Source organism: Bubalus bubalis, chromosome 19 (genome assembly GCF_019923935.1).
Source record: "Bubalus bubalis isolate 160015118507 breed Murrah chromosome 19, NDDB_SH_1, whole genome shotgun sequence".
Lineage (NCBI taxonomy): Eukaryota > Metazoa > Chordata > Mammalia > Artiodactyla > Bovidae > Bubalus > Bubalus bubalis.
In genome coordinates this window covers 17,947,802-18,218,851 of record NC_059175.1, presented here as the reverse complement: position 1 = coordinate 18,218,851, position 271,050 = coordinate 17,947,802, and the positions used below count along the sequence as shown (strand labels likewise).

At 37.9% G+C, this 271,050-nt stretch overlaps 2 protein-coding genes, 1 long non-coding RNA gene and 1 pseudogene across 9 annotated transcripts; 1 reads left to right on the top strand and 3 right to left on the bottom strand.

Moving 5' to 3' along the window:
• Window positions 1-11,245: 11,245 nt before the first annotated feature.
• Window positions 11,246-13,736, bottom strand: LOC123330537. The gene is made up of 2 exons (XR_006546533.2): window positions 12,191-13,736; window positions 11,246-11,331 (listed from the first exon to the last, which is right to left on the bottom strand). It is a non-coding gene; the product is annotated as an uncharacterized LOC123330537 (long non-coding RNA).
• Window positions 13,737-29,735: 15,999 nt separating this feature from the next.
• On the bottom strand, window positions 29,736-83,468 carry ERCC8 (ERCC excision repair 8, CSA ubiquitin ligase complex subunit). Of its 5 annotated transcripts, XM_006046960.3 has the most exons (13): window positions 83,295-83,424; window positions 76,638-76,692; window positions 73,534-73,629; window positions 68,771-68,872; window positions 63,739-63,862; window positions 60,597-60,678; window positions 58,684-58,752; window positions 57,429-57,495; window positions 54,267-54,367; window positions 52,504-52,628; window positions 42,407-42,604; window positions 36,387-36,470; window positions 29,736-29,867 (listed from the first exon to the last, which is right to left on the bottom strand). In XM_006046960.3, the coding sequence occupies exons 4-13, from the start codon at window positions 68,869-68,871 to the stop codon at window positions 29,799-29,801; spliced, it is 1,020 nt and encodes a 339-aa protein (XP_006047022.1). In that variant the 5' UTR covers window position 68,872; window positions 73,534-73,629; window positions 76,638-76,692; window positions 83,295-83,424; the 3' UTR covers window positions 29,736-29,798. The 5 variants fall into 5 exon arrangements, with proteins under 5 accessions (XP_006047022.1, XP_006047021.1, XP_025126284.1 ...); XM_006046959.3 differs by lacking the exon at window positions 76,638-76,692 and having other exon boundaries at window positions 83,295-83,450; XM_025270499.2 differs by lacking the exon at window positions 68,771-68,872.
• A 63-nt stretch (window positions 83,469-83,531) lies between these two features.
• On the top strand, window positions 83,532-268,757 carry NDUFAF2 (NADH:ubiquinone oxidoreductase complex assembly factor 2). 3 transcript variants are annotated; one of them, XM_044932577.1, is made up of 5 exons: window positions 83,541-83,758; window positions 194,195-194,284; window positions 216,424-216,464; window positions 227,119-227,226; window positions 268,444-268,757. In XM_044932577.1, the coding sequence occupies exons 1-5, from the start codon at window positions 83,632-83,634 to the stop codon at window positions 268,690-268,692; spliced, it is 615 nt and encodes a 204-aa protein (XP_044788512.1). In that variant the 5' UTR covers window positions 83,541-83,631; the 3' UTR covers window positions 268,693-268,757. The 3 variants fall into 3 exon arrangements, with proteins under 3 accessions (XP_025126286.1, XP_044788512.1, XP_025126285.2); XM_025270501.2 differs by lacking the exons at window positions 227,119-227,226; window positions 268,444-268,757 and adding an exon at window positions 210,584-210,787 and having other exon boundaries at window positions 83,532-83,758; XM_025270500.2 differs by lacking the exon at window positions 227,119-227,226 and having other exon boundaries at window positions 83,544-83,758.
• On the bottom strand, window positions 176,230-185,916 carry LOC102405477 (annotated as a pseudogene).
• Window positions 268,758-271,050: the final 2,293 nt, after the last annotated feature.

Here is a 271,050-nt window from a genome sequence, read left to right as displayed (position 1 = left end):
CATCAGGAACTGTTTGTGGGACTGATTTAAGACACCTATTAGATATCCAAGTGGAAGTGTCAAGTAGGAGGCTGTTTCTACCAATCTGGAGTTCAAGAAAGAGGTCTGGCCTGGCAACATAAATTTGGGAGAAGTCAGCTTTCACATGATATATAATGGTCTGAGAATGGCTAAGAGCACCACGAAGGGGACTAGAGAAGAGATTTTAGAACTTCATCCTGGGGTACCCCACTTTTAAGCGGTAAGAAGTGAGAAGGAACAGTCCTGAGCCTGGAGTAAAATCAGAAGAGTGTGGTCTCCTGGCAGGCAAATGTATGAGTCAGCTATTGCCACAACAGTTCTGCATAACAAATCACTTCAAAATCCATGGCTTATAGCAATATATCTCACCTAAGGCCTGCAAGTCAGCAGGCTGGTTGAGGTTCAGTGGACCTCGATGAATGGCTCTGCTTTAGGTTGCAGATTTAGCTTCAGTTTGTTCAATGTGTGTTAATTCTGGAGCCCAGAATGAAGAGTCAGTAGCCACAGGGAAAAGATCTTCCCATGGTAGATAACTGGAGTACAAGAACCAGTCCAAAACGTGCTTGCTCCTGGGGACACTGCTCGCATCAAGTTTGTTAATATTCCATTGGCTAGAGTAGGTCACATGGGTAAATTCAACATCAGAGGGGAGTGGGGAATGTATTCAACCCACAGTGGAATGGTGAGAAGAAAGATTATTTGCTAAAAAACATCTATACGTTTGTCACAGCAAGGGAAGAAAGTGTTTTGAGGTAGGGGAAGTGATCAACTGAGAATGAGAAATTGCTCCTTGATTTAGCAATACAGAAGTCATTGGTTAACTGTGATAAAAAAAAAAAAAAAAACAGGTCTGGAGGAACAGAAGGAGCAAAAACCCAAATGAGATGAGTTTCAAGAGTGAGTGGGAAGGGCTTCCCTAGTGGCTCAGTGGTCAAAAATCCACCTGCCATTGCAGGGGACACACGTTTGATCCTGGGTCCGGGAAGATCCCACATACCACAGAGCAACTAAGTCTGTGCACCATAGCTACTGAGCCTGCACACCCAAGATCCGCAACTACTGACGCCCACTGCAGCATACAGCCTGTGCTCTGCAACAAGAGAAGCCACCGCAATGAGAAGTCCAGGCACCATAATGAGAGAGTAGCTCCCGCTCACAGCAACTAGAAACAAAGACCCAGCACTGCTGCTGCTGCTAAGTCGCTTCAGTTGTGTCCGACTCTGTGCGACCCCATAGACAGCAGCCCACCAGGCTCCCCCGTCCCTGGGATTCTTCAGGCAAGAACACTGGAGTGGGTTGGACAAAGACAAAAATAAATAAATACAGTTAAAAATTAAAAGAGTGACTGGGAAGAGGGATATTGGAGAAAACAAATTTAGACAATTCTATCAAGGCTTTTTGTGGTAAAAAGAAGAAATGAGGTAAGGGCAGGAAGAAGAATTGAGTCTAAGGAGTCTTTTTTAAAATGTTCAGTTCAGTCACTCAGTTGTGTCTGACTCTTGGCGACCCCCTGGACTCCAGCATGCCAGGCTTCCCTGTCCATCACCAACTCCCAGAGCTTGCTCAAACTCATGTCCATTGAGTCAGTGGATGACAGCTAAAATATGTTTGTACATTTTGGAAAATTTTAGTAGACAAGGAACAATTGATAATGCTGCAAAGAGAGGACAATTGTTGTAGTGGGCCCTTGAGTATGTGAGAGGAGTGGGACTTGGTACACAGGATAGGAACTTTGCCTTAGATATGAATATGTATATTTACTAGTAGGCAATAGAAGGAAGGTAGAATTACAGGCACAGATTGTGGAAGGTAGGAGATGGTTCAGTTCAGTTCAGTTCAGTTGCTCAGCCATGTCCGACTCTTTGCGACCCCATGAATCGCAGCACGCCAGGCCTCCCTGTCCATCACCAACTCCCGGAGTCCACCCAAACTCATGTCCATCGAGTCGGTGATGCCATCCAGCCATCTCATCCTCTGTCATCCCCTTCTCCTCCTGCCCCCAATCCCTCCCAGCATCAGAGTCTTTTCCAATGAGTCAACTCTTCGCATGAGGTGGCCAAAGTACTGGAGTTTCAGCTTTAGCATCATTCCTTCCAAAGAACACCCAGGACTGATTTCCTTTAGAATGGACTGGTTGGATCTCCTTGCAGTCCAAGGGACTCGCAAGAGTCTTCTTCAACACCACAGTTCAAAAGCATCAATTCTTCGGTGCTCAGCTTTCTTCACAGTCCAACTCTCACATCCATACATGACCACTGGAAAAACCATAGCCTTGACTAGACAGACCTTTGTTGGCAAAGTAACGTCACTGCTTTTGAATATGCTATCTAGGTTGGTCATAACTTTCCTTCCAAGGAGTAAGCGTCTTTTAATTTCATGGCTGCAGTCACCATCTGCAGTGATTTTGGAGCCCAAAAAATAAAGTCTGACACTGTTTCCACTGTTTCCCCATCTATTTCCCATGAAGTGATGGGACCAGATGCCATGATCTTAGTGTTCTGAATGTTGAACTTTAAGTCAACTTTTTCACTCTCTTTCACTTTCATCAAGAGGCTTTTAGTTCCTTTTCACTTTCTGCCATAAGGGTGGTGTCATCTGCATATCTGAGGTTATTGATATTTCTCCCAGCAATCTTGATTCCAGTTTATGCTTCTTCCAGCCCAGCATTTCTCATGATGTACTCTGCGTATAAGTTAAATAAGCAGGGTGACAATATACAGCCTTGATGTACTCCTTTTCCTATTTGGAACCAGTCTGTTGTTCCATGTCCAGTTCTAACTGTTGCTTCCTGACCTGCATATAGGTTTCTCAAGAGGCAGGTCAGGTGGTCTGGTATTCCCATCTCTTTCAGAATTTTCCACAGTTTGTTGTGATCCACACAGTCAAAGGCTTTGGCATAGTCAATAAAGCAGAAATAGATGTTTTTCTGGAACTCTCTTGCTTTTTTGATGATCCAGCGGATGTTGGCAATTTGATCTCTGGTTCCTCGGCCTTTTCTAAAACCAGCTTGAACATCAGGAAGTTCACGGTTCACGTATTGCTGAAGCCTGGCTTGGAGAATTTTGAGCAAGATGAGTGCAATTGTGCGGTAGTTTGAGCATTCTTGGGCATTGCCTTTCTTTGGGATTGGAATGAAAACAGACCTTTCCCAGTCCTGTGGCCACTGATGAGTTTTCCAAATTTGCTGGCATATTGAGTGCAGCACTTTCACAGCATCATCTTTCAGGATTTGAAATAGCTCAACTGGAATTCCATCACCTCCACTAGCTTTGTTCATAGTGATGCTTTCTAAGGCCCATTTGACTTCACATTCCAGGATGTCTGGCTCTAGGTCAGTGATCACACCATCGTGATTATCTGGGTCATGAAGATTTTTTTGTACAGTTCTTCTGTGTATTTTTGCCACCTCTTCTTAATATCTTCTGCTTCTGTTAGGTCCATACCGTTTCTGTTCTTTATCAAGCCCATCTTTGCATGTTCCCTTGGTATCTCTAATCTTCTAATCTTGCAAATGTTCCCTTGGTATCTCTAATTTTCTTGAAGAGATCTCTAGTCTTTCTTATTCTGTTGTTTTCCTCTATTTCTTTGCATTGATCGCTGAGGAAGGCTTTCTTATCTCTTCTTGCTATTCTTTGGAACTCTGCATTCAGATGTTTTTATCTTTCCTTTTCTCCTTTGCTTTTCGCTTCTCTTCTTTTCACAGCTATTTGTAAGGCCTCCCCAGACAGCCATTTTGCTTTTTCGCATTTCTTTTCCATGGGGATGGTCTTGATCCCTGTCTCCTGTACAATGTCATGAACCTCCGTCCATAGTTCATCAGGCACTCTATCTATCAGATCTAGTCCCTTAAATCTGTTTCTCACTTCCACTGTATAATCATAAGGGATTTGATTAAGGTCATACCTGAATGGTCTAGTGGTTGTCCCTACTTTCTTCAATTTAAGTCTGAATTTGGCAATAAGGAGTTCGTGGTCTGAGCCACAGTCAGCTCCTGGTCTTGTTTTTGCTGACTGTATAGAGCTTCTCCATCTTTGGCTGCAAAGAATATAATCAGTCTGATTTCAGTGTTGACCATCTGGTGATGTCCATGTGTAGAGTCTTCTCTTGTGTTGTTGGAAGAGGGTGTTTGCTATGACCAGTGCGTTCTCTTGGCAAAACTCTAGTAGCCTTTGCCCTGCTTCATTCCGTATTCCAAGGCCAAATTTGCCTGTTATTCCAGGTATTTCTTGACTTCCTACTTTTGCATTCCAGTCCCCTATAATGAAAAGGACATCTTTTTTGGATGTTAGTTCTAAAAGGTCTTGTAGGTCTTCATAGAACCATTCAACTTCAGCTTTTTCAGCGTTACTGGTTGGGGCATAGACTTGGATTACTGTGATATTGAATGGTTTGCCCTGGAAATGAACAGAGATCATTCTGTCATTTTTGAGATTGCATCCAAGTACTGCATTTCAGACTCTTTTGTTGACCATGATGGCTACTCCATTTCTTCTGAGGGATTCCTGCCCGCAGTAGTAGATATAGTGATCATCTGAGTTACATTCACCCATTCCAGTCCATTTTAGTTCGCTGATTCCTAGAATGTTGACGTTCACTCTTGCCATCTCCTGTTTGACCACTTCCAATTTGCCTTGATTCATGGACCTAACATTCCAGGTTCGTATGCAATATTGCTCTTTACAGCATCAGACCTTGCTTCTATCACCAGTCACATCCACAACTGGGTATTGTTTTTGCTTTGACTCCATCCCTTCATTCTTTCTGGAGTTATTTCTCCACTGATCTCCAGTAGCATATTGGGCACCTACTGACCTGGGGAGTTCCTCTTTCAGTATCCTATCATTTTGCCTTTTCATACTGTTCATATAGTTCCCCAACCAGGGATCAAACCTGAGTTCCCTGCATTGCAAGGTATATTCTTAACCACTGGACCACCAGCGAAGTCCCTCACTGTTAATATACATTTTCAGGATTCCTAGTGATACTGAGCATCTTTTTTGTATTTTTTATTCATCAAGATGGCCTCTTTAATTTGCTTTTTCATATCACTTGCTTATAAAAATAAGCACTGGTTTAGTCATACAAACTTATTTTATATTTTTTTATTGATATGCACATTACATGTTTTATAATATCTTTTCTCAATCTAGGACTTATATTTTTATAAGGATTTTTGTTATTTTTAAATTTAAGTATAAATTTATCAATATTTGTCCTATGTTTTATGCATTTTGATTCTCAAATAAACGTTTTCTTTTCCTGCAGTTTTAAATATACTCATTTTTGTTCTAAAATCTATATTTTTTCTCATTAAATATAGGTCTTTAATCCATCTGGAATTGTTTTTATTTTATTTATGTATTTGGTTGTGTGCGTGCATGATCAGTCGCTTCAGTTGTGTCCAACTCTTTGTGACCCTATGGACTGTAGCCAACCAGGCTCCTCTATTCGTGGGATTCTCTAGGCAAGAATACTGGAGTGGGTTGCCATGCCCTCCTCCAAGGGATCTTCCCGACCAGAGAATCAAACCCCCGTCTCCTGCATCTCCTGCATTGCAGGCAGATTCGTTACTGCTTGAGCCACGGGAAGTTGTTTATTTGTTAACCCCAGGTCTTAGTTGTGGCATGTGGGATCTAGTTCCATAACCAGGAGTGAACCTGGGCCTCTTGCATTGGGAGCTCGGAGTCTTAGCCACTGGATCACCAAGGAAGTCCCTGGAGTTGTTTTTAAATTGTTACATTTGAGCAGGTAACACATTCACATGCCTTACATAGCAAAAAGTCATACAGTGAAAATTTCCCTTTTTATCTCTCATCTGTACTTTTCTGATATACTTTGAAAGATTAGAAATATTTTTTTAAACACAGCATATTCTTCCTGTTTCTGTCTTTTTTATACAACTGGTAACTCTTAATACTATAGACATTGCTTACACCTATTTTTTTCACTAAACAATATATAATGAGATACTTCCATAAGAAACCTTATTTATTCCTCTCTTTTATGTTGTATGACTCCACCATGATTTATTCAACAAGTTTCCTATTGATAAATATGTAGGTTGTTTGTAGTCCTGTGATGTTAATACCAATAGCTAACACATGTAGAATATGTGCCAGGTACTGTTTAAATCGATTAACTCATTTAATTCTCACAGCAGCCCAAAGAATAGATACTATTATTACCTCCATTTTACAGATGAAGGAACCAACGGATAGGAAGATTTAGTAACTTACTTGAGAGCATAATATTAGTTAGTGGTAGAGCTAGAATTTGAAACCATGCTCTAGCCTTCATGGTCCTCACCACATACAGTGCAACAATGAATACCCTTGCAAACACGATGTAATTCCTAGAAGTAGGAATTACTTACTCCCTGCTGGTTCAGGGAGTAAGCTTGTGTAATTGTGCTGGCTATTTCCTCTATTCAGGCTTGCACTAATGTACACGCCTGACAGCAGTATATCAAAGTATCTTTTTCCTCCATAGCCTTACCTACAGTTAAGGTAACGTTTGTTATCAGATGTTTGGATCTTTGTCAACTTGATAAAAGAGATCCAGGATATTGCTCTTATTTCTATTTGTATTTCCCTTAAGGTGAGTGAGATTGAACAGCTGTTTCTTAAGTTTAAAAAGTCATTTATATTTCCATATCTACAGACTCTTTCTGCTCTCTAGTTTTCTACAAGGATATAGCCCCTTTTTTCCCTTATCAATTTCTAGGAGGACTCTAATATATATGTACGAAGATGAACCCTTTGCTAAAGAGTAGTAGGTATCTTCTGCCCTCCCTCCGCCTTTGCTAAGACGTCACATACATGTCTTTCTGTGTAAGCTCTCTGTTCTACTCCACTGTCTATTTGTCCTGCCTTGGATTTTCTCTTGCTGCTGCTGCTGCTGCTAAGTCGCTTCAGTCATGTCCGACTCTGTGCGACCCCACAGATGGCAGCCCACCAGGCTCCCCCGTCCCCGGGATTCTCCAGCCAAGAACACTTGAGTGGGTTGCCATTTCCTTCTCCAGTGCATGAAAGTGAAAAGTGAAAGGGAAGTCGCTCAGTCGTGTCTGACTCTCAGAGACCCCATGGACTGTAGCCTACCAGGCTCCTCCATCCATGGGATTTTCCAGACAACAGTACTGGAGTGGGGTGTCATTGCCTTCTCTGTGGATTTTCTCTTACTCCTCCGTAAATTTTAGAACAGTTTCTTCTTCTTTTTTGTTTTTAAATTAAAAGCTATGTTAGGATTTTGATTTGAATTGCCTTAAAGATTTGTTTAGAAAGAATTGCCACCTTTAGAATATTGAAGTGATCCATCTATGCGCATGGCATTACTCCTCTTTATGCAAATCTTCTCTGTCTTTTAATAAAGTTTTTATTTTTCCCTGTTTTGGTTTATCACATATTTTGTTAGATTTGTTCCTAGGAGTGCTATAATTACTGTGGCTATTATAAATAGTATATGTGCTTTAAAGTTACAGTTTCTAATTGTAAATATAGGAACGTTATTAATTTTTGTTTAATGACTGTATATCCTTCATCTATATTGAACTCTTAGTAATTTGTAGAATTTCTTTGATTTTTTATTGAGACAATAATGTTGTTGTTTAGTCACTGAGTTGTGTCTGACTCTTTACAATCCCATGGACTGTAGCCCACCAGGCTCCTCTGTCCATGGAATTTCCCAGGCAAGAATATTGGAATAGGTTGCCATTTCTTTCTCCAGGAAAGACTATAATATCTCCTGTGAATAATTACAATTTTATTTCTTTTCAATATTTTTCACTCTTTGAGTTAATACTGAGTCATTAACTGCAACTTCTTACTCTATGTCAGTCTGTTATGGATTTAACTTTTAGCAGTGATTCACAAACTTTACTGAGAATCAGAATTATGGAGTTGTTAAAATGCAGATTCCTGGAAATATGTCTCCAGAGATGCTGATTTAATAGATCTAGGTAGTGGAAGCCTGGCATGCTGCAGTCCATGGGATTGCAAATGATTGAGCAACTCTTCTGAACTGAACTGAGATAGTGGGATAAGTAATCTGCATTTTAACACACACCCTTTGTGATTCTGCTATAGTTGTTCAGAGAGCTACAGTTTGGAAAATTTCTTACATATAACCTATCCCTTTTTATATTTATTATTGTCTCCCCAATGAAATTATAAACCCTTGATGACAGAGATTTAATTGAATCCCTCTTTGTATGCTTTGAGCCTAGAATAGTAATCTACAAACAGTAGATGCTAAATAAGTGTGCAGATGGTAAAAAAGGAATTTTAGGAAAGTTGTTGGAAGGACTCTGTGTGTAGTTGCAATTTAAATGCTATAAAAATATTTTCTCATATGCATTTTATATACATTCAAAAGCTGTCTTTGCTATACTATCATCGAGGAAGAACAATGATTGCAATTTGATAAGTACATTGACTGAGTGATGACCAACCCTTACCTCAGTGTGTCTATATCTTGCCAAGCTTAATGGCTTCATTTCTTTTTGGCACTGAAAATGCAAACTATGACAAATAGTTTCAGACAAATCATTTTCTTTTTGGTATCTTTCTGTTCCAATATCTAAGATGTTTGTAAAATTTATGTTCTCAGGACAGGATATAAGTGAGATTTGGAGTGAGAACATCCCTTAAATTATCTTAACAATCAGTATTATAATTATCTTTCTATAAGTCCCAATCATTTGAAAATGTTAATAAAAAATGGTTTTCCACTGTGAAGGATTGTCACTTACTGTGATTTTGACATTAGCTACGATTAATTTGATTTTAAATATTATGGAACTGCTTTCTGAATCAACTATATTACCTGAAGGTAAAGTCTAGCAGCTTATTTTGTGCATTCAATTGATATCTTTGATACCACAAATTCCTGGGAAGACCAAGTCTAAACAATATTTAAAATTCTTACATATTTCATTTCATAATAAAATGCTTCTCAAGTAGATGAACTATCTTAAGTTTTTAATAATTTTATTTATTTATTTATGGCTGTGCTGGGTCTTTGTTGCTGCATGGGCTTGTCTCTAGTTACGGTGAGTGGGGGCTGCTCTCTAGTTGCAGCACACAGGCTTCTCACTGTGGTGGCTTCTCTTGTTGCAAAGCATGGGCTCTAGGGTGCCCGGGCTTCAGCTGTTGCAGCACATGGGTCAATAGTTGGGGCACCCGGGCTTCGTTGCTCTGCGGCATGTGGAATCTTCCAGGATCAGGAACTGAACCCATGTCTCCTGCATTGGCAGGTGGATATTTACCCCTGAGCCACCAGGGAAGCATGAGAACTATCATAATTTATATCTTATTGAATGACTAAATAATGTAGCATCAAGACAAGTTACATTTTAATGATGTGTTGAAACAGAGCAACCATTAAGAAAGCATTAGAAAATTTACATTGTAAAACTATGTAGCAGTCATGATTCTTTTGGAATTTTTAGGATATTCTATATTTATGTTACTCTAAATTTTATGTATTAGTAATTGTTCAGTGTACCTATGGGTTTACAAAACAATTCAGCAGATGGAAGTTCTGTCTTTTTGGAGGAGTTAACACTTATACTAGGTTGGTGTTTCACAAACTTGTCTGATTTTAGTAATCACTAAAAATAAATGTTAAAAAAAACACAGATTTTTTAGCCCCTCCCTAGTGATCCAACCCTACCTTGAGCAACTCTGAAATAACCAATGATAAGAATCTTGATCAGTTTCTCTCTCTTTCTCTTTAAACATTGCATATCTTCTCCCGCCCCCACCCTACACTTACATATACTTGGTACTGAAGAGATAACCTGTATAATTTATTACGCATTCAGGATGATTGGGTAATCATTTATTTTTTGTGAAAAGTTTATGATTTTGAGGTAAGAGAAGATACTAAGGACACTTCTATTAATAGAGTATCACATAAGATTTTGTAAAAATATTAGATTTATCATTACATTTTAAATCCTATATCATATGCTAACAATTTAAAAAATGCTTTTTGTTGCTTTTTGGGCATTTCCTTGAGACTGTTACTATAATAAAATTGTAATAAGTAAGCAGAAAGAGAAGACAGGAGGAGAAGGGACGACAGAGAATAAGATGGTTGGATGGCATCACCGACTCAATGGACATGAGTTTGAGCAAACTCCGGGAGTTGGTAATGGACAGGGAAGCCTGGCGTGCTGCAGTCCATGGGGTTGAAAAGAGGCCCACACAACTGAGCAACTGAACTGAACTGAACTGAAGCAGAAAGACGCACCAGGGACTATGTTTTATCAACAAAATGTGTGAACCTTGGCTGCCTACAAGAATATCAAAACAATGAAATTGTCTTTAATTGAAATGAGCATTTTAAACTGTCACTGGAATGTTTTTATTTTATAGCTTAGAATGTATCTTCAAAACAATCTATCCTATGAGTGTAACCTGTAGCCAGTTAGTCAACCTTTACTGGTTATTTGTCATTAATGACAGCAGGGGCCAGCTCTGAAAATCAAACTGAGTGGAGACATGCATACGTGCATTTGTGACTAAATTCTTAAGTGAAGAAAAGATAATGTGTATTGTTTTAAATTATCTATGTTTCTTTTTCTTCCACACAGATCATTAAGAGCTGACTGTGAACGCAAATGTGTAACTTTCATCTCTGTTGTTCTTGGTTTTACATATCTATTCTAATGCATGTGAAATGAGCTCCCCATCTCTTTCCAAGTGATAAAGCAACTGTGCAAAATGCTCTAGGAAATGGGTGTGCAGCAGTTGTGGACTGTATTCCCCAAAGCAGTTTGTTAGTCATTCAGTTTGCTACAACTTCATTCATTTCATCTTCTTTCTTCTAGAACTAGGCTGAGGAAAAATTGGTCTTTTTCAGAAAGCTTAAAGAGTTGCGGCAAGTAAGTGATCACAGTGGTGGACATAAAAATAGCCATCTCCTTGTAATTTAAAAATCTGCAAAGGAATTAGCTCATGGTGCATTGAAGAAGGAGGTCTCAGAATGTGTGGTGATTAAGAGCATGTTCATTCACAGCTGGAACAGAAGATGGCTAGCTCTTCACTGGGTTAGCTTCCTCTTCCTCCAGGGCATGCAGCGGGGCTCTCTCTTTCCCAGCCTTCCTTGAAGTTTAAGTGTGGCCATATGGTAGAGTTCTGGCCAATGGAATTGGAGCAGAAGGGCTGGCTCATTCATACTTACCAAGTAAGACTCCTTCTTCTCTTTCTCCTGCAGCATAAGAAAGCCTTCTGTTGACTGGTGAAGCCACAAGGTGGAAGGATTCTAAGTTCTCAAATTACCATTTGGAAGAGAGCGACTTTACATGAGCTATAAACAAATATATATTGTTAAGTCTCAGAAATTTTGTAGTTCATCTGATACAGCAGTTAGCCTGCCCCAGCTGATACAACAGAATAGTACTATTGGTCAAGGATTCTACTTCTCAGCCTGTGGAAAGCAGGAAATGGTTGCCTCTTCAATAGTATTTGCTGGATAAGACCTTCTTTGGCATTCTACTTTGGACAAGTTTTCCCAGCCTCACCTTTGTTATTGCAGTTGCCTGCTAACTAGCTCTCTGCTTCTGTTGGTGCCCTCCTCTGCAGTTTATTATCAAAGCAGAAACCAGGGTGATCTCACATCATTCTTCTCAACTCCCTCCAAGCTCTGCATTTGATTCAGAGAAAAGGCTAAAGTCTTTTCAATGACCTACAAGACCATTGCCCACCTGCCCCCTCGCCTCATCACTTCTCTGTGCTTCTCTTCTAACACTCTCCCTTGTTCTGAACCAGCCTCACAGATTCCCGTGCTATTCCTTGAGCAGAAGGGGCATGCTCTTGACTTAGAGCTTCTGTGTTTGTTTCCTCTGTTTGGAATACTCTTTTCCGGGATGTCCTTGTGGTTCACTCTTTGCTCAGAGAGGCTTTGCTGAGCATGCTATTTTAAATGACCGCTGCTTTCACTCTCTAACCCCTTCCTTTTGTTATTTTCCTCTGTAGCACTTAGTACCTTCTAACATACTACACGCATTTTCTTTTTAACGTTGTTCACTGCATGTTCCCCTGCACGCCCCTATTAACATGAAAGCTCCATGAGAAAGGATTTTTGACTTTTTGTTATCAGCCTAGAGTAGCACTTGGCAAGTAATAAATAATAGATACATTTTTGTTGAATGACTAAATGCTCTTACATAGATCAGTGCCATGTGCCAGAGGAGCACTAAAGGGAAACTTCTAATTCCCACTGGGGTCTGGCAAGGAAAGTTCTCCTGGAGAAACTTCTTCTGGGCCTGGAAGCTGATGTACTTGCTAAGAGTCTGAGCCAGTGGTCACTGTTTAGTCCTCCTCTTAGCTGGCCCGTTAGCATCATTTGACACAGCTGTGGTTGTTTTCCTGAAGGGCGGTCTTCACTTGACTTCAGAGTACCACACCTGCCTGGCTGTTCCCCTACTTCCTTGGCCATCCCTTCTCAGGCTATTTAGCAGTTCCCCTCCATTTCCCCCACTGAATGCTGGAATACGTAGGGTTCAGTCCTGGCAGTCTTCTCATCTTTCTGCGCTCATTCCTCGGGGGATCTAAACTAATCTCAGGGCTTTAAATGCCATTTGTATACTCATGACTTCCAAACACATACTTCTAAGTGGTATCTCTACCCTGAATTCCACATCTGTGTATCAGGGGGCCTGCTGGGCCTCTCCTCTTGGATGTCTAATAAGTATCTCAAACGTAAATGCCCACAACAGAGCCTCTGCTATTTCCCGCTTGCCTTGTGTTCCTGATCTCATTTAATGGCGGCTCTGTTCTTTTGGTTGCTCAGGCCAAAAGCCTCGGAGTTATCTTTAATTCTCCCCTTCTTCTCTGCCAATGCCACTTTCACAATATAAGCAGAACCACTTCTTAGCATCCCCACTGCCAGCACCCTGGGACTGCCTGGGTGCTACTGGTCTCTTAACCAGTGACTTAGTTTTTGCTTGTGGCTGCTCTTCAGCCAGTCCTCACACTGACACCAGCATGATCCTATTAAAGCCTAAGTCACATTGTGTCTCTCTTCAGCTCAAAACTTTCCAATGGTTTCTCCTATGCCCTCAGGGACCTGCAAGGCCCTCCTTGACCTGACATCATCTCCAACCACGATTCCACTCATTACTCTTCTCCATCGACTATCTTGCTGATTCTTGGCTATTCCATATATGCTTTTGCTTCAGAGCCTTTGCATTTGATATTCCTTATCTGGAATGATCTTTTCCCAGATGTCTGCTTGGCTAGCTCCCTCACTGGCTTCAGTCATTCCTCAAAATTCATCTTTTTTAAAAAAATTCATTTTTTCAGCAAGGATTTTCTTGGTTGCTTTGTCTAAGATTTTAATGCAGTTTCCTGCCTCCACTTCTCATTCCTTTTCTCTTTTTTTTCCTCCTTTGCGGTTTTCAATAATGTATTTTATCTTCATATTCACCTTATCTATTGTCATGAAACCATAACTCTCACCTTTTAAAAGGTGCATCTGTCTCCTCCCATTTTCATTTCTTCAGTCAGTTTTAAAGTCATGCTAATAACACTGACTTGCAGTGGAAATATTTGAGCATAGCAAAGGATTTGGTCTGTTTTGTTCTCTGAAACATAGTCAGTGTTCAACTCATTATAATGAATGGATCAAAATTAATTAGAGCTGGTAAAACTCTTTCCTTATCAAGTAGATGTTCTTCAAACCTCAGGAAGAGTTAAAATTTTAAAAGATGCTAAAAGGAGTCAAACTATTTTTATAGTATTATCAATATAGTAATTGTTGATAATAAAATAGGTAATATTGAAATGTTAAATACCTATAATGATGGTAGATATTTGTAATTATAGATAACATAAGTATTTGGGGTTTAAAATTTCACAGATTAGGTTTATGATTCCATTTTGAGTTTTATAGTTGGATTCAGATACATTTAAAAATTAGAATGTAAACATTTTTTAAAAAAATGTTTATAATCAGTACTAAATGCTTGAAATGAAAAGTTAGGTTTTATTGTCTTTGTAAGTTTAATTTATTGGATTTATAAGAGATGTTTAGACTTCCCAGGTGGCACATTGGTAAAGAATATGGCTTCATTGCAGGAGATGCAGGTTCAATCCCTGAGTCGGGAAGATCCCCTGGAGAAAGAAATGGCAACTCACTCAAGTATTCTTGCCTGGAGAATCCCATGGACAGAGGAGACTGGCAGGCTACAGTTCATGGGGTCGTAAAGAGTCGGACACGACTGAGCACACACACATAAGAGATGTTTAAATTATTGGAAGTTTTGCACATTCATTCATCTACTAAGACATTTGAAGTGCTTAAAAACATCGGTTGTTAAAATTTTCAATGCAGCTAAGGGAATTTGAATAGATTTGTGAATATAGCTTATCATTTAAGAGAAGTTGAGTTCTACAGTGAGTTACCACTCACAGCTACTAATATAGCTATAATAAAAAAGATAGACAATAACAAATGTGAGCAAGAATGTAGAAAAATTGAAATTGGAACTTGCATACATTGCTTGTAGGAATGTAAAATGGTGTAGGCATTTTGTAAAACAATTCGACAATTCTTCAAAAAGTAAGATGCAGTATACTTGAAAATAACACAATATTGTGAATCAACTATGTGCTTATGCTGTGCTGTGCTTAGTTGTTCAGTCATGTCAGACTTGTTGCAACCCCATGGACTGTAGCCCACCAGGCTCCTCTGTCCATGGGGATTCTCCAGGCAAGAATACTGGTGTGGCTTGCCATGCCTTTCTGCAGGGGATCTTCCCAACCTAGGATTGAACCTGGGTCTCCTGCATTGCAGGTGGATTCTTTACCATCTGAGTCACCAGGGAAACCCATGAATACTGGAATGGGTAACCTATCCTTCTCCAGGGGATCTTCCTGACCCAGGAATCGAACTGGGTCTCCTGCATGGCAGGTGATTCTTTACCAGCTGAGCTACCAGGGAAGCCCAAATCAACTACACTTTAAAAAGTAAAATACAGAGTTGACATGTGACCCAGCAATTCTTGGATATTCTCTTGTGTACTCAAGAGAATGGAAAGCATATATCCACGCAAAAACTTGTACATGATGTTCATAGCAGCATTATCCATAATAGCCAAAAAGTGGAAACAATCAAAATGACCATCAGCTGATGAACTGATAGATATAATGTGGTATATCCCTGCAATGGAATACTATTTGACTATAAATAAAGCATGAAGTGCTGATGTATGCTACAATACGGATGAATCTTGAACACAGCATGCTAATTTAAAAAGTCTGTTACAAAAGACCACATACAGTAGGACCCATGTGTATGAAATGTCCAGAATAAGCAAATTTATAGAGATTGCTTAAGGCTAGGGATTTGGGGGGCAAATGAGGAGTGACTGCTAAGGGGTATGGGATTTCTTTTGGGGCTATTGGATATTTTCTGGATTAGATAGTGGTGATTGTCCAAGTTTGCCAGTACACCAAAACTGCTGAATTGCATATTTTTAAAGGGTGATTTTTAAAAAAATGTTCTGTGACTTATACCAATAAAAAAGAAAGAAGTTGAGTTCTTTAAGGTCAGTTGATTGATATGCTTTTTAGATTTATAAATTTATTAGATTTATAAATATAACAAGATTTATAAGATGAATTTGCTGTCTTAAATAAGACAAAGTTTTAAATTTGCAATTTTAATAACTTTATTATTAACTTTAAGCCCAGTCTTGAAAATGTAAATTTGAAAGGAAGCTTGTCTTGAGTAACTCATTCATTTGGGACTGTTCCTAGGAGAGAAGTTAGGAAGGAAGAGGACTATATATATATATATACTAATATAAATACAAAACAGTGCAACAGGCTCTAGGTTAGATGGGCTTTATATTAAAGAAAAACACAGGCTTTAAAAAAATGTCAATCAAAACAGATCTCAAAAAATACTTTAAAACTCTTTCCTATATTATGTTTATGTTTTGTTTCCTATATTATACTTGTGTTTCTGTACTTTGGTTTTTAATTTGCCCTTTAGAGTCACATATAAATCTGAACTTTATACTATAGGACTGTTCTTCATATAATAAATGACAGTTATCATGTCCACAGCAGATTTTCTTTTCTCTGGGTTAAATGGTTCTTGATCCCTTTGGCTATTTATATGACTTCATTTTATGTCTGTCTCTTGGCCATCCTAATTGCTAATGTGGGATCTCTTTTTCATGATGTGTTCTACTCTTATCTACATAAATGGTCACAAGCAGTACACTCAAGTAGGATGTAGACCATTGATTTTTGACCCTCAAACCATAAAACATTTTGAATTGCTTGTCAACATCTAAAAATTGTAGTTTTTCACAGAATATGAATTTTTCACTTCTTTTGAATAATTAGCATTTCTAGTTTCAGTAGGTCCACATTCACACATGGATTGTTACCTGGAGTTGAGTAGTCTTATGACATGGGCTATTAGTTGTTCCCCAATATTTGTTTTCCTCAGTGTCAACAGTAATCAAGCTCCCAGTTTTTAGCTCAGCACATGGCCACTTAAAAACCCAGTTTCCTTTTTATTTGGGTCTGACCAGGAGTTCCGACTAGTAGGATGTTACTGGCTGTGGTGTGTGAAAGATAGAAATGTCCTTAAGGATGCCATTTTCTTCATTTTCCTTTTTCTTGTTGGGTGGAATGCGGATTTAATGCTAGAAAAATCAAGTTGTATTTCAAGGGGGAAGCTGCTGATAGAGGGTGCAAGAGCAATAAGAAAGTGCTGAGTTTCCTGATGATCTTAGAATCAGCACACCTCTGAGGACTGCCTTCCTGGACTTTTATCAAAAGAAATGCATTTTTATTTAAACTATGTTATTTTGGGCTTTCAGGCAAATCTATTCCTAATTCATAACACCTGCTCAGGTGTTCTCAGGTTTATTACAAATCCCACCACTATGTAATATTTCTCTAATATTGACCAGGAGTTGACATTTATCATATTATACTTTTTTCTCTCTGTTAAAAATGGAAAGTTGAAAAACTGACATAGTCATGTGTTTCAAAGAAAGTTGAAGAGCATATGCCATTGTGGAATTAGAGATTATTTCCATATGATTAATTCTGCTTCAAGTTTGTACTCAGTCAGTAAAGAATCTGCCTGCAGTGCTCGAGACCCAGGTTCGATTCCTGGGTCAGGAAGACCCCCTGGAGAAGTAAATGGCAGCCCACTCCAGTATTCTTGCCTGGAGAATCCCATGGACAGAGGAGCCTGGCAGGCTATAGTCCATGGGGTCGCAAAAGTCAGACTAATTTACGACTTAGTGACTAAATTACATTTTTTTAACGTATTAAATATACAATGACTTCAGAAGCTATTATGAAACTACCCACAACAAGAAATATGCCCAGAAAAGCAAAGACATGTTAATGACAAACTTAGTGAATAACTAAATGGACTGAAAACAAGGACTGGAATTACAGCAGTGATACTGGTGTAAAATGTATCAAGTGAAAAAAAAAATTCTTGGCATTAAAACATTTTGCCAGTGATGGGTTGATGAAAAGGTTGATTGCAACAGAAAGTGTGTACTGAACAGAAACAAACATTTCAAATATGTTTAATCTCATTAAATATTTCTTAGCATTTCTTAGGGGTGAAGGGATTTATAGTACAAAGTAGCATGAAAAGGTTAAATCATTTATAGTTTTTTCCCCTTCCAAGCAATGAAAGTATAGATATAAAAGATATAAATACCACCCAAGTAGCTATAGTCATTTGTGGTATCTGGAAGACTTTAAGTGTTTGAATAGCTTTTGAACATTGTGCCAGTAATAGGCATATCAAGACATTATTTTTATGTGTTGAGTGAAGTGAGTAAACAAGGCCGCAGTCTTTAGCTAGTCAGAGCTACTACTGGATTTGTTTTTCAAAACTTAAGTCCATGCTGGCAGTTTGCACAAGTCATACAACATGTGCTTATTTCATAACTAAATAGGAATCAAATTTAATTTAGGAAAAAGAGACATAAAATGAATGTAGCAATGAGTACTATGAGATGAATGTACTAGCAAGGTTTAAACCATAGGAGACACATCAGTGCTTTCTTTACTTGGTGATTTGTATGCAAAGTAGATGTGGTGTGAGAATGAAGAGTTCTGTTTTGGATGTTTCTAAAAATTGGTTTGTGTTATCTAAAGAAAGTGTCAGCTGAACTCAGTGAAGATTTCTTCAAAGATTGTCTATGCCTTTAGCTAACACAGACACTCTAATTCTCTGCAAGTGTGTTTACAATCAATTACACGAACAAATCATTTCTTTTATTCATCTAATTTCTAACCAAACTGTGCATTTGGGAAATTCATTAAACCAGAAAAAACATGACCTACTTTCAGATGCAGAAATCATTTTCCAGAAATTAATTGATGATTACCCCTTGTGGATCTAAGAGCTGAATTCTAAGTTATATGATTTTGAAATTTATAAAAACAAACTTAAATCAGTTTGCCTTTTCTGATCTATAATATTGATAATGTGAATAGAGCTTAAAAAAGTATATTAAAGTGTGGGGCTTCCCAGGTGGCGCAGGAGATGCAAGAGACATGGGTTTGATCCCTGGGTCGGGAAGATCCACTGAAGGAAATGGCAACCTGCTCCAGTATTCTTGCCTGGAAAATTCCATGGACAGAGGAGACTGGTGGGCTACCAGTCCATAGGGTTGCAGTTGGACATGACTGAGCAACTGAGCACACACACACAGTCAAGTGTAGTTATAAAACTAACCATGAACTGAACTCTATAAATAACTCATATTTTAAATATGAAAAAGAAAAAAAAACTGAGTGAGGAATCTGTTTTGGAAAAACCGTATCTGTGAAAAACATATTAATTTTAATAAAATTAGTATTGCTCACAGATGATGAAGAAAAAAGTCACATTTCTTTGGTTCAAGATAAAAAAATAATGAATTATAGAAGAAACACATAAAATATTTTCTTTTATTTGGATTTATAGCAGAATACTTAATCTTTAGTTTCATGTATTTATGTTACATGCTTCTAGCAAAGTGCAATAAAAATAAGGGCTATAATTATAATTCCCATATTTGATTCTTTTCTCATTGACCACGTTCTCCTGGCTTTTACAAGTGTTCGAGTTTGTGAGCCCTTATCTTGCCTTTCTTGCATTCCTTCTGGTTACAAAGCTAATCAATGACCTTAGTAGGTGAAATTTTCAAATATATTTGTCATTTTTCCATAATAGGGGTACACAAGAGTAGAAAGCCCATAACTTGAGAGCCAAAAGCAATGGAGAAATTCAGTCTAACCATATTACCTACCAGGTGGGAATGGGCTAGAATTGGAGAACACATAAAGAAGCCTGAATTCAAGGCTTCATAGAGATCCTCTAATTTTGTTTAGCTATTGAGTTTCACACAGCAAATCTCCAGTGTAACAGCAGCCCTCTAAAGGATTCACAGAGGATCTATGCTGGGTGTACAGGCCAGTAGGACCCTTTGCCATTAATGCAACACCCAAGTTGTTAACTAATATTTAATAATATAAAATTTCTTACACAGTAAGTTTGAAAAATAGCATAATCAATTAAGCATTTTATTATTTGCAAATTACGAGTAGAATTTTTGTTTTGCACTTAAGCGATTGGTAATGGTTCAGTTCAGTTCAGTCACTGATCAGTTGTGTCTGATCTTTGCGACCCCATGGACTGTAGCACACCAGGCCTCCCTGTCCTCCTCCTGGAGCTTGCTCAAACTCATGTCCATCAAGTCAGTGATGCCATCTCATCCTATCGTCCCCTTCTCCTCCTGCCTTGTGTTCACTAATAAATTATATATATATATATATATATAATTATAATGTATATGACATATATATAATATTAATACATACCTATGGCATCTTCTATTTGCCAAGCAATGTTCTAAGTACTGAGGATGCAGCAATAACTAAACCAGATAAAATCCCTGCCCTCACAGAATATACATTCTAGAAGGGAGAGAATGATAAAATAAATAAGCAGATCATCTACTGAGGAGGTAAGATTGAAGAGAATTTGACAAGAGCTCAGAGCCCAATAACCATGAGATTTTAAGTAACAGGAGATCTATTAGCTGAATTATATGTAAGAACTTTATTTCATTTATCCTTACAACTCTTTATGGTATATTTTATTCCCTTTCCACAAATGAAACTAATACAGGGAGGCTAACTTGCTAAATCAAATGGTGGTTGCATAATAATTTGGATGGGAACTTTACAAGTTTTAGTTTAGGGAAAATACCATGCTCATGGCATTAAAATCTGAGTATTTAGTGTACAATTATTCATGAGCCTTTTAGAAAGACACTCCACTTTTACCTTTAATGAACTTCAATTAATCTTGAATATAAACCTCTATTAATGTACTGCACACAGTGAATACTATTAAAAAAATTTTTTTTGCTATGTCGTGAAGCCTGCAGAATCTTAGTTCCTGGACCAGGGATTGAAATCCTAACCACTGCACTGCCAGGGAATTCCCAAAGTAACACATGCACACACCCATTCACACATATATTGGCCACACAGCTTGTGGGATCTTAGTTTCCCAACCAGGTTTTGAACTTGGGCCCTGAGCAGTGGAAGTGTACAGTCATAACCACTGGACCACCAGGGAATTCATGAATATCATTTTAAAATGCTTTCTAAATATTACAATGTGTGATTCTTGATCAGGAATGAATTTAACAATTTTCCACTCCAGTTTTGTCCCTTCCTTTCTTTTTAACTAATGAAAAAAATTTAAAAACCAGTAAAAAAAAACAAAAAACTTGTATTTTGTAAATATTTTCTTTTCATTGTAAAAAAAAATAAAACAAAATCAAAAATGGGAAAAAACTTGTATTTTGTAAATATTTTCTTTTCATTGTAAAAAAAAAACAAAATAAAAAATGAAAAAAAAAACAGTAAAAAAAAACAGTATTCAAATTTCACATGTTTACTTAGTAGTAAAACTAAGACAAAGACTCAGGTCTTCTTATTCGCAGTCTATTGTTCATTACTTCTTTATGCTGCTGCTAAGTCGATTCAGTCGTGTCCGACTCTGTGTGACCCCATAGACGGCAGCCCACCAGGCTCCCCCATTCCTAGGATTCTCTAGGCAAGAACACTGGAGTGGGCTGCCATTTCCTTTTCTAATGCATGAAAGTAAAAAGTGAAAGTGAAGTCGCTCAGTTGTGTCCGACTCCTAGCGACCCCATGGACTGCAGCCCACCAGGCTCCTCTGTCCATGGGATTTGCCAGGCAAGAGTACTGGAGTGGGGTGTCATTGCCTTCTCCGACTTCTTTATGAAAGCAGTACAATTTTAAAATAAACTTACCATTCTTTAATGTTCAGAGCAATATTACCAAATTACTTTTAATACATTTTTTCCACCATATTTACTGAAAGTCACATTTTCCCACACATTATATATATATATAAAACATTAAAACAGTACAATAAAAAGTTAATAACTCAATTCTCAAAGATCTATTTCTTCATTTTCGCACATTAACTGTACATGTGTACAGATGATGCAACTACACAGGTGAAGAGAAGCTGGAGAGTAGAGCGGGAGCCATGGGGAAGGATCAGCTTTCCTGCTCCTGCTGGTGTTTGAACAGAAGGTGATAGCAGTGCTGTAGCTAACTCCTGCTATAGGAATGAGATACACAAGAGAGAAGGGGCTTGTGCCACTCAGTCTTGTGCCACATTCGGACACTTGCTGCCTTCAACAGTTGACCACCAATGCCTAGGAAACTAAGCTACTGGCCAGGCCCAAGGCTATAGATCCTATGCAATAACCGCTAACAGACTGTCAAGGCATAAGAAAACATGAGGAGCTTGAGGAATTTGGTATTTAAACACTGACTTGTGTTTTTGGTGATAAAATAACAAACCACATGAAGACTGTGACATTTACTTAGTTCCAAGTCTAGGGAGAGCACAGACTGGGAGAGCTGTATTAACCCATTAGCACAAAGTTTATGAGTACTCTCTTAAAGATAAACAAGACTGATTTGTCAGGAGTATACAGGGCATTGGTAGACTCCACACACAGAATTACAGAGGTCACAGCACAGTTGTTTGTCTTTTATTTCCCTTAGTGGTTTTTTTTTTTTTTCTAATTGTCCAGTTTTTAAAAAAGCAGAAAGTAAGGAACTAGATGGCAGCAAAAGAACCATACCTCCTATATTTGAGGATGTTGCTGATATTCTAAGACAAGCTTGCCTTCCCAGAAATGACTTGTAATAAATTCTTGGCACCAAGGTTTAATACAGCCATCTAGGCAGCACAGGACCGTACATAGTTTTTGCAAATAAAAGCCATATTCATGACTGAACTGTTTGTCCCTTAAATGTAATATTTTTTGCAGAGCTAAAACAGAAGAAACTCTATCCTAGCAGTAGATGTATCTTTCAGATGTCTAGAACCTTCTTCATTATACAAAGTGATTATTGTCTATTTTGCAATTAGCTTTCCCTGCTATACTTTTTGAAAGGAAAAATCTCAAGCATGCCAGGCTTTGTGCCAATTTCATTTCTGGCATGATTTGAATGATTTTAAGTTTACTGTTCTAACGATACTCAAGAGTTTTAAAATACAGGCTCAGTAAATAGGATGTGAATATAGAGAAAAAATTACATTGAAAAAAAGTTTATCAATATGCATATAAAAATGATAACTTACAGAAATCTCTTTCCCTTTTCTAATCTTCCATACCTAATCACTTTTAAGGAAACAACCAGGTATTAGCATATGACTGAACAGTGATGAACTACTGAGTTAGAACTATGCAGTCATTAGGTTTAATATCTAATCTATGAGATAGTGACTTTTTTTTAAAAGATAACTGAGATTAGTTTGTTGAGACAAGCTTTTTCTATTATTGTTTCATTGAGACGTTAAATAATAGAGCTACAGGTTTTTGTTTCCTTGTATCTCATCAACAGTAGGCTTTATATACCTCTGTGTCCTTTATTGAAGGACCTCACTTTGAAGCTATTTTTATCTATTAATACAACTGGTACAGTTTAAGGGTTTGTCTTCAGGGCTTTCTTTAAAGGTTTTTATCTAGCTGAAATGGGGCTTTTTAGTATAAATTGAAGAGAAAGAATGCTTCAGTTGAAGATTTTTTTTTTTCCAACAGGATCTAAGTGGAGTTGGAAAGTGTGCTAAAGGTATGATAGTATCTATTTGTGTGTGTGTATATATATATATATATATATATATATATAATATGTATATGATATAGACATCTCTCATGTTGACAGGTCCAGCAGTTATTCTGTTGGGCAGTATGACTTAACACGTTAGTGAAGTATATGTAAGATTAGTGGGATTGTGTGTAACCAAGGAGAAAAAGTGGTTGTGGCGAGCATGGTAAGACACACAAGGTGAGAGTAAGAAAACACCTTGGGAACTCAGCGGTCCTCTCACTAGAGCGTTAAAGGATTTGACTAATACGAGGCAAGTGCTTTCAGGGAAAGCAACAGTCTCTACTAATACTTAAAACACAGACAGCAATGACCTCTACTAGATTCCTCTCTAGGCACAGGAGTTGGGGGTGGGGGGGTGGGGTGTGCCTTTTGGCAGAGAACAAGTAGGATCACGGGCTAAGCGGACAGTAAACTCAAGAGATGTAATGGGATCCTTAGTAAGAATGTCTTGTGTCCAATTTGTGCCTTAGGAGAGGCCAACCCCATGTATGTTGATGGAGCTGAGGTTTTAGTGTCAGGATGAAGCCATCTCCAATGGTGAGGTCTCAGTTTAGGAGGTGGGACTAGGGTATCCTTTCCAAGAGGGTATCCACTTGAGGGGATGTGAGTCTCATATTTGCCACGTTTGGTTGAAACTATGGCTTATTTAGAGGATTGGGGCCTTTAGATGTAAATTAATGAAAGCACATAGACTAGTAGCAGTAAGACTGTCAACAGAAAACATGTGCAGCTGCACTGACAGGGCTTTTCTTTTTGGTGGGTTTAGGCTCTAATAGGCTCCCTATCAGATGAACAGCTGTCTGGTGTATGGACAATTTGGATAATGGGCCCCTTGATATGGCTTCCAGCCCTTCTGGGATGAGGGAATGATAAAAAATTTATAAAGATATGGGGAGACACTATAAAAAGGGCCTCATATAAAATGAGTCTTTATATACACATGAAGGCAATGCTCATCCACTTTAAATGTAAGGGGGTTGGGACATTTTAAAAAGTTGATGTGAGGTGTATAGCCTTGAGTGAAGGCCTACAGCAAGATACAGACCCATGTGGGGGTCCATTTACCTGACTGGAACTTGAAAAGGAGCCAGGTGAGACTATTACGTCTCTTAATTAAACTGGCTATTTGATACCTTCCAGGGACGTGAAAGTTCTGGTGAATACTTTTCCCAAGAGATTAGCACCATGTATTTTATAAAGAAGTAAAATGTGTATCTTGGTTATTATCACTTTTAACTCTGATAGTATGGAGTACATTATATTGTGTATTATGGCCTCAATACATATTATATGGAGATGTGTGGTTGTGATTTATATTTTGGGTATCTGTGGGGCTAGACACTCCAAGTTTTGTTAGCTTTTTCTCCCTTAAAGGGACAATTTTAGGCAATGACCCAACAGTTTATAATAAATGTGAAATGGGGCTACTTGTTGGCCAGCAATTTGGCTGAGTGTGTTGTTTCTTGGGTTCTGTCCTTCATTAGGGACATCCTGGCTAAAAGATGGAAAGCAGCAACATTCCATTAAGCTCCATCATGTATGATGGTTGCGGTGCTATTTGCATAGTCTATAAACATCCACTGCTGTTCATTAAGTTAGTCCCTAGTGGATTCTGAGCAGCCAAGTGGACTGGAGGAGGGGTGATATTCTCCAGCACCATGGCATTTAGCAAGGGATTGACAGCGGACACCACCTCCTTCTGCAGGTGGAATACACCACAGTGCTCAGGTTTGGCTCCATGCTCTATGAGGCTCTATGAGGCCTTACTAAGAGGCCTTAGTAGCTGTGCCATGTTTCTGGTGTATTATTTCTATGACCAATGTTTAACAAGCAGTTGGTATGGAAAATCACAGGCTCAGAGCTTCTATTTTCCAGAGAGCTCAGCATGTACTTCATTTGTTGTTTTTCTAATGACGCACAGTATGGAGCTAAGAGGGGCAGTTTCTTGCCTCAGAAGCCCTCGGGTAACTTATATTCATCTCAAGTGGTCTAGCGATTGCAGGAGGTATGACAAGAGGTTACCAGTATTTCTTTGGTGAAAGAGTCCTTCAGGGCACTAACAGGAGTAACTGTTGATTTTCATTTGGAAGTATTAAAATTTGTAAAGAAGAATATTTTTGCCATCAGAACCCCAAAAGTATTAAAGATGTTAGCCCTGTATCCCTTAAATGTATATCAAATGAGTCTCCTTGGAGGAGGATATAATTAATGTAAACCCACACCTCTGCTCCTGGAAGAAGGTGGATTCAACTGAGATCCTGTGTGCCAAGACTGTGTGTGACGGCAAAGCTGCTGAGGATGGACAGTCTGGAAAAGGTGTATTGTGTCTCTCTGAAGTGAAAGCAAATAGCAGTTAGAGGATGGTGAAATAGGCACTGAACAGAACATGTTAGCCACATTTTCAGGGGCAAAATATTTACCAGTTGTTGATTGAATAGAATCAGGAATTTCAATAATATTGGATATTCAAAACTACAATGAAGTACCACCTCACACTGTTCAGAATGACCATCATTAAAAAGTCTTCAAATAAATGCTGGAGACGTTGTGGAGAAAAGGGAACCCTCCTACACTGCTGGTAGGAATGTAAACTGGAGCAGTCATTATGGGAAACAGTATGGAGTTTCCTCAACAAACTAAAAATAGAGTGGCCATATGCAACTCTATTGTCATATGCAATTCCACTCCTGGGCATATCCCAGACAAAACTATATTTTGAAAAGATACATGTACCTCTATGTTCACAGCAGCACTATTTACAATAGCCAAGACATGGAAACAACCTAAAAGCCTATCAACAAATGAAAAAGATATGCCACACACACACAGAGTGTGGCATATATATACACACACACACACACACACAATGTGGCGTGTGTGTGTATATATATATATACACACACACATATATACACACACACACACAATAGAATATTACTCAGCTATTCAAAAGAATGAAATCCCATTTGCAGCAATATGGATGAACCTAGAGATTATCACAGTAAGCCAAGTCAGAAAGAGATAGGAAATATATGACATCACTCGTATGTGAAATCTAAAATGAGCTTCCCAGATAGTGCAGTGGTAAAGAAGCCACCTGCCAATGCAGGAGATGTAAGAGATGAGGGTTTGATCCCTGGGTTGGGAAGATCCTCTGGAGAAAGAAATGGCAACCAACTCAAGTATTCTTGCCTGGAAAATTCCAAGGACAGAGGAGCCTGGAGGGCTGTAGTCCAAGGGGTTGCAAGGAGTCAGACACAATTGAGCACAGGAGGGGACAAAATAGAACCAGACTCACAGGCACAGAGTACAGACTAGCGGTTGCCAAAGGGGAGGTGGGTAGAGGAGGGGAAGGAGAAGTGTGGGAGTAGCAGACACAAACTCTTATATACAGGATGGATAAAATACAGGTCCTACTACAGTGTACAGGGAACTATACTCAATATGCTGTGATAGACCACAATGGAAAAGAATATGAAAAACAATATGGATATAACTGAACTTTGCTGTTACAGCAGAAATTAAGACAACATTGTGTATCAACTATACTTCAATAAAATTTAAAATAAATAATACTGGATATTGAGTATGGGGGCCCCCAATGGGTGGGATATCATTAATACTGTAGTAATCCAATATAAGGTACCATTTTAATTTTTTTTTTTTAGACAAACTCTTTAGTATATTCATTTAGCATATAAATTTTGGATTTCCAACTGGATCAAATTACAAGCTTTAATATTATTATGTATATATTATTCAATTACCTTTTATCTGTTTTTGGTTTTAAATCAGTAAATCTAGAATTAGCATTGTTTGCCAAACTGGCGCTTGCTTAGTACCTAAAATTTAAAGTTCCTTCTTTTTTTCCCCTTGGGCTGTAGCCACCTAAAGTGGCACTCAGTTTTTCTGTTCTCTTCCTGTTTTAGATTTTTGTACCCTGAAGGTACAGTCTTCACTTTCTTTTTCTGGCTCTTAAGGGGAAAAGAGGGAGGCTGAAGGGGTCAGGTGCCTCTAGTCAACTTATCCCCGGGATTGCCCCTGTCCAAGGAATAATCAGTCCCCTTCTCACGCTGGCACCTTTTTAAAAACTTACAGAAAGACTTCTCTCTCTAGCTGACTAAAACTTTTCCATTTTTTCCTTTTCGGTGTTTACCTGATAAGCAAGCTCCTGTTGGTCCCTAGTAGCCTCTCTGTGATCAGTGCCCCTTCTCTAGGGTGTCCTAATCAACCTTAGTGGGGCTAGTGTCTACATCTAGAAAAGCAACGGTGACACCACCTTATCTTTTACATTTGCATATGAGACTCCTTGCATATTGATAAGTAGCAGCTCTTAGGAGAGCCCATGTACATGGATCAAGTGCTTTGCATTTTTAGCATTAATTGTACCAACTCCTCAGTTGTTTTGGGGGGCATGCTGGAACCGGGTGCTCCTTTACCTCTCTCCTCCTTTCCACTGAATGTTGAGACACAGGGATCCGGGCATGGGACCTCTTACACTGTACTGGGTTGGGGAATGAGTTGCTTGTGACAGCGGCAAGCAGACACGGCAGAGAAGCTTGTGACCGGAACATCAGTGTTTGTGGGAAGCCATGATCTCCTGAGACGGCTCTCACACCAAACCCACAAATGGCCCACAATACCTAAGCAAGTGTTCAGGTGGAGTCATGTCTTACTACTTTGAGGAATAGGCTGAAATTTGACTCAGAAAAGCTCAGAGGGGGGAAAGGGAAATGGTTTATGGGTGCCTATAGGAACATACTGGAGAAGGAAATGGCAACCCACTCCAGTGTTCTTGCCTGGAGAATCCCAGGGACGGGAGCCTCGTGGGCTGCCGTCTATGGGGTCGCACAGAGTCGGACATGACTGAAGCAACTTAGCAGCAGCAGCAGCACAGGAACATATAAAGTCACAGACACTAGGTACTAATCTGGCCTCAATGCTTGCCAGCACTGCCTGGTCAGTGGATTAGACTTGTGTGATGGCACCAGGAGGCTGTCATTCCTCATCCTCAGCAGATGGATCTTTTCAAAACGTAGCCAGTTATCTATCTATACAGTATTTGCAGTTTGTAGAAAGACTTCTTTTTTCTTAAAATTAAAAAAACTTTCCAATTTCAACAGCATTCTCAAAGGTTAAAGGTCTGATATGAGGTCTAACAATTACACATTGAAAAACTCAACTCTGTAGTTGGTCAAGCTCACAAAAACCTCATTAACTAGTCTCCTATTGATAAGAATTAGAAAGAAAGGGAATATAAGACTAGGTTCATGATAATCACTTGTGGGTCACAACACAAGAGCAGAAAATAAAATAGAAATCTTCCGACATTTGACAATGTTAATCGGCTATAGCTCGACAACAAAAAAGAAATTTTCTGACATTTCATGTTTAAATCCAATTACATGACAGGATATTTTCTGCTTTGATGAATGTATTAGGACTTGGTCACATAGTAACCAGATTCATAGAAAAGTCGTTCAAGCTGCCATCTGATGCATTAAAATAAAGGAAATGTAGGATTTTTCCTAAGTTAAAAACCTCCAATGATGCATTTTTTCAATTGTGGAAGGCAATGAATTAAAAAATACTTAACATAAAGCTAGAAAATGGTTAAATAAATGAAAGCATTGCAAAAACTGAACATATTAATAAAAATAAACTAATTTTGATTCTAACTTTTCAACTATAATTTTTGATATAATCCTCAGTAAAATCACCCTTGAAGGTGAAAATGAGCAAAGTGACTGTACAACCAGCAGGACAAAGTCAGTGCTGATAACCTCTGCTTGCTCGTCCCCTAAGACTGCATCTTATCGTTCACACAATCTGCCGAGGCCCAGAAAGGCGATACCACAACCTGTCTCCTTGTACTACAGTGGCTGCAGCAGGCCACAGCAACTGCGGTTCAGGGAAAATGTTCTGATTAAATATAGCAAACTTGTTTTAGGACTTCATGCAAATATTAACCTTATTTTAAGACAAAAGGGAAAACAATTACTCAAGTTCACAGCTCATTTAGCTGTCACTGGACAACAGAGGTCCGTTTAGTCAAAGCTATGGTTTTTCTAGTAGTCATGTATGGATATGAGAGTTGGACTGTGAAGAAAGCTGAGCGCCGAAGAATTGATGCTTTTGAACTGTGGTGTTGGAGAAGACTCTTGAGAGTCCCTTGGACTGCAAGGAGATCCAACCAGTCCATCCTAAAAGAGATCAGTCCTGAATATTCATGGGAAGGACTGATGCTAAAGCTGAAACTCCAATACTTTGGCCACCTGATGTGAAGAGCTGACTCATTTGAAAAGACCCTGATGCTCTGGGAAAGATTGAGGGGAAGAAGAGAAGAGGACAACAGAGGATGAGATGGTTGGATGGCATCACCGACTCAATGGACATGAGTTTGAGTAAACTCCGGGAGTTGGTGAGGCGTGCTGCAGTCCATGGGGCTGCAAAGAGTCGGACACGATTGAGCAACTGAACAGAACTGAACTGGACAACTGAAAAGATAAAATAGTCCAGTTTTAAAAGTTTTGATAGAGACAAAAAGGGTACTAAGAACGATATTCATCCTTCCTCATCACTGCTGCTCCAGGCATCTTCAAATGCTGGATTTAACTGTGATCTGGTTGAAGTCTAAAAAAGGAAGCAAAAAAGAAAGATTCAATTATTCTACCTCATAATTTTAGGCTCACAATATAATTATGAAATCAGATAAAAAGCAACTAGATTATTTTGAAAGAAACTATGTAACTGTTCATTTAAAACCAAAAGTAACTTAGAAACACCCACATTCAATATAAAACAATGCAACTTCATTTTAAATAGATATATCAGACTTTATTCAAATTATGTTTCCCTCAAAGTAGTTACCTCATACACAGACACACACACACATGATGCTGCTACTATTATGAAGGCATTTTTTTTTTTTTTTATAACCCTTTGGAGTTACCAGGAGTACAGGGCACGCTCATATCCGTGTGGCTAAGACTGGACTCAGGTCTGCAGGCTGGCTTGACAGCCCAAAATATTAAAGTGAGCAATTTTTTACTGTTTTGATGGACTTGATTTTTATAAATAAGCAAAATTCATATACAGGGAATAAGGTGTTCATCAAATGGAGCAATACCCTTTTTGGTATGAAGTAGTGAGGTTTGTTTGTTATTATAGCTAGTAAAGTAGTGGAAAGAGACAGACAAAATGTGTTGGATTTGCTAACGTTTTGTCATTAGCACACAGGTTTCCCTGGGAGAATTCTTTGAAAGAGAATATGCATTAGATGGTGTTTCAAAAACAACAAAACAGCACAGTATTCTTACAACTTTAGAGCTATACCTAAATAAATGTAATCAGCAATAGAGGAATTTTAATTATTTGTAGTAGTTCAAATCAATTCACTTGTTTGGGGAATTTGTTTGAATGGCTACCCTCTTATTCTTAGGCAAATGATTCAGGGACTTTAAAATGATCTCTGTTGTCTTTGAGTACCTAGGTTTTATGAATCATGTGTGCTTCTTATTTTGCAGTTTTTATATTTGCTGTCAGTTTGCTCACATCCCAAATCCAATAACATATTAGTACTTAGACTATTCTTAAATTATTTTAGAAGTATTACCTTTTACAACATACACCAATATTTTATGTTAAGGGTAACCCTTACTGCATATTTGAGAATGTTCATTTCCTTTTTGATGAACATGATGGCTTAGACTCTTAAGATTCAAACAATGATAACAGCAGAAAAAAGTAGGTGTTTCCAGTAAATTTCCCAAGTGTCAGCCAGGATAGTCAGAAAACAATATATTAATTTAGGTATTCTTTTTAGCTGTGAAAGCTATAGATCTGAGTCCTTTACTTAATCTTATAATGTTGGCCATTGTTACTTAGTTGTTCAAGCAAAATTCCATTATACCCTGTGTCCAGATCCAAAACTATTATCAAAGCTTAGCTAACTACTCACTTATTTCTAGTAGCAGTCCACTGATATGCAAGAGTAGCATACTGAAGTCTGTTCGTTTATGCTTTCAACCAAGCTTTTACTGAAATTCCTACCTTTCTGGGTTTATGATTTAACTACCAAGTTAGGTTATTTAGTGACAGTTTATTTAAAGACTCATTGTCCTCTGGGGTGAGGTGATTATTTTTCCCTACTCTATCTCTAAAAGCCTTTAACTCTGCATTAGATGTCTACCAAAAATATCCTTAGGTAGATAAGTCACACAAAGGCCATGTCTCCTAATTTCACTATGGAAAGTCAATATATAACCTATTAAACACTTAAATTTCATTTGAAGAATCAACAGAGAAGCAGAATTATATTTTAATGTAAATTATTGTTGCTATGATAGGCAAACAAAAGTGAAAACTAGAAATGTAGTTGCATATAAATTTTACTGTATTTATAGCAGTAAAGAAAAAATATGAATGTATTACAGTATTATTAGAAGTACATTTTATTGCTAAACATCACAAATAAAACATCTTATAATTGACAGCTGCAGTAAAAACATCACACATGATATAGTACTGTTTGAGACCTATGGATCAATTTAACTACCATCCATTACTTCAGTTTTCTCTACAACATCTCCTCCTAGTGGACATTCTTTCTATGCTTGAACATATCCATCTCTACTTAACCAGCCTGCCTGTTCTGCTGATAGCTGTGAAGGGAAATAAGAGTTAAAAGGGGATCTAGTTCAGGTCCATAGAATGCGAAGGAAGAATGAAAACAATTTTAACATCTTCCACACATATATCTTACTAAATTTGATAAATTCAAAATTTTTTTACTGGTAATTAGTGGACAGTCTTTAAAGGTAGAACATAGGGTTGTCTGAATATAGAAAATAATTACACATCTTTATCACTGTTGTTTATTCTGACTCTTTTGCAACCCCACGGACTGTAGCCTGCCATGCTCCTCTGTCCATGGGATTTCCAAGACAAGGATACTGAAGTTGAGTTGCCATTTCCTTCTCCAGGGGATCTTCCCAACCCAGGAATGGCACTGGCGTCTCCTGCACTGCCAGGCAGATTCTTTACCACAGAGTTACCAGGAAAGACCCCAAGATAATACATCTAAATAAAACAGTTACATACTATGTAACAGTCAAAATAAAGTAAGATTCTTGATGAGAGGTCAGATTTAGATTGTAACATAGTCACTCTAGATCTCAGGCAGAAAAAAGTGATTAGGAGTTGTATAGGCTTGCCTTGAGTGTGACCAGATTTTAGGAAAAGTGGGCAAAAGGAAGGCAGATCCCTCAGAAAAATAAAACAAACTTCCCCGCAAAAAAAAAAAAAAAAAAAGCAACCTGTCAATTAAATAATAGGATTTATGCTTAAAGATCATAAAACTTGTTTCTATTGCCTAATGCCCTTCAGGTTTTTATGGTAGAAATAAATCCTCCTCTATAGGTTGCGTATCAGGAGAAACAATCCTAAGGGATTCTGTCTTGGTTGATGGAGAAGTATATCTCATCTCAAAAGTCGATCTGAGGTACCATCTCATGCCGGTCAGAATGGCTGCTATCTAAAAATCTACAAACAATAAAGCTGGAGAGGGTGTGGAGAAAAGGGAACCCTCTTACAGTGTTGGTGGGAATGCAAACTAGTACAGTCACTACAGAGAACAGTGTGGAGATTCCTTAAAAAACTGGAACTAGAACTGCTACATGACCCAGCAATCCCACTGCTGGGCATACACACCAAGGAAACCAGAATTGAAAGAGACATGTGTACCCCAATGTTCATCACAGCACTGTTTATAATAGCCAGGACATGGAAGCAACCTAGATGTTCATCGACACACGAATGGATAAGAAAGCTGTGGTACATATACACAATGGAATATTACTCAGCCATTAAAAAGAATACATTTGAATCAGTTCTAATGAGGTGGATGAAACTGGAGCCTATTATACAGAGTGAAGTAAGTCAGAAAGAAAAACACCAATACAGTATACTAACACATATATATGGAATTTAGAAAGATGGTAATGATAACCCTATATACGAGACAGCAAAAGAGACACAGATGTATAGAACAGTTTTTTGGACCCTGTGGGAGAAGGCGAGAAGGCGAGGGTGGGATGATCGGGGAGAATAGCACTGAAACATGTATATTATCATATATGAAACAGATCGCCAGTCCAGGTTTGATGCATGAGATGGTGCTCAGGGCTGGTGCACTGGGATGACCCAGAGGGATGCGATTGGCAGGGAATGGGAGGCGGATTCAGGATGGGGAACACATGTACACCCCTGGCTGATTCATGTGAATGTATGGCAAAAACCACAATATTGTAAAGTAATTAGCCTCCAACTAAAATACAGAAATATAAAAAAAAAAAAAAAGGCGATCTGAAAGGTAACCCAAGAACAATTTTACTTCAATGATTCTGATGTTTGAAGATATTATAAACTTGCCCTAGATCATTAACGAATGGCAGAACTGGAATTCAAACCCAATTACCAGTATTACTATTATTTAGTTTACCTGACCCTAAAGACAGGTGAGTGTGTAAATGTACATATGTGTGTGTTTTGTGTTAAGTTGCCTCTCTGAGGAACTGTAGCAGTCATTCATTTGAGAGGGGAGATGAAAATACTTCTAAATATCAGTTAAACAGTAAGTATACATGTAAGGCTGGAGAAGGAAATGGCAAGCCACTCCAATATTCTTGCCTGGAGAATCCCATGGACAGAGGAGCCTGGTGGGCTGCTGTCTATGGGGTTGCACAGAGTCGGACACGACTGAGGCGACTTAGCAGCAGCAGCATACATGTAAGGAAGAGGGTCTGGTATACACAGACTGCTCTACTGAGATCTGCATCATGATCATATTCATGTTCTACCTACATTCACAGGAATCTTCAAAAGTTTTGTGGAAATAATCTTAGCATTTATCATCTTATAAAGAGAATGGTGCTTATCTTAAAGCACATACATGCTGCTGCTGCTGCCGCCAAGTCGCTTCAGTCATGTCCGACTCTGTGTGACCCCATGGACTGTAGCTTACCAGGATCCTCTGCCCACAGGATTTTCCAGGCAAGAACACTGGCGTGGGTTGCCACTGCCTTCTCTAAAAGCATATACATAGTGCATTTTAAAAGGTAAATATAAAACCTAACTTGTTTTTTGTGTATACCTATTTGATTTATACTTGTTCAGCTTAATTGCCTATATACAAAAATTCTTCCACATGGGGAAGAATCAAACTATCACCATAACTATATACTAAGGAAATAAACCATCAGAGTCACATACTATCTTTATAAAATAAACAATTTCAGTTTTCTTATAATATCTTTTTTTCATACACAGGTCAAAGATGATTTACTTTTATTTTTATAGTTTATATTTGGTGAATGATTGTTAAACATTCTAATGTGGCCTAGTGTTATAAGTTAGTTTTAATGTATACAATAATTCCCCAATAGCAGGACACAGTAATTAACATTTTAAGCTTTTTATTAAAAAAAAATTCAGTTTTTAAAGCAGCTGTACACTAAAACTACTCAAAGTCATACTAAACCAAATTAGACACATATCTATAAAATTTCACCTTTAGATAGCTTGACATGAAAATAAAAAAATTAAGAGGCTACTACCTAAGACCAGAGATCATGTCTTATTCATCTTTGTTTTCCCACAACATTTTTCAGGTTCTTTATTCACAGTGTCATATTTACACTAATTTATCTGGTAAAAGTGCAAATTGATAAAATTTGACAGTGTGAATAAAGGACCTTAAAAATGTCATACAAGATAACTCAAGTCCCAAGAAGTCATGGCATTTCCCTGGTGATCCACTGGTTAAGACTCCATGCTTCCACTGTAGGAAGTGTGGGTTTGATCCCTGGTTCCAAACAGGAAAAGGAGTACGTCAAAGCTGTATACTGTCACCCTGATTATTTAACTTGTATGCAGAATACATCATGAGAAACACTGGGCTGGAGGAAGAACAAGCTGGAATCAAGACTGCCGGGAGAAATATCAATAACCTCAGATATGCAGATGACACCACCCTCATGGCAGAAAGCAAAGAAGAACTAAAGAGCCTTTTGATGAAAGTGAAAGAGGAGAGTGAAAAAGTTGGCTTAAAGCTCAACATTCAGAAAACGAAGATCATGGCATCCGGTTCCATTACTTCATGGCAAACGGATGGGAAAACAGTGGAAACAGTGTCAGACTTTATTTTTCTGGGCTCCAAAATCACTGCAGATGGTGATTGCAGCCATGAAAGTAAAAGATGCTTACTCCTTGGAAGAAAAGTTATGACCAACCTAGATAGCATATTCAAAAGCAAAGACATTACTTTGCCAAAAAAGGTCCGTCTAGTCAAGGCTATGGTTTTTCTAGTGGTCATGTATGGATGTGAGTTGGACTATAGAGAAAGCTGAGCACCGAAGAATTGATGCTTTTGAACTGTGGTGTTGGAGAAGACTCTTGAGAGTCCTTTGGACTGCAAGGAGATCCAACCAGTCCATTCTAAAGGAAATCAGTTCTGAATATTCATGGGAAAGACTGATGCTAAAGCTAAAACTCTAATACTTTGGCCACCTGATGCGAAGAGTTGACTCATTGGAAAAGACCCTGATGCTGGGAGGAACTGGGGGCAGGAGAAGAAAGGGACGACAGAGGATGAGATGGCTGGATGGCATCACTGACTTGATGGACATGAGTTTGAGTAAACTCCGGGAGTTAGTGATGGACAGGGAGGCCTGGAGTGCTGCGATTCATGGGGTTGCAAAGAATCGGACACGACTGAGCGACTGAACTAACTAACTAAGAATGACAGAAAGCTATATTATGAAAGACAATTTTTACAAATAGTTATTAATGACATGGAAAAAGTCTAAGAAGGATGCTAAGTTGTATGTTCAAGCATGATATTAACTATGTTAAAAATATGCACAGGATAAAACAAGAATGAAATAAATAAAAATGTTAAAATTGATAAACTTCAGAAATTTATTTCATTCTCAATATTTTTTTGAATTTTCCTAATGTATTATACAGGTAAGTTATTTAAACAATCAGAAAATAGCAAGAAATGCTTTAAAAGCCTCTCCCATTTAAAGTAAATTAGTAAAAAATTTTTTATGATTTAGAAGTCACTGTACAACTTGTATAAATAATATTTACCTCATCATCATCATCAGGAACTGATTCACATAAGGATGGTACCCAAGCAAGAATATTGCAGTCTCTGCTACCACTGTAAAGTTCCTATAACACAGAAAACAAAGATGTGGTTGTGGGTCAGCTGAAAGCTGATGCCAATTTGAAATGAACAATTTTTTTAAATGACTAATTCTTAGGTTAGATTAGATGAAATCTATTTCTATTCCCCAAAGACACTGGATTGATGCCCTTTTCTGTTTGTTTAAGAAATAGTAAAACTTTGTTTTGTATTTTAAAATAGCATTAGGATATGTTAGAATTTGCTTACATGGTTAAAATTCACAAAAACCATTGCCATAGGTTTTTTTTTTTTTTTAAATCAATTGTATCCATATATTTCAAGTGTCAGAGAATAAAAAAATGGTTGCGTCAATAACTGAACTTTAATAAAGGCTTTCAATGAAGAAACCATACGTTGTTGTTCAGTTGCTAAGTTGTGTCTGACTCTCTGTGACCTCATGGATGGTAGCACACCAGGGTCCTCTGTCCTCCACTATCTCTCAGAATTTGCTCAAATTCATGTCCATTGCGTTGGTGATGCTATCTAACCACTGCATCCTCTACTGCCCTCTTCTTTAGCTTTCAATCTTTCCCAGCATCAGGATCTTTTCCAGTTAGTCGGCTCTTGCATCAGGAGGCCAAAGTATTGGAACTTCAGCATCAGTCCTTCCAGTGAATATTCAGGGTTGATTTCCTTTAGGATTGACTGGTTTGATCTCCTTGCAGACCAAGGGACTCTCAAGAGTCTTCTTCAGCACCACAATTTGAAAGCATCAATTTTTCAATGCTCACCATTTTTTTATGGTCCAACTCTCACATCCATACATGACTACTGGAAAAACCATAGCTTTGACTATAAGAACCTTTGTGGGCAAAATGATGTCTCTCCCTTTTAATATGCTGTCTAGGTTTGTCATAGCTTTTCTTCCAAGGAGCAAGTGTCTTTTAATTTCATGGCTTTAATTTTAATTTGTCACTATCTGCAGTGATTTGAGAGTCTAGGAAAAGAAAATCTGATACTGCTTCCACTTTTCCCCCTTTTATTTGCCATGAAGTGATGAAGTGGATGCCATGATCGTAGTTTTTTTGAATGCTGAGTTTTAGGCCAGCTTTATTCACTCTCCTCTTTCACTCTCATCAAGAGGCTCTTTAGTTCTTCACTTTTTGCCACTAGAATGGTATTATCTGCATAATTGAGGCTGTTGATATTTCTCCCAGCAATCTTGATTCCAGCTTGAGATTCATCTAGCCTGGCATTTCACATGATGTACTCTGCATTTGGGCTTCTCTGGTGGCTCAGATTGTAAAGTGTCTGCCCACAATGCGGGACACCTGGGTTTGATGCCTGGGTCAGGAAGATCCCAGGGAGAAGGAAATGGTAACCCACTCTAGTACTCTTGCCTGGAAAACCCCATGGATGGAGAAACCTTGTAGGCTATAGTCCATGGGGTCGCAAAGAGTTGGACACGACTGAGCGATTTCACTTCTACTCTGTATATAAGTTAAATAAGCAAGGTGACAATATACAGTCTCGTCGTACTCTTTTCCCACTTTGGAATGAGTCAGTTGTTCCATGTCTGGTTCTAACTGTTGTTTCTTTACCTTCATACAAGTTTCTCAGGAGACAGGTAAAATGGTTTGGTACTCTCATCTCTGTAAGAATTCTCCACATTTTGTTGTGATCCATACAGTCAAAGGTTTTAGCATAGTCAATGAAGCTGAAGTAGATGTATTTTTGGAACTCCCTTGCTTTCTCCATGATCCAACGAATGTTTGCAATTTGATCTCTGTTCCTCTGTCTTTTCTAAACCCAGCTTGTACATCTGGAAGTTCCTGGTTCACGTACTGCTGGAGCCATTAGCTTGAAGGATTTTGAACATAACTTTGCTAGTAAGTGAAATGAGTGCTTTAAACATTCTTTGTCATTGCCCTTCTTCAGGATTGGAATGAAAACTGAACTTTTCCAGATCTGTGTTCACTGCTGAGTTTTCCAAATTTTCTGACACATTGAGTGCAGCACTTTAACAGCATCATCTTTTAGGATTTTAAATAGCTCAGCTTAATTCCATGACCTCCACTAACTTTGTTGGTAGTAATGCTTCCTAAAGCCCACTCAACTTCACACTCCAAGATGTCCAACCCTAGGTGAGTGACCACACAACTGTGGTTATCCAGGTCATTAACACCTTTTTTGTATAGTTCTTCTGTGTATTCTTGCCACCTCTTCTTAGTCTGTTCTGCTTCCGTTAGGTCCTTACCATTTCTGTCCTTTATCGTGCCCATCCTTGCATGAAATGTTCTCTTGACATCTTCAACTTTCTTGAAAAGATCTCTAGTCTTACACATTCTATTGTTTTCCTCTATTTTTTTGCACTGTTCATTTAAGAAAGCCTTCCCATCTCTGCATTCTGTTGGATGTATTTTTTCATTTTTCCCTTGCCTTTTGCTTTTCTTCTTTCCTCAGCTATTTGTAAAGCCTCCTCAGGTAACTACTTTGCAGAAACCATAAGAGTTTCTAGCTAAAATAGGCCAGGAATTTAAAAAAAAGTTTTATTTAGCTCAAAACTGCCTAACTAGCTGCTGAAGAGCATTAAGATTCATATGCCATGCTTGTTGAGAAGCTTATTTTATAAGCTGGGGCTGATGCAGTCAATGGCAATGTCTTTATGGATATGGTGTCTGTACATGCTGAACAATATTCATTCTTCTTCTGACAAAACTTCAGAAATATGTTATATTGGCTAGTACTGAAAATATTTCTGTGGGGCAGTGAAATAGATACTCTCACATACAGAGGGTATAAACTGATATAATCCTTTCAGAGACTGAAATGTCTGTATGTGTCAGAAGTTTTTGTATACATTTCTAAGAAGTCATGCTAAAGACACGTATGAAATTCAAGGTTATTATCACCAATATTATATTTATAATAAAACAATAATTTTCCAAATATTATTGTCCAGGGTTATGATTTATATATAAATCTATGCTGCATTAATATGATATATTATATAGCCACTAAATTTGTTTTTGAAGAATATTTAATGACACTGGAAAATATTCATATTGTCAAGAGAAAGGAGCAGGATATAAACCAAATACAGAGTGAAAAGAAAATAACGGGATATAAAACACTAGGTCAATTTTTTAAAAAGCTACTAAGCAAAGAATAAGGGCTAAAAAGAAAAGTCAGCAAAATGTTAAAACTCTGACTGTTTACTTTTCTCACAAATGTATTTCTATACAAATATTTCTAACACTACAACTTTCTTCCTGATCTGGTATTAAATTATTTAGTTTTATTTTTATTCATCTCAAAAGCGATTTGAGGCATAGTAAAATCAGTATTTTTCTTAAAAAAAATAAAAGTAAAGGTTCTTGGTAAACAGAAAATAAGATTATGAAGTAACTTACAGGAAATATAGATGTAAAGAAAATAAAGTAAATTATGCAAGGAGATCCAATCAGTCCATTATAAAGGAGATTGGTCCTGGTTATTCTTTGGAAGGAATGATGCTAAAGCTGAAACTCCAGTACTTTGGCCACCTCATGCGAAGAGTTGACTCATTGGAAAAGACTCTGATGCTGGGAGGGATTGGGGGCAGGAGAAGGGGACAACAGAGGATGAGATGGCTGGATGGCATCACTGACTCGATGGACGTGAGTTTGAATGAACTCAGGGAGTTGGTGATGGACAGGGAGGTCTGGCGTGCTGCGATTCATGGGGTCGCAAAGAGTCGGACACGACTGAGCGACTGAACTGAACTGACACATTATCAAATTTCCTAAATGGAACAAAATTCTACAGACTGTACTGTTTAAAATTTAGAATGTATGCTTACTGTGGATGGTGCAAAGATATTTTCATATGCCCAGTGCTGTAGAGCAATTTAGTTCCTGAGAAGACAAGATTATATATTCAAGATAAACTAAGGTCAGGTAACCTTGTTTTCTCATGATTAAATGAAGGTGCTGTATCTTTGCCAGGAATATCACATACACTTGGGCAATTTGACTAAGCTGATGCATGCCAGTCTTAGTCAAGGTAAAATTATTTTATCTTTGTAGTTAATATTTTGTAGGGTGCAACTTTGAGACTATGTAATATCCATTCCTCATCAGACTTTCAAGTTATTAGGTTAATTACTAGTAGCAGAATGGATTCAGGAATCCCTATTCTAGTCAATAGAAAATAATCAACTATTATCATTATTTATTTTGATGTTGGATATATCTTCAAATTTTTATATTTATAGCAGAATTACTATAAATATCAATTTTATTTTCCAATAGTGAGTTTTTGTGTAATATATAATTGGTAAAAGGGTTCTGCTGCTAAATGGATGCAAAAGCACTACTCTTTTACTTTTATAATTTAGATTTATAATTATCTTCCTTTTCAGAAATCATAATAGATGGAATGGGATAAGAGCTGGAAGCTTTCTGATATAATGAAGTAATTAAAATCTTTCTTAGTACATAGCACATACAGAAATGATATTTGTCAAGAGGCAACTGGCCTCAGCTTTCTGGCTAGACCTGGTCCAGTGATTTCAGGGACTGAGAGGAATCAATTATCTTTACTTACTTTTAATCTGTACTAATCCATTCTTCACTCACTTTCAGTCCAATCTTCCTAGCAGGAACATCTGCTAGGAAGCTCTGATATGGTGAAAAGCAATAGCTGGTAGTCAGAATACTTGAATTAAAATCTTGGCTTTGTCTCTAGTGACTCTGAAGGAGAAAAGTACTGTATTCTATAAATTTCTTTGAATGGATAATCACCCTCTGTCAATCTACTTGCAGATTTGAGGCAGGTTATATCACCCCCTCGTTGCCTTATTACTATTTTCCCAGAAGCAACGCTAAAAATAGTCAATAAGTAGTACATCAGGCAGAGAAGGAAACGGCACCCCACTCCAGTACTCCTGCCTGGAAAATCCCACGGACAGAGGAGCCTGGTAGGCTGCAGTCCATGGGGTGGCTGAGGATCGGACACGACTGAGCGACTTCACTTTCACTTTTCACTTTCATGCACTGGAGAAGGAAATGGCAACCCACTCCAGTGTTCTTGCCTGGAGAATCCCAGGGACGGGGGAGTCTGGTGGGCCGCCGTCTATGGGGTCGCACAGGGTCGGACACGACTGAAGTGACTTAGCAGCAGTAGCAGTACATCAGGACACTGGCCAATCAGAAGAGATATTGGACATAGAGTAGAAGCAGGGTTTTAAAGGTCCCTCTTAGTTACTAGGTTGAAGTGAGGTCTAGGAGGCTCTAGGAAATAAGGTGAAGCTGGAGGTCATGTAAGGGGCTTAGTACAAAAGCTATGTAACAAACTAAAGGATACGTGTTTGAGTATTTTAATAATGAATACTGCCATATAGATGCGTGCTAGGTGAAAACTAGCCCTGTATATCTTACTTCACAGTGTCAGACACAGATTAAGTAATGTCTATTAATGAGTGACTGAATAGGTGATAAAGTCCCTCCAAGCAATAACTCATGGACGGAGGAGCCCGGTAGGCTACAGTCCATGGGGTCACGAAGAGTTGGACACAACTGAGCGACTTCACTTTCACGCACTGGAGAAGGAAATGGTACTCCAGTATTCGTGCCTGGAGAATGCCAGGGACAGAGGAGCCTGGTGGGCTGCTGTCTATGGGGTCACACAGAGTCGGATATGACCGAAGCCACTTAGCAGCAGCAGCAATAACCCATAATTTTCATTCTTTCAGTATTTAATTTTTATAAGTCTCATTTTCCTCATCTACAATGCAGGGAAAAATCCCAACAATCTCGCTACACTTAAGAATCAGTTAAAGGAGCATATGAGATAACCTATGCAAAAGTTCTATGGAGAAAACACTCTGCTCCATTGGTGAGACTAAAGAGAAAGATTAAGATGTTAAAAAAACAAAACCCATAGGTTTTGGCAAGCTAGCTACCCAAACATTTTAAATTCCCTTAAGTATCATTCTTACCTGGAAATTAGACTGAAATACACAGCAGTCAACACTTTTATAGTGTCCCTTAAGCATAGTTATCTGTTCTCCAGAGTAAATTGTATAAACAGCAATGGTGCTACCATATGGTACAAAAACAAATTCTGAACTGCAGCCAGAGGAGACAGTGAATTTCAATCCTTTTCTACTATCATTATATACTTTTCCATAGTTGACCTGCAGGATGTAAAAGCATAAAGTTACTTAAATATGAATTAACAAGACAATAAAGACAACTATTTACTTAAAATATTATACTATAGAAACAGCTCCAATAAGTCTAAAGAAAATGATCAGTGTCCTAATAGAAACAAGGACCAATGACATACATGTACATTTTGCATACAAGGGAAGTACAAATAGTAAAATGATCCACAAAAACAAATGTTCACATTTCAACCTTGATAGAAATAAAAATGCAAATTAAGGTAACCTTGAAAAATCATTTTAGATCATTTAGCAAAAATTTTAATAAACCATTAAGACACTCAATATTAGTACAAGTGAGGTAAATATGTAGATGGCACTGTAATTTGGTCTTCCCTTCTAAAAGGCCAAATGGTTTATTATGCAACAAAATATAAAGTATACCTTAATATTGACACATATGTATATAAAAATACATTTTTGGAGAGAGAATAACTTTCTTTTTATACGTATATAAAATACATATAACATAAAATTTATATATAAATATAATGTAACAAAATTTAAATATATAGTATAAAGAAAAAATACATATAACATAAAATTTGCCATCGTAACTATATTTAAATATACAGTTCAGTGACATTAGGGCTTTCCAGGTGGCTTAGTGGTAAAGAATCCATCTGCCAATGTAGGAAACGCAAGAGATGTGGGTTTGATCCCTGGGTCAGAGAGATCCCCTGGAGGAGGAAAGGACAACCCACTCCAGTATTCTTCCCAGGATAATCTCATGGACAGAGGAGCCTGGTGGGCTACTGTCCCTGGGGTCACAAAAAGTCCTACATGACTGACACACATCAGTGACATAAGCATATTTACACTGCTGGGCAACCAGCACTACCATCCATTTTCTATCTTGCAAAACTGAAATTCTATACCCATTAAACAACAAAGATATTCTTACTCCTTGACCTAGTAACTACTACTGGGAATTCATCTTAGGCTAATAAATTAAACAGCAAAAAGGTATATGCCCAGAGGAGTTCAATGTGGCCTTATCTAGAATGGCAGAGTAATTGAGAACAGATGTAGATTCCTAAGAGTATTATATTAATTCTAGCTTATACAGCAGTTAAAAATTATAAGTTTGAAATTATGTAGAAAATAGAAATAAAAGTATAAAAAGAAAAGAACACGAATAGTATATATACTCTTAATTTCAGCTTTATATAAAAAATTATATATTTGCAAGAAACTAATAATTCTGCACCTGTACACCAAGGTTGCAAGCCCAACAACATCAGCATCACCTGCACAATTAGAAACAGAATTCCAGACCCCATCCCAACCTACTGAACTACAATCTTCATTTTTAACAAGATCCCTAGATGATCTCTAAGTCCATCAAAGTCTGAGAAGCTTTGGGCTAAAGATATTGACAGGTTTACTTTCTGTTGATAATTTAGATAAGCAGCTTAAGGTAAGTATAAAACCAGTATCTAATGATCTGAGAATTGTGAGTGAGATCACCAAAATCTCCCTTTACTATGGCTAATACTGGAGTTTAAACAGTGAGTGATTTTCCCTTTTTTCTTTTTCTAAAGGTTGGGTGGGAGTGGTGTATGTGCGTGCGTGCGTGTGTGTGTGTGTGTGTGTGTGTGTGTATTTGTGCACATGTGTATGTGTGAGGCTCAAAAGGATATGCAATGGTAATTATGGATACTACACTTGGCTTACACACCATTGAGATTTACATGTGACAGAAATGAGCACACGTATTCAGCAATCCCACTGAAGGAGCGGTATAGTGAAATGTTAAAACGTTTAAACTTAAAAATCAGTAGATTTGGGTTTCTGAAACCAACTCCACCCCCCTACCTTTTTGCTGCCTCTTATGAGTAATGAATGACTTAACTTCTGAGTTTCATTCTTCTAATATATTAAAAGGAAATAAAATTGTTTACCAGAGATTGTGAAAAATAAAAAGAAATAATGCATAAGAGAAAACCTAGGATACAAAAGTATTCAGTGAGTCCCTAGATTTATTCATTCTTATATATTTAAAAGTATAACATTTCCCCACTTGTGTATTTTGATCCTTCATGTACAACAATTTGTAGAATAACATCAGGGTGGGAGGATGGTGAAAAAACACAACTAGCAAAAAAAGAAAAATCTCAACTAGCAATTTTCTGTTCCTCCTAGAAAAATTATGAACTGCTAGACTGTAATGGTCTTTTTCATACATCAGAACACCTACCTACAAAACTTATGTTCTTTGCATTATACCACATTCCATCCCAAATGTGAACTGGAAAGTGTTCAATGAGATATAAATACTGAACTAGCTCTCTAACTTCTGTCTGTGGTTTTAGGTGCTCCCCCTGCAATCCATTTTGCAACTTACCGTTCTATTAATCTTGGTAACTCACTGTTGTGATCAAATCACCTTTGGGCTCTAAACTATCAATACCTTTTCAATGTCTATGGAATGAAGTTCTAATAACAGATTAAGGGAAGGAGAGATCTACCATTTACTAAGTGCTTAGTGTCACACACTGTGCTAGGTGATTATCTAAGTGCCCCATTTTATGACTATAAGTATGTACCATAGAAAGCAGTGTGACAAATATCATACTATATATTATTATGAAAGTAAGTGAAGAAGAACTAAAGAGCCTCTTGATGAAAGTGAAAGAGGAGAGTAGAAAAGCTGGCTTAAAGCTCAACATTCAGAAAATGAAGATCATGGAATCTGGTCCCAACGCTTCATGGAAAATAGACAGGGAAACAGAGGAAACAGTGGCTGACTTTATTTTTTGGAGCTCCAAAATCACTGCAGATGGTGATTGCAGCCATGAAATTAAAAGACGCTTACTCCCTGGAAGGAAAGTTATGACCAACCTAGACAGCATATACAAAAGCAGAGACATTACTTTGCCAACAAAGGTCCGTCTAGTCAAGGCTATGGTTTTTCCAGTGGTCATGTATGGATGTGAGAGTTGGACTGTGAAGAAAGCTGAGCACCGAAGAATTGATGCTTTTGAACTGTGGTGTTGGAGAAGACTCTTGAGAGTCCTTTGGACTGCAAGGAGATCTAACGAGTCCATCCTAAAGGAGATCAGTCCTGGGTGTTCATTGGAAGGACTGATGCTGAAGCTGAAACTGCAATACTTTGGCCACCTGATGGGAAGAGGTGACTCATCTGAAAAGACCCTGATGCTGGGAAAGATTGAGGGCAGGAGGAGAAGGGGACGACAGAGGATGAGATGGTTGGATGGAATCACCGACTCAATGGACATGAGTTTGGGTAGGTTCCGGGAGTTGGTGACGGACAGGGAGGCCTGATGTGCTGCGGCTCATGAGGTCACAAAGAGTTGGACACGACTGAGCAACTGAACTGAACTGAACTGAATAACAGGCTACTTTTGGTTATGATGTCTTCAAGTAGTATGTACAGGCTTTGAAAAGATTTTGATGCGGAGGAAAATTTCATAGATGTTGGATAGGATGATGGCAAATACAATTCCTTATCTTATGAATTCCTTTTATTGTCCCAGAAATATATACATCTTGTCACTGCGTAAACACCTACAGTGATGCACAGACTCCATCATAAGACAGCTCATTTCACTGTCAAACAACTATCAGCATAATTTATGACAGGTGAGGAAGAACCACTGGAGAAGAAAATAGCAAACCATTCCAGTAATCCTGCCTGGAGAATTCCATGGACAGAGGAGCCTGACAGGCTCCTACTCATAAAGAGTTGGACATGACTGAGAAAATTACACTTTCATTTTTCAACATTTACTGAATGTTAACATTTGCTATAAGTATCAGACAATGTGTACTAAATATTTTACATGTATTATTTCATGTAATATGCAAAACAATACTATGAGACAGGCAGCATTATTAAACAAAAAGAAAACACTTAGAAAGGTTAAGTATTTCAACCAAGGTCTCTTGGCTAGTAAATGACAGAATCAGAAACTAATCTAGGTTACAGTAATTAAAAAGTACAGTACTACACTGTTGTAAATTATTTTTCTTTCATTCCACTAAATGATGATCACAATCTACTGTAATACTAGTGAGCACTAGGTACTGTGGAATCATGTAAGCTGAACTAGAGGAGTTAAAGAGAAGTTGTGCCTGAGATGAATTTTGAAAGCTGAGAAGCAGCTAGCACAGAAGAGGAGAGTATTCTAAAGCAAAGGCAGCAGTCTATGCAGCAGAATGGAAGGGTGAGAAAGCCTGGCATATTTAAGACCTCTAAGTAACTCAATAGGACTAAGGGCAGGGAAAAAATGGGGAAGTGGCAAGATATGACGATATAAAGCTGGTGAGTCAGAAGAGCCAGCTTACGAAGGCCTTTTGGACAGTAGGCAAAAACATTGTTTTAATGACCTGAAAGTGTACTGACGAAACACTGAAAGACTTTCACTGGGAGATGAATTTGGGAAAAGTTAGAAGGACTTAGAGTACTGAAAGAGAGCAATCCTGAGGGTCCAGAGTAAGGCTGGAAGGGAAGACAACTATGAAAAAAAAGAAGAAATAATTAACAGGACCTGTAATTTGACTTAATTAGGAAGGTGGGATTTAGGAAAGGAAGAATAAACGACAGACTCCCAGTTTCTAGACATTGGTAACTGGGTGAATGATAACATCAGTAACTAAAACAGTAAACACCAGAACAGCTATTTTAAACTTTTGTTGTTGTGCCAAAAGCTATCTATCTCTCTGTGAATTTTGACTGTGGGTACATGTTCTGTACTCCAAGACAATGGTCTCCTTGCAGAGTGCAGCTAGCACCTCAAGGAGTCTATAAGATGATCCATTATGGTGTGAGAGGAAAATGTGAGAATTTCTGTTTCAACTAAAAAAAATAAGAAAATAAGCCTTAATAAAATATATAGATTCACAACACTAGGTGTATATAAATTATAAATAATTATATATACATCGGAAGCATGTATTTACACATTTTTCTCAAAATAGTAAGGGTACTACTCAGCTGGCAGCACCCTACAATGAAGACGGTTATCATTTATGATATGCCTATTACTCAGCAGGTTATGGTCCAACTCTTTACCTACTTCCATTCTGCCCTTACAATGACTGTTTAGGTACATAATAATCCAAAATCACTGCAGATGGTGATTGCAGCCATGAAATTTTGATGCTTACTCCTTGGAAGGAAAGTTATGATCAACCTAGACAACATATTCAAAAGCAAAGACATTACTTTGCCAACAAAGGTCTGTTTAGTCAAGGCTATGGTTTTTCCAGTGGTCATGTATGGATGTGAGAGTTGGACTATGAAGAAAGCTGAGTGCCAGAGACTGATGCTTTTGAACTGTGGTGTTGGAGAAGACTCTTGAGAGTCCTTTGGACTGCAAGGAGATCCAACCAGTCCATCCTAAAGGAGATCAGTCCTGGGTGTTCATTGGAAGGACTGACGCTGAAGCTGAAACTCCAATACTTCAGCCACCTGATGCAAAGAGTTGACTCATTGGAAAAGACCCTGATGCTGGGAGGGATTGGGGGCAGGAGGAGAAGGGGATGACAGAGGATGAGATGGCTGGAGGGCATCACCGACTTGATGGACATGAGTTTGGATAAACTCCAGGATTTGGTGACAGACAGGGAGGCCTGGCGTGTTGTGATTCATGGAGTTGCAGAGTCGGACACGACTGAGCGACTGAATTGAATCCTGATTTACAAGATGGAGACATTGAAACTGACCATCAGATCAGATCAGATCAGATCAATCGCTCAGTCGTGTCCGACTCTTTGCGACCCCATGAATTGCAGCACGCCAGGCCTCCCTGTCCATCACCAACTCCCGGAGTTCACTCAGACTCAAGTCCATCGAGTCAGCGATGCCATCCAGGCATCTCATCCTCTGTCATCCCCTTCTCCTCTTGCCCCCAATCCCTCCCAGCATCAGAGTCTTTGCCAATGAGTCAACTCTTCGCATGAGGTGGCCAAAGTACTGGAGTTTCAGCTTTAGCATCATTCCTTCCAAAGAAATCCCAGGGCTGATCTCTTTTAGAATGGACTGGTTGGATCTCCTTGCAGTCCAAGGGACTCTCAAGAGTCTTCTCCAACACCACAGTTCAAAAGCATCAATTCTTCGCGCTCAGCCTTCTTCACAGTCCAACTCTCACATCCACACATGACCACAGGAAAAACCATAGCCTTGACTAGACGAACCTTTGTTGGCAAAGTAATGTCTCTGCTTTTGAATATGCTATCTAGGTTGGTCATAACTTTCCTTCCAAGGAGTAAGCGTTTTTTAATTTCATGGCTGCAGTCACCATCTGCAGTGATTTTGGAGCCCAGAAAAATAAAGTCTGACACTGTTTCCACTGTTTCCCCATCTATTTCCCATGAAGTGATGGGACCGGATGCCATGATCTTCGTTTTCTGAATGTTGAGCTTTAAGCCAACTTTTAAACTGACCATAGTCCTTCATAAACTCACATTAAATAAATTGCCTAATATCTCCAAGTTACTAAATGGCAAGACTGGAATTTATTTACTATTCTGTCTGACAGCCCATTAAATGTTTAAAGACAGTGTTTTCCCTGAGAATTACTTTTCTGGGACCAGTGTCTCAATTCTTTTAAGTGTCTTTGTAGGTGAGTTTCTGGGCCACTGTAGTATTTTTACATGAATGGCTTTTTGTTTGATCAAGTCCTTTTTAAAATGTATTATCCATTATAATGGCTTCTCTGGTGGCTCAGACAGTAAAGAATCCACCTGCAATGCAAGAGACCTGGGTTTAATCTCTGGTTTGGAAAGATCCTCTGGAGAAGGGAATGACTACTCAATCCAGTATTCTTGCCTGGACAATTTCATGAACAGAGGAGCCTGGTGGGCTACAGTCCATGGGGAAACAAAGAGTTGGACATGACTGAGCAACTAACATACATCCATCATAAACACACTATTCAAAATACGGACTTCTAGCAAAAATCCATAGAGTATGAGTATCACCTTCAAGAAGGAGAGAAAAATGGAATAAAATCACATTAACAATTTATGTATATACTCAATACCATTTATCTCTATCACATTCACCTTTGATGCACATGTCAACTTACTTTTCCAAAGTGACACTGTCACTTCTCCACTCAAAAGCCTTGAGCAGCTTTCCATTTCACCCACAAAAAAAGCCAAAGCCCTTATAAAGGGCTACAAGCCATAAGCTCTGGTATACTGTTCCTTCTGTTCCTCATCTCCTATTACTCTCACCTTTGCTTACTCTAGTCTAACACAAGAGCCACATACATGCTCCTTGGATATCCCAAGCATGCTTCTGCCTCAAGGTCTTCGTCCTTTCTTCCTCCTGGAATGCTCTCGCTCCCAGAAGCTGGATGTGACTCACCCCTTCATTTTCTTGAGGTCAAATGTCATCTTTTGAGTGAGACCTAGCTTGACTGCCCTATATAAAACATCAACTCCAACTTACCAATATTTTCTATGTTCCTTTTCTTGCTTTGCTTTTCTTCATAGAACTTGCTGTGCTGTGCTGAGCTGCTCAGTCATGTCAGACTCTTTGCAACCCCATGGACTGTAGCCTGCCAGACTCCTCTGTCCACGGGAATTCTCCAGGCAAGAATACTGGAGTGGGTTGCCATGACCTCCTCCAGGGGATCTTCCTAACCCAGGGATTGAACCCAGGTCTCCTGCATTGTAGGCGGACTCTTTACCATCCAAGCCACCAGGGAGGCCCCTTCATAGCACTTATCGCATATAATATATATTTTACCAATCCATCCATCCATCCATTGCTTGAATGATGGATGTCTTTCTTTTTCTCCCTGGAAGGTAAGCTCCACAAGGATAGAACTTTTCTATGTTTGTCTACTGCTGTATAGTACTGCCTGGCATATAGGAAGTACTCAGTAAATACTTATTAACCAAATGAATACAACGAGAAAAGGAAGGAATGACCTAATTAGGGACATGTACAATATAATGAACAAGAGAGGCTAAATGAGGCCTCATAATGCCTGTATTTTTAGCCTGGGACACGATGGAGAAACATTTCATAAAGAATAAGAGGGATTAACAAACTCTAAAGTAATCTAGCACAAACAATTCTGACTTTAAAGTTAGTTTTTAATAATAAAAGTAATACATAGAATATCTAAGAGAGAATTAGCTAGAATGGATAAAAGAAAGGAATATGATTTAACATTAGTATGAACCTTAAGGTAGTTAATAAATGCTTCAAGGGGTATGGGTATAATCAGCATTATGGTAACAGGGGAATCTAGAGTCACACTGTTGTTTTCTAGCTATGTAAACTCAGGCAAGTTACCTAATTTTATGTATTATTTTACTCACGTGTAAAATAGATATTATAATAAGAAGAACCTTCAGAGTGTTGATGTGGTCATTAAATAAGACCATATGTAGCCTGGCCTATACAGTAAAAGATAATTTTTATTAGCATAGTAACTAGGATAAAAGTGCTTGATAAATATTAGCTGTTAGTATTATCACCAAATTAAAAGCTTTTGGAAGCCTACTCTGAAAGTTACTAAGAGGTACATCTGGTAAGGACCATAACATAAAATTTTTTAAAAGTACTAAAAATTAATTATCACATAAGAATTCAGCACTTTCATGGAAAGGCTGTGGAGAAAAGGGGAACCACACTGTTGGTGAGAATGTACATGGGTGCAGCCACAATGGAAAACAGTATGGCTGTTCCTTAACAAACTGAAAACAGAGTTATCATATGATCCAGTAACCCCACTCCTAGACATATATCTGGAAAAGAAGAAAATGCTAATTCAGAAAGATACACGGACCCCAATATTCACAGCTTAACTATTTATAGTAAGACACAGAAGCAAACTAAATGTCCACTGACAGATGAATGGATAAAGAACATGTGAGATATATACACACCCACACACACACTAGAATATTACTCAGCCATAAAAAAAAATGCCATTTGCAGCAACAAGGATGAACCTAGAGATTATCATACTAAGTGAAGTGAGTCAAAGATAAATGTTATATGCTATCATTTACATGTGGGTTCTAAAAAATTATACAGATAAACTTATTTACAAAACAGAAACAGACCCACAGACACAGAAAACAAAGTCATGGTTACCAAAGAGAGGGTGAGGTGGGGTGGGGTGGGGCAGAAATATTAGAGGTATGGGATTAATAGATATTACTGTTGTTGTTAATAGATTAATAGATACACACCACCATATATAGAACATATAAATAAAAAGGATTTACTATATAGCACAGGGTACTATATACAATATCTTATAATAACCTATAAAGGAAAAGAATTGAAAAAATAGATATATACAGATATATACATATGTTTAAGTGAATCACTTTGCTGTACACCTGAAACTAACACAAAATTGAAATAAACTACACTTCAATTAAAAAAAAAGAATATAGCACTTTTAGAACACATCTACTTCAGTATTAAAAGTGGTATACATTTTGCTATTATAACATTCATTTTGGATTTTGCTTACAAGTCAGATACAGTACAAAATTTGACTATTTAACTATATAGCTTTAATTTATATCAGTTGTTCTCAATCTTTTATTCTTCTTCAACATACTTGAGACATGGCACATTCCCATTATGCACAGTGGCTCAGTAGAGCAGTGATTCTCCACTGCTAATCACTCTAATCACTGCTTAGTGATTCTCCACTAAGTGAGGAGAGTGGAGTGGGGGTAAGGTGGAGTGGATTATGTGGAGTTGAGAATTATGCGGAATTTCACTAATGGAAAAATATAAAATGAAAGCTATGATTCAGAGGCAAGAAACAAAGTTAAATCTACAGAAAAATACCAAGTGTATGTCACAGATCCATTTCTTTAATGTATATCCAAAAGGTTCAAAGTACTTAAAAAGGTCTTACCAGTGTATTTTCTCCATTGGAACTATTCCAGAGCCTCATTCGATTATCTGTGCCAACAGTGAGTAGGTGAAGACCATCACTTGTAAAACATAAGCCGTTAACCTTTCCATTATGAGCAGTGTTTGCTGCAATGAAAAACACAATTCAGATTATCTCTTTTTATAAATTCAACACAGGTAATGCTTGATGACATAGTTATTAAATATATTAAAGACATTAAGGACATAATGTCCTTTAAACACAGTAAAGGACAACTATCTGAACTACTTAAAATACGTAAGCTGACTATATTTAAAATTATTTAAATATATACATATGTTTAAGTGAATCACTTTGCTGTACACCTGAAACTAACACAAAATTGAAATAAACTACATTTCAATTTAAAAAAAGAATCCTTTCGATTATTTGAATATGATAAGCTATACAATTAGAACCATAATAATAGAGGAAAATAGGAAAACCAAATGGAAAAAATGTTGCCAAATAAAATTTTTCTTCAGGAAGTAAGCTATGCTATTCAGTTCAGTTCAGTCGCTCAGTTGTGTCCGACTCTTTGCGACCCCATGAACTGCAGCACGCCAGGCCTCCGTGTCCATCACCAACTCCCAGAGTTCACTCAAACTCACGTCCATCGAGTCGGTGATGCCATCCAGACATCTCATTCTCTGTCAACCCCTTTTCCTCCTGCCCCCAAACCCTCCCAGCATCAGAGTCTTTTCCAATGAGTCAACTCTTAATTAAATACAGAAACAGTAAAAATTTTAATTAAATACCTTTTAAACTTCTTATATATTAATACTCTATTTTCAATCTAAAAATCACTTCATGGACTACTACTAAGTCGCTTCAGTCGCGTCCGACTCTGTGCGACCCCACAGAGCCCACCAGGCTCCCCCGTCCCTGGGATTCTCTAGGCAAGAACACTGGAGTGGGCTGCCATTTCCTTTTCCAATGCATGAAAGTGAAAAGTGAAAGTGAAGTCGCTCAGTTGTGTCCGACTCTTAGCGACCCCATGGACTGCAGCCTACCAGGCTCCTCTGTCCATGGGATTTTCCAGGCAAGAGTACTGGAGTGGATTGCCATTGCCTTCTCCATCATGGATTAGTAAAAATCAATAATACCAATATTTCCTTCTTAAAGATAACTGTTCCAGTCTCAATCAAAAGTGATATTACTTTCAAAATGAACAGGTTTAAGAAACCATAATCTTCAATAGTCTGATTAACTTAATTTAAAAGATTATTAAAACAAACATAGGTTTTAAATAGTTCATCTGAATGTATTTCTGGTCCAAATTTAATTCTAAATCAGAATTTTAATCTACATAGAAATTACACTCTATTGTAAAAATGCAATTGAATTACTTTGTCTCCTAGACTGCAGTGCACTCAAATTTCATACAACCACAAATTTTATTGTGACAAACTTGCCACAAAATGTTACCATTCCTTTAATTTATTATAACTTCCTAAATGGTACTGAATTTGCATTATTAGTTGGCCTCATGTGAGCAAAAAAAAAGTTTCTACCAATACATTAAAAAATTCAGGAACAGAAGGAATGACATACTTGTATTTTGAAGAAAGACAACCATAATTAGTTGATGTAAATTTAGAAATTGATTCATTGTGAATGCCTTTTTTAAAAAATATAAAATCTATAGTTTGTCAACATCTGTTTATTATCTGGTTTCAATTCAAATTTTTCTATATAAAAATATTGTCAATGTCATATTCGTATATTAATGCAGTTTTCATTACCTGATTCAGCTGCTTGCGACTTTTTCCCATTATGCTGATCAAGAGTTATCAAGCATCCTGATGCTCTCCTCACATCCCATAATTTTGCTCTACTGTCAGCACTGAGAGGAAATAAATGTTACATTGACATATAGCTAGGATAAGGACTCTACTCCTCACCCACGTTTCCTGTATTATTGGCATACACAATCTCAGTATATTGGCACAAATGCATTTGTATATTTGGGTGGCTATACTTTTGCCTTTCCAGCAAATATCCAATAGTCAACAGAAGCACAAAGAAGTGAAAAAAACAGAAAAAAAAGTTATCTTTTTTAAATCACAAGGGATTCTGTTGCTCTTTCTGTTGTTTTTAATGACATGAGCATCCTTCTCTCCAAAGACAAGATAGGCTAAGAGCTTTTTTCCTTGGTAAGCTTGCTGCTAAATCCCCATATCCTTTATACTGTTTGTTACTCAAATGTTTACAGAATCATGCAGTGAACTAATTTCACTTTGCTTAAATTTGGTAGGAATGGTTTTTCTTTTTATATAAAAAAAAAACTGACAATAAGGTGAATAATAAGGACAATATATTTTTATTTGATTTCCTGTACTCAAATCAATCTTTGCCAAAACAAAGGAAATACATTTAATGTCTCCTAGAATTAGAGAGTTATTTGCATTTTACTTCAAGTGAAAATAAAAAGGTAAAACCATGATCATAAATCAATTTCAGCTTCTAAACTACTCCTAAGGAAAACATAAATCAGTTCAAGTATGCTATCATATCCTCACAAAGCCCTTAATAATATTTTAACCCATTGGGTTTATCTAGGCCATTTTAATCAAAAAGAGCATTACACTGTATTTTATAAGCCTATTTCTCATTTAAAAATCTTTTAAAATGTATATATACAGGGTTTATCTCTTTCTATAATTTTGATTCTTTTCACAGATCACAAGCAAACCTAGCCAACTGGAATGGCTGACAAAAAGTTAGTGTTTCCCATTCTCAATTTGTTTTTTTTTCTTTTCAATAGGGGAATAGGTCTGCAATGGTATGAGTCTGAAGACATAAGTCTCTTCTGAAACATAAGATTTGGACATATCTGACTCCTAACATTGACTACCAGGTCCATTCCAGAACTGATTCGAATTCCTAGGGTACTCTGAGAATTGAAAGCCTCTAAATTTCCCTCTTGATTTGAGGAAAACCAAATTAGAAAAGAACAATGTAAATCCACTCTAGCATGGAACACAACCAACGCCTAGCTCCTCACCTTCACAACTCTTTAGCAACCTCTTGTGGCTACATTGGGGCTTCCTTGGTGGCTCAGATGGTAAATAAACTGCCTGCAATGCAGATCAGGGTTCTATCCCTGGGTCGGGAAGATCCCCTGGAGAAGGGAATGGCATCCCACTCCAGTATTCTTCCCTGGAGAATTTAATTCCATAGATAGATAGAGGATTCCATGGCTACAGTCCATGGGATCGCAAAGTCAGACATGACTGAGGGACTAACACTTTCACTTTCACTTTGTGGGTACATACTAGACTTTATTCTACTTCAGACATTACAAATTTCAATGTCACAATCTGCAAACTATTAACACAAGTTTCTCTGGGGACTAAACTGTGACAGAGAAGGAGGGCTAGCAGCTTTACAAAAATAGAGATACATTTCTTTATAAACCTAAAAAAGTAGCTTTTCTAATAATTCTTCTGCAAAAAGTTTTATTAAAATGTCTGTATCAAAATTTGATTACTACTTCCTATCCCTTCAAGTTTCACAATTTTCTGTTTGACACTCATGCCTCTATCTCATAAGGTCATTGATCCCTCCTATAAGCCTTCTAGTGATTTTATTTCGTTCCTTATACCCATGACTTCAACAATTTTGAGACAATTGTTAAGTCTGTGTCATTCACTGTTTTAATTTCTGTGTCATAGCACAGCTGTGAGCTACACCTTCAACAGAGCATACAATACTGACCAGCAATCCTGCGTGCCCCTAATCAGCTCCCGCTTCCATTCATTAAAACTGCTATTTCAAACCTTTACTACCTTCTCTGAAAACTGCATCCATGTATTTTCAATAGATGACATCAAGTTCTAAAATACAAGAAACTGGGTTTGCATTTCTTGAACTCTGCCAAAGTCACATATTTAGTTGTACTGACACTTACTATTTCCTCCTTCCATGTAGTCATGGTGCCCTTCATGTGCCAGATCAAGTGTCCCCCTTCTAATGGGACCCTTGATATTATCTTTGCCTGTCTATTCAAGGTCCTGATATACCAATTATTCTCTCCATTTCTTATCTTCACTAATTTCTCTCCACCAATACTCTTCCCTCAGCATTCAAATATACAAGACTCTTCCTTCCAGCAAACAAAACTCCCAAACCCCATGATCCTCAAGAGTTAAGTGCTCTTGTTCTTTCTTCCCATACTGAACCTCTCAGAGATGTATCTCTATTAAAGCATTTTTCAGGATGTCCTGCAATCACTGATTTTTCTGACTATACTCCCTCACTAGACTATTACCTTCTTGGAGGGACTCTGCCTATGTTACCTCTATGTCCCTGGTACAATGCTTGGCACACGACTGCTGCTGCTACTGTTGCTAAGTCGCTTCAGTCGTGTCCGACTCTGTGCGACCCCATAAACGGCAGCCCACCAGGCTCCCCCATCCCTGGGATTCTCCAGGCAAGAACACTGGAGTGGGTTGCCATTTCCTTCTCCGTGGCACGCGACAGGAATCATTAATTGTCAGTAAACTGAATCAATGAATGTGGATGGAAGTGATGAATCAGATTTAAAATAATTTTGGGTTAAAGAAAGTGAATTAAAATGCTAATGATTTTAAATTAACAGAGTGCTACACTTTTGTATGCAAAAATGACACAACATAGTGTTTCACAGGTAGTGTTAGGAGTTTTGCTTTGCTACATAGATTCGGTTGTTACCTATTTTTAAAAGTGAGTATCTTCAGGTTGGATAGTCAGGATTAGGATTACGACGAACAGAAATATTTTTTTTGGTAATATGAATTAAAATCTTTAACTCAATTATTTTTCAGGACTTACTTAATAGCTTAACATGTACCTAACATAAAATAATCTTTTCAAAATGCTTATCCTTAATTATTAATCTCAAACCCAAATAGTTTGCATTTTACCTTGCAGTTGCCAAGATATATTCATAACGTGGTGACCAGGAAACGGCCAATATTTCTTGTCTGTGACCTGCAAAACAACTGTATATAATGACTTGCATTTTGAAATATGCCTTTTGAAATATCAAAAGATAGAGTCTAACTAACTTTGCCTGATTATGAAGAAAACACAGACTAAATTTTAAAAGTAAACTGATATAATCATTTTTTCACATTTATAATAATCTATATTTAAATACTAATGTGAAGTCTATGGGACATTCCTTACATATGATATTTTATTATAAAAGGCTTGGGTTTGGTTTGGAAAGAACAGCCAGAGCAAGTGAGTCTGTCTTTTTAAATATAGCTGCTAACCTAGTAGGTCAGTCCATCAATAAATGACATAGCTCAAGCTTACTTATGTATCTCTACAACAAAATCCCTGCAACAGGCCATACAAGACCAACATTTTAAAGACTAAAAATGTTTCCTAACTTTTTTCAGAAAGTCGTAGCAGAAAAAAATTATTTTAATTCATGATTATAAAAAGCATTTATATAAAAATTTTTGTTTAGAGCACAAGTGATAAGTACATAGGACAAGTGAATTCAGCATTTTAAGTCATTTCTACCTAACTATTCAAATTATATATTTTCATCAACTTAGTGTATTTCATAGAGATTCATAATATAAAACAGATGTTACCCATCTCATCAAGTTTTCCTAATATATTTACTATGTGTTTCTCAGAGATGAATACAGACAGAATTTCTGAATTACATCCTATTTTTTTCACTGTTTAGAATTAGACAATCTAATACTGATAAAAAAAAGTAGCAAAAATAATTTAAGCTGGTAAAACTTTACCAAATTTTATTTCAATATTTTTTCTAAAATATTTTTATTGAGAAAAGAAGTACCTAAATATTAAGAACATCTACTCAGCCAGAACAATATTAAATAATGTTCATAGAGACAGCTGTACCGATGTAAGTTTCATAAGTAGTTCATTTTTTTCAATGTAGAAATAACACAAAGTTTTGGGTTTGACTTTCTGTATCCTTTAACCTTCCCCTGCAGCCATTGTTCATATAAATGTCTCCTTAATAGTTTAGTTTTATAAGAATAATGCACAGAAGGATCTTTATTTCCCTGTTGACTTCTAACAACTAGCACAAAATACATCAGTCATGTAGTTTACAAAGACTGCATTGTTAGTAATGTTTCATTTTATTGAATGGTTTACTCAAAGTAGTTCTTGTTTCAAATAAAATACCCTGTAGAATGTGGGAACAGGATCCAGACTTCAAGTCACAAAGTTGTACTTTGGGTCCTCTAGTACCAACTGTAAAAACAAAAACAGAAATGGTTTAAGATAATTTAATTATAAATGATCACCAAAAGGAAATAAGAAACTACCATTATGAATCACGACATTTTCACTTGTAGAAATATAGAAATGTATGTTAATAATATACTTTAGTTTTTTATGTTTATAACTAGAAAATTATTTTAGTTGTAGTCCTATGTCAGTACTAAGATCACTCTATTATTCTCTATTACTCTATTATTATTTTTCAATATTTAACATTGAAATAATTATAGATTCACAGGAAGCTGCAAAGATAGTGCAAAGAGGCCCTATGTACCCTTCACCCAGGTTGTCCCAATGGTTATATGTTAGGTAACTATAGCACAGTATCAAAACCAGGAAATGTGTACTGGTACAATGCGTGTATAATTCTACATTATTTTATCACTTAAATCATTTTATTTTAATAGCTTAGCTGTTCCATGTTAATAATATACTTCTAAATCACTAGTAACAGATTCACAGAAACTCTGGACACAGACTGAGTGAGCCTCAAAGACAAGTTAGTGCCCAAACTCTACAGATGAAGCAGCTGACTGATGTCCGGAGGTGAGGAGATTTATGCAGTGCCACAGAAATAATATCACAGGGACCTGATGCCTGATATCAGAAAAATATTTTTTCATCTTCATACATGAAAATTTTTGTTTTATGTGCTTTCATAGAAATGGATGTTTAATTTGAATCACACATTCTCAGAGAGAAGGAAATCATTTCTTTGTTTTACTGTGTTGAATGGAAGGCTGCCAAATTTTGTTTACATAGGTGGCTCAGAGGTTAAAGCGTCTGCCTGGAATGCGGGAGACCCGGGTTCAATCCCTGGGTCAGGAAGATCCCCTGGAGAAGGAAATGGCAACCCACTCCAGTATTCTTGCCTGGAGAATCCCATGGAGGGAGGAGCCTGGTAGGCTACAGTCCATGAGCTGGACACGACTGAATGAACGACTTCACTTAGCACTCACTTAGAAACTTTGAACTTTGGTGGTTTAAAAAAGTTCTTTAAAGTGAAAGTTGCTCAGTCGTGTCCAACTCTTTGCAACCCTACAGACTATACAGTCCATGGAATTCGCCAGGAAAGAATACTGGAGTGGGTAGCCTTTCCCTTCTCCAGGGAATCTTCCAAACCCAGGTCTCCCGCATTGCAGGTGGGTTCTTTATCAGCTGAGCTACCAGGGGAAAAAAAAGTAATTCTTAAGAGAACAGAAATGTGCTTTCTTTCTTTCTTAAAAACACCCCACAAATGATAGTGGTTTTCTTAATTTTATTTTTACTTATTTATGTATTTACTTTTTGGCTGTGCTGGGTCTTTGATGCTGTGTGGCCTTTTTCTGTACTCTCTAGATACAGTGTGCAAGCTTTTCTTGCAGTGGCTTCTCTTGTTGCAGAGCACTGGGTCTAGTGCACAGGCTTCAGTGTGAGAGCTCAGCAGCTGCAGGCCCGGGCTCTAGAGCACAGGCTCAACAGCTGTGGCACATGGGCTTAGTTGCTCTGTGGCATGTGGGATCCTCCTGGACTAGGGATTGAACCCATGCCTCCTGGACTGGCAGGCAGATTCTATACCACTGAGCCACCAGGAAGTCCCAGAAATGTGCTTTCTTAGTTTTCAAATCCTAGCCACTCTGAAATCTAGCATGGTGCCTGACTTGTACAATATCTGTTAAACGGAATGAATATAAATAGTAAATATATATTTAAGTTTTTTTTTTAAAGAATTGTGATCTTCATCTGGGTTAAAATGTTTATATCAAAACTAACTAGATATTAAAAGGGAAAAAGTTTTCAGTATGTTAAAGAAACAAAAGAACACAAATACAAACCTGCTACCAAACAGTGCTTGGTGGCAACCGGAGACATATGATGACTATAAACTGTTTCTTCAAAATTAAATACATCAGCAATCTGATAATCAAAAGACATTTAAAATAAGTGTAATCACAAAGGCAGCAAATTTTCTATTTACCTATTGTCACACTGTTAGTAATTTTTATATTGTTAGCAATTTATTTTTCTCTAATAAATTCCAGAGATTAAGACAAGATAACCTCCTGGTTCACCAATTTCCTTTCTGCTCCATTCTGGAGAACTTCAGCACCTACAGAAACAATCTAGTCAGTACTCTGCCCCTCAGTTCCATATAATGTCACCTACCACACCCGGGACACTCGCACCACCAAAAACTGCTCCTCCTTTGAATTCACATATTTCAGTTACATATGACCAGAATTTTATTTCAGCTCCCCCAACCACCTCTAAGACACCTAAGCAAAGCCCAGCGGCCCTATCAGTTCCTCCTGTCTTCACTTTTCCTCCTTCAGCTTGGATTCCAAGGTTGAATGCTTCAGCTCCAGGATCTTCAACTCCTTTGGCCATCATCATCTCACCTGTCAAGGCCTCAACCCTGGATGACTCCAAATGTCTGCCTTCTGTGCACCTTATTCAGGTTTAACTGCACCAGAAGTCAACAAACTTTTTTGGTAAAGAGTCAGATTGTAAATATTTTAGGCTTTGAAGACCAACTACTCATTTCTGTCACTGCAGTGTCAAAGTGGCCATAGACAACAAATGAGCATGTCTGTGTTACAATAATAACACTTTGTTTACAAAAAAGAGTCCATGAGAAGCCTTGGCTGAGAGCCTAGACTTGGCCTATTGGCTGCAGTTAGCTGACCTCTGCCTCATGAAGGTGAAGAAAACCTTATAATAGGGCAGACTGCGTGCATGCTCAGTCACTGCAGTTGTGTCTGACTCTGGGTGATCCCGTGGACTATAGCCCGCTAGGCTCCTCTGTCCATGGGATTTTCTAGGCAAGAACACCAGAGTGGGTTGCCACCTTCTTCTCTGGGGGAATCTTCCTAACCCCCAGAGAGACAGAAACCACGTCTCTTCACGAATCATCAGGAAAATGCAAATCAAAACCACAATGAGATATCACCTCACATCTGTTAGAATATCTATTATCAAAAAGAGATAACAAGTGTTGACAAGGATATGTAGAAAAGGAAACCTCTGTGATTATTAGAGGGAATGTAAATTAGTGTAGCCATTATAGAAAACAATATGGAGGTTCCTCAAAATTAGAACCATACGATCCAGTAATCCCACTTGTGGGTATATATCCAAAGGAAATGAAATCACTGTCTCAAAAGAGATAGCTGCATCCTCATGTTTTTAACAGCACTGTTTATAATAGCCAAATCATGGAAACAACCTAAGTGCCCATCAACACAGGAAGGGATAAAGAAGACCTGATATGTATATACACACACACACCCACACATATATGATGGAATATTATTCAGCCATGGGAAAGAATGAACGTCTGCCATTTGTGACAATACAGACAGACATTAAGGGCATTAAATACTAAGTGAAGTAAGTCAAACAGAGAGGAATATATACCGTATGTCACTCACAAGCAGAATTTTAAAAAGCCAAACTGATAGAAACAGTGAACAAAATGGTGATTATTGGAGCTGGTGAATGGTGGGAGATATAGAAAGATGTCAGCCAAAGAGTATAAACTTCCAGTTTTAACATGAACAAGGGAAGGGAGAAGTTTCATAGGGAAGGAAACTTGAGGTAGGGAATACAACATATAAGATGTGTTCAGAAGGCAAAAGGAGATCAATTTAGTGGCAGTACATTATCTATGCTGAAAAGAGGTAGAAGCTAAGCTTGAGAAAGTAGGAAGTGAGGCTACAGAGAACTTAGAATGCCAGGCTGAATTTAGACAATGGAATCACTCACCAAAGGTGGTTTGGGTTCAGACAGGATGAAACTACTTTATTCTAATTAATTCTGGGGTAGAACTTACTGTGGAACTGTGAGAAGAAAAATAATAAAAAGAAATCATTTAGGAGTTTATAGTAGTAGTCCAGATGGACAGTGACGGTGAGGGAAATAGAAAAGAGAAATGAGAGTCTGAAAGAAGACCAGCTAAGATTTGAGGACTAAATGGATATGAGGAGCCATTAAGTTCACTTCAATTTAGAATATGTTTAGTTTGAGATGACGACACTACATTTAAGTAAGAGAGGTTCTGTATACAAGTAGAGACATATGGAACTAGAGCTCAGGGAAAAAATTAGCTGTGAAAGAAAAATAAAATTTGATCAAATAGCATAAAAGCTATTATCTACTCCATCTTCCCAGGTGGCGCTATTGGTAAAGAACCTGCCTGCCAATGAGGAAGACATGAGATAAGATCCTCTGGAGGAGGACATGGCAACCTGCTCCAGGATTCCTGCCTGGAGAATCCCATGGGCAGAGGAGCCTGGAGGGCTATAGTCCATAGGATCGCACGGAGTCAACATGACTGAAGCAACTTAGCATGCAAGCATGCACTATCTACTTTACTCAGCTATATTATTAATAACTTTCTTTTTCCTTATTTTTTTAGGTCAATAGGAGACAAATCCAATATTCTTCCCTACACCACTATGCCATAGAAGTTTTTGAGTAATAAAGTATATAACAGCTAATGGTGTTTGAGTTCTTACTATATGCTAGGAGCCATTTCCAGGTACTTTACACATATCAGCCTATTTAATCCTTATAGCCATTCTATAGGGTACGATCATTACTCCCTTTACAGATGAACACAGAGAAGTTCAGATACTTGCCCAATCAATATCACACAGCTAGTTAGCAGCAGGGGCTTCCCAGGTGGCTCAGTAATAAACAATTTGGCTGCCAAGCAGGAGATTCAGCCTCAATCCCTGGTTGGGAGCCTGGTGGGCTACAGTCCACGGGGTTGCAAAGAGTTGGACATGACTCAGCAACTAACCAGCAGCAGTCAGCAGCAGAGGCAAGATATGAACTCAAGCAGTATTACTCTCCTCAATCATTATATTGCTTTCATATCTAACATATATGACATCTTAGCAAATAATCACACTGTTTAGAACTAAATTCTCCTTCATTGTACAGAACAACTCGGAAAAGCTTTAACGAACTTACTTGTAATGTATTTGTATCCCATACTTTCAGAGTCTTATCAAATGAACTTGATGTGAACATGCCAGTGTCATGAGGATACCACTGTACGGTCTCCACACTGTATTTGTGAACATCAGGGTGGCTTCTACAAAACAGCAATCAAAATTTAGAGATAACTGATTTACTTGAGTTTCAAAATGGATACCATATTAACAAACTGTAGTTTTGGGAAGAACGATACAAACCTATATTACTCGCCATGTCCTAGCTGTCTAGAGAAAGAATATGTAGGCATCTCTAGTTTTAGGTGCCCACAGTGTGATGTGGAGGCCTGCTTCCTACTAAGGCTCATAAAATGAGACTTCCTATTTCTGTATGAGAGCTTGGACGGATCAGCCAACTACACTGGACTGATTCATGGAAGAAACTGATTTCTCCTTACTGGAAGAGATACCTACTTTGGTTTTGGATTTGCTTTTCTGATCATTTTATAAGCACTATCATTTACAATTGTTGCCTCCCGTACCTCTATAGTGTCCCACACAGTATGGCTTCTGATTAAGAACCTCACTTCTACAGCAAAAGAATGTGACGGGTAGATGCCCATGGGGTTCACTACTCTTAGGTAGCCCATAGCCGACAGACGCATGGTCTGCTGAAGACTCAGTTATGACATCGGTTGCAGTACACCACCTGTGATGATGATGTGCTATCCTGAAGGACGCAGTATATGCTCTGAACTAGTCATCAACACAGTATGTGTCCTCTATTGAAACTTAATTCAAAGACATTGGATGTTCAGAAATACTTATGATAGTGGAGGGACATTTGAATACCAACTGGATACTTAATATCATTAATTATTGTATATGTGAGACAGTGGTAGTGGTGTTATGCTTATAAAACATTTTTTATTTTTTAGAGATAAAATTATGAATGAAATTATATCTTTCTGAGATTTGCTTCAAAATAATCTTCAGAGTAGGTGGGTGGGTGGGGTAAAGATGAAATAAGATTGGTTATGACTGATAGCTGCTGAAGATGGGTGATGGGTACATAGTTCATTAGACTACTCTCTATTTTCATATATATTAAATATCCATAATAATATAAAAGTAAACAGAAGACTATTGCAACCCAAAACAGACAGGACCATCATGAGCTCTGATTCTTTAAGCTGAAAGTTTAGATTACAATACAGGACAAAGGGCCTCAAATACATGTGTTGCTACTTGAAGAAATAAGAATATGAAGAAGAAAAGCTTTATGTGCCATTTCTGGCTTTGAGACAACTGCAAAAAACAACTGCAGTACCTATCCATATTTTCTTACTTTCTACGTCATGTAAATATTTTAACTAATTTCCCCTTTCTTTCCTCTCTCTTACCTCGATTATTTTATACAGATTACATACAAACTGAGCCTACAAATTGCATAATCCTAATATAAGAACACATAAAACTAGTGGAAAAATAGAGATTATCTTGAACTGGATGTGGTAACTAAATACACTTGGAATCATAGCTTTTTGGGGAAGGGAATAATTACATTTTTGCAATTATTTTTTGTAAAATAGATTTTTGTAAAAATCTATATCAAGTAATAGATATTTGCATTAGGTTAGGATGAAACTTTTTTAAAGGAAGGGTAGCTACGGGAAGAAAGGTATATACTGATATTGGACAGACAAATGGGTAGATTGTAGTGGATGTGTGCTCTTTTCTTGACTGAACATTCAAACTCTACCTTTTGGGGGAAAAGTTCCTTTATTGAAAGGCAGGGCCTTGCCTCTTGTTACAGAGAGCAAGAGACTCCAAATATGGTTCAGCAGTAAAGAATCCACCTGCAATGCAGGAGATGTGGGTTCGATCCCTGGGTAGGGAAGATTCCCTGGAGAAGGAAATGGCAACTCACTCCAGTATTCTTTTTTTTTTTTTCTTCCAGTATTCTTGTCTGGAGAATTCCATGAACAGAGAAGTCTGGTGGGCTAGTCCATGGGGTCGCAAGAGAGTCAGACATGACTAAGCGACTAAAACAACAACAAATAACAGAAAACAAAGAGACTCCATATATTCGCTTTCTCTTGCTCTGGGCAGTGGGGGCACGAGCATGTCCTGGGCTTAATCAATCCTGCCTAGGACTCCAAAACTCCAGCTAGTAATGCAAACCAGGGATATATTAGCAATTATTCATAGTTGCGGAGTCAAGAGTCTGTGTTGGTGATATGCAGCAGATCCCAAACTCAGTTGTTCGTGTGGTATGACCTTGACTGTGTTCTCTTATTCTGGTTTCTTTTATTTTCTGCTTTCTACATTTGTTTCTTCTACCTTCCTGCCATTATGTGAGATATGAAATATCTTTCCAGTAAATTTCTGCTGAAGATAAAGAGAACTGGTCTCTATTTGTTCCTAAGAATCTACACAGAGATTATCTAATTTCAAATAAATCCTTAATGTAGTGATCACAAATAAAAGTTCATTTATATTTTATATTTTAAAAGAGTACAAAATATTATATCAATCTCCTACTATGTGTGATATATCATTCTCCTTAACATTTAACAAAAATTTGAGTTAATGAATCTTTTTGGTGCTTAAGAATAAACATATTAAATAAAGCAAAAATAACTATTAGGAAACAGTATAAGCCACATTAATTTAGTATCAATTTTTATTGAAATTATTTTTTAAAGTCAGATTATAAAGTCTTCAGATGTAAAATGCTACTTTAACTCATTTTGTAAGGATGCTTACTATATGCCCATTTACATTCAAAGTGATGGTTTTGAAGACTTTGAATCTAAGAAGAAAGTCATAATAAGTAAGATTGATGTCCTAAGCATTTACTTGACCTCACATAACAGAAAAGCAAATCACAGCCAATAATGGAATAATATTATATAGCATGTGGTATATATGAAGATACTATTTTACCATATAACAAATTAAACAATGTTAAAGTAATAGCTAAGATAAAATAAGACAAAGATGAATTAAACTAATTAATGGCTGCCTTACACTTTAGAATTTAGATCTTTTGTTGTTATTGTTTGTTTGGTGGGAGTGGAGAGAGTATAAAATGGTATAAGACTCTTAGAACCAAGTTCCAGAGTACTTGAGGTGGTATCTTGTTTTGTACTAAGTCTATCTATAATTATACTGCTTCCCATTTATATAGAGGCTTTACAATTTTAATATGCTTTTTGAAGATAATATTTCATTTAAGTCTCATAAAAAAACTTACAAGAACAATAGGCCAAGTATAATTATCTCTAAGGCAGAATAGTTTTGTCAGAGGCTCAGAGAAATAGTTTCCTTAAATCTGTATTTCCAAAGTGAAGTGTCAGAGCCAAGAAATAATCATAATTCTCCTCACAAATATTCCACGAACTTATGTATCTATTCTAGCGCTTTGGAAATAGCTTTAATGCATAGCAATTGCGGATATTAATGTTCATGAGGTTTTTTCCTCTTGAAAATGTTTTTTCAACTCTTATTCTCTCTGTTAATTCAAGGTCTGCTTAAAATCAGATCAAATACAGGAGACAAGAAAGAATTAAGTGACCACTATGAACAAATTAAAATCGTAAAACACTTTATTAAAGAGCCAAAAAAATTCAAGGTAGAAAAGTATGTTAAGTCAGGCAGCTTTAAGTAAGTAGGTAAGAGAAGAGGGGTGTGTGTGTTTTGTACTGGCTAGAAGCTAGTACATTATGGCTTCTAGCTATTAATCTTTTTGTTCTACTAATAGTTGAAAAAACTAATTTGTGTTTATATTTAGCTAGAAAGACTTAAATGAATCTTATGCTAAGTACTCTAAAAACTAAAATTAGTTACTGAGGTGTGCCATGTAGGTGGAGAACAAAAAGACCATAATCAAAAGTCTTAAAGTCCTTTTGAAAACTGATACCCAAGTTGTTTTGGAGAAGTCATATGTTAAAAACAGCAATATCAAAGAGACCTGAAGAGACATTTCTCCAAAGAAGACATACAGATGGCTAACAAGCACATGAAAAGATGCTCAACATCATTCATTATCAGAGAAATGCAAATCAAAACTACAATGAGATACCACCTCACACCAGTCGGCCATCATCATGTCTACAGACAATAAGTGCTGGAGAGGGTGTGGAGAAAAGGGAACACTCTTACATTGCTGGTGGGAATGTAAACTGATACAGCCACTATGGAAGATGGTATGGAGGCTCCTTAATAAGCTAGGAATAAAACTGCCGTATGACCAGCAATCCCACTCCTAGGCATATACCCTGAGGAAATCAAAACTGAAAAAGACACATGTACCTCAATGTTCACTGCAGCACTGTTTACAATAGCCAGAACATGGAGGCAACCTAGACATCCAGTGAGGATGAATGGATAAAGAATCTGTGGTACATAAATACAATGGAATACTACTCAGCCATAAAAAGGAACACATTTGAATCTGTTCTAATGAGGTGGACAAAACTAGAACCCATTACACAGAGTGAGGTAAGTCAGAAAGAGAAATATAAATATCGTATACTGACACATATATATACGGACTCTGAAAAGATGTACTGATGAATTTATTTTCAGGGCAGCAATGGAGAAACAGACATAGAGAACTGAAGGTGGGAGGAGAGGAGGGAGAAGGGGAGATGTATGGAGAGAGTAACACAGAAATTTACAATACAGTATAACAGAGAGCCAATGGGAATTTGCTGTATGACTCAGGGAACTCAAACAGGGTCTCTGTGACAGGCTGAAGGGTAGGGTGGGGAGAGAGATGGGCGGGAGGTTTGGGGGGGAGGGAACACGGGTGAACCTATGGCTGATTGTTGATGTACGGCAGAAAATCACAAAATTCTGTAAAGCAATTATCCTTCAATTAAAAACTCTTTAAAAAAGAGCAATATTCGAATTTCAGTTATTACTTGCAAGATGTCGAGGGATAACTACGTAAATATATCGTCTGAACAATTTGCTTGAAACATTCATATTTCATGTTTTGCATTTGATGCAAAAAATACTCAAATGTTTATAAATTCATGAATTACATTTTTAATACACACCTGCCAACGGAACACACTGCTTTACACGTGTAATAAGGTTGTCTGCTGGAGTTCTCAAGATCATAAAGCACAATCACACCATCTGAACCACCTGATAACATGCTAATAATAAAAAAGTTCAAATTAATTTATCATTTATATAGTTCATTTATGATTACATATTTCTGAAAATTACTGATCCACAAACTCTCATATTTATTATGCCCATAAATACAGAGTAAATCTTCATTAGCAGACTACAATAAGCTAAAATCTTTAATCTAATATTTGTGGAAAAATGAAGATAGATTTAATCTGTGATCAGTTAAAATTTACCTTCAAGATACCAAAATGAATAGGAGAAACAAGATGGCAAAAGATATTTCTCATTTCAGAAAGTAAGACATTACAAAGTCATTTTAAATGTCCCAATTATAATTGTATTAAATGAAAATGGAATCAGACAGACCAGTTATTACTGATGGAATATTACAGATATTACTATCTGACTCTGGGCAAGTTACTTCATTTAAGCTTGTTTATTTACGAAAAGGGGAACATTTTCACCTAAATCATAAAGCTGAAATAAAGATAAATCGTACACAAGTCTTTTACACTGCCTAGCAAAAAAAAAAAAAGGGCATCAGAAAGTGTTAGATTTGTTCCCTCCATTATAAACACATTTACTTCATTCAACTCATTCAACTTTGAGCTTCTACAATATGCTAGGCATTATGCTAATACAACTGTGAACAAGACAGGCATGATTCCTGACTCCCCAGTTTATAATCTAATGGAGAAGACACACAGATCTATGAATTTAATCTATATATATGTAAATATTTATGAATCTATAGAAAGTATTGTTATTTGCTAATATTATTGCTAACCATCAATTCTGGTGCATCTCTCTATTCATTCTTGTTCTCTAATTTTATTCTCTGGTAGATTCTTAAGAAAGGACTACTGAGAACAATATTCCTTGAATTCTTGTATATTACTAACAATTAGTCCTCTTGTACTTGAAAATAAGTCTGGTTGGATATAAAATCTTTGACTCACATTTTATTTCCTTGAACATCTTAAATAAGAAACTTCATTTCTTTGAGCATAAAGCTCAAAATCAAAGTCTGTGGTTACAATATGATTTTCTTCCCTTATATGTAGTAGTTTCAGATTTTGTTCATTCTAACAATGTTTCCTTTAGTCTTTATTCCATTCTCTTCCTTTGGTTTCTTCTCTGGACACTCCTCTTATATGTATGTTGGATATTCTTTGCCTATTTTCTACATATACCTGATTCTCTTGACTCCTTTTCCTATCTCCATCTCTTTTTGATTTTTATGTTTCCTCTTGTATTTATTTGCTTCTATTTCTAAGGTATCACCTCTTGTATTTAACTTTTTTTCCTAATTTTTTCTTGAGTTTGATCATCTCATTTCTCAGTTTTTCTAATTATAACATATGCTATTCTTTCATACACTGTATCTTTTAAAAATTACTTTTAGCTATTTTAAATATATCAGGTTACAGTTCTCATCTACTTTGTGGACATATCTTTCTGGCACAAATATATTGTTTATAGGAACATTATTTATTTTGTTATTAAAATAATTTTGCATGAACTTTGACCTTAATCCTATCCTTTTGCTCATTTTTATATAAAATTAATTTTCTTAAACTTTTAAAAGGGAGGTTTAGTTTGGCAATATTTAAAATTTATATCTCTAGAACATCCTCCTCCTCTTCTTTTTAAAATAAGATGTTCAGAATATGGCAGCTAATTTTCAGATTTCCAAGTTCTAGTCATTTCTCCAATTTTTATCTGACTCATCTTTTTTCTTTGTTTCTATCATTCCTGTACTTCTCACTTTGGATTCTATTCCAAACAGTTTCTCCTCAACATGGGGTTCATCTATCAGGGCATCTTTAGTTGGTTAGCTGGAGAGATTATAGGGGCTAGATTACTACTCCAGCCCCTTTGGGTCTTACTGTGAACCCCTTGGACATCAAGAGTACACAATCCTTTCCCAGTTTCAACTGTTGTACTCAAATTGACTTGCTGAGCTTTCAAGTAGCTGTCAGTTACTTTGAACTTATCAGGTCTATTAGATGCCCCACTGGTTTTATTACCCCGCCTGGTATAGATGCTGATACCACACAGATCTTGTAGTTATCTGTGTTGTTGTAGTTATCTTGTAGTTAAGTGTGTAGCTCTCATTCATCCATATTTTGAGGTTTGCAGGGATATCTGATCACTTATATTTGTTATAAGTAATCATTTTTCTTTTAATTTTGCCACCTTTGGTGTCTCTGTTATTGCAGTGCCATGTAAGGAGCTTGCACCAGAAATGATCACAGTTCTTTCTTCACTGAGAAAGTCTCACTACAAAAAAATTCTAGCTCATCAAAACTGTGCTTAAAGACTTAATAATTTACATTCTGGTACAAGTGCCTTATCATGTTATGAACCAGTTACGAAGGATTCATGAAATAGCAGCATGTCCAAGAAGCACTGATTTATAGACCTGTTTTAAGAAAAATTCAATATTGATATGTAGAACAATTAGGTTAATTTAAAAGTACTTCTTCAAAGTTCTTTGTTCACACAGTTCTATATCTGATTGATGATAGGGCAGTAAAGCTATCCTGAAGAGTTTTTACAAATTTTTAACATTAGCTTCATTACAAAATTTTGGGGGTTGGTTATTCTAATTGTGTATATCCAGAAATCCTTTTAAAGTTTAACAACTACAGCTTTTTTACTTTAGTTGAAACAATGTTGCAGCTTGCTTGGAAATAGTTGTGAGTTATATGTGTACCATTTCTAATTCCAGAAACATTTTGCTGAACATTTGAGCTTTGTAAAACAGTTTTTTTTTTTTTTTTTTTTTTAACCACAGCACTATATGTATTATCAATGGAAAAACAACTGTTTTCAAAGTTCAACTTTTAAAGTTAATTTAAATCGTATTTATAATAAGGTCAGATGTTTCACCTTTGCTACTTTTCACTTTCATGCATTGGAGGAGGAAATGGCAACCCACTCCCTTGTTCTTGCCTGGAGAATCCCAGGGACGGTGGGGCCTGATGGGCTGCCATCTATGGGGTCGCACAGAGTCGGACACGACTGAAGCGACTTAGCAGCAGCAGCAGAGTGACTTCCAAAAGCTTTCTTTTGATTACATTAATTGGGTGAAAAAGACCTTGAACATTACTGTAATTAACTGACTTTGCAGTTGAAGTATCTAATGGCAATGTTACTTAACTGTAAGGTAGTTGATAAATATGAATAAGTGTTTTCAGCAAGTTATATGTGAGTTGATTTTTGTGAGAAAAAGAAGACCTATATTTAATTTTCCATTAAACACCCATTTTGCTTTTTCTCTTTGCTGCTAAAAGGGCTTAATGCAAAATACAAGTCCTAGCAAACAATGAAACAGTTGTAGATTTTCACTATACAATAAAAGGGGAAACTACTATAGTAAGAATCTTGACTTTTCTGTATGTGCTCTGCAAAGACTCCTTGGCCTGTATTTCTCACACATATTTAATGCACATATAATCCATAACTTTCCATATTTCTCACTAACTCTCCCAACTGGTAGCCTACTGGATTCATGAACTTTACAGGTCAAACAACTGATCACTATCCCACCAGCACCCAAGATCAAAAGAAATCAGCTATCCCTTGCTGCTTATGTCAGGATTATTTTACAAGCAAATGTCCCACAGCTGAGCTTGATTGAGAGGTAGTATGTTCAGCCTAGAAAAGGTTAGGAAAAAAATAAATGATCACATGTCATCTTTTACATTTAACCACGTGTTAAAAGTTAGAATTTGTTCGCTGTACATGTTTCTCATATACTAGATGAGACCATGACAGAAGCTGGAATTTAAAAAATCGAATTCTATTAAACCTATCCTGGCTTATTTTAATGTAAATAATAATGCCTCATTATAATACAATGATTTGCGGCAAATGCTAAACAAAACATAACAAGACACACTTCTTTAGTTACATCTATACTTGTCCTAATTGAAGGACAAGGGTTTTGAACATTTTGGTAAAAGTAATGTGGGGTAGATGAGCTTTAAGTGGGTGGGGATGTGTGTGTGGCATGTACATATTTGCATTTTTCAAAGCACTTCAGCTGTTGCATGGAAAACGGATTTAAAGTATAGGTGATAATGCTTTTGATTAACAACAATGGCAGCAACCATTTACAATATGCCATGTCCTATGCTAATCATGTTATGCATATTATCATAATTAATCTTCACAACAAACTTGTTAATTAGGTATTGTTCTTACATTGTGTAGCTAAGGCAACTGTGAATTAGAAAGGTTACACAAATTGCTCAGGGCCACACAGCTAATAAATATAAAGCCAGGAGGAAGTCAAGTACAAGTCTGGTGTGCTTCATATACTTCTGCTTCTTATATTTGTTTTCCCACAGGACTATCTGAGAGCAACAACTGTTTTGAAATAGCTCCTAAAGACATACCTCAGCACTTACATGCTCTCTGCATCAAAACAAAAATCCAAAACTTAATATTTGTTGATTTAACAATGAATATATTTATATTAAAGTACTTTGGAAATATTTGGCAACATTTCATAGGTTCAATGTTCTGTATTTATTTGAAATTAATAATGCCAGATTTAAATGTGACAATTTAGAATTTTTATTAATTTTTATGAAATTTTACAAAATTAATCTGAAAGCAAGATTTTATTGGATCTCACTTAGGAACAAAAATGATTATATAGTAAACTTACTATCTCCTTTCAACAGGTTCAATGTCAAGGGTGTTAACTCCACTGCAATGGATCCTTTCAACATCTCTGTCTTTGTTTAACTCCAGTCCCAAAACCCTAAAAATATATATATATAAAAATTAAAAGGGAGGGCACACAGAATCCAACAACACATTAGAAGGATCATACACTATGATCAAGTGGGATTTATTCCAGGGATGCAAGGATTCTTCAATATATACAAATCAATCAATGTGATATACCACATTAACAAATTAAAAAATAAAAACCATATGATCATCTCAATAGATGTAGAAAAGGCTTTTGACAAAATTCAACACACATTTATGATAAAAACTCTCTAGAAAGTGGGCATAGAGCAAACCCACCTCAACATAGTAAAGGCCATATATGACAAACGTACAGCAAACATTATTCTTAATAGTAAAAAACTGAAAGCATTTTCTCTAAGATTAGGAACAAGATAAGAATGTCCATTCTCACCACTATTATTTAACATAGTTTTGGAAGTCCTAGCAATGCTAATCAGAGAAGAAAAAGAAATAAAAGGAATCCAAATTGGAAAAGAAGAAGTAAAACTGTCACTGTTTGCAGATGACATGATACTATACTCAGAAAATCCTAAAGATGCCACCAGAAAACTACTAGAGCTCATCAATGAATCTGGTAAAGTTGTAGGACAAAAATTAATAAACAGAAATCTCTTGCTTTCCTATACACTAACAGCGAAAGACCAGAAAAAGAAATTAAGCAAACAATCCCATTTACCATCACAACGAAAAGAATAAAAAACTTAGGCATAAACCTACCTAAGGAGGTAGAAGATCTATACTCAGAGAATTATAAGATGCTGATGAAAGAAATCAATGACACAAACAGATGGACAAACATATCATGTTTCTGGATTGGAAGAATCATTATTGTGAAAATGACTATACTACCCAAAGCAATCTACCAATTCAATGCAATCCCCATTAAACTACCAATGGCATTTTTCACAGAATTAAAAGAAAAAACTCTACAATTTGTATGGAAACACAAAAGACCCTGAAAAGCGAAAGCAATCTTGGACGAGAAAAATGGAGCTGGAGGATTCAGCTTCCTGACTTCAGACTATACCACAAAGCTATATTAATCAAGATGGTATAGTTCTGGCACAGAAATATAGAGCAATGGAACAGGATAAAAAGCTCAGAGATAAACCTCATGCATGTATGGTCACCTAACTATGACAAAGGAGGCAAGACTACAAAATGGAGAAAGGACAGTCTCTTCAATAAGTGGTGCTGGGAAAACTGGACATCTATATGTAAAAGAATAAAATTAGAACATGCTCTAACACCATGCACAAAAATAAACTCAGAATGGATTAAAGACCTAAATGTAAGGATGGACACTATAAAACTGTTACAGGAAAATACAGGCAGAATACTTCTTTACATAAACCACAGCAAGATCTTTTCTGATTCACCTTCTAGAGTACTGAAAATAAAGCAAAATGAATGGGACCTAATTAAACTTAAAAGCTTTTGTACAGCAAATGAAACCATGAACAAAATGAAGACAACCCTCAGGATGGGAGAAAATATTTGCAAATGAAGCAACTGATAACCTTCAAAACATACGAACAGCTCATGGAGCTCAATATCAGAAAAAACAAACAACTCAATAAAAAATAGGCAGAAGGCCTAAACAGACATTTTTCCAAAAGAGACATACAGATGGCCAATAAACACATGAAAAGATGTTCAACATTGCTAATTATTAGAAAAATGCAAGTCAAAACTACAATGAAGTATTATCTCACATCAGTCAGAATGGCTATCATCAAAAAAAAAAAATCAATAAATGCTGCAGAGGGTGCGGAGAAAAGGGAACCCTCTTACACGGTTGATGGGAATGTAAACTGATACAACCACTATGGAGGGTCCTTAAAAAACTAAAAATAGACCTACCATATTACTTAGCAGTCTCACTCCTGGGCACATATCCAGAGAAAACCATAGTTGAAAAAGATACATGCACCAAATCTTCATTGCAGCACTATTTACAACAGCCATGACATGGAAGCAACCTAAATATCCATCAACACAGGAATGGATAAAGAAAATGTGCTACATATATACAATGCAATATAACTCAGCCATAGAAAAGAATGAAATTGTGTCATCTGCAGAGAAATGGATGGACCTAGAGACTGTCATACAGAGTAAAGTAAGTCAGAAAGAGAAAAATATTATATAATTTATCACTTGACTATGGAATCTAGAAAAATGGTACTGATGAACTTATTCATAAAGCAGAAATAAGAGACCAAGATGTACAGAACAAAGGTACAGATACCAAGGGGGTAAGGGGCTGGTGGGATGAATTGGGAGACGGGTTGACACGTCTACACTACTACGTATAAAACAGATAACTAATGAGAACCTACTGCATAGAACAGGGAACTCTAGTCAGTGCTCTGTGGTGACCTAAATGGGAATGTAATCTAAAAAGGAGAGGATACAAGTATGCATATAACTGATTCACTTTGTTGTACAGCAAAGACTAACACAACACCGTAAAGCAACTATGCTCCCCCCAAAAGTAATTTAACAGAAGTGGAGGAGGGGGGGAGATAAAACTAAACAACAGGAAAGCAATTTAACATTAAAATGTCCTTATTTCACCAAAATTACATGAAGTTAAAAGTGGCTTAAATACAATGCTTAAATCTCCTAACATACATCCAAGGATGTTTATAGATTATTAAAAGCCTTATACAAATTTTTGAAGTATTAAGAGTATTAACAATTACATGTAAAGAGTTTCTCCTGAAGCATTATCTTAATTATCTTATGTCTTATTTAAAGAGTGTATTTTACTCATTTTAATTTAGATATCTAGAACCTGAAACAAATTTTCATGAACAAAAAGCTAAATTCTTGTAACTTAAAACTTAACTGAGGACATCTAGTGAACAAAAGCTTAAATTACAGTTTAAAAAAATTTCCCTGAATTGTTTCTTACAGAAATATAAAATGAGTATGTTCAACTCAATAAATAAGCACATTTAAATAAATAAAATTAAATATAAATAAAAGTGATTAACAAGTACTCACACAAATCAAGATGAGTGAAATTTCTGATATTCAGTAACTATAAAACATCATTATCCTGGTGAGGACATTAAGGTTAAATGAGTTAAAACATAAAAAGGGTTCATAAAAAGACTCAACATACAGTAAGTACCTGCTGCTGCTGCTAAGTCACGTCAGTCATGTCCGACTCTGTGCAACCCCATAGACAGCAGCCCACCAGGCTCCCCTGTCCCCAGGATTCTCCAGGCAAGAGCACTGGAGTGGGTTGCCATTTCCTTCTCCAATGCATGAAAGTGAAAAGTGAAAGTGAAGTTGCTCAGTCGTGTCCAACTCTTAGCGACCCCATGAACTGCAGCCTACCAGGCTCCTCCGTCCATGGAATTTTCCAGGGAAGAGTACTGGAGTGGGGTGCCACCGCCTTCTCCGAGACAGTAAGTGCCTAGTGAATGTTAACTATTAGAACCTGTCTCAATCTTTTAGATGTTAAAAAGCAATTAGGCTAATGTAACTAAATGACTTCTACATTCATTACTGATCAAAATGATGCTAATTTAAATGAGATTTTTTTCTCCTTAGACTTATTGAAACATAAATACATCATTAATAAGCTTAAGATGTATAGCATGATGGCTTAACTTAAATACAGTGTGAAATGCTTACTACAGTAGTAACATCATCATCTAACATCCATCAGCTAACAACCATTATCTCATACAAATACAACAAAAAGAAAAAAACAAAAACAAATTTCTCCTTGCGATGAGAATTATTAGGATTTACTCTCTTAACAACTTTCCTATACATCGTACTTCAGTGTCAACTATAACCAATTATATTGTACATTACACCCCTAGTACTACGTATTTATAACTGGAATTTTGTACCTTTTGACCACTTTCCTCCAATTCTTCCTCCTACCACTCCCTGACTCTGGTAATAAGTCTGATCTCTTTTTCTATGAGTTTTTAAGATTCCACATATTTATTTATTTATTTATTTTTCCCTACTTGTAGGTAATTTATTTTTTTTTATTTTTAAACTTTACATAATTGTATTAGTTTTGCCAAATATCAAAATGAATCCGCCACAGGTATACATGTGTTCCCCATCCTGAACCCTCCTCCCTCCTCCCTCCCCATTCCATCCCTCTGGGTCGTCCCAGTGCACCAGCCCCAAGCATCCAGTATCGTGCATCGAACCTGGACTGGCGACTCGTTTCATACATGATATTTTACATGTTTCAATGCCATTCTCCCAAATCTTCCCACCCTCTCCCTCTCTCACAGAGTCCATAAGACTGTTCTATACATCAGTGTCTCTTTTGCTGTCTCGTACACAAGGTTATTGTTACCATCTTTCTAAATTCCATATATATGCGTTAGTATACTGTATTGGTGTTTTTCTTTCTGGCTTACTTCACTCTGTATAATAGGCTCCAGTTTCATCCACCTCATTAGAACTGATTCAAATGTATTCTTTTTAATGGCTGAGTAATACGCCATTGTGTTCATACAGTATTTGTCTTTCCTTGTCACCCTTATTTCATTTAGCATAATGCCTTCAAGGTCCATCCATGTAGCTGCAAATGGCAGGGTTTCTTCACTTTTTGTAGCTAAATAATATTTCATTGAATATATGTAACACAACTTCTTTATCTATTCATCCATAGATGGACACTTAGTTTTCCATGTCTTGGCTATTGTAAATAAAGCTGCTATGAACATGGAGGTGCAGACACCTTTGCAAGTTATTGCTTTCATTTCCTTTGGATATATTCCCAGAAGTGAAATTGCTGGATCATACAGTAGCTCTATTTTTAATTTCTGAGCATCCTCCATAATGGTTTTCCACAGCGGCTGTACCAATTTGTAAATCTCACCAACAGTGCACAAGGGTTTTAAATTCTCTACAGCATTTAAATCCAGTCCAGCATTTGTTATGTCTTTTCCTTTTGGTAACAGATATTCTAACAGGTGTGGGGTGTTGCCTGTTGATTTTGCACTTCCTTGATGACTAGTGATGTTGGACATCTTTTCATGTATCTGTTGGTCATTTGTATATCTTCTTAGGAAAAATGCATATTCAGGGGTTTTTTTTTGTCCATTTTTTATTTTTTCCTCTTGTTATTGAGTTGAATGAGTTCTTTATATATTTTGGATATTAAGCCCTTATCAGATAAACGGTTTGAAAATCTTTTTCCCCATAGTGTAAGCTGTCTTTTCACCATGTTGACGGTTTCCTTGGCTGTACAGAAGGCTTTTAGTTTGATATAGTCTTGCTTGCTTTTGTTTCTGATTTTTTTTTTTTTTTTTTAGCCTGTGAAATCTCACTCTAGACCAATCTAATCCCTGCCTTTTAGGTAGCCTACCTCTACCCAACCTAAATACTTCAGATCTGTATCATCTGGGAACCAGAGAAGGGGCTAAGGGAAAAGGAAAGGGGAGGGTTCTACAACAGGGAACCAGGGGTAGGGTTTGTGTGGAAGGAGGCAAGGTATGCAAAAAATAATTAAAATGGCAGGCCTGAGGCTACTATCCTTAAAAAGGCCTGCTTGTAAGACTGGCCCTTACCTGCCTTCTGGGATTTCAGGAGGGTTCCCATTATTTCTGGGTAAGAATGGCTCATTGTGCCTAAACTATTTGAAGCAAACAGTGTACATTATGAATTCTTACATGCCTTCTAGGAGTCTGGAATTTTGGAACATGCTAAGCAGAAAGTGCCTACGTGGCCAGTTTGTACTTAAAAATTCTAGGCACTGAGTCTGTAATGAACTTCTCTGATAGAGATTTCATCTATGCTATCACAATTCATTGCTAAAGAAATTAAGTGTGAAAAAAAAAAAGAAAGAAATTAAGCATGTCCTATGCAACTCCACTGGGAGCTTGTGCTTGGTTTCCTTCTCAAGTCATCCATGTGCCTTTCCCTCCAATAAGTTCACCTTGTATACTTTCGCTGTAATAAATCATAATTATGAGTAATTTGGTACAACTATATGCTGCATACTGAGTCCTTCTAGAGAATCCTCAAGCCTGGGGGAGGTCTTGGGGACTCTTGGGCCAAGGCGGTGACGAGAATAGGGGAGAAAAGAGGAAGAAGAGACAAAGTGAAGGAGAGCGGATGAAGGGAAAAGTAAAAGAGTAGAGATATAGGGGAAGGCAGAGGAAATTGGGGTAAGGAGGGTAAGGAAAAGAATGAGTCCTGGTGTCTTTTAAAATCATTTTTCCAATCTCTTTGCTGAGACATCACATACTGGTCATTAATGGCCAGAATCCATTTTGATTGGCTGCTTTCCATGTCACACTGATTGCTAAATATTAGGTTGGTGCAAAAGTAATTGCAGTTTTGCATTGTTGAACTTTGCCATTTGATATTGGAATACATTCTTAAATAAATGTGGTTGTTATAAATTATTTTAATTCACATTTCTTGCTTTATCCTTTTTTGCTAATGACTTATTACTTTCTATTTATTTTATATGCATTTCAGACTATGAAAATGATGTTAGACAAAAAGCAAATTCAAATGATTTTCTTATTTGAGTTCAAAATGGGTTGTAAAGCAATGGAGACCACTTTCAACATCAACAATGTATTTGACCCAGGAACTGCTAGAAAATGTACAGTTCAGTCATGGTTCAAGAAGTTTTTCAAAGGAGACGAGAGCCTTGAAGATGAGAAGTGTGGTGGCCAGCCATCAGAAGTTGACTAGGACCAATTGAGAGTCATCATCCAAGCTGATCCTCTTACAACTACACAAGAAGTTGCTGAAGAGCTCAATGTCAATCATTCTACAGTTGTTCGGCATTTGAAGCAAACTAAAAGGTGAAAAAGTTCAATAAGTGAGTGCCTCGTAAGCTGATCACAAAAAAAAAAAAAAAATCATCGTTTTGAAGTGTCATCTTCTCTTATTCTATGCAAAAACAAAGAACCATTTCTTGATCAGATTGCAACGTGCGACGAGAAGTGGAATTTATATGACAGAGATAACCAGCTCAGTGGCTGGACCAAGAAGAAGCTCCAAAGCACTTCCCAAAGCCAAATTTGCACCAGAAAAAGGTCATGGCCACTGTTTGGTGGCCTGCTGCTGGTCTGATCCAAGACAGCTTTCTGAATTCTGGCGAAACCATTATGTCTGAGAATACGTTCAGCAAATTGATGAGACGCACTGAAAACTACCAGGCCTGCAGCCGGCACTGGTCACCAGAAAGGGCCCAATCCTTCTCCATGTCAATTCCTGACCACACATTGCACAACCAATGCTTCAAAAGCTGAAAGAATCGGGCTATGATGTTTTGCCTCATCCATCATATTCACCTGACCTCTTGCCAATGACTACCACTTCTTCAAGGATCTTGACAACTTTTTGCAGGGAAAACGCTTTCACAACCAGCAGGAGGCAGAAAATGCTTTCCAAGAATTCATCAAATCCTGAAGCACAGATTTTCAAACAAACCTATTTCTTGTTGGCAAAAATGTGTTGTATGTAATGGTTACTATTTTGATTAATAAACATGTATTTGACCCTAGTTTGAGTTTCACTGGTAGCTCAGCTGGTAAGGAATCTGTTTGCAATGCAGGAGACCCTGCTTCAATTCCTGAGTCAGAACATACCCTGGAAAAGGGATAGGATACCAACTCCAGTATTCTTGGGCTTCCCTGGTGGCTCAGATGGTAAAGAATCTGCCTGCAATGTGGGAGACCTGGGTTTGATCACTGAGTTGGAAAGATCCCTTGGAGGAGGGCACAGGAATCCACTCCAGTATTCTTGCCTAGAGAATCCCCATGCACAGAGGAGCCTGATGGGCCACAGACCGTGGGGTTGCAGAGTCAGACACAACACTGGGCAACTAAACACAGCACATAATGATTTAAAATTTATGGTCCAAAATGGCAATTACTTTTGTACCAACTTAATACATTTAATATCCTGTGGTAAACCATAATAGAAAAGAATATTAAAAAAGAATGTATATATGTATGCTGCTGCTGCTGCTAAGGTGCTTCAGTCGTGTCCAACTCTGCGACCCCATAGATGGCAGCCCACCAGGCTCCCCCGTCCCTGGGATTCTCCAAGCAAGAACACTGGAGTGGGTTGCCATTTCCTTCTCCAATGCAGGAAAGTGAAAGTGAAGTCGCTCAGTCGTGTCCGACTCTATGTGACCCCATAGACAGCAGACTACCAGGCTCCTCTGTCCATTGGATTTTCCAAGCAAGAGTACTGGAGTGGGTTGCCATTGCCTTCTCCAGTATATATGTATACATTCATGTATATATTGTACATACATAGATGTATATATGTATACAACTGAGTCACCGTGCTGTACAGTAGAGATGGGCACAACATTATAAATCAACTGTGTGTGTGTGCTCAGTCACTCAGTCATGTCTGATTCTTTGCGAGTCCATGGACTGTGGCCTGCCTGACTCCCCTGTCCATGGGATTTTCCAGGCGAGGATATTGGAATGGGTTACCATGCCCTCGTCCAGGGGATCTTCCTGACCCAGGGATCGAACCCATGTTTCTTAAGTCTCCGGCATTAGTGGGTGGATTCTTTACTGTTGTGCCACCTGGGTATACTTCAATTTAAAAAAAAAAAGTTTCAAAAAAAAAAAATCAAACTGCTGAAAACAAAAAACAAAGAAAATTTCAAAAGCAATCAGAGGATAACAAATTACCTATAGAGAAACAGTGGTTCAAATGACTGCAGATTCCTTTCCACAAACTACAGGGCCATCAAGACTTGCTCTATAAAAATTGCTAAACAAAGTTCTTCAGACAGAAGCAAAGTGATATAAGAAGGAAACTTGGGCTATCAGGAATGAAGAGACAGCAACAGAAATGATATGGATCTAAACAGATTATTCTTTTCCTTAAAATATGTTTGATGGTTGAAAACAAAAATTGTAACACTGTCCAGTGGAGTTTACAATGTGTGTAAATACAATATATAAGACAACACTCTTCATAGGGCTGAAAAAAAGACCTGTGATTCTATTTCTTAGCTATTTTTCAAATATCTTCACCCTCTGTTCCAGCTGCCACAACCCTGGCTCAGGCTTCCCTCAACACTCTCCTTGCAACAGTTACCTAACTTGGTTCTCACTCTTGCTCTCAACTTCAATCCATTCTCCAAGCTGATGACAAAACGCAATAGTTGTCACCTTTTTCTGATCGTCATACCCCATAACCAAGCATACAAGGCTCTTCCCCATCTAGCCCTCTCTACTTCTCCAGCTTCATCTCTTGTCAATGGCCCTCTCCTCACAGTTCTCTGCCTCGAGTCACGCTAAATTTTGTTCAATTTCTGGCCTATGCTCGGCCTTCAACATATTGCTTGGCACATAGTAGGACCTCACTAAATACGCTGAATGAAATGAAAGAATAAATTCTTGAACGATAGTTATTCCTTGGGAGGCGGAGAGAAAGCATGAGAGAAAAGGAATAAAATTAAAATATCCTCATTTTGATGTAAAGCGCCCTCACCCGAGCCTTTTTTCGCACCCAGTTGCCTATGGACAAAAGGTAACTTGTTTTCTCCACTCACAGAGCAGAAGAGAGTAAAGCCCAGTGTGGTGGCAGGCAAGTGATAATGAGGCGGAAAAGTGTGAGGCAAGGCTAACACAGTCTTGGTCTACATTTTAACTAGCATGTTAGAGAAAAAAGTAAGGCTTTCTTTACCTCCGTGTGGACTCTGCTCTCCGGAGGCGAAGAGGGTCTTCTAAACCCGCTTGTCGGGCCGACAAGAACCCTAGCATCCCGTTCTTTCACATTGGCTTGAGAACTGGACGCTGCCATGACAGAACTCGGAGGCGGGGTTGTAGTAGCGAAGCCTCCCATTGGTTAAGCATGATGCCATCCGACCAATGGAGAGTGCCTTTATTAGAGAGTGCGCGGATGGAGGTGGGTGGGACGCCTCGGCGTTGGTGGGCGGGGTCAGCGGTGGGGGCGTTCCCGCTTTGGTTGCTGAGATCCGGGAAGATCCCGCCGCCACCCGCGCGGGAGCTGGTGGAATAGCATGGGTTGGTCTCAGCGTTTGTTCGGCGTCCTGCGGAGAGCACTGTCCAAGGAAGTGAAAGAGCAAGTGGGCACAGACCGGTTCGGGAACAAATACTATTATATCCCGGAGTACAAGAATTGGAGAGGTGAGATGAGAGCGAGGGCAGCGGTTGGGTGGTCGGAAAACGACGTGCGGCACTAGTGGTAATCAGCAGAGTGGTCAGCCGAGTTTGTGCACCCCGCCGCGCCCTCCGCGCTCGCCACTTGCTTGCAGTCGGGCTGTCACTGAGTGGCCCGCCAAGTGCCTGAGTCCCTGCGCCGCAGCGTCTAGGTTTTGAGCCCTGCCGCCGCGGCGCTAGCTCCGCACACTCCTCCGCCCAGCGCCGGGAGCCTTGGCCGGCGCCCTGTGTGGGTCCTTGCGATCGGCAGTGTAGATAGGGACAAGTCCAGGGAGGTTTTAACCAAAGGGTCCAGGGAGAGATAGGGACGTACCTTTCCTCCTCCCTGGTCGCCAGTGCCCACCTTGCGACCGAGGGTCGTGGGGAAATTGAAGAGATGTTATTTTGAGCGCCTCTGCTCTCCTCTTTCTTGGTATTGACCTTGTAAAGTGGCTCCGGCGTTGGCCCCAAGCGTCACCTTTCTCGCGGACAAAACTGTCAGAAGTAGGTCCATGCTCCCTGACAGTGTGGAAAAGAGATCCCATCACCAGACCCCACGTTACCTTTCCCTCGAGTTTGCACTCCCAAGACCCTGTTGCGCTCACTTTAAGATACATGGCGCTAATCGTGTTTCTGTGTAGGAATCTTGCAGTAAAGTCTTGGTGTTTGCGGAGGTAGGGGGCGTTCCTGGTCCTTGAAATCACACCACGTGGCAGTAATCTCCTCTGTGTTTTTGCATTACCAGGATGCAGAAGATCTCAGGCTTTGGGGTCAGAAAGGCTTGGGTTCTAGAATCTCAGCTTTGACGTCTAATTGAGGGATCAAGGACAAAGCATTTGTCCTCCCAAGTATCAGGATCCTTACTTGAAAGAGATGATAATAATATTGAGAAGCACTAAGACCTTTGAAAGTGGTGTTTCATTCACTTCGTATAACTCTTGATAGAGGAAATTTTTTCTTCCTCGTAGAGCACATGTAAAGCATATTTATTATTACTCAAAATTGTTTTGCCTAACCTTTTTCTGTAAATTATTTTAATATCTTAGACTTGTTTCCCTAATGAGCGGTTTAAACTGTATCAGGGCAGGAAATATTTCTTTCTTAAAAAAGTCCACAAAGAACCTAGCATGGTGGTGAAGTATTTCTTGAAAGATTGCAAACAGAGGGAAAGATGTTTATTTTTCATAAATTGTCAGGTAACAGTAAAAACAAATATAATACATGTTTCAATGCCATTTTCCCAAATCATCCCCCCCCCCCCCTCTCCCACAGAGTCCAAAAGACTGTTCTATACATCTGTGTCTCTTTTGCTGTCTCACATACAGGGTTATCGTTACCATCTTTCTAAATTCCATGATGCGGGATACAGGATGCTTGGGGCTAGTACACTGGGATGACCCAGAGGGATGGTATGGGGAGGGAGGTGGGAGGGGGATTCAAAGTAATTAACCTCTAATTAAAATAAATAAATTAAAAAAAATATCTAAAACATCGGATTGATCTAAAGTATAATTTACATATGGTAACATTCATCCTTTTTGATGTATGATTTTATGATATTTGACAGTCATAAATATCACCAGAATCAAGATACAGAGCAGTTGCATCACCCCCAGTAGTCCCTCTTAACCCTTAGTAGTTCCTCCTCTCACCCTAACCCTGCCGTTGGCAACCGCTGATTTATGTTACTATAGTTTTGCTTTTTCCAGAATGTCATGTAAATGGAGAGAAGATGCAGTCTTTTGAGTCTAGCTAATTTCATGCGGCATGATGCAGTTGAGATTCGTCCATGTGTCAGTAGTTGCTTTTTGTTACTAAGTGGTATTCCAATTCCATTGTGCCGGTTTACCACAGTTTATCCATTCACCTGCTGAATGACCTGTAGGTGGTTTCCAGTTTTTGGTGACTGTGCAGAAAGCCTCTATAAAAATTCCCATACAGGATTTCCAATGAACATTATTTCTCTTGGGTGAACAGCTAGGAATGGGATTGCTGTCTTTTGTGGTAAATGTATCAATATATATATATAACTATATAAGAAACTGCTTTCCAAACTGGTTGTACCATATTGCATTCCTGCCAGCAACACATGAAAGTTCTAGTTTCACATTCTCACCAGAACTAGGTTCTGTCAGTTTTAAAGTGGCTCCAGCGTTGGCCCCAAGCGTCACCTTCCTCGCGGACAAAAGTAGGTCATGCTCACTGACAGTGTGGAAGAGAGATCCCATCACCAGACCCCACGTTACCTTTCCCTCGAGTTTGCACTCCCAAGACCCTGTTGCACTCACTTTAAGATACCTGGGCTTCCCTGGTGGTGCAGTGGTAAAGAACCCACCTGCCAATACAGAAGATGAGGGTTCAGTCCCTAAGTCTGGAAGATCCCCTGGAGAAGGAAATGGAAACCTACTCTAATATTATTGTCTGGGAAATTCCATGGACAGAGGAGCCTTGCAGACCCCACTCCATGGGGTCACAAAAAATCGGACATGACCTAGTGACTAAACAACAATAGGTAGCTAGTGTTATCTCATTGTGGTTTTAATTTCCATTTTCCTAATGACTGAGGATGTTAAGAATCTTTTCATATGCTTATTTGCCAACCATGGGTCTTTGGTGAAGTATCTGTTAAGTCTTTTGACCATTAAAAAAATTTGTATTAGTTTCATTTCTTTGAAAATATAGTATCATTAAAGAAAGACTTAAATTAGCAAAATCATGTGTATTCTAAAATAATTTGTGAGTCAAAGGATATGTTTAATTTTATTATAATACCAAGTTGTTTTCCAAAGTGCTTATGCTGATGGCACCCCACTCCAGTACTCTTGCCTGGAGAATCCCATGGACAGAGGAGCCTGGTGGGCTGCAGTCCATGGGGTTGCTAAGAGTCCAACACGACTGAGCGACTTCACTTTCACTTTTCACTTTCATGCATTGGAATAGTAAATGGCAACCCACTCCAGTGTTCTTGCCTGGAGAATCCCAGGGACAGGGGAGCCTGGTAGGCTGCCGTCTGTGGGGTCACACAGAGTCGGACACGACTGAAGTGACTTAGCATAGCATAGCATATGCTGATTTATACTTCGGTTAGCTTGATATTTTGAATCCAGGTACTCTTGATTGTAGAGTTGATTTTCTTGATTGTGAAAAAAATTCGGCTTTTATTAATAATGTAGTACAATCACTGTATGCACCTGTTTAATATCTCTTTGTGTCTCAGTTCTTGGATAGTTGAGGACTGTGGCACAGATATGTTGTACAGTCTGTAAATACCATTACACATTTCCTAAGTCTTCTGCTGTAAAGCAAGGGAAAATATTTTTAGTTTGTTTTCAAGCGAGTTTTCCAAAAATAAGTCATCTAACTTTTTTATTTCCTGGATATGAAAGGTGCTTCTTACAGGTCTCCTGGAGTTTTCTTTGAATTGCATAAATTGAACACCACCAATGAGTAGTGTTTAAGAACCCTTTGGAGGAAATTAATTTTTCTTTTAATTCAGTTAATTACTCTGGTGCTAGTCATCAAAGAACTACTGTATTTTTTACATAGGATATTATTTAATAAGGGAAAAATGTGTTGTTATGTAGTTCAAAATAAGTCTTGAGTATTATCCAGTCAGCTGAATTTAAGTTTAGAATTGTTGAAATTTTAACTTAAAAAAAAAAACAAACCTGTTGACATTTCAAGATAAAAAGATTAAGAGCATTGCATGTATTTGGCATTTTTTTTTCTTTAGCCATGGACTTTATTGTTTGAATATTTGCAATTATTATTCTATACACAAATGTTAATTTCTTACAAAACTCTGTATTCCATATTGCTAGGTCACTTCACTCGTCATTTTATGTCACATTTCCATCAAGAACTATTTCCCCAAATCGCCATCTGCCTGATTGTGTGTTGTTGTTGTTCAGTTGCTAAGTTGTGTACGACTCTGCGATGCCAGACACTAGTCCACCAGGCTCATCTGTCCATGAGATTTTCCAGGCAAGAATACTGGAGTGGGTTGCCATTTCCTTCTCCAGGGAGTATTTGGCATTTTTGATAACAAAGTACTGATTAGCATATTTTTTATTGAAAATTTGCCTGCTCTAGAGTAGATTATTTAGTAAAAGATTCCTTAAAGTTTATCTAGAAAATTCCTTTGTTATTGCACCCTTCTTATATGTAATTTACTTGAATTTTTATCCAGCCAGTTCCACTTATCTCATGTTTCAAAAGGTAATTCTCTTCCTTTCTAAGATAAATTCTTGTATTTGTATACTTCATTCTTACAGGAACCTTTTTGAACCTCGTTTTGTTATTTTCACTTCTTTTTTTGCACATTTATTAAACATTGCACCCCTAAAAACTAACAAATTTATTAACTGAACTATTTTGAGCTGTTAATTTGCTAATAGACATTGTGAGTATCCAGATTTGGCGGGGTGAGGTGAATATTGTGCATAATTTGCAAAAGCACCTGTTTTTGTCTTTTGAGTATTGTGTTTATTTTGGGGCACCACACTTTAGAAGAGATGCTTGGAAAACTAAAGAGTCCAGACAGGAATAGTTATGATGATGAAATTTTGTAGAGATTATGTCCGTAAGTTTTATTACCTGCAAGTCTTGAGCAAGTTTACCCTGTGAAGATTAGTTTTAGGAGAGGCTTCAAGTATTTGAAAAATTGTGGTGTAGAAAAGGATTAGGCTCATCTGTATAGCCTTTAACTCAGAATTTAGATCAGAGGGTAGATGTTTACCTTTTTTTTATAAGAAACAACTTTCAGACTGTTGGGCTGTGCTAGAGAAGGAAGAGAGTGCTTTATGTTTGATTGTACTGGGAGAATTTAGGGAGATAAGTAGCTGGAGACATTTGATCAGCACCTTGAAGGATAAATAGGATTTCACAAAGAGTGTTAGGGGAGTATTCCTGGTCGGTGGTGGGAAGAGATGGGAAATACCACAGAGATGAGAAGGTGAGTCCCATGTGGGTAGACTTCAGTGCAGAAGAACAGTGGAAAGCTGTTCTAGTGAGGTGATAGACAAGGTCAGCTTATAAAAGACCTTACATAGGTTTGAAGTTTATACTTCATTATGAGATAGTAGGTAACCACTGAAAGCTTTTCAACAGAGAGAAGTTTGTGACATAATTAGAGCTGTTAGAGAAATGGCTCTGGAAGCTCTGCAAAAGATGAGCTCGAGGGGAAAGGAAGGAACTACAGTTCTACTAGGTGAGAGCATTGCTGGATTTACCCTGATCCTAGAGAGAGATCTTACTGGACTGAAGTGAAGGAAAAGGAAAGAAAAGTTTGATTTAGTAAAGCTTTTGGACTGGGTAATGAATTGGACTGATAGAAGGGAAAGAAAAGAGAAGAGGCCGAAGATGATTTTGTTGTTTTAATTCTGGAGAACTGGTGAATGGTGGTGTGTTGATCCATGCAAATGGAGGCTAACAGGGACTAATGAAAACACATAAGCAGCCTTTAGGTTGGGGTTGATGAAAGAATACATAATTTGTTGCTTATAAGAGGGCAGCTTTATAATTAGGCAGTTGTGTACTCAGATCTGCACTTCCAAACATGTCAGCAATTAAAGTACAAATTTGGAAGCCATCTTAATATAGGTGGTCACTAAAACTGTAGGAATAGTTGGATTCAGGCAAGGAAAAAACAATAACATGAGATTAAGAGACAGGTATTTGGGAACCCGGTCATTTCAGTGGCTTCCCATCACCTGAGAGTAAATCTGAACCACCTGGCAGACATTTATGACCTTTGAGTCCATCTTGAAAGTGATCTTGGGCTTCCCTGGTGGCTCAGAGGGTAAAGCGTCTGCCTACAATGAGAGAGACCCAGATTCGATCCCTGGGTGGGGAAGATCCCCTGGAGAAGGAAATGGCAACCCACTCCAGTACTCTTGCCTGGAAAATCCCATGGACAGAGAAGTATGGTATGCTACAGTCCATGGGGTCGCAAAGAGTCAGACACGACTGAGTGACTTCACTTTCACTTTGAAAGTGATACTTGTTTTTAATCTAATCTTGAGATCAATGGTTTGTAAGAAGCCTGAATGTTTATGCTATTAGGAGAGCTCAAACCTGAAAGCTTATATGATTTCCGATATATCAGGGAGTTGAATCAGATAGTATTTAATTTTCAGCATTCAAAAAAATCGTAATATTAAACTTAACTGAATGTACTTATATAAGAGTTGCATCTTATACACTATAATATTGAAAGTGTTAGTCATTCAGTCGTGTCTGACTCTTTGTGACCCCATAGACTGTAGCCCCTCAGGCTTCTCTGTCCATGGAATTCTCCTGGTAAGAATACTGGAGTGGGTAGCCATTCCCTTCTCCAGGGGATCTTCCCGACTCTGGGATTGAACCCAGGTCTCCTTCATTGCAGGTGGATTCTTTACTATCTGAACCACCAGGGAAGCCCTAGTCTTGCATCTAGTCTGTAACTTTGCATAATACTGAGTTTCAGATGATGTTCCCAAAATGGAATAGACTGGGGGCAAGGCAGGGATAACAGTGGGCATTAGGTAGCAGTGACTCTTTCTTCTAGAATCCAGGACAAACATTTCATCAAACATGGTAGATTAGTTTTTGGAACACATTTTAAAAACCTGTAGAACCTTCACTAGGGCTTTTGTAGTGAATTGTTTACACCAGGCTACTGGCAGTGATTTTTGAACCGTTCATAGTTTAATAATTAAGAAATAAACCTATTCAAGTTCAGCATTGTATTAGAAAATCTTACATTCTAGAAGATTTTTTTCACTTTGTGTTCAAGTTTTTAATGAAGCATTATTGTATATTTATAAAAATTGTGAACAAAGAAAAATCTATGCTAAGATTTTAGTGAAAGCGTTTATTACCAAATTATATATTTATACTTTCTGTATTTATTTGATTGTGTTTAAATTCACATATATGTAGATTATCAGTGTCCCAGACGTGTTTATAATAAAATTTCCTGGATTTTACATTTCATGCTTTTTGGTTTTAAAATAAAAAGAAGATGGCCTTTGAATATGGCATTTCCAGACACTTTTGGGAAGTCAAATAAACTACACTTTAAAGGTGATAATTTAGAATTGAGGTTTGTCCATCTAAAATAGAAGTTTGTATAAAATTAAAGTTTATTTATGTCTGTGTGCTTCCTTTTAAAAAAAATTAGTTGGATTTTACCTCTTTTCTAACCTGAGAATCATTTATTTTATTTATTCAGTTATCTTTATTAAATTATAAAATATTTTGAATATAAAAAATAGAATGATAGTGCAAACCTCCATGTACCTACCCATCACTCATTTGAAACAGTTATTAACACATGACTACATTTTATTTTCTTCCCACCCTGCTACCCACCTCTCCTCTAATTTTGAAACAAATACAAAACATCATGTCAGGTTACCTATAAACATTTCTTATATGTCTCAAACACAGACTCCTCTTTTTAAATTAAAAACAATTTTTTTTTTGGTTCTGCTGGGTCTTCAGTGCTGCACATGGGCTTTCTCTAGCTGCAGCGAACTGAGACTACTCTTCACTGCTGTGCGTGTGCTCTAGGCACGCGGGCTTCAACAGTTGCAGTGTGAGCGCTCACTAGTTGTGGCGCAGGGGCTTCGTTGCCCCGTAGCACGTGGAGTCTTCCTGGATCAGGGATTGAAGCCATGTCTGCTGCACTGGCAGGTTCATCTTTAACCACTGGACTACCAGGGAAGTACCTCTTTTTAACTATAAAAATAACACCATCATCACATATATGATGTCTTAATATGAAATTTTCTGTCCTTCCCATTTCCCTAGTTGTCCATAATCCTCTTATTTATAAGAGAATTCTTATGTTCCCTATAACTCTCTTATTGGTTTACTTAGTTTTGCAGTTGGTATAAATTGAGCTCCAAACAAAATCCTTGCATTATGATCACTAATATGGTTTTTTCTTAATATTTATTTATTTGGCTGTGCCAGGTCTTAGCTGTGACATGCGGGATTTTTTTTATATTTTTTTTAGTTGTGGAACATGGGTTCTTTAGTTGTGGCATCTGAACTCTTAGTTGTGGTATATGAGATTTTGTTCCCTGGCCATGGAGGGAACCCAGGACCCCGCATTAGGAGTGTGGAATCTTAGCCACTGGACCACCAAGAAAGTCCCACTAATATGGGACTTTTTAAGAACCTTTAAAGTCTCCTGTAGTTTGTTTATTTATTTATTATTATTTTTTTAATTTTTTAAAATTTTATTTTTAAACTTTACAAAATTGTATTAGTTTTGCCAAATATCAAAATGAATCCACCACAGGTATACACGTGTTACCCATCCTGAACCCTCCTCCCTCCTCCCTCCCCATACCATCCCTCTGGGTCGTCCCAGTGCACCAGCCCCAAGCATCCAGTATCGTGCATCGAACCTGGACTGGCAACTGTTTCATACATGATATTTTACATGTTTCAATGCATTCTCCCAAATCTTCCCACCCTCTCCCTCTCCCACAGAGTCCATAAGACTGTTCTATACATCAGTGTCTCTTTTGCTGTCTCGTAGTAACCCTGTGTAACCCTTTTACACAGGGTTATTGTTACCATCTTTCTAAATTCCATATATATGCGTTAGTATACCATATTGGTGTTTTTCTTTCTGGCTTACTTCACTCGGTATAATAGGGTCCAGTTTCATCCACCTCATTAGAACTGATTCAAATGTATTCTTTTTAATGGCTGAGTAATACTCCATTGTGTATATGTACCACAGCTTTCTTATCCATTCATCTGCTGATGGACATCTAGGTTTCTTCATGTCCTGGCTATTATAAAACAGTGCTGCGATGAACATTGGGGTACACATGTCTCTTTCAATTCTGGTTTCCTCAGTGTGTATGCCCAGCAGTGGGATTGCTGGATCATAAGGCAGATCTATTTCCAGTTTTTTAAGGAATCTCCACACTGTTCTCCATAGTGGCTGTACTAGTTTGCATTCCCACCAACAGTGTAAGAGGGTTCCCTTTTCTCCACACCCTCTCCAGCATTTATTATTTGTAGACTTTTGGATCGCAGCCATTCTGACTGGCGTGAAATGGTACCTCATAGTGGTTTTGATTTGCATTTCTCTGATAATGAGTGATGTTGAGCATCTTTTCATGTGTTTGTTAGCCATCTGGATGTCTTCTTTGGAGAAATGTCTATTTAGTTCTTTGGCCCATTTTTTGATTGGGTCATTTATTTTTCTGGAGTTGAGCTGTGGAGTTGCTTGTATATTCTCGAGATTAGTTGTTTGTCAGTTGCTTCATTTGCTATTATCTTCTCCCATTCTGAAGGCTGTCTTTTCACCTTGCTAATAGTTTCCTTTGATGTGCAGAAGCTTTTAAGGTTAATTAGGTCCCATTTGTTTATTTTTGCTTTTATTTCCAATATTCTGGGAGGTGGGTCATAGAGGATCCTGCTGTAATGTATGTCAGAGTGTTTTGCCTATGTTCTCCTCCAGGAGTTTTATAGTTTCTGGTCTTACGTTGAGATCTTTAATCCATTTTGAGTTTATTTTTGTGTATGGTGTTAGCAAGTGTTCTTGTTTCATTCTTTTACACGTGGTTGACCAGATTTCCCAGCACCACTTGTTAAAGAGATTGTCTTTAATCCATTGTATATTTTTGCCTCCTTTGTCAAAGATAAGGTGTCCATATGTGCGTGGATTTATCTCTGGGCTTTCTGTTTTGTTCCATTGATCTATATTTCTGTCTTTGTGCCAGTACCATACTGTCTTGATGACTGTGGCTTTGTAGTAGAGCCTGAAGTCAGGTAGGTTGATTCCTCCAGTTCCATTCTTCTTTCTCAAGATCGCTTTGGCTATTCGAGATTTTTTGTATTTCCATACAAATTGTGAAATTATTTGTTCTAGCTCTGTGAAGAATACTGTTGGTAGCTTGATAGGGATTGCATTGAATCTATAAATTGCTTTGGGTAGTATACTCATTTTCACTCTATTGATTCTTCCAATCCATGAACATGGTATATTTCTCCATCTATTAGTGTCCTCTTTGATTTCTTTCACCAGTGTTTTATAGTTTTCTATATATAGGTCTTTAGTTTCTTTAGGTAGATATATTCCTAAGTATTTTATTCTTTCCGTTGCAATGGTGAATGGAATTGTTTCCTTAATTTCTCTTTCTGTTTTCTCATTATTAGTGTATAGGAATGCAAGGGATTTCTGTGTGTTGATTTTATATCCTGCAACTTTACTATAGTCATTGATTAGTTCTAGTAATTTTCTGGTGGAGTCTTTAGGGTTTTCTATGTAGAGGATCATGTCATCTGCAAATAGTGAGAGTTTTACTTCTTCTTTTCCAATATGGATTCCTTTTATTTCTTTTTATGCTCTGATTGCTGTGGCCAAAACTTCCAAAACTATGTTGAATAGTAATGGTGAAAGTGGGCACCCTTGTCTTGTTCCTGACTTGAGAGGAAATGCTTTCAATTTTTCACCATTGAAGATAATGTTTGCTATGGGTTTGTCATATATAGCTTTTATTATGTTGAGGTATGTTCCTTCTATTCCTGCTTTCTGGAGAGTTTTTATCATAAATGGATGTTGAATTTTGTCAAAGACTTTCTCTGCATCTATTGAGATAATCATATGGTTTTTATTTTTCAATTTGTTAATGTGGTGTATTACATTGATTGATTTGCGGATATTGAAGAATCCTTGCATCCCTGGGATAAAGCCCACTTGGTCATGGTGTATGATCTTTTTAATGTGTTGTTGGATTCTGATTGCTAGAATTTTGTTAAGGATTTTTGCATCTATGTTCATCAGTGATATTGGCCTGTAGTTTTCTTTTTTTGTGGGATCTTTGTCAGGTTTTGGTATTAGGGTGATGGTGGCCTCATAGAATGAGTTTGGAAGTTTACCATCCTCTGCAATTTTCTGGAAGAGTTTGAGCAGGATAGGTGTTAGCTCTTCTCTAAATTTTTGGTAGAATTCAGCTGTGAAGCCGTCTGGACCTGGGCTTTTGTTTGCTGGAAGATTTTTGATTACAGTTTCAATTTCCGTGCTTGTGATGGGTCTGTTAAGATTTTCTATTTCTTCCTGGTCGAGTTTTGGAAAGTTGTACTTTTCTAAGAATTTGTCCATTTCTTCCACGTTGTCCATTTTATTGGCATATAATTGTTGATAGTAGTCTCTTATGATCCTTTGTATTTCTGTGTTGTCTGTTGTGATCTCTCCATTTTCATTTCTAATTTTATTGATTTGATTTTTCTCCCTTTGTTTCTTGATGAGTCTGGCTAATGGTTTGTCAATTTTATTTATCCTTTCAAAGAACCAGCTTTTTGCTTTGTTGATTTTTGCTATGGTCTCTTTTGTTTCTTTTGCATTTATTTCTGCTCTAAGTTTTAAGATTTCTTTCCTTCTACTAACCCTGGGGTTCTTCATTTCTTCCTTTTCTAGTTGCTTCAGGTGTAGAGTTAGGTTATTTATTTGACTTTTTTCTTGTTTCTTGAGGTATGCCTGTATTGCTATGAACTTCCCCTTAGCACTGCTTTTACAGTGTCCCATAGGTTTTGGGTTGTTGTGTTTTCATTTTCATTCGTTTCTATGCAAATTTTTATTTCTTTTTTGATTTCTTCTGTGATTTGTTGGTTCTTCAGCAGCGTGTTGTTCAGCCTCCATATGTTGGAATTTTTAATAGTTTTTCTCCTGTAATTGAGAGCTAATCTTACTGCATTGTGGTCAGAAAAGATGTTTGGAATGATTTCTATTTTTTTGAATTTACCAAGGCTAGCTTTATGGCCCAGGATGTGATCTATCCTGGAGAAGGTTCCATGTGTGCTTGAGAAAAAGGTGAAATTCATTGTTTTGGGATGAAATGTCCTATAGATATCAGTTAGGTCTAACTGGTCTATTATATCATTTAAAGTTTGTGTTTCCTTGTTAATTTTCTGTTTAGTTGATCTATCCATAGGTGTGAGTGGGGTATTAAAGTCTCCCACTATTATTGTGTTATTGTTAATTTCTCCTTTCATACTTGTTAGCATTTGTCTTACTGTGGTGCTCCCGTGTTGGGTGCATATATATTTATAATTGTTATATCTTCTTCTTGGATTGATCCTTTGATCATTATGTAATGACCTTGTCTCTTTTCACAGCCTTTGTTTTAAAGTCTGTTTAATCTGGTATGAGTATTGCTACTCCTGCTTTCTTTTGGTCCCTATTTGCATGGAAGATCTTTTTCCAGCCCTTCACTTTCAGTCTGTATGTGTCCCCCGTTTTGAGGTGGGTCTCTTGTAGACAACATATGTAGGGGTCTTGTTTTTGTATCCATTCAGCCAGTCTTTGTCTTTTGGTTGGGGCATTCAACCCATTTACGTTTAAGGTAATTACTGATAAGTATGATCCCGTTGCCAATTACTTTATTGTTTTGGGTTCGAATTTATACACCGTTTTTGTTTCCTGTCTAGGGAATATCCTTTAGTATTTGTTGGAGAGCTGGTTTGGTGGTGCAGAATTCTCTCAGCTTTTGCTTGTCTGAAAAGCTTTTGATTTCTCCTTCATACTTGAATGAGATCCTTGCTGGGTACAATAATCTGGGCTGTAGGTTATTTTCTTTCATCATTTTAAGTATGTCTTGCCATTCCCTCCTGGCTTGAAGAGTTTCTATTGAAAGATCAGCTGTTATCCTTATGGGAATTCCCTTGTGTGTTATTTGTTGTTTTTCCCTTGCTGCTTTTAATATTTGTTCTTTGTGTTTGATCTTTCTTAATTTGATTAATATGTGTCTTGGGGTGTTTCGCCTTGGGTTTATCCTGTTGGGGACTCTCTGGGTTTCTTGGACTTGGGTGATTATTTCCTTCCCCATTTTAGGGAAGTTTTCAACTATTATCTCCTCAAGTATTTTCTCATGGTCTTTCTTTTTGTCTTCTTCTTCTGGGACCCCTATGATTCGAATGTTGTAGCGTTTAATATTGTCCTGGAGGTCTCTGAGATTGTCCTCATTTCTTTTAATTCGTTTTTCTTTTACCCTCTCTGCTTCATTTATTTCTACCATTCTATCTTCTAATTCACTAATCCTATCTTCTGCCTCTGTTATTCTACTATTTGTTGCCTCCAGAGTGTTTTTAACTTCACTTATTGCATTATTCATTATATATTGACTCTTTTTTATTTCTTCTAGGTCCTTGTTAAACCTTTCTTGCATCTTCTCAATCCTTGTCTCCAGGCTATTTATCTGTGATTCCATTTTAATTTCAAGATTTTGGATCAATTTCACTATCATTATTCGGAATTCTTTATCAGGTAGATTCCCTATCTCTTCCTCTTTGGTTTGGTTTGGTGGGCATTTATCCTGTTCCTTTATCTGCTGGGTATTCCTCTGTCTCTTCATCTTGTTTAAATTGCTGAGTTTGGGGTGTCCTTTCTGTATTCTGGCAGTTTGTGGAGTTCTCTTTATTGTGGTGTTTCCTTGCTGTGTGTAGGTTTGTACAGGTGGCTTGTCAAGGTTTCCTGGTTAGGGAAGCTTGTGTCGGTGTTCTGGTGGGTGGAGCTGTATTTCTTCTCTCTGGAGTGTAATGAAATGTCCAGTAATGAGTTATGAGATGTTTATGGTTTTGGGGTGACTTTGGGCAGCCTGTATCTTGAAGCTCAGGGCTGTGTTCCTTTGTTGCTGGAGAATTTGCTTGGTATGTCTTGCCCTGGAACTTGTTGGCCCTTGTGTGGTGCTTGGTTTCAGTGTCGGTATGGAGGCGTTTGATGAGCTCCTGTCAATTAATGTTCCTTGGAGTCAGGAGTTCCCTGGAGTCAGGGTTTGGACTTAAGCCTCCTGCTTCCAGTTATTGGTCTTATTTTTACAGTAGTTTCAAAACTTCTCCTTCTATACAGCACCATTGATAAAACATCTACGTTAAAGATGAAAAGTTTCTCTACCTTGAGGGTCACTCAGAGAGGTTCACAGCGTTACATGGAGAAGAGAAGAGGGAGGAGGGAGTTAGAGGTGACCCAAATGAGATGAGGTGGAATCAATAGTGGAGAGAGTGGGCTAGCCAGTAATCACTTTCTTATGTGCACTCCACAACTGGACTGCTCAGAGATAATCACAGAGTTATACAGAGAAGAGAAGGAGGAGGAAGGAGACAGAGGTGGCCAAAAGGATAAAAGGGGGGAATGAAAAGGAGGGAGGCAGATCCAGCCAGTAATCAGTTCCCTAAGTGTTCTCCACCGTCTGGAACACACAGAAATACACAGAGTTGGGTAGAGTAGAGAGGGGTTAGGGAGGAGATACAGGCGACCTGGTGGAGAAAACGGAGAGTCCAAAGGGAGAGAGAGCAGTCAAGCCAGTAATCTCGTTCCCTAGTGAAAAATGGGTCCTGAAGATTGGGTTCTTAAAGGTACAAAATTGGTAACAAATACATAAAAGCAAAAATTAAAAATCTAGAGTAGAGTTTGGAATTTCAAAAATACAATGTTAAAGAAAAGAAGAAGGAAAAGAGAGAAAAAACGAACAAACAAAAACAAACAAGGTCGTGAAAATTATAAAGAAAATATAGGTACAAAATTGATAACTAATACCAAAAAGCAAAAGTTAAAAATCTAGAGTAGAGTTTGGAATTTCAAAAATACAATGTTAAAAAAAAGAAGAAAAATAAAGAGAGAAAACAAACAAACAAACAAAAACAAACAATGTCACAAAAATTAGAAAGAAAATACAGGTACAAAATTGATATCAAATACCAAAAAGCATAAATTAAAAATCTAGAGTAGAGTTTGGAATTTCAGATATACAATGTTATATAAAAGAAGAGGAGAAAGAAACAGAGAAGAAAAAAAAAAAAAGTCACAGAAATTATTAAAAAAACTATAGGTACAAAATTGATAACATACCAAAAAGCTAAAATTAAAAATCCAGAGTAGAGTTTGGAATTTCAAAAATACAATGTTAAAGAAAAGAAGGAAAAAACCAAAAAACAAAAAAAAAAAACAAAAAAACAAGGTCAAAAAATTATAAAAAATATATATATGAAGTTTGCTGAAGAAGAAAAAAAGTCTTTTTTTTTTTTGCAAAGTAATAGGTTATAAAAGTGAAAATTAAAGGAACAATAGAGGACTTAAAAATTTTTTTTAATTAAAAAAAAAAAGAAAGAATGATCGTAAAAATATATCTAGGACTTTCTCTGGTTTTGTTGTGAGTATTGTGGGTTCAGTTCATTTTTGGCTAGTTCCTTGGTCCGACTTATATTTCTCAAGATCTATAGGCCCCTTCCTATGTAGTCCGTAGTAACCACAGGGTTTTAATATATTGCCTGTTGCTTCCAAGGCGTTTCCCTCTGTTATAGCTTCTTCTGTTTGCTGGTCTCTTCAGTGTCTGGTTCCCGCCCTGACACAAAGGGGACGGTGGAGGACACTTTTTTTTTTAGGCTCACTTGTTCAGCCGCGCTGTGGGGAGGGAGGGAGGGATGCTGCAAACAGATAACACTGGCGTGCGCTCGCAGTGCCTCAGCCACACTGGGTCTGCCCCCGCTCACGGCGCGTGTAGCCTCCCTGCCCACACTGCTCGGGTTCTAGGTTGTTCCGCTGGGAACAATCAGAGGCCGGCCCTGGGCTGAGCTCCCAGGTCCAAGCCGCTCAGGTTCAGGCACTCGGGTAGTCCTCAGAGGCGCAGACTCGGCTGGGCCTGCGTTTTGTGCTCTTCCCAGGTCCGAGCAGCTCAGGTGATGAGGTGTTTGGCGAGCGCCAATGCTGCGACTTACCGCCTCCCTGCCACTCGGTTATCTGGGTGTAAAACCGGCGCACCTTCTCAGGCAGATGTTGACCGTCCAGACCCCCAAGAAGTTTTAGTTAGCAAAGAAGCCTGCTTACAGTTTTATAGGTAGTGTCTCTCTGGGGCTGCAATTGCCCCCTTCCGGCTCTGGCTGCCTGTCACTGGAGGGGGAAGGTCTGCAGCCGGCTATCTCTGTTCAGTCCTTTGTTCTGTGCGCGGGCCTGGCGGTGTCTTAGGCTAGGGCTGGCTTTTCGCGTGGTAGATATCCCACAGTCTGGTTTGCTAGCCCAAATTATTTCGCTCAGATAGCACTCGGGGTATTCAGGTCAGATCCTTACTCTAAGTGATGCAGCCTGCGCCGCGCCTCCCTGCCCAGCGCCCGCTTGCTAATGGCATGTGCAGGCGTCTGCGCTGCTTCTCTGCTGGGGGAGGGGGGAGGTTCCCGTAGGGCTCGCAATCTGCGAGTTTTAATTGTTTATTTATTTTTTCTCCCTGTTATGTTGCCCTCTGTGCTTCCAAAGCTCGGCACAGATTCGGCAGTGAGAAGGTTTCCTGGTGTTTGGAAACTTCTCTCTTTTTAAGACTCCCTTCCCAGGACGGAACTCCGTCCCTCCCTCTTTTGTCTCTTCTTTTGTCTTTTATATTTTTTCCTAACTCCTTTCGAAGACTTGGGTTGCTTTCTGGGTGCCTGATGTCCTCTGCCAGCGTTCAGAAGTTGTTTTGTGGAATTTACTCGACGTTTAAATGCTCTTTTGATGAATTTGTGGGGGAGAAAGTGTTCTCCCAGTCCTACTCCTCCGCCATCTTGGCTCCTCCCCTCTGTAGTTTATAAGTTTCCTCTTTATGTTAAAAACTTTTTTTGCTCGCTCTCTCTCTCTCTCTCACGTACCCCTGCTTTTTTGGAGTGGGTGTTGACAAGTCACTTTTTTTTTTTAAGTCCATTAATGTTTGTTATAAGAAGTGGTCTATTTCTTCTTTGATCATCATATTATTTTAGACTTTGTTGTTTATGTCTTCTTATCCCTGTCTACCTTTTTAGATGTCTTTTGTAGCAGAGTCCTCCTTTTACCTGAACTTGACTGTACTGAGTGAGACCTGAGTGAATGCTACAGGCCTGTGGCTTCTTACAGGGCCCTGGTGGAAGTGCTCTGGGAGAACTGTACTCAGTACTCCGGACTTCACTCTCACCTCCTGCGAGCGGGAATCTTAAGAATGTCAGTATCATGTCAGAGTCGTATTAATAGTTGCCTATGAGAAATAGGAGAGGGGCTCATTGGGGAACTTAACACCTGCTATTGTTTGGAAGCTTTAAAAAAAAGATCTCGTTTTGTGACATCTTACAAGCTCTTCAACATCAGTGATAACTAGGCCTCCATGTTAGGCATGCTTGTGGCATTCCCAGATTCCTGTGACTTGACCCTTTTCATTTATTTGCTCTAAACTTGAGGTTTTCTCAGTATTTCTTTTTGGAAAAACCCTTAGAAATTCTTGCCAGTGTGACCTGTTTTGTCTGTGCTGATTTACAGACCAGTCAGCATTCTTGGTTTTACTTTCCATGTTATCTTGTATCTTTCATTAATTTTCTCATATGACAAATATTTATTCATCATGGCTTTATGCAGAACATATCTGTTTTATGTATTTCAGGTCTGTTGGTCTCAGTTTCTCAGCTTTTGATGGTTAACTGTATCAGCTTTACAGTGTAGCTGCATCCTGTATTTTTTAATAAATTCATTAGGATTTGGAAAGATAAATGAGGTTAACATAAATTAATAGCAATGTTAAACTAAAGTTTATGTATTTAATTTGTAACACCAATTAGAAACACTTTTTCCCTCTATTTTGTTCTCAACTCACCATAGTCTCCAGGGTTTTTTTAGCTAATACTTCCATTAATGATAGCTGTCATTCATTGAGTGTTAACGGATGATCTCATGTCTTTATAAAAACCATATAACTAAAAATTATTATCCTTATCTTAAAAATGAGGTTTTGTTTCATCTTGAATACTTGAATGAACTTTATGTATATGTGCCTGGGTACAGAGTACATATACAGAAAACAGGTGTTCAATGAACTGAGATATTTATGGACCCAGAACTATGAAAACAAAAACAAAGCAATATTAAAAAAAAAAACATAGGAAATGAAGTAGTATTACAAGATCTTAAAAGAGGCTACTAAGGCATTTTTTTTATTTATGACGAATGGACCAAATTACTCTTCAGGGACTGAAATATTCTCATTAGAAGTAAGGTAATCTTTTCTGTTAACATTTCTAGTGTGGTTCCAGTTTGAACTTAACTTAGTTTCTAGCATCAAACTTATGTCAAAATACATAGTCATTTTTTTTTCCTTTCATAATGAGTATATCATCATCTGATAATTCAAAATCTGCATCATCCAACTGTTACTTGTGGTTATAGAGCTGCATTGTTTTTGATGTTATTTCAGCCTATTTGTATTTAGCATTTGAGTACACTAAAAACTATAATTAATTGGCATTCAATTAAGACATAGTAAAAATAAAAATAAAATAAAATCAGACAAATCAAGTGAGGTGTATCATTTTCAGTAGGTATTGGTAGATCACAATAGTCTTGTATGTAACTATATGTTTACAGTAACATTTGGGAAATGATAAAGACATTTCATATTTTTCCAGCAGGTGGCAGCATTGTCTTTAAAAAAGTGTAGTTGCCACTTTATTCAATATTTTCCTTTGAGGCAATTTGAGGAAAGAATATTTTCTCTAAAATAATTGGATTTATTTCTTTTTTCTTCCAAATAAATCCTACACTATTGCTTTATAAAATGCTAATCTTAAGACAAGAATTTCAAAATGGTGCTGTGGATTATTCCTGGTCAATAATGCACAGTGATGAAACTGACAATTACAGAATTAACCAAATTAAAAAAAAAATCATGCATATAATTTTCCCAGCAGGGAGTAACATTCTATCTTGAGTTGTCAGAGATAATGTAATCATAACCATGTACATCATCAAATTCATAGAATACCCTAAAATGTTTTATGATTTTAATTAAAACATACCTTCTTTTTCAGTTCACTTCAGTTCAGTTGCTCAGCTGTGTCTGACTCTTTGCGACCCCATGAACCGCAGCACGCCAGGCCTCCCTGTCCATCACCAGCTCCCGGAGTACACCCACACCCATGTCCATCGAGTCTGTGATGCCATCCAGCATCTCATCCTCTGTCGTCCCCTTCTCCTGCCCTCAATCTTTCCCAGCATCAGGATCTTTTCAGATAAGTCAGTTCTTCACATCAGGTAGCCAAAGTATTGGAATTTCAGCTTCAACATCAGTCCTTCCAATGAACACCCAAGACTGATCTCCTTTAGGATGGACTGGTTGGATTTCCTTGCAGTCCAAGGGACTCTCAAGAGTCTTCTCCAGCACCACAGTTCAAAAGCGTGAATTCTTCGGCACTCAGCTTTCTTCACAGTCCAACTCTCACATCCATACATGACCACTAGAAAAACCACAGCCTTGACTAGATGGACCTTTGTTGGCAAAGTAATGTCTCTGCTTTTTAATATGCTGTCTAGGTTGGTCATAACTTTCCTTCCAAGGAGTAAGTGTCTTTTACTTTCATGGCTGCAGTCACCATCTGCAGTGATTTTGGAACCCAGAAAAATAAAGCCAGTCACTGTTTCCACTGTTTCCCCATCTATTTCCCATGAAGTGATGTGACTGGATGCCATGATCTTTGTTTTCTGAATGTTGAGCTTTAAGCCAACTTCTTCACTCTCCTCTTTCACTTTCATCAAGAGGCTCTTTAGTTCTTCTTCACTTTCTGCCATAAGGGTGGTGTCATCTGCCTATCTGAGGTTATTGACATTTGTCCCGGCAATCTTGATTCCAGCTTGTGCTTCCTCCAGCCCAGCATTTCTCATGATGTACTCTGCATATAAGTTAAATAAGCAGGGTGACAATATACAGCCTTGACGTACTCCTTTTCCTATTTGGAACCAGTGTGTTGTTCCATGTCCAGTTCTAACTGTTCCTTCCTGACCTGCATATAAGTTTCTCAAGAGGCAGGTCAGGTGGCCTGGTATTCCCATTTCTTTCAGAATTTTCCACAGTTTATTGTGATCCACACAGTCAAAGGCTTACACCTAAAAAAGGTTGAACTTATTTTAAAATCCTTTGTTGAATATGAAGTAAGAGAAATTATTATTTTTGTATAGATTATCTTAGGGTTGTCTGAATGTTGGAATTTTCATTTTCTTATTTTCATTTAAAATTTTCACTTCTTAATTGTGTTTGCCTCTGAGAGTATTTAAATTGCTTATTGCATTCCCTTAGTTTGTGTGTATATACATGCATGTACTTAAACACTTGCTTATGTTTTGGTAAAGGTAAAATAATCAGCATTTTCCTTGTAGTTCTTGGTTGCATTCCTGTCTCATACCAGTAGAACCACATCAGTGTCATACTTTCATCCAAGAGAGAAACAGGAGAGGAGGGTGAAATTATTCACAGTTATACAGGAAATCCTTTTTACTATCTTTAAAAGGAATTCAAGGAACCTTAATCTTCAATTCTGCCTTTCCCTGCCAGGGAAATATGGGACCTTTTGATCAGAAATGGAAACTAATAATGAATAAGTGACTAAGCTAAGTACATCTATGTCTAAGTGAGGTTGAAAATACTTGATGCAAGAGAAAAAGAGTTACTTGTCCTTTTTTGCTCTGAGAATATCATAATTGCTTTACATTAAGAATAATAATGTCAAAAACAACATTAACTATAATTAGTATTATTAAATTCTGTGAAGTAGACATTCTTCCTAGCATTTGTCATGATTCATTGTATTTGTGGAAGAATTACCACATATGAGGAAAAGTAATATTTCTAGTGTTGTTTGTCAAGGTCATTTAGTGGTGAGCTCCGTTTTTATTCATTATGGAACCCAAGTTTCTCTGACCAGGTAAATCAGTTGAACTTACTCTTATTTTTCTTTTTTTAATTAATATATATATATATTTGAAGTATTGTTGACTTAAAATGTTTCAGGCTCACAGGAGGTGATTCAGTTATATATATACACACATATTATTTTTATATTAGCTTCCATTATAGGTTATTACAAGATATTGACGATGGAACTAACTACTTTTCTTAGTTAGCTCTCTCACTTTCCAAAATACTACTCAGTTCGGCAGTTCATTTTTGCTGCTATTTGGAGACTGCCTAAGTATTAGTTATTCTAAGAATTACAAAATCGAAAGAGGAGATTAAGATGGTAGAGTACGAGGATGCAGAACTCACCTCCTCCATAAACACATCAAAAATACCAAGTATTTTCTATGGGTGAAAAAATGTTTGATGAAAACTTAACTGGAGAGTAGCAGAAGGACTCTTGAACAACCAAGGCTGTAAGAAGGATTCAGGATCAAGTAGAGAGGCAGTCAGGTTGAACTTGTGCCTCTGGGAGGGGACTCAGAAGAGGAGATCCTCCCTGGGGAATGAGTGATTTGAGTCATATTTTGGGTGCCCCAGCCCTGGGGTCTGACACTGGGAAGCTGATTGCGCTTGGTTGGAGGGAAAGGGAGACTAACAGGAGAGCTGTTGGAAGCCTCGACCCTTCTTGTGAGGAGTATGTATATGCTTTCTTACTCCTGAAGCAGGGTGGACTGAAACTGCATCAGTCACTGGCTGGTTTCCCCCAACTGCCTTGGCACGTGCCCCTGCCCTGCTTTCTCCACGATGCAGCTCCACATTGGGGTGAGGGTCGTCATGGCTGAGGGGAGAACTTGGCTATGAGGCACAAAGGTGGCTCAGACCTGTAGCGGCAGTGGCAGCCACTGTGGATGCTTACACAGGCCGCGCATCAGTGGCAGTCTGGGACTCTGCCTTTGGCTAGACTGACGCAGCCCATGCCCCGACCTGCTCATTGCAGGCCCCTACCCCACCTGTTCAGTAACAAAGTTCCATTATATGAAGAGGACTGCAGCAGCTGAGGAAGAGTTCGATTGTGAGGAACAGAGGCAGTTCATACCCAAAGTGGCATCTGAGCAGGGCGGGGACAGCCATTACTGGTTTTTACAAAGTGAGCTCATCAGAAGCTGTCTGGTTGCTGACCGTAGCCGGGGCCAACACCGCCCATGCCCAGACCCACTCTGAGTGCCTGCACCAGCCCCCTCTCTTTCCAGCGCTGCTCACCTCTGGGGTGAGGGTGCTTTTACTGAGAGGGGTAAAAATACACACTTGAAGGGAATGGAGCCAGCTCAAACATGATCCTCGGGGCTTCTACTCCAGCAACTTGGGACCTACCACCCCAGTAAAGTGGTGTTGAACACTGAGCAGAAGAGAAGGCCTAACTGTCACCTGGTTTTCTAGCACCTCCATCTCCAGGGCCACCTCCTACCAAGGTGATAGCTGCCAGCTCACCCTGGGGAAAGATGTGACTTGTGTTCAATTAGACCCAACTCTCCCACCAAAGCCAGTGGGTACATATAACCTGTACAGGGAAAAACCTGTACAGGGATATTCCCATGCAAGGACACCACTTTAAAACTGCAGTAGCTGACTTTTCCACCTCATTTCATAGAGACAGAGAAAGTTAAGCAAAATGAGAAGGTAGGAATTTGTTTCAATTGAAGGAGCAATAGCCGCTAAGTCACTTCAGTCGTGTCCGACTCTGTGTGACCCCATAGACGGCAGCCCACCAGGCTTCCCCGTCCCTGGGATTCTCCAGGCAAAAACACTGGAGTGGGTTGCCATTTCCTTCTCCAATGCATGAAAGTGAAAAGTGAAAGGGAAGTCGCTCAGTCGTATCTGACCCTCAGTGACCCCATGGACTGCAGCCTTCCAGCCTCCTCTGTCCATGGGATTTTCCAGGCAAGAGTACTGGAGTGGGGTGCCATTGCCTTCTCCTAATGAAACAGAAATAAACAGTTTATCAGATAAAAAGTTCAAAGCATTGGCAGTAAGAATGCTAGCTGAATTTGGAAAAAGAACAGATTAACACAGTGAGAATTGTAACAAGGAACTAAACAATATAAATAAAAGAACCAATCAGAAATAAAGAATACTGTAACTGAAAAGAAAAACATATTGGAAGAAATTAACAGATTAGGTGATACAGAAGAATGTATAAGTGATCTGGAAGATAGAATAATGGAAATTGCTCATTCAAAACAGCAAAACAAAGATACATTTTAAAAATGAGAACAATTTAAGCGAACTCTGAGACAACATCACGTATACCAGCCTTTGCGTTAAAGGAGTCAGATGGTGGAGTGCTAAAGACTCCTCCTGCCAGTGCAGGAGATGCAGGAAATGTGGGTTCAGTCCTTGGATTGGGAAGATCCCCAGGAGGAGGGCATTGCAACCCCCTCCAGTATTCTTACCTGGAATATCCCATGGATAGAGGAGCTTGGCGAGCTATAGTCTGTGGGGTCACAACCGAGCATGCATGCATGCAGAAGGACAAGAGGCAGAGAAGGGGACAGGAAATCTATTTGATGAAACTATGGCTGAAAATTTCCAGAATCTGAGGAAGGAAAAAGATATCCAGTTACAGGAATCACCAAGGGTCCCAAACAAGATGACCTCGAACAGATCCACACATATCTTAATTAAAATGACAGCAGTTAAAGAGGGAATTCTAATGGCAACAAGAGAAAAAACAAGAGTTATATACAAAGGTCCTGTCATAAGGCTTATTTCTCTGCTGAAATGTTGCAGACCTGAAGGGAATGGCATGATATGTTCAAAGTGCTGAGAGCGAAAAAACGGCTACCTAGAATACTCTACCCAGCAAGATTATTATTTGGAATTGAAGGAGATACAAAGACCTTCTTAGACAAGCAAAAATAAAACTAATTCATCAATACTAGACCTACTCTAAAAGAAAGGTTAAAGAGTATTTTATAAGTGGGGGAAAAAAAAAGCTTTAACAGGAAGTAAGTATCTACAGGAAAAGCAAAATCCTACTAATAAAGGCAAATATATAGTTAAAGGCTAAGGATCAACCAAGTAAATAAGCTGGTACAAAGATGAAAAGACAAAATATTGTAAAGTCAATTAAAACTACAATAATCAAGTATACCTATGGTGGATTCATGTTGATATATAGCAAAACCAATACAATATTGTAAAGTTAACAAATAAAATAAAAACAACAAAAAAAAATCCACACACAAAAAAGAATAAAATGCAGTAATCGAAGTGAAACTGATTTTTCAATCATAAAGCATCATATACAAGTGAACTTTCCTTGTCATTAACATTTAGCACTATCTAGGAAAATGTGAAGTCTTTAATTAGAATGGCACTTTGTAGGCCACTTTGTCAATTAACACCACTGTCTTTGCCTCTCTAGCAAGGATTGTATATATTCTGCTTTGTAGAGTGATTGAACATGGTGCCATTGTAGTGTGAAGTATTAATATGTATCCAATTAAAAATATGAACCATTAAAAAAATAAAACTACAATAATCAGTAAAGGGAAACATGAAGATGTAAAATATGACATAAAAAACACAAGGTGTAGGGAGGGTAGTGAGTGAGAACCGTAGATCTTTTAGAATGTGTTTAGAATGACCACATGTTTAAAACAAGTAGTTACAGTTAGAAGTCAATGTATATGAGTCCTGTGGTAACTGCAAATCATGAACCTACAACAGATACACAAAAACTAGAAAGAAGTAGAAGCATACCACTAAAGGAGATCATCACACCACAAGGGAAGAAACCAAAATACGAGAAGAACAGAGATCTACAAAAACAACCAGAAAACAAGTGACAGAATGGCAGTAAGTACATACTTGTCAATAACCACTTCAAATGTCAACTGGCTAAATGCTCCAATAACATGACATAGAGAGACTGACTGGATCAAAAGACCCATCTATATGCTGCTTGTAGGAGACTGACTTCAGAGAGAAAGACACACACAGAGACTAAAAGTAATGCAAAAAGATATTTCATCAAAATGATAAGAAGGCAAAGGTAACAAATACTCATATCAGACAAAGTAGACACTGAAACAAAGCCTATTATGAAAGACAAAGGGCATTATTACTGGATAAAGGGATCAGTCCAAGAAGAGGATATAACATGTATGCAGCTAATACAGGGAGCACCTAAATATATAAGCAAATATTAAGAGACATTAAGTGAGAAATAGACAGTAATACAGTAATAGTAGGGGCTTTAACATTCCACTTGCATCAATGGGCAGATCATTCAGACAAAATCTAAGGAAATTGATCTTAAAGACACTTCAGACCAGTGGGGCTTAACCAGTACTGACAGGACATTCTATCCCAAAACAATAGCATATGCTTTCTTTTCAAATGTACATGGAATGGTCTCCACATAAATCATATGCTAGGCCACAAAATAAGCCCCAATGAATTTAAGAGTATAGAAGTTTTATCAGGCATGTTTTTCTGAAAGCAGTGGTATGAAACTAGAAATCAATTACAGGAAGAAGGATGGGGAAAATATACAGACTAAACAATATGCTATTTCAAAACCAATGGTTCAATGTGGAGATCAGAAGAAATCAGAAAATATTTACCTTGAGACAAGTCAAAATGGAGACAATGTTCCAAGATCTATGGGATGCAGATAAAGTAATTGTAAAAGAGAAGTTTATAGTGATGTAGGTCTTTCTCAAGAAGCAATAAAAACTCAGATAAACAACTGAACTTACCATCTAAAGGAATTAGAGAAAGAAGAATAAATAAAGCCCAAAATGAACAGAAGGAAGGAAAAAATAAAGAGGAGAGAGGGGGAAAAAACCAAAAAACAAAAGAGGACCCCCCCCCCCAAAAAAAAAAGAAAAGAAAATGCAAGAGGAAAGATCAATGAAACCAAGAGCTGCTTTTTTGGGAAAAGATAAACTTGATACAACTTTAGCCAGGCTCATGAAGAATAAAAGAGAGAGGACCCAGATAAAGTAAGAAACGAAGCTGTCACAGAGATACAAAAAAGTAAGAATACCACAAACAGTTGTATGCTAACAAATCGGACAGCCTAGAAGAAATGGACAAATTCCTGAAACATACAGCCTCTAAGAGTAAACTGGAAAGAAACAGACAATATAAACAGACCCATCACTAATAGTGAAATTGAATTTGTTATTAAAAAGAAACCCAGCAAGCATAAGTCCAGTGTTTGATGGTTTCACAGGAAGATTCTATCAAACATACAAAGAAAAGCTAATACCTATCCTTCTCATACTGCTCCAAAAAACTGTTGAGCTCACCCACACTCATTCTATGGGGTTACCATTAACTTGACACCAAAATCACACAAATACCCCACAAAAAATTATAAGAGAATATGTCTGATGAATATATATGCAAAAATTCTCAACAAAATATTAGCAAATTAGCAAACTGTGTTCAACCATATATAAAAAATTATGATATGACCACAATCAAGTGAGATTTATTCCAGGGACACAAGGATGGTTCAGTATTCACAGATCAATCAGTGCAGTCTACTACATTAACAAAAGGAAGGTTAATAATCACGTGATCATCTCAGTAGATGAAGGAAAAGCATTTGATGAAATTCAGCATCTATTTATAAAAGCTCTCATCAAAGTGGGTGTAGAGGAAACACATCTCAACATGGTAAAAGCCCATTTATGACAAACCCACACTTAATATACTCAACAGTGAAAAGCTAAAAGTCTTTCCTCTAAGATAAGGAATGAAACAAGGATGTCCACACTCATCACTTCCGTTTAGCATAAATCCTAGCCACAGCAATCAGAGAAGAAAAAGAAAGAAAAAGCATTGAAATTGGAAGAGAAGAAGTAAAATTGTCACTATTTACAGATGACTGCCGCTGCTGCTGCTAAGTCACTTCAGTCGTGTCCGACTCGATGCGACCCCATAGACGGCAGCCCACCAGGCTCCCCTGTCCCTGGGATTCTCCAGGCAAGAACACTGGAGTGGGTTGCCACTTCCTTCTCCAATGCATGAAAGTGAAAAGCGAAAGTGAAGTTGCTCAGTCATGTCCGACTCTATGCGACCCCATAGACAGCAGCCCACCAGGCTCCTCCGTCCATGGGATTTTCCAGGCAAGAGTACTGGAGTGGGGTGCCATTGCCTTCTCCAATTTACAGATGACATGATACTATAAATAGAAAACTCTAAAGTGTCTGCCAAAAAACTACTAGAACTAGTAAATGAACTCAGTAAATGTGCAGGATACAAGATTAATATACAGGAATCTGTCACTTTTGTGTGTAATGAACTGTCAAAAAAAGAAAGCAAGAAAACAATCTGTTTGAAATCATATCAAAAAGAATAAGATACATAGGGATAAGCTTAACAAGGGAGGTGAAAGACCTCCACTCTGAAAACTATACAACACTGATGAAGGAAATTGATGATGATACAAAGAAGTTGAAAGCTATCCCATGTTCTTGGATTAGAAGAATCAGAGTTGTTAAAATGTTCATACTACTAAAAGCAATCTACAGGTTCAGTGAAATCTCTATCAAAATACCCATGACTTTTTCACAGAACTGGAACAAATAATTTTAAAATTTATATGGAACTACAAGAAACCCTGAATTGCCAAAGCAATCTTGAGAAGAAAGAACAAAGCTGAAGGTATGACATCTCAGACTTTGGATTAAACCACAGAGTTGTAGTTATCTTATTTCTTGTAGTGCTTCTGCTGCTTTTCTTAAGCAGCAGCAGAATAGAGAGAAAAGCAGTTCCTTTGAGAATATGAAAGTCTTTGAGATGGTTTTACTTTAAACCTAAGAGATTTCTTGTCATTTTTACCTCCGAAATTTGATTTTCTTCTTCTAAGATGTTATTGCTGAGGCCCCCTTTTCTGCTTCTGAAATGAACCTGCATTTAGTGACTGTTCTTAGCAATACCTTTAAAAAAATGAATCAGATATATTGTTTTATGCGTATGTGCCGTCTAGGAAGATAGATGGTATAATAAGAGGAGAAATGTACAGTTCATAAGACTAGAACCACCTCTTACACTTTCATTCACCTCTTTAATAATTACTGACTATTGTTTAAGTACTAGGCATATACTAGAAGGTGTGTGTGTTTAAAATAGACCTTATTTTCTTAGAATGTTATTTTCATAAGTTAAGTTTCTAATCAAATATTTCTATTAAGGTCTAGTTTCTAACAAATATTTTGACTAGTTAATGATCAAAATCATAAAATAATACAATACAGTCAAATATAGGCATTTTAAAAATTCAAAGTTCTTTTCCTCAAGCATTGGAGATTAGTATATATTGTCAGTGAAAGTCAAAAGTAAAATTATGAGCCAAGGAGAAGTTGTTAAATGTAGAAGAGAGATATTTAAATGCTATGTACATTTTAATACACCTTTTAAAAATAACCAACTTTTATCAAAGCTAGAGCATATGCAGAACACTTCAAGTCTATGGTAAAATTTATGCAGATATAGGCAATGTACCTTTATTAAGCAGACTTTCTCATTAGTGACCTGAATTATGAAATAATAGAATAGAAATTATATTTGGAACACATCATTAATAGATGTGTTTCACCTCACATGTATGTCTGTATTTTCCGAAGTATCTTACCTTTAAGACTTCTTTTGACCACTCAACCATCTGTACCAAAGATGAGTGCTTGCTGGTAAGACAGCACATGTGATCACGTGTGCTTAGTCGCCCAGTGGGATCTGACTCTTTGCAACCCCATGGGCTGTAACCTGCCAGGCTGCTCTGTCCATGGAATTTTCCAGGCAAGAACACTGAAGCAGATTGCCATTTCCTTTTCCGGGGGATCTTACCGACACAGGGGGTGAAACCCTGGTTTCTGCATCGATAGGCAAATTCTTTACCACTGAGCCACCCCGGAAGCCCAATGTTATAAATGTGGCACGTTCATCAAGACAGATTTGGTGATTGCTGTGTATTTTCCAATCAGTCTGTCTGACCCTGTTGTGCAGTATTCCTGTAACTCTCTGACTTCACTAAGATGTTTTCATTTAGGCAGGATGTCCAGATGAGGAAAATAACTGAAACACTGGAAATACTGACAAATACTGACAAATAAACAACCCCAAACGGTTAAGCTGTAAGAAAGGAAAATGAGTCAAAGCCAGTTTAAGATTTTAGTCAGCTACATAATAGTTCAGATTGGGTATGCTGAAAAGGCTGCTGACATTGCACTGAAAGATTTAATTGTACTTTATTTAGATAACTTATTTCTGATTCACCTGCTGGAAAATAAATCTTAATAACTTGTTGATGTGACATTAGAATTTAATTAGAAAAAGAATGAAGCATAATTATTTACAACTGCTAAAATTTTATATTTCCTTTTTTATATTATTTGAATAACCATGAGTTTATTCACATTAGCAAATTAAACCTTTTCAGGATATTCCTTTCCATTCTTACCTTTATTGTGCTTGGGTTCCTTCAATATTTTCAAATTTTATGCTCATGCAAGAACAAAAGTTTTTAAATGTCTAAAATAGCCTCTGAATGAGGTGTTAGCATCTTGGAGAAAGGCTTATTCTCTGGCCACCTGCCAAGTATCCTGCTAATTAATGGCAAGCATATATTTAATATGACTCTCAGTCAGTAAGTGGGATCCACCTATATCTTTTTGGAGGGAGTGTTATAGAAAGGAGTCGAGTTTTTAAATTCTAGGAGTCTCAGAAATGCGTTTAGGTCAGCGTAATTAAATTGTAGCTACTGCTTAAGTTGTTGAAATGCTAACATATTCAGTAACATTTTAGGCAACTATAAACTTGAATGAGTAGATAAATAAACCAGTAAATTTAAAGCTTTAATTTTAATAATGTCAATTGTAATCATTAATGTTAACTGTGTCCTTTAAGAAACTGATACTGTAGGAACAAAAAATTTAATGATCACTTTCTTTTCTTTCCAGTATGTATCATTTTGAAGGATTATTCCTAAATGGTGTGTTTTCAGAAAATTATGGAAAAAAATACGTGAAAATCCAAATAAATTATTTTAGCAATAAGAAATCATTGCTGTTTGGGAAATATGGTAGCTTTATGACCTTTAAAATTGTTCATTTTATTTAATAAATACATAGAATAAACTTGTAAAATTTTATTTGCACTAACATGTTGAAAACATACTTTATTTTATGAACAGGTATGAATGCTGGAATTAGAAACTTAACAAAGGCTTTGGTTATCAATGAGTAAACCACAAAAATGTTATAAAGGTTTGAGTCATGTGCTCCCTCCAAAGTGAAAGATACTTTGACTCAACTCTAATCTCTATGATCTTCCTTCCTCTCTACAAAAATCCCATTTTTCTCTCTAAGGACACTCACTGCACAGCAGGTGATACCTTTCTCTGCTTCCTTTCCATACCATGACCTGTCTCTGTAAAGTTCCTTACCAAACCTTCATACGTCCCCCCGCTTTTTTTTTTGCAATATAATTTACTGTTAAGATGAGATTTTCAGTAATGGAGACTCATTATATTCAGAGATTTATGATTTAAAATTTCCAGTATTTGAGTACATTGTATCAACTCCTGTTTTCAGTATACTGTGAAGTATGAAGCCACTTAACAATGGTAGAGGAAGTGAGATTGGAGGCTTTGAGGCTACAAGACTACATATTCTTAATGTAGATTCTATGTACTTAAAACCCATCCAGACCAATTAAAGTTAAGTGGAAATGATACCATGGTACCAGACGAATAAGGAGCAGAGGATCTCGAAAATATTTTCCACATAGCAGTCTCCTTAATAAATATTAATGTAGGTTGATTAGATAATCTTTTAAAATACAAGTGCCCCTTTGAAGGAAAGTTATCATTAATTCTTATTTTCGTCTGTATTGCTTCAACCATTATGATAGATAACAATATGCTTTAATACAGTAACAAATTGGATCAAAGGGCAGTTAAATTGGCACTTGTTACAGAAGGTTAAGAAGAGGGATCTTCCTCTTTCTTACTTGTGAGGCTTGTCTCTCTTAGGTGGAAGACTTGAGATACAGAAGAAATGTTGTTGTTCAGTCGCTAAGTCACATCCAGTTCTTTTTGCAACCCCATACACTGCACCCCACCGAGGCTCCTCTGTCCATGGGATTTCCCAGGCAAAATTAATCGAGTAGGTTGCCATTTCCTTCTCCAGTGTGTCTTCCTGACCCAGGGATCGAACCCTCGTCTCCTGCATTGGCAGGCAATTGAGCCATCAGTGAAGCCCACAGAAGAAATGAAGAACCATAAGACGAGTGAGACACTTGGCAGAGAAAGAATGGTAGAGAAAGACTTAGCGACTTTGGTCAGAGTCCTGGTAGTATCTCCCTGAAAATCATCTTTCTCTTTGTCAGGTACAGTCTGCAGAATCTCAGACCCCATCCCAGACCTACTGAATTAGAATATTGATATTTACAAGATCCACAGGTGATTCACATGCATATTAAATACCAAGTGCTTCTCATATTAAAATCTGAGAAGCACTGCTCCAAGTGACTGATATCTGAGATAAACAAGCATGGTTAGTTTAGAAAGAAGCCCGTCCACTCTCCCAGTCCCCTCCCTCCATAGCTTTAAGTTGATCTTCCTGGTTCAGGCTACTCTAAACTTTTGGCTTTTTAAGCTCAGTGTTGTGTATCCTTGGTTAAGTCCCTGTAGAGAAATGAAGAGAAAGAAGAGAAAGTGCACTGAGGAATATACCACCTAAAAGAGGTTGGTAAAATAAGTCAGATTTCCCTCTCATATGACCCTCATCACATACCTTGTGATTTATCAGATGGTAGAAGAGTTTCTTATGAGACAGTTTTTTGATTTATCAGATGGTAGAAGAGTTTCTTATGGAACAGTTTTTCAGAAGAGATTCCTTATAAATTCAGAGAGCCTCTCTTGTAAGTTAGTGGTATTATCAGATCCTGGGGGCCTTTGGGGTAGAGCTTTCCATGGTAGTACTCTGGTCCCAAAGAGTCAGACATGACTGAGCGACTGAACTAAACTCAACTGAACTGAATTCTCACAGTGCCTAATACAAGGACTTCAGCTTCCAGCCAGATGACTGGTTCTTAAGTTGCTCTTAAGTGTTCTGCTTCTCTGGCTGATACAAAGAAAGACTCTGACTTCAGTATCTCCTGAGTAAAGTTCAAGCACCCTCTAATTCTAATGGCATCTTTGGCATCAAAAAGACTGCCTTCTTCCCTCTTAAAGATAAAAATGATCATTATTGCCATGATCATACCACAGTTATAAAATTTATGACTCTCTGCTTATCTTTTAATGTCATTGTACTGTGAGTTGTAAGTAAATCCATTAATAGTGTTCATTGTTGAAAACAGTAGACTTGGTAGGTCAGCCTAGATAAGTTATGTTTTGTCACTAGAGTATTAGTGAGAATAAAAAATGGAAAAAAGTAATTTCCTATATTGTTTTTTTCTTATACTTTTGTAGAATAATTCCTAAGACTTTTCTTCTTTAAAACTATCTTGAAAATGAGTCTTAAAAAAAGTAAGTTCAAAAAACATTTTTGGAACTAACATGAAACAGTATTTTGCCCCTTTACAGCTTTCATTTGCCCGTTTCCATGTTGTTTTCTGAATTTATATATCAAGAGAACATTTGCAGCAAACACCGAGTTCATATAATTTTCAGTGAAATCTTTGGTATTTGTGGCTATGAGGTTACAAATAATCACTGCACATGCTTATAAGTATGTGATAAACTGAATTCTTGGTCACCTAGTCCAAGTTTGTTAGCTATTGCTAACAAGTGATACAGATCTCCTGAGGGTAGAAGCTGTGCCTCCTTTGTGTCACCTTTCCCCTTTTTTATCACCTTTCCGGCTCCCAGTGATGATGAGCTACACAAAGAGAAAGGTTGGTGGTGGCATCTCAGTGCCTCATACATTTATGGTAGAGAGTGCCTGAAATTGATTTGCAAGAACCTAAGGAATTTCAGTCTTTCTCATGTCAGCTCCAGGAAGACAGTGCTTTGGTAGGGTGGTATCGTCCCTACCAAAGGTACGACTCAGGTCACATATGTACTTGCTATTAAGAAAGCATGTCACCAGTCTTGTGGGAATCTTTAAGTCGAACTAAAGATCTTAGAGTATTGTGTCTTATCCAAACTCTCTTGTATTTATGCTTTTAGCATGTAGAGAAGTATATAGTGTAAATGAATAACTACAGACCAGTAGAATAACTAGAAGAAATAAACTCATGCATTCCTGGCCAGTTATTTGCAACAAAGGTGCTAAGACCACTCAGTGGGAGAAAGAACAATCTCTTTAACAAATGGTGCTGAGACAATTAGACATTCAATTAGACATTCAAAAGAATGAAGTTGGGCTTCTGGCTGACACCACATAAAAAAGTTAGCTCAGAATGATCAAGCAGACTTCTCTAGGAGTCCAGTGGTTAAGAATGTGCTCCCAAATGCAGAGGTATGGGTTTGATCCCTGGCCTCTGAACTAAGATCCTGCGTGATACACCATCTAATTGTAGGCACTGAAACTATAAATATCCTAGAAGAAAACATAGGGGTAAATCTTTATGACCCTGAATTTGACAGTGGATTCCTAGATATGGCACTGAAAATTGAAACAAAAAGTTGAAAAATTGGACTTCGAAATTAAAAACTTCCATTTATCAAAAGATGTTATTAGCAAAGTGAACAGTCAGCCTACAGAATGGGAGAAAAATATTTGCGAACGGTGTATCTGATAAGTATTCCAAATTTTAAATGTATTTTAAATAATATTCCAAGTAACCAAATTTTAAAATAGGTGAAGGATTTGAACAGACATTTTTCCAAAGAAGAAATGACCAACAAGCACAGAATGGATGCTTAATAGCATTATTCATTAGAGAAATGCAAAATGAAAACAATGGTAAGATACCTCCTTCACAACCACTAGAATGGTTATAATTGGAAAAAAAAATAAAAATTGATGGTAAAAATCAGAAGAAATCAGACCTCTTTTACATTACTGGTAGGAATGTAAAATGGTACAGCTGCTCTGGAAGACAATTTGATAGTTCCTCAAAAAGTTGAACATAGAATAACCCAGCAATTCTGCTCCTAAATATATATCTAGAAAATCAATACAGGTACTCAGGTATTTGTTCATGAATGTTAATAGCACTATTCACAATAGCCATGAGGTGAAAACATCCCAAATGTTCATCAGCAGATAAAAAGAAAAACAAATTGTGAATATTACTCAGCCCTAAATAGGAATGAAATATGATAAATGCTACAACATGGGTGAACTGTGAGCATTTTAATATGCTGCATAAAAGAATCTAGACAAGAAAGGTCACATAATGTATGATTCCATTTATATGAAAATATCCAAAATAGGTAAGTATATTGAAGCAGAAAGCAGATTATTGGGGCTAGGGAAAGCTGAGAACAGGGAGTGACTGCTTTAGTGGTTACTGGGGTTCTTTTGGGGCGATGAAAATGTTTTGGAACTAGGCAGGGTGTTTTTCACAAGATTTTGAATGTACTAAATGCCACTGACTTGTGAGCTTTAAAATAGTTATTTTATCTTATGTGAATTTCACCTCAATTTTTAAAAAAAGGATAACTAGTTACACTAATACACAGAAATAATGTTGATATCAGCATCATCAAATACAGTGTATTTTGAGAAATGTTTGCTGTAGAGTCAGAGTACTAATTCTGGAACTATTTAAAGAAAGTTCTCATAAAACTAGGTGCACTGTTATTTTACCTTGTTGAATGGAGTGGTGTTTGTTTCTATTTTTTGCTTTTTACAAAAAAGCTAACAGTGTTTAGAATTCCAGATTGAGAAAGCTTTTTTCTTTATGGCGGGAATTTTCATAATAATATTTTATGAGGAAAAATAAAAATGTTAAAAGACAACATAATAGAAGAAAAAAATTAAAAAATTTTTGTAAATGATTGCTAAAGACCATAATCTTCATAATGTTGAACGATCCAGTACTTAATAGAGTATATAATTTGTCAGCATTGAAAAATGTGCTAATCATCTGCCCAACAAAAAAGATGAACAAAGGGATTAAAAGAGCTTTAGTCTCTAGTGCTCCTTTTCAATGAGAGATGAGTAGATTTAATGTACATTGGCCACATATGGTTTCATTAATAGCACTTCAGCTTTTCTCTGCCCCATTTGAGGCTTTGCATTTAGGTAAATTCAGCCTCCAGTCAGACTTGCCAGCATTTCTGTATGTACTCACTAGTTATTCAAAGGTTACATTTCAGCACTTTTCCTAACCATCTTTAAAAATGCCTTCTTCATAAATTAGCTTATTTCATACTTAAAGTCAATAAATGATATGCTGTTATCATGCTTGATAAGAAAACATAAAATATCAAAATAAGAATCTTAAGTATCTGTCTCTTGAGGACGACAATGAAATACAGGTAGAGGCGAGCTTCAGCTTGAAATGAGAACACGCTGCTTCCTTTACGTTAGTCCTTCTCGCGCTCTTTCTGCCCTCATTTGAGAAGACCTGGGACTCCTACCTGTCCTCTTGTCCTGTGGATTGGACGTTTTCACCTGGTTCCTTGATGATGATCCTCTGTTAGTCCCATGACCAGTGACCATAAAACACCTGACATGTATTTTGTGAAGCCTTTTGATTTAGGTTATCTTTCAAATTAAATCTCTGCCCATGTTAATTTAAGAATGGTTATAGAATGACAGAGATACCGCTAACAGAGAGTGGGTAATAGAGTGGCTTGAAGCATAGAGTATAAGAATGAGTCAGAGGAACAAAAAATGATTCCTGGTCCACTTCTTTTGCTTATTCTTCTGTGAATCATTACCGTATTATACCCTGGCCTTTTTCTAGCAACAGACACTCTTTGGGCATTTAGCCACCACATGATACTATTCCTGAAAGTTCTATTCTTATTCTTCATTGGCAGAAACACCCCAGGGAGGGAGCCAACATGAGTTCCCCTTTCCCAATTACCTTCTAACTATTTCTCCTATCCCTCGTTCCCAGCTATTCCCCTCAAGGCTTTTTTTCTGTCTAATAAGTCCAGATGGGCCCAACCTCCTTATACTTTTACTTTTAGGTTATATTTGTCTTTCTGTATGTTTAATGAGCTCTGCTTCACATTTGCCTGTGTTTAAAAATGATTGGGAGAATGCAGTGACTTCCCTGTGCAACTTTATTTCTAGAGGGAATACCATTGTGAATACTACACACCAGTACAGACTCATAATTCATTGTGCCCATGGTATCTGCTCTCCATTAATTTTTTGCACTGCATTTATTTTTCTCACCTGTGCTGTTCTCACAGTCTTGTGAGACATATTTCAATCAGTCTTCAAGACAGTGAATCCTTATTAAATATAGTTTGATTGGAAGTCATATCTGATAAAATATTCTGTCACTCGAAATACATAGTAAAGTCTCATTACATTGTGGTGAATGACTTAATATATAAAAAGAAGCCAGAATTTCTGTTATTTAACTATAAAATCTTTTTATGTTAGACACACTTTTCCTTTTGCCTCTTCTCTTTTAGGTTCTAACCTCAAGATTTATTCTGCTGGCATCCTCAGGCATCATCTGCATCCCCTGATCAGACCTTCTTATACAGTCACTTTATAATGCAGGAGTGATGCTGGTCCTGTGCCACCTGAGATTATACCTTAAAACAAAATGACAAAACTTGCTTACCTGCCCTCTAAACCTGGTATCTCATATTTTCTCTGCAGCTGGACCGAGGACTTAATGAGTTGGGAAAGACAGGAAAAGACTGATAGGAATACTGATGTACAAGTGTAGGGTGGTGTAAGCTACCTGCCTGGATCCGCTCTGGCAAGAGCTGGCAGGAAAGCAGCAGGGAACACCAACCAAAAGTGGAAATGGGACTGATAAGAGTAAAAAGGAGTTCATCACCCCACTGCCTTAGTTCACAACTCACAGGGTCAGTTATTAACTGCAAATTATCAAAGATTTCATTTTTGTTACCTATATTGTGAATCTTCTCCAGTCATAGTTTAAGATAAGGAATGTAGCTTTGGTTTAGTATGTCACTCTTTTCCTTCTCAACTCAAGCTAGGTGGGTATTCAACCCTAACTTCTTTAGAGTCTTAAAGTGGTCATTTTTTAAAAAAATTCATTCTGATTTAAGATTATAAAAATCTTCAAACTGTGGTTTTATATTTCTAAGTTTGCTACATTTAAATCAATGTATAAGTTCAAGGGCATTGGAATCGGTATAATTTATGGTTCTTTTTTCATCTCAGCATGAATAACTTCAATTTCAGTGAAGTGTTGTTTGGCTTTTCTTACCCAAATGGTATACTTATCTGATTCACTTCAATAGTTACCTATTTTCCCTTTTAGAAATGTCTGTTCTCTCTCCAGGAGACTAAAACATTGTGCAGATGTACAGTTGGATACAGTGATGCCAATATAATATATGCACTGTTCAATCATTTATTTTGTATCTGGAATGATGCATCTGTTTCCTTCTTGTGGGAGGGGGTTTGAGCTTCATTTCAATGTCATTTTAGGTACTGGTCCAATTCTTCCATCCAGTTAACCAAAAATGAAAATTTCCATCTGTTCAATTGCCATTCAGAGGAATGTTTTATCTCTGAAGCACATTATGACAACTAAAATTGACAGCATAATCTGTCTGACTTTTTTCTCTTTTATTCCCTCTTCAGATTCTCTTGAGCTTTAACAAGAGGGTATTCTTTTCTGTAGCTGCTTAAGATTATAGGACTTACTCATTCTTCTCTCTAGTAACGGTAGACCAGTAGAGCATGAATGGCTGTCCACTGTTCACTGCTTTATTATGTATTTTTTCTGTCCATTAGTGACCCGACAGGAAACATACTTGTTAGCATGCTATTAACAGAACAATGCAAACATAGCCTTCTCTTTCTATAAAAGTCTGGCAGTACTATTTGGCATTCCACTGAACACAGACTCTTTCCAATTGATGTTTGGAAGATACTGTTACAGGCTGATTTTTATTGATCATTCTGTACTTTAGAAAATTGGCTAAGGAGGCCTCTGGAATAATATTGCCTCTAAAGTTGTTAATTCTTTACTTAAAGAACTAAGAATATTGCCTCAAATAAGTTTTATTGCTAAAATGGCATAAAGATTTCTGTTATTAATATTTCAATTTAAATGAATGCCCCCCTGGCCCTTTGTATTTATGGACCAGGTAAAACTTATAGGTGCAGTGAATTAAACAAGGTCCTGTCTCTCAAATGAAAGGTTATACCTTTGTAACAGCATGATCAGGTTGAAATAACTACTTTTTGTGACAATGTAAAATAGACTCAGCAATATAGTAAACTTCAGTAATGCTGAAAAAAATTATTCTAGTTAGCTGGGTTTCTTTGTAGTATATGCATTATTAATAAGCACCTCTGATGTCTTATACCCTTTCTTGAAGATATTATATGATGGCTTATATTATAATAATGACCAGCACTTACTTTTCTGTTCTATAAAATATTTGTGCCTTCAGAGCCTTTTTGAGGTATATTGAGTTGTTTCCATCTATGTTATTTATCCTACATGCCTGTGTTCACTAAGTTTTTCTGTTCTTGTTGTTTTTTATTTTTTTTCTTTTCCCAAACTGTTGGCTTACACACATCCCTTTTACCTTCCCATGTCTTTTGTACTTTCCTATAGCAAATGTGATCTCCTGTGGGTCAAATCACTGAGTAAGTTAGAGTACTGTATACCAATGATATGTGATGCTACCCAATGTAAATAATGATACTTTAAAACTGAAATTAATGTTTTTGTCATACAGAATCTTTGATATAATGGATAACCAACTGTAGACTACTCAATATATGGAGTATTTCAAAAGCTGTGATTGTGAAATTTGTTGGAATATCATATAAGGGAATAAAAGAACATTCATGAGAATGTTAAATGTCACAAGTAAAAGATTTCAGATCTTAGATGTTTTTAAGCTGTAATAATATGAAAATTTATATATGCTTTTGTGTACTGTATAGAAGTCTGAGTAAATTTAAATCTAGTACTTGACATCCTTGGGATCTTAGAAATTGTTTTGTTAATCTGTTATTGGTGTTTCAGCTTCATTGGGAATGTTTTAATTTGTCAGAGTCTATCCTTATGGACAGCTTTCTTGAAGAAATGTAACTAGGTTGGTATTTAAGACATAATCACATCAGTTAAAGGATTATAATATCTTCTAATTTTACAACTATAGATGTTTATGTTTTTAGAGCATTTTAAACCTTTCTCTTTATTTTATTTTTTTTTTTTAGGATTTTTTTTTAATTTTATTTTATTTTTAAACTTTACATAATTGTATTAGTTTTGCCAAATATCAAAATGAATCTGCCACAGGTATACATGTGTTCCCCATCCTGAACCCTCCTCCCTCCTCCCTCCCCATTCCATCCCTCTGGGTCGTCCCAGTGCACCAGCCCCAAGCATCCAGTATCGTGCATCGAACCTGGACTGGCAACTAGTTTCATACATGATATTTTACATGTTTCAATGCCATTCTCCCAAATCTTCCCACCCTCTCCCTCTCCCACAGAGTCCATAAGACTGCTCTATACATCAGTGTCTCTTTTGCTGTCTCGTACACAGGGTTATTGTTACCATCTTTCTAAATTCCATATATATGCGTTAGTATACTGTATTGGTGTTTCTTTTTCTGGCTTACTTCACTCTGTATAATAGGCTCCAGTTTCATCCACCTCATTAGAACTGATTCAAATGTATTCTTTTTAATGGCTGAGTAATACTCCACTGTGTATATGTACCACTGCTTTCTTATCCATTCAGCTGCTGATGGACATCTAGGTTGCTTCCATGTCCTGGCTATTATAAACAGTGCTGCGATGAACGTTGGGGTACACGTGTCTCTTTCAATTCTGGTTTCCTCAGTGTGTATGCCCAGCAGTGGGATTGCTGGATCATAAGGCAGGTCTATTTCCAGTTTTTTAAGGAATCTCCACACTGTTCTCCATAGTGGCTGTACTAGTTTGCATTTCCACCAACAGTGCAAGAGGGTTCCCTTTTCTCCACACCCTCTCCAGCATTTATTGCTTGTAGACTTTTGGATCGCAGCCATTCTGACTGGCATGAAATGGTACCTCATAGTGGTTTTGATTTGCATTTCTCTGATAATGAGTGATGTTGAGCATCTTTTCATGTGTTTGTTAGCCATCTGGATGTCTTCTTTGGAGAAATGTCTATTTAGTTCTTTGGCCCATTTTTTGATTGGGTCATTTATTTTTCTGGAGTTGAGCTGTAGGAGTTGCTTGTATATTCTCGAGATTAGTTGTTTGTCAGTTGCTTCATTTGCTATTATCTTCTCCCATTCTGAAGGCTGTCTTTTCACCTTGCTAATAGTTTCCTTTGATGTGCAGAAGCTTTTAAGGTTAATTAGGTCCCACTTGTTTATTTTTGCTTTTATTTCCAATATTCTGGGAGGTGGGTCATAGAGGATCCTGCTGTGATATATGTCAGAGAGTGTTTTGCCTATGTTCTCCTCTAGGAATTTTATAGTTTCTGGTCTTACGTTGAGATCTTTAATCTATTTTGAGTTTATTTTTGTGTATGGTGTTAGAAAGTGTTCTCATTTCATTCTTTTACAAGTGGTTGACCAGATTTCCCAGCACCACTTGTTAAAGAGATTGTCTTTAATCCATTGTATATTCTTGCCTCCTTTGTCAAAGATAAGGTGTCCATATGTGCGTGGATTTATCTCTGGGCTTTCTGTTTTGTTCCATTGATCTATATTTCTGTCTTTGTGCCAGTACCATACTGTCTAACCATACATCTAACCATACATCAAACTAGTACAGTTATCAAGACTGTGGCTTTGTAGTAGAGCCTGAAGTCAGGTAGGTTGATTCCTCCAGTTCCATTCTTCTTTCTCAAGATCGCTTTGGCTATTCGAGGTTTTTTGTATTTCCATACAAATTGTGAAATTATTTGTTCTAGCTCTGTGAAGAATGCTGTTGGTAGCTTGATAGGGATTGCATTGAATCTATAGATTGCTTTGGGTAGTATACTCATTTTCACTCTATTGATTCTTCCAATCCATGAACATGGTATATTTCTCCATCTATTAGTGTCCTCTTTGATTTCTTTCACCAGTGTTTTATAGTTTTCTATATATAGGTCTTTAGTTTCTTTAGGTAGATATATTCCTAAGTATTTTATTCTTTCCGTTGCAATGGTGAATGGAATTGTTTCCTTAATTTCTCTTTCTGTTTTCTCATTATTAGTGTATAGGAATGCAAGGGATTTCTGGGTGTTGATTTTATATCCTGCAACTTTACTATAGTCATTGATTAGTTCTAGTAATTTTCTGGTGGAGTCTTTAGGGTTTTCTGTGTAGAGGATCATGTCATCTGCAAACAGTGAGAGCTTTACTTCTTCTTTTCCAATATGGATTCCTTTTATTTCTTTTTCTGCTCTGATTGCTGTGGCCAAAACTTCCAAAACTATGTTGAATAGTAATGGTGAAAGTGGGCACCCTTGTCTTGTTCCTGACTTGAGAGGAAATGCTTTCAATTTTTCACCATTGAGGATAATGTTTGCTGTGGGTTTGTCATATATAGCTTTTATTATGTTGAGGTATGTTCCTTCTATTCCTGCTTTCTGGAGAGTTTTTATCATAAATGGATGTTGAATTTTGTCAAAGACTTTCTCTGCATCTATTGAGATAATCATATGGTTTTTATTTTTCAATTTGTTAATGTGGTGTATTACATTGATTTGCGGATATTGAAGAATCCTTGCATCCCTGGGATAAAGCCCACTTGGTCATGGTGTATGATCTTTTTAATGTGTTGTTGGATTCTGATTGCTAGAATTTTGTTAAGGATTTTTGCATCTATGTTCATCAGTGATATTGGCCTGTAGTTTTCTTTTTTTGTGGGATCTTTGTCAGGTTTTGGTATTAGGGTGATGGTGGCCTCATAGAATGAGTTTGGAAGTTTACCATCCTCTGCAATTTTCTGGAAGAGTTTGAGCAGGATAGGTGTTAGCTCTTCTCTAAATTTTTGGTAGAATTCAGCTGTGAAGCCGTCTGGACCTGGGCTTTTGTTTGCTGGAAGATTTTTGATTACAGTTTCAATTTCCGTGCTTGTGATGGGTCTGTTAAGATTTTCTATTTCTTCCTGGTCGAGTTTTGGAAAGTTGTACTTTTCTAAGAATTTGTCCATTTCTTCCACGTTGTCCATTTTATTGGCATATAATTGTTGATAGTAGTCTCTTATGATCCTTTGTATTTCTGTGTTGTCTGTTGTGATCTCTCCGTTTTCATTCTAATTTTATTGATTTGATTTTTCTCCCTTTGTTTCTTGATGAGTCTGGCTAATGGTTTGTCAATTTTATTTATCCTTTCAAAAAACCAGCTTTTGGTTTTGTTGATTTTTGCTATGATCTCTTTTGTTTCCTTTGCATTTATTTCTGCTCTAAGTTTTAAGATTTCTTTCCTTCTACTAACCCTGGGGTTCTTCATTTCTTCCTTTTCTAGTTGCTTCAGGTGTAGAGTTAGGTTATTTATTTGACTTTTTTCTTGTTTCTTGAGGTGTGCCTGTATTGCTATGAACTTTCCCCTTCGGACTGCTTTTACCGTGTCCCACAGGTTTTGGGTTGTTGTGTTTTCATTTTCGTTCGTTTCTATGCACATTTTGATTTCTTCTGTGATTTGTTGGTTCTTCAGCAGCGTGTTGTTCATCCTCCATATGTTGGAATTTTTAATAGTTTTTCTCTTGTAATTGAGATCTAATCTTACTGCATTGTGGTCAGAAAAGATGCTTGGAATGATTTCTATTTTTTGAATTTACCAAGGCTAGCTTTATGGCCCAGGATGTGATCTATCCTGGAGAAGGTTCCATGTGTGCTTGAGAAAAAGGTGAAATTCATTGTTTTGGGATGAAATGTCCTATAGATATCAATTAGGTCTAACTGGTCTATTGTATCATTTAAAGTTTGTGTTTCCTTGTTAATTTTCTGTTTAGTTGATCTATCCATAGGTGTGAGTGGGGTATTAAAGTCTCCCACTATTATTGTGTTATTGTTAATTTCTCCTTTCATACTTGTTAGCATTTGTCTTACATACTGCGGTGCTCCCGTGTTGGGTGCATATATATTTATAATTGTTATATCTTCTTCTTGGATTGATCCTTTGATCATTATGTAGTGACCATCTTTGTCTCTTTTCACAGCCTTTGTTTTAAAGTCTATTTTATCTGATATGAGTATTGCTACTCCTGCTTTCTTTTGGTCCCTATTTGCATGGAAAATCTTTTTCCAGCCCTTCACTTTCAGTCTGTATGTGTCCCCCGTTTTGAGGTGGGTCTCTTGTAGACAACATATGTAGGGGTCTTGTTTTTGTATCCATTCAGCCAGTCTTTGTCTTTTGGTTGGGGCATTCAACCCATTTACGTTTAAGGTAATTACTGATAAGTATGATCCCGTTGCCATTTACTTGATTGTTTTGGGTTCGAATTTATACACCGTTTTTGTGTTTCCTGTCTAGAGAATATCCTTTAGTATTTGTTGGAGAGCTGGTTTGGTGGTGCAGAATTCTCTCAGCTTTTGCTTGTCTGAAAAGCTTTTGATTTCTCCTTCATACTTGAATGAGATCCTTGCTGGGTACAATAATCTGGGCTGTAGGTTATTTTCTTTCATCATTTTAAGTATGTCTTGCCATTCCCTCCTGGCTTGAAGAGTTTCTATTGAAAGATCAGCTGTTATCCTTATGGGTATTCCCTTGTGTGTTATTTGTTGTTTTTCCCTTGCTGCTTTTAATATTTGTTCTTTGTGTTTGATCTTTGTTAATTTGATTAATATGTGTCTTGGGGTGTTTCTCCTTGGGTTTATCCTGTTTGGGATTCTCTGGGTTTCTTGGGCTTGGGTGATTATTTCTTTCCCCATTTTAGGGAAGTTTTCAATTATTATAACCTTTCTCTTTAATCACCTAAAAATAAAAGAAAGGAAGGGAGAGAAGGAGTGGAAACAGAGGAGGAGAGAGAAAGAAAAAAAAGGAAAGGAAAAAAAATGACAGAAGAAAGGAATCATAAAGGAAAGGAAAAAAGTTGGAGTCGGGTCATTGCCTTAACTCACAATCTTGTAGGAAGAAATCAGGCATTATAAGAGAGGGAAAAAATTGCTCGAAGTGTTCAGAATTTGTATGTCCTGCTTTTTCTTTCAATACTGAGGAAGACCAAAAAATAAAAATAAGAAAGATGTAGTTCTTGAAAGCAAAGTAAGAATATTTTAAATGGAAGAAGGAAAGCAGTGGGATCAAAGATGTATTCTAGGAAGAGTCGCAAAGAGTCGGATATGACTGAGTGACTGACACTAGGAAGAAGAAATGGTGTGAATTTGTTCTACCTACAGATATTCACATACTATTTTTGTTTGTTATTTCTAGTACCTTTGAACTTATAGTATGAAGTCTAAATGTTATTTTGTTAAGAATATATCGATAGCATATTTTACACACAGCAGTATACTAGGGGATATGGAAGACATGAAAATAAGTCAGATCCAGTCTTGTCTTCACAAGCTGTCTGACACAGTTGACAAACTCTTAGGATGGGCACCAGTTAGAACTGGATTTCAATCCTAACTCAGCCACTCAGTGGTTCTGTGATTCACTCACAAATATTTGTTGAGCACCTCCTATGTGCCTGGTATTATTCTAAGTGCTGGAATACTGTGGTAAGCAAGATATAAAAGGTGCATTTCTCTCATGGTATTCTAATTTTTTTCTCCCAACTTTAATGAGAAAGAATCGACATAGACTCTTATGTGAGTTTAATGTATATAACATGATGATTTGAGATATGTATGTATTAGTATGGTGAGTTAACATCTCCATCACCTCACATAATTACTTTTTTTTTTGCGGTGGGAACATTTAAGAACTACTCTCTTAGCAAGTTTCCCTGCTTAAAATATAATGGCATGATAGGATTTGCCTTTTAGCCTTTCAGTTTTTTTTTAAAGCCTTTTTGTTCTGTTTGTTTTTTAAAAATTTAATCTCTAATATGGAAGTAGGGGATAAGCTATACTATTTGGCATTTCTGTTTAATCTAGAAAACCAAGAATGCAAAATATAATTGATATTGGTTAGTAATCTCAATGGTAATAGTGTCTTCCCTATGAGATAGTGTTCTTTGAAGATCGATGTTATAGCTTATTCATTTTTGTATCCTCAGCCCCTTATCATGGTAACTAGTGCTTTTCCAGGTAAATCACTTTGTGCTTATGGGAGAACACATAGGGTCTAAGTGGTCAAGTACCACCAACCATGGAGAAAGACATACAAAGAGCTGTTTCATATCAAAGACACATACATAATAAGTTGAAAGCTTGTCTGAGATAAGATGGTTTACCCATAGCACTGGACCTGAAAGAGTCCAGTAAAGTCCCTAAGTCATCCTTTATTTCAGATACTGAATACTAATCCTATATAGTGATAAAATGTCCTTTGTTTAATAGGACTTCAACATTTATTCTTTTAATTAGAAAACTGTATTTAACACATAATCATTCCTGAGGATAAGTCTAGAGCGTATACTGGAGTAAGGCTATTATCATCTAGCTAGTTAATATTGTAATAGAAACATGACCTTTTATTTATTTAAATTGAGTGATCATTTAGGTCAAAGCATTTGACTGATTGGAACTTTCAAAAATACTAGTAATACTATTTCCAGTTTTATTTTCTTTTATTTTTTAACTTTACAATATTGTATTGGTTTTTGCCATATATCAAAATGAATCTGCCACAGGTATACACGTGTTCCCCATCCTGAACCCTCCTCCCTCCTCCCTCACCATACCATCCCTCTAGGTCGTCCCAGTGCACCAGCCCGAAGCATCCAGTATTGTGCATTGAACCTGGACTGGCGACTCGTTTCATGTATAATATTATACATGTTTCAATGCCATTCTCCCAAATCTTCCTATCCTCTCCCTCTCCCTCTCCCACAGAGTCCAAAAAACTGTTCTATACATCAGTGTCTCTTTTGCTGTCTCATATACAGGGTTATTGTTACCATCTTTCTAAATTCCATATATATGCGTTAGTATTTCCAGTTTTAAAATAATACTGTGGAAAGACATCTTTAATCAGTGTTTGGTTCCTGAGGAACTGATGTTCACATTTCTCAAACCTTGATAACTGGTATTACTAAGAGTAATCTTTGTGAGGAATGTTAATACATATGCATACAAAAATAGCAAAGGTATTTATATACATTTTAATTTAATAATGTCTAAAATTTGTATGACATTGTTCAGTCTTCAGAATACTTCATTTATTCAGAATACTCCATCTTTTATTTTTTATTTTTATTTTTTTTTAATTTTATTTTATTTTTAAACTTTACATAATTGTATTAGTTTTTGCCAAATATCAAAAGGAATCTGCCACAGGTATACATGTGTTCCCCATCCTGAACCCTCCTCCCTCCTCCCTCCCCATACCATCCCTCTGGGTCGTCCCAGTGCACCAGCCCCAAGCATCCAGTATCGTGCATCGAACCTGGACTGGCAACTCGTTTCATACATGATATTTTACATGTTTCAATGCCACAGAATACTCCATCTTATTCCTCTTGATATTCAAAATGACTTCTTAAGAGCTTAGAAAAATCGCTTGCATTCACTGACCCTGTTTCATTGCCTATAAAATTAGGATAATTCCACCTATCTTGAAGCATTGTTAAGTACTGTGTCTGTAAAGGGCTTGGTACATGGTAAGTAATCAATAAATTGTAGTCAGTATTATTATCATCACCTTCATCATTATATTCATGAGACATTTTAGGCATGTATTAGCTAGTAGACTTAGCTCCTCCGTGACAGAATTAGGGTGTGAACATCGGTCCTTCTCATTCCAAAGCTAATAGTCATCTCTTTCTATTGTTACCTTGTCCATAGAGGCAGATCATGTTAAGCCTGTATAGAAAATATCTTGACACAGGGCAGTGAAAGACAGATTGCCTTTGTAGCATCCAAGACTTCTTATGAACTACCTTTATTGTGTCTCACACCAGTTTTTCAAATTTTAATATTTGTTGCTCTATGTGTCTTCTACTTGAGCTTCTTCATTCCTATTGTTTGTGTCTGTTTACATTATCATTACTACATGTCATGTACATATTTTTATGTGGATTTCACTGCTAATTTGCACCTTTTATCATCATTATGGTTTACAGTGATTCCCTATATTTTGCTAAAAATCTCTAGCAGTGTTTTGAGATCACAGAGTATTCTTAGGCTTTACAAGATAGAACTATGCCAAAGCCAATATAGTTGAGGAACAATTTGTTCAATAGAGTTACATAGATTATGTAACAAAACACAGAACTTCTCAGGCTTTTTATATGCTGTTGGGTACTGAAAATCTGCAGGAAGGAAGGTGGGTATGTAGTAGGAAGGGTATAGTATATGACATCTCCTAAACTGATTTGGCCAAGGAATTCTTTTTTTTCTTTTCCCCCCTAGATAATTTTTAAAGATTAGTTTTATTGGAACTCACAGATCTGCAGCAATGATTGCCAGAAAACTCTGGACCTATTATATCAGAATTGGTTAGTGTTTTAAGTTCCAGGGTTACTAAGCTTCAACCCAGTCCTATTAAAACAGAATCTTGGAGAAGTGAGGTAAAATGTCTCCTAGTTTTTCCTTCCCCATCTCTTCAATGATTGGGCTAATTGGAGCTCTATTCCCAGCTGTCTACTGGTCTTACTGTACATCCTCTTCAAGCCATGGAATTCACTCCCATGGCTTCAGTACTCATTGCTCCAAAACATATTAGATCCATTCCCCCTATTTTCTGACTTTAGACAGAAACACCAGCATACTGAACAATTCCTATGAGATGCTTCTCTAGGACCTCAGAGGCAGCATGTTAAAACTGAGACTCATTATTCCCTTCCTCTGAACAACAACTAAAAATTGCCTTTTTCTCTAGTATTCTCTGTCTTAGCGAATGATGCCTACCCCATCTCAATATCCAGGTCAGAAACCTGAGAGTCAGGTTTCTCCCTTATTCTCAGCATCCCTTCAATTACCAGGCCTGCCATTTATACTTTCTGAATAGCTCTTGAAGTCATAGGCCACTTCCTTCCACCAGCAGTACCTCTACACCAGTCTAGGCCTCTAAACTGCCTCTCGATTTTCCATTTCCAACATTGTTCTCCTCTAATCCATGCTCCATACCACAGTCTTACTGATATTTCTGCATTTCAGATCTGGTTATATCACTGTGGTGCTTTAATCTGTGACTTCATACCACTAGGATCAGTCCAAAATGCTGAACTTGAGACATTTCACAGGATTGGGATCCGGCCTCTCTAATGAGCATTATCTCACCCGACTCTTCCCCTCGCTCTTGACTACAGCCTTCAGCCCACTAGAGATTTTTCTGCTCCTTCTCTGTGTATCAGGCCAGGTCTTTGTACATTTTTCCCTTACCTCTAACTGCCTTTTCATTCTCTCTTGCCTCTAACTTTTCCATAAGCTAAATATTCATCCTTTACTTTTCATTTAAATATGCCTTCCCCAAGGAGATCGTCCCTGTATTCTGGACCAGGTCAGGATCCTTGGCACTTCATTGTTACTACACATTTTATTCTAGTGGCTGTTCACTGTGGGCCTGCTGTGGCTGATGCTGCTGTTTACCACCCATTGGGCATTCAGTCTTTCTTTCTGGTAAGAATTCTTATTTTTAGCTGGGCGCATTGCTGCATAGCCGTGCCTTCCTTCTCTCATTTCCTTTGCAGCTATGTTTGCCTTATGATTAAGTCTTGAGAAATGAGGTAAGTTGAGTGTGACTTCTGGAAAGTATCATTAAAGGGAAGACACGTGCTCTTCTCTGCCTATTCCCTTTTTTCCCTCTGCTAACTAGTATGTGAATGTGCTGACTAGCACTGGAGTAGCCATACTAGGTCATGAAGTGGCACCGAGGACAACTGAGCAGCCAGGTAGAAGTGACCTGGATTCCTTAGGATTTATCGTAATCATATTATGATTACAATTTACTGTCATATCAGCCCTGGACTCTTGCCTTTCATATTTCCTTTATGTGAATGAAAAAAAAAGCTTCCATCTTTTTAAAAAAGATGTATTTATTTTTATTTTTCTCTGTATGAGTATTTTTATTCATCGCTGTGCATGGGCTTTCTCTAGCTGCGGTAAACAGGGGCTGCTCCTTGTGGCGGTTCACAGGCTTCTCATTGCAGTGACTTCTTTGTTATGGAACATAGGCTCTTGGTGTGCAGGCGTCAGTATTTGCAGTGCTGGGCTCAGTAGTTGTGCCACATGGGCTGTTGCTCCATGGCATGTGGGATCTTCCCGGACCAGGGGTCAAACCGGTGTCCCTTGCATTGCAAGGAGGATTCTTCACCACCCTAGCACCAGGGAAGCCCCACATCTTTTTTTAAGCTAGTGTTATTTACTTACTCCAGTGTGTATTTTTATTCTGATACAGCTGCTCCTCATCCTATCTTCTTCTTGTGTTTGGACAATTCTGTACCTTTTGAGTCTTGCTACTACTACTCAGAGCCTTCCTCCCACAGTAGAGGAGCTTGTATAATCACCACTGCAGCTTCCCTTGTAGCTGAGGTATGATGTATAATCTAGACTTAACCGATGTGAAATGTCTGTCTCACTTTTGAGTTCATGAGTTAGTGATACAAATAAATGGAGGCACAGTGAGCTCTTCCTGGCAATGGCGGTAGGTGGGTCAGACTCATGGGCATGGACAGCAATAGAGCACTCAGGGTGGAGGTGCCATCCCTTGTTTAGTGCCAGCAGGATACCATTTGCAGCAGCTAATGCTTGGTGACTGGTCCCTGGCTAGTTCTGTGGCATCATTTTCCATGCTTTTCTCCTTCACTACATAGTTTCTGAGCTTGTTTCTTCAGCATGCCGACAATTCTGTAAGCTAACATTGGTTGGAACTAAGCAAAGGTGTCTGTTGTATGTGGTTAAAATCCTTTACTGATATAGTCATGATTGATCTTCAGCTCAGTCTTCTCTAGCAGATTATAAATGCTATGAGGACTGTCTTCTTTGCAGTATATCCCCACAGTGCCTAGCATCTCAATGTATCCTGGCTCAATACCTGGTACATTCAATAGGTGCTCAGTTTTTGTTTTGTTTTAAAAAATGAGAAACCTATGCCTTTGATTTAAATTCTCTTGCCTACCCCAGTAGTTTCACTTTAGCTCCATTAATCTCCTGAAGTTGCCCTTCGTAAGATCACTGATAGTATTCTGCCTTCCAAATCCAGTGTTTCACTCTAACTTGATTAACTTCTTTAAAACTTTAAACACAATATTCCTTCCTGGTTCTCATTTTACCATTTTGGTTCTTTTCTTTCAGGTTTCTGAAGGTATTCTTCATTATCTTCCAGCTGTTATATTTTAGTGATTCCCCAGAATTCCTTCTTCAGCTCACCCTTTCCTATGGCATTAGTTACTATACACGATGATGATTACCAATACTTATCTTTTACCCAGACCTCTCCTTTGAGCTTTAAACCATTATATCTGACTGCCCATTGAATATCTCCATCTGGATATCCCACAAACCTCTCAAACTCAACATATCCTACATGGCTAAAATTAAACTGTTGTTCTTCCAACAGACAGATATTATAGATATGGCTATGAAGTCATTCGTTTAATTATCGGTTGTTGTTTAGTTGTTCAGTCATGTCTGACTCTTCATAACCCCGTGGACTGCAGCACACCAGGCTTCCCTTCAGTACCTACTGGAGTTTTCTCAAACTCATGTCCATTGAATCAGTGATGATGTCCAACCATCTCATCCTCTGTTACCCTCTTCTCTTCCTGCTCTCAATCTTTCCCAGCATTAGGGTCTTTTCCAGTGAGTCAGCTCTTCGCATCAGGTAGTCAAAGTATTGGAGCTTTAGTATCAGTCCTTCCAATGAATATTCAGGATTGATTTCCTTTAGGATTGACTGGTTTGATCTCCTTGCAGTCCAAGGGACTCTGAAGACTTCTGCAGCACCACAATTCAAAAGCATCAATTCTTCGGTGCTCAGCTTTCTTTATGGTCCAACTCTCACATCCATACATGACTACTGGAAAAACCATAGTGTTGACTATATGGACCTTTGTTGGCAAAGTGATGTTTCTGCTTTTTAATACTCTGTCTAGGTTTGTCATAGCTTTTCTTCCAAGGGGGCTTCCCTGGTGGCTCAGCTGGTAAAGAATCCACCTGAAATGCAGGAGACCTGGGTTCAATTCCTGGGATGGGAAGATCCCCTGGAGAAGGGAATGGCTACCCACTCCAGTATTTTGGGCTGGAGAATTCCATGGACTATAGAGTCCATGGGGTCACAAAGATTGGACACGACTGAGTGAGTGACTTTCTTCAAGGTAGCAATCATCTTAATTTCATGGCCACAGTCACCATTCACAGTGGTTTTGGAGCCCAAGAAAATAGTCTGTCACTATTTCCATTGTTTCCCCATCTATTTGCCATGAAATGATGGGACTAGATGCCATAATCTTCGTTTTATGAATGTTGAGTTTTAAGCTGGCTTTTTCACTCTCCTCTTTTACCTTCATCAAGAGGGTGTTTAGTTTCTCTTCACATAGATTAGCTGAAATTAAGTTAATATTTATGTGCAAATTCACAATTGAAATTTATTTTCAGATATTTTTTCTTTCTTTAGTACTTTCATTTTTAAAGATTTATTTTATTGAAATATAGTTGATTTACAATGTTGTATTAACTTCTACTGGGCAGCAAAGAGATTTAATTATACATATGTATATATATTCTTTTTCATTTTAGTCTAGTACTTTCTATTTTTCTATTAATATAGAATTAGGACTATATATAATTTCCAAAATTCTGGTTAGTACTAAGACTGTACTACTGAGGGTAGACACAAATATTAGTATTACATGTTGACTAGACCTAAACTGTAGATTACATTTGCATCTATATTTGTCTACCTTGAGAAGTCATTTTAATTACATTTTAAACTATTTTAATTTACCATTTTTATTTAATAAAATTTTTAATCTTTTGAAGTAGAATTTAGCTTTCAGAAAGATGTGATATAAAACATGCAAAGAAATGGGGCATAGTAATTGAGAAAGTAGTCAAACTAAGTCATATTTATTTCTTACATAAAGATTTCACTTATAATCTCATTTATTCACTTTGACATTTTCAATTAAGTGTTTTGAAGGTTATAACAATAATTTACTTTAACCGATTTGTATCTTGCTTGAACTCTCTAGGTAGCAATCATGTAAATAGCATGACAGGAAATTTCAGTTAGAAAACACTTCAACAGCTTGGTTACCTTGTAAGAAAAACTTCTTCATATTAGGGAATTATTAAGCCATACAAACAATGAAAATTGGTTGTTAATGTTGCAAACATTCAAAAAGAGAAGTTGAGAAAATTATTGAAATTTGCAGAGTAGCTTTTTATATTTAATCACCCTCAGAAAACAGCTGATGCAAAAAATGTGTTAGTGCAATTTTGTTCATTTGAAACCCTTGAGCTTAATTAGATTTTTCCAAACAATTGATGGAAGAACAGTAGTTTCTTTTGGATTTTAATTTTGTTTAATGTCTTTTGTTCAAAAATACATAAAAAGAAAATTTCCCCATTGTAATAATTTCTTTCAACTCTTTTAAAATATTTTAAGAGTTCCCTTTGTTGATATATTGATAAAATGCTCTGTGTGTTGTATACTTGGATTATATTAAAGCTAATGGATTTATTTCTAACTATTGTTCTTTTCTATTAGACATCTGTTTGAAGGTTTGAAGATTCTGAATAAAACCAGTTTTTAAATTAATTTCTATGAATCCTATGACATTGAATATGCTTATACAGTCTGTGGAGTGTTGCTGTGCATCACTGGAGCCTAGCCAAGATATCTTTTGGTCTTGATTGTTCTCAAGTTTATCTCTTCCTTTTGTAGAGTTAGGACTTCATGAGAGTAAAATCAGCATTCAAAGAAATAGTAGAAGACACAAAGCTAGGAACTGGAAAATGTAGAAGAAGTTTCAGTGAGGTTTGTGTAATATATGTGTATGTCATGTACAAGGCATCTTTATAGGTATTCTAACTGTTTTATACAACTGACCTTGGGACAGTTCCTAGATTGTTCAATATAATTGTAGGCCATTTTTCAGTTTTTATTTTGGTATAATTGTTACTCTTATTTGACACTATTTTGGAAATGCCAAAGCTGATAATCTTTCTGTTGTTGTTAGTCACTCACATAGCAGACCCTGGATTTTATAAGTTTAGGGTAATGTTAAACTCTTAACCACCTACAGGGAGAAGATAATTTCTTTTGCATATTTTTAATATCGAACACCCATGATATGGGCTTTCCAGGTGGCTCAGTTAGTAAAAATCTGCGTGCAATGCTTAGAAAACCTAGGAGACATGGGTTCGATCCCTGGGTTGGGAAGATCGCCTGGAGGAGGGCATGGCAACCCACTCCAGTATTCTTGCCTAGAGAATCCCATAGCCAAAGTAGCCTGGCTTGCTAAGAATGTAGATCCTTCATTTCTCCTCGGATTTCCTGTTCATTGCCTGTTGAGACCTGACTGAAATAAAAGAACTCTCACAAGCAAGGTTAATTTTGGGGACATTTTCTGACTTTTTTCTGAAATAGGTATGCTTAGGTATGAACTCCTGTTAACCCTGGAAGTGTGTATTTACTAATGGTAGGTTTTGTTTTAAACTGAGTGACTGAACCAGTATATATTTACCTGATATACTGTTTTAAATTACTTTAGAAAGTTTCTAAATATAATACCCAATCTCTTGTATATATTACTACATTTAATAGGAGATTCATGCAAGCAAGTAGATTGTTTAAATATTTCTTGACCTTCACTGCTACTCAAAAATCTTTCCACATTATTGCACAGAAAATTCTACATGTCAGAATAGCAATCGTGCTCGAAATTTCCAAGTTTCTATTAATATTTAAAGGATGATTTAAAATCTGAAGGGAAAAAGTTAATAATTATGAGTTATATTTTAATAATTGGATACTTTGCTAATAGAATTTTTAAATGATTCATACAAAAGTACAAAGTAATTTTTTTTTTTTTACATAAAAGTAGAGAAAGACAAAAGGCAGCAGAGGTAGGGAGTGAGATACTATGTAAATTGGAGACGCAGAAGGCTGAAATTACATAACTCTATTGAGGAAAATAAGACTAATTTCAGTGAAATCCTATTGGATTATTGCTGTGGTTGCAAGTGTATTGAAATTCTAATAATGACGTTTCTGGTAGGTGACAGCCAAGTAGCACAAAAGCTGGTAGCAAATAACTATGAAGTGGGAAAAACCATAAATTAACTGTCAGGAGGGAATTTGAAGCTTTGTTCTCTTTTGACTTATTTTGCATTCTACTGCACTAACATATTCTGTCTTGAAAGGTGTTTCTTAGGTAGAGATAAATGCTTGAATAGTTTACTGTGGTTTCCTTTGCTGTCCTGGTAGGAGTCTCTGGTACAGTTCTCTCCCCAAAGTGCGAGGATCCCAGATCAAATGCTACTTTGCTTTTTAATTAGATAAATGTCACCTAAAGTGGCTTTAACTTATAGTTTTAAATATGAACCTAAGTTTATAGATTTATCTAGATTATAATAAGGGAGTTTGCGTTTCAGGGCCAATTCTATGTTGGAAAAGTAAAGACTAACAATGACTCTTAGGTGTGTTTTCTTTTAGAGAATTGATGGGTTGCTTGCGCCTGAGTAACCTGTACCTCTCACTGCACCTCTGATGTATCTGGAATGTCTAGCCCCCAAGTGCCTGGGCACTCTCGATAATATAACTATCAGCACTGTCCCAGCAAAACTATTTATTTTCTCCTCTTTTGTAGTTTAGTAACTCAACTTCTGATCATAAATATCTTCTTTTCTCTATTTTTAGTTCTTTTTTTACTCCTACTCTTATGAAGATGAGTTAAGCATGAGGTAGCCTACAACAAGGAGAAGGCAATGGCACCCCACTCCAGTACTCTTGCCTGGAAAATCCCATGGGCAGAGGAGCCTGGTAGGCTGCAGTCCATGGGGTCGCGAAGAGTCCGACACGACTGAGCAACTTCACTTTCACTTTTCACTTTCATGCATTGGAGAAGGAAATGGCAACCCACTCCAGTGTTCTTGCCTAGAGAATCCCAGGAATGGGGGAGCCTGGTGGGCTGCCATCTATGGGGTCGCACAGAGTTGGACACGACTGAAGCGACTTAGCAGCAGCAGCAGCAGCAGCAGCAGCCTATAATAAATAGCTGGTTCCAGTAAATCAACTATACGCCAATAAAAATTTTTAAAAAGCAGTAGGTTCTGCAAGAATTGACTATGTGCTAATGAAATTATTTTGTAAAACACAAATTATTATTATTTGTGTATTACACAAAATATTAATGTTTTATGTTAAACATGTTAATATGTTTAAAAAACATATTAATGTTATGTTGACAGTTTATATAAGAGCAAAATAAAAACCACATACTCAGAATTATACATTAGGGTCCTTTCTGTATAAACTTATAATCTAAATTAAAAATCTTTGTAGAAATTTTGAACTAAAATTAATCAAATAGGTTATTGATTTGGATTTTCTTTGGGCGTACTGGTAACTTGTTATAAATTGACTTTTGCTAAATCTAATAACTGCAGAATTTTTGTACTAAAATAGAATGTGTGATTTTATGTGAAATTTCAGAAGCAGCAGTAGTAGTTACAAGTGTTTCAGGGTCAGCTTGCACTGTCTTATAAGAGCGAATTATTAACTTTTCAAGAATTTCCTGTGCTGCTTATTCAATACAGACATTATTAAAAATTAAATCATGTAACCATATACTTACATTGTTAACATATTAAAAACAAAGATAATAAATACTTAAAATTCATTCCTTTATAATTAGTTGACTGTTTTTTACTATTCTCTGTTCTCTTGAGGTTATTTATGCCTATTGTGTCTTTATGGTAGAAATACTGTATAAGGGTGAGCTACTGTACATCTCTATAAACTCTTTGTTCAGCGACATTGTGTTAGTAGCTTGAACTTGGCCATGGTAGGGAACTTATAGCACAGAATTAGCAAATGCTACAAATCAGAGCTTGATGTATTGTTTTGTTGATTGTTGGCACTTAAGGTAATAGAAAAAATGTTAATGCATAGTGTATCTATAGTTATTATGTTATAAATTGTATAAAAATTGAGGAAATATTCTTTCAATATTAAAAAAGTATAGTCCAGTCAGCATTCATGGAAATTATACCCAGAGTGGGTGTTAAGTATTTGCCAGCATATTGCTGGTTTCAATTCATCAAACTTTGTTAATTTTTTAATTAACAAATTAGGATTTAACAAAGTGCTTTAAATTTAAGCTGCATAAATAATAATAAAAGATACTTTTATTCATCCAATATAGTTACTACCCAGAACGTGACATGTATTTATGCATTTATGACAAAAAGCTAGCTTATGGTTTTCTTAAATTTTAATATCCTCAACAATATTTATATTAGAAGTTCCATAAGTGATTGATCAAAGTAGCAGAAATTTTAAAAACAAGGACAACATCAATGAATATAGTAAAGTTGCAGGATACAAAATCAACACACAGAAATCCCTTGCATTCCTATACACTAATAATGAGAAAATAGAAAGAGAAATTAAGGAAACAATTCCATTCACCATTGCAACGAAAAGAATAAAATACTTAGGAATATATCTACCTAAAGAAACTAAAGACCTATATATAGAAAACTATAAAACACTGGTGGAAGAATTCAAAGAGGACACTAATAGATGTCTAATATAGAAGTCTAATATAGAACTAATAGAAATATACCATGTTCATGGATTGGAAGAATCAATATAGTGAAAATGAGTATACTACCCAAAGCAATTTATAGATTCAGTGCAATCCCTATCAAGCTACCAACGGTATTCTTCACAGAGCTAGAACAAATAATTTCACAATTTGTATGGAAATAAAAAAAACCTCGAATAGCCAAAGCAATCTTAAGAAAGAAGAATGGAACTGGAGGAATCAACCTGCCTGACTTCAGGCTCTACTACAAAGCCACAGTCATCAAGACAGTATGGTACTGGCACAAAGACAGAAATATAGATCAATGGAACAAAACAGAAAGCCCAGAGATAAATCCACGCACATATGGACACCTTATCTTTGACAAAGGAGGCAAAAATATACAATGGATTAAAGACAATCTCTTTAACAAGTGGTGCTGGGAAATCTGGTCAACCACTTGTAAAAGAATGAAACTGGAACACTTGCTAACACCATACACAAAAATAAACTCAAAATGGATTAAAGATTTAAACGTAAGACCAGAAACTACAAAACTCCTAGAGGAGAACATAGGCAAAACATTCTCCGACATACATCACAGCAGGATCCTCTATGACCCACCTCCCAGAATATTGGAAATAAAAGCAAAAATAAACAAATGGGACCTAATTAAACTTAAAAGCTTCTGCACAACAAAGGAAACTATAAGCAAGGTGAAAAGACAGCCTTCAGAATGGGAGAAAATAATAGCAAATGAAGCAGCTGACAAACAACTAATCTCAAAAATATACAAGCAACTCCTGCAGCTCAACTCCAGAAAAATAAATGACCCAATCAAAAAATGGGCCAAAGAACTAAATAGACATTTCTCCAAAGAAGACATACAGATGGCTAACAAACACATGAAAAGATGCTCAACATCACTCATTATCAGAGAAATGCAAATCAAAACCACTATGAGGTACCATTTCATGCCAGTCAGAATGGCTGCAATCCAAAAGTCTACAAGCAATAAATGCTGGAGAGGGTGTGGAGAAAAGGGAACCCTCTTACACTCTTGGTGGAAATGCAAACTAGTACAGCCACTATGGAGAACAGTGTGGAGATTCCTTAAAAAACTGGAAATAGACCTGCCTTATGATCCAGCAATCCCACTGCTGGGCATACACACTGAGGAAACCAGAATTGAAAGAGACACGTGTACCCCAACATTCATCGCAGCACTGTTTATAATAGCCAGGACATGGAAGCAACCTAGATGTCCATCAGCAGATGAATGGATAAGAAAGCTGTGGTACATATACACAGTGGAGTATTACTCAGCCATTAAAAAGAATACATTTGAATCAGTTCTAATGAGGTGGATGAAACTGGAGCCTATTATACAGAGTGAAGTAAGCCAGAAAGAAAAACACCAATACAGTATACTAACACATATATATGGAATTTAGAAAGATGGTAACAATAACCCTGTGTACAAGACAGCAAAAGAGACACTGATGTATAGAACAGTCTTTTGGACTCTGTGGGAGAGGGAGAGGGTGGGATGATTTGGGAGAATGGCATTGAAACATGTATAATATCATATATGAAACGAGTTGCCAGTCCAGATTCTATGCACAATACTGGATGCTTGGGGCTGGTGCTGGGATGACCCAGAGGGATGGTACGGGGAGGGAGGAGGGTTCAGGATGGGAACACGTGTATACCTGTGGCGGATTCATTTTGATATATGGCAAAACCAATTCAATATTGTAAAGTTAAAAAAATTTAAAAAAAATGACAACAAAAACATGAGTTGTATCCTAGAGATCCTGATTCCATGGGTTTAAAGAACTTGGTATTTTAGATACCTCCTTTGGTGGTAGCAATCACCAGCCAGGCTTTGGAATGACTGACATAATTTCCAATGCCTTTTTTGCATACTTGAAGACTTTTACTTGGAACAAGTAAAATAAAAATGATAGAAGGAAGTTTTGCAGCCTTTTTGTTTTCATCTGTTGAGTTTAATGATGCTATTGCATGTGTCATGATGGTATTGTTAGACTACTTTGAGTAATATGCTGTGAAGTTCTTTTTAGTTTATCACTAGGAAAACTGTCTAAATAGAGTATCTGTACACACTAAGAGATTATAATAGATAATCTTTAAGATAGAAAGGATAATTGATTAAATATTACCTTGCATTCATAGGGATTTATTTTCCAGTGCTGCTTCTATGTCCACTGAGTATCTTAACCCAACAAAGAAAATTAGAATGATTGCAATTTTTCACTTATTTTTTTCTCTGTATTATGGGAATAATAATAGTACACATCATTTCAGTGTTATTTTGGAGTTTTGGGATGTAAATACATTTGTGTTTAAAAGAATTTCTGGCACAGGATACATGCTGTATAATTATCTATTTTTCCACCTTCCTCCTCTTTTCCTTCTCCTCTTCCATCCCTTTACTTTGCCTGCCCCTACTTCTTCCCCTGCTGTAACTTACTCTTCTTTTTTTGTCCCTTTCCTTTTCATGGACAGAGTTGATGGTTCATTTTAAACTACCAGCCAAACAAAACAAAACAAAACAAAAAAACCCAAAAACAACAACACAAAAATAAACTGCCAGGCTTTTCGTTCTTCACAAGTAGAGTATTGAGAAATAGTCTTTTAAAAGTGCAGATTACTTCAGTAAGTTTATAACAGATTTAGAATAACTTTAAAATATCTTTGTAAGACTTCTTTTTCCAGTGACAAGATAGACTAAACCCTGAAAATCTCTTCTGCTACAAAACATTTCATAGCACTGAATGAAATACAACTTCTAAAAAAATGTCCAGCTGAGATATATATACATATGTATTTTTTAAATAAATGATTTTTGCATATACTATTATAAATGAGATCAGGTTTATTTTTCCTTTTTTTGTACTGATCTCCTATGCTTTTGTTATCAGATTATGCTAGCCTCTTAAAAAGAACTGAGGCGTGTTTCTTCTTTCTCTATTTTTAGAATAGATTGTGTGAAGAAGGGTGCCCTAGGCCTGTGTGGCCTAGAAAATATACCTGTTAGACTTTCTGAACTCAGTGGTGTTTTTTACAGGAAGATTTTTGGCAATGAGTTCAATTTCTTTTGGCTTCCCTGATGGCTCAGAGGGTAAAGCTTCTGCCTGCAATGAGGGAGACGTGGGTTCGATCCCTGGGTTGGAAAGATCCCCTGGAAAAGGAAATGGCAACCCACTCTAGTATTCTTGCCTGGAGAATCCCATGGACAGAGGAGCTTGATGGGCTACAGTCTATGGGGTCACAAAGAATTGGACACGACTGAGTGACTTCACTTTCACTTTCGATTTCTTTCATAGTTGCAGGTTCTATTTAATTTTTCCAATTCTTCTTTGTTCCATTTTTATAATTGATATAGTTTTAGAAACTGTTTAATTTGACTTTCCAAATATATTGGCATAAAGTTGTGTGTAATGTCTTCTTGTACTTTTGCATATATTTGTATGCATTTAATACTATTTCTATCATCTCATTTAAAACTTGATTAATTAATAAAAACTTGTCGATAATTCTTTGAAGAACCAGCTTTCAATTTTATAGTTTCTTCTTGTCTATTTAGTTTTTAGTGTCTTTATGTTTTAAGAGTATTGATTGATTTTCTATATTAATATATTTTTTAAAGTTACTTTAAAATTATTTAAACTTTTCCTCTTTTAGAGAGTTTTTTTAGACTTTATTTTTTGCACGTATCTGTACATAAATATTCAATAAATGTTTTCTAAGTGAAGATAAGTTGATGTGTAGTTTGTGTTAAACAGAGTGTTCTAGATGATTTAGTTAAATTATATGCTTTGGGACTCTTGTGTGTTAAGAGTTAGACCTAAAGACCCTACCAGCCTGTAAAATGATGATGATAATAAAATAGCTTCAAATATATAAATAGAAGGCACTTAATTCTCATGCTAATCTTATGCCATGTAGTATTATTGCTACCATTTTACTGATGAGGGTAATTGAGTCATAGAAAAAGTAACTTGCCCCAAACTATGGCCTGAAAATAGCAGAGCTGGATTTGACCAGGAGTCTGTATACTTAATCATTATACTTTAACTTTTATATCCCATTGAAAAATATCATTCATTATTGTTTTACCTCTGTTTACATCCTTCCAAGAACCCACACTGCCTTCTGTATAATGTTTAAATAAATATTTTAAATGGCATTCTTAGCTCTTCATGGCCATATCCCAGCCTACTCTACTCCAGCATATCACATATCAACCCTGTTCTCTGTCTCCAGTTACTAACAATTTTCCAAAGGCACCATGCTATTTCATGCTTCCATGTTTTTTGTATTACATTCTGCCTTCTGGCTGGAACGTGTCTTCCTTCTGGCTGGAAAGTGTCTTCCTGCTTTTTCTTTGTTGACTGACTCCTATATGTCCTTAGAAACTATAACTGTTTCTGAAAGCTTCCATAACTGCTCATGAAATAGTTGTCTCCTTAGTGCTTTCCTAAATTTTCCCTCCCTTAATGTGGGCTTTCCTTGTGGCTCGGCTGGTAAAGAATCCACCTGCAGTGCGGGAGACCTGGGTTTGATTTCCCGGGGTGGGAAGACCCCCTGGAGAAGGAAAAGGCTACCTGCTGCACTATTCTGGCCTGAAAAATTCCATGGACTGTATAGTCCTTGGGGTCGCAAAGAGTCGGACAGGACTGAGTGGCTTTCACTTTCACTTTCCTCCCTTAATGTACCACTTTAGGGACTTTCCTGGTGGTTCAGTGGTTAAGGCTTTCTTCAACTGCAGCGGACATGAACTGAGATTTCGTATGCATGCAGTCAAAATACTTTTTTAAATGTACCAGTTTAAAGTACTTATTTCACTATGCTTTAATAAATGATTTTCTTCTCAACTTGACTAACTTCTTGAGGGTAAAAGATTGTGTTCTGCACATATCTTTGTCCCCATGGCCCGGTAAAAATTAGCTGGCAACAGGAGATATTCAGTAAATGTTTGTTGAAAGGGTGAATGATTGCTGTTTTATAACTTGTTTTACAGACTGCCCCCCCCCTCCCCGCGCCCCATAAGAGGGTTTGCTTACTGCAGTGTCTTGTTGAACTTTTGTTTTGTACATTTTTGGGGTGTTTTCTAGTACACGTGAATTTCATTGACTATAAACTCATTCACATGTAACTTGTGACATTCTCACTGCAGGGCTATGAATTATTTTGTTAGTGACATTAATGAAAAGACATTTATATACCAATAAGAAGTTGCTATATTGGAATGAGCCACTTAATGGGTTTCTTAAGATATCTTTTTTAAGCACATAATATTTTTGCTTATTTATTTGTAAAATAAAATAGGTTCCTTAATACTATGTAACTTAAAAGCAGTTCTTTTTAGCTACTCAGTTGTAAATGGTCCTTGGTGAAAAAAGTAACTCATTAGAAGTATGTGTTAAGAAGAATGCCTTGGAACTTCCCTGGCAGTCCAGTGGTTAAGACTCCACGCTTCCACTGAAGGGAAAGCAGATTCTGTCCCTGGTCAGGGAACTAAGATCCTGCATACCGTACAGTGTGACCAAAAAATAAAAAGAGAATGCCTACTTTAGCTCGTATGATTCTTTGTTTTAATATTTTTACTCTTGGCAATATTTAAGTTGAAATATTGAATGAAAATATACCTCATTAAACTTGAAGTTACTAGTCATTATTTTGTGACTACATTTCATTTATGTACTATCTTGACATTGTTTATAGAAGTACTAATTTTATGAAAGTTCATAGGATTATTCACCACCAAATTCAAAAGAAAGAAAGAATGAAAAGCAACCATATAGAACAAGTAAATCTCTTGAAGGGGAAAAAAAAAACTCTTTTTGAAACATACAAAATATATTAATGATTTGTATATCCTTATTTTCTTTTAATTGTATAGGAAATTTAATTGTTTAATTTGGGAGGAAATATTTTGTCTCATGGCTTTTAAAAATATTTAACTGTTTAACAAGCATGCAGGGATAAGAAGAGAAAAATTACTTGTTTCAGCCTGGGAGGCAGTGTATCTGGGCTAGCACTATTTTGTTGCAGCTGAAATTCAAACATGAGGAAATTGCAGAAATTTACAATTCAATGTGTGTTTCATCAGGGAGAAATCCACAGATTGTTTTGACACTCAGTTAGAAATTCAGCATGAAGATGGACGTCTCATGAAATTTGCAGCTGCTGATTGAATTTATATTTCCATAAAGGCCATCAACAGTAGCAGCCTGCAGGGGAAGAGGGGGGGAGAAATGACAAAAATTGTGAGGCTAGCATTTTTCCTCAGCATTATAGTGGCAAATTACTGGTAATAAGGGTTTACACTGACCAGGATTAAAGAAAAATATGGACAGCCAGAAGGGAAGGACTTCTCAGTTTAATTGATTTTAACTAAATATGTCTACATTTGATATCTTAGTATGTGTTTAGTCATATCTGGAAAATGTAATACATACCTAAAAGTCATTTTATTCGTCTTTACTATTTAAACAGGAAAAATAAGGTGTTCTTAAAGTTATAGAGGGTTTTATTGTGTGGGTTATTTTCATAAGAGCCTTTCAAGATAAAAGATAAGTATTGTAGGAACAGAGTTACAAGCGTATTTTTTATGGGATTGAAAAATCATTCCATGTTCTTGCAAGTAACATACAATTCACTTTTTGAGAATACCAACTTATTATTTTAAATATTAAAAAAAAATTTTAACCAGACAGGCAGGTAACAATCACAGATAATGAGTTGCCTTTTCAAAGAGATTATTTCATTCTTACTTCAAAGTTTTTGGGGTTTTTTTTTTGAGCAAAATTGACAAAAAGTTAATTCTTTTGTTTAATGCTTATTTTATATGGATTTCTTATTGTACACGATTTTAAAAGATTCATGAATTGTAGGTGAACTAAACGAATTAAGAATTTGTTCATTGTTCCTGCAGAGTTCTTTGTCTCTGTCGACAGTATGTGTTTTAACCATAATAGGATGCCCTCAGATAGCTTTATTGGAAAATTAGTATTTCATAACTATGTAAATATAGTATCCCTACTGTGAAAAAATATTTTGTTTAAAATTATGTGGTCTAAATATTAAAGTGAGATCGTTACCCAGAGAATATATACGTAACTTTTAAACTTTACTTTTTTTTTTAACATACTAGATTATTTAAAAGAATAAGAATATAAAGAATAAGAATACAGAAGCTTTTTTCATTTGTTTTATTATATTCAATTATATTTGAGAACATCTACTATACCTATGTCATAAACTATTTTAATTTGAGAAGAACAGTATACATTTCTGGCATATGTACTTAGAATATGCACATGGACATTTTTCAGAGCTTCAGAATTTGCTTTAGGTGTTAAAAGAGCATCTTCAGATTACGTAACAAGAGTGTGCTTACTCTGCTAAGAGTTTATGAAGGCTTGCTTTTTTCAACATCCTTGCTACTATTTTACTCTTCTATGTTAATACCAGAACCTACCGTTTAAATACATTTTTACTTCTTATGCATTATTACTTTACGAACCAAAGCAATACTATTTTATGAGAGAAGCACCGCTGTGTCCAGCATAGATTTTGCAGGTGTACGGAACAATACTTTTCTCATTTGTGCATTTTCTTGCTAGCATTACTCAGGCATATACACTTGTCGGTCAGTCATTCAGTCTAGACTTGGCCCTCTTTCTTCTTCTCTCTCCCTGTCTGCCCATTAGAGGATTTGCGGTATGTAACATTCCAAAATATATGAGCCAAAGTAATTTAATTTATGGCTCATTAAAAGTCACCTTTTTCTTTGTTTTAAGTTGCTTTCAGTTCTATCATGAAATCAAATCAGTATCTTCATTTGCTGTTTAGCTTCTTGCTTCTGCTCATGTGTATTTTTAGTTTTTAGTCCATGAGATATAATTTATTTTCTCTTTATGCAGCAAACATTTATTATTGGTTTCTATGTATCAGAAATGATTTTAGGTGCTTGCAATATAGTAGTAAACAACACAAAGCCCCCTTTCTACCTTCACAGAGTTTGCATTTTCTTGGGAAACAGTAAATAAATGAATATGTACTATAATGCTACTCAGGTATATGAATAACTATAAAGCGAGATAAGAGGCTAAAATGAGAGAGTGAGGATGTGGTGACTAAATAGGAAGTTCTGGAAGGATCTTTTGGAGGATGTCTCATTTGTAAAGAAACCTGAGTGAAGTGAGGGAATGTGTAATACTTTGGAGTTCTACGTATTTTCCTTTTACTTTGTACAGTGTGAACATTTCTCCAGATTTTGCTGTATGAGTGGTTCTCTCACTCATCCCCATCCTCTAGTCACACTTGATACTAGTAGTCTATAATTATGCTTCCACAGCTCCCGTAGCTTTTCCATGCTTATACATTGTATATATTTATATGTGGATATGTACAAATAAGGTTTTTGGAAGGGAGATTTTTTTTTAAATAAAAGTGGAATCATTATATTTACCTTTCCCTGGCGCTTGTTTTCTTACTCAGTAGTAAAGCATGATCATGATTTAGAAGCTACAGATCAAAAGCAATTCTTTTTTAAAAAGTAATTAATTAATTTTTGACTGTGTTTGGTGTTTGTTGCTGCACGCAAGCTTTCTCTAGTTGCAGCAAATGGAGGGCTTCTAGTTGCAGTGCTTGGGCTTAGTTACCCCACAGCATATGGAATATTCCTGGACCAGGGATAAGATCCTGTGTCCCCTGCATTGGCAGGTGGATTCTTAACCACTGGACCACCAGGGAAGTTCAACTCTTTTTGAAATTTTTATTTTTATAATATCGGTATGCCACAGTTTATTTAACCTTTCATTAATACACTAATGGATATTTCAGTTGCTTGCAGGTTTTGTTTTTTTTTTTTTTTTTTGGCTACTATTGAAAATGTTTCAGTAAACACCCTCTGAAATATCCTTTTCTACTCATGCTTTTACATCTGTAAAATAAATTCCCAGAGTGAGCATTGCAGAACCAAAGATATGTCCAATTTTTATTAATAAATATTACCATAGTACCTTCCAGAAAAGTCTGAGCAATTCACATCCCTCACAGCAGTGTGAGTGAGTGTCCGTTTCCTCTACAGCCTTACTAGCATTAGGTGACTTTTGTATTGTGTTTCATTTATTGCCTCTGACTATCGTTAACTCATCAGTCATCTGTATCCCTGATGCTCAGCTTGCGTGTACCCTGGGCATGCCCTTTGAAATAACGAGACAGTGTGCCCTTACGGAACTATACAGGGTTTTAACATGTTTAAGTTACATTCTTCACCAAGTCTGACCCTCAGCACTTCAGTAACACAATGCCTGGCACATTGTAGGTGAGTGGTATGGATGAATACTTGCTTTCAAAACCAAATGAATGAGATCTTTGATTGCCATGCCTGTTGGATTATCTGCACTATTGACTTCTCTTTGTCAATGCACATAAGAGTTCACAACGTTTAGAGGTTGTTACCTGAAAGATCAAACATATTCTTTCCTTTACACTATTTTTCTCTGGGGTTTAAGCAAGCATTTTCCCTATGTTGCATATTGTTATGATCAAGACATAGATCTATTTGTCAGATTGTTGCTTGGCTCCTATTCATTTTTTTCTGGCTCTGAAATTGCATACACAGTCTAGGCCTGTCCTCTATAATTTTTTTAAAGTGATATTGTGAGCATTTTACTGGGCAAGTGTCTTCACTTGAGTATGAGATGTGCACCAGTAAACAGAGGTCAGGTAAGGGGGAAAGCTGTTCGTCATTTGCCAAGCAGTTTGTTACAACCAGATAAAAGTGTATTCCCATTTTCAGATTTAAAGTATAAACAAGGTACATATCTAGTCTCAACCAGTCTCTTCATTTTAGAATCTTAATGTTGAAATGTCCCTTCGCTGTCAGCTAGCTCAGTCTTCTTTTCACAGCCACCCATTCCAGAAGGTTATGTTTATATTATATTTCAGTTTCTGCCTTTAGTTATTCTTTAACTGGGAGCTATGACAAGCCAGCAAGAGCCTGGGTGACTGTAGACTGCATTAGCAACTGGATCTTAGAGAAAAGGGAAAGTGAAATCCTGATGAAGCTCTGATTGAGATCATGCCTTTAAATGGTGGGTCTAAAAGATTATTCAGTTGCTTACAAGTGTAAGGATCCTGATGGTATTTCAGTTTTTTTTTTTAACATTGGATGAGCATGGAGGTCTTTGAAGTAGATTTTAGTAAGAGGGCATATAGGTATCTTAGGGGATAGTTAGGGAGAGCGTATTGGTTAATCCAAGAGACTTCTGAAAAACAGAGTTTTGAGAATATAGGCAGAATGGGAAAGACAAGAAGGGAAACTTAACAGTTCTTTAAGTTAAGTCTGGAGTTGCCTTATACAGAGTAGCCAGTTCTGCTTTGCCTTCCTGTTCTGGGTTTTCTCACTCCCTATTTTATTCGTTTTTACCATTTAAATGTGATCAGAGTATGTATATATTGCTCTTCTACTATTTGTTAGAGATTCATGGTATAGTTCAGAAACTGAGACTTGGAATAAACTCTTTCAAGCTCCACTGTCACCAGCAGACCTCAGCTCTAAGATCCTTTACTGAATCTTACTATTTAGTTTGGACCACTTTTCTTGTGACATATCAACTTCTCAATTCAGATTTTTTTATATGTAGAATTGTTGATTGTGTTTTCTAATTAGCTTTTTGCATTAACTGTTTTCTTAGCATTTTTAAAATGTGAAGTGTTTTCAATCTATTAAAAGATTAATAAATCTAAATTCACAAGTAAGATAGGTTATATAATCTCTAAATATTTAAGTTTCCTCTGTTTTCCTCTCCCTTCCTTCCTCTTTTTCTTTTTTTCTTTAATATTTGAAAGCATATTGAAGTTTACTTCTAAATCTCCAGACAGCTAATGAGGTTTTTTTAATAGCAGAAGATCGAGTTGTTTATGTAATGTAACCTTTCTATTTTATTTTTGACTAGAACATTAAGATTTTTCCTGAGCCTCCTTTGACCAAACACCCATTTCTTCTTTTGTTATCATTACAGTGTTCTTTGCCTTTGGTATCCCATTTCTCTGCCTCCTTAGCTCTTTTTCCTGGCTGCCCTATCACTGTCATCTCTTCTGGTTAGTTCCTTTGACCTCTTTTAAAATCAGTTTTGTATAGACCCTTTTATAGTATCCATCATGTTTATCAACCATTTCCATTCATGTGAGAGTCATGGATATAGGTGGCAAGTTCTGTATCTCTCAGCAACCATCAAATAACCATTATACTTTCACCCAGATAACTTCTAAGAAACTGGTTTATATAGAGTTTTTTTGAAACTTAGTTATACACTATATGAAGATAGTGATGTAGATTTTTATGCCATCTATTTATACCAGTACATAATTTATTATAATACTATGGAAAATATTAAAGGTATCATTTCAGGTAGGGACTTTTTTATATATTATCTCTCATGATACAAATATGCTTTATAGTCCATTTGATACCCATTTTCTGGTATAGATTTAATTTTTATCATAAAATTGTTTACATTTTCATTAATGAAAATGTAAACAATTTTATGATAAACTTAGAGTTTTTAACATAGAGTGTAAACTTAGAGTGACTTAGGATACTTCTTGTATGATAAGTATTGAAAGTTCTTTTATACATACAAGTATAATTTATTTATAAATTTATTTCAATATTTGTTCAACAGAAATTCAGTTGTTCTGACAATGATAATCTTAAACTCTCCTTTGATAGAATTATTTCTTTTTTGGAAAATGTTTAGTTTATATATATTTTTAAAAATCAGATTAGGGATAAACCAAAGCTATACTAAGTAGACCACTTCAAAGGCGTTAAGGCTTCTCACAGAAAAGGAATGGGAGAGGTGAGACAAACAAAAGGAGTGTTTTTTATATTTAACTTCATGGGGAATAGTTATATGTAAATAAATAGTGTGGGCACATACACACACACCCCTGTTCCATATGATAAATCAGTGACTGAGGTTCTCATTTGTTTTGTTGGAAGAAGAGTGAAGCATCTCTTATTTGTGGTCTAATTCTGATCATTAAGGAGAAAATTGATCAGTAAAGTAGAAACTTCAGAGAAGTCAGTATGTAATTTTAGAGTTTATTGTTGCTAAGGAAAGCAGTGCTATACAGAGTTAGAAATATATTCTAACCCATGCATTAGAAGAGGTGGCTTCAGATAGCTCTGTAGGAAAAACAGGTAAGTGTTTATATTTCAAAAGGAATGGGAAAGATCTAAACAAACAAACAAAAATTGCTGACAGTATATCTGTTCCTAATCCTAATGAGATGGAGATGGAAAGTCTGCTAAAGGCAGTATTCGAACTAGTGTTTTAAAAGGCCAAGAACACAAAAATGCCTGTAACTGTAGCCAGAGGAAATGTAATGGTAGCAAGATAGGGAGCCTGATGTGTTCCCACATAATCATCAAAATTCAGCAAAATGGCATCTTCAGTCTGTGAACAGAACACAAAGCCAAGGAAGTGGCTCAAATCAATGAAGCATAAAACTTAAAAGACTAAATCTCAAAAAGATGAGAGCTTTAAGGTTCTCAAATGACACAAAATGCTCATCTGCTTTTATGTATGAATTTATATATGTATATAAATTTATGTATGTGTATGCATTTGGTTTTTCTTAGATAGGTAAATATATGTAGGTAACAAATATGTTCTTCTTTGATAATATCCCATAGTCTAAATAGTATTAAGTAGCCACAAAAAACTAACATTTGGAGCTTGAAAATTTCAAAAGCTTAACTCATTGCCTAAGAAAATGGTGTATTTTTCAATAGATGAAAGAGAATAAGGCAACTCAGTTCTCTTTTTTTTTTTTCCTCTTATTTTTTGAGAAATGCTTTTAAGCTGAAAATATAAAGCATGCATAGGCAAGAGGGAACATAAAGAAAATACTTAGAAAATCTATAAATGTTCCAAACTTCTAGAAAGACCATTCTTTACTCTTTCTGTGTTCAACCACAGAACCGCCCCTTTTCTTCCCTTCACTACAATGCCTACAGAAATAAAACATGGGCCTGCTCCTGGGGTCTCAGCCTAGAAGTAGAACTCCTCAGGTCATGACACCTCATCTTACAGTTATCTTATTCTGAGGTGTACTTAACGGCAAACAAATGACAAGAATACCTTTGGTTCTTTTCTTCTGCTTGTCAGTAATACATTAGGCATTTATTTTAATTCATTGCACAGTCTGGGTCATGTGATTAGTCTTTACTAGATCTTGAAATAGCGAAAAAAAAAATCATGAGAAAGCTATCATATCCAAATAGAAATGAAAAATCAGTTGTTTAAAACTCAAAGTTGTTACAAATAAGGGATACTTGAACTCAATTAGATAGATAACAAATAAACTACAAAACTCGGTGGCTTAACCCAGGCATTTATTTCTTAAGTCAGGCAGCTGTCATTTATTTTATATTTTCATCAATTGGAAGAATCTTCATGGTTGACTAGAGGAGAAGAGAGCTGAAAGTTCCCCTGGGGTGATTTTGAGGGCTGGGCTGGAGGAGGCATATATCGCCTCTACCCATATTCCGCTGTCCAGAACCCAGTCACGTGACCAACACCAACTGCAGGGGAGGCTGGAAGATGAAGGCGAGCCTGTGCCTAATAAATAGGTGCGCACGAACTGTCTTTGCCGCGGTTGGTTTAATCCAGCTACATGAATGTTTATTGTGAACAGTGTGCCTGTACTTTTCTACGCACAGGATTTGGATTGAGAGATGAATAAGTCATGGTTTCTTCCCTCAACTGAATCATAAGCCACAACTCATTGCAGACTATAGCCTGTATTCAGTTTCATATTTTCAAAACAAATCCATCACCTATTCTCAGTATTATGAGACTAAGAAGTACTTTTTAAAACAGCCAAACGATCTGTATACCATCTGCACCAGTTAGGATTCAGGTAAGAAACAGATGGTCCATTCACACGAGATAATACGGGGACCGTATAAGGTGTGGGCGGGTTTAGGAGGGAACCACAGGGTGTAGGAAACCCCAAGTGTAACACTGCAGTGTTAACAGCAGGGTGTCCCTTCCATTTTCAAGCCAGTCTTTCAGTCGTGTAAGACTCTGCGACTCCACGGACTGTAGCCCACCAAGCTCCTCTATCCATGGGGCTCTCCAGGCAAGAATACTGGAGTAGGCAGCCATTCCCTTCTCCAGGGAATCTTCCCCACCAAGGGTGAAAGGGTGAGGAGAAGTGGTTTCTTGGACCTGGGCTTGTGATCTTGAGCTAAGGCAAACAGCCAGCCCATTTGCCCTTGCAGGGGGTGAGCCAGCAAAATAAATTCTCTGACCTCATTCTCCTCCTCCCCTCTAGCCTCTCGTTGTTGTTTAGCCACTAAATCATGTCCAACTCTTTAGAGACCCCATGGACTGTAGCCCGCCAGGCTCCTCTCTCCATGAGATTTCCCAGACAAGAATACTGGAGTGGGTTGCCATTTCCTTCTCCAAGGGATGTTCCTGATCCAGGGATCAAACCTGTGACTCCTACATCACAGGTGGATTCTTTACCACTGAGCCACCAGGGAAGCCCTAGTCTCATTGGTATTCTCTAATATCCGAATCTCAGTAGAAGTCAAAGAGCAAGGGAACCTTTGATGTAATCCATACTGGTCAACTTTCTACGGCAAAGGGCAGAAAGGCGGGGACTGGATTTAGATGGGCAAACAGCGCGCTGTTCTAAAACTTTTTTCTCTATTTTGCAACTATTCTTTGGGCCCTGTTCATCGCAAAGCTGTAAATACTATGGGGCATATACAAAAGGTATGCCTTTTTCTTCAAGGACCTCTTGCTCTCTAGTAAGCGAGAGGCAACCACAAGTGAAAACTAGAGGCAAGTCTCTAGAAGATTTGTGTTCAAGCAGTGATCAGGTGCCACATGGAGCATTAGATGAAATGTAAGTGGTGTGATTCAGAAGAGAAAGAGATTACTATGCCTTTGAATTGTTAGAGGAAGCTTTGTGAAACAACTGAACCTTGAACTTGGCTGTGAAAGGTTTACAGAGATTGTATAGACAAGGAGGACAGAGTCATACATATAACCTGCTCAGAATATAGTGAGTGTGAAGTCTAGTTGAAGGTGGAAATTCATATAGAAGTCAGTGAGAGGTAAGTTTAGAAATAGTTTGAGGTCAGATGTTAGAGAGTCATAAAGAGCAAACTAAGTAGTTTGTACTTAAACTACCATAGTGTTCTAGGAGAGATGGCAAGGTATTGTGTGGTAGAAGAGTTATGCAATGAAATAAATTTGGGGAATGTGTACTCTCCCACCCTTGGATATATGTAATATGTCTTTAGTACATCAAAAGCAGAAACCACTTTTGCGGCTAAGCTTCATGTGGCTAAAAAAGTCTTTTTTTAAAAAAACTGAAACAGGTAAAAATCTTGTGAAACCCTGGTATTCTATAAAACATGTTTTGAGAAATGCTTCTGTATAGGTAATGGTAAGCCTTTGGATAGGTCTGAAAGAGCTATGACATGATTAAAGGGGGAATTTAGGGAGATTACTCTGGCAGTATGGATTTGGTTGCACATGATTATTCAGGAAGCTATTGCTACTGCAATAATACAGGCAAACGGTGCCAATCTGAAGTAATGGGTGGTAATAGTCTGTAAAAGATGCATACTTGCGAGGGGCATTTAGGGGAAAGAAATGATAACATGACTTTGACTAAATATGGGTGAATTAAAAATAGGGAGGGAAAGTCAGAGACAGGTGGAGGTCAGTAACGATGCAAACTATGACTTTCAGGCCCAATCTTCTAGTTCTTTGTGTTTCAAAAAAGAAAAGAGTGACAGTGCACAAAGTACAGCGTCAGGCCTGTTCTGAAACAAGTTTAAAAGAGTGTGTCTTGGGAATAATGGTCATCATCACCACGGCATACAAACTTAACTGTGATTTAGGACTAAAAGAGCAGAGTTCTGACCAAACCAGGTTGCTGGACCGTTGGGATTATACATATAGAGCCCACACAAACTGTATACTTATTAGTTGTACCTGTAAATTTAGGATTTTTGTTAAACCTCTCCCCACACAATTTTTGGCAGAGAACCAGTCTAGAGCAAGAGCCAACTCTATCTTGTTTATTTGAGGTTTTATTAACAGTAATAACCTAAGAATGTTGGTAATTTTTATAGCATGTTTTTTAACACCTTTTGAACCACAGTCATGTTAGCAACCATCTGCTGGCCTAATGTTTAAAGGCACATACTAAGGAAACCAGTATTGGACAAAGAGAGAAATACTATATACATCTTTTAAAAATTATTTATTATTAAGTCATAATCATTCAAAAAAGAGAAAAAACCCAGCAACAACTCGAACATTTTCGGGAGTCATATTTCTTAATTGATGCTTTTATTCTGGCTGTAACTTTCTATTCTTTTCATTTTATACGCTTGCTGTCATTTGCCCATTTCTCTTCTGTGCTTGAGTGCATTTCCCTTTATCTTCTTCTATTGTATTTTTATTTATAGAAGACAAAGTACAATGTGATGCTTCTTATTACTTGCTAAATTCCTTGTTTACATGCTATATCCCTATTTTAATGTAGTTTTGGGATAAATTTACTGAAAATATTCAGTGCTTATATTTTCAGTTTTGAATTTATTCATATTGTGACAGTAATTGGTAGAAAACTGTTTCTCACAGCTGACAGGCCAAAAAAAAAAAAAAAAGCTTGGGGACAAAGCTAGCACATGCCAGAGTGCTGAGGACCCATCAGATATTTAAAGAAGTGGCATTTGTACTTGCATTATTTAAGCTACTGTTGAAAAGGGGATGGGAAGAGACCGTATTTGTAGCAAGTGTACTATAGAATTCATTTTCTAAAGTATCATGTTTTTGAAGAGGCATAACATCTATCAGGCATTTTATAAAGCACACAAAGCAAATAGATAATAGTTCTCAAAAAGAGCTAGAAATCATGAAAGTTGTTGTGACATAAACCTTTTTTTTAATCCCAAAATTCAAAGAAATATATTTACCTCCTAGAAAACAGTAATTAAGCTCAAGTTTCAAACTGAATGTGCATGAATAATTTTGTCGTTTTTTTTACCACAGAAATACTTTTTAGTAAACAGTACAAGTAAAGAAATAATTATATTTAACCTCTGTTTTGCCAATTAACTTAGATGTTAATTGTCAAACATCTAACAAACATGAAAAAAAAAAAGAAAGTTACAGCCAGAATAAAAGCATCAATTAAGAATATGACTCTTGAAAACAATGTTAGAGTTGTTGCTGGGTTTTTCCTCTTTTTTGAATGATTATGACCTAATTGTGGTTTGGGGGACTTTTCATAGACCTCAGAATTCCTCAAGAGATGGGATAGCTGGTTCTTTTGTTTCAGTGATTATGACTATATTTCTATTCTTTCTGGCAAGTATGAATAATTACATTCAATAAAAATCAAACAGCATCTTACTTATGGCTCATCAAAGAGAAAAACAACCTTGCCCTTAATTCTGATGAGATACATGGTGCTACAGGTAAAAACAGATGGAAGTGTCATCTCTACTTTATTTTGTCATTTTTCATACTATAGGATGAAATTTTGAAGGGTCATTGATATAGATCAAAATACAATAACTCTTTTGGACTTTGAGGATACTCTATTAAATCATCTCAGATCCACTGTTGAAATGAAGATTTGCACAACCCCCTGGTGGCTCATTTTCATAATGTTCATGGGGTTCTCGAGGCAAGGATACTGAAGTGGTTTGCCATTGCCTTCTCCAATGATTCATGTTTTGTGAGAACTCCACCATGACCCATTTGGAAAATACCCTGATGCTTAGAAGGATTGAGGGCAGGAGGAGAAGAGAGTGACAGAGGATGAGATGGTTGGATGGCATCACTGACTCAAAGGACATGAGTTTGAGCAAACTCTGGGAGATAGTGAAGCCTAGCGTGCTGTAGTCCATGGGGTCGCAAAGAGTCAGATACCACTTGGCGACTGAACAACAACTGGTGGCTCAATTGTAAAGAATCTGCCTGCAATTCAGAAGACCGATTACAGTGTAGGAAACACAGGTTCAATCATTGGGTCAAGAAGGATTCCTTTCCTGTGAAGGAAATGGCAACCCACTCCAGTGTTCTTGCCTGGGAAATCCCATGGACAGAGGAGCCTGGCTGGCTACAGCCCATGGGGTCACAAGAGTTGGACACAACTCAGTGACTAAACCACCACCACCACCAACTGAACATGTTAAAAAAGTTTAAGTAGTTGTGAAATTGTCCTCTTGCCCTGGCTTCAACCAAGAACAAATTGTAAAACACTTTAACCTGAAGTTTACACAGTCTGATAAGTCTTTTTTTTTTTTCCTTTTTTTCCTCATACACGGTTAATGTAATGGGTTGAATAGTATCCCCCAGAAGTTCTTATCTGCCCAAAATAAGGTCTTTGCGTATGTAATTTGTTGAGGTGGGGTCCGACTAGAGTGAGCCCTAAATCCAATGACTAGTGTCTTACAAGAAGAGAAGAGAGCACAGAGGAAGAATGTCTTGTGAAGATGGAGGCAGAGACTGGAGTGATGCAGTTACAAGCCCAGAAATGTCATGGAATGCCAGTACCACTGGAAGAGGCAATGATGACATCTTCCCTAGCATCTCCAGAGGGAGCCTGACTCTGCCTGCACCTTGATTTTGGACTTCTAGCCTACAGAACTCTGAGAGAATAGATTTCTGCGTTTTTAATGTGTATTGATTTACTTTTGGCTGCGTTGAGTGTTAACTGCAGCGCGTGGAATCTTCGTTGCAGCACAGGGACTTAGTTGCCCTTGTGGCATGTGAGATCTTAGCTTCCGGAGCAGAGATCGAACCTGCATCCCCTGCATTGATAGGTGGATTCTTAACTACTGGACCACCAGGGAAGGTCCATTTCTCTTGTTTTAAACTACCCAGTTTGTGGTATTTTGTTATGGCAACCCTAGGAGACCAAGACAGTATTCATAACCATTCTCCTAAGAACATATGTTTTACTACTTACTTTTATATGTTTGTCTTATGTGCTATACTGTGAGGCCTTAAGGGTGAAACCAAGTTATACTCATCCATAGTATGCACATGATTCAATGTCCCCCAAATAGTTATCACATAAGTGTGATCACATAAGTGTGTGGACACTTATTTTTTAAGGTTCCCAAATGTATTCTTCATGAATAAATGTGTTATTTTTAAATTAGATTTGCATATTCGAGGAAGACAAGAGTATAAATAATCATAAGGATATTCTATATGGAAAAGGTTGGAGATAATTACCAGGCATAGGTTTCTATAGTTAGCAAAGGTATGCTAGCTGTTACTACCACTTTTAGATCCCATTCATATGAAAGATAAGATCTGAAATGAATTTTAAAGTAAATGAAATTTCTAAAGAGCTGTCAATCTGAATTTTCCAGAGAATATTCAGTTTGTCACAATTTTGCTTTAACATTATAGAGCACAACTGAAAATAAATGATTGCTTAACTATCAAAACTTCGTCCAAAGTACAGATCACTGATAAAGATTAACATTTTAGTAAAAAGACTAAAATATGTAATTTAAAGTCATGGTATTTTATGAAGAACTGATATTCCAAAATAACATTCAAGGGGATATATAAAATTTTTTAATTTTTACTCTTAAAGGATTGGTTTATAGCCTGAATTTCTAAGAAATGAAAAAAAGGTCAGTAAATAATATTCTTGTGTCTCAGTTTAAATTTATTCTCCTGTATAGAACAGTCTTATGGACTCTGTGGGAGAGGGAGAGGGTGGGAAGATTTGGGAGAATGGCATTGAAACATGTTAAATATCATGTATGAAACGAGTTGCCAGTCCAGGTTCGGTGCATGATACTGGATGCTTGGGGCTGGTGCACTGGGACGACCCAGAGGGATGGAATGGGGAGGGAGGAGGGAGGAGGGTTCAGGATGGGGAACACATGTATACCTGTGGCGGATTCATTTTGATATTTGGCAAAACTAATACAATTATGTAAAGTTTAAAAATAAAATTAAATTAAAAAAATAAATTTATTCTCCATTTGCTAGTATCATTTTTTTCTCAAAAAAAATGTCTGTCAAAACCTCTTTGATTACGAGTAGTTTTAAATTGTCCCTTTGAGTGTTTTTCACCCAGTAGTTGAAATACTGCTAGTAGAGGCACTAATGACTCTTCTAGGCGCTTGTAGGTTGTTTTAACCTGTCTCAGGTTTTGGGTTTTTTCCCCATGAATTTTAACATACAGGAATTCCTAGTCTTTGTATATTGAATTCTCATCCTTCTTATAGAGACTGTAAGTTTAAGAAATACTAATTTAATTCACTACAGGAAATGGATCAGTACTAGAAAAAACAAAGAATGCCAATTTTAAAAATTGACAAATACTTAAATGTATATGTCTTTTAGCTACATAAACTAATAAATTATGAATTATAAGCAAAATTTAGTTTATCCAACCAGGTGAATATAAACATCTCTTGTAATGGCTAAATCTTTATATATAGATCTGTGGGTGGACACTCAAGTTATCTTCTACTAATTAGAAAAGGATCACTGATTTTAGTTAGTAGAGGATATCTTTTTAGATGTTTGTTCATTATGTTTTCTAGAGGAAAGAGATGGTTTTAAGGGCCACTTGGTAATTATCTTCTTTCTGCTTTTCAATGATGTTTTCACATTCCATAGATCAAAATAAAAATCTCTGTGGCCGCCATGGGCAAACCAGGTATCCTTCTTAAACTCTGACAGTTTCTCTGACATATCTTGTGACTGGATCATATGGGTAAAATTATCCATAATAATCTCAAATTAAAAATCTAGATATGAGCAAGTAGATTTGTAACTAATACGCTGGAATATATTTTTAGAAATATGTTTGTACTTTTGGACTTACTACTGTTATTCTAATACCCAAATGAACCCAGTAACCTTGATGGTACTATATTAACCATATAAGATTTTTACCTTTTGTTCAAAATTTGTTGTTGTGCATGCCTTCGAGCTCTGTCATGTCTGACTCTTTACGACCCTTTGGACTGTAGTCCTCTAGGCTCCTCTGTCTATGAGATTCTCCCATCTAGAATGCTGGAATGGGTTGCCATTTCCTCTTCCAGGGGATCTTCCCTATCCAGGGATCGGACTTGCGTCTCTTGCAGCTCCTGCATTGGCAGGTGGATTCTTTTACCACTGAGCTACGTGGGAAGTCCTTGAAATTTGTTGGTCTTTGATAAAGGAATCATTCTATGATTGTAATTTAAATTCCTCTTTAACTCAAGTGCTTATCATTAGCAAGCCAGTACCATAAATGATAGTATATATATATGCAGTGGATGCAGCTGTAAAAAATAACGAGGGCATGCTTTGTGTATTCATATTTTGTATAAAAAATTCCAATAGATATTACTTAATAAAATGGAAAATTGCAGAAATTTTGTAGAGTTAGCTATTTTTTTGTGGAAAAGCAAAAGGGGTAAAATTATATGTGTGTATATATGTATAAGATACGTGTGTGCGTGCACGTGCATGCGTGTGTGTTAGTCTCTCAGTTCGTGTCTGACTCTTTGTGACCCCATGGACTCTAGCCCACCAGGCTCTGTCCATGGAATTCTCCAGGCAATAATACTCGAGTGGGTTGCCATTTCCTTCTCCAGGGGATATTCCCAACCCAGGGATTGAACCTGAGTCTCCTACATTTCAGGCAGATTTTTTACTGTCTGAGCCATTGGGGAAGATGTATAACTTATGTATATATATATTAATATATATGTTGACTTTTATGTTGACTTTTGTGTGCACGAAAATAATTTCTAGAAGGATGAACTAATAAAAGGAAATTGCCAGCTATGTGTATGTGCAGAGATGAGCACTCAGCAAATAGGACTTATGTATAGTATATAACCTTTCTTTCTTATATTTGATCATTTTTTCTGTGTACCCCATCCCAATTCTGTGTATTCAGTGGAAATAATCATCTTTGGGACCTCAATGTTGGTAGTAAATCCAATGTAGCCCTACCAAAAGCAATTTATATATAGAAGGATGCCTTCTCTGTAGATAGTCTTTTAGAGAAGGATGTGTTAACCTAAGTAAGAAATAATTCTCCAAATTAAGTAGTGTCCATCTGCAGGAATTGTTACAAGTTGTTTGTACTTTGGGAGAAGGCAACGGCACCCCACTCCAGTACTCTTGCCTGGAAAATCCCATGGACAGAGGAGCCTGGTGGGCTGCAGTCCATGGGGTAGCAAAGAGTCAGACACGACTGAGCGACTTCACTTTCACTTTTCACTTTCGTGCGTTGGAGAAGGAAATGGCAACCCACTCCAGTGTTCTTGCCTGGAGAATCCCGGGGAAGATGGAGCCTGGTGGGCTGCCATCTGTGGGGCCGCACAGAGTTGGACACGACTGAAGTGACTTAGCAGCAGCAGTTTGTACTTTGGATATCAGCATTTTGTTCTTATATTTTTACCTTTTTTTTCTAATTATGAAAGTAATAAAAAAATAAAAGTAATATAAACATCAAAAGTTTACCATAGTCCTTCCTCAACCCATTGAAATAACTACATTCAGTTTTCAATTGGTTAAACATCCAGTTTTTTCTTTGGTCTTTTGACTTTGTTTAATAGTATTTTTTTTCTTCTTTTTTGCTCCCTAGAAGTTTTTTTAGAAAGAAAAATATATAGCACTTTTCTTAAAAGTTTCTGAGTTATTTATCATTTATAGAAAGGCCTTTCCAAATTCAATAATATATAATAATTGTAAGGGATCAATCCAATAAGATATAATAATTGTAAGTACATATGCACTAACATAGGACCATTTAATACATAAAACAAAGATTAAATAATATAGAGAAAGTGACAAATATAAAGGGAGGAAGGGAAAAGTTGTTTCTTTGAAAAGGTAAACTGATAAACCTTGAGCCAGATTCATAGTAATAGTAGGAGATTTTAACACCCCGTTTACATCAATAGATTATCCAGAAAGAAAATCAATATGGAAATATTGGCTTTAAATGACACATTAGCTCAAATAGACTTAATAGATATATAGAGAACATTTCATCCAAAAGAAGCTGAATATACATGTTTTTTTCCAGATGCACACACTGAGAAATGAACACATCTCAGTGTCACAAGCTAGTCCACAAAACAAAACTCAGTAAATTTAAGACTGAAATCATATCAAGTATCTTTTCCAACCACAACACTATGTCCCTGGAAATCAACTGAAAAAAAAAAAAACACAAACATGTGGAGACTAAACAATATGCTACTAAACAACTGATGGATCACTGAAGAAATCAAAGAAAAAATAAAAAAGTATCTAGAGATGAAGGAAAGCGAAAACACAATGATCTAAAACCTATGGGACACAGCAAAAGCAGTTCTAAGAGGGAAGTTTATACAATACAAGCTTACCTTAGGAAATAAGAAAAATCTTAAATAACCTAACTTTACACCTAAAGCCACTAGATAAAGAAGCAAACAAAAACCAAAGTTAGTAAAAGGAAATAAAACATAAAGATCCAAGCAGAAATAAATGAAATAAAACAATAGAAAAGATCAGTGAAACTAAAAGCTGGCTCTTTGACAAGATACACAAATCTGATAAACCTTTAGTCAGATTCATTAATAAAAGAGAGAGGGTCCAAATCAATAAAATTGAAATAAAAGAGAGGAAGTTTCAAATAATACCACAGAAATACAGAGAATCATAACAGATTACTGTGAATAATTATGCATAATAAAATAGACAATTTATAAGTGGATAAATTTTTAGAAACATATACTATTCCAAGACTGAACCAGAAAGAAAATATGAACTGACCAAGTATCAGTAACGAAACCGAATCAATAATTTTAAAAATCTCCAACCAAACAAAAGTCCAGGACTCAGAGCATGTGAAAGTTTGCATAATCCCTTTAAGAGTGGAGTCTGTGCTTCCTGCAGCTTTCCAGCTGTCCTGTACACAAGCCCCATTGGCCTTCAAAGCCAGATGTTTGGGGGCTCATCTTCCCAATGCAAGACCCCCAGGCAAGGGAGTCCAATATGGGCTCAGACCCTTTGCCCCTTGAGGAGAACCTCTACATTTGTGATAATTCTCCCATTTGTATGTTGCCTACCAAAGTGTGTGGGAGTGTACTCCCATATCTCTACCCCTCCTTCCTGTTTCTTTGTGGTTCCTTCTTTATGTATTTAGTTGTTGACAGTCTTTTCTGCTAGTTTTCGGGTTGTTGTCATAAGTCATTGCTCTGTAAATAGTTGCAATTTTGATGTTTGTTTAGAGGAAGTGAGCTCAGGGTCTTCCTTCTCCATCTTGGCCACCTTACCTTTGATCTTCCTACCAAGTTTTCTGAAATGCTTCTTTGATCCTGAAGTCACTAGACTCTGCAGGGCTCCAGGCAAATTTGAACTTCAGTGTGTCAGAATTTCCCCTTGCCTACTACTCCCCTTCAACAGCAAAATAAGTTCAGTATAAAAAACTCTTTATTTGATTTGTAGTATGATTTTTAAACTATAATCAGCCAACAGAATAATTTATAATAACAATAATAGCTAATACATCTAATACTAAGTGCCAAGTACTATTCTTAGTACTTTATATACAGGCACTAAATTATCCTGTTACTGTATTTTATCTTATTTTTCCTATTTTATACTTTGGCCACCTCATGTGAAGAGTTGACTCATTGGAAAAGACTCTGATGCTGGGAGGGATTGGGGGCAGGAGGAAAAGGGGATGACAGAGGATGAGATGGCTGGATGGATGGCATCACCGACTCAATGGACATGAGTCTGAGTGAACTCCGGGAGTTGGTGATGGATAGGCTGGTGTGCTGTGATTCATGGGGTCGCAAAGAGTCGGACACAACTGAGCGACTGAATTGAACTGAAAAGTGGGCACAGGGAATTTAAGTAATACTAAATTATATAACCTGGCAAATTTCAGAGCCACATGGTCTGGCTCCCACGACTGTGCTCTTAACCAATTGCCTTGTTGTTGCTCAGTCGCTAAGTCGATTCCAACTCTTTGTGACACCATGGACTGCAGCACACCAGGCTTCCCTGTCCTTCACTGTCTCCCAGAGTTTGCTCAAACTCATTTCCATGAGTTAGTGATGACATCCAACCATCTCATCCTCTGTCACCCACCTTCTCTTGAGAGTGTGAAAATGTTAGTTGCTCAGTTGTGTCTGATTCTTTGTGACCCCATGGACTGTAGCCCGCCAGGCTCCTCTGTCCATGGGATTCTCCAGCAAGAACTCACTCCCATGGAGTGAGTTGCCATTCTCTTCTCCAGGGGATCTTCCCCACCCAGGGGTCAAACCTAGGTCTCTTTCATTGCAGATAGATTCTCTACCATCAGAGCTATGAGGGAAGCCAAGGATGGGATACGAACCCAAAAGTGAAAGTTGCTCAGTTGTGTCTGACTCTTTGCGATCCTATGGACTGTAGCCTGCCAGGCTGCTCTGTCCATGGGATTCTCAAACAAGAGTACTGGCTGCTGTACTGCTGCTGCTGCTGCTGCTAAGTCACTTCAGGGATGTCCAACTCTGTGCGACCCCATAGATGGCAGCCCACCAGGCTTCCCATGCCTGGGATTCTCTAGGCAAGAACACTGGAGTGGGTTGCCATTTCCTTCTCCAACGCATGAAGGTGAAAAGTGAAAGTGAAGTTGCTCAGTCGTGTCTGACTCTTAGCAACCCCATGGACTGCAGCCCACCAGGCTCCTCTGTCCATGGGATTTTCCAGGCAAGTGTACTGGAGTGGGGTGCCATTGCCTTCTCCAAGAGTACTGGAGTGGGTAGCAATTCCCTTCTCCAGGGGATCTTCCTGAACCCAGGACTGAACCAGCGTTTCCTGCACTGCAGGCGTTCTTTACAGTCTAAACCACCATGGAAGTCCCCCGCAATTCTCTTGCCTTCAGTCTTTCCCAGCATCAGGGTCTTTTCCATTGAGTCAGCTCTTCACATCAGATGGCCAAAGGATTGGAGCTTTAGCTTCAGCATCAGTCCTTCCAATGAGTATTCAGGCTTGATTTCCTTTAGGATTGACTGGTTTGATCTTGCAGTCCAAGGGACTCTCAAGAGTCTTCTCCACCTAAAGAAACAAAAGACCTATATATAGAAAACTAATGGATAAGAAAGCTGTGGTACATATACACAATGGAGTATTACTCAGCCATTAAAAAGAATACATTTGAATCAGTTCTAATGAGGTGGATGAAACTGCAGCCTATTATACAGAGTGAAGTAAGCCAGAAAGAAAAACACCAATACAGTATACTAACGCATATATATGGAATTTAGAAAGATGGTAACAATAATCCTGTGTACGAGACAGCAAAAGAGACACTGATGTATAGAACAGTCTTTTGGACTCTGTGGGAGAGGGAGAGGGTGGGAAGATTTGGGAGAATGGCATTGAAACATGTAAAATATCATGTATGAAACGAGTTGCCAGTCCAGGTTCGATGCACGATACTGGATGCTTGGGGCTGGTGCACTGGGACGACCCAGAGGGATGGAATGGGGAGGGAGGAGGGAGGAGGGTTCAGGATGGGGAACACATGTATACCTGTGGCGGATTCATTTTGATATTTGGCAAAACTAATACAGTTATGTAAAGTCTAAAAATAAAATAAAAAAAAAACAAAAAACTATAAAACACTGATGAAAGATATCAAAGAGGACACAAATAGATGGGAAAATGCACCATGTTCATGGATTGGAAGAATCAATATAGTGAAAATGAGTATACTACCCAAAGCAATCTGTAGATTCAGTGCAATGCCTATCAAGCTACCAACAGTATTTTTCACAGAACTAGAACAAATAATTTCACAATTTGTATGGAAATACAAAAAAACCTCGAATAGCCAAAGCAATCTTGAGAAAGAAGAATGGAACTGAAAGAATCAACCTGCCTGACTTCAGGCTATATTGCAACGCTACTGTACCATACCAGACAGTATGGTATTAGCACAAAGACAGAAATATAGATCAATGGAACAAAATTGAAAGCCCAGAGATAAATCCACACACCTATGGACACCTTATCTTTGACAAAGGAGGCAAGAATATACAATGGAGAAAAGACAATCTCTTTAACAAGTGGTGCTGGGAAAACTGGTCAACCACTTGTAAAAGAATGAAACTAGAACACTTTCTAACACCATACACAAAAATAAACTAAAAATGGATTAAAGATCTCAACGTAAGACCAGAAACTATAAAACTCCTAGAGGAAAACATAGGCAAAACAGTCTCCGACAGAAATCACAGCAGGATCCTCTATAACCCACCTCCCAGAGTAATGGAAATAAAAGCAAAAATAAACAAATGGAACCTAATTAAACTTAAAAGCTTTTGCACAACGAAGGAAACTATAAGCGAGGTGAAAAGACAGCCTTCAGATGGAAGAAAATAATAGCAAATGAAGCAACTGACAAAGAATCTCAAAAATATACAAGCAACTCCTGCAGCTCAATTCCAGAAAAATAAACAACCCAATCAAAAAAATGGGCCAAAGAACTAAACAGACAGTTCTCCAATGAAGACATACAGATGGCTAACAAACACATGAAAAGATGCTCAACATTACTCATTATCAGAGAAATGCAAATTAAAACCACAATGAGGTACCATCTCATGCAGTCAGAATGGCTGCTATCCAAAAGTCTACAAACAAACTCTGGAGAGGGTGTGGTGAAAAGGGAACCCTCTTACACTGTTGGTGGGAATGCAAACTAGTACAGCCACTATGGAGAACAATGTGGAGATTCCTTAAAAAACTGGAAATAGAACTGCCATATGACCCAGCAATCCCACTGCTGGGCATACACCTAGGAAACCAGAATTGAAAGAGATCACGCATACCCCAGTGTTCATCTCAGCACTGTTTATAATAGGCAGGACATGGAAGCAACCTAGATGTCCATCATGAGATGAATGGATAAGAAAGCTGTGGTACATATACACAATGCGATATTGCTGCTGCTGCTGCTAAGTCACTTCAGTCGTGTCCGACTCTGTGCAACCCTATAGATGGCAGCCCACCAGGCTCCCCAGTCCCTGGGATTCTCTAGGCAAGAACACTGGAGTGGGTTGCCATTTCCTTCTCCAATGCATGAAAGTGAAAAGTGAAAGGGAAGTCGTTCAGTCGTGTCCAACTCTTAGCAACGCGATGGACTGCAGCCTACCCGGCTCCTCCGTCCATGGGATTTTCCAGGCAAGAGTACTGGAGTGGGTTGCCATTGCCTTCTCCAATGGGATATTATTCAGCCATTAAAAAGAATACATTTGAATCAGTTCTAGTGAGTTGGATGAAACTGGAGCCTATTATACAGAGTGAAGTAAGTCAGAAAGAAAAACACCAATATAGTATACTAACACATATATATGGAATTTAGAAAGATGGCAACAATAACCCTATATGCGAGACAGCAAAAGAAACACAGATATATTGAACAGTCTTTTGCAGTCTGTGGGAGAAGGTGAGGATGGGATAATCTGAGAGAATAACTTTGAAACATGTATATTATTATATATGAAACAGATTGCCAGTCCAGGTTTGATGCATGAGACAGGGTGCTCAGGGCTGGTGCACTGGGATGATCCAGAGGGATGGGATGGGGAGAGAGGTGGGACAGGGGTTCAGGATGGGGAACACATGTACACCCATGGCTGATTCATGTGAATGTATGGCAAAAACCACTACACTATTGTAAAGTAATTAGCCTCCAATTAAAATAAATAAAAAAAATCATACTCAAAATTTAATGAAAAAAGAGTCTTCTCCAACACCACAGTACTTGCAGTTAAAAAAAAAAATCTTTTATTCAGCATATGTTTTTCAGCTTAACTGGTGTCAAGGTCATATTAGTTATTTGTAGAGACCTGCAAAGTAAAACACTGCCATAAGTTTTTGAGATGAGGGTTGAGCTCAGTAATTTCTGAACCAACCGTGCTTTGCACTAGGCGCGCACTTCCTGTGGACCTCAGTGCTGTAACAGCCGCGTTTTTCTCTCTGATGTTTCATGTTGTTTAAACCATGATGAGAACCTTATCTTTGTCAGCTAGGATTATAACCTGCCACAGAGCCCACAGCCTAAAAAAGGATCGACCCAACTATTCCCAGTTGGGTTTCCTCTGAGGTATTAAGGACAGGAAAAGTTAAAGGAGTAAAATGGAGTGTCTGGTGGTGCCGTGTTTGCCTAGGGGCAGCTTAAGTGGCATTTACGTAAGGGTGTATACTGTCGCTATGGTGAAGGGAAAGTTTATCAGTGATTTTATAGTTCTCATTTCATGGAGGATGGAATAAAAGAACAAAGAAAGTTTACTTTCAAAGTGATTTATTAAACATGAAGTGAAAAAAACAAGATAAACTTGATTATTTTCATATTCTTCCTTTTAAAATGGCATTCTTATTATTGACCCATGAATTCATTTCTCTTTCATATCACAAATTTAAGTGTGTATCTGAATAAGACCTAGCCAGTTCTAATATATTTTTAAACTCCTGATATGTTCTGGAGCTAACTTTGAGAATTCATTCCGTTGGATTTTTTTTCCCCCCTTTACGATTTGGAGAGTTTGGAAATTATGTTTGGATGACTTTCAACTGAGGAGATATGTTTCCTTGTTTATCCATTTTAAGTAAAAAAAAAAAAAAAAAAAAAACACAGAAATATTCATATCATTTCTTACAGAATAACTCAGTGTCAAATTATTTTTGTATCCCAGGGTTAGTGCTTACTCAGATTAAACTTTTTGGAAAGGAGACTGAGTTAAAAATGTGGATGCTGTTTAATATGATAGGGTACCTTGAACTATTTCAAAGGCATGGACAGGTTTTGTTTTTGTATGAAGTGAAGAATGAGGCATTGGAGTTATAAGCTTAAGATTCTTGTTGGATAAATGAATTTTCCTAAGGGTAAGGGTAATGGAAATGTTTAATAATTTGCATTGAGAAGTTAATGTTACCAAGACTGTCTCCCAAGGCAGCCCTCTTCAACCCATTATACCTGGTCTAATCACCTTATTTCTCAATGTCAGAAAACTTGATCTTGACCCTAACACCTGAATAAGAGTTCTTCCTGTAACCTTTGTGTTTTTTCCTTGAAGACATTGTAGTGGAGAAGTATCATTCCTCATTCTTCTTTGTGATTTAGATGTTTCTCATTCTTTTGCTAGAAGCAATGAGGCAGTGCAAAATATCATCTTTGAGACTGTAAGGACGTCAAAGTCTGACTAGAGTGGATTAAGATGGGCGATTTGGGAGAGGAGTGGTGGCAGAAGAACATTCACAATCGGATCTGCTTTTTCAGGCTTTGTCGGTTGCATGTCAAAGTTGCTTTTGACATAACATGCAAGTGAAACTATCCGTCCCTACCATCTCTATGTGGAAGCCAGTTCAGTTCAGTTGCTCCGTTGTGTCTGACTCTTTGCAACGCTATGGACTGCAGCACGCCAGGCTTTCCATGGACAGAGGAGCCTGGTGGGCTACAGCCCATGGGGTTGCAAAAGTAAGACACAACTTAGCGACTAAACCTCCACCACAACAAAAGTCATCACAACAACAATCATCAAATTTGGTATTTGAAAGCCACAGAGTATGTGAGATGCCTGGAGAAAGGGATGTAATGGATGGCTGTTTCCGGAAATGAAACAAGAAAGTAAGGGAACCCTGATACTATCCATTCATATTCAAAGAGAGAAAAGCAAAAGATGAGGTGCAATTTTAGGCCCTCCTTCAGCTCTGTGGTATATTTTTAAATATAAGCCAAGGTATATTTTTAAAGCCTATTCATACTAATCTACAAAATTAAGCATTTTAGATTTATATCAGAATTTTGTATTCTTTGTAATATATATAGAAAGGATATTAATCTGGCAATTTTAAAGATCAAGTTTATCCCTGTGGTATTACATCCTCTAATTATATACTATTTGAGTCAATATATTCAAGTAGCCCTTTATTAAAAATAATATAAATAGGTCACAAGAGGACATAGTTATTTTTTATAAACCCACTTTTCCTTGTTACAAAGAGTTTCCTTTATTAAGAAAGATTAAAAGAAAAAAAATCACTTCTAGGTAAAAAGTTGTTTTTAGTCCATGTAATTTAGGATCTCATCAAGTACTAAAAAGTTATTTGAGAAATAAAACATGGGAGGGCAGGAGAAGGGGACGACAGAGGATGAGATGGTTGGATGGCATCACCGACTCAATGGACATGGGTTTGGGTGGACTCCAGGAATTGGTGATGGACAGGGAGGCCTGGCGTGCTGCTGTTCATTGGGTTGCAAACAGTCAGACACGACTGAGCGACTGAACTAAACTGATTTATCCTCTATCAGCGCTAACTGTGTTCTTGACAAGAAGTATTGAGTGTACCCAAACTTACATTTAGTTTTATAGAGTAGTTTAACTATTTTGGTTGTACATTTGTTGACATTAAAGGGTGATAGGAAATGGTATATGCACAGGCTTTGAAGTCATGCAGACCAGAATTTAAATTCCATGTTCTGTACTGAGAAATTGTGTGACCTTGATCCAAGTTTATGTTTAAGTGGCATTTAGTTAATTCACACTGTTGTCAATGATCACCTCTGTATAGTTTGATGACATTTTCTGAGGGCACTTTTTTAACCTAATGCGTAAAGTCTTTGAATGAATAATGATGAAATAAGTTTATATTCCTTGGTTTTTAAGAGCTTTAAGAAACGGCTTGATGATGATTCTAGTATGATCTCCCAAATTTCCTTTCAGTTCTAGCTTATTTTAAAATTATATTGTTAAAATTTGGAGATATGAGTAACATGCAACCTAAACATTCTTGTGCCAACCAGCTTTCTATTTGCCTGGCATGGAATATTGACTGTCTGCGATAAGCAGAAGATACTGTGTTTATACATAAAGGAGTTTGTAATTCACTTGGAGGAAAAGCTACAGATGAAATATATAGAAAAACATGCTCGTTCTTACTTCTGTGATAAGCCCCAGACCTTTTAAATGTGTCCATTCACTTCCTTTCAGGAGACCATGTCTTAGTTACCAGAAGCTGAAGAACTGTCATTACAGGGCTACATAATCTGTAAATTTTATATACATATGCTTGCACATACATGCATGTACATACACATACATATATGTATGCAATTATGGTAAAACACAAATAACATAAAACTTTCTATCTTAGCCAGTTTTAAGTGCACAACTTAGTAGTGTTAAGCACATTCACATTGTTTTACATCCAGTCTCTAAAACTCTTCATCTTGAAAACCTGAAACTCTATACCCATTAAACAACAACTTTCCTTCCCCATTTGTTCCCGTCAACCACCGTTCTGTTTTCTATTTCTATGAACACAGAAGAAAGTAGGCACCTCATACAAGTAGAATCATACAGTGTTTGTCTTTTTGTGACTGGTTTGTTTCACTTAGCATAATGTCATCAAGGTCCTTCCATGTTGTAGCATTTGTCACAATTTCCTTCCTTTTTAAGGCTGAATAATATTGAATCGTTATCTATATGCCACAAATGTTGCTTATCTGTTAATCTGTCAATGGGCTCTTGGGTTGTCTCCATCTTTTGTCTGTTGTAAGTGGTACTGCTGTGAGCATGGGTGTACACATATCTCTTCAAGACTCTGCTTTCAGTTCTTTTGCTTATATGCCCAGAAGTAAAATTCTGGATCACATGATAATTCCACTTTTAACTTTTTTAAGGCGCACCGTACACTTTTCCATAGCAGCTGTACAGATTTACATTCCCACCAGCAGTGCACAAGGGTTCCGTTGTGTCCACATCCTTGCTGACACTTGTTATTTTCTTTTTTTTTTTAATAGTAGATATCTTAATAGGTGTGAGATATAGTAGTATAATTTAAGCCAAGCTTTAACACAGAGAACATTATTATGGAATATACAATCTTGTTTCGAGATCATGGCAAAAGTCTAAATTTGAATATTGTGCCAGTTGACTCTTTTATACTCCATTATACTCCACAGTTTTGGGTACCATATTTGTGTGTGTGTGTGGTATGTGTGTGGGTGCTAAGTCGCTTCAGTTGTGTCCGACTCTGCGGCCCTATGGGCTGTAACCCACCAGGCTCCTCTGTCCATGGGATTCTCCAAGCAAGAATACTGGTGTGGGTTGCCATGCCCTCCTCCAGGGGATCTTCTCTACCCAAGGTCAAATCCACATCTCTTATGTCTCCTGCATTGGCAGGTGGGTTCTTTACCACTAGCGCCACCTGGAAAGCCCAGTGTGTGATATAGCATAGAGCATTTTCTCTCTTATAGTTGTCTCTCTCTATTGTAGTCAATCTCTGTTCTTAACCATTTGACCCTTGAGACCACCAGTATGTTTCAGATCAGTAATAGCCAAAGAGCCAAAGTTGTTACTATCATACTGAGAACTGTACATACAGAATGTCTTGGTGTCCCTTCCGGAATGTGAGGCCATTAGATTGATGTGAGTCATGGTGAAATCATGCTGGCACCGCTGAACCAGACTGTGAGTGTTTTGAACCTTCTTCTCTTTCTCTCATATATAGCAAAGTCTTTGACCTACGTATTTGCGTGTGTGTTTATATAAATATATGTTTATTATTATAACTATTTTCTATTTAGATTTTTTTTTGTAAATGAGGTGAGGAATTTTGATTCTTGCTTTTACGAAAAATACATGGAGTAGAATCTTTAGGTTTTGTATACAAAGAGTGATAGAGTTGTGACACAATAAAACTGTTTTATAAGATAATTCTCTTCCTTCTGGAGAAGACATGAGATTGAGGACTCAAAGAAAAAGACATAAAATCGCAGTGAAAGGAGAGAGGAAAATCAGCATGAGGGGAAAGTGGAGCCAGGTATAAGGCTCTCACATAAACTCTCGTTACCTGCACATTTTCTAAGAGTGAACCACAAATGTAACTCTGGGCTTTATAGCAGCAAATTCAAATGGAGAAAGCCTTCCAGTCAGAACTTCACAGTGGCTATGAGATCAATCATCTAAACAACTATCTTGGAGGAATATGACTAATTTTTAGTTTACAAAAATGAAAATAGCCTCCTTTTGCTTTTATTTCTTAAAAAATGCATGTTTCTTATTTTAAAAAAGCCAACCAATCAAAAAAGTACAAAGTTTCTCTTGTAATTACCCCGCTGGAGAATCCCAGGGACGGGGGAGCCTGGTGGGCTACCGTCTATGGGGTCGCACAGAGTCGGACAAGTCACTTAGCAGCAGCAGCAGCAGAGATAATTTGTGAACATTCTGCTGAGCTTCTTGGTGGTCTGTCCAGAAAAGGAAACAAAGTTGGTCACACAGTTCATACTGGCTGATGTACTTTCCCAATAATATAAGTGCTTGTAAATTTTTCTGCACCATCAATAATAACGCTGGGTTAGTGTTGTTAATTTTTCCTAGTCCCGTAAAAGAAAAATGACATTCGTTTTCTATTATCCTCAGTACTCATATCTGATGTGAGTCTCCCAGGGTTTTCCTATGTAGGTATTATACAGTGTAATGAACAGGTGTCTTTTACAGCATCACTTGATTGATTTGATACCTTTTTTTCCTGAAGTATTTCTTATAATTGCATTAAAATATGGGTAGTGGTGTTTCACCAGATTTTTAATTCAGTAAAAACAGTTTTGAGTAATTAGAAGGAGGGACAAGATAGGTGAAGTGGATTAAGAGGTAGAAACTACTAGATATAAAATAGGTTACAAAAATGTAACGTGCAGCACAGTGAATGTAGCCAATATTTTTATATGGAATAAAATCCTTAAAAATAACATCACTGTGTTGTACACCTGAAACTAATATTTTGAGTCAACCATAATTCAGTTAAAAAGTGGGGGGAAGTTTCTCTGTGGGCCAAAATGACATGGTCTGGTATTCTGTTTCTTTGGGTTTGTTTTTTTTTTTGAACTGAAAGGTCTGGGTGTCATTTATTGATAGTAATTTACATAAATGTCTTCTTCCCATGGTCATTTCTTTCAAGGCACAGGCACAGAGCCCTCTAGAAGGACAGTCTCTGAACCAGGGAGACAGGAACACTGGATGCACACGACTTTGGCAGGCCCGTGCAGCCCTGGGCAGATGCAATCCTTCAAGCTGGAAATCCACCGGGTATTTGAGACACAAAGGTGGGAGGTAGAAAGGAAGGCCACAGGACTCTCGTCTCAGTCCAGGCCTGCTCTCACTATCCAAGTCCATTCCAGGACTCTGGGGAGCGCAGCAGATCAGGCCCACCCACCTTCACGGGGGCAGATTCTTCAGTCTGTGCTGTTTGTACACACCTGCCTCCTCTGGTCCCGCAGTTAAAGAGCATCAGCTTTATGGTAAGAGAAGGATCGCTTCCTCTCTGACCTTCCCCAGCACCTCTCTTCAGCTGGGTCTGTGCAGGAACCACTGGAGAAATCTGAGGCCTGTGTTCCCCGTTCATCTGTGTGTGCCATTTCCCTCAAGTCCTGCATCAAGGGTTGGTTGGAGGCTACAAGTTTACTTGCTGAGTCCCAGCTTGTCACACACAAAGCCCTGCCTTTCTTCTGCCAGTTGCCAGTGCCTGGGCTGGAGTACCAGCCGGCCCCAAAGACAGGAGCCAAGCTGGTCTGTGTAAGTACTTGGCAATTTTGGGTAGGGAGGTGGATTGAAAAAAAGGGGGATGGAAATGAGAAGAATCAAAGAGCTTAATCTGATTGAGTAAGAGATCTGAAGTGATTTTACTTTAATGTTCTTCACTTTAAGCCAATCATGAAGTTTCACAGTGATTTCTGGGGTAGCAGAAGGAAGGTGGTGCTGAACATCTTCGGGGCTGTGATCCAGACAGCCCAGGAGGTGTGGGCCTCAGGGGGGCAGAGGGAGGAGCACCGACTGTCCGCAGGGCAGGTAGGTGATGTTCCGCGAGCGCGGCAGCTCCTATGCGATGTCCTCCGCGGCCTCCCGCTTGCGCAGCTGGATCACTGCCTGCGATGGCAGTGGCGGTTGTGTGCGAGTTGGCGATCAGCTCCGCTGCCTTTAAGTCGCCCTCCATGGAGATGATGGCTTCCTTCTTTTGCTTCTCAGCCTTTTCCTCCACAAATCTGGCCCTCTCTGCTTCCTGCTGAGCCACCTGTTTGGCTTCCACCTCTCTGTGAACTTCCCAAAGGTCAAGGATAGGTCATCCAGGATGAGCCCAAAGGTCACTGCTCGCTCTGTGAGGTCATCGCTCACCTGTCTGGGGGCCAGCTCTCTCTGGGTGATCAGTTCTCCAGCCGAGCCACCACGGACTGGAGGATCTCTGTAGTGATGGACTGGCAGCGCACTCTCATCCTAGTCCTCTCCAATGCTGGGGAAGATGTGAGGAAGCTGGCTAGCCACCGGCCAGAAGAGGATGCATATGGTGGTGATGGCATTCTGTAAATCTTTGCTACCAGTGTTTACTGGCACATTACGTGGTCGAGAGCGGCAGTCAAAGATAATTGGTTTCTGTACCCAAGGGATGAGGAAGTGAGTCCCTTCTCCTATGACAATGTCCTGCACTCCACCGAACCCATCAAAGATGACAGCTCTGTGCCCAGCATCCATATTATACAAGGCAGAGTTCACCACGCCTCCTGCAATGGCCAAGGCCAGGCCAAACTTGCCAATAGACTCTTTGGCAGCCGTGTCTCCTTTGGCTGGACCCACTCACACCTGCTTCCACTCTGACCTCCACATCTCAGTTTCTTTGTTGATTTGGCTTTATCCAGGAATATATTTGTAGAGACCACTGCTGCTGCTGCTGCTGCTAAGTCACTTCAGACCACTACTCTCCACTAAAATCCATTTTCTCCTTCCTGAACACACAGCTAGACTACATGTACCAGCATCTTTTAAAATTAGGTGTAGCTAGTTTTTTATGTTCACTGTTTTTTTCTAGTTCACTGTGAGTGAAAGTAATGTGAGTCACTTCCTGACCTGGCCAATAAAACTCTGCATATATGTTTCTCAGGGCCCTCTCTTCTTTTTAGCTGAGTGAAATGGCAGTGCTCAGGAAACCTTGAAAGTCACATGTTGACAGTGGCTGAATAGCCATCAGCACGGATCCTTAAATGGCTGACTTACCTGACTGTCTACCCAGGATGGTTATGTAAGAAAGAAATATAGTATGATTAGAGAGGTTTTTCTATTAATATAGACATGAAACAAGAAGGGCCTGGGTGGGGGTTAGGGGTGTAATAATGATATAAAAAGATTAAATTAGAGGAACATTAGTAAGTATTTATGTATTTTGTTGAAAGTTTGCATCATGGATGGCGAGCAGTAGTAAAATCAATTGAAATTATCTTAAAATAATTTTAAAACATACTATTGACCAATTTAACAAGAAAAATACAATGTTAAGTATATTCATATTAATATTATGAAAACAATTGAAGTTTTTAAATTAGGAAGTGAGTAAAGCACTAGTACAATCCAAAGACTTGAGAGATTTTAAGGGAAAAGTGACTGAGGCTCAGGACAGGTGGATGTCATAGGAGGGAAGAGGAGTGCTCATGCTCAGTCATGTCTGACTCTTTGTGACAACTTGGACCATAGCCCCCGGGCTCCTCTGTCCCGGGCAAAAGTACTGGAGTGGCTGGCCATTTTCTATTCCAGGGGATCTTCCTGACCCAGTAATTGAACATGAGTTACCTGTGTCTCCTGCATTGGCAGGCAGATTCTTTACCACTGAGCCCCCTGGGAAGCCCAGATGTCATAACGACTGATGAATCAACAGACCAGACCATAGGTTTCCAAGTCCTGATGAGTTAGTCCTAGACAGGAGATTTGCAAGGCCAGAGAGGGCTTGGCAACTCAGGCACTTGACATCATCCTTAAGCCATAGACAAGTTTCAGTAGACCATGGAATTGGTGTGCAGGAGTAGGATCTGTCTTTCCACCAAGAATAGATTCTGTCCAGACAGGTGAGAGCAGTTACAAGTACAATGTATATGGAGCAGAGGCATATAACATTCCCTTTCCTGTAACAAATTGGATTCAAATCAGGTTATCAGGCTAGAACTGAAGTACAGGGGAAAGGCCAAGGGACAAAACCTTTGCTACTTGACTGGTACCAAAACAAAAATGACCTCCTATTGGTACTTCACTAGTGGTCCAGTTGGTTAAGACTCCATACTTCCACTGCAAGGGGCATGGATTTGATTCCTGGTTGAGGAACTAAGATCCCACATGCTGTGCCCTGAAGCCAAGAAAAAACCCAAAACAAATCAATTACATTTTAAAAAGTTGCTTCATATTGATTGCTTAGCTTGGGGTGTCTTATTTCCCCGCTTCAACATGGTATTCCCACATATGAGAACTTACAGAGTTTACCATGAAGACAGGACAACTTCAGGGGCTAGATACTAAGGATGTGTTACAGAAAGATGCAAAGCTCTGTGTAACAGAAGTGTAAGGACATCAGTTCATGGTTGGTGCTCAGTAAGTGGTTAGTTATACAGGGAGGCCTGGCGTGCTGTAGTCCTTGGGGTCGCAAAGAGTCAGACATGAATGAGGGATTGAACTGAAGTGGTTAGAGTAATAGATGTAATCCTGGTAATTTTCATCATAGAGATGAAGTTAAAATATTGAGATCTAATATTATCTAATATCATTGGTGTAACTTTAATGAGCCACTGCAGAGTAGCAATATATCTCCATCATTTTTTTGAATATTCCAGTGTGTGTACTGAAAGATTCAGATTCCACAGGACAAGGCAGATGTTCATCAACTCTAAAAAGGGGGAAGGTATATGCAATATAGTTTTGTATCAGAATTCTATTCCTGCATTTGCCTTGGAAACCACAGTGAGGTCTTAATGCTTTTATATTTTTGTTTTAAAGCAAGTTCCCAACCTACTTGAATTCCAAAAGTTCCACATAAGCAGCTTGCTTAAATTGAACACATTTTTCAATAGTAATTGTGTTATAAATGGCGCTTCGGTTTCCAGAATAATTCTCAAATCCCTTTTAACCCTCAATTCATCTGAATTGCTGCATGTTTAGCAAAAACACTGGAGAAGGCAATGGCAACCCACTCCAGTACTCTTGCCTGGAAAATCCCATGGACGGAGGAGCCTGGTGGGCTGCCATCTATGGGGTTTCACAGGGTCAGACACAATTGAAGCAACTTAGCAGCAGCAGCAAAAACACGTATTGGTTAGCAATGGAATTAAAGAGAGTTGTAATAACTCTGAATGAAGGCCGTGAAATATTAGTTGCTCAGTCCTGTCTGATTTTTTGTGACCCCATGGAATATAGCCCGCCAGGCTACTCTGTCCATGGAATTCTCCAGGCAAGAATACTTAAGTGGGTTGCCATTTTCTTCTCCAGGGGATCTTACTGACCCAGGAATCAAACCCCAATTCCAAGCAGATTCTTTACCATCTGAGCCACCAGGGAACTCTACAGTTTTCTAAAAGGAGAGATGAAGGAGAAGAAAAGAATATGTGTGTGTGTGTGTGTGTGTGTGTGTGTGTATATATATCAGATCAGTCGCTCCGTCGTGTCCGACTCTTTGTGACCCCATGAATCGCAGCACGCCAGGCCTCCCTATCCATCACCAGCTCCAAGAGTTCACTGAGACTCACATCCATCGAGTCAGTGATGCCATCCAGCCATCTCATCCTCTGTCGTCCCCTTCTCCTCCTGCCCCCAATCCCTCCCAGCATCAGAGTCTTTTCCAATGAGTCAACTCTTCGCCTGAGGTGGCTTCCCTTGTAGCTCAGTTGGTAAAGAATCTGCCTGCAGTGCAGGAGACCCCCAGGTTTGATTCCTGGGTTAGGAAGATCCCCTGGAGAAGAAAATGGCAACCCACTCCAGTATCCTTGCCTGGAAAATCTCATGGACAGAGGAGACTGGTGGGCTGCAGTCCATGGGGTCACAAAGAGTCAGGCACGACTGAGCAACTAACACTTACTTACACTTACTTTTATATATATATATATATATATATATATATGAAGACTTTTTCAAGTAGGTTTGACTTAGCTGAAATTTTTTTCAAGTGGGTTTAATAATAAAAGGTGGAATAAAAGAAGAGCCCAAATTATGCCTTAGTCTTTCTGAAGGGCAAGGAAGCAGGTGGGCTTTGGATTGTTATGAGCCCTTTGCCAACCAATAGGTGGTGCTTTTGTCATACAGTAGTTAAGTTGCTCTCGGCCCAAAGGGCGAGGAGGGTGTGGGAAGTAAAAGTGTCAGCTAAGTACTACGCACATAAATGTTGCTCAATAAATATGATTTTGCTCTTCTGCATGAATCAGATAATACTGATGAATAAAACCACTTTAGCAAAATGTTATTGATATGTTGCTAAATTATATTGTCTCTGGACTCTGGAAGCTTATAAAGAAGTAGCAAGGCTTAGGAAAAAAGTGTTAAGCTTTATCATTTATTACTACTAAAAAAGAAATTTTAAGTCCAGTTATTTGATTCTTTTGCAGGTAATATCCTGACGTGCGTTACCAGTATACTCTTGACTAGAGACAGTCCCCACATTCTTGTGCACAGTAATTTGGAGACACCCGTCTTCAAGTACTCCGCAACTGAAGTAGGCCTGTATCTCCTTAGGGCTTCCCTGGTAGCTCAGTCAGGAAAGAATCTGCCTGCAATGCAGGAGACCTGGGTTTAATCCCTGGGTTGGGAAGATGCCCTGGAGAAGAAAATGGCAACCCACTTCAGTATTCTTGCCTGGAAAATCCCATGGACAGGGGAGTCTGGTGGGCTACAGTCCATGAGGTTGCAAGAGTCGGACACGATTTAGTGACTACACTACCACCACTCCTTCGGGTATGAAATTTAAGGAACAGTCCTGCATTGTATTACATGGATCACTCAGGAGTTTGTGACAGATCGCAGGATTAACTACGTGAAAGATTGGGTAGGAAGAGAAGCAATATGGTCTTTCTGCTATTCACAAGATCTTGATTTTGTCTGGAGAGTGAATATATGTTCATGGGTGGATTTTGCAGTTTCAGAAGTGCAGTACGCGGTCTGTGTTAGTGAATTGCACAGTGCTTCTTGGAACTCTAACAATGTAAGGAGGTTGTCTCCAGGGAAGGGGAGGAGAGAAAAAGTAAATTGTACTTTGGACCCCTGCCTGCCTCAACCAGAGAAGCTCTGCTTTGAACAGTTTCATAAATTCATCTACTAAAGAAGGTATTTTTAAAAACAAGAGTTTGAAAATTATTGACACCTCAGTCTCTTACCAACTGAGCCCAGTTTTTATACTTAGAAATCTGGTTCACAAATACTAGTATAGTTCCTATTAAATAGATGTATGTATCATGAATGTATCATGTTTCATTAGGTGAGTATATGTGGTCTCTTTCTATATCAGAATAGATTTCTGTTCATTCATAAGTAGTGCCTGATGTTAACCAAACTAAATAGATGAATGAAGGGTATTAGTAATTTCATGGACTAATAACTAAATATATATATATTTTAAAATTAAGACTAATGCATCACAAAATATACTCTATTTTCACTAAATTATCCATATTTAAAACTGTCATTTGTTTTGTGAATTAGTCATGGTAGCTAACAGTGCAGTCCTTGATACTTTTATGATCTTTGAGAAATGGCCAAGAACTTTGATTTCTGTGAAACTGTTTGGGTCTAGAAAGTAATCAAATGATCAGCCATGTCATCTACCTTTCAAATCTGAAAATAAAATTTGAGGTAGTCCCAAGGTTTGCAAGTGGTATAGCGTAGTTTAATAATTCTCTAAATTTTAATAATATTTGCCACTTTAAAAAATTAATTCCTTCAGCTTTTCTCTTTACCTCTCATTGACAGCCCCAAGTATTCAAATGGAAATCAAATGCTTTGATTATATTTGTTTTACAACACTATGAGTGTTTGCTAATTTTGAGAGGAGGAAATACTATTCCTTTTTATATTAAGGATGTACCAGATTGGAATTTGTTTGTTTTAGCTAACAACTTTCACTTCAAAATGAAAAAAAAAAATTTTCAGTCAATCATAAATTTCCTCATTGTAAGAATAGTCTTTTTAAAACCTGAAATTTCTGTATAATATGTCTTAAAACCTGTTTAATTTGGCTAAAAAAAATTTTATATCCTCCTTTATTTTCCTTCTCTTTTTATGTGTATTTAAGACATTTAACTCATCTGTCATGATTCAGACATAGTTATATAGCAGCATCATCAAATGTTAGTTTTTTGTGTTATTTCTTCAAATGTTCAAATTCTCAACATAAATATACTTTATACATTGAATATAATTTAGCTTTACAAAGAACTGTAGAATATATTAGATGAATAAAGTACTTCAAGATACTGATTTCCTAAACATCAATCAAAACCAGAAGGCTGCTTCTCTTTCAGCTCTTCAAAGTGAACACATTATTATGTATGTTCATAAATAGTATGAATCCATCATTTGAATTTTTCTTTTTAATGATTAATTCTTTTGGGGGTGAGGGACAAGTGTAATTACAGCTGCACTTTTTCTGAGCATAAAAAATTCCTTGCAGTTTGGAAACTAGGTGATTTTATACAGAACATTCAGGTGTCTATTTTTTTTAAAACATAGCTATTTTCAATGTTTGATTTCTGCAGTAATGGAAAGGATATAAATGAAGTAAAATACTGGACATTTCTAAGATGTATGTGCCTGACTCGGGACCAGAATCAGAAAACCTACTGAACTTTTGACTTTGAATCTTTTTAGATTATTGTAATAGATTCCTCAATATATAGGGACTTCTCTTGTAGCTCAGTCGTTAAAGAATCTGCCTGCAGTTCAAGAGACCAGGGTTCGATTCCTAGGTCAAGATAATCCCCTGGAGAAGGAAATGGCAACCCACTTGAGTGTTCTTGCGTGGAGAATCCCATGGACAGAGGAGTCTGGTAGTCTATATAGTCCATGGGGTCACAAGAGTTGGACATGACTTAGCGACTAAACCACCTTATTGTTTGAATAGCATTTTGAGAATTTTCAAGTTTTATTTGCTTATAATATTACTGTTGTTGGTTGTTCAGTCACTTAGTCATGTACGATCTTTGTGACCCCATGGACTGCAGCACGCCAGGTTCCTCCGTCCTTCACTGTCTCCTGGTCAGTCAGTCACCTCAGTCACTCAGTCATGTCCGACTCTGCAACCCCACGAACTGCAGCACGCCAGGCCTGCCTGTCTATCCCCAACTCCCGAAGTTCACCCAAACCCATGTCCATCGATTTGGTGATGCCATCCAACCATCTCATCCTCTGTGATCCCCTTCTCCTCCTGCCCTCTTTCTTTCCCAGCATCAGTCTTTTCCAGTGAGTCAGCTCTTCGCATCAGGTGGCCAAAGTACTGGAGTTTCAACTTCAGCATCAGTCCTTCTAGTGAATATTCAGGGTTGATTTCCTTTAGGGTTGACTGGTTTGGTCTCCTTGCTGTCCAGGGGACTCTCAAGAGTCTTCTCCAGCACCACAATTCAAAACTATCAATTCTTCAGTGCTCAGCCTTCTTTATGGTCCAACTCTCACACCTGTACATGACATGACTACTGGAAAAACTGTAGCTTTGACTGTGTGAGCAAAGTGATATATCTGATTTTTAATATCTAGGTTTGTCATAGCTTTCTTTCCAGGGAGCAAGCATCTTTAAGTTTCATGGCTGCAGTCACCATCTGCAGTGGTTTTAAAGCCCAAGAAAATAAAATCTGTCACTGCTTCCACTTTTTCCCCCTTTATTTGCCATGAAGTGATAGGACCCAATGCCATGATCATCCTTTTTTTAATGTTGAGTTTCAAGCCAGCTTTTTCTCTCTCCTCTTTCACCCTAATCAAGACGCTCTTTAGTTCCTCTTCACTTTCTGCCATTAGAGTGATGTCATCTGCATATCTGAGATTGTTGATATTTCTCCCAGCAACCCCAGCTTGTGATTCACCCAGCCTGGCATTTCGCATGATGTACTCTGCATATAATATTACTATGGAACTCTAAAAAAAGACAGTAAATAAGAGTTTATTGTCCATGTGAAAAAGCATAGACACAAATTCGCAGTAGGTTCATCTTTTCTTGTCTTAAATTTTGATGTTCTTCCTGTGTACTTTAAGACCTAAATTTTACAAATGTTATTTACAGCCTTTGAAAAATTTATGAAGTCAGATTTAAACAAAAGAATATTGTTGTGCTATAAACTTGCCACAAAATGTTTATGGTGATAAAGGAAGTAGATCCCTTGTGATTTTTCCACTGTTTTTCTGGGTATAGTTTAAGACCTTTCACTTTTGGGTTCTGAAAAGTTAAACCATATTGTATAAGGCATTTTAGAATAACCAAGCATTTTTATATAATTTCGGATTTTCTAAGATAGAAGAAGCTGAGATTCCTTATGGGAAACCTGTAAGAATGGGGAAGCTAATAAGATTTTAGGTAATCCATTGAACTAGTTGGCAATCTTAAAAATTCTGAAAGCTTATCTGGAAGGCCTCTTTAATTACTTTTAAAAAAGTATTACCTGCTGAGACCTGCTGAGATAGTCTTCAGTGCTCACATAAATATATGTAGAATATGTCAAATTATACAATCATCTCATTTTCAAGCAGGAATGCCTCATTTGATCACTATGGGAAAATAATAGCTTATGATAGTTATGAATCAAATGTTAGTTTTTAATTGGATATCTATAATGATATTATGTGCAGACTTTGTAAATGCTAATTTTAAAGTGTTAAATGGAAAATGCTTACTGTTAGGATTCCAAAAAAAGCTTAGGGGCAAATACTGGCTCTACTACTTTAATTAGTTGTGTGTATTTGGATAAGCTAATCACCTTATGTCTCATTTTCGTCATCTGTAAAAGATTATTTTAAGGATAACGGATAATGTATCAAGGGCACATAAACATTGCCTGGTACATAGCAGGTTCATAGTAAAAAAAAGTTACCTCTGAGTAACTTCAGTCAAATTACACTGTAAGTCAAATTGGAAAATGACTTTCAGTGTAAGGATTCTTATTTGGTACTCTTAATTGATGTTTTTTAAAAAAATGTACAAGAGTTCAGAATAACAAGGTTTTAAGTATCCAAATCTAACATATATAGTATGGGTCTTGGCTTTCAATAGCCCACACTTTCATATATTATGCATTGACACTTCTAAGCCTCCTTTCGTATGCAAAATTCAGTCTTCTATACATCACCACACAGACTGATTTAGAATTATTACCTGGTTTGCACTGATCTCTGCCACTGGGGTAAAGGACCAGACATCAGTCAGGCAGCAAAGATCTTACTTGGCCATCCTGCCTGCTTCATTACCATTCCTCCAAGCCAGGGGCTCCTGTCAGGCATCAAAGGCCTGAATCTTGCTTGTTTTCAAGGGCATGGCTATCCCAGAGATGTGTCACTTTACTCAGCCCAATCTCTTTCCACCTCAAAGTCGCCCCTGAATTCCATTCATTCTCCTCGCGGTGCTCCACCAGCGGGAAATATTGGGCTGGAAGTAGACAGCTGGTTGAAAACCTTCACCAGGATTGCATGTGCTCGTGGGCCACAGCCAACATAGGCCTCCATCTTTGACTTGGTGTTCATGGAAGAAAGTTTATTCTCCACTGTGGTAGATATTTTGTGAGTTGTGATGCTTCAACATTTAAAGTCTGCTTAAATATTTTTCCTAGCCTGTGTGGATGGATTAGGAAAGAAGCAGTGGCCCAAGTCAGGAGAAACGTGGAAGTGCTGTTTCCTTCTTCTGGGCCATTGGTGTCACCTGCCTCAGACTGGTGCCTGTCAAGGGTCTTACTCATCAGTAGGGTCACCGAGACCCTAGGAAAGCAGTATTTGAGGTACCAAATTAGAAATTTTATAAATTTCTAACCAAGTAAGTTTTATTTAGTTTTCCAATGTGTAGGGACACCCTAAATGTAGAGGAAAGGGAAATTACATCCAAATAAAAAAAAGACAGAATCCTCTCCTCTTAATGATTCTGACCAGAACCATTCTTTATCAGGATGGTTATAAAATGATGATTTTCCAGCTCTTACAGTTACTACACATATCCTGTTTGGCTCTGTGGTAAGCAAGAGTGTTTTAATCTCTGTTTACTTATTCATCTGTTTATCTATATTTTTAGTGGTTTGGCTTTGTGGATTCCATTTCTTTTCAGTGCTATATAGTTCTTATGCATTTTGGTCTCAGAATCCCTTTAAACTCCTAATAATTATTGAAAGAGCTTTGTTTGTAAGGTATGTATTTAATATTTATTGTATTGAAACTAAAATGGAATTTTAAAAGTATTTAATAATTCATTAAAAATAACTCTAATAAATCCATTCCATATTTATGGAAAGAATATATTTTGATCAGAAATAACTATACTTTCCAAAACAGAAACATTAGAGAAAAGAGTAGCATTGCTTTGTTTTATATGTAAATCCTCCTAATGTGTGACTTAATAAAAGACAGGTGGATTTTTCATATCTGTTTCCTCATTCAGTGTGTTACTATATCACATATCATGTAACTTCTGGAAGACTCCATTGTACATTCATGTAAAAATTAAAAGAGGAAAATAACATCTTAGCATTATTAGAAGCCTCAGAAACACCCTAAAAGGGTCATAGGTATTCTGCAGATCTTCCTTTCACACTTTGACAATTGCTGGACTGTAATCCCTGGATTATTTTGGTGCTCAGATTATCCAAGATTTAGCCAGTGTCTGCACCTTCAAACTGGCTCTTAAGTCCTTGTAACAGGCCCCTATTATCATCATTATTTTTTTTTAAACTCTTGTTTTTTTGGTGTAACAAGATGTTCTAGGCTCCCCTTGAATCCACCCTGCCCTAGGCCTGAAATCAACCATTTTTCTGAGGAATCCTGATTTCTTTTGATGGATGATGGCATAGAGACCAAGATTTGAGAATTAGGAATCCTTCTTGCTACTAAGGTCTTTGCTTCTAGGCTCTTTCTGCAAATAGAACCAGAAAAGTGTATACATGTATATGTGAAAATACATATATCTGTGTACAAATACATGTCTATCTTAATTATCATAGCAAGTATCTCCAGTTTCAATCTGACCCCTGGTCTTTTTTGCCTTTTCCCATTGCGTGTCTATATATTCTTCCACAATGAGAACCCTGGCTTCCAGTAATATTAATACATATACACATTTGCTGAACCATGTATCTACAGTAGTTTCAGAATTGCCTTACCCATACCACTACAGAAAACAAAGATCCTATAAACAGTTCAGGATGTATCTACAGGTCTTTTCCTGCCCAAGACTTAGAGTACATATGCAAATACCATGTTCATAAGTTACCTGCTATAGTTCTTTCTTTTCTTTCCCCATTCAGTGTGGTTGTGTTTTTAGTCTGAAATAAAGTTGGGTTTATTTGTTTCAGCTCGCTTTCATTTCCTTTATTTTCCTTTCACATCTATGTTTATTTAATTTTTTGAATATATAGAACATAAGCATGTTTTCAAACTTATTCAAAAGTATATACTCAGACAAGTACCACTCCCTTACTACTTCTAAGATCTTTGCCACCTTCTTTCAAACCTAACCTAAGATTGTACATAACATAGGGTTTTTTGCAGTGAAGAGTAAACACAATCCAAACAGTGCTTCAGTGTTCATTGGCCATGTCCTATCCATACTAATTTCTTACTGGTATGTTGATTCCTATGCCCTGTTATCAACGTATGTGCCCCTGGGCCTGTCTCTCCAGACTAGTGTTCAAGATGACTTCAGGAGGTACAAAGACAACCCATTACATTTTAAAGATATTTATCTATTTTATGTATGTTTGAACACAATACAACTAGTATATTAAGTCAGTGATTTTCTGGGTTTTTTGAGGGGAAGGTAGGGTAAAGTAAAAGTGAATATTGAAGAATAAAGCAAGTCAAAATTAAAGAAAAATATTAGGGAATTAATATCACAAAGTGTGACCAAAATTGCAAAGCGGGCACTTGCATGAATGAAGTGTAGGGCTCTCTACTCGAGCTCTTCTTTCCCTTGTCTGTGTCCAGGGTCCTTATACTCTGTGCCAGAAACCCAGTAGAACAGATGAAATCTTTTACCTAAACCCATCATCTACCTGATACCAAAGAATCGTGTCTTTTTTCTTCTTTTAACTAAATGGATTCCATATTTTTTAAAACAAAGTTTTAAGTTTGGGAAACAATACTTTGGGCTTCCCAGGTTGTGCTAATGATAAAGAACCTGCCTATTAAGAGATGCAAGTTCAGTCCCTGGGTCGGGAAGATCACCTAGAGGAGAGCATGGCAACCCACTCCAGTGTTCTTGCCTGGAGAATCCCATGGATAGAGGAACCAGGTGGGCTACAGGCCAGGGGGTCACAAAGAGTCAGACACAACTGAAGCAACTTAGCACAGCCCTATTACTTACACAGACTTTAAATCCATATACCATTGACCATTATTGATCTAGCCAAATTCAGACTTTTGACTATTTTAATTTAATATTGTTTAATATTAAGTAAAATATAGTATTAATTATATTGTTTTACTTAATATTCATGGAGTATACCACTGTTGATTGTTTATTGTTGTATTAGGCCTTATTAAACCTATACATACATTAGATTTAATGTCTTTGTTATTAAGTTAATTTTTAAATGTAAATTAGACCATAAAATTGGACACTTGAGTAAGTACTTATATTTACTCCATTTACTAGATGGAATTTTTTTTTTTTGCTATGATATGTAGGATTGTCTTTGCAACTCTTGTATGAAAACATATTAGAATGAGTAAGTGTTCAATTTGTGCATAATTTCTTACTAAGTACAAAGCATAAGTTTTATTCCCAGTTCATAGTTGTACAAGTAGCATTTATTCTAAAGAATGGAATAGTCTTAAAACAGCTTATTTGAGGGGGAAAACCCATATCTAGTTACTAAGAGTTTATGCAATAAATTAAAGGCCTTATTTTGTATTGTTGAAGGTGTGTATATGTATTTCATAAATCTTTGATGTCATCTATTATTAGCAACTAAATCATGAATTACTCTTGTCTTCCCATATACACACCAATAGATAGGACTTTTGATTTTAAAATTCTTAAGATAGGTTAAATGAGGTTTATAAACTCAAGGGTAGGAAATGTATAGATATACACATATATGCATTTACTGGTGCTGTGAATGGTAGACCTCTCCATTCACTCCTCAATTTTATTGACGTACACTTAAAACCTTATAGAACCCACATGAACTTTCAGAAGCCCATCTGTTAGCATTTTGTATTTTAGATGATAATTTTCTGTACTTGTTATTGCTAAAAAGACATACTTACATCTTAGTATTAAGTTAGGGACTATATGAAAGCACAGATATTTTGACTCTCAAACGTTTTGAAAATTGTCATGTAAACATACTTCAGTAAATTTAGTCTATGCTAAATTTATGATAACTCTTGTTATTATGATGTGTTTATATATGTGGATATAAGTAGCATTTTAGTAAAAATATATGTATAGATGTTGAGCTTCTGCTATGAGAGTAATGCAGCTGTCATTGATGTAGGCTCCTTTTACCCTAATTCTTGTCTCTATAGCCTGGGAGCTTTACTTCTGATCCCTTGTCCTACTGTGTATTTATTAGGTAAGATAAGATAAGCAAAAGGGAACTCCTCTTGGAGAACCTCAGGATTAAATCAGCCTGATTAAATGAGTCCGTAATAAAATGCAGAGATTCCTTGGCCTCATCTCACAGTTTTTAGTCATTAATGGCTTTTCTATAAAATCCTACTATTACTAAGGCAGAGGAAATAAAATTAGCTGCTCAGTAATCTTCGGCTTCCCTTTTGTAGTTCCCTATCTCCTGCACAGTCACTCCTAGAAGTTTCCCTTGTCTATAATTGTAAAACAATTTTTTTGGGGGTGCTCCTTTTGGGATGTGGGATCTTAGTTCCCGGATAAGGGATGGAACATGTGCCCCCTGCATTGGGAGCGTGGAGCCTTAGCCACTGGACCAGCAGGGAAAGTCCCGAAGGAATTTTTTAATTGGTAGAATTTCATGTCATATAGGAGAGAGATTTGCAGGGAACAAAGTCAACTTCTTGAATTATATCACCTAGTCTGTTTGGATTAGTGTAAGGTTGGCCTAGGAGTGGGAAGAGAAAGTAGTATTTTGCAAGGCCCAGATTTCTCTCCCTGACTGGTTTGATCATTGTTAAGCCATACTCCTCCCCTCACCATTATGTACCAGTGTCTTCTCTCTTTTAACTTGCATTGCCTGAAATAGGCACACTTGTTAACCGTTGGGACATAGAAAATTACCTGGTTTCTTCAGGATTAAAGTTTCAATGACAAAGAAATGTGTTTTGAAACCATTATTTTGATAAAGTTGCTTCAAAAGGATATAATCAGGACTTTTTATTTATTGACATATAGTTTTACAATATTGTGTAAGTTTCAAGTATATAGCAAAATGATTCAGATATATATGTATATATATACACACACACACACACACACGCACATGTATATAAATACACACAGAGACACATATATACACACACACATAGTTTTCAGATTGTTTTCCATTATAGGTTATCATAAGATATTGAATATTGTTCCCTGTGCTATACAGTAAATCCTTGTTGCTTATCTATTTTATGTATAGCAGTTTATTCCTATTAATCCCATACACCTAATTAATTCCTCATTTTCCTCCCTTTCCCCTTTGGTCACCATAAGTTTATTTTCTATGTCTGTGAGTCTTTCTGTTTTGAAAATAAGTTCATTTGTATTATTTTTTAGATTTCGTATATAAGTAATATATTTGTCTTTCTGTGACTTAATTTAGTATGATAATCTTTAGGTCCTTCCAGGTTGCTTCAGATGGCAATATTTCTTTCTTTCTATGGCCAAGTAATATTCCACAGTGTAGTGTATGCCACGCTACATCTCCTTTATCCATTCATCTTCTGGTAGACACCTATGTTGCTTCCATAGCTGGACTATTATAAATAGTGTGCTGTGAACACTGGGGTACATTAATCTTTTCAAATTAGAGTTTTCATCTTTTCCAGATACGTGCCCAGGAGGGGGATTGCTGGATAATTTGATATCTCTGTTTTTAGTTTTTTAGGGAACCCCCTATTATTTTCCATAGTGGGGCCAAAAATGTTGATTCCCTTAGGCAGTATCAGCAGCCTCTGGCATCTCTCCTATATATACTTGCAGGGTGTGAAAGAGTTAAACACTCTGTTGTTAATAAAAAATTTTTTTAATTGGCCTACAAATTAATTGCTTTCTCTTTTTCTCTACACAGAACCTAGACTTATTCTGCCAAAATTACTTTTTCATACAATGATAGGAAATTTAAAATTTCTGAAGTAGTTTTAGTGACAGTAGTAATAGTACCCTTGTCCAGGAGACAGGGAGGAAGACCGCCCCAAGAAAAAGAAAGGCAAGAGAGCAAAATGGCTGTCTGAGGAGGCCTTACAAATAGCTGTGAAAAGAAGAGAAGCGAAAAGCAAAGGAGAAAAGGAAAGATATGCCCATATGAATGCAGAGTTCCAAAGAATAGCAAGGAGAGATAAGAAAGCCTTCCTCAGCGATCAATGCAAAGAAATAGAGGAAAACAACAGAATGGGAAAGACTAGAGATCTCTTCAGGAAAATGAGAGATACCAAGGGAACATTTCATGCAAAGATGGGCTCGATAAAGGACAGAAATGGTATGGCCAGCAGAAGCAGAAGATATTAAGAAGAGGTGGCAAGAATACACAGAAGAACTGTACAAAAAAGATCTTCACGACCCAGATAATCACGATGGTGTGATCACTCACTTAGAGCCAGACATCCTGGAATGTGAAGTCAAGTGGGCCTTAGAAAGCATCACCATGAACAAAGCTAGTGGAGGTGATGGAATTCCAGTGGAGCTATTTCAAATCCTGAAAGATGATGCTGTGAAAGTGCTGCACTCAATATGCCAGCAAATTTGGAAAACTCAGCAGTGGCCACAGGACTGGAAAAGATCCGTTTTCATTACAATCCCAAGGAAAGGCAATGCCAAAGAATGCTCAATACCGCACAGTTGCAGTCATCTCACATGCTAGTAAAGTAATGCTCAAAATTTTCCAAGCCAGGGTTCAGCAATACATGAACTGTGAACTTCCAGATGTTCAAGCTGGTTTTAGAAAAGGCAGAGGAACCAGAGATCAAACTGCCAACATCCGCTGGATCATAGGAAAAGGAAGAGAGGTCCAGAAAAACATCTATTTCTGCTTTATTGACTGTGCCAAAGCCTTTGACTGTGTGGATCACAAGAAACTATGGAAAATTCTGAAAGAGATGGGAATACCAGACCACCTGACCTGCCTCTTGAGAAACCTATATGCAGGTCAGGAAGCAACAGTTAGAACTGGACATGGAACAACAGACTGGTTCCAAATAGGAAAAGGAATACGTCAGGCTGTGTATTGTCACCCTGCTTATTTAACTTATATGCAGAGAACATCATGAGAAACGCTGGGCTGGAGGAAGCACAAGCGGGAATCAAGATTGCTGAGAGAAATATCAATAACCTCAGGTATGCAGATGACACCACCCTTATGACAGAAAGTGAAGAGGAACTCAAAAGCCTCTTGATGAAAGTGAAAGAGGAGAGTGAAAAAGTTGGCTTAAAGCTCAACATTCAGAACACTAAGATCATGGCATCTGGTCCCATCACTGCATGGCAAATATATGGGGAAACAGTGGCTGACTTTATTTTGGGGGGCTCCAGAATCACTGCAGATGGTGATTGCAGCCATGAAATTAAAAGATGCTTACTCCTTTGAAGGAAAGTGTTGACCAACCTAGACAGCATATTCAAAAGCAGAGACATTACTTTGCCAACAAAGGTCCATTTAGTCAAGGCTATGGTTTTTCCAGTAGTCACGTATGGATGTGGGAGTTGAACTGTAAAGAAATCTGAGTGCAGAAAAATTGATGCTTTTGAACTGTGGTGTTGGAGAAGACTCTTGAGAGTCCCTTGGACTGCAAGGAGATCCAGCCGGTCCATCCTAAAGGAGATCAGTCCTGGGTGTTCATTGGAAGGACTGATGTTGAAGCTGAAACTCCAATACTTTGGCCACCTGATGCGAAGAGCTGACTCATTTGAAAAGACCCTAATGCTGGGAAAGATTGAGGGCAGGAGGAGAAGGGGACGATAGAGGATGAGATGGTTGGATGCCATCACCAACTCAATGGACATGAGTTTGTGTAAACTCCGGCAGTTGGTGATGGACGGGGAGGCCTGGTGTGCTGCCGTTCGTGGGGTCGCAGAGTCAGACACGACTGAGTAACTGAACTGAAGTAGTTTAGAAGCTGCTTTTTCTAATATACCTAATTCTAAATGGAATCTATTCTTTTACCGGTTGATTCTCTTATCGTAGGAGGAAGTGTGCAATATCTAAAGAGAAAATACTTCTTTTAGTAGTGACTGTGTCATGTGCTTTGCTCTTAGCCGCTCAGTAGTGTCCAGCTCTTTTCAATCCCAGGGATGTAGTCTTCCAGGCTCCTTGGTCCATGGGGATTCTCTAGGCAAGAATACTGGAGTGAGTTGCCATGGCCTCCTCCAGGGGATCTTCCCAACTCAACGACTGAATCCAGATTTCCCGCATTGCAAATGGATTCTTTAACCTCTGAGCCACCTGGGAAGCCCAGGAATACTGAAATGGGTAGCCTATCCGTTCGCCAGGAGATCTTCCCAACCCATGAATCAAAACAGGGTCTCCTGCATTGCAGGTGGATTCTTTACCAGCTGAGCTACCAGGAAAGTTCTGACTGTGCCATGGGTTCTTTTAAAAATATAATACTCACTTTTGTCTTACAGGACAAACTATTCGAGAGAAAAGAATTGTAGAAGCAGCAAATAAAAGAGAAATAGACTATGAAGTGGGGGATATCCCAACAGAATGGGAAGGTAAGTTTCTGCTTTTAGTTATAACTTCTGGAAGGCAAATTATTTATATGTAAAATCATTAAGAACATGCATAATTTTATGTTTATTCTGTTTGCAAAAACTTTTACAATCTGAATTGATGAAACTTTTTTTAAGCTTTTGTATTTCTTTGAAAGTTGTGATGATGTCACATTTCAGGAAGCGAACAGTGAGAAGAACTATGAAGCATTAGCAGAGCTCAGACTAGGGTGAGGGGAGCAAAGCTCCATATATGCCGAATTGAAGGAGGCACTCATTTTTGTGTGCTGGTCCTAAACTTGCCCAACCTCAGGATTTGAATTCTGTTTCTTTTCTTTTTTTTTTTAAATTTTATTTTATTTTTAAACTTTACAATATTGTATTGGTTTTGCCAAATATCTAAATGAATCCACCACAGGTATACACGTGTTCCCCATCCTGAGCCCTCCTCCCTCCTCTCTCCCCATACCATCCTTCTGGGTCATCCCAGTGCACCAGCCCCAAGCATCCAGTATCGTGCATCGAACCTGGACTGGCGACTCGTTTCATATATGATATTATACGTATTTCAGTGCCATTCTCCCAAATCATCCCACCCTCTCCCTCTCCCACAGAGTCCAAAAGACTGTTCTATACATCAGTGTCTTTTTTGCTGTCTCGTACACAGGGTTATTGTTACCATCTTTCTAAATTCCATATATATGCGTTAGTATACTGTATTGGTGTTTTTCTTTCTGGCTTACTTCACTCTGTATAATAGGCTGCAGTTTCATCCACCTCATTAGAACTGATTCAAATGTATTCTTTTTAATGGCTGAGTAATACTCTATTGTGTATATGTACCACAGCTTTCTTATCCATTCATCTGCTGATGGACATCTAGGTTGCTTCCATGTCCTGGCTATTATAAACAGTGCTGTGATGAATATTGGGGTACACGTGTCTCTTTCAATTCTGGTTTCCTCAGTGTGTATGCCCAGCAGTGGTTGAATTCTGTTTCTGTTTCATTCTCTACCCACATGAACATCTTCCCAGGCGGCTCAGTGGTAAAGAATCCACCTGCCAAGCAGGAGACACAGGTTTGATTCCTGGGTTGGGAAGATACCCTGGAGAAGGAAATGGCAACCCACTCCAGTATTCTTGCCTAGAAAATCCCATGGACAGAGGAGCTGGGTGGGCTACAGTCCATGTGGTCGCAAAGAGTTAGGTACAACTTAGTGACTAAACAACAACCCACATAAACATGGGAAAGTAACTCATACTTCTCAGACTTAGTCTCCTCTTTTCTAAATTGTGGATAATATTTGTTTTAAATGCCATTTAGAATATTTGTTCAACTTAACAATTAGCTGCCCCTGTGTTTAGACAAGTATGGACACTTGATCCCTGTCAAGACTTTGGAATTAAGGTAAAAAGTCAAAGAAAGAACTAATAACAGCAGTCTTTCCATATGACTGGGAATAGTAACTTATGAACTTGGTAGCCTTTGGGGGACTGTCTTCAATCCACCACTTAACCTTTGTTACAGGAAAAAATCTCTTTATCTACCAAGAAGAAAATGGAAACCAGTCTGGAAAGAGAAGTACAATTAACCCTTTAACAGCACAGGTTTTGTTTTTGTTTTTTATTTTGTTTGTTTTGAACAACACAGGTTTGAAATAGGTCCACTTAGACACAGATTTTTTTCAGTAAGTTCATGCTATGGTATTACATGATCATTGGTTGGTTTATTCCGCTGATGCAGAACTGCAGATATGGAAATCTGACTGCAAAGTTATAGGTGGATTTTTAATTGCAAGGAGGTCAGTGCTCCTTACCCTGTGTGTAGAAAGACAGAATGTTTCCTAGGTTTCCAGCAACTTTCCAGTACCCAGTTCCACTTCTTTCTGAATGATGTTCAGCTGCAAGTTTGCCTTTGAGTTCTGTGTTATAAATTTTCCCTTTCTCTTTACTAGTTCTTAACCTAGTGCTTGGCACATAGTAAGTGCTCAGTAAGTATATACTGAATACTTAAAACTCTTGCTTGTTATTTGCAACTAAAGGAAACTTAACAGAAACACCAAATTGTGCTCAGTTGCTCAGTCATGTCTTACTCTTTGCAACCCCACGAACTGCAGCCCTTCAGGTTCCTCTATCCATGAAATTTTCCAGGCAAGAATACTGAGAGGGTTGCCATTTCCTATTCCAGGGGATCTTCCCTACTCAGGGATTGAACCTGCAACTCCTGTGTCTCCTGCTTTGGCAGGCAGATTCTTTACCACTGAGCCATGTGGAAAGCCCCATGCCTATCTTATACATCTTATATTTGTCAAGTGTTTACCTGTATACCTCATATTATGCCATCACTTTAAATCATTATATATATAGCACACTATATATGCTCAGCCGCTCAGTTGTGTCCAGCTCTCTGCGACCCCATGGACTGTATGTAGCCCACCAGGCTCCTGTGTCCATGGGATTCTCCAGGCAAGAGTACTGGAGCAGGTTGCCATTGCCATCTCCAGGGAATCTTCCTGACCCAGGGATCAAACCTGTGTCTCCTGTGTTTCTTACATTGGTAGGCAGGTTCTTTACCACTATAATCCTATGAGGTAGACCTGGCAGTTTTACCCATTTAACAGAGAATCTAAGTTCTAGAAAGATTAGATAAATCACCTGGGTAATATAGCTATGCACTGTAAGCAGTCATCCCTTTGTTTTCTAGTGGGTTTAGTGTAATACCTTACACATGGTAGCTATAGTCATTGAGTGATTTTTATGTCAGCATGTAAGTGTAAATATGTCCCTGGAAATACCTTTTCTATTTTTCCATATTAACTATGAAAATAGTAGAACTATGAGAAAAGAACATAAAAACAGAGACTTTTTGAAGAAATACAGACTATAAACTGGCAACTTCTAGAAGTAATTGAGCTTTCTTATTTTAACAGTTTCCAATGTTATAAGCCTGGGTGGCTAAGATGGTAAAGCATCTGCCTGCAATGCAGGAGACCCAAGTTCAATCCCTAGGTTGGGAAGATCCCCTGGAGAAGGAAATGGCAACCCACTCCAGTACCCTTGTCTGGAAAACCCCATGGACAGAGGGGCCTGATAGGCTACAGTTCATGGAGTTGCAAAGAGTTGGACACGACTGAGCAACTTCTCTTTCACTTTCAATGTTATAAGCTACATTTGAAATTCTCAGGTAATGCCTCCCACCTTCTTATAATGAACCTATTTTTATCATTTTTTCCCAATATTAGTATAGAATTAAAATGTTTATAGAAATAAAGAAATAGGTAATGACTTATTTTTGAGTGTTTGAGACTTTCAGAAAATCAGAATGAAGTTCTGATGCTTTTTATGGGTCCGTCTTGATCTAGTAATTCAGCATAAGTGTCCTGTGGGTCATACCCTTAAAATAAATGTATCATCTAAGCACTGAAACAAAAATTATTTTTATAGTGTTGCATATCAAGTAAATGTAAAAAATAAGAACTCCATGAGTGAAGTGTGTCAGAAAGAGAAACATAAATACCGTATTCTAATGCACATATACGGAATCTAGAGAAATGGTTCTGAAGAATTTATTTACAGGGCAGCAGTGGAGAAACAGACATAGAGAATAGACTTATGGACATGGGGAGACAGGAGGAGAAGGTGAGATGTATGGAAAGAGTAACATGGAAACTTACATTACCATATCTAAAATAGATAGCCAATGGGAATTTGCTGTATGGCTCAGGAAACTCAAACAGGGGCTCTGTATCAACCTAGAGGGGTGGGATGGGGAGGAAGATGGGAGGGAGGTTCAAAAGGGATGGGATATATGTGTACCTATGGCTGAGTCATGTTAAGGTTTGACAGAAGACAACAAAATTCTGTAAAGCAATTATCCTTCAATAAAAAATTAAAAAAAAAAAAGAACTCCATGCCATGAAAAAGTAAAGTAAAATATAAAGATGTACACAAAACACTTTATACAGGAAAGGAAAGAGAAAAAACTTAAATAATGTCAACCCCAAATGAATCTAAAGTATTTTCAGGTCCAAATGAATATTATATTTAATTATTAGTAGTAGGGTACAGGTTCCCACAAGCTGCATTTTCTGCCACAATATGTATTAAATGGTTCAACCTTTTCATCTATTTGTATACTAAACATCTATTGAGGACCTCTGGATTCATGAAGTTTACATTCTGGAATGGGAAACAATAAATCAGATAAATAACTATATGGTATGTTATTGGCCCCAGAAAATAAATCTGATAAAGGGAGTAGGGAGTGTTGGGGAGGGTTTTGCAGTTTTAAGTAATTTTTTAAAATGGCCTTGTTGAGAACATGGCTTTTGAATAAAGGCAGAGGAAGAAGCTGGTCATGCTGATAAGTAGCAGAGGAGCATTCCTGGAGAACCAGGGCTGAAGCCCTGAGGCAGGAGCATTTTCTGGTTTTTAAGGAACAGCGTGGAAACCAGTGTGGCTGGTAGCAGGTGAGGTTAGAAAAGCAATAGGATGCCCAATCTTGCAGTCCTTTTGTGAGAACTCTGGCTTTTACTCTGAGATTGGAAGGTAGTGGAAGGTTTGAAAAGAGTACTCATATGCTCTGAATTACATTTAACAGTATCACTCTGGCTGCTGCATTGCAGAGAGACTGGCTGGGGAGGGGGGCGGCGCCTAAATAAACCTTGGAGACAGGATGGTCTTGAAATAATTCAGGCAAGAGCTAATTGTGGCATGGACCAGAGTAACAGTGTGAGTGGAAAGAAGTGGTTGCATTCTGGATCTCTTGTAAAAGTAAAGCCAGTGGGATTTGCTGACACATTGGATGTGGAAAGTGAGAGGAGCAGTCAGTGCTGACTTAAACTTTTGGACCTTACCTGGGAAAGTGCAGCTGCTGTTGCCTGAGTGGGGCAAGACTGGAAGGAGAAAATTTGTGAGAAGAAATTAGATCAGTTTTGAAAATGAAGCTTGAGATAACTGTTAGATATCCAGGTAGAGATATTAAGTTGTATACAAGCCAAGAATTTAGTGGAAAAGTTTGGACTGGCAATAAAACGTTAGAGTTGACAACAAATAAATGGTATTGAAAAGCCAGGAGATAGGATGAGATCACACAGAGGATATATGTAAATAGAAAGTGAGAAGTTCATACGGTATGACCCAGAAATCCCACTGCTGGGCACATATCTGGAGAAAAACATAAAAATACCCTAATGTTCGTTTCAGTACTATTTACAATAACTAAGACATAGAAGCAACCTAAGTGTCCATCAACAGATGTATGGATAAAGAAGATGTGGTTAAAAAAAAAGAGGATGTGGTACAATGGAATACTACTCACCCATAAAAAAGAGCAAAATATGCTATTTGCAGCAAGATGAATGGGCCTAGAGATTATCATACTAAGTGAATTGAGTCAGTCAAAGACAAACATCATATAATATTCCTTATATTTGGGATATAAAAATATAGTACAAATAGACTTACTTACAAAACAGAAATAGTGTCACAAATGTAGAAAACAAATTTATGGTTATGGAAGGCAAAAGGGGAGGTAGAAGGGATAAATTAGGAGCTTGGGATTAACATATACACACTTGTGTATGTGTGCACGCGCTCTCAGTCATGTCTGACTCTCTGCACCCCCATGGTCTGTAGCCCACTGGGCTTCTCTGTCCATGGGGTTTCCCAGGCAAGAATACTGGAGTGGGCTGCCATGCCCTCCTCCAGGCATTCTTCCTTATCCAGGGATTGAACCTGCACCTCTTGCATTTCCTGCATTGGCAGACAGATTCTTTACCACTAGTACCACCTGGAAAGCCCATATACACACTGCTATGTATATAAAATAGATAACTAATAAGGACCTGCTGCTGCTGCTGCTAAGTCACTTCAGTCGTGTCCGACTCTGTGCGACCCCATAGACAGCAGCCCACCAGGCTCCACCGTCCCTGGGATTCTCCAGGCAAGAACACTGGAGTGGGGTGCCATTTCCTTCTCCATTGCAGGAAAGTGAAAAGTGAAAGTGAAGTCGCTCAGTCGTGTCCGACCCTTAGTGACCCCATGGACTGCAGCCCACCAGGCTCCTCCATCCATGGGATTTGCCAGGCAAGAGTACTGGAGTGGGGTGCCATCGCCTTCTCCAAATAAGGACCTAGTGTATAGCAAAGGGAACTCTATTCAAAATTCTGTAATAACCTATTAATATATGGGGAAATAATCTAAAAAGAATCTATATATGTGTATATATAACTGAACACCTGAAGTTCACTTTTCACCTGAAACTGACACAACCTTGTAAATCAACTATTGTTGTTGTTGTTGTTTAGTCACTAAGTCTTGGCCGACTCGTTTGTGACCCCATGGACTGTAGCCCACCAGGTTCCTCTGTCCATGGGATTTCCCTGACAAGACAGACAAGAATACTGGAGTGGGTTGCCATTTCCTTCTCCAGAGATCTTCCTGACTCAGGGATCAAACCTGTGTCTCACGAATTCTTTACCATTGAGCCACCAGAGAGGCCCCAAATCAACTATACTCCAATTGAAAAAAAGAATTATAAAGAAAAAAAGAAAGAAAGCAAGAAGTTTAAAGACTGAGTCCTAGGTTTTTCTAAAGTTTAGAGACAACGAAGACAAAAAGGAGCAGCCAGAAAGGGAGGAGGGAAAAAAGGAAAAGTTTCAAGAAGAAACAAGTGATCAACCATGTCAAATGAGGACCAAGAATTAATTCTTTGCTTTAAGAACAGATCCTGACAAAAATAGTTCTGTAGAGTGTTAGGAAGAAAAGCCTTTAGAAAAAAGAATAGCAAGAGGGAATTTCAAGAGAATGAGTATAAATAATGCTTATGAGAATTTATCTGTAAAAAACAAAGGAGAACGTTGAGGGTGTACCTGGGTGGGAAAGTGGAATTGAGAGGAATTCGATTGTGTTTTTAAAGACAATAGAAGTAACCAAATTTTGTAATAGTGATGAGAAAGTTCCAGTTGAAAAGAAAGCATTAATGATGCAGGAGAAAGACCTTGAGAAAGAAGATGGGACAGAATCTAATACGCTTGTGGAAGAATTGGCCTTTGACAAGAGCATGAAAAGTTCATCAGGAGGAATAGCAGAAAAGTAGAGTATATTGTCATAGATGGAGGTAGATCAGTAGATGTGGTGATAACTTGTGTAAATTCCTTTTTGATTCCTCCAAGTGAAGCACAGAGAGATTAAATAGCTCCCTAAACACAAACAGCAGCTATAGCCATGATTTGAACCCAAATTATCTGTCTCCCTGGTGGCTCAGATGGTAAACAATCTGCCCACATGCGGGAGACCCACATTCGATCCCTGAGTCGGGAAGATTGGACACGACTGAGCAACTTTCACCCTCACTTTTGTCTGTCTCCAGAGTCTTTACTCTTAATATTATCTTGTATTACCCACCTCATAATGACGAGGCCTATTTCTACTTATCCTTCAAGTAGTAGAGTAGACATGAATTTCTTTCGAAGTCTCTCCAACCCCACACCTCACCCCCTAGTGCTAAGTGGGATATTCCTTCCATGTTTTTCATCTCATTTTATGCCTCCTCCCAAACATAACGCAACACACTGTAGAACACTCTCTTAGAATATTCACTGTAGAATATCTACCTCTTCTCCCTGGACATGAAGATTCCTTAGAATAGAGTTGTTACCTTGTTCATCATTGTATTCTTAGGGCCTAGTTCAACACTTAACATAAACTAAGTGCAAGCTCAATCAATATTTGATGCATGAATGTATTTTAAATTGAAACTACACGAGGAAGAAACATTTTGGGGACTTAGCTGACATGCTGAAAACAGTCCGTTTTTAAAAGAAAGACATGAAGTGGCACACCAAAGTAGCTGGTTCCAAACATAAAGGACACTCAAGGTTCAGATGTGGGAGGTAGTATAGTACCAGCTACTGAACTTTCTTAGAAAGTTTCAGGGAACCTTTAAGTTTCATCCATGTTATGATACGTAGTTCTTATACAGAGCATCTCAAAAGTTTTATCTTTCTGATTCAAATCACAGTTTATCTTCCTTTTTCCTGTTTTGTTGTATTTGGTAAGTTTAAACTAATCTTTTGTTGATAATAATAAACATTGTTAATAAGAACCCTAATACATGCAAAGTAGAGTATAATAGGAAGAGACAGAAAGGTTCTGATACAATATTTATTTTTAATGGAATGTTAAACTTTGCTTAACCACACATACTCATTAAAATGTAAAAATAAATTTCTAAATAAAGTCAAGTAAAAATTAATTTTCAGATATATTAATCCATACCTGTCTATCCTTAACACAATAATGAATCAATTCAGTTCAGTCTCTCAGTTGTGTCCAACTCTTTGCAACCCCATGAACCGCAGTACGCCAGGCCTCCCTGTCCATCACCGACTCCCAGAGTCCACCCAAACCCATGTCCATTGAATCTGTGATGCCATCCAACCATCTCATCCTCTATTGTACCCTTCTTCTCCTGCCCTCAGTAATGTCTCTGCTTTTTAATATGCTGTCTAGGTTGGTCATAACTTTCCTTCCAAGGAGTAAGCGTCTTTTAATTTCATGGCTGCAGTCACCATCTGAAGTGATTTTGGAGCCCAGAAAAATAAAGTCAGCCACTGTTTCCAGTGTTTCCCCATTTATTTGCCATGAAGTGATGGGACTGGATGCCATGATCTTAGTTTTCTGAATGTTGAGCTTTAATATCTCAATAATGAATATCTCAGTATAAAAGTACTTTCATTGCATTATTATTAATAAATAATAATTGTTTAACATGCTTTTCTCAAACTACAGGAACATCAGACATAGATGGGGCCTTAAAGGACTACCCACCAATAATTTTCAAAATAAACTTCAAAAACTAATGTAAGGGCATGTCCCAGCATCAGAAGACCTGGGTTATGCTCAGGTCCTCCAATGTCCATTTATTATGTTGGTCATTTTGGGCAGATTGATTTACCTCTGTTTTTGATCTGTCAAATTAAAAGGCTGGGTTCAGTATCCTTTAAGGCCCCACCTATGTCTGATGTTCTGTGATTATATGAATCTAGAATTATCTCTAATCAACTGATGTCCCAATTCAAAGTCTCTGGACCTACTGTAAAACCAAATTGCTTGGCTGGGAATTATTGAGAGTTGCTGCTGATGTCCTTTATTAGATGATAGGATAGCTGCATGTATTAATTATCTACTGCTGCTTAACAAATTACCCCCAAAATTAAAGGCCTAAAATGACGAACTTATATTATCTCATAGTTTCCATAGAAACATAGAGTCAGGAATCTAGGCATGGCTTAAGTAGATCTTCTGTCTTAGGGTCTCTACCAAGCCTGCAGGCAAGGTGTTGACCTGGTCTGCAGTCATCTCAGTGCTTCTCTCAGGGCCCCTCTGTTTTGAAGCTCATTCACATGGTTTTGTCAGGCTGTGGAAGATCTATTTTCAGGCTCACTCAGATGGCCAGTGCCTGGCTTCAGGTTCTTCCTAGCTATTTGACTTAGGGCCTTAGTTCCCTGATAACTTTAGCTTTCTTTCTTTTTTTTTTTTTTCATTTATTTATTTTACTTTACAATATTGTACTGGTTTGGCCATACATTGACATGAATCCATCATGGATGTACATGTGTTCCCCATCCTGAGCCCCCCTCCCACCTCCCTCCCCATCCCACCCCTCTGGGTCATCCCAGTGCACCAGCTCCGAGCACCCTGTCTCATGCATCAAACCTGGACTGGCGATTCATTTCACATGTGATAATTTACATGTTTCAATGCCATTCTCCCATATCATCCTGCCCTCGCCCTCTCCCACAGAGTCCAAAAGATTGTTCTATACATCTGTGTCTCTTTTGCTATCTCGCATACAGGGTTATCATTACCATCTTTCTAAATTCCATATATATGCATTAGCATACTGTATTGGTGTTTTTCTTTCTGGCTTACTTCACTATGTATAATAGGCTCCAGTTTCATCCACCTCATTAGAACTGATTCAAATGTATTCTTTTTAATGGCTGAGTAATATTCCATTGTGTATATGTACCACAGCTTTCTTTCCCCCTCCCCTGCAATTTATTTATTTATTTTTAGAGATTTATTTATTTTAATTGGAGGCTAATTACTTTACAATATTGTATTGGTTTTGCCATACATCAACATGCTTTCTAAGTCTTGATATCAGGTACTGTTAGTCCTTCTTTTTTGAAGTTGTTTTGGCTATTTGAGATCCTTTGTATTTTCATATGGATTTCAGAATCACTTTGTTAATTTCTGTAAAAATACCTCCTGGGTTTTTGGTTGGGATTGTGTTGAATCTATAGATCTCTTTGCAGAGAACTAATATCTTAACAATAAGGATCTCTTGACCCCTGAACATTGTATATCTCTTCATTTAATTTAGGCATTCTTTAATTTCTCTCATCAGTTTGTAGCTTTCATTGTACCTATATTGCACATTTTTGTCAGATTTTTTCCTAACCACTTCATATTTTTGATGCTATCATAATGATAACATTTTTCAAGTTTAATTTCTCAGTATCGAATAAATATCAGTAGACTTTTATATATTGATTTTGTATCCATTACTTTGCTAAATTCAGTTATTAATTATAGTAGCCTTTTTAAAATAATTCCATTAGATTTTCTATGTAGAAGATCATGTTGTTTGTGAATAAAACATTTTTCTTAATTCTTTCCAACTTGGATATCTTTAATTTGTTTTATTCTCACTGATTTGCATTGGCTAGAACTTCCAATAAACTGTCTAGTAGAGAAGAGATAAGAATGAACAGTCTTGTCTTATTCCTTATGTTTTACTTTTTTAAATGTATTTTTGAGTTATCTAAAATTTTGTTTCAAATTTTTATATCTGTGTTCTTGAGGGATACTTTTTAGTAACTCTTTTTTTCTTGTCTTTTTGTGATTTTTGTATCAGGGTAATGCTGATCTTGTGAAATGCATTTGGATGTATTCCTTCTTCACAAGTCTGTAAGAGTTTGTGTTGAGTTATACTACTTTTTTAGGGCTTCCCTGGTAGCTCTACTGGTTAAAAATCTTCCTGAAAGGCGGGAGGCCTGGGTTTTATCGCTAGGTTGGGAAGATCCCCTGGGGAAGGGAACGGCTACCCACTCCAGTGTTCTGGCCTGGAGAATTCCATGGACTATATATAGTCCATGGGGTTGCAAAGAGTCGGATATGACTGAAGCAGTTTGGCATAATTTCTTTACTAGACAGGATATTCAGGTTATCTGTTTCTTCTTGAATGATCTTTGCAGGGTTGTATTTTCCAAAGAATCTGCCAATTCATCTAAGTTTCCAATTTGCGGGAGTTATAAAACAGACCATAATATTATCTTATTTTTCTTTTAATAGCTTCAGAAGCTGTGTGGTGTTAATCTCTTTCATTCCTAGTTGTTATAGCTACAGTGGGTACCCCCAGATTCTGTATTGAAGTCTTAACCCCCAGTACTTCAGACTAGGGGCTTGTCAGGTGGTGCTAGTGGTGAAGAATTCACCTGCCAATCCAGGAGATGCAAGAGAAGTGATTTTGATCCCTGGGTCGAGAAGATCCCCTGGAGTACGAAGTGGCAACCCACTCCAGTATTCTTGCCTGGGGCAGAGGAGCCTGATGGGCTAAAAAGTCATGGGGTCACAAAGAGCTGGACCCAACTGAGTGACTGAGCACACCTCAGGCTATATTTAGAGACAGTCTTTAAAGGGATAATTAACTTAAAATGAGGTCCTCAGGACAAGTCTTAATCCAATATGACTAATGTCCTTATAAGAAAAGTCCATTAGGACAGAGGTGTGAACAGAGGGGGGACCTTGTGAAGACACGGGGAGAAGACTGCAATCTATAAGCTGAGGAGAAAAGCCTCAGAAGAAACCAACCTTGCCACCACCTTGATCTCAGGCTTTCAGTATTCAGAATGTGAGTCTATGATTTTTCAGTGTCAGGGATGTTTTTAGAACGGATGCCTACTACAGTTTCCCTCAGTGTCTGTTGCCCATTATCCCTTGATAGGGGATGTCATCGGTATTGAGGGGACCAGAGCCTGCAACTGGATGTTGAGCGGGGTCTCTTCTTTGTTCTGTGGTTGTCACAGCCCTATCTGGGGCAGAATCTGCTCCCCACTTGTTGGAGTAGAAGCCCCCAGCTCCGTTTCTGAGTCGCGGCGTGAGGTAGGTGGGACTAGAGTACTTCCACTGGGAGAGGAGCTACCTAGAATTCCAAGACATGCACTCTGTGGTGTTGCCAGTCACCTGATGTGTGCGTTTACAAAGTGCACTCTTGTGGGCACTGACCTGGGCCCCTCCTCACCCACTGGAATGCAGGCAGTCGGCCCAGAAGCCCCTCAGGCACTGTGCTCACACAGCCACCAGCACAGCTCTGATGGCACAGACCCGCTGAAGTTAGGTACTAGGACCTGCCATAGTTGCGTGTATTCTCACACCTGGCCCCATTGTGGGAGTTGCAGGGTCAGTCCAGTATCCAGCTGCACTTGTACATGTGCACACTTGCAGAGCCTGCAGCTGCTAGTGCCAGACCTGCACACCCACAGGAGTACCAGTAATTCCCTCAGATGTCCTGAGGGCGCTGAGCTTACAGAGGCGCCAGCACCTAAATCCTCCAAAGACGCTGGGACATGGCTCAGATTTCAACCCCACCTCCACATGTGGGCCGCCCACAGGCACTTGCACGCTGCCAGAGCTCTTGGAGGCGGAGCTACACCTGCTGTGAGTACCCGAGAAGGAGAGTGAGGCTGCTGTGCGGCTCCGATAGCCGGCCAGCCTTCTGCCTTTGCACACCCCTGTTTGAGGCCTGGGCCACGCTGCAGACTGTGTCTGGGCAGCCAGCCCCAGCCCTTTCCCCAGGGCAGCCCACTGAAGGCGAGTTTCCGCACCCAGCCCCTGTGCACACCAGCAGAAGACCCCCATCTTGGGCCGGGTAGTGCAGTGAGGTGGTCAGGACCATCTGTGCTGGCCCTTCTTGGTTCTGCCTGCCACAAGCCAGCGGCTGCACTTTTCTCTGAGCCTCTGGAGGGCCCTGTCTGTCCTGGCTAATCTGTTGAAGGCAGTTCCCAGGGTAAAGGAACCTTTCTTCTTTCACAGGTCCCTCCCAGGGGCTCAGGTCCTTTCCCTATTTCCTTTTTTTTTTTCCCCCTCTCATCCTTCCCAGTTACATGGTGATCATTCTTGCAGCTTTGGATGTGTGAGATCTTCTGACCCTGTTCAGTAAGTATTCTATGAGAATTGTTCCACGTGCAGCTGTGTTTGATGTATTTGTTGGAGGAGGTGAGCTCCACAGTATTCTGTTCCACCGTCATGATCTTTCCCCCCTTCTAGTTCTGAGGCTTGTTTATGATTCAGTTGTATTTCCCTTTGTGGATTATCGGCTATATTCCTTTGATTTCTTATTTTAGTGGCTGCTTCAGGTCTTGTAGACTACGATATTCAACGTATCAGAATCTGTCTTTATGTAGTTATTCTACTTCATGCAGAGTACAAGAACCTTATAGAAGTATACGACCATTTTTTCTTTCTAACGTTTCTGTTGCTGTCATATATTTTAGTTCTACATATGTTATCATCTACAGTCTACATCATTATTTTTATTGAAACAGTGAGCTGGCATTTAGAGATGTTTAATTAATAAGGAAATATAACATTTATCCATATTGTTAGCATTTCTAATGTTCTTCAGTCCTGTTTGGAGATGCAGATTTCCATCTGGAATTATTTTCTTTTAGTCTATAAGACTTCCTTTAACATTTCTTTAAATGTGAGTCTACTGGCGTTGAACTCTTTCAACTTTTGCATGTCTGAGATATATTTTTAAAAGATGTTTTAAAGATATTTCTCTGCATGTAACATTCTAGGTTGATAGCTGCTTTGCTTTCCGTAGTTTTAACATATTCTACCTTACTTGGAAGTTTCTGTTGAGAAATCTGTTGTCATGCTTATCTTTATCCGTATGTATGTGATATGTATTTTTTTCCTGTGGCTGATTTAAAGTTTTTCTTTTTTTAACTGGTTTTGAGCAATTTGATTATGATGCACCATGATATAATCTCTTGTGCTTGATGTTTCTTGAGCTTCTTAGACCTACTGATTTGGTTTCCATCAAATTTAGAAAAATTTTGGCCACCATTTCTTCAAGCATTTTTTCCTGTGTCCTGCTTTGCCTCTCTTTCAGGTCCTCCATTCGCAGTGTTGAGCTGCTTGAAGGCATGTCACAGCTCACAGATGTTCTGTTTACCTGTAGAAACTTTTTTCTCATTGAGTTTCAGTTTGTATAGTTTCTCTTCCTATATCTTCAAGTTCACTGATCTTTTCCTTCACAATGTCAAATAACTATTAATCCATCCGGAGTATTTTTCATGTTGGCATTGTAGTTTTCATCTCTACCAGTTTGATATGGGTCTGTTTTATATCTTTCAGGTCTCTGCTTAACATGTTCAAACTTTCCCTTAGCTTTCTGAACATATGGGGTGCGGTTGTAACTGTTTTAATGTTCTTGTCTTCTAATTCTACCATCTGTATCTGTTTTCAGTTGGTTTGGGTAAGTTGATTTTTTTTCTCCTCAGTATGGGAAGTGTTTTTCTGCTTCTTTGTTTGCTCGGCAATATCTGATTGGATGTCAGACATTTAAAATTTTTGCCTAATTGGATAGTGGATATTTCTGTGTTCATGTGTGTGTGTGTGTGTGTATATATATATATATATATGTATATATATGTGTGTGTGTGTGTGTGTATTTGAGCTTTGTTCTGAGACAGTTACATTACTGGGAAACAGGTTGATCCTTTCAGGGCTGACTTTTAAGATTTGTTAGATGGAACTAGAGCATAGTTTCATCTACAACTAATAATTCTGCACTGTTGATGCAGATGGTTTCTCAGCACTCTGCTCTGCCCCGTCAGTAATGAGGTTTCCACTCTGGGTGGTGGGAATTGACATTGCTCTTGACCCTGTGCAAATCCTGAGTTCTGTTCCTTCTGAGCATTTCAAGTGGTTCTCTTCCTGATGTCCAGAGTTCCTCACTCCCCTGAACTGACCAGTGCTCTGCTGAATACTTGGTCTTCTGCTAATCTCCATCCAGAGTGTGCTCTCTGTAGCAGTTTCCTGTCTGGTAGTCCATCCTGTAAATTGTAGCCACCCTGCTCTCCATGGACTCTCAGCCTCATCTCCATAATTTAGGTAGTATGGTGGGTTTTGGCTGGATCCCCTCGCTGTTGCCACAGCCTAGAAACTGTCAGAGCATTGAGCTGAGGCAATTGTAAGGGTAAACTCTTGTTTGTTTTACATTCCCAGGGACCACTGCATTTATTACTTGATGTCCACTGTCTGGAAAATTGCTGTTTCATATCATTTGTCCCTGTTGCTCCATCTTGGGTAGAAGCGGAAGACAGCTTTCTTTCAGTGAGCTTAATGCATTTGAGATTCATTTGTTCTTGCGTGAATCAGTGGTCTATTCCTTTTTATTGCTGAGTAGAATTATATCATGTTGATATACCAGTTTGTTTAATCTGTTCATCAGCTGAAAGACACTGGGGTCATTTACACTTGATAGCAATTGGAGCCGCTGTGCCATCTGTATATCTTCTTCTTTTTGCCCAGCTATTTTTTATGTGGTTGGCTTTTTTCCCCTATTTGTTTCCTTTTAAGAATTTCTCATATGTCCTCTTTACAAGTCTTTACCACACATGTGATTTGCAAGTATTTTTTCCCAGTCTGTGTTTTCGTTCTCTTCCCTGTGCTGCTTGAAGAGGACACATTGATTTTAATGAGATCAGGTTTTTCATCATTTTTTCTTTTATGCCTCATCATGCTTTTGGTGTTGTACATAGGAAATTTTTGTCTAACCCAAGCTCACAAATATTTTCTTTGGTGATTTCTTCTAGAAGTTTTAGAGTTGTGGTTTTACATTTATATCTCTGATTCATTTTGAATTATATTTTGTGCCTGGTGTAGATATCAGTCAATTTGGACATGGATATGGATAGTCAGTTTTTTCAACACTATTTTTTAATTGTGTTAAAATATGTGTAGCATAAAGCTTACGATCTTAATCATTTTTCGGTGCACAATTGAGTCGTCCTAAACGCACTCACTTTGTTGTAGAGCTGTTACCCCATCCATTTCCATAACTCTTTTCATCTTCTAAACTGAAATCCTGTACCTGTTAAACAATAGCTCCCACTCTTTCTTCTGGTCTTTTTATGCCTTGTTGTTCATAATTTTCCCCAACTGTGCATGCACATAGTTATTTTTAGTCCCTCATAGTTTCTTTGTATTTTGTTGCTGCAGGAGACATTTGTCCAGGGGCAAGCACTGCAACAAAGGGTCACAGGTCCCAGCCTGTCTCACATTCTCATGTGGACGCTCAAGTGTGGAAGGACCCACTTTTGCACACCTGTAGTTGTTGGCAGCATCCAGTTTCTCATGGTTGCAGGGCTGTGAGAAACAGTTTTTCGCTTGATGTTGGCCAGAGACCACCATAACCTCCCAGAGGTAGGTCACCAGCAGTTACTTGCCACATGATATTCCCCAACATGACCTTTTTTTCCTTACAGCCAGCAAGGGAAAGAGAGATTTCAACAAGAAAGATTGCTGTATTTTATGTAACATCATCATACAAGCATGTGCATCCCATAACCTTTGCCATATTTTCATAGTTAGAAATAAGTCGCAGGTTCTGAGCTCACTCAAGGGGAAGAGATCATACAGAGACATGATCACCAAGCAGTGGGGGTTGTCAGGCTACCTTCAGAGTCTGTTTTCTGTATACAGTAACAAAGGAACAGTATGTTGAGTACAAAAGAGTATATAAGAGTCCACTTATATGAAATTGTAGATAAGCAAAAGTAATCAACAGTGACAGAAAGCACCACTTGTTGGGGGCTATGGGTGAGTTAAGGTGAGTGTTTGCATGTAGTCAGACACCTGGGAACTTTTAGGGTGATGGAAATACTCTATGCACTGATGGTGGTGCTGGTCACACAGTTGTATACGTTTGTCAGAACTCATGGAATTACACTCTTAAAATGGTTTTACTGTATTGTATGTAAATTATACCTCAATAAAGTTAATTAAGGAAAAAGAACAATAATAGCCATGAACATCACAAAATTTGTAACTTAATTATGCCAACTAAATCTAATAACATCCTTAAGAAACTTTTTAGAGTCAATACTTAGAAAATAACTCATTTTATAATATATTATTTGAAGAGTTTTTGTAGTTAAAAATGTCTGTTTTTTTTCTTTTTTTTATACAGTTTATACAGATTTCTTTTTTTTATATGTTCTTTATGGTGTGTCAACCTATAATTTCGTTCTGAATGGTCACCTACTGAATCTAGTGATAAATGTCTCATTTACCTCAACCCCTGTTGATGCCACTTCTAAAAGTATATTAGCCATTTTCAGTCCTTACTGAATTTTGAAGAAGGTATGCCTCATGAAGTGTTTTCCTACCTGTATCTTCTACTCTTTTTTAGTGGTTAATGGGAACTTCAACTTGCATGTTCACTTCTACACTCATTATAGTGTGTTATATTCCAATAAGAGTATTCAAGTTCAGTGAAAACCTCATGCATACTGATGAGAATGCAAATGAGCATTGGTAAAAGAATGCTAGGATCTTAAGGCATAAACTGTCCAGGTAACTTGCTATATTCTGTTCAAACAATAGTTACATTATAATGAAGACTGATATAGAATCCATCATACAAATACAATTAGCAATGGCAAAATCATTATATAATTTGTAATTGAATAGAGGTTCAGTTCCAGATTGTTCTGAGTTTAAAAAAAAGAAATGTAATGATTTGATATTAGTGCTTATTTCTGTTCCTTCCTCCTTATAACCTTTGCCAGCCTTTAGCAAGACATTTCCTTTGCTGTATGTAGTGATGGGGAAACTAGGGATGATTATATAAATGAGTGATAGCATTGAAAATTTCCAGCTGTAACCTTTATTGGATACATAACACTGAACAGGCATCAACCATCATCTCAAGAAGACATTTCAGGTATCTGGTTATTGTAGAATTATAAATATCGTAGGATTATTTATTTCAGAAATTGCATGTATCTATCTAAATAAAATTCTCTTTTCCTTGAACCATTTAAAACAAAGTTAAAGGAAGCCCTGATATCTTTCCTTAGAGAAGAGTGTCTGATGAGAATAAATAGTCTAGGTTGTATTCATATATGACCTTAATACTTAATATTATATCTATGAATGAATTTTATAAACTTATACAAAACCAGTAGGGTTTAGAAAAACACATATCGGAGTTTCTTCAACCTATTCATCTACCTTGGAATTAAAAAAAAAATTTATTTGAGGGCTTCCCAGGTGATCCAGTGGTTAAGAATCCGCTTGCTAATGCTGGGGACACAGGTTTAATCCCTGGTCCTGGAAGATTCCCACATGTCACAGGACAGCTAAGCCTGTGCAGCACAGCTACGGAACCAGCACCCTAGAGCCTGCGAGCCACAACTGCTGAAGCCCGTGCACCTGGAACCTGTGCTCAGCAACAAGAGAAGCCCGCCCAATGAGAAGCTTGCGCATCACAACCAGAGAGTAGCCCCTGCTTGCCATAACTAGAGAAAGCCCGCGTGCAGCCGTGAAGACCCGCTGCAGCCATAAAAATACATACAATTTTTAAAAATTTTTGGATTTTTGGATTTGGATTCTACTGAAGTATTTTTTCTTTTCTCAACCTTATGAAAACAGAAACTGAAAATTCTGTTTGGTAGACTCATCAGTAAGACAACTTGTTGTTTTTCTCATAGTGACAGTGTGTTATCGCGCCATTATACTTTTTGGATGGTCTAATGTCAGTGCTAGTGTTCACAGACTCCAGAATACATAGCAATCAGGTAAAAAGTGTACTCGTTTTTTCGGGGTTTTTTGTTTTGTTTTTTAATGTTTATTGGAGTATAGTTGATTTACAATATTGTGTTAGATGCAGGTGAACAGCAAAGTGAAAAAAGTGTAATAATAATGACTTATTTTTGATAATTTATCAAAGTGTTTTGATAATATATGAAAGTGTTTTAAAATCAAGATATATAATTGCTAAAAGGATTATACTTAATGGTAGCCCTAGCACAGAAGTTGACAAACTTTTCCTTAAAGGGCCAGATGCTAAATAGTTTAGATTTTGCAGGCCGTATGGTCTTTGTTACAGCTTACTCATCTCTGCCACTGTGGCACAAGTTATAATAGATATGTAAATAAGTAAGTATGACTGTGTTCCAGTAAAACCTTATTTATAGACACTGAAATTTGAATTCTGTGTAATTTTCATATGTCATGAAATACTGTTCTTTGTTGGTTATTTTTTCAGCCATTAAAATAAAAAACAAAAAGCAAGCCACGCGTTACAATTTTGCTTGCAGTCTATAGTTTGTCAGTGCCCCCCTCCAGCAGTTGATTTTTCTGAATTAACTTTCTAATCTTAATCAGAACTGAATATTTATTGCTTAAAACATTTTTAAGGTACATGGCTCATAGTGAATTATTTTAAAAGCAGTCTCTTTCCTAGGGAGAAAAGTGCCCATAAATATAGACAATATTTTGACCATAAAGAGATAGTTGAAAAATTCCATAGCTTACTTATTTCCTTGATTGTGCAGAAGAATCTTGATATTGCTAAGCTGGATTTTTTTTAATACAGGTCAAAATCCCATTACAGTGAATATTTTTATAGTGGAAGTACTCATTCAAAAACTGTATTTAAGTACCTACTCTTTCAAAGCATTTAGATGGTAGATAAATAAATCTCCCATGGATACATTCTGCCCTTGACAAACTTCCAGCCTAGAAAGGAATATAAAATCTGTGCAAGTTGTGGCTAAAAATGAACTAAATAGAGCTGGAAGCCAAAAAGAAGAGAATGCAGATGATAACAACAGGAATAGAAGTTCAGAAACAGGAATAGATAGAGAAGGCAAAACACTGGGTACTGTACTGAAAATACATGTATGGGGTTAGTGCCAGAGCGAACAGAGCAGGGCGAAGTAACCAGTCACAGGCCCACAACTGAATGCTGCTCTTTCCTCCCTCACAGCCATTCACTACTGGGCTTGGCATGAGAATGGGTCCTGCTGCTATTACTTGGAGCAGGCAGGCTACTGGAGCTAACGCGTCAGAAGAGAAGGTGGCTGGTGAATGGACAGAGCTCAGATTTTACAGCCAGTTAAACCAACATTTCAGAGAAGGCAATGGCACCCCACTCCAGCACTCTTGCCTGGAAAATCCCATGGATGGAGGAGCCTGGTGTGCTGCAGTCCATGGGGTCCCTAAGAGTCGGACACGACTGAGTGACTTCACTTTCACTTTTCACTTTCATGCATTGGAGAAGGAAATGGCAACCCACTCCAGTGTTCTTGCCTGGAGAATCCCAGGGACGGTGGAGCCTGGTGGGCTGCCGTCTGTGGGGTTACACAGAATTGGACATGACTGAAGTGACTTAGCAGTAAACCAACATTTGATTCTCAGTCTGTTACCTGCCAGATTTGTGAGTTTTGGCAAGTTGCTGATCTTCTTGAATCTCAGTTTCCCAATCTGTAAAATGGGGTTAATAATGCTTATTTTCTGACATGTAGTTCGTGTTGTGACCTATTCCTCTTCCTAGTTTAGTATTCCTTGCTTGTTGCTTATAAACTTTGAGAAACTGCTTAGTAGAGCATGGATGGTTATCGCGGCCAGAGACAGGGTCAGATCTGGATTCAAATTCCACCATTACTACTTAACGTGTAAACTTGGGAAAGTTACTTAATTTTTCTATCAAATAAGCATACTTCACAATTTTTTAATGAAGATTGAACCAACTAAAGTGATAAAATAGTTTCTACTTTTCAAAGACCATATTCCTTGCAAGTATATCAGTATATGTCCTCATAAGTCAAGCAAGTTTTGTTGATCTTTGTTTTTTGGAGTCTGTTATGAAAAAAAAATACAGGTTTATTGAAAAATAGCAAAAACTTAGACTTGTATGTTTATTGTATGCCAGACTCTGAGCTAAGAATTTATATATATTATTTCATGTAACTTTCACAATAACCCTAAAATGTAGACACTAGTATCATAATTTTATAGATGAGGAATCTGATGTCTAGAAAATTAAATAATTTGCCTCAGGTTACACAGCTAGTAAGCACTTAAGTGGGGATTTGAACCCCAGAATTCTACCTCTGCTCTCCTAAGCACTGTATTATATGTCTTCATGTGATTCTGGCACACTTCCTCAGAGGCAGCTGCCTCCACTCCCTTCCTGCTGCTATAAAGCATCTAACGCAGTACCCAGTGTCCAGTAGGTTCATACTTACCTGGATACATACATACATACTTGTATGTATGAACAAGTATGAACTCTTTCTGCTGTGCATCTCATCTCCCAAGTGTTGGAGCTTAAGGCCTGTCATACCAACCATAGGAGATAGACTGCTTGCCAGAACAGATTAGAAGAGAAGTCTCTGAAAATGAAAACTCTTCTCCATCCATTCTTTTATATGTTGAGCAATAATTGGTTAACGTTACCAGGATAAGTTTAATGCTGCCTTGTAGTTTACTGCATTATCATTTGGCCTATATGCCATTATATACACTAAATTGAATTCAGATGCTTATAAGGTATGATTTTAGTTATGAAACTGTCCCCTCCACACTCTCCCCACACTCAAGTATTTTTTGTGACACAGATCATTACCTGACGTATGTTTTGGTGATTCTTTTCTGTGGCCCCTTCACTAGTATATATGCTCCAGAAGAGGAGGGAACACATTTGGTTCCCTGTTGTATCTCTAGTGGCTAAAACATGCGTGCGTGCTAAGTTGCTTCAATCATGTCTGACTCTGTGACCCCAGTCTCCTCTTTCCATGGGGTTCTCCAGGCAAGAATACTGGAGTGGGTTGCCACGCCCTCCTCCGGGGGATCTTCCCGATTCAAGGATCGAAGCCATGTCTCTTATGACTCCTGCATTGGCAGGCGGGTTCTTTACCACTAGCGCCACCTGGGAAGCCCTAAAACAATATATAGCAGGTGTTTAATACGTATTTGTTTCATGCGTGGGTAAATAAAATGTTTGTGCAGTTTATAGAAAACTTATATTTAGTTATTATTTTTCTTTCTAGCTTGGATCAGAAAAACAAGAAAGACTCCGCCTACTATGGAGGTAAGAATACATACTATGGAGGTAAGAATACATACTATGGAGGTAAGAATACACAAGGAAAATATTCAAATATGTGTCTGTAATGCTGTGCTTCTCAATTGAGTTTGTACTCTCAGAGATACATGAAACCTCTAAAACATATGTGATGCCACCTCTCCAAAATGTTAATTTTACTCCATAGAAAATAATTTCAAACATATTTATAATAAATGTACAAATCATGGAATATAACATAAAATTTATATAAAATTTTAAATGAAGTGATAAAAATTCAAAACAAAATAAAAATACTTTAGAGGATGTTTGGACTTAAAGCAGCTTGCATCAGAACATTTCCCTGGCCTCTGGGAGTTCTCTGTTCTGATATGGATGCTTTGGTGGAAGAGTTGAGAAACACTAAATCTCTTGGTCCTATCCAAATCATGCTGTTTATTTTGCCCTTAATTTTATATAAAACTATAAAATTTTATAATTTGCATGTAAATTTAATGCCATCAGGTAGCTGAAGAAACTTTAAAATATACAATTAACAGGTAATAGGTAGCACTCAGTAACGAATAGTTGAATTTGTATTTAAAACTTTAGAAACATAGGAAATTCCCTGGTGGTCCAGTAGTTAGGACTTAACGTTTTCACTGCCCAGGGCCTGGGTTCTGTTCCTGACTGGTGAACTAAGATCCTGCAAGCTACATGGAGCAGCCAAAATAAAAGCTTTAGAAGCATAATTTTGGTGGTATGCAGAATGAAAACCATAGCAAAGCTGTGGTATTTGTGTTTTTAAAACATGGTTATTTCAATGGCAGAAACCAGCACAATATTGTAAAGCAATTATCCTTCAATTGAAAATAGATTAAAAAATGGTTATTTCATAATTTCAAAACACTTATTTCATAATTTTTATTTTAAAACAGTAGCAAAATGTTTGTAAGAGATAAATGTATTTCATAGAAGGGAAGTTTTCAAATTCATTAATATACTGCCTATTCCTTTTCCTTTACTATTGAGGATTCTTCTTTTCCCTCTCTACCACAAACCTTGTTAACAACATAAATGAATTCCAATACTCAGGCCACACTTTTTAAGAGGTGGATACTCCAAGGAAGAGTTTAGGATAAACTGTAAATTAGCGTACCTATTTTTACTGTTCCATTCCTCTTGGACTGACTCTATCAGTGTTTTTCTGACCAAGGTCTAAGTGAGTGTATTACTAAGCCTATTTTTAGCTTTATATGTTGCTTCCATCTTACCCTTGTCCTACGCTTCTCAGACTCTTTTTTCTAGTATCCAGTGAACCTTGGAATAAAAGTGGAAAAAAAAAAATCAATGTGATCCAGTATGCAGAAGTATCTTCTGTGGTTTCCAGTGGTAAGGATGGATCAAGGAACCCTTCTTGTGTTGGCTACAATAAGAGCTACTGTTCTTAGAGAAAAGGGTGCTGCTTCTATCCTCAGGACTTTGGAAGCCTTCTTTCATGGAAACATAGATACATGTAAAGTGATTCGATGGCAGTAACTGCCATTATCAGGCCTAAGTCACCACTCCTATAAATGTTAGGTAATCCCATCATCTCGGACAAGCTCCAGTTAAAACAGTGAGACCAGGTCATTCCATCCATGGTGCTCACATTCTCAAATATCTGAAAAGGAGCCCTCTGTTTCCTCTTTTCAAATATACTATTAGTTGCAGTGTTCTTTATACAGAAGAGCCCCCATGTCTGTGGGCCCCCAATACACAGACACACACATCCTCTTCTCTCCCTCCTGATCCTTTCCATTGTGTTTCAGGAATTTCCATTTTTTTTATTAGCAAATTGCCATTAACATTTGATATTGTTCTAGGAACTTTCTCTACCACAGAACCTCTACTAAAATCTACCTGTGTCTAAAAGATAGTGAGTCTCTTCTTTCCTTGAAGTGGATTGTGCTCATTTTCCTATAACGCATAGAAAGAAAGTAGGACCTTTCCCCTATCGTTTCTAAAATAGTCTTCCATTTTGTGGGCCCAGGAGAGTGTAGTACCTTTGCAATCTAAGTAGATTTCTTTCAACCTATTCATCATTTTTATCTTTGCTAATAATATCCAGGGCACTCTCCCACACTGATGGCAGTGATTAGAACCAAACTTCCAGTTTTTTTCTGTCACTGTCTCTCCAAGTTCTTAGCCATTTAGTTCTTTGACTTTGACCTCACCTGCATCCCTAGCTCAAAGAACAACCGCTTCCATAACCACACCTTAGTTCATATCATCACCAACACCATTCTACCATTACAACTTACAAACTTTTCAATCCCAGAGTCTACATATATCATCATAAGGGAGAGGAAAAACCCATTTACAATAAAAATAAGGCATGTATACAGAAAACCACAAGAATTAAATGGGATTGTTTAATAGGTTATTATAAGGCAAATTCCACCCAGATCAAGAAATACAACTTTGCCAGCTACTCATATGCCCCATCTCAATACAACCTCCTTTCTACCCACAAAAGCAACCTGGAACCCTGACTTTTGTAGTAATCATTTCCTACATGTTTCAATAATCTTTATTCTCAGCCAAATGTACACTATAGTTTAGACTTGCCTGTTTTGTAAAAACTTCATACTTAAGTCTCTTTCAGTTTATATGTTCTTCCTCCATCCCTTTTATTTCCTGACAGATTTATCTATTGAAAAACCCAACCAAAGTTTGCCACAGTCTAAATTTTGCTAATCTTATGCTCTCTGTGTAGGCTTCTCAGGTGGCGTGAGTGGTAAAGAACCTGCCTACCAATGCAGAAGACATAAGAGATGTGGGTTAGATCCCTGGGTTGGGAAGATCCCCTGGAAGAAGGCATGGCTACCCACTCCAGTGTTCTTGCCTAGAGAATCCCATGGACAGAGGAGCCTGATGGGTTACAGTCCAAAGGGTCTCAAAGAGTTGGACAAGACTGAAGTGACTTAGCATGCATGCACCCATGTTCTCTGCATAATCCAACATGTTCTCCTGTTCCTCTGTCTTCCAAATTGGCAGCTGGATCCAGCAGCTAGATACTGAGGTTTGATCTTTTTGTCAAGAATGTGTAAAGTGTTTGGCAAGACTACAGGAGAGCATTGTGTCTGGTTGTCCTTTTTCTAATTTTTGTAGATGCTCATGCTTAACGCGTATGGTCAGTTCATTGGAAACAACCTCCTGTTCTTGCATATCTTTTGAAACTAGTTTGTTTTTAAGATGCTGCCAGTAATTTGAGTTCTCTACTTTTTTTCAAATCTGTTAGTGAACTCCCACCCCCAAATAGACTTCCGCTATATCATCTATAGACTATGGCTGAAGGTTTGTTATTTAGTCACTAAGTCATGTCCAACTCTTTTGCAGCCCCATAGACTATAGCCTGCCAGGCTCATAGCTGAAGGTAGGTAGTAGCAATTAGAAATACCATTTACAGTAGCATTAGAAAGCATAAAATACCCTGATATAAATTTAACGAACTATATGCAAGACATGTAGACTAAACACTATAAAACATTGGTAAGAGAAATTAAGGAAGACCTAAATTAATGGGGAGATACGTCTGTTCATTGATTGGAATATTTAGTATTGCTAAGATATTAGTTCTCCCAAAAGCTACTGATTTGCAGCAGTAATTCTTAACACTTTGTCATGAATCAGTTACAGAGAAGCCTTATTATAACACAAATTGCAGAACCTTTTCCCCAGAGTTTTTGATCCACAAAGTCTCGAGTAAGCCCTGAATATTTGCATTTATAGCAAGTTCCCTGGTGATGCTAACTAATGCTGCTGATCCAGAGCCCATACTTTGTAAACCACTTCTCTATAGACTCAGTCAAGTAAAAATCCAGTTAAAATCCCATTAGACTTATTTTGGTAGAAATCAAGATGCTGATTCTAAAATATATATGGAAATTCAGAGGACCTAGAGTAGCTGAAAGCAATCATGAAAAAGGACAATAATTAGAGGACTTATGCTCTAATTAGAGAACTTATGCTCTAACAATTAGAGAACTGACTCTAAAACCATAGTAATTAAGACAGCGTGGTACTGGTGTAAGGATATATAAACAAATAAATGGAAAAGAATAGAGAGTTTAGAAGTAGATAGTGTACAACCAGTTGGTTTTTGGTGGTAGCACCAAAGGAACACAATTAGAAATGAAGAGTCTTTATGACAAGTGATGCTAGAATAATATCCTAGCTGAACTCGATCCCTACCTCACATCATACACAGATATTAATTAAAGGTGTGGATCCTATACTAAACGTAAAAGTTAAGACTATAATGCTTCTACAAGAAAACATAGTGGAGGGCTTCCCTGGTGACTCAGTGGTAAAGAATCTGTGTGCCAGTGCAGGAGACAGGTTTGATTCCTGATCCGGGAAGATCTCACATGCCACAGAGTAGCTAAATCAGTGAAGCACAACTATTGAGCCTGTGCTGTAGAGCCCATTAACTGTAGCTGCTGAAGCCCGTGCACCCGAGAGCCCATGCCCTACAACAAGAGAAACCACAATGAGAAACGTGTGCACCACAGTGAAGAGTAGCCCCCCCACTCGCTGAAACTGGAGAAAAGCCTGCATGGCAGCAAAGACCCAGCACAGCCAGAAATAAATGAAATAAAATTATAGAAAAAGGAGAAATCAGTGGCATATCTTCACAACTTTGGGAAAGACAGGAGATAGCAAGCACCATCATAAGAAGAAGCATTGATAAATTGAACCTACTGCTACTGCTGCTACTGCTAAGTCGCTCAGTCGTGTCCGACTCTGCGTGACCCCACAGACAGCAGCCCACCAGGCTCCACCGTCCCTGAGATTCTCCAGGCAAGAACATTGGAGTGGGTTGCCATTTCCTTCTCCAATGCAGGAAAGTGAAAAGTGAAAGGGAAGTCGCTCAGTCGTGTCCAACCCCTCGCAACCCTATGGACTGCAGCCCACCAGGCTCCTCCGTCCATGGGATTTTCCAGGCAAGAGTGCTAGAGTGGGGTGCCATTGCCTTCTCCAAAATTGAACCTAATCAAAATTAAAAACTAATGCTCAAATCAAAAGAGAACATGAAGAAAGGAACAGACTGGGAGAAAATAATCCCAGTACGTGTATCTGACAAAGGACTTGTATTCAGACTGTATAAAAACCACTTCAACTCAATGATAGAAGACAAAGCTAATAAAAATGGGGTGAAAATCTTGAATTAGCTTTAATAAGATTCAAGAATAGCCACTAAGCATATGGAAAGATACTTAACATCACTCGTCATCATAATGGGATGCCATCACACATCTATGAAAATGGCTAAAATTTAGAAGATTGACAGTAGCCGTAACTAGAACAACAGTAAATGTACGTATATAACCATATAGTGCTGATTGGTAGGGAAATTATATAACCATGTTAAAAACCTGACAGTTTCTTCCTACCCTATAACTCAGCAGTTTAGGCCACCTGAAGGTGAAGGAATCCGTTTTTAGGCTCACTTCTTGGGAAGCACTGGCCAAAAGAATCTAGTTCCATGAAATACTATTTAAGCTTCCTGATTCATGCCCAGCCCGACTTTCTAGCTTTCCTCTCTATATTTGCTATATCTATCCTACCTTCGAAGGTACTCCTTGCTGTTTCCCAAGTTGAATGTCTTCTTTTCCATCAGCTGGGCTCTTCTGCTCAAGCTTAATTTCATCTAAAAAGCCCTTTAAAATCATTGCAGCACTGTTTGCAATAGCTAGAACATGGAAGCAACCTAGAAGTCTGTCGACAGATGAATGGATAAAGAAGTTGTGATACATATGCACAATGGAATATTACTCGACCATAAAAAGGAACACATTGAGTCAGTTCTAATGAGGTGGATGAACCTAGAGCCTATTATACAGAGTGAAGTAAGTCAGAAAGATGAATATTGTATACTGTCACATATATATGAAATCTAGAAAGATGAATTTATTTGCAAGACAGCAATGGAGAAACAAACATAGAGAACAGATTTATGGACACGGGGAGAAGGGAGGATAGGGTGAGATGTATGGAGAGAGTAACATGGAAACTTACATTACCATATGTAAAATAGACAGCCAATGGGAATTTGCTGTTTGTCTCAGGGAACTCAAGCAGGGACTCCATATCAGCCTAGAGGGTTGGGATGGGGAGGGAGATGGGAGGGGGGTTCAAGAGGGAGAGGACATATGTACACCTATGGCTGATTCATGTTGATGTTTGACAGAAAACTACAAAATTCTGTAAAGCGAATATCCTTCAGTTAAAAATAAATAAATTTAAAAACAAAAACAAAATGTATAATGCTTTCTTCAACTTTTCCCCCAGCTTCTTAACTCAGAGCTAGTCATTTCTTTCTTGATATAGCTACACTGCCTTGTGTACTTATATAAGCCTTTGAGTTCAGTATTATAATTACTTATTTTATTTGTCCATCTTTCAGACTATATTATGGGCTATATGGCACAGGGATTATATCTTATTAATTTATATATCATAAACACTTAACACAGAACCTGATTCATTATTAGATAGACTTTTATTGACAGACTTGAAAATCTCAATGCCATGTAAGTATATTACATGGTTTGTATGACAGAGTTGGACTTCCCTGGTGGCTCAGACAGTAAAGCGTCTGCCTACAGTGCAGGAGACCCGGTTTCAATCCCTGGGTGGGGAAGATCCCCTGGAAAAGGAAATGACAGAGTTTGAATTTCCAGCAGCCAACTATAAAATAACCCTGAGAAACTGAATATATTTTGAAATTGAGCATTGCTTGTACTTTTTGTCATGAAAATTCACATTTTACTTCAGGTTGCCAATATCATTCAATGCCTGTTCATCAGTTCAATACAAGTTGAAGTAACATTTCACAAAAAGTAATATGGTAGACTTTTCATAGTCTTAACTATGTCCTATTAGAAGCCATGCAAGTTATTTTGAAATATTGCTTCTCCTTTCATACTGACAAGACAGTAGGAAACACAGTTTTCTGTTTGAAAAAGTGAATAAATGCATTGACAAAATATATGACTCAGCAGTAGGTTTACAGACAGTAGAAGAAAGCAGTAACATTAGAGCTTACTCACTTCCTTTTTAATACATATGCTCATTGAAGGGCTTCTCTGGTGGCTCAGCTGGTAAAAAAAAAAAAAACAAACAAAACCCGCCTGACAATGCAGGAGACCCAAGAGACACAGATTCAATCCCTGGGTCAGAAAGATCCCCTGCAGAAGGAAATGGCAACCCACTCAAGTATTCTTGCCTGGAAAATCACATGGAGAGGGGATCCTGGTGGGCCACAGTCCATGGGTCACAAAGAGTTGGACATGACTGAGCACACATGCCCACAAGCATGCTCCATGAAAGAGGAAGAGGAAATTCTTGAAATGAGTAGAGAATAGAGCTGCATGGTGATACTGTAGTCGAAGGAGAGGCCTGAGCTGCGAGGTAGCACCTTGTTAACTTGGCCATGTTCTCAGATCTGGGCTGAAGGCTCCAATGACTCATTTTTTATCCGTATCCAAAGTGATTTGGCTCTGAAAGATATCACAATGACTAAAACACGAGAGTTTGTAAATGTTGCCAGAATTCCAGTATATTAATTTACAGTAAGAAATTAAATTGGCAGAGGAAAAAGCACTAGGATATGAGTATGATATTTGGATGAGAAAAGTTAAGTAGTAAAATTAATGTTTAATTGCATCAGGCCCAGAATCACCTGTTGTGTCCATTTCGCCATAGGGATAGTCTGACCACATGAATAGCCATATGATTTGGAATGGAAAAAAGTTGCCACATGCTTGTTAAGGTTTTTCTTCCTGTGAACAGTGTTTTTATGGATTGTCAGCATTTGTTTCTATGATTCCCTTTTTTCTTTGCTTCTCTTTTCTAATTGACCTATTATTTATTTTGCTATTACAGTAGTTATATTATGGTCAAATGTTGCTGGCCCTGCAGCTCTTCTTTTGTTTTGCTCTTTTCATATCTCTGCCCTGGACTATCTTGCAGTTTAACTTTCAGAGAGGACTCTTCTTTCTGAATTTCTGAGCCCCATCTCACTGTTGTCTCCAAGTGATTGATATTTGTTGAGCATCTTCTTGGTGCCTAGTATTATTAGCTCATTTTATAAGTTACAGAATTGAAATGTTTTAGGGTTAATGTTTTGCATATATAATCCTATTTTTCTGCAGACTTGTATGGGGAGTGTATGTTCTTATGCAAAAATAGACCCCCTGCCCTAAAGCTCACAGTATCACTGTTGGAAATACAGTGGAATTGGATAAAAAAATTGTACCAACTTCATACTCTGAGTTGTAACATCATTCATTAAAAGTGAATGAACTAGAGATGCATGTATCAAGATGGATAAATCTCAGAAACATAGTATTGAGTAGAAAGAACAAGTTGCAGAAGATTTCATTACCATTTATGGGCTTCCCCAGTGGCTCAGCAGGTAAATAACTGCCTGCAGTGCAGGAGACACAGGAGATGCAGGTTCGATCCCTGGGTTGGGAAGATCCCCTGGAGAACGAAACAACAACCCACTCCAGTATTCTTGCCTGATAAATCCCATGGACAGGGGAGCCTATGGGCTACAGTCCAAGAGTCAGACATGTCTGAGTGACTAAAGCAGTATCATTTATATAAAGTTTGAAAGCAGGGAAAGAAAAATGGACTTCTAAGTAAAGTTAGCCAGTTTTAAACATATGAATTTACTTTCTCCTTTTGAGCTTAATGAAAATGAAAGTGAAGGGTTTATTTTTAAAAGCATAAATTTACAAGGTCAATGAAAAATTGAAGACACAACAGCAGTAACAATGTTTTAGAAACTGGAAAAGCAGATGAGCAAATGTTAGCAAATTTGGCAAAACTAAGAAGCATGACTCCTAGCAGAGAAGAAAGCTTAGAAGGAACCCAGTTTAAACCACAGAATCCCAGAATGCTCAGTAATTAGCAGTGCCAGGAACCTGAAAGTGGAGTTGAGGCTGATGCTAAAAACGTAACCTGGTTGAAAATCTATTTAAGAAGCAATTAGGTATTAACCAATAAATGTAGAAGAAATAATAGAGTTGGAAAGTCACCATTTTTCAACTGTCATTGTGATAATCGATTCAAGGAAAACTCATTAGTGGATATTAAAACCATTGGATCAGATTTTTGGGGGGAATAGCATATTTACATGGTCTCAAGTATCGCCCTACAGATTACTTATTAATTACAAAGGAAAACAAAAAGTAACTTTATAGTGGACAGATTTCACCATACCACCTTAATCAGTCAAAAGTTGTATCAAGTAGAACAGACTTCACATCACGTATGCTTCTTTGTATAATACAGTGAGAGTAAGACATCATTCATGTAGTTTTTTGTTTTTTTTTTGAAACTAACAGCCTTAATCAATTCACAAGGAAGTAACCAGAAAAACCTCATGAAACGCTGGGCTAGTCATGTCAGTGTAATGAAGGACAAAGAAAAACTAATCAACATGACAACTAAATGTGACATGTGATCCTGAATGGGGGAAAACTTAGCTATAAGGGATAGCATTGGGTTATTTCTTTAAATTTGAACATGAACCGTGTATTAAATGATAGCATTGTATCAGTGTTAAATCTCCTGAAGAAAAAGAAAAGGACACTGTTAAATTCCCTTTGTGAAAGTCTGAAAACCATACAACTTCTCTACCCAGTGGAAAACTGGAGGTTTTATTCATGGGGAGGGGAAAACAGTAAAAACTGTTTTTCAGACAAATATAAAGGTAGAGGTCCATTCTGAAAAATAAAGGGATTAAATGAACACATACACACTGAACATATAAAGTTGAATTACAGATAAGTATGTGGGAAATAAATAAATGTCATTATCTCCAAGAAAAACCCCAGGTAGGAAAAGGAAAAGTAATCCTAGTATACAGAAAACTCACTTGTTGATAGTGTTTATTCATAATACTAATATAAATATTGAATATTGATCTACAGCTATATTGAGGATATGCTCATTCACTCAGTCGTGTCCGACTCTTTGCAGTCTCATGGACTGGACTGTAACCCACCAGGGTCCTCTGTCCATGGAATTTTCCAGGCAAGAATACTGGAATGGGTTGCCATTTCCATCTCCAAGGGGTCTTCCCAACCCAGGGATTGAACTCGCATCTTCTATATTGGCAGGCAGATTCTTTACCACTGAGCCACCTGGGAAGCAGGATAAATCCTCATTTTCAGTAATGAGAGGTTAATATATAATGCTTAAAACTGAAAAATAAAGCAATGATAATAGAAAAATGTTATGGAGGGGCTGCGACAAAGTCTCCTTGATAGCTGTCAACACTTTTGTGGCTCCCTGGTTTGGCCTGTACCATAAATACCAGCCAGAAGAATATAAAGTAGTTGTTTCCCAGGAGAAGGAAATAATATTTTTCATAATAAGCCTTTTAGGACAACGTGGCCTTATGTAAGTTTGATTTAAAGAAAGAATTTGAGAAACCACATACACAATGCTGTAGATGAGGAGTAGCAGAATTTTTTCTTCAGAGAACCAGATAAATATTTTGGCCATTGTGAGACAGTCTCTATTGCAACTGTTTAACCCTGCCAGTTTTTCTCTGAAAGCACACATGGACAATATGTGAACCAGTGAGTGTGACTCTGCCCAACACAACTTTATTTACGAGGCAAGCAGCAACTGGATCCTAGTTTGTCAACCCCTGCTGTCGATCGGTGGATTTGAAATTGGGGTACCTGTGCCCGGGGTACACAGAGACTTCCTGTGGGATATACAGGTATGGATAGCTTTAAAGCAATTAATTTCCATGTTCTCTCTTTCCATATGTAGTCCTTCCTAAAAAAGATTTGCCAGAGATCCTTCTGGTCTGCCAGTACTCCTTTCTTTCTTCTTTCATAATCGTCTGTCTTTCAGAAGAAAAGCTTACTTCTTGTCCACCCTAAATCTAACTATGGTGCATTGCCTTGGAATTTAAAAATCAGGGCACCAAACAAAGAGACATTGGAGAATTTGTCCTGAGGGAAAGTCCCTTGAGAACAAAACAGAAAGCTTCAATAAAAATTATTGAAAGGGGCAACACATTATTTTATCCAGGTGACAAAGACCCCATGCCTTATAGTGTCTCTGTCTACCTAGCTATCCATTTATCTATCTTAAAATCCCACAAGTGAGAAAGTTGTCATGGGCACACATAATAACACATTTATTTGAATTTAAAAATTAAGTTAGACTTTTTTCCTGACAGATTTGGTTGATTGGATTTGACATTGGGAGCTGGTTTTGCCAATTAAGTTATATGGTTATATTTTCCATAAATTGAATAAACTAAACTGCAGTCCAAAGCTTTGACAAAAATGCTTAAAGCATGCATTCAATCAACAGTAAACTGCCATTATTTAAGTGTCAAATAAGCACGGTGGTACATAGTTTTAAAAAGTCTTAGGAGATGAGCATATTAAAGTTTTAAAAACCACTGCTGTTTTGTTTATGGATCTATAAAGATGTAGTAAAAGTATAAAAACATGCATGTAGTTGTTACTGCTGGGGAAGGACAGTATGGACAAGGGGTCGCAGTATTTTCTTGGTCATATCTGTAGTTTTTATTTTCTTAAATTGGATGGTGGTCATACCTGTAGTGTTTTCTTTCTTAAGTTGGTCATATTTGTAGTGTTTTATTTCTTAAGTTGGATGGTGGGCACATGGGCATATATTATATTATTAGCTATATTTATTTATGGGCTTCCCTCGTAGCTAAGTTGGTAAAGAATCTGTCTGCAATGCAGGAGACCCAGGTTCAATCCCTGGGTCAGGAAGATCCTCTGGAGAAGGAAATGACAACCCACTCCACTATTCTTGCCTGGAGAATCCCATGGACAGAAGAGCCTGGCAGGCTGCATTCCATGGGGTCGCAAGAGTCGGACGTGCTTAGCGTCTAAACTACCACCACCACGTTTATTTATACACGTGAAATATTTCCTTTAAAAAGAATATAGTGATATATTTATAATAATATATTTTAAGTGAACATGTTGGATCCCTGGTAGAAAAATAAGATATTCAGAATAAACTGAAAAATTAAATGTTTGAAATTCTAAAATACCAAAAGCACTTAAGGAGTTACATGGCAATATGTATAAGAAACAATAAAAATAGGAAAAGAATCAATGTGGTTTAGTTTTGGGAATTCCTTTTTAAATATTTAATGCTTTTATGGTTTTACTGTTCATTCAGTTACTTATCAGGCACCTAGCATGTGCTTAATAGGTAACATAATTTCTTTGTAGATGTATGTTGTACATACCAGTTTGCCCTAGATATCTTAACTCTGTTAAATTATGTGTAAACCATTTTTAGTATCATCTTTTTTCCTCTGTGAAACCAAATTAGTCTCATTCTTTAAGGTTGCAAGGAAAAAACAGTCACATACTGCCTTCTGAAACTGGATCTTACTGCAGCTTTATACAGAAGCTTGGTATGTTCAGTGGTATAGTCCTGTGAGTCCTTTGGTTTACAAGATTGGAAAGGATATATCCTGAGTTTCATCAACATACCATTCTTTATTTATCTACTAGCATTTCTGCCTCCCCAAAGGAAAAGATGTGGTTGAATGGGTTTACCACCATCCACAATGAAAGGTCCCTGTTGGGCCAAGTGTTATGCCAGTTATTTGACCTCTTTCGTACCTAACTCATTTGTGGCTGCCTTTAATCAGACCAGGAAGCAGGCTTGTCCCCAATCAGGACTGCCTGAAGCTTAGAAGTTTATACCTGCCAGTGTAATTTGGGGGCACTTTTGTGACTCTATGGCTTGGCCTATACACTATGACCTTACTTGATTTTTTTCCCTTTGTTTTATTTAAAAATTAATAAACAATAATATTTCCTGGAAATAATAAATTACCCCAAATCCTATGGCTGGCTGCACAGCTCTTAACTTCTAACAAGGTAATTTACCCATGTGTTCATTGGCACATATTTGTAATTTTGGTATGTTTATTGCTTTGTAGCTGATGTTTTCACTTAACTGTCATAGTCTAGGAATATAAAAAAAGCACTTAAAACACAATAGCATAACACTTAGAGATGCCTTTTCTATGTACCTTCTTTGGTATTGCTCAGTTGTGTCCAACTCTTCTTTGGTATCACTCAGTCATGTCTGACTCTTTGTGAACCCAGGGACTGTAGCCTGCCAGGCTCCTCTGTCCATAGAATTCTCCAGGCCAGAATACTGGAGTGGGTAGCCGTTCCCTTCTCCAGGGGATCTTCCCAATCCAGGAATTGAACTGGGGTCTTCTGCATTGCAGGCAGATTCTTTATCAGCTGAGCTACCAGGGTGGCCCTTTGGTATTGATCTCTACCTTTGTAAAAACTGAGAAAATGTGAAATTTGCCATACTTCTCTAGAAAAGTGTAGTAAGGATGAAAGTGAATCATTTGTGTGTTTTGAGCTCCCCAGAGTCTATACTCTTAACCATAAGCTAGTGAGCATCTCTAACTATAGGTATTTATTTTTTAATTGTGCTAGAAATTTTAGTTAGTTTATGCTATAAATCTTTGGTTTTCAAAACATTGATTTTAGATGAATCTTACAAAAAAGTAGTATCTCAAATTTCAAGCCTCCCACCTTTCTCAGTCTGAAAGGATTGCTTCTTATATACTTCGGTACAAAGCTGAGGCCGGGGTTTAACCTTAGTTTTGGCACATATTTTCTACTATTTTGACCTTTATCTGACTTTTAAAGCAGAATGTATAAGCTTTTTTAAAGTTGTATATAAGTAAAGTGCTATTCATTATTTTTGGATATACTTGTGGTCAGGTTCTTCTGAGATTCATCATAACCTACTGGGTGCATATTTAAAAGTGCAGAATTAGTTTTGAGTAGTTAACCTTCTGAGTCATGTCATCAGTCACGAAGACAAGTCCCATTTAAAACTGGGTTTACCTCCAGAGAGGAAAAAGGTTAAAGGAGTTAAAATGAGATTAGGGTTTTTGTTTGTTTGATTCACACTTTTTCTCTGTTATCTCACCAAAACAATTTCTTGTAATTTTCCTGTTATTCATTATTGTGATATTCTTTACAATCTAAATTTTAGAAGAATTAATTGCTGCTGATCACTTTTATCAAATGTAATCTAATCATTTGATTTGCCCGCTGAGGAACAAAAGGTGTGGGTCCATACTTGGCACCCTTTCTTTTAAGACTCCCTCCTAAGGAATGGGCCCCCAAAACACATAGCTCTTAAAGCCAGTTGGGCTTACATCCACGAGACACACAAGACTATAGCAAACAAAGACGTGCTTGTTAATGGACAGGAATACTCACCCCAGCTGTGCAGAGGGAGCAGGTAGAAATGCCCATTTCCCTGAAAGGGGCCTACCTGCATACTTCGAAAGTTGCTGCCTATGGGTCAGGCTTCAATTTAGCACACTGTCTAGGGGACAGCAGCAACCCTCCGTGGACATCAGATAAACCAGCAGACGCCTATCTGCCTTCTCCCTCCAGACCACTCCAAGTTGTTGGTATCTCCCTGCAAAAAGCTTGTACATATATCTGGTGCCCCAGCTTTTGCAGCAGCTGCCAAAATGGACAGCTGACTGAATCACCTGGCTCTGATAGCCGCTGGGGCTTGCATTCATGAGCCCCACAGGACTATAGCAAACAGAGAAGCATCTCTTAATGAGCACAGGAGCACCTGCTTTTCTCTCCCCAACCCCACGGCTACAGGAAACAGGAAAAACACCCACCTGCTAGCTTCTCCCTGGAAGAAGCCTAACTACATACTTTTGAAACAGCTTAGCTGCTGCCTAAAGTCTTTGACTGTGTGGATCACAACAAACTGGAAAATTCTTAAAGAGGTGGGAATACCAAACCACCTTACCTGCCTCCTGACAAACCACCATACTCCTCCTGTATGCAGGTCAAGAAACAAGAGTTAGAACCAGACATGGAACAGCAGAGTGGTTCAAAGTTGGGGAAGGAGTACATCGAGACTGTATATCATCACCCTGCTTATTTAATTTATTTGCAGAGTATATCATGCAAAATACTGGGCTGGATGAAGCACAAGCTGGAATCAAGATTGCCAGGAGAAATATCAATAACCTCAGATATGCAGATGATACCACCCTTACGACAGAAAGCAAAGAGGAACTAAAGAGCCTCTTGATGAAGGTGAAAGAGAAGAGTGAAGAGGAGAGTGAGACTGGCTTAAAACTCAACATTCAAAAAACTAAGATCATGGCATCTGGTCCCATCATTTCGTGGCAAAGAGTCACTATCTGCAGTGATTTTGGAGCCCAAGAAAATAAAGTCTGCAAGGAGATCAAACCAATCAATTCTAAAGAACATCAACCCTGAATATTGATTGGAATAAATGATACCGAAGTTCCAATACTTTGGCCACCTGATGTGAAGAGCTGACTCATTAAAAAAGACCCTGATGCTGGGAAAGATTGAAGGCAGGAGGAGAAGGGAACAGCAGAGGATAAGATGGTTGGATGGCATCACTGACGTGATGGACATGAGTTTGAGCAAGCTCTGGGAGATGGTGAAGGACAGGGAAGCCTGACATGCTGCAGTCCATTAGGTCACAAAGAGTCGGACATAACTGAGAAACTGAACAACAGCTGCTGCCTGATTCAGCTTCCAATCATCCAGCATCTGGGTGTTCAATACAGTTATCCCTTCGAGACATTGATAGGTCTTGACACACCCTATTGAGAGCCACTACAATTAAAGAAGGTGGCTTCGACAGTCACAAAGCTTTGAGAGACAGCCAGGAGCTCAGGCTGTGCTGATTAATGAGGTTCAGCCTCTACGTGAGACCACTGTGTTAAAGACTGGGAGAGGTGGCTGTTTTATTTAATAAATAAACACCAACACAGAGATTCAAGGAAAATGAAGAAACAGAGGAATGTTCCAAACAAAAGAACAACTAAGTAACCAGAAACAAATCTTAATGAATTGAGATAAGTGACTTACCTGATAGAGAATTCAAAATAATGGTCATAAAGATGCTCACCAAAGTCAGAAGAGCAATGTATGAACAAAATGAGAATTCCAAGAAGAAGAGACAGTAAATGTAAACAGAAATCATAAAGCTGAAGAATATAGTAATTGAACTGAAAAATTCAACATAAGCATTTAACAGCAGACCAGATAACATGGAGAAAGGATCAGTAAACTTGAAGACAGGGCAGTGTAATTCTTCCAGAGGAGCAAAAAGAAAAGAGAATGAAATAGAGTGAAGAGAATTTAAAGAACTTGTGGGGAACCATCATGAAGACCAATATACACACATTATCGGGATCCCAGAAGGAAAAGAAAGGGGGAGGAACATTATTTAAAGAAGTAATGGCTGACCTGATGTGAAGAACTGACTCATTTGAAAAGACCCTGATGCTGGGAAAGATTGAAGGCAGGAGGAGAAGGGGACAATGGAAGATGAGACGGTTGGATGGCATCACCGATTCAATGGACATGAGTTTGAGTAAGCTCTGGGAGTTGGTGATGATGGGCAGGGAAGCCTGCTGTGCTGCAGTCCACGGGGTCGCAAAGATTTGGACACAACTGAGCAACTGAACTGAACAGAACTGAAAATGGCACTAGTGATAAAGAACCTACCTGTCAATGCAGGAGATATAAGAGACACAGGTTTGATCCGTGGGTTGGGAAAATCCCCTGGAGGAGGGAATGGCAACTCCAGTATTCTTGCCTGGAGAATCCCATGGACAGAGCAGCCTGGCAGGCTACAGTCTGTAGGGTTGCAAACAGTTGGACATGACTGAAGTGACTTAGCAGCAGCAGCAGCAGCACCCAACTCTCTACTCTCAGTTTTCCTAAACTGAAGTCTTATGGAATTTTCAGGGAAAGTTGAGAAGTTTGAATGACACCACCCCTGGGGAATTATGACTCAAAAGATGGCCTTTTTTTTTTTTTTCTTAAAATATATTTCTTAATTTTAAGAAAATTATTTCTTAATTATCTTTATTTTGGCTGTACTGAGTCTTTGTTGCAGCACATGGGCTTAGCTGTGCAGGCTTAGTTGCGGTATGTGGGATCTTAATTCCCAGACCAGAAATCGAATCCCAGACCGCCTGCATTGCAAGTGCAGAGTCTTAACTGGTGGACCAACAGGGAAGTCCCCAAGATAGCCTTTTTACCTCCAAAGGCTTTAAGTGATTTGTTTCTTGTTATCACTTTCTTCCAAACATACTCATACATCATAGGTTATTGGCCATGGACACTATATATCTTCTGATTAAATTTTTTATCGTTAAGTTTGTTGTGAGTATCAGTGTCTCTAAAAGTCAGTTTTTATTTGCATTGCTCTAATTCCTAGTTCCAAAGTATAGAAGGGACTTTGACTCTTTTAGGTAATGATTGTGACTGTTAGTTAAGGAAAAGTGCAAGAAGATGCATTGGAACGTCTCACATCAGAGCCAGATACTGAATGGTCTACAGTGATGACTACAAGAGATCGCTCAAGTGATCAGATATCTCCAGATGATGCTTAATTTATGTTAAATCAGTTAGGAGAGAATTTTAGCTTTTACCTTTTTGTTGGTTGCTCCGTAGGCTGTTCAATAAATGTAAATGCAGTGGAATAATGAAAAAAAAAGAACAAGGTGCATGCAGCCTAAATGATAATTGGTTAGCCAAAACCTCAAATGGAAAATTACTTATTTGTACTTCAGGGGCAGTAACAATGTCTGTGAGGAAAGTGGTGAAAAGTCCTTCCTATTAGACAGTACCAACAAAGAAAGCTCCTTTTGCCAGTATCTGAACATATGGCAAAGCAATGTTTTTCCAGACTTCTTTGTGCTAGGAGGGACTGGCCTCCTAGTCACTTGGACCTTTGTTTGTGTAGCCGAGATAATGAATATTCCACATAAATAATTATAATTATCTTCTCACTGAAGAAACATAACCTTGGAATTCAAAGCTGCATTCTTAGGTAAATCATCAATTTTGGAAAGAAGTAGAATTAAATTTTGTCTGTTTTTTGCAAATAAATGGCTGGTACAAAATTAATAAATTTTATAGAAGTTTGCCTTTTGCAAAAATGTATTTGTTTAGGTTGAAGTACTTTATGTTGAAATACTGTGTTTTTCTTTTTAAAATACATTTCCTTTGTAGTGTTTTTTGTCTGAAATAGTGTTTGCTTAAAATTCTGCATGTTGTTATTTTCATTTTTAAAACATAGTAACTCAAACCTTTCAGAAGGTGTTAGCTAAAAATGCCACCAATTCAGATTTTTAATTTCATTTGTAAACTCACAGTATTTCATATGTAAATAGGGTGAATTTCTTTAACAATAAGTACATAAAATCAAAGTTATTAAAAAAAAAGAAGAAGTAATGGCTGAAAACTTCCCTAACCTGGTGAAAGAAACAAATCCAGATCCAGGAAACCCAGAGAGTTCCAAATAAAACGAATCCAAAGAGACTCACACTAAGACACATAATTAAATTGTCAAAAGTTAAAGACAAGGAGAGGACTGCAAAAACAATAAGGGAAGAGCAACTTGTCACACACAAGGGACCCCCCCCCCCCCCCACCGCATAAGACTATGAGAAATTTTGTAGACTGGGAGTCTCATGGTATATGCAAAGTGCTATAAGAAAAATACTGCCAAGAACTCTCTAGCCAGCAAAGTTGTCCTTCAGAACTGAAGGAGAGAAAATGGGTTTTCCAGACAAACAAAAGCTGAAGGAGTTTATCACCACTCTACAGACTGTAAAAGAAATGTTAAAGGAATTTCTTTAAGCTGAAATGAATGGACATTAATTAGTAAAAGGAAAACATGAAAATACAAAACCACTGGTAAAATAAATACATAGACAAAATCAGAATAATGTTGTAATAGTAGTAGGTAAATCACTTATAACCCTAGTGTGAAGATTAAAAGGCAAAAATATTAAAAGTGACAAGTACAGTAATTTGTTAATGGATACACAATGTAAAAATGTAAATTGTAATATCAGAAACAAAAATGTTGAGGGGGAATGTAAAAATGTGGAGCTGTGTATGTATATGAAGTTGTTGTCAGCTTAAAACTGTTATAAATATATGATGTTTTATGTAAGCACAAAATGCAAAATATTTTATGGTGATCACAGAGCAAAAACCTATGATAGATATACAAAAGACAAAGGGAAGGGAATCAAAGCATAGCACTACAGAAAAATCATCAAATTACAAAGGCGGATAGCAAGAGAAAAAGAAATTACTAGACAACCTGAAAACAATGAACAAAATAGTAATAGTAAGTTCATAATTATCAATAATTGCTTAAAATGTAAACAGACTAAATTTTCCAGTCAAAAGATGTATGGTGGCTACTCTGTGGTATGAATTACCATGTGAGCCAGAAGTCCCACTTTTGGGTATATATTCAAAGGAAATGAAAACCTTATCTCAAAGGATATTTGTAATTGCCTCATCTTTGCAGCGTTATTCACGAGAGCCACTTAGGAAACAAGCTAAATGTCCATCTGTGGGTGAGCGGATCAAGAAAATGTGGTCTATATGCACAATGGAATATGTTTCAGCCACGAGAAAGAAGGAAACATTGTCATTTACAGCAAAACATATGAAACTGCAGGATATTATGCTAAGTGAAATAAGCTAGACAAAGAAAAGCAAATATGACCTACAGGTGAAGTCTTTTTTTTTTAAGCCAAACTTATAGAAACAAAGAATAGAATGTGTTTGCCAGGGTCTGGGAGGTATGGAAAATCGAAAAAAATTGGTAAAAAAAACCCAAAATTCCAACTTGCAACTATAAGATGAATAAGCTATAAGGATCTAATGTATAACATGGTGACTATATTTGATAGCACTGTATTGTACAATTAAACTGCTAACAAAGTAAAACTTCAGTGTTCTCACAAAAAGAAAAATGTTAAATATTTGAGGTGCTGGATGTGTTCATTAACACAGTTAAGGGTCCTCTCACAATATTTATGCATGTCAAGTCATGTCGCATACTTTAAATATGTTACAGTTTTATTTGTTAGTTATACCTTAATAAAGCTGAGAAAATTTTAACTTAAATGCAAACAATCTAAATAACTAACAACAGAAAACCAGTTGAATGGTTAGAAAGCTTGTTGCTAGTTTTATATTAACTATGAGTTTATATATTCAAATTTAGAAATGAATGGTTTTGTTTGTGATGGGCCAATTTTTCTATTTTTGATCTTAAATAACCTTAAAGCCTGGCTACAATGATAATAAATAACCAACACATTAGAAAATATTATTTCAAATCAGTGCATTTTCCACAAAATTGTGTATCCAGTCATTATCATTAGCTTAGAAACTTGATTATACTAAAAGCCAAAATACAGTAGTACTAAAAGGAAGGTCCATTTCTGATGGAAGATGCTGAAATGCTATTTACTTATATGCTACAAGTTTAGGTACTTGCTTTTAATTTAATTGACTTTTTATTAAAAATGTTTTCCTTTTATTTGTACTTAAATACTTTTATTGGGTTAAAATTGCTTTTTATCTTTAATGTATGAAATTCTTGACATGTAGTAATAAGGTTGAAATGTTTTTTGAATTGCATAGTTGGTGAAATGTTAAAGAGGAAAGTAAAGTTTTTTTCCCTGTCCTCTTTCGAACTATTTCTGGCTTTTCGATAATTATTTGTTGTGACAGTCTCTCTTCTTCTGACAGGGAAAAGGTATAATTTAGTGAGGACTAATAAGCATAGGGGTTCAGTAATCGTCTCCCCCACAAAGTCAGACTAATGCTGTTATCTGTGGTCACCAAATTACATGACAGTTTATCATAAAAACATTTCATTTCATATGTGTTTGTTGAAATACCATCACTAACAAGATTTTCTATTGAATGGTTCCCAAATTTTTATCACTTGATGTGTATTTTTGCCAAGAAATTTACATTGCATAGTAATTTCAATGCAATAATTATAAAAAGCCAAAGCATATTATCATACTAGAGTAATACTTGTTGACAATATTCATTTGCATATTGGAAAAATATTTGCATCTAGTAAGTCCAATGATATATTCAGTGAAGATTAATATATTACATTGTCACCCAACAAAATGTCACAATTGCCTCTCAATTTAAGAAACAAAAGTAAATGATAACGTAGACTGTAAACACTATTAACCTATACTATGAAAATAGAACTCAGCTTTTGTTCAACTTATATTTGTATTAGACTTTTGAATCCTAATCTACAGATATTCTTTAAAAATTCCTAGATAGGAACTTAACTAATTCCTGCAACAATTAAAAGATATTTTAGTCTAAAAGGAAAGAAACGTTCTTCAGAATATTTATAAAAATCCATCTAACCTGAGTATCACGGAGTTTTTTCTTGCCAGAATGAAAAGCGTTCAGCCCTCATATCTTTGAAGTGAACTCTTTTATCTAGCAAGTGGCAAAACATCCTATCCTAACCTTTAGTCTATATCCTTGTTAACCAGCTCTGCTCAAAGCATTGACTCGCACTGTTGCTGGCTTGTGCCTAAATATCTGAAGAAACCAGGTTACCAGTTCCTAAGTTTTGGAGTGCTCTAGCATCGCAGCACTTTTTTTTAACCTAAATTAATAGTGCAGTATGTGCTCATTTTTGAAAGTGAACTCTAATGATAGATTTTGGAACCATCAAAAATTCTTCAGATAGAGAATGTGGATGCACTCTTGACTGTCACAGAAACAATACTGCAAGGTTCTGAATGAGAAGAATTTCCTCAAAGATCACGTATAACTTGTCTGACTCAGTTGCCACAGTATTCCAGTGTCATGGAACTCACACTCTAGCAGGAAAAACAGACATGCAGCAGCTCCCAAAATTGGTCATTACAAACAGTAAAAAGAGCTCTGAGGAGAAAAGCAAAATAAGACAGAATATCAGGGACAGCTTTCTTTAAATGAGTGTTTGGGGAAGATATTCTGTGACAGTTCTGTTTGGGCTGAGACTTGAAGAATAAAAAGGAACAAGCAAGAAAAGAGTGAGTGGCATGACAACTAAGCCAGATACTATAAAGAAGAGTTGACAAATTTGACAGCATAAGAAATTTTTACTTTTTCACTAAAATATCCTAGACAAGGTTGGAGGCAAAACAAAGATGAGTTGGGGGTGGTTTTTAAATCCAAAACAGACAAGGACTTTTTGTATTGATCAAGTTGCGGGAAAACATGTATTCTCATTCGCAGTAGGTACAGGTAGGTGTAAGTTAATGCTGACTCTTTAGAAATCAGTTTTCCAAATAAAGTTGGCCCTCCGTATCCATGGGTTCCACATCCATGGATTCAGCCAGCCATGGATTACATTTGCTGTTGGCTGAATTCACAGATGCCAAACACTCACATATGGAGGCCAATTGTAAGAGGTGAGCATCAGAAATTTTGGTGTCTGCAAGGGTTCTAGAACCAATCTCCCTGGGATATCAAGGGACATCTCTATATGGGAACCTGTTTTTTTGGCTGTGCTGTGTCTTCATTGCTGTGTGGGCTTTTCTCTAGTTGCCATCAGCAGTGACCACTCTTCCTTGTGGTGTGGGGGCTTCTCGTTGTGGTAGCTTCTTTCATTAAGGCCCTATGACCATACAGACCCTAGGCCTTGGGGGCATTAGTGGGTGCAGCACACAGGCTCCATAGTTGCTGCTCAGAGTGCAGGCTCAGTAATTGTGGTGCACACGCTTAGTTGCTCCAAGGCATGTGGGATCTTCCCAGACAAGGGATTGAACCCATGTCCCCTGCACTGGCACATGGACTTTCATCCACTGTGAAGTCCTATGGGAACCTTTTGATGTCGTGGTTTTGGTTGTGAGAAGGTATCCTAAGGAATGATTGGCAAGTGTGTAATATTTTATACAAGAATGTTTTTTGTAGTGTTGTAAAATATGAAGCATCCTGAACAAAGCTAGTGGAAGTGATGGAATTGCAGTTGAACTATTTCAAATCCTGAAAGATGATGCAGTGAAAGTGCTGCACTCAATATGCCAGCAAATTTGGAAAACTCAGCAGTGGCCATGGGACTGGAAAAGGTCCGTTTTCATTCCAATCCCAAAGAAAGGCAATGCCAAAGAATGCTCAAACTACCACACAATTGCCCTCATCTCACACGCTAGTAAACTAATGCTCAAAATTCTCCAAGCCAGGCTTCAGCAGTACATGAACCATGAACTTCCAGATGTTCAAGCTGGTTTTAGAAAAGGCAGAAGAACCAGAGATCAAATTGCCAACATCCGCTGGATCATCAAAAAAGCAAGAGAGTTCCAGAAAAACATCTATTTCTGCTTTCTTGACTATGCCAAAGCCTTTGACTGTGTGGATCACAATCAACTGTGGAAAATTCTGAAAGACATGGGAATACCAGACCACCTGATCTGCCTCTTGAGAAACCTATATGCGGGTCAGGAAGCAACAGTTAGAACTGGACATGGAACAACAGACTGGTTCCAAATAGGAAAAGGAGTACGTCAAGGCTGTATATTGTCACCCTGCTTATTTAACTTATATGCAGAGTACATCATGAGAAACACTGGGCTCGAGGAAGCACAAGCTAGAATCAAGATTACCGGGAGAAATATCAATAACCTCAGATATGCAGATGACACCACTTTATGGCAGAAAGTGAAGAGGAACTAAAAAGCCTCTTGATGAAAGTGAAAGAGGAGAGTGAAGAAGTTGGCTTAAAGCTCAACATTCAGAAAACGAAGGTCATGGCATCTGGTCCCATCACTTCATGGCAAATAGATGGGGAAACAGTGGAAACAGTGTCAGACTTTATTTTTGGGGGCTCCAAAATCACTGCAGATGGTGACTGCAGCCAGGAAATTTCCTTGGAAGGAAAGTTATGACCAACCTAGATAGCATATTCAAAAGCAGAGACATTACTTTGCCAACAAAGGCTCATCTAGTCAAGGCTATGGTTTTTCCAATGGTCGTGTATGGATGTGAGAGTTGGACTGTGAAGAAAGCTGAGCACCGAAGAATTGATGCTTTTGAACTGTGGTGTTGGAGAAGACTCTTGAGAGTCCCTTGGACTGCAAGGAGATCCAACCAGTCCATCCTAAAGGAGATCAGTCCTGGGTGTTCATTGGAAGGACTGATGCTAAAGCTGAAACTGCAATACTTTGGCCACCTCATGCGAAGAGTTGACTCATTGGAAAAGACTCTGATGTTGGGAGGGATTGGGGGCAGGAGGAGAAGGGGACGACAGAGGATGAGATGGCTGGATGGCATCTCAATGGACATGAGTTTGAGTGAACTCCAGGAGTTGGTGATGGACAGGGAGGCCTGGCGTGCTGCAGTTCATGGGGTTGCAAAGAGTCGGACGTGACTGAGTGACTGAACTGAACTGAACTGAAACATCAATCTATAGGGGATTAAGTAAATAAATTATGTTACTTCTGTGCGATGGAATACTAGCTACTATTCAGTTATTAGGCCCTCCCAGGTGGTTCATTGGTAAAGAATCTGCCTGCCAAAGCAGGAGATGCAAGAGACATGTGTTTGATCCCTGAGTCGGGAAGATACCCTGGAGTAGGAAATGGCAACCTACTGCAAGATTCTAACTGGAAAATCACATGGACAGTGGAGCCTGGTGGGCTACAGTCCATGGGGTCACAAAGAGTCGGACATGACTGAGTGAGCACAGATACACATGCAGCTATTAAGAAGGATAATATACACAGTGAAGGATAATATACACAGTGAATATACATCAACAAAAGGAAAAAGCAACCCACTGAGTGGGAGAAGATACTTGCAAATGATTTGTGTCATAAAAGGTTAATTTTTAAATATATAAAGAACTCATGCCACTTAATATTTATAAAAAGAAAACAGGTTAAATAATGAGTTTAGTAGCTAAGTCACATCTGACTCTTTTGTGACCCTAAGGACTGTAGCCTGCCAGACTCCTCTGTCCATGGGCTTTTCCAGGCAAGAATACTGGCATGTGTTGCCATTTCCTTCTCCAGGATCTTCCCAACCCAGGGATGGCGAGAGATATATATATATATTTTAATATTATATTATATAATTATAATCTATTATATTATATATAATTGTATATATTATATAATAATATATAATAAATAACATAATATATAGAATATATAATTAATTACTGTTAATTATATATAATGTATAATATATTATACTATTTATTATAGTAGATATTATATATAATATATGATATAATTATATATTATTTATACTATAATATATAATATTTGTATATAATATATATATTGTAAAATGTGTATATATTGTAGAGGAAAGTCTATAATTATATACTCCAGACTTTTCAACAGTGAATATGAAATTATAAGAGATTTACCTTTTGACTTCATGAATTTTTGTTGAAATTTCAGTATTTGTTCAAAGTGTGTTTGTTTTGTAGGGGAAAAAAGTGATTTTGAGTGAGAAAAAGAACATTCAAAAGGAGCTTAAAATGTTGTTTACTCCTTTGCTAGTTTACTATTTCAAATTTCCTTTTTCTTAGTAAACCCAAAGGGCAGGCTGATTAAATGAGAAGGATATGGCAATAGCAGGCAGTCGCCACTTAGCTTATATTCACTGTGTTTTTCATTGGTTTATCATTTCTCTCCTTTTACTAGAATTTAAGCCCTGTGAGAGCAGGAACTGCCTCTTGTCCCCTGCCATATCTCCTGGATCTAGAACAGTGCCCAGCTCAAAGTAGGAGCTCAGTCGTACCAAATGAGAATATATTAATAAGTGAAAGAGAAGTTTCAGCTGAGATCACCTTGGTGGATGTCTGAGGAAGCCCCTTCTTTCTCTGCCCTTGATTTCCTTTTGCCCTTGCTGCTATTTCCCAGTGTTATTTCTCAGTGACCATGTTGCCACCCTTCCCGCAGTTGTCATGGGAGTTCTCGCCCTGCCCTGTTGCTGCTCTTTCCTGTCTCCATCAGGCTTGGACAGTCCTGAGCCTTTCTTTCTCTCCTGGCACCAAACCTGAAGGAAGCCTGGCTCCTGGGCTGCCACTCATGCCCAGCCGAGTTTTCACCTTCCCGCCCACCTGATTGCCTGACCTTTAGCACTCACTGTACAGTCCTAATTAGTATCCTAGCATTTTCATTTCTCTCTTAGAAGAAAAGATGTTACTGTGATTCCTCCCTTTTATCGTCCCTCCTGCCCTGTATCATTTCGGATGGTTTCATCAGTCACTGCTCTTCTGGGAATTCTGCTCTGCTCCCAGTATAATTGCTACAGACAGCCCCAACTGCTGTGTCCGTGCTACTTCCATTGCCTGGGTTGGATGGTGTTGCCGTTGCTGGGGCAGCGGTGGTGGTTTATCTGACTGCTGCATTTCCAGTTGGCCACGTGGTCTCCGCCCACTCTCTGCCGCTCCCCACCCTTTCCCAAGTCTGTCCTCTGCTTTCTGCCTCCTCCAGTCCCTCCATTGGAAGGGAGATGCATGGGTACTCTCTGGAGGTGTGGGGAGTGGAGTCCTGAGCTCCACCTTAAGTGAAGGGCCACTTACCCACCTGCCTCCCCACAGTACCCTTGCCTTTTTGAGGGGACAGCACCACCATTCCCTCTGAGATGGCAGCAGCCTGCTTTCAAGTCTCAGTCAGTCATAGTCACTATGGATGTGAACTGTCATTTATCACGTGGTATCTTTTATTGCAAATATGCTACACTCTAGTTAAACTGCTTAATATATACTATACAGGGACTATAACCATTATTGTAAAACTGTTTCTCTGAGGGGATAAGAGTGTTTTAAGTCCAAAATAATTGGTTTATTATTAAACCTTCTTAATGTCTTCCTAAGTTAGAACTTTGTATTTGAGCGGTGATATTTTAAGTTAATGGTTGACAGATAAAATATATACAAAGAAAAAGAGAGAAATAATTTTATTAATTTTCAAAAGAGCAAATGGAGTCATGTTTGCTACATTGATTTTTTTTAAATGAATGTAAGCTCCCAAGAGTACAAATAAATTTATACGTATCTTTTCTCACTTTTTAAGTTATTAAAGCATTTCTAGCATATGAAGAGAAGGGCTTTAAGTCACTTAGAATCAGAATTTACTTTATTAACCATAGAATATGATTTCTCCTTGATAACTAGCTATTGAAGTTTACATTTGGATTTATAACACAACTGCAAAATACAGAATTAATCTGCTCATTCAGCAGTTAGTAAAATGCATATACCAAATCCATTAATTCCAAGTTTATATTGAATGCTTATTCTATGCTAAGCATTCTAGGCACTGAGTGTGCAGGGAGGAAAGAGGTACGAAGGCAGCCAGAAACCCATTCTCTTTGACATAGCAAATGTATATGTGCATTTACCCTCTATTTTAGCAATCCAGCTTCTAGAAATCTACCCAGAATTAGCTGGTGAAAATATATAATTTGGTGCAAAATATGGCATAGTGAAAGATTAGGAACAACACAGATGTCTATCTGTTGATAAGCCATGGTATGCCTGCACAGCGGAGGCTGTCTGCCCGCCACACCCTCCGTACCTTGGAAGCAAGTCCTTTCTTGAAGGGGGAGCTGATCAGAGTATCTCCGTGTCTGTCATCAGCAAGTTTGGGTTTTGTTCTAAGGACCTGTTAAAGAATTGTTAATGGGAAGTAGCATCAAGTATCAGAGGTTTCTATGTGGACATTAGATCATAGAGGACCCAGAAGAGCTGTTAGAAAGCTATTGTAATCTAGGCAAGAAATGCTGTTGGCAGCGAAGACGGAGAGAACTACACAATTCCAGATACGTTTTGGAGGAGTTAGTACTAGGAGGATGTGGGAGGTAAGGGGAAACAGGAATAGTTTTAGTAAATGCACACGGTTGTGTAAGGGAGGCTGATGTACCTGCTTAGCTGAAGTGCTGCTTCCCACCATGGGGACATCCCAGCAGCCTCTTCCTCCTCCCCAGGTCCTGCCCAGGTTTGCCTTTGATATGTCTGAAAGACTACTCCGAGAATATGGTGTGTTAACTTCTCCGGGCTGCCTGTTAGCAGCATGCCCCTCTCTAGGTACTATGTACGTGCAGTGGGGTGTCACCTTGGAGCTTGTCTGTATCTTAACACATGAAGAAGGGGAATACGGCAAAGCTGCCCCATATCGGGGGAGCAGTGCAGTGAGGCAGTGCTCCTGAGCCCAGCTGTGTGCGGAGCACTGTGCAGGGCCTGCTGAGAACTGCACGAGGCAATGTAGAGGAAAGAACACAGCGGAGAAGGAAGGTTCCGTCTCAAGTCTAAGTTAATGATGTGACCCTGAGCTGGTCCTCTTGAGCCTCAGTGGTCTTGGATATATTTAATTTAAAATATCCCTTAGATATCCAAGAGGAGACTTCAGTTAGACAGTTGACTGTGTGATTTTGGAGCTTGGAGAGTGGTCACACCTGAAAGTGCAAATTTGAGATTCTTCAGTTCTATATGGAAACAGTTACCTGGGGAGAAAGTATAGACAAAGAAGTGGGGCTAGAATTGAGTCCTAAGGCACTTCAGGATTTGGAGGTTTGGCTGAGAAGGTGCTAACAGTTCCATACAAAATATGAGGATATTTTATAGACATCTCAAATTCGGTATGTCTAAGATGGAGCTCCTCTTTTTCTCTCCTTGCTACCGGGTTAGTGGCATTATCCATCATCCTTCATCAGAAACGTAGGATTGTCCTGGTCTCCTTCACCTCTGTGTACTTGGTGACCAAGACCTTTCTCCTTTTGAATATCTTACCAGTCTGTCCTTTACTGTCCATCTCACTCCCATTGCCTTGGTTCCTGTCCTGATGATTTCTCACTGGTATTTCTGCAGATGCACCCTACTGATTTCTCTCTTCCAACCTCACCTTCCCTCCAGTTCAGTTTGTACAGTTTCCAGAACCTTTTTTTAAAATGTTAAGTCTCTTGCTATGGTTGGCATATTTTACAAATAAAAAATACAGCTAGTTGTGTTGTTGTGCTCAGTCGTGTCCAGCTCTTTGCAACCCCATGGACTGTGGCCTGCCAGGCTCCTCTGTCCATGGGATTTCCCAAACAAGAATACTGGAGTGGGTTGCCATTTCCTTCTCCAGGGCATCTTCCTAACTGAGGGATAGAACCCATGTCTCTTGTGTCTCCTGCATTGACAGGCAGATTCTTTACCCCTGTGCCACCAGGGAAGACCTCCTCCAAGAAATACAGGGCACCTGGTTAAATATAAATTTCAGGCAATAATTATGAATATGCCCCAGGCAATGTTTAGGACATACTTAGAGTAATTATTGTTTGTTTATCTGAAATTCAAATTAACTGAGCTTTCTCTACTCTCTGTCCGGAAATCCAGTCTTGCTTCAGAAGTCATAATAGTTCAGGGTAGAATCTGAATGTCCTAATGTCACATTATAAACTCAGAGTGTTCTGGCCTCCTCATGGTGTGTGAACTACTTACGGTGTCCTGAATTCACTGTGCTGCTTTACTCCATGCCTCTGAGCATGCACTTACCTTTTCCCAGGATGCACGCTCTTCTCAGTTTTCTGGTTAATTCCAGTTGTTAAGACTCAGCTGTTATCCTCTCCCGGAAGTCACTTCTAACCCCCTACTCCCCACCTTGTGGATCATAATATGAACACCAGCTTTTCTTCTGCCATCTGGTAACATTCTTTGCTTGATATTATCACAGAACTTCTCATATTTCATATTTAATTAATTTTTTACCTGTCTCTCTTTCCTAGATGGTGACTTCCTTAACAACAGGGTGAAAATTGTTTCCTTTAACTCTGTACCCTTGGTAGATAGTGGGCTCTTAATGTGTGAAGGAACTAATGAATAAGAGTGAATGAGAGAGTAGGAAAGAACCCCTAACTCTGCTCTTCCCTACCTTGACTCCTCCATAAGTCTGTGTTGCAGCAAGCTGCTTCCTTGGCCTGTCCTCTTCTCTGCCCCCAAGGATGCTGCGTAAGAGTCAGAGCCAGGTTTTATCCTCTGTATACCCAGGGCCTTGAAGTGTAGGTGCCCAGTATGCATGTACTGAATGAAGAGTGTATGAATGGATGAGTATATCTTGCAGGACTCCAGGTCCTGTTATCCCTTGTATCAGGGGACATTATCCCTGGATTAGGTCCTGGGGAGGGAAAGCCCCGACCATGACATTTTCGAATCTCTAGGGCAGATTCTGTACAGTGGGAGCTGCAGCTTCTCTGACTTGTGTCTCACCTCTTCTCACACAACTCCACTACTTCCCTCTCCCAACCTAAGGGAGAAGACCTCTTTTCTCCCTGCAGCAGCTGGCATATAACAGCTCAATAAATGTTAGCAGTCATTCACATATGGAGCCTCCAGGGCTCAGCCCCTCTGTCATTTCTCTCCCATTCTCAAAGCCCATGCCTTGAAAGCCATGGGGAGCTGACATCGCTTTCTCTTCCAGGGATTGTGGTCTTTACCACTTCTCAAACAAGGAGCAAGGTTTTCTTTGTCTCCCACCAGGGCAGTTCCATTAAAGAGGACTAATATTAAATGGCTCAAATTAATTTTTTATTAATGTTTAACTGCTAAATTCCTTTTTCAATTAAATAATTGTGTCTTTATGCTCAAAGGTCTTTTTTTTTTTCATATACATGGAAGTTCATTTGTTTTATTAAGGGAAGTACCACCTGCAAAACTACTAATGACTTGAGCTCTGTGATTAGTTCATTTTAGTGACATTTTGAGATTTAATAATTAATCTGGCTCAGGTTCAAAGAAAGAAAACTCAATGCCAGAAATTCTTAGCCAGCAAGGAATATAAACAAACCTTACAGTTTGTTCCCTCAAATAAAAAGAACCATTGAGATCAACTTCTTGCAATTAGAAATGTTTTGAGAAAATGCAGGAGGAAAGTTCAAGAAAGCATGTCAAAACAACGAGACTCAGTCTGCATTTTCATTATTGTAATTGATCAAAGTCTGTTTGCAGTAGACTTGGATGTGAATAAATCAGATGTGACTTTGATTTGGCAGAGGCACACGAGTGACTGGCGGGAACACATAGCAGGAGCAGCTTCTGTTAAAGCAGAGCTTGCTTGGTGGTTGTTTCATTCTAATAGATTTCTAAGCAACCCAGTGCTGTGGTACTCACCCAAGTTCTGTCATTTATTTACCCTTTTGGCTTCTACTCCCATCCAGGCAAGATTAAATTCATTTTTGATTACTAATCTAACAGGCGTTGCCTCTGGTCTGAACAAAAAGTACCTTTGGTGACCTATGTACCTCCCCTCCCCCATTTTTTTCCTGTTCTCTCTTTCATGTATTTTAAAAAGGGTGATCTAATAACTTACTATTTCATCCTGGCAGTGCAACTTGTAGAACTAGAAAATGTAGTTGAAACAATTTGGCAATATTTTCAAGCTTAGGCATCCCTACTGCTTTTGTGAGGTCTGAATTGTTTCTTGGTATGTTGCAAAATCACTGCAGATGGTGATTGCAGCCATGAAATTAAAAGATGGTTACTCCTTGGAAGGAAAGTTATGACCAACCTAGATAGCATATTCAAAAGCAGAGACATTACTTTGCCAACAAAGGTCCATCTAGTATGGATGTGAGAGTTGGACTGTGAAGAAAGCTAAGCACCAAAGAATTGATGCTTTTGAACTGTGGTGTTGGAGAGGACTCTTGAGAGTCCCTTGGACTGCAAGGAGATCCAACCAGTCCATTCTAAAGGAGATCAGTCCTGGGTGTTCATTGGAAGGACTGATGCTAAAGCTGAAACTCCAATACTTTGCCCACCTCATGCCAAAGGCCACCTCATGAAGAGTTGACTCATTGGAAAAGACTCTGATGCTGGGAGGGATTGGGGGCAGGAGGAGAAGGGGACAACAGAGGATAAGATGGCTGGATGCCATCACCGACTCGATGGATATGAGTCTGAGTGAACTCCAGGAGTTGGTGATGGACAGGGAGGCCTGGCGTGCTACATTTCATGGGGTTGCAAAGAGTCAGACATGACTGAGCGACTGAACTGAACTGATGTAGCAAAATTGATACTGCAAAAGATAATATTAATTTTAAAATATTTTGAAACAGTTATAAACCAAATTCCCATTATAATTGTGCTGATTGTGGAGGTGGAGTGTGTGGCATATACTGGGAGGCTACTTTCTGGATAAGACCACTTTATAGCAGTCAAGTGTCTCTAAGGTTTGAGGACCTGTGTCATACGTCATGCCAAGGCTTCATTTAAATCTAGTTATTAAATCTTTTTGTATTCTTCAAAATGTTTTTTTTAATGAACTCAAAGGTAACATGGGCTTCCCAGGTGGCTCAGTGGGGAAAGAATCCACCTACAATGCAGGAGACTCGGGGAACCTGGGTTCCATCCCTGAGTCGAGAAGATCCTCTGGAGGAGGCATGGCAACCCAGTCCAGTATTCTTGTCTGGAGAATCTTATGGACAGAAGAGCCTAGGGGCTACAGTCCATGGGGTCGCAAAGAGTCAGACAAGACTGATGTGACTGAGCGAGCAAAGGCAATATAGTCATACTTTAAAATTTTTAGTATCCATTATGCTAAAAATTATTTATTGGTATATAGAGTTTAAATTATGGGAAGAACATGGAGCTGTCAAAGTAAAATATATTGTGTATATCACATGATCTAGTGAGAGGTGAAAAATATATGGATAGGGGAGAATGTGTTTAGTAATTCAAATATTTTAGAAAGTTGATCTGTTTCTAAGGCTAAAATTAGCATTGTAATATCTTTGTCTTATGTGTACTTTGAAAGGTATGTATCTACATTCAGTAATTATTCGAGATACATTATATTAAGCTTTTGCCACAAATGTATTGCTAATTTAAAATTTTAAATTAAGACTTTAAAGAATTTAGGTTCATGTTTTTGTATGTAATATAACTGGGTCATTATGAAACAGCCATGTCTTTGTTGTTCCCATAGAAGGCTGAAAAAAAATCCAGTGACATGTGCAGTTTCATCATTAGTCATAAAACTGACTCCTAAGCTTTTACTTGCTTTTGAATATAGTAAACTTTCTAACAATGAAACACTGCCGAATTTACATTAAACTGTATTTAGATTTTTTTAATCTTAGGATTTCTTTTGTACTTAAGTTTGAACATAGTTATATGTGATATACTTGAAATTCACAAGTACTTGAAACCAAATGGAGACCATTTATAAATACCAAACTCCAGAGGAGTGTGAAGGCAGAATCTTAAAGAAAAAATGGGTTATATTATATGTAACTGTGTTCTGTCTGCCTTTCTTCCTAGCTGGATTCATAGCAACTTAAAAATAAACATTAGAATTTCCTAATAAAGGACTGACCATTAGGTCTATATTCCATTTCCAGTTCTATTTGTATAAGAATTACAAAATAATCTTGAAGTCTATTACAGAATTTTATCTTTAAATGAATATCACACCATCATATATATGTATATAGAGTGTGTTACTGAAATACTCCTTGACAGAAGAATTTTCCATTGACGAGGCTGAGACTCTAGAGAGAGAAATAAGGTTAGGGGATTGAGCTCCTGAATTATATCATGAAAACAGTTTTTCATTTTTATTTATACATACATGTGGCACATACAAATAGGCAGACTAAATTAAAAAATACTAGTGACACTTTACATATCTTCAGTTATTAATAATGGGTCATTTGTATTTATCTTCCTCTTGTTCAAAAGGTATATGTTAATAGTAAATATTCCTAAATGCTGTTATATGTGTGCTTAGATCAGTGTCCAAATACTCAATTCCGTTTAATAATTTAGACTCAGAATTGTTCATTCCTATACCTCTTGTCCCAGTGTGGCCCCAGACATGCGGAATGACATGGATACCTGAGACAGAAAAATCTTTGGGTAACCATTTTAACTCACTCAGTTCTCAGCCCCAGTTCTCAGCCCTTTTCTTTCTCCAGTTGTTGTTGTTCAGTCTGTAGGTCATGCCCTACTCTTTGGAACCCCATGGACTGTGGCACGCCAGGCTCCTTTATCTTCTACTGTCTACTGGAGTTTGCTCAAATTCATATCCATTGAGTCAGTGTGCTATCTAACCATTTCATCCTTTGCCACCCTATTCTCCTTTTGCCTTCAGTCTTTCTCAGTATCAGGGTCTTTTCCAGTGACTTGGCTCTTTGCATCAAGTGTCCAAAGTATTGGAGCTTCAGCTTCAACTTCAGCATCAGTCCTTCCAGTGAATATTCAGGATTGATTTCCTTTAAGATTGACTGGTTTGATCTCCTTGCTGTCTAAGGGACTGGCAAGAGTCTTCTCCAGCACCACAGTTCAAAAGCTTAATTCTTCCGCACTCAGCCTTATTTATGGTCCAACTCTGACATCCATACATCATGCTAGTGCTCAGTAACTTCAGTCGTGTCTGACTCTTTGCTACCCTGTGGACTGTAGCCCACCAGGCTCCTCTGTCCGTGGGATTCTCCAGGCAAGAACACTGGAGTGGGTTGCCTTGCCCTCCTCTAGGGGATCTTTCCAACCCAGGGATCAAAACCAGATCTCCTGCATTGCGGGTGGATTCTTTACTATCTGAGGCACCAGGGAAGCCCAAGAATACTAGAGTGGGTAGCCTATCCCTTCTCCATGGAATCTTCTCAACACAGGGATCGAACTGGGATCTCCTGCATTGCAGGTGGATTCTTTACCAGCTGAGTTACCAGGGAAGCCCCGAAAGGCTTCCCTGACCAGGAATCAAACCCAAGCCGTGAGAGAGCTGACTCCTAACCTCTAGACCACCAGGGAGTGTCACGTCCGTACATATCTACTGGAAAAAAACATGGCTTTGACTAGATGGACTTTTGTCGGCAAAGTGATGTCTCTGCTTTTTAATACATTTGTCTAAGTTTATCATAGCTTTCCTTCCAAGGAGCAAGCATCTTTTAATTTCGTGGCTGCAGTCACCATCTGCAGTGAATTTGAGTCCAAGAAAAGAAAATCTGTCACTGCTTCCACTTCTCCCCCTGCTATTTGCCATACACTTTCTAAGTAATCTAAGCTTTGTTCCAGGCAAGCTGAGGTATCCACAAGAGAGCACTTATAGATCGCCCTCTCCCTTCTCGCCAATAACTAGAGTATGGTTCCAGGGTTCAAGTTCACATCACCTCAGTTCCCTTTATCTCTCCCAAGACCTCATCTTAGAGATCTCTAGTTCTATTCCATCCGTTGTTTTACCTCTTTTTTATAGTCCAAGTAGCCTGTTCTGTTATGTAATATCTCCAACGGCTATAACTGTATATTTGAGCCTATTTCTTCACCATCTTGGAAAAGTCGCATGTACTAGATTTTCACATATGGGACTATATGATTGGAATGGGATTATATATTAATAATTCCTAATGTCTTTGAGTCAACATGTCTGAAAATTGCATTTTCAAGCTTCATTTTTGTCTGTATTTTGTTCATTAAAGGAAAAAACAACTTTAATAACTCTTGTCATTGCTGTTGTTCGGTTGCTCAGTGCGTGTCCGACTCTTGTGACCCCATGGACTGCAGCATACCAGGCTTCCCTGTCCTTCACCATCTCCCGGAGATAGCTCACTTTTGTCATTACCACACCTATTAATTTGCAACATTTAGGAGAACAATAGTACAGCTACTCAAAGGGCTTATCTTAAGCAGAGCTCTTAGCAAAAGGGATGACAGAGGATAAGATGATTGGATGGCATCACCGATTCAATGGACACGAGTTTGAATAGCTTCTGGGAGTTGGTGATGGACCTGGAAGCCTGGAGTGCTGCAGTCCATGGGGTTGTAAAGAGTTGGACAGACTGAGCAACTGGACTGAACTGAACTGAACTTAGCAAAGAAGTAGCATTGAAAAGGACTTGAGCTACAACATTTTAGGAGCTTGAGTTGTCATCACCGAATTAATAAATAGTACACAATAAGTAGGGCTTCTCTGGTGCTCAGCAGTAAAGAATCCACCTGCCAGTGTAGGAGATGCAGGTTCGATCCCTGGATCAGGAAGATCCCCTGGAAAAGGAAATGGCTACCCAGTTCAGTATTCTTGCCCGGAAAATCCCGTGGACAGAGGAGGCTGGCGGACTACAGTCCATAGGGTTGCAAAGAGTTGGACACAACTTAGCGACTAAACAATACCACTAACATAATAAGTAACCATTACCTTGTCTATACTACAAAAACAAGGTTAAGCTTGTTAAGGGCATACAAAGCTTTTTTTTTTTTCTAATCTCCTTTTCCGTGTAATCCTTCACAAACAATGGTGATTTATAATTTGACTAAAGAAATACAGAAATTCAAACATTTAACATGATACTTTTCACAAATGAGTTTGTCTGTTTTTCCAATATCAAGTCTCTACTGTAAATAACTCAAGCCTAAGCTAATTTGCTCCAGCTAAACACCCCTGGTGCCTGTTGAAATGAGACTGTCACAGAACAATGGTCATTCATAAACAACATATTAGGGGAAAGTTCTGAAACACTAGATTTTGGTACAGCTTGTGCTTTCTCTGTTGTCAGTATGTGGTTTTTTTTCTTTTTTTCCTCTTCTTCCCTGAGATTGGTTGAGAATGGTATCCTTCAGTGCTTCACTCCAGGGGATTCTTTGATGTGACCTTCTCAGAAACAAGTTGACCTCATACATGACTTTTGTTTCTCCACCCCACCAGAGGCAGCTTCAGTGGAGAAGGGCCTTTGGAAGCCAGGACAATGGAAGGTTTGCAAGACATGGAAGGTTTGGTGGGCAAAGGCTGTTTGTCAGGTGGGAGTAGGGAGGGAATGAGGCGTCATCTGTCCCCCAGGTGGTGCTGTTAATTTGAGTGCTGCATGTGCTCACAACAGTCCTCTTTCATTTCAAGCTATCAGATCAGATCTGTCACTCAGTCGTGTCCGACTCTTTGCGACCCCATGAATCGCAGCACGCCAGGCCTCCCTGTCCATCACCAACCCCTGGAGTTCACTCAGACTCAACTCGATCGAGTCAGTGATGCCATCCAGCCATCTCATCCTCTGTCGTCCCCTTCTCCTCTTGCCCCCAATCCCTCCCAGCATCAGAGTCTTTTCCAATGACTCAACTCTTCGCATGAGGTGGCCAAAGTACTGGAGTTTCAGCTTTAGCATCATTCCTTCCAAAGAAATCCCAGGGCTGATCTCCTTCAGAATGGACTGGTTGGATCTCCTTGCAGTCCAAGAAACTCTCAAGAGTCTTCTCCAACACCACAGTTCAAAAGCATCAATTCTTTTCACCTTGCTTATAGTTTCCTTTGTTGTACAGAAGCTTTTAAGTTTAATTAGGTCCCATTTGTTTATTTTTGCTTTTATTTCCAATATTCTGGGAGGTGGGTCATAGAGGATCCTGCTGTGATGTATGTCAGAGAGTGTTTTGCCTATGTTCTCCTCTAGGAGTTTTATAGCTTCTGGTCTTACATTTAGGTCTTTAATCCATTTTGAGTTTATTTTTGTGTATGGTCTTAGAAAGTGCTCTAGTTTCATTCTTTTACAAGTGGTTGACCAGTTTTCCCAGCACCACTTGTTAAAGAGATTGTCTTTAATCCATTGTATATTCTTGCCTCCTTTGTCAAAGATAAGGTGTCCATATGTGCGTGGATTTATCTCTGGGCTTTCTATTTTGTTCCATTGATCTATATTTCTGTCTTTGTGCCAGTACCATACTGTCTTGATGACTGTGGCTTTGTAGTAGAGCTTGAAGTCAGGCAGGTTGATTCCTCCAGTTCCATTCTTCTTTCTCAAGATAGCTTTGGCTATTCAAGTTTTTTTGTATTTCCATACAAATTGTGAAATTATTTGTTCTAGTTCTGTGAAGAATACCGTTGGTAGCTTGATAGGGATTGCATTGATCTATAAATTGCTTTGGGTAGTATACTCATTTTCACTATATTGATTCTTCCAATCCATGAACATGGTATATTTCTCCATCTATTAGTGTCCTCTTTGATTTCTTTCACCAGTGTTTTATAGTTTTCTATATATAGGTCTTTAGTTTCTTTAGGTAGATATATTCCTAAGTATTTTATTATTTTCGTTGCAATGGTGAATGGAATTGTTGCCTTAATTTCTCTTTCTATTTTCTCATTATTAGTGTATAGGAATGCAAGGGATTTCTGTGTGTTGATTTTATATCCTGCAACTTTACTATATTCATTGATTAGTTCTAGTAGTTTTCTGGTGGAGTCTTTAGGGTTTTCTATGTAGAGGATCATGTCATCTGCAAATAGTGAGAGTTTCACTTCTTCTTTTCCAATTTGGATTCCTATTATTTCTTTTTCTGCTCTGACTGCTGTGGCCAAAACTTCCAAAACTATGTTGAATAGTAATGGTGAAAGTGGACAGCCTTAAGAATGGGAGAAAATAATAGCAGATGAAGCAACAGACAAACAACTAATCTCAAAAATATACAAGCAACTCCTACAGCTCAACTCCAGAAAAATAAATGACTCAATCAAAAAATGGGCCAAAGAACTAAATAGACATTTCTCCAAAGAAGACATACAGGTGGCTAACAAACATATGAAAAGATGCTCAACATCACTCATTATCAGAGAAATGCAAATCAAAACCACTATGAGGTACCATTTCATGCCAGTCAGAATGGCTGCGATCCAAAAGTCTACAAGCAATAAATGCTGGAGAGGGTGTGGAGAAAAGGGAACCCTTTTACACTGTTGGTGGGAATGCAAACTAGTACAGCCACTATGGAGAACAGTGTGGAGATTCCTTAAAAAACTGGAAATAGAACTGCCTTATGATCCAGCAATCCCACTGCTGGGCATACACACTGAGGAAACCAGAAGGAAAGAGACACGTGTACCCCAATGTTCATCGCAGCACTGTTTATAATAGCCAGGACATGGAAGCAACCTAGATGTCCATCAGCAGCTGAATGGATAAGAAAGCAGTGGTACATATACACAATGGAGTATTACTCAGCTATTAAAAAGAATACATTTGAATCAGTTCTAATGAGGTGGATGAAACTGGACCCTATTATACAGAGTGAAGTAAGCCAGAAAGAAAAACACCAATACAGTATACTAACGCATATATATGGAATTTAGAAAGATGGTAGCAATAACCCTGTATATGAGATAGCAAAAGAGACACTGATGTATAGAACAGTCTTTTGGACTCTGTGGGAGAGGGAGAGGGTGGGATGATTTGGGAGAATGGCATTGGAATATGTATAATATCATATATGAAACGAGTCGCCAGTCCAGGTTCGATGCACGATACTGGATGCTTGGGGCTGGTGCACTGGGACGACCCAGAGGGATGGTATGGGGAGGGAGGAGGGAGGAGGGTTCAGGATGGGGAACACATGTATACCTGTGGCAGATTCATTTTGATATATGGCAAAACCAATACAATATTGTAAAGTTTAAAAAAAAAAAAAAAGCATCAATTCTTCGGCGCTCAGCCTTCTTCACAGTCCAACTCTCACATCCATACATGACCACAGGAAAAACCATAGCCTTGACTAGACGAACCTTTGTTGGCAAAGTAATGTCTCTGCTTTTGAATATGCTATCTAGGTTGGTCATAACTTTCCTTCCAAGGAGTAAGTGTCTTTGAATTTCATGGCTGCAGTCACCATCTGCAGTGATTTTGGAGCCCAGAAAAATAAAGTCTGACACTGTTTCCACTGTTTCCCCATCTATTTCCCATGAAGTGGTGGGACCGGATGCCATGACCTTCGTTTTCTGAATGTTGAGCTTTAAGCCAACTTTTTCACTCTCCCCTTTCACTTTCATCAAGAGGCTTTTGAGTTCCTCTTCACTTTCTGCCATAAGGGTGCTGTCATCTGCATACCTGAGGTTATTGATATTTCTCCCGGCATTCTTGATTCCAGCTTGTGCTTCTTCCAGCCCAGCGTGTCTCATGATGTACTCTGCATATAAGTTAAATAAGCATGGTGACAATATACAGCCTTGACATACTCCTTTTCCTATTTGGAACCAGTCTGTTGTTCCATGTCCAGTTCTAACTGTTGCTTCCTGACCTGCATACAAATTTCTCAAGAGGTAGATCAGGTGGTCTGGTATTCCCATCTCTTTCAGAATTTTCCACCGTTTATTGTGATCCACACAGTCAAAGGCTTTGGCATAGTCAATAAAGCAGAAATAGATGCTTTTCTGGAACTCTCTTGCTTTTTCCATGATCCAGCGGATGTTGGCAATTTGATCTCTGGTTCTTCTGCCTTTTCTAAAACCAGCTTGGACATCAGGAAATTCACGGTTCACATATTGCTGAAGCCTGGCTTGGAGAATTCTGAGCATTACTTTACTAGCGTGTGAGATGAGTGTAATTGTGCGGTAGTTTGAGCATTCTTTGGCATTGCCTTTCTTTGGGATTGGAATGAAAACGGACCTTTTCCAGTCCCATGGCCACTGCTGAGTTTTCCCAATTTGCTGGCATATTGAGTGCAGCACTTTCACAGCATCATCTTTCAGGATTTGAAATAGTTCAACTGGAATTCCATCTCCTCCACTAGCTTTGTTCGTAGTGATGCTTTCTGAGGCCCACTTGACTTCACATTCCAGGATGTCTGGCTCTAGCTATACTTCTCCTATATTTACTGATAAGTGACATTTTTGCAAAGCTTGAAAAGTCCTTCTGGTGGGGATACAATGATGATAACCCTCAAAATCTATAGCAGTAGTTTCAGTTTACAATGTGATGATGCTACTCGTGGGCTCAAGTAGCTGAGAGTGGATTGACAAAGTTACAGGGCACTGAGTACCTAGCAGAGTGTCCCCAAATCTAGCATTTTTCCCTGCAATGAAGGCCTTCATTCTGATATTTCTGGCACTATTCATTCCTTTATGTGGATTCAAATTTCCATATTGTATCATTTTTCAACCTAAAGTACTTCCTTTAATGTTCTTATAATAGAGGTTTGCTTGTGACAAAAACACCCCCCCTCTTTTTTTTGGTCTGAAAATATCATCATGCCTTCATTTTTAAAGAATATTTCCACTGAATATACGTTTCTAAATGGACAGTTTTTGTTTTCTTTCAGTATATTAAAGTCATGCCATTGTTCTATATGCTTTGCATTGTTTCTGGTGAGAACTCAGTATTATTTATCTTTGTCTCATAAATGTCTTTTTGTAGATTTTAAAAGATTTTCTCTTTATCATTAGTTTTTCACAGTTTGATTTGATAAGCTTTGGTTTTATAATTTTCCTACTTGGAGTGTTTTTTAGTGTCTTGGATATGTAGATTTATATGTTTATTTACTTGATATATTTTTAGTCATTATTTTGTTTCTCCTCTCTTCTCGTTCTGTGATTCCAGTTACATGTACATAAGACTGCTTAATATTGCCCCAGAGCTCACTGAGGCTCTGGTTCAGTTTTTAACCTTTTTTCTCTCTTTTGCTTCAGTCTGTATAGTTTCCATTGTTTTCAGATTTGTTTTTCTGCAGTGTTTAATCTGCTGTTAACCATATCCATTACATTTTTTGTTTCATGTATTATTTTTCACCTCTAGAAGTTCTATTTGGTTCTTTTTAAATGTTTCTAGTTTTTTTTCTTTCTTTATGTTGCATTTTCTTTTACATCTTTGAACATATTTATAGTAGCTATGATAAAGTCCTTATCTATTAATTTCATCATTTCTATCATGTTTCTGTTAACTAGTTTTGTATTACACTTTCCTTCTTTGTGACTGGATGATAAACATTGAAACAGTACATTATTTACTGTCGGTGTTTTTTATCGTCCGTTTAAAAATGTTGAGGTTTTGTTTTTTGGTTGATTTGTTTTGGAGTATATTAATTTACATGTGAATCAGCCCAGGCTTTTAGAGGCTTTATTTTTAAGCTTTGTTCAGGTGGATCTAGAGAAGTACTATTATATGAGTTTCTGCAGTGACGGAAATGTTTTATATCTATACTTTCCAAGATACTAGCCATCAGTCACATTTGATTAGTAAACACTTGAAATGTGTCTAGTACCTTTAAGGAACTAAATTTTACATTTTATTTTAATTAATTTAAATTCTACTGTATAGGACAGTGCAAGTTTAGAGTTATCTCTGATGCTGCTGCTAAGTCACTTCAGTCGTGTCTGACTCTGTGCGACCCCATAGACGGCAGCCCACCAGGCTCCCCCGTCCCTGGGATTCTCCAGGCAAGAACGCTGGAGTGGGTTGCCTTTTCTTTATCCAATGCATGAAAGTGAAAAGTGAAAGTGAAGTCGCTCAGTCATGTCCGACTCTTAACGACCCCATGAAATGCAGCCAACCAGGCTCCTCCATCCATGGGATTTTCCAGGCAAGAGTACTGGAGTGGGGTGCCATTGCCTTCTCCGAGAGTTATCTCTCAGTTCAGTTCAGTCGCTCAGTCATGTCGGACTCTTTGCAACCCCATGAATCACAGCACGCCAGGCCTCCCTGTCCATCACCAACCCCCGGAGTTCACTCAAACTCACGTCCATCGAGTCAGTGATGCCATCCAGCCATCTCATCCTCTGTCGTCCCCTTCTCCTCCTGCCCCCAATCCCTCTCAGCATCAGAGTCTTTTCCAATGACTCAACTCTTCGCATGAGGTGGCCAAAGTACTGGAATTTCAGCTTTAGCATCATTCCTTCCAATGAACACCCAGGACTGTTTTCCTTTAGAATGGACTGGTTGGATCTCCTTGCAGTCCAAGGGACTCTCAAGAGTCTTCTCCAACACCACAGGCATCAATTCTTCGGCGCTCAGCTTTCTTCACAGTCCAACTCTCACATCCATACATGACCACTGGAAAAACCATAGCCTTGACTAGACGGACCTTTGTTGGTAAAGTAATGTCTCTGCTTTTGAATATGCTATCTAGGTTGGTCATAACTTTCCTTCCAAGAAGTAAGTGTCTTTTAATTTCATGGCTGCAATCACCATCTGCAGTGATTTTGGAGCCCCCAAAAATAAAGTCTGACACTGTTTCCACTGTTTCCCCATCTATTTGCCATGAAGTGATGGGACCAGATGTCATGATCTTAGTTTTCTGAATGTTGAGCTTTAAGCCAACTTTTTCCCTCTCCTCTTTCACTTTCATCAAGAGGCTCTTTAGTTCCTCTTCACTTTCTGCTATAAGGGTGCTGTCATCTGCATATCTGAGGTTATTGATATTTCTCCCTGCAATCTTGATTCCAGCTTGTGCTTCTTCCAGCCCAGCGTTTCTCATGATGTACTCTGCATATAAGTTAAACAAGCAGGGTGACAATATACAGCCTTGACGTACTCCTTTTCCTATTTGGAACCAGTCTGTTGTTCCATGTCCAGTTCTAACTGTTGCTTCCTGACCCGCATACAGGTTTCTCAAGAGGAAGGTCAGGTGGTCTGGTATTCCCATCTCTTTCAGAATTTTACAGTTTATTGTGATCCACACAGTCAAAGGCTTTGGCATAGTCAATAAAGCAGAAATAGATGCTTTTCTGGAACTCTCTTGCTTTTTCCATGATCCAGTGGATGTTGGCAATTTGATCTCTGGTTCCTCTGCCTTTTCTAAAACCAGCTTGAACATCTGGAAGTTCACAGTTCATGTATTGCTGAAGCCTAGCTTGGAGAATTTTGAGCATTAGTTTACTAGCGTGTGAGATGAGTGTAATTGTGTGGTAGTTTGAGCATTCTTTGGCATTGCCTTTCTTTGGGATTGGAATGAAAATGGACCTTTTCCAGGCCTGTGGCCTCTGCTGAGTTTTACAAATTTGCTGGCATACTGAGTGCAGCACATTCACAAGCATCATCTTTTAGGATCTGAAATAGCTCAACTGGAATTCCATCACCTCCACTAGCTTTGTGTGTAGTGATGCTTTCTAAGGCCCACTTGACTTCACATTCTAGGATTTGTGTGCTTATTTATCCTTACTCCTATGGAGGTATTGTTCTGAAGTCTCTATACTAAATGCCCTTCAGGTTTGGTGAGGAATCTCTGGTCCATTAGAACTTAAATATCTCCTAGTCTCATGCAAGCTACCACAGCTGTTCAGTTTACAGTTCCTCAGTAGTTATTCTTTAGCCAGAAATTCACCTTCGTGACCCTGTGGAGTCGCATCCACATGCAGATTAATACTCAGCTGAACACTCAGGGTACTCCTATGCAGGTTTCTAGAACTCTGTGTGTGTGTGTTCTGATGCTCTGCCGCACAGATTCCCGCTTCCTCAGACTCCCTACCCAACTGTCTCTATCTCTTTACCTCAGCGAGATCACCAGCCTCTGCTCGGGTTCCCTGTTCGTGTGCAGCAGCCCATGATATGCCTCCAGGCCGAAAGCTGAGGTGAAACAGGGGTCATCGCATTTGTTTCCCTTCCCTCAAGGATCACAGTAAGGCACCGGCTGCTGTTTAGTATTTGAAGAGTTTCGTGTTTTTGTCCAGTTTTCTAGTTGTTTATGGGCTTACTTTGTGGCTCAGCTGGCAAAGAATCCACCTGCAATACGGGAGTCCTGTGTTCAGTCCCTCGGTTGGGAAGATTCCCTGGAGTAGAGAAAGGCTACCGACTCCAGTATTCTGGCCTGGAGAATTCCATGGACTATACAGTCAGTGGTGTCGCAAAGAGTCAGACACAACTGAGCAGCTTCCACTCACTCCCTAGTTGTTTATGGCAGAGGAGCTAGTCTGGCACCAGTTATTCCATCTTGTGTTTTCAAGCCAGTAGACTGTGTCTTACTAATACCTTAGTTCTCAATCCGGTGGTAATGGTTGCTGGCTTTGTTGGAGACTGTAGCACATTAAATTGGAGAGTTTTTTTTTTTTATCCCGGCAAAATTATGAGTTTTGTTCATTCTTCATAAAGATAGCAGTTAATGTAGGAATTCTGCTATTTACAAAATGTTCACAACAAATAGTTACTCAATGTATGTCACAAATTAGTGGCTTAAATTTTTAAGTACTTAGAAGTATAAGTATTGAGACTTTATTTCTACCCTGAGGTGAGAAAGAAGGACAGGTGCAAGTTTGGTGTGTTTTATTTTGAATGGAACAGAATAAACACTCACTATTTTAAAGTTCACTCATACCCTCTTCTGTAGTACTGTTAACTGCCCAGTAGTAGCCAGTTATTTCCCAGTCTTTACAGTAGCCTACTGAAGAAGACACTATTGTAACCTCCATTGTACACACAAGGAAACTGAGGCACAGCGAGGCTAAGCAACGTTACCAGCGCCACACAGCTAGTAAACGGCAAAACCAATTTGTATGCAGTTAGTCTTGCTTCAGCACCCATGTTTTTAGCTGCAGATTTTCAGAAGATCAAACAATGTGAATACTATCCATATGAGTATTTGAGGTATAAATGTTTATACATACATGGTCACTGTATTCCCATTTTCAGATAAACTGCACCTGAAAAAATTAGGTGACTTTCTTTGTGTCACAGATAGTAAAAGGTAGATTTGGGATTGAAATGATGTGTGTTTGGGTAAAAGAACTGTTTATGTGAATAGTCATCAAAGTGCTGTTTTTTAAATGAAAAAGTGAAATATTGGAAACAACAATAGAGGTAGTCATTAAGTAAGTCATGGTGTAATGCAAGTGATAAAATACCATACAACTATTTTTTTTTTTAATGTTAGAGAATGTAAAAAGGTGGTGGTGGTTTAGTCACCAAGTTGCATCTGACTCTTGCGACCCAGTGGACACAATGGACCCAAGGTCCACCAGGCTCCTCTGTCCATGGGATTTCCCAGGCAAGAATTTTGGAGTGGGTTGCCATTTCCTTCTCCAGGGGATCTTCCCGACCCAGGGATCAAGCCCACGTCTCCTGCATTGCAGGCAGTCTCCTGCATCGCAGGCAATTCCTTACTGCTGAGCCACCAGGGAAGCCCATGTTAAAGGATAAATATTTGTTTTAAACATATAAACATTTACGTAAGACCTACTTACCCTTGGTTTATTCCTAAAATGCTGAAATAACCAATGTTTTTGTTGATAAACATATTGAGACTTAAGGTGACTTTGTTCCAAGGAAATAATTTAAGAGGAAAAACTTTGTTTTGTAGTAATTTCTGCTGTAAAATCAGCTTTGTTTAAAAATTACTTCTGTTTATCTTCAAGTCTACAAATTCCTGTTTTTTCTACCTAACTATTTTCATTTTATCTACTCCAAATATTTACAAAACTAGATTTCCCCTCATAAATGATTTATGTTCAGTTTAATTCTTCTGGAAGCTGTTGGCAGGGGTCTGGTAACCATTAGTTTTAAAAAAAAAGACAAAAATTATTTTCTAGGGAAAAACTATGGTTTCCATGTTTTTCAACTTTAAAATCTTTAATCTTCATGTTAAAATAATTAACATGTACAGATTGGCTTTTTATTTGCCTCAGTAGGTGCCATAAGACACTACTTGGCAGAGTATGGTGAGTAAAGAGGCAGAAAAAAGCGAAGGCAGAAAAAAAGAGCAGCCCTCTGCCCTTGGTTGCCTTTTATTCAGAAGGCATAGGCTTGCACCAGCTGTAAGACTACAGCAGTCGAGCGGAAATCCATAAAGGTGTTACGACTGTCCCTCTTACACCAAAGCAAAGCAAGCTGCGTACCAGCTTCTCAGTAGGTTTGGCTACCTGTGGTGGTTGCTAGTGCAAATTTAGCGCAGTCCTGACCCTTTCATTCTGCCCAGGAGAAAGAGCTTTCATACTGACATGTCACTTCATAGAGGGTCTTGCAGAGTCTGGAGATGAAGTGGAGATGGCCTCAGACTGAAAAAGGAGTTCCTTCTACTTCCATTATTTCCAGTATCATATTGATGGACTTCCTTTGTGGCAAGTGGTCACCTGGCCTGAGAATTCTAAAGGATATATATATATAAAAGGAAAGACCTGGCTATTCTCACTCTCAGTCATAGCAGCTATCTCTAAACTCTTAGTTACTATGGTTGTTAAACTACTCATACAGAATTGATCTGTGTTATGGAAATTACAGGAATATTTATAAATATTCCTTCCCTCACATGTTTGCTTTGAGGGAGAATTTCATTAGATGCATCCTTCTTTGTGTCTAGAAGTTTGAGTTTTTAGTGATAGTTATAATCTCTCTAAATCTTTACCTAGAAGTTCAGACCATTATTTTAAATATGATTTTAAATATCAGTGTTTACCTCGTTGAAGAACTATTTTTTGCTTGAAATTCATGTTAGAAACAGACAGATTTCATCATGCTTTTAAATACCCTGATATGTGATTTTTAAAAATCTTGATATTAAAAAATAACTTGGGAGAACTTGTTTTTGACAATGTTGTCAGATATTAATTACATTAACATATTATAAATAACATACATATTCTTCAAGAAATATCGGATGTTTTTGTGATCTTAAAGAAAAAGCAGAAAATACAGATAAGCAAAAATTACTATTTTTTTTTTTTTACTATTTCACCTGTTTTTAAGATGCTTATCTTTTCAAATTTTGACATCTCTGAAATCAGAATGTGAAGTTTGATTGCCTTTTTTAGTGGTACGTATCAGTGATGCATCTTAAATTTGATGGTCTTATTTTCAGTAAAATACAATTACAGATTCATTGTTGTTTGGGGGTATGTGCTGTGTAGCTCAGTCATGTCCAACTCTTTGCAGTCCCATGACTGTAGCCCACCAGGCTCCCCTGTCCATGACATTCTCCAAGCAAGAATTCTGGAGTGGGTTGCCATTTCCTTCTCCAGTTTGGGGGCATCAGTTCAGTCAGTTCAGTCGCTCAGTCTTGTCTAACTTTTGTGACCCCATGAATCCCAGCACAGCAGGCCTCCCTGTCCATCACCAACTCCCAGAGTTTACTCAAACTCATGTGCATTGAGTCGGTGATGCCATCCAGCCATCTCATCCTCTGTTGTCCCCTTCTCCTCCTGCCCCCAATCGCTCCCAGCATCAGAGTCTTTTTCCAATGACTCAACTCTTCGCATGAGGTGGCCAAAGTATTGGAGTTTCAGCTTTAGCATTAGTCCTTCCCATTAATATTCAGGACTGATTTCCTTTAGAATGGATTGGATCTCCTTGCAGTCCAAGGGACTCTCAAGAGTCTTCTCCAACACCACAGTTCAAAAGTATCAATTCTTTGGTGCTCAGCTTTCTTCACAGTCCAACTCTCACATCCATACATGACCACTGGAAAAACCATAGCCTTGACTAGACGGACCTTTGTTGGCAAAGTAACGTCTCTGCTTTTGAATATGCTATCTAGGTTGGTCATAACTTTCCTTCCAAGGAGTAAGCGTCTTTTAATTTCATGGCTGCAAGCACCATCTGCAGTGATTTTGTAGCCCCAAAAAATAGTCTGACACTGTTTCCACTGTTTCCCCATCTATTTCCCATGAAGTGGTGGGACCAGATGCCATGACCTTCGTTTTCTGAATGTTGAGCTTTAAGCCAACTTTTTCACTCTCCACTTTCACTTTCATCAAAGGGCTTTTGAGTTCCTCTTCACTTTCTGCCATAAGGGTGGTGTCATCTGCATATCTGAGGTTATTGATATTTCTCCCGGCAATCTTGATTCCAGTTTGTGTTTCTTCCAGTCCAGCATTTCTCATGATGTACTCTGCATATCAGTTAAATAAACAGGGTGACAATATACAGCCTTGACGAACTCCTTTTCCTATTTGGAACCAGTCTGTTGTTCCATGTCCAGTTCTAACTGTTGCTTCCTGACCTGCATACAAATTTCTCAAGAGGCAGACCAGGTGGTCTGGTATTCCCATGTCTTGAAGAATTTTCCACCGTTTATTGTGATCCACACAGTCAAAGGCTTTGGCACAGTCAATAAAGCAAAAATAGATGTTTTTCTGGAACTCTCTTGCTTTTTCTATGATCCAGCGGATGTTGGCAATTTGATCTCTGGTTCCTCTGCCTTTTCTAAAGCCAGCTTGAACATCAGGAAGTTCACGGTTCACGTATTGCTGAAGCCTGGCTTGGAGAATTTTGAGCATTACTTTACTAGCATGTGAGATGAGTGCAATTGTGCAGTAGTTTGAGCATTCTTTGGCATTGCCTTTCTTTGGAATTGGAATGAAAACGGACCTTTTCCAGTCCTGTGCCCACTGCTGAGTTTTCCAAATTGGCTGACATATTGAGTGCAGCACTGGAGAAGGTCAGTTTTCATTCCAATGCCAAAGAATGCTCAAACTACCGCACAATTGCACTCATCTCACATGCTAGTAAAGTAATGCTCAAAATTCTCCAAGCCAGGCTTTAGCAATATGTTAACCTTGAACTTCCTGATGTTCAAGCTGGTTTTAGAAAAGGCAGAGGAAAAAAAAAAAAAGAAAAGGCAGAGGAACCAGAGATCAAATTGCCAACATCCGCTGGATCATAGAAAAAGCAAGAGAGTTCCAGAAAAACATCTATTTCTGCTTTATTTCTGTGCCAAAGCCTTTGACTGTGTGGATCACAATAAACGGTGGAAAATTCTGAGAGACATGGGAATACCAGACCACCTGGTCTGCCTCTTGAGAAATTTGTATGCAGGTCAGGAAGCAACAGTTAGAACTGGACATGGAACAACAGACTGGTTCCAAATAGGAAAAGGAGTTCGTCAAGGCTGTATATTGTCACCCTGTTTATTTAACTGATATGCAGAGTACATCATGAGAAATGCTGGACTGGAAGAAACACAAACTGGAATCAAGATTGCCGGGAGAAATATCAATAACCTCAGATATGCAGATGACACCACCCTTATGGCAGAAAGTGAAGAGGAACTCAAAAGCCCTTTGATGAAAGTGAAAGTGGAGAGTGAAAAAGTTGGCTTAAAGCTCAACATTCAGAAAACGAAGGTCATGGCATCTGGTCCCACCACTTCATGGGAAATAGATGGGGAAACAGTGGAAATAGTGTCAGACTTTATTTTTCTGGGCTCCAAAATCACTACAGATGGTGACTGCAGCCATGAAATTAAAAGACGCTTACTCCTTGGAAGGAAAGTTATGACCAACCTAGATAGCATATTCAAAAGCAGAGACATTACTTTGCCAACAAAGGTTCATCTAGTCAAGGCTATGGTTTTTCCAGTGGTCATGTATGGATGTGAGAGTTGGACTGTGAAGAAGGCTGAGTGCCAAAGAATTGATACTTTTGAACTGTGGTGTTGGAGAAGACTCTTGAGAGTCCCTTGGACTGCAAGGAGATCCAACCAGTCCATTCTGAAGGAGATCAGCCCTGGGATTTCTTTGGAAGGAATGATGCTAAAGCTGAAACTCCAGTACTTTGGCCACCTCATGTGAAGAGTTGAGTCATTGGAAAAGACTCTGATGCTGGGAGGGATTGGGGGCAGGAGGAGAAGGGGATGACAGAGTATGAGATGGCTGGATGGCATCACTGACTCGATGGACGTGAGTCTGGGTGAACTCCAGGAGTTGGTGAAGACAGGGAGGCCTGGCGTGCTGCGATTCATGGGGTCGCAAAGAGTCGGACACGACTGAGCAACTAATCTGATCTGATTGAGTGCAGCACTTTCACAGCATCATCTTTCAGGATTTGAAATAGCTCAAGTGGAATTCCATCACCTCCACTAGCTTTGTTCATAGTGAGCTTTCTAAGGCCCACTTGACTTCACATTCCTAGGTGAGTGATAACACCATCGTGATTATCTGGGTCATGAAGATCTTTTTTGTACAGTTCTTCTGTGTATTCTTGCCACCTCTTCTTAATATCTTCTGCTTCTGTTAGGTCCGTACCATTTCTGCCCTTTATAGAGCCCGTCTTTGCATGAAATGTTCCCTTGGTATCTCTAATTTCTTGAAGAGATCTCTAGTCTTTCCCATTTTGTTGTTTTCCTCTATTTCTTTGCACTGATCGCTGAGGAAGGCTTTCTTATCCTTGCTATTCTTTGAAATTCTGCATTCAGATGCTTATATCTTTCCTTTTCTCTTTTGCTTCTAGCTTCTCTTCTTTTCACAGCTATTTGTAAGACCTCCTCAGACAGCCATTTTGCTTTTTTGCATTTCGTTTTCTTGGGGATGGTCTTGATCCCTGTATCCTGTACAATGTCACAAACCTCATTCCATAGTTCATCAGGCACTCTATCTATCAGATCTAGGCCCTTAAATCTATTTCTCACTTCCACTGTATAATCAGAAGGGATTTGATTTAGGTCATACCTCAATGGTCTAGTGGTTTTCCCTACTTTCTTCAATTTAAGTCTGAATTTGGCAATAAGGAGTTCATGATCTGAGCCACAGTCAGCTTCTGGTCTTATTTTTGCTGACTGTATAGAGCTTCTCCATCTTTGGCTGCAAAGAATATAATCAATCTGATTTCAGTGTTGACCATCTGGCGATGTCCATGTGTAGAGTCTTCTCTTGTGTTGTTGGAAGAGGGTGTTTGCTATGACCAGTGCATTCTCTTGGCAAAACTCTATTAGCCTTTGCCCTGCTTCATAGATCCTTACAGATAGAATAGCAAATCTGAGTGATAGAGCTGCATCACACAAATTGCTTGCACTTACTGGAGGAAGCATTTCCAATACCAGAGTGCCTTTGTGGAACTGGTGTCTAAGGCATGCTGAACTCTGATTCTGTGTCTGTCCTCCTCCTCACTGCCATACCACTCTGGTGGAAGAAGGAAAATTGATGGGTCTTGGTCCTGGCATGCATTAAGTCCCACAGAGAAAAGACTGGCAGGAGCACCTCTCAGAGGCCTTCTCACCGTCACTTCATATCCGGTAGAAGTACACACCACTGATTAGTCTCTGAGGCAGTAAATAGCTGTTATATTTGGAAAAGCTTTTGATGAGAGTGACTTTTATGCTCTTGTGTAATATTTCATATCTAGATGTACTAATATTTCATGTTAAGTGGTTTGTTTCACTTCCTGGGAAGTAAGTATCTCTATTTCGTGTTCCCGCCCTTCTTTTTATTATTGTATACCAGGACATAGCTGTTTAATTCAAAATAACATCAATATATAATCAGATAGCTTTTTCAGAGTTACCCTGTATGTATCTATATATTATGTAAATGCAAAGCAAGAATCATGTCTATATGTACTTTATTTTTTACCAGCTATTTTATTTTTATAAAACCTGTAGTTTGGGTTTTCTTCTAACTAGAAATTTAATGATTTATTCCATTTATATATGCATGCAGGAAATTATGAAGAATGAAAAATGCAGAGAAGAAATTCAAATGAAAAGCCAAGATTTTTATGAAAAAGAAAAGCTTCTTCAGGAGGGGAGCAACAAGGAACTTCCTCCACCAGTTCAAACTCAGATTAAAGGGCATGCCTCTGCTCCATACTTTGGAAAAGACGAACCCTCAGTGACTCCCACCAGCACTGGCAAAACCTTTCAGCCAGGATCCTGGATGCCGCAAGATGACAAGGGCCACAGTCAATGAATGTACTGTGGTAAAGTTTTATTTATATGTATGTGACTATTTTAACGAATAAAAGTAAAAAGTTACTTTGTGCTTTCCATCTCTACTCTAGTTCTCTTTTCCATTAAGCTTAAGATCTTGCTTTCACTGTTGTGTAAGTATGAGATTATCAACCATCAAAACCTAACTTCTTGTAGACTTAAATCCTTCACTTGGTTTATTCAATCATCATTCCGTTTATGAATTTGCTTAGTTTTTTCCTCTTTTATTTGCTTCCATATATCTTGGTAGAAATGGTAAGGGTAAATAAATATTGAGCTCAGAAGACTGCTATTTCTAAAGACTCTAAAGGACTAATTTCTATAATTCTAAAGGATCTATAGAAATTAGAGAATATGGAAATTCTCTGTTTATGAATTGTCTTAGATTTTTCCCTCTTTGGATTGCTCCCATATATATAAGTAGAAACGGTAAGGGTAAATAATATTGAGCTTAGAAGTAAAGACTGCTATTTCTATAGATTCTAAAGGACTATAATTTCTATAGATTCTAAAGGTCTAATCAAAGACATGAACTTGGATGAGGCATGTGGAGGCCAAGAAAATTTACTTGATAAATGAAAAAAAAAAAAACTATCTTGATGAGTAGATGGGACCAAAGCTAGTTTATGGTGGGATTGAGGTTGGTGTTTTAAAGAAAGGTATTTGGACCAGTAGAAGTAAAGAATCTATCACAATAGTCTGAAAGGATGGTAAACAAAGAAATGGTACAGTAATAGTTTAGTTCTGTAAGATTAAAAATTACTTTGAAGAAATGGAAAATAGAGCCGGGTTCTCAGAAAGTGATTCCACTGTTACTTGAGATTACAGTGATTTGTATATTGAAAAGTATAGACACATGATAACATTAAAATAGATTATATACAAAAGTGTTTTAGAAAGGTCATACACTTTCTGAAGTACATAACCAAGTTTCTATTGCTAATAGTTCTAATTCTTTTTTTTCCATTTATGGTTTTCTTTCTCAAACTTTGAACTTTTTATTTTGTATTGGGGTATAGCTGATTATCAATGTTACGGTAGTTTCAGGTGAACAGCAAAGGGAGTCAGCCATAAAATGTATCCATTTTCTCCCAAACCCCTCTCCCAGTTCTAATTCTAACATAGTTCTAATAGTTCTAATATAGAGATCGTCTAACAGTGTTTGGCATTGTAACAACTACTCAATAAACATGGACTGCAGAAAAGACTTAGATCTTAATGCTCTGAATAATATAAGAAAATCCTTGGTTAAGTGTTTAATAATGAATTCCTAAAAACACATAGGTTGAGATTTTTACTTAATAGAAGGTAAAATGTTTAATTGCTTAAGAAATAAACTACAGAAACATTTTATACTAAAACAAGTAATCAAATGTAATCACCATAAGACTTAAGGAATGACCAAAAAAGCCCTTAGGTAATATTAACATTCAAGCAGCCCTGTTACTATCAATCAGGTTAATTATTCTGTTTACGTTATTATAAAGTAGTAGTACATTTTACCAAAGTTAGGCAAAAAAGGAACTAGCTCCTAGGCAATATAAAGACATAAAATTTGTTGTGTAAGTGACTGTAAAGTAACATGTCCTTGAATCCTTGATTACAGGAAAAATTCTAACAGGATAGAATGCTTCTACTACCAAATTCCTGCCAGCTTATTAATCGTATTCTGTGTGCATCTCTTGCAGATGTTTGCCATGTAGGCTGTTTTGTGCGGGCGTGTGTGCTGAGTCACTCAGTCCTGTCTTAGTCTTTGCAGCCGTATGGACTGTAGCCCATCAGGCTCCTCTGTCCATGAAATTCTCCAGGCAAGAAGACTGGAGTGGGAGTTTAGAAGTATCTTAATATATATGACAAAATTTACATTAATTTTAATTTGTATAGTTTCACTTTAAAATACCTGTTTTACAAAAAAAGAAAATCTTAGCCAATAGTTAACAGTAAGAAGATGATACTAGCCCACTCATTCAAGTGTGTGCTTTCAAAGTGATTTTGAGAGGTAAGAATAAAGTTTGTAGTAATCCATCCACGTTACTTTGCTCTAGACTAACATTTTTAGGATGACTGGTTATACTGTTAGGTGGTATCAGAACAGGGTTCTGAGAACATTTAGTCCTACATAAAAACGAGACTATAAGCTTGACCTAGATAAGACTGCCTTTCTAAATAATCTTGTCTTTATACAAGGCTTTTAGGCAGACACATACAGCAGAATCAAAGTTTTACATAAAATATTTACTTGTCTACCATATTTCATGTTTTAAATAGTTATATTTGGGGTATTTGCAAGTTTTCTAATGAAAATGTTTTTCATCATCTCTCTTCAAGACAGACTCCA

Bases quoted from the DNA above. Each gene is read 5' to 3' on its own strand.
- ERCC8 (XM_006046959.3), bottom strand. From the start codon at position 83,371: ATGCTAGGGTTCTTGTCGGCCCGACAAGCGGGTTTAGAAGACCCTCTT. The intron at 68,873-73,533 runs GTAAGTTTACTA...TTTTATTATTAG, and splicing joins GAACCTGTTGAAAGGAGATA to CATGTTATCAGGTGGTTCAG. The intron at 36,471-42,406 runs GTAAGAATGATA...TCTGTGTTATAG, and splicing joins TATTTCAGTCTAATTTCCAG to GAACTTTACAGTGGTAGCAG.
- NDUFAF2 (XM_044932577.1), top strand. From the start codon at position 83,632: ATGGGTTGGTCTCAGCGTTTGTTCGGCGTCCTGCGGAGAGCACTGTCC. The intron at 216,465-227,118 runs GTAAGAATACAT...TTTATTTACGAG, and splicing joins AGACTCCGCCTACTATGGAG to GCAAGCAGCAACTGGATCCT. The intron at 227,227-268,443 runs GTATGGATAGCT...ATATGCATGCAG, and splicing joins ACTTCCTGTGGGATATACAG to GAAATTATGAAGAATGAAAA.